This window comes from Hippopotamus amphibius, chromosome 2 (assembly GCF_030028045.1).
Source record: "Hippopotamus amphibius kiboko isolate mHipAmp2 chromosome 2, mHipAmp2.hap2, whole genome shotgun sequence".
Classification (NCBI taxonomy): Eukaryota; Metazoa; Chordata; class Mammalia; order Artiodactyla; family Hippopotamidae; genus Hippopotamus; species Hippopotamus amphibius.
The window spans coordinates 165,972,158-166,260,515 of record NC_080187.1 but is presented as its reverse complement, the minus strand read 5'-3'; positions in this window follow the sequence as shown (position 1 = coordinate 166,260,515).

Below are 288,358 nucleotides of genomic sequence, written 5' to 3'. Positions count from 1 at the left end.
AACAGCAATGGATAACAAAATAACTGAAATTAAAAATACTCTAGATGCTCTAACCAGCAGAATGACTGAGGCAGAAGAACGAATAAGTGAGTTGGAAGATAGAATGGAAGAAATAAACGCCACAGAGCAGGAAAAAGATAAAAAAATAAAAAGACTAGAAGACAGCCTCAGAGACCTCAGTGATAACCTTAAACGTACCAACATTCGAATTATAGGCATCCCAGAAGAAGAAGAAAACAAGAAAGGGTCTGTGAAAATATTTGAAGAGGTTCTAGTGGAAAACTTCCCCAACATGGGAAAGGAAATAATGAACCAAGTCCAAGAAGCACAGAGAGTCCCATACAGAATAAACCCAAGGAGAAATACACCAAGACACATATTAATCAAACTAACGACAATTCAACACAAAGAAAAAATATTAAAAGCAGCAAGAGAAAAGCAACAAACAACATATAAGGGAAAACCCATCAGGATAACAGCTGACCTTTCTACAGAAACTCTGCAGGCCAGAAGGGAATGGCAGGATATATTGAAAGTCCTGAAAGAGAGAAACCTACAGCCAAGAATACTCTACCCAGCAAGAATCTCATTCAGATTTGAGGGAGAAATCAAAAGCTTTCCAGACAAGCAAAAGTTAAGAGAATTCAGCACCACCAAACCAGCCTTACAACAAGTGCTAAAGGAACTTCTCTAAGTAGGAAACACAAGAAAAGGAAAACACCTACAAATACAAACCCAAAACAATTAAGAAAATGGTAATTGGAACACACATGTCAATAATCACTTTAAATGTAAATGGATTAAATGCTCCAACCAAAAGACACAGACTGGCTGAATGGATACAAAAACAAGACCCTTCTATATGCTGCCTACAAGAAACCCACTTCAGACCAAGGGATACATATAGACTGAAAGTGAAGGGATGGAAAAAGATATTCCATGCAAATGGAAGTCAAAAGAAAGCTGGAGTAGCAATACTCATATCAGACAAATTAGACTTGAAAGTAAAGACTATTAAAAGAGACAAGGAAGGGCACTACATAATGATCAAGGGATCCATCCAAGAAGAACATATCACAATGGTAAATATCTATGCCCCCAATATAGGAGCACCTCAATACATAAGGCAAATGCTAACAGCTATAAAAGGGGACATCGACAGGAACACAATAATAGTGGGAGACTTGAACACCCCACTTACATCAATGGACAGATCATCCAAACAGAAAATAAATAAGGACACACAAGCTTTAAATGACACATTAGACCATCTCGACTTAATTGATATTTATAGGACATTCCATCCAAAAACGACAGACTACACTTTCTTCTCAAGTGCACACGGAACATTTTCCAGGATAGATCACATCTTGGGTCACAAATCAAACCTCAGCAAATTCAAGAAAATTGAAATCATATCAAGCATCTTCTCAGACCACAACGCCATGAGACTAGATATCAATTACAGGAAAAAAACTGCAAAAAATACAAACACATGGAGGCTAAACAATTCACTATTAAACAACCAAGGAATCATTACAGAAATCAAAGAGGAAATCAAAAAGTATCTAGAAACAAATGACAACGAAAACACAACAACCCAAAACCTATGGGACGCAGCAAAAGCAGTTCTAAGAGGGAAGTTTATAGCAATACAGTCCTACCTTAAGAAACAAGAAAATGATCGAATAAACAACCTAACCTTACACCTCAAACAACTAGAGAAAGAAGAACAAAGAAACCCCAAAGTGAGCAGAAGGAAAGAAATCGTAAAGATCAGAGCAGAAATAAATGAAAAAGAAAGGAAAGAAACCATAAGAAAAATAAATAAAACTAAAAGCTGGTTCTTTGAGAAGATTAACAAAATTGATAAACCATTAGCCAGACTCATCAAGAAAAAAAGGGAGAAGATGCAAATCAACAGAATTAGAAATGAAAAAGGAGAAGTCACAACGGACACCTCAGAAATACAAAACATCATGAGAGACTACTACAAGCAACTATATGCCAATCAATTGGATAACCTGGAAGAAATGGATACATTCTTAGAAAAATACAATCTTCCAAGACTGAACCAGGAAGAAATAGAAACCATGAACAGACCAATCACAAGTACAGAAATTGAGGCAGTGATTAAAAATCTCCCAACACACAAAAGCCCAGGACCAGATGGGTTCACAGGCGAATTCTACCAAACATTTCGAGAAGAGTTAACACCTATCCTTCTCAAACTCTTCCAAAATATTGCAGAAGGCGGAGCACTCCCAAACTCATTCTATGAGGCTACCATCACCCTGATACCAAAACCAGGCAAAGATGTCACAAAAAAAGAAAACTACAGACCAATATCACTGATGAATATAGATGCAAAAATCCTCAACAAAATACTAGCTAACAGACTGCAACAGCACATTAAAAAAATCATACACCACGATCAAGTGGGGTTTATCCCTGGGATGCAAGGATTCTTCAATATACGCAAATCAATCAACGTGATACATCATATCAACAAATTGAAGGATAAAAACCATATGATCATTTCAATAGATGCAGAAAAAGCTTTTGACAAAGTTCAACATCCATTTATGATAAAAGCTCTCCAGAAAATGGGCATAGAAGGAAATTACCTCAACATCATAAAAGCCATATATGACAAACCAAAAGCCAACATTGTTCTCAATGGAGAAAAACTGGAAGAATTCCCTCTAAGAACAGGAACAAGACAAGGGTGTCCACTCTCACCACTGTTATTCAACATAGTTTTGGAAGTGTTAGCCACAGCAATCAGAGAAGAAAAAGAAATTAAAGGAATCCAAATTGGAAAAGAAGAAGTAAAATTATCACTCTTTGCAGATGACATGATACTATATATAGAAAACCCTAAAGACTCTACCAGAAAACTGCTAGCACTCATTGATGAGTTTAGTAAAGTAGCAGGATACAAAATTAATGCACAGAAATCTCTTGCATTCCTATACACTAACAACGGAAGAGCAGAAAGAGAAATGAAGGAAACTCTCCCATTCACCATTGCAACCAAAAGAATCAAATACCTACGAATAAACCTGCCTAAGGAGGCAAAAGATCTGTATGCAGAAAACTTTAAGACATTGATGAAAGAAATCAAAGATGACATAAACAGATGGAGGGATATACCATGTTCCTGGATTGGAAGAATCAACATCGTGAAAATGACTGTACTACCCAAAGCAATTTACAGATTTAATGCAATCCCGATCAGATTACCAATGGCATTTTTCACAGAACTAGAGCAAGAAATCGTACGATTTGTATGGAAACGCAAAAGACCCCGAATAGCCAAAGCAATCTTGAGAAGGAAAAATGGAGTTGGTGGAATCAGGCTTCCTGACTTCAAACTATACTACAAGGCCATAGTGATCAAGACAGTATGGTACTGCCACAAAAATAGAAAGGAAGATCAATGGAACAGAATAGAGAACTCAGAAGTAAGCCCAAACACATATGGGCACCTTATCTTTGACAAAGGAGGCACGAGTATACAATGGAAAAAAGACAGCCTCTTCAATAAGTGGTGCTGGGAAAATTGGACAGCAACATGTAAAAGAATGAAATTAGAACACTTCCTAACACCATACACAAAAATAAACTCCAAATGGATTAAAGACCTACATATAAGGCCAGACACTATCAAACTCCTAGAGGAAAACATAGGCAGAACACTCTTTGACATACATCAAAGCAACATCCTTTTTGACCCACCTCCTAGAATCATGGAAATAAAATCAAGAATAAATGAATGGGACCTCATGAAACTTAAAAGCTTTTGCACAGCAAAAGAAACCATAAACAAGACTAAAAGGCAACCCTCAGAATGGGAAAAAATAATTGCCTATGAAACAACGGACAAAGGATTAACCTCCAAAATATACAAGCAGCTCATGCAGCTTCATACCAAAAAAGCAAATAACCCAATCCACAAATGGGCAGAAGACCTAAATAGACATTTCTCCAAAGAAGACATACAGATGGCCAACAAACACATGAAAAGATGCTCAACATCACTCATCATCAGAGAAATGCAAGTCAAAGCCACAATGAGGTATCACCTCACACCAATCAGAATGGCCATCATCACAAAGTCTGGAAACAACAAATGTTGGAGAGGGTGTGGAGAAAAGGGAACTCTCCTGCACTGTTGGTGGGACTGTAAGTTGGTACAGCCACTATGGAAAACAATTTGGAGGTTCCTTAAAAAACTACAAATAGAACTACCATATGATCCAGTCATCCCACTCCTGGGCATATACCCAAAGAAAACCATAATCCCAAAAGAAACTTGTACCATCATGTTTATTGCAGCACTCTTTACAATAGCCAGGACATGGAAGCAACCTAAATGCCCATCAACAAATGAATGGATACAGAAGATGTGGCATATATATACAATGGAATATTACTCAGCTCTAAAAAGGGATGAGATGGAGCTATATGTAATGAGGTGGATAGAACTACAATCTGTCATACAGAGTGAAGTAAGTCAGAAAGAGAAAGACAAATATTGTATGCTAACTCACATATACGGAATCTAAAAATGGTACTGATGAACTCAGTGACAAGAACAGGGAAGCAGATACAGGGAATGGACTGGAGGACTCGAGGTATGGGAGGGGGCGGGGGGTGAAGGGGAAACTGAGAAGAAGCGGGAGAGTAGTACAGACATATATATACTACCAACTGTAAAATAGTCAGTGGGAAGTTGTTGTATAACAAAGGGAGTCCAACTCGAGGATGGAAGATGCCTTAGAGGACTGGGGCAGGGAGGGTGGGGGGGAATCGAGGGGGGGGCGTCAAGGAAGGGAGGGAATATGGGGATATGTGTATAAAAACAGTTGATTGAACCTGGTGTACACCCCAAAAAAATAAAATAAAATAATAATAAAAAAAAAAAAAAAAAAACCTGCTCACAAAGAAAAGTCCAGACCTAGATAGCTTTACTAATCAATGCTACGAAACATTTAAGTAAGTATTAATACCAATTCTACATGAACACTTCCAGAAAAATTAAAAGAGGGAATACTTCCCAACTCTGTCTATGAAGGCAGCATCACCCTGATTCCAAAACAAGATGAAGACATTATAAAAAAAGAAAATTACAGACCAATACCCCTCATGATCATACGTGTAAAAGGCCGTAAGGTATTAGCAAATCAAAGACACAAATATAAACATGAATATGACTAAGTGTGATTTATTTCAGAAATTCAAGTTGGTTTCACTTGAATTTGATTTAAATTCAAATTGGTTTAACATTCAAAATCAATCAATGCAATTAATCAAATTAACAGATTAAAAAAGAAACACCAAATGATCATCTCAATAGAAGCAGAAAAAGCTTTTGACAAAATCCAACATCCACTCATGATAAAAACTCTCAGCAATCTAGTTATAGAAGGAAATTTCCTCTGCCTGATAAAGAATATATACGTTAAAAGCTACATCATATTTTATAGTGAAACACTGCCTGCTTTCTCCCTAAGATCAGGAATGAGACAGAATGTCTGCTCCAATGACTTCTATTCAACAAGATCCTGTAGGTCCTAAACAGCGCAATAAGGCATGAAAATAAATAAATAAAATAAGTAAATAAATAAATAAATAAAACGTGTAGATACTTAGTTGCAGATGACATAATTGTCTACATAGAAAATCCTAGGAAATATTCAGAAGAGGCAACGAATAAATGAATTTAGAAGGATTTCAGGATGCAAGGTCAATAAACAAAAATTAATTATATTTCTATATACCATCAACAAACTGACAAAATTAAATCTAAAATATAACCTTTATAATGACACTAAAACAGAGATATATTTTGACTAAATATGTACAAGACCTATACACTGAAAAGTAGAAAACACTGATGAGAGAAATTAAAGATCTAAATATATGGAGAGAAATTTCTGTTCTTGGTTCAGAAGCCTTATTACTACTAAGGTGTCACTTCTTCCTAAATTGATCTACAGGTTTAATGCAATCCTAATAAAAACCCCTGCAGGCATTTTGGTGAAAATTATCACACTGATTCTAAAGTATATGTGGAAATACAAAGGACCTAGAGTACCCAAAAGAATTCTGATAAAGAAAACACAGCTGCAGAACTTACATAAAATAAAACCACAGTGAAATACCACTACATATTATAATAGCCAAAATTTAAAATAATAAAAACCAAAACTCAAAAATGATTATACTAAGTGTTAGCATGGACGTGGAGCAACTGGGACTCTCAGCGACTACTGAAAACCGTCTCACTTGGAAAACAGCCTGGAAGTGTCTTCAGAAGTTAAACATACACTTACAATATGACCTATCCATTCCACTCCAATGTATTTACCCAAGAAATGAAAACATCTGTCTATATAAAACCCTGTACACTAATACTCAGAGCAGCTTTATATAGCTCACCCTCAAAGAGAAAAAAAACCTCTCAAATGTCTATTATCAAATGGTAATCAAATTATGGTATAGCCATACAATGGAATACTACTCAGCAATAAAAAAAAATAACTATTGATACACAAAACATAGATGAATCTTAAAATAATTATGCTGAGTGATAGAAGTAAGACAATAAATGAGTACACACTCTAGGATTATCTTTCTATAAAGTGCCATAAAATGTTATCTAATTTATAGTGACAGAAAGTAGATCACTGACTGCCTGGGAAGACAGGAGAGGAGGAGAGATGGATCAATTACAAAAGGGCACAAAGAAACTCTTGGGTGTGATGAATATGCTCATTATTCTGAGGTGACAATGTCTTTAAAGATATGACAGGTATGTTAAAACTCATTATATTGTATACTTTAAATACTTGCAGCTTATTATGTATCAATATGTCTTGAAGCTGAAAAAATAAATATGAAAGTATTCATTTCTACACACATATAAACTTGTATTCATCTTCTACAGATTTTGCCAGTCTTCTGAGTACAAAATGGTATCCCATTTTTAAAATGTCTTTGATAACAACTGCAGATATGTGTTTTTTATCCATTTAAGAATTTTTAGCATCTCTCATATAAATTAACTATTCTATGGTCATTGACAAGCATTTAAAAGTTACCTCCTTGAGATAATTTTTAAATTCCTAGGTATGTGAAGATTCATAATTTTTTTTCATCTTTAATGAACTTGTGACAGTTTCTTATCCTACAAGTTTAGTTAATTTTCTCAGACCCATAACTGTGCTTACTGTGTTTTGTGTGTGTGTGTGTACAATTTCCTCAAAAGGTCATACTTAAGATGATTACACAGTGGCCTCTCAGACTCTTAAGACCCACAGAGAGAAAAATAATTTTGTCTTACACAATAATTGCAAATGTCCAAGGAGATTTGGTCTAAGATGCTCACATATTAGGTTTAATTTCAGTAAGTAACTGCCTTGAAGATTTATAACCAAGTCTGTGTTTAATACATATCATGATTAAGAGGAAAAATCCTCTCTCCTGCCAAATTTTTTTGCCAGACCTGTTCAACGATTAATTGGAGCAACAGAATCTTGATATTATGTTTTCTGGGTAACAATGCAAATAAGTAGCGAAATATGCAGTAAGTAAGAGAAGTCTAGTGGACAAGCACACAGCTGATAAACAGTTTTGAAAGTTAGCTGCTGCATACTTCAAAAAAAAAGAATAGTGTTAAGTTTAACACTTCTAAATAAAATGTCAGACGAGACTAGCAAAAGTTAAGGAAAAAATTACTAGAGGTTAGCGTAGTAGAAAATTTGCTTAGACATTTTCACCATTACTGTTATGAGTTGTAGACAGTTTCTCTGGTGTGAATCCCACGTCTCCTTATGCAGAGGCCACTACTTACAGGCCACCAATTAATGTGTCTTGCTCATGGGGCTCCCTATGCCCATATGCAGTTTGTTAAAGAACCTATATCAAAGAACATTTAATAATTCTTAAATGAACATCATCGTCATAAAAGTACACTTCAGCAACTTTTTGAGAGCGGTTGGTTTTTCCAGCAAGTTACATCTATTATAATAACTATTATTAATTAGAATAATGGCTGTCTCTTATTGAATATCTACTATATCCTAGGCACTGTGCTAGCTGCTCAACGCTCCCTAATTTCTCACAGTGGCTAGTACTGTCTGCATTTTACAGGTGAAGAAAATAAGGGTTTCCCTGCTCAGAGCATATCATTTACCTTGCCTGGGGCTTAGAGCACTGCTTGCAGTGCCTTGTTTCTGCTAAAAAAAAAACTGGTCCAGATGTCTCTTAATCTCAATGCATTATTGCTTTCTTTTTCCTGGGAGACAGTGGTGGCAGAAGATTGCTTTTGTAAATAAGGAAATAAGTAGGTGCTAGCCGTTAGGCCACCCAAACAAACACACTTCATTAAAAAGAGCACTTGACAGTTCCTTATCAACAGAAAATGTTAATATCCTTTTGGCTTTCTGACTACACCTATACCATCCTATGTCTTATAAAGTTTCCAGAATGAATTTGCCCTGAATTGGTTATCAACTAATACTTATTAAAAAGACCATAGTCTCTGCTCTCTGGCAGAGGATGGTGTGAGGATAGATTTTTTCCATTGTTGATTCACTAACAGAAATTAATGCAAGCAACCAGTTACAAAGGACGTCAAGGCATAACTGTGTAAGAGTAGATGAGCGGTAAGAACAAAACTGACTGTGGGTTTGTGTGTTAGTAAGAAAGTCCCACTTACATTGGAGAAGCAGAGACCTAGCAGTCATCATTCTGAGTTCCTTACTCCTAATTTTGCCCCTTAGTACTTTCTAGTTCCATGTGCTTTCTTTTAAATGGTATTTACCAATATCAAAGAAGATCATAACCCCTCTGCTTATATCCTTCTGACTCCAGTACAAATCTAAACCAGGGCAAAATGTACTCTGTTCATCACCAAGAGATGGTGTGGGCTATCATTTGTATAGAGTTGTTTTGGACTTATGAACAAAAGGAGTCATGCACAACTTCTTGGAACTGTATCCTTTAGCAAGATTTTTGTTGCAAGTAACTGAAAAATCCATCTTTAAAAAATATTCAGATAACTCCAGAGATAATCATTCCTTTTAACTGCTTTCTCTGATTAACTAAATGCTTCAATAGGTTAGGGCTCCTTTCTTCCTTCACTCTTTCCTACCTTTCTTTTTGTCTGCAATGCCCATCAGACTGACTCCAAAAGGAAACACCCTTCTGTCTTCGGTGGGATTTACCTACAAGACAGTCAGTTCTGGCTGCCACGGTGGTCAGAGTGTGGTTAGCAAGTTGTGTGGCAACGTTTAACTTTGACCTTTTATTAGAATAAAAAATTAGTCTGATTGCAAGAAGAGAAATTAAGAAAAAATATAATGGAAAAAAATCTAACAATATTTTTTACCTACAGAACAAATATTTTAAAGAAGTGGCAGAATTCTCTTTCCTTGAAAGCTAATCATCACAGGGATCTAAAGCCATGCCTCACGCATCATTCCAAAACCAAGGACAGCCTCAGATCAACCTTTTTTTTTTTTTTAACATAATATTTTCCAAAGTGAGACCTTCCAAAATCTACAGGTATAGCTTCCTGGCTTCAGCTCTCTCCAGAAATGGAGAATCCGCCTTTTAAAGACAGGTCACCACATTCTACAGTTACTTGTGACTATTCCAGCTGCTTGGCTCTTAAAAATGTGACTACCAAACAATCTCACCTTACAGCAGACATAATGGAAAAGCTGTGGAGATGCTTTGTTGTACCTGCCACATTGTTAAAGAGGCATGTGAAAGAAACTGTGGGATGTGAAAGAAATACTGGGTGAGAAACAGGCAAAAAGAAAACCTGAAGCCACCTATCACTTGCGCCACTCGCCGCCAAAGCTGTGGGTGCTGAGAGCATTATTGTTTAAGCTCTCTGAAGGGTATGTGGAAGCAGAAAGCACAACATCCCCAAGTTGTTACTTTGTCACAACTTTACAGAATACATAAGCACTTCAGTAAATACACAGATTTTTTTGCAAACTGTAAATCATCTGTGAGCCACCACTGTTCGACTAATTACAGCAAGAAGCTGTGCTCATTAGCTGTTCTCATCTGGCTCACTGCACGACCTAAATAGTCCGTAAATGAGCCGGCAATTATTGCTGTATTACCACTACCAGCTCTGCTCACATCAAAATATCTCCACCAAATGTTACGCCTGTTGGTATTATCAGGTTAGAAATTTCATAAACATATTGAAGCAGTTAATTGGGAGATTATTAAAAAAAATGTGAAAATAGAATCATGAGTGAAAGAGTTTTCATCAAACCCCAGATAGGCGGCTCCACCTATAGACAAGAACCTCAGAATGCAAGCATCTGGCAGGATACCATCGCCCGCTTCTAAACAACACTGGAAAACGAAGACAGAAACGGAAACATACTCATATTAAAAGGAAGGAAAGTGAACCATGCATATCCTTATGCCACCAAAAAGCAGTCTCTTGACTTGGTCAAAATATAACCAAAGCATATGTTCACAGGCCTAGGGCCTGAAAGAACTTCAGCCAAACAGAAAAGCAAAGTTGCAATGTCAGCAAAATTTCATTTTTTCCAGCTCCATCATATGGCACATATAGAAGGACTAAGATTTTTTTTTTTTAAGTTTGGGGCAATTTATTTTTAAACAAAACATTTACATACATGGTAATGGTGAAAAGAAGCAATTACAACTTCAAAGAACAATTTTTTGACACCCTCAATTTTAGAAAAATCTATTTACTATATCAAATGATTCATTGTATTCTTATTTAATCATTAAAAAGTGTTCTTTGAGCTTCATTCTAGTTATTGTGGATATTTGAAAGTAATACATTATTAAAACATGCCGTGATTCATTTGTTAAATTCACTTAAATTCACCCAATCTCAACTGACCCAGTTTAATGAGATCCTATTGTGATCATTTTCATCACAAAAAGGGAGGCCCTTGAGAGTGTTGGCACTTTATTTTTTCCTGTTTTGGATGGTCATTATATCAGATTCATCAATGACTATGATCATGAAAAATACAGAAGGAATAAAGAAAATGCTAAAAGCTAATGGATGCTGATTACATTGGCTTCCTCCGACCCGCCACCAAGGGGGAGATAAATAAATACTTTTATAAATAAATACTTCATTTGATTCTTGATTCTGGTAGTATTTGCATGCATACAAGGTAGAAGCTGTCTCTAAGGGACCAAATATTGTTATCTACCTGGAAAAGGCTGGTGTCACAATGTGGCCTATCTCATACAAACTATATGGTAGACTTTGGAAGGATGCATAACACAACTGATCATCAACGATGTGCTCCAAAGAGATGTTTTCATGATGAAGAAACTGACTATAACAGTGACAATGATATCGAGAGGCAACTCTTCCTATTTACCAACTGACTGACTTCAATGGGCAAGAAAATATGCATCACAGTTGTTCAACTCTTTCCAGCTGCTAAGATTTACAAAGAATTCTTCAAATCCGGTCAATGATTACCTGCTTTTTTTATGAATTTCATAAAGTTTTCTAGACAGACAAATCATGACTCCAGCTATAGGTGTTAGGCTATAAAACACAACAGTGCTCTCCCCCTCCCCTGCTGGAACCTGGATCAATTTCAAATTAATTGCAAGAGTAGTTTTTCCCTTTTTCTTTCTTCTTTAAGGTCCTTTTTAGAAAGACAACTAACTTCCCTGCCTGTCTCCTCTGAGACTTGCCTTCCCACTCAAAGTGAGTCTACAGACCAATAATAGCAGTATCATCTGTGAGCTTGTTAGAAATGCAGTATCTTGGGCCCCAACCCCGACCTACTGAGTCAGAATTTTAACAAATCTGAGAAACACTGGTCTAGGGAAAGGCCTGCTATGAGTCATGGGTCTCTTGTCTAGCTATGCAGAATCAAAGACTGAGCAAAATAAACGTGGTTTTGACTGTTTTGGTCACCATCAACATTAACAAAAAAGGTTTATCAAAAGGCTATTCCTTCACATTTCGAAAGGTATACTGGATCCTGTGGAAATCTGCATCCCTCAGCTGTTTGTAATGTGATGATCATATGAAGAGATATTTCAGAGTGCCTGCCTTGTGCCCAGTGCTGCACACAAGAGAATGGATGACTCACAAAAGGGACATCCACCACCCATCAAGAGCCTTCATCGGCCATGGCTGTGGTTCAGACACACTATTGTTCACACACACAACATTCCTAAAATTCTTTCAACTTTGCAATCACTTCTACATCTGTGGTATTACTTTAACATCACAGATTTGAGTAGATATCATTATCGTTTTGGGTTTTTTTTTTTTAACATAACGAGAAACCGAAACTTGAAGTTATTTAGTGACTTGCCCAAAGTCACCCGTTGGATGATGGTAAAAGTGAGGACTCCTTAAAACACTATGCTTTCTGTACCTATGATGCTCACAGAATTTTTTCACTCAACTGTTAGGGAACATCTTTAAAGCAATGATGGTTTATATCCTGATGCCAGTGTATTAACGGGATCTACTGCATTGCACACCTCTGTGCATGTCATTCAGCAGTGGAAATATACAAAGAGGGATTCTCAGATTTTACTAGACAATATGGTATAATGAAAAAGCACTGGACAATGAGCCAGAACACCTCTGAAATAACCCCTATAGGAAGGTACTTTGCCAATCCTCTAGGAAATGAGAACAATCCCAGAGTGAACAGATCGGAGCCAAAGCATTTCCTCCACCTTCTAAACAGTGGAATCTCTGCCATGGAGGACATAATTGGGTGTTTGCTTATTATCCTAAGGGTGTGATTTGGCTTGGTTTTTAGCTTAAATGAGAGTACCTGTGGAGAGGGAGCCAGGAACAAAAGGCCCAAGGACAGTTTAGATTTGGGTGGTAGGATGGAGGTTTGTATTCCTACCCCCTTTATTCCTTCCTTAAGGGGTAAGAGGATCATTCGGAGTTTGAAGAGGCTCATAAATTGTAACCTTTTTCTCTTGTTCTGAATTCTGAACCACTTCAGAGATAGGTGAGGAGTAGGACAGAGAGAACGATTAGCATTACGCCTAAACCTGAGAGTAAGACGGGCTGTGCAAAGCATGGATGAGAGCACAGAGGAGTGTACCTAAAACAAGCCTCTCACAGAGCTTCCCAAGGGTACCTTGCTCAGAAGAAAAGAGCCGGAGGCAGGGGCAGAGCGGGGATTGAGCATTCCTCTGTCAAATCACCAAGCTGAACTCAGAGCACCACCACCAGCAGGAAGTGAGGCGAGACAAGAGTGTTGCGCTAATACACGTCCCTCCACCTTGAAGGAAACGTGAGGAAGTAAGAACACATGTTTCCTCACCCAACTCTGCTCAGCTTTTCAGTCTCTAAACCCATTGGGGTAACTATTTAGCTAGTGATAAACCAGAAGTGCAGCTATTTTCCAAGAGAGGAGATTCGCAACATACTATTACCACAAGACCAACTCTCAATTTCAAGAGACCACTCCCCAAGAACCACCACCATTGCTCCAATGTGGGTTTTCTTAGGTCAGCATAGTTTTGCCTCCAAAGTTCTCTGAAGTGGATCAGAACCATGCAATGGGTTAAAATTTCTAAGACCACTCTATCATCCCTAGCCTAACTCTCACTCACTAGTCTAGTTCCAATTTTTTTCCAACTGCATTAACATAGCTATCAGAGGTTCTACAGTGAGATCGAAGACACTCCAGTAAGAAAATGACAGTAATGAGTCCTCAAATTTTAATACAAACTCTCTTCCATTATTAATTTCTCAAGAAATGAAATTGAACACTCATATACCTCACTTTCAAAGTATTCACAAATTAAGTCCAATAAAATTGAAGCACAAATGAAAATTTTCTTGCCATTGAAAGTTAAATTACAAATATTTCGAGTTAAATTGAGGTCAGTCCTCTGATTCTGTTCAGTTTCAGCTGGAGAGATTCTCCATGAGAAGCCTTGTTTGAGGCTCAGCAGTTTCTATCGTCTAATGGATGAAGTACAGTTCCTTCAGAGTGATCAATCTGAATGTCTGTTTCAAAATCTCTGAAGAGCCTCATTTTTCAAGATTCCAAAGGATTACTAAGACTTACAAGACTATAACAACACTGGCCCCGCCTTCAATGACATTTGGAACATGAAATAATCCCTGTTTCCTAAGCAGTTCTTCCAGGAAAAATTACATCCATAGACAAAGGTCTTAAGTGCTTCCAAAGGCCATGGCAGAGACTCCGTGTATCTGAGGGAAGGCAGATGGATAACTGTCCACAACTTTAAAAACTCAACATAATGGGAGAACTATCCCACAGAGGGGTTACTTTGGGCATTATGCATTTATCATATCTGAAGGACACAGTAGGGGTTGAGGGTGACACTTAAGCATTCACCTCTCATAGAAAGTTGCATGAGATAATCCTGCTCTCTTAAGAAATTTGTAATAATGGCAGCCTTAGACCGCAGGTCTCATCTGAGATGCTTTTCTTCCTGAATCAGCACATTTAGTTCCTTTATTTCCTTTTTCCCTTTGGACTCTGTGTTTCTAATGTACCAGTGATGAACTAAAGGCAAGCTCCACCTTATAACACCACAATGTCTTGTGTGCGGACTTTTTCTTTCCATGCCAAACTGGCTTCTTCCGCACCTAACAGGAATTGCTTAGGTCAGTGGTTCTTAACCAGGAATGATTTTGCCCCCAGGGGACATGCAACAATGCTAAATACCTGGAGACACTTTTGATTTTCACAACTAGGGAGGTGGGAAGGAAGGGATATGCTAATGGCATCTAAGGCACGGAGGCCAGGGATACCCCTAAAGCACTCACGATGCACAGGACAGTCGCCCACAACAAAGAAATATTCCTCCTGAAATGTTAACAGTGACAAAACTGAGAAACTTCACATTAGGTTAGAAAACCTGTTTCAAAGAGAAATCTGGCCCCTCATCATCACACTAGTTTCAGTTGGAGAAACATTTCAAATGATTCTTGAAATGCTACTGCTATTATGGTTTTTTAAATCTTGGACCCCTAATATTCTAGGGCAGACCAATATCCATGTCACAAGTGCCTCTCAATGCTATTTCTCCCTAGCTTTTGAATGTTCTCAGCTTTCAATAGCTTTTCCTTCTCCTTCATCTATAGTAGTTAGATATGCCTCTTATGTTTGACCTTACAATTCCCTTTGGGAAACTCATTTTTATTTCCAATAGTTTAAAATACTTTTATCCTTTCCTTCCTGAGTCCATGCAGACTAGAACTGTTTGCTGGAACAGAGAGTCACGTTTCTTTCTTTTTTTTTCCCTTTGCTTTGTGGCCCCTACATATCTTTATTCTAATATGTTACTCAAAATTTTGTATTGAGGCATCCTCCACAATGAGAAACGTGAAATCAGTAGGTTCTGAGTTTCTCAAAATTATCCACTGGCTACACCTCCACCCTTACTTTGTATCCCTAACAATAGTGCACATCTTTGTGGATTTCTCCATTAAACTTTGTCCAGATTATTGTAGCATTTAGTATAGCTGGCTCACTCTTGCAGAGATAGTAGTAACCCAGTTTCTCTCATAACAGACTCTCTATGATAGTGAGTGAATTTCTTATAGTTTCCTGGAGTTTGGCTCTCTTTGGTAGAGTCTGTTCTAGTCTGCTCTCTAAAATCTTGCCAGCCTTTCTCCATTGGGTATCTCAGGGCCCTGTCACCATTTCTGATTTAGCAACAACTAACAACTACTAAAATATATGTCCCCTTGGGATAACGCTGTCCTCAAAGCAGTTAGACACAGTTGTGACCCTATAGTCAATAGTGGCCTCCAATATCTCACTTTCTTCTTCACCTCTGTCCAGCCAAGGTTTAAATATTTGCCTTATATAAACGCTTCCCCTTATAACTCATTATAATTCCACTATTCCTGTTCTGACAGTAAGACTGAAACACTTTGGAAACCTCTGCAGTTTCTCCTTTATGACCCCTAGAGATCGTGTGCTCCATGCCAAGACTCTTTAATTGCCTTTAGGTTCACAATAATTTCAATGAGCGGTTTCTTTGCTTCCTCCCAAGAGGAAAAGAAGATAGCTTTTTGTTTTTTCTAAAAAGACTCAAATTCTTCGTGTCGCTTATTTTTTATTAATTTCTGCTATACTACTATGGGCCAATCCATAATTTGGCCTCTGAATTCTAACGCCATGGTCAGACCTTATATCTTTAACAAGTCAAAACCAACTTGAGACTTTGTAATGAGGTATGGGTCCGGAAACTTTGGACAAGCCACATGAATTTAAAGTTATCCCTTCCAGTTTCCTCCCTTGACGCTCCAAATCCATCACTTAAAAGAATGGGAGGTCGGTGAAGAATATCCCTTTGGAAAGATGGCGGCGAAGTAGAGAGACGTGGAGTGCATCCCTCCCCACAGACGCATTGGGAATGCACGGAAGGACACAGTAATTCTCACAGAGAACCAGCTGAACACCAGCAGACGGCCTCGGACACCGGATGGGACTGCGGGGAGCCCGACATAGCCGGTAGGGAGGCATCTACGAGGGCTCAAAGAGGGTGAAGCGGCGGAGCTGTGGCAGACGGGAGGGAGTGAGAAACATTCGGAGGGTCCGCAGCGCAGCTCAGCGTTCCCGGACCAAGACATCGATCCGCGGCTGAACGGAGGGTCCGGAAGCGGAAGCGTGTGAACCAGAGAGCTGGTTCAGTGTGGGAAACATTGTTGCCGGTAGGGTGACGGACGGAGAGGACAGGAGGGAGGAGGCCCGCGGAGAGAAGTGCCCGTTCCTGAGAGCTGCCCGGCCATGATGGCGGCTGGAGGCTGCAGGCTCACTGGCGGCTGGGAGGAGCCACGCGCATAGCCTCTCTCTCTCTTTCCGCGCCTCTGCAACAGGCAGTGGAGAGACGCCCTGCGGGCCACCTAAGGCGCTCAGGGATAACAAGTACCCTCAGGCACTCGGGTGGGGCTAGATTAAAACCCCTTGCAACGCCAGCAGCAGGGAGGCTGCCAAGAGAGAAAAAAAAAAAAAAAGAAAAGAAAAAAACCCCGAGAGAGGCCCAACTCTAAGACTTTCTGTTTACGCCTGAGCCACCGGCGCTCTCTGCAACAGGCACCTCCAAGCCTGACTGAGACATCAGTGCGCCACTGCTCACTCCCTCCCAGGAGAAGGAGCCACTGTTGTACCCTCTCCCTCCCCACACACCGACGCTTACAGACGAACAATAAAGGAACCTCTGCTGGTCACAGAATAACGCAAAAAAACCCAAGGACAAGCAACCCCAAAAGTTTGGACAACCATGAGGAAACAAAGAAACATCATGCAGGCAAAGGAGCAAGAAAAAATCCCACAAGACCAAATAAATGAGGAGGAAATAGGAAAAATGCCTGAAAAGGAATTTAGAGTAATGATAGTAAAAATGATACAAAATCTCGATAACAAATTAGAGAAAGTACAAGAAACAGTTCATAAGAACTCAGAAAAACAAACAGCAATGGATAACAAAATAACTGAAATTAAAAATACTCTAGATGCTATAACCAGCAGAATGACTGAGGCAGAAGAACGAATAAGTGAGTTGGAAGATAGAATGGGGGAAATAACTGCCACAGAGCAGGAAAAAGAAAAAATAATAAAAAGATTAGAAGACAGTCTCAGAGACCTCACTGATAACATTAAGCGTACCAACATTCGAATTATAGGCATCCCAGAAGAAGAAGAAAACAAGAAAGGGTCTGAGAAAATATTTGAAGAGGTTCTAGTGGAAAACTTCCCCAACATGGGAAAGGAAATAATGAACCAAGTCCAAGAAGCACAGAGAGTCCCATACAGAATAAACCCAAGGAGAAATACACCAAGACACATATTAATCAAACTAACGACAACTAAACACAAAGAAAAAATCTTAAAAGCAGCAAGAGAAAAGCAACAAACAACATATAAGGGAAAACCCATCAGGATAACAGCTGACCTTTCCACAGAAACTCTGCAGGCCAGAAGGGAATGGCAGGATATCCTGAAAGTCCCGAAAGAGAGAAACCTACAGCCAAGAATACTCTACCCAGCAAGAATCTCATTCAGATTTGAGGGAGAAATCAAAAGCTTTCCAGACAAGCAAAAGTTAAGAGAATTCAGCACCACCAAACCAGCCTTACAACAAGTGCTAAAGGAACTTCTCTAAGTAGGAAACACAAGAAAAGGAAAACACCTACAAATACAAACCCAAAACAATTAAGAAAATGGTAATTGGAACACACATGTCAATAATCACCTTAAATGTAAATGGATTAAATGCTCCAACCAAAAGACACAGACTGGCTGAATGGATACAAAAACAAGACCCTTCTATATGCTGCCTACAAGAAACCCACTTCAGACCAAGGGATACATATAGACTGAAAGTGAAGGGATGGAAAAAGATATTCCATGCAAATGGAAGTCAAAAGAAAGCTGGAGTAGCAATACTCATATCAGACAAATTAGACTTGAAAGTAAAGACTATTACAAGAGACAAGGAAGGACACTACATAATGATCAAGGGATCCATCCAAGAAGAACATATCACAATGGTAAATATCTATGCCCCCAATATAGGAGCACCTCAATACATAAGGCAAATGCTAACAGCTATAAAAGGGGACATCGACAGGAACACAATAATAGTGGGAGACTTGAACACCCCACTTACATCAATGGACAGATCATCCAAACAGAAAATAAATAAAGACACACAAGCTTTAAATGACACATTAGACCATCTCGACTTAATTGATATTTATAGGACATTCCATCCAAAAACGACAGAATACACGTTCTTCTCAAGTGCACACGGAACATTTTCCAGGATAGATCACATCTTGGGTCACAAATCAAACCTCAGCAAATTCAAGAAAATTGAAATCATATCAAGCATCTTCTCAGACCACAACGCCATGAGACTAGATATCAATTACAGGAAAAAAACTGCAAAAAAGACAAACACATGGAGGCTAAACAATTCACTCTTAAACAACCAAGGAATCACTACAGAAATCAAAGAGGAAATCAAAAAATATCTAGAAACAAATGACAACGAAAACACAACAACCCAAAACCTATGGGATGCAGCAAAAGCAGTTCTAAGGGGGAAGTTTATAGCAATACAGTCCTACCTTAAGAAACAAGAAAATGATCGAATAAACAACCTAACCTTACACCTCAAACAACTAGAGAAAGAAGAACAAAGAAACCCTAAAGTGAGCAGAAGGAAAGAAATCATAAAGATCAGAGCAGAAATAAATGAAAAAGAAAGGAAAGAAACCATAAGAAAAATAAATAAAACTAAAAGCTGGTTCTTTGAGAAGATTAACAAAATTGATAAACCATTAGCCAGACTCATCAAGAAAAAAAGGGAGAAGATGCAAATCAACAGAATTAGAAATGAAAAAGGAGAAGTCACAACGGACACCTCAGAAATACAAAACATCATGAGAGACTACTACAAGCAACTATATGCCAATCAATTGGATAACCTGGAAGAAATGGATACATTCTTAGAAAAATACAATCTTCCAAGACTGAACCAGGAAGAAATAGAAACCATGAGCAGACCAATCACAAGTACAGAAATTGAGGCAGTGATTAAAAATCTCCCAACACACAAAAGCCCAGGACCAGATGGATTCACAGGCGAATTCTACCAAACATTTCGAGAAGAGTTAACACCTATCCTTCTCAAACTCTTCCAAAATATTGCAGAAGGCGGAGCACTCCCAAACTCATTCTACGAGGCTACCATCACCCTGATACCAAAACCAGGCAAAGATGTCACAAAAAAAGAAAACTATAGACCAATATCACTGATGAATATAGATGCAAAAATCCTCAACAAAATACTAGCTAACAGACTCCAACAGCACATTAAAAAAATCATACACCATGATCAAGTGGGGTTTATCCCTGGGATGCAAGGATTCTTCAATATACGCAAATCAATCAACATGATACATCATATCAACAAATTGAAGGATAAAAACCATATGATCATTTCAATAGATGCAGAAAAAGCTTTTGACAAAGTTCAACATCCATTTATGATAAAAGCTCTCCAGAAAATGGGCATAGAAGGAAATTACCTCAACATCATAAAAGCCATATATGCAAAACCAAAAGCCAACATTGTTCTCAATGGAGAAAAACTGGAAGAATTCCCCCTAAAAACAGGAACAAGACAAGGGTGTCCACTCTCACCACTATTATTCAACATAGTTTTGGAAGTTTTAGCCACAGCAATCAGAGAAGGAAAAGAAAGAAAAGGAATCCAAACTGGAAAAGAAGAAGTAAAATTGTCACTCTTTGCAGATGACATGATATTATATATAGAAAACCCGAAAGACTCTACCAGAAAACTGCTAGCACTCATTGATGAGTTTAGTAAAGTAGCAGGATACAAAATTAATGCACAGAAATCTCTTGCATTCCTATACACTAACAACGGAAGAGCAGAAAGAGAAATGAAGGAAACTCTCCCATTCACCATTGCAACCAAAAGAATCAAATACCTACGAATAAACCTGCCTAAGGAGGCAAAAGATCTGTATGCAGAAAACTTTAAGACATTGATGAAAGAAATCAAAGATGACACAAACAGATGGAGGGACATACCATGTTCCTGGATTGGAAGAATCAACATCGTGAAAATGTCTGTACTACCCAAAGCAATTTACAGATTCAATGCAATCCCGATCAAATTACCAATGGCATTTTTCACAGAACTAGAGCAAGAAATCGTACGATTTGTATGGAAACGCAAAAGACCCCGAATAGCCAAAGCAATCTTGAGAAGGAAAAATGGAGTTGGTGGAATCAGGCTTCCTGACTTCAAACTATACTACAAGGCCATAGTGATCAAGACAGTATGGTACTGCCACAAAAATAGAAAGGAAGATCAATGGAATAGAATAGAGAACTCAGAAGTAAGCCCAAACACATATGGGCAGCTTATCTTTGACAAAGGAGGCACGAATATACAATGGAAAAAAGACAGCCTCTTCCATAAGTGGTGCTGGGAGAACTGGGCAGCAACATGCAAAAGAATGAAATTAGAACACTTCCTAACACCATACACAAAAGTAAACTCCAAATGGATTAAAGACCTACATGTAAGGCCAGACACTATCAAACTCCTAGAGGAAAACATAGGCAGAACACTATATGACATCCATCAAAGTGCCATCCTTTTTGACCCACCTCCTAGAATCATGGAAATAAAATCAAGAATAAATGAATGGGACCTCATGAAACTTAAAAGCTTTTGCACAGCAAAAGAAACCATAAACAAGACTAAAAGGCAACCCTCAGAGTGGGAAAAAATAATTGCCTATGAAACAACGGACAAAGGATTAACCTCCAAAATATACAAGCAGCTCATGAAGCTTAATACCAAAAAAGCAAATAACCAAATCCACAAATGGGCAGAAGACCTAAATAGACATTTCTCCAAAGAAGACATACAGATGGCCAACAAACACATGAAAAGATGCTCCACATCACTAATCATCAGAGAAATGCAAGTCAAAGCCACAATGAGGTATCACCTCACACCAGTCAGAATGGCCATCATCACAAAGTCTGGAAACAACAAATGTTGGAGAGGGTGTGGAGAAAAAGGAACTCTCCTGCACTGTTGGTGGGACTGTAAATTGGTACAGCCACTATGGAAAACAATTTGGAGGTTCCTTAAAAAACTACAAATAGAACTACCATATGATCCAGTCATCCCACTCCTGGGCATATACCCAAAGAAAACCATAATCCCAAAAGAAACTTGTACCATAATGTTTATTGCAGCACTATTTACAATAGCCAGGACATGGAAGCAACCTAAATGCCCATCAACAAATGAATGGATACAGAAGATGTGGCATATATATACAATGGAATATTACTCAGCTATAAAAAGGGATGAGATGGAGCTATATGTAATGAGGTGGATAGAACTACAGTCTGTCATACAGAGTGAAGTAAGTCAGAAAGAGAAGGACAAATATTGTATGCTAACTCACATATACGGAATCTAAAAATGGTACTGTTGGACTCAGTGACCAGAACAAGGATGCAGATACAGAGAATGGACTGGAGAACTCGAGGTATGGGAGGGGGTGGGGGGTGAAGGGGAAACTGAGATGAAGCGAGAGAGTAACACAGACATATATATACTACCAACTGTAAAATAGTCAGTGGGAAGTTATTGTATAACAAAGGGAGTCCAACTTGAGGATGGAAGATGCCTTTGAGGACTGGGGCGGGGAGGGTGGGGGGGGCTTGGGGGGGGGAGTCAAGGAAGGGAGGGAAGATGGGGATATGTGTATAAAAACGGATGATTGAACCTGGTGTACCCCCCCAAAAAATAAATAAATAAATAAATAAATAAATAAATAAATAAATAAATAAATAAAAATAAAATAAAAGAATGGGACTCAGAGTAGCCTCTCTATGCTGCCAAGAAGCCTGGCATAAAGAAGTCAAAGCTAGACGTCCACACTCTAGAACAAGTAAGTTAGCTGCTGTTGACAGTCCTAGCCCCCAGATGTTGCAGGAAAACACAGCTAAGGGTTATTCTGCCTCCAAACGTCTAAAAGGTATCTTTACAAACTCTCTTTCGTGCTATACTCACAGTTTTGCCTCAGTCGTACTTGCTTACCACAGCTTCCATGGCCTATCAGCCAAATGAAAAACACAAAATTTAGTATTGTGTTAAAGCCTCTTCCTTCCAGAAGTTTTCATTTCAGGGCACTATTTTGCTCCCTAAATTCCAGTCTTCGTCAATCTCTTAACGCTTTCAGCCAATGCACCAGGTCCTGACATTTCACTGAGTTGATCCTTCCTCCCAGAAGCACAGACCTTCCTTTACAACATGGAGACTGAGACAAGGTGCCCTAAAAGAAGGGCGGGAGAAAGGGACTGAGGAGCATGCCCGGTCTGCTCCCAGACACATGGATTAGATGGAATCCATTCTTTTCTCACTGGAGAGAAATGAATGCAGGGACAGAAAAAGGCCAGTATTGTTATACTAGCCTTCCCACATCACGAAAACATCACGCATAGGAAACAAGTTTTCCTCACAACAGTAAAGGGTTGTTGAGACTGCATTAGCATGATAACATATTAAAGTAATACTATGAGAGATGGCCACAGTATCAACAGCAACAAAAAATGAAGATTTGTTTATTTTGTACCAACTCCAGTATTAAGGATGTTAAAAAGCCTAAGCCCATTTCTATGAGGACAGGAGGACATACTTTAAGGATCTATGGACACTCTTCCACAGATGTATTGGGACCCTCTCAGGATCTCAGGAGCTAGGACACTGAAAAGGAAGTTAGAGGAGCATGAAAGAACAAGGAAAATATGGTATGAGGATGACGACCTAGATAGAAAAGGGATTTCTGGGATTCCTACAACTGACTCATGATCTGAAAAGGAGCCATATCGGAAAGGTAAAGATACGTTATGACCAACTTCTAGAATCTGGGTCCTCGTAATCGGTCACTCTTATGACTTTTGCCTCCTCCTGATCGCTGAGCTGATCACTCATAAGTCTCTACATTAAACTCTTATCTCCACCATGAACTCCAGAACCGCACTCACAACCATCTACAGCAGTGATTGGGTCCTGACATCCATTTAGTAGATTACAACCAGCACAAACTAAAGTAGACTAGATTAGAATAGAAAATATTATAGTGTACTGCATATAGTAAGGATAAGGACTGTTTTGTGACACTTTAGTTTCACTCTGGTATTTGTATTTGTATGCCCTGTGTCAAAATGCAAAATGTAATTTCCTGTTTTTGCCCGTGGTCCAATATGTCTGAAAAACACTAGCATACAAGGCATCTTCCTCTGAATGTCTCTCTGGCTTATCAAATCAAGGAAAAATATTTTATTTTCTTAATTCCATGAAATCCTCCTACTCCTAAAATATAGTAATATAATCATTCACCCACTTCTGGAGAAATGGTGAAGTCATCCTCATTCTTTTACCACATAAATGCCTCCTCTCCTGCAAAGCCTTATATGACTATAAGATGTTCCTTTCTAAGTATCTAAGTTACTAAGTATCTACTAACATATTTATGTACACATTCCCCTGCTGTGGCCCCCAACTACAGCATAAACTCCTGGAACAGCAAAGAGTGTTCCTCTTTCATGTCTGTTTTTCCAATGCTCTGCAGGTATTAAATTCTAAATAAATATTCACTGAATGAATAAATGAATGAATATTTGAAGGACAGAAAATAAACCCATAATCAACTATTACATAAAATGATCCCAGAAAACATTTTTTTTTCCAGGAAATCTCCGTTTATTCAAAACAACTGAAAGTCAGAATACTCAGATAAATTGATTAATTAAATGAGTTACTAATGTTCCCAAGATTTACCAATCTTAAAACAATTTTAATACTTGACTCTATAATTATATTGAATACAAGTTCTTCTTTCTATGATGGTTAACTAATTAATTCAACTAACCTGTACTGACATTTTGATCAGCTCCTGCATGCAAAGCAGTAGGCTAGATGTTACAGAGCAAAGAGAGCTAGATAATATCCTCCTCTGAAGGACCTGTTGTCCTATCAGCTTGGTGAAATAGCTCTTGTCTTATTTTTTAAGTAAGATTTCAGTTAAAATTTGTGTCAGTTGTGTAGATTCTAGATAATGGGTGTTTGGTGCACATTTTTGCCTCAAGAAGTATATATCTGAAAGTAGAGTATTCCTATGAAATCTCTTATAAGCCAAAATGACATAAAACAACGAAGCAATTTCCTTAAGACACATCTAGCTAACAGATGCACAGAATAAACGTAGATGAAGACGGATGCTCACAGATACAGTTCAAAGCTATGAGGGCTTGATGCTGAGATGTCGAGTGCAGTTCCTGGGGAAGGAGCTTGGCAGTACCACTCTTGCTGCTCAGGTGTGCACTACCTCTATAAGGGCTCACTGCAAAACAAACGCTGAACACTATTTTCACTTTTCATTTTTTTCATAAAAGCAAAATCCTCTTCAGATTTCTTTCCATTAGTGAAAATAGGTACTAATGTAGGTCTTTCGTAAAAGCAAAGAGGCATAAAGCAAACTTTCAAAAAGCGAGGGATACCTGTAAATGGAATCAGCAGGAAATCCTAAACTCCCCAAATGAGGAATTCTCATTTTCCATACAGCCCTGTTTTGAACCTAGGGTTCTTCAAAAAACCCTAGTCAGTTTCTTGAAGAACCAATGCTTAGAAACCGGAACAACCAAATTCAGTGTACTTATTTATAACATTGGAGTATTCAATATCCATAGTGCCCCATAACACATCCCTATAACTTCCAGTCACTGCCTTAATCTCACAACTTCCAAAGCTTGCAATACCATGAATGCTGCCAGGTGAACACCTTCCAATTCCTTCTTTGCCTACCTCAACCCACATCTCTGGTTAATACCTAATAACAATAATATGGCTATGCTTCTTTATTTTTTCTTTCAAAAGACTCAACTGAAAGAGTCTGGATGGAGTTTGTAGAAGAAATGATGAGACCCAGATAGAAAAAAAGCAGTCATCAAAGAAGTGAGGAGCAGTGAACCCCTGCTCTCTCTGTCAACAGTTGAGGAAATGTCAGTCTTAGTTGCTCTGCATAGCACTTTATTGAAAGTTCCAAAGAGAGAGTATTTAATAAAGAAGACACACACCTCCAGAAGCTGTTAATTAACTTTCAGGGGCCTTTAGGGTATGAGTCAGCAAGTCAACATGGCTCCTACACAATATGACACTCGAGAAATAGGAAGAATCAGGAAGCTTCCAACAGTAACTAACAAATTTAGAGTCATTTAGAACTCTAACAACGGAACTGAAATCCGACTCTACAATGTTGTGGTAATTTCTTTCCTTTTGAATTCAAATACAGTACTTTAAATGTGACTGATTCTACAACATTCACACTTAGAGGAAATCTTATATCTACGCCTCCAGAGAAAAAAGGGTAGACTAAAGAATCGTTTTCAAGTCCAGCCTTAGAGCTAATGTTAGTCATTAGCTTTGCATAAGAACTCATTTTTCTGATAATACCACTACCATATAATTAGGTTTAACATCACACACACACCACACACACACACACACACACACATGCACACACAAACACACTGAGGAAAGCTGTTACCAAGGGTTTTCCCCTTCTTTCCCTGACTGAGAGAAAAGTAGGTTTCTTTAAAAAGGATAAGTTCTGGAGAGACATATAACAATTGGTTATAAGGAACCTTGGAAGTCACCCAGTGTTCAGATTCCAGTCCTGCAGCTGATAATATGGTGGGATATGTTTTATAGATACCGTTACCCTAGAAACTTCTCCTTTGCCAACCGACTCAGGTGCTTTCATTTTCCATTATGGCAGGAATGAAAAGTAAAAGGTCAGATTTTGAGTTTCTAATTTTTATAAAGTTCAGAGCAGAGACAATCCTTTATATCTCTAATGGTCAGAAGTTTTGAAGAACTTTGAGAATTGGTTATTTGAAACTCAAAATCTAAAACCTTAAGGCAAAGGGCTTAAAAAATTTGGCCAAAAACAAGGCTTGGAAAGAAAATATTTGAAAACATAGAATCTCTTATAAATAGAGAAAAATTAGAGAGGCCAGTCTGGTCAGGAGATAGAAAAATGAAGTGAGTGTTACCTAGGAAGATGTGGGAGAATTTAGAAGATCACGCCTGTGATGAGGGTTTACACAAGAGGAACCATGTGGATGGAGGCTAAACAATTCACTATTAAACAACCAAGAAATCACTAAAGAAATCAAAGAGGAAATAAAAAAATATCTAGAAACAAACAACAATGAAAACACAACAACCCAAAACCTATGGGACGCAGCAAAAGCAGTTCTAAGAGGGAAGTTTATAGCAATACAGTCCTACCTTAAGAAACAAGAAAATGATCGAATAAACAACCTAACCTTACACCTCAAACAACTAGAGAAAGAAGAACAAAGAAACCCCAAAGTGAGCAGAAGGAAAGAAATCATAAAGATCAGAGCAGAAATAAATGAAAAAGAAAGGAAGGAAGCCATAGCAAAAATTAATAAAACTAAAAGCTGGTTCTTTGAGAAGATTAACAAAATTGATAAACCACTAGCCAGACTCATCAAGAAAAAAAAGGGAGAAGATGCAAATCAACAGAATTAGAAATGAAAAAGGAGAAGTCACAACGGACACCTCAGAAATACAAAACATCATGAGAGACTACTACAAGCAACTATATGCCAATCAATTGGATAACCTGGAAGAAATGGATAAATTCTTAGAAAAACACAATCTTCCAAGACTGAACCAGGAAGAAATAGAAACTATGAACAGACCAATCACAAGTACGGAAATTGAGGCAGTGATTAAAAATCTCCCAACACACAAAAGCCCAGGACCAGATGGATTCACGGGCGAATTCTACCAAACATTTCGAGAAGAGCTAACACCTATCCTTCTCAAACTCTTCCAAAATATTGCAGAAGGCGGAACACTCCCAAACTCATTCTACGAGGCTACCATCACCCTGATACCAAAACCAGGCAAAGATGTCACAAAAAAAGAAAATTACAGACCAACATCACTGATGAATATAGATGCAAAAATCCTCAACAAAATACTAGCTAACAGAATCCAACAGCACATTAAAAAATTCATACACCATGATCAAGGGGGGTTTATCCCTGGGATGCAAGGATTCTTCAATATACGCAAATCAATCAACATGATACATCATATCAACAAATTGAAGGATAAAAACCATACGATCATCTCAATAGATGCAGAAAAAGCTTTTGACAAATTTCAACATCCATTTATGATAAAAGCTCTCCAGAAAATGGGCATAGAAGGAAATTACCTCAACATAATAAAAGCCATATATGAAAAACCAAAAGCCAACATCGTTCTCAATGGAGAAAAACTGGAAGAATTCCCTCTAAGAACAGGAACAAGACAAGGGTGTCCACTCTCACCACTGTTATTCAACATAGTTTTGGAAGTTTTAGCCACAGCAATCAGAGAAGGAAAAGAAAGAAAAGGAATCCAAACTGGAAAAGAAGAAGTAAAATTGTCACTCTTTGCAGATGACATGATATTATATATAGAAAACCCGAAAGACTCTACCAGAAAACTGCTAGCACTAATTGATGAGTTTAGTAAAGTAGCAGGATACAAAATTAATGCACAGAAATCTCTTGCATTCCTATACACTAACAACGGAAGAGCAGAAAGAGAAATGAAGGAAACTCTCCCATTCACCATTGCAACCAAAAGAATCAAATACCTACGAATAAACCTGCCTAAGGAGGCAAAAGATCTGTATGCAGAAAACTTTAAGACATTGATGAAAGAAATCAAAGACGACACAAACAGATGGAGGGACATACCATGTTCCTGGATTGGAAGAATCAACATCGTGAAAATGACTGTACTACTCAAAGCAATTTACAGATTCAATGCAATCCCGATCAAATTACCAATGGCATTTTTCACAGAACTAGAGCAAGAAATCGTACGATTTGTATGGAAACGCAAAATACTCCAAATAGCCAAAGCAATCTTGAGAAGGAAAAATGGAGTTGGTGGAATCAGGCTTCCTGACTTCAAACTATACTACAAGGCCATAGTGATCAAGACAGTATGGTACTGCCACAAAAATAGAAAGGAAGATCAATGGAATAGAATAGAGAACTCAGAAGTAAGCCCAAACACATATGGACACCTTATCTTTGACAAAGGAGGCACGAATATACAATGGAAAAAAGATAGCCTCTTCAATAAGTGGTGCTGGGAAAATTGGACAGCAACATGTAAAAGAATGAAATTAGAACACTTCCTAACAGCATACACAAAAAGAAACTGCAAATGGATTAAAGACCTACATGTAAGGCCAGACACTATCAAACTCCTAGAGGAAAACATAGGCAGAACACTCTATGACATCCATCAAAGCAAGATCCTTTTTGACCCACCTCCTAGAATCATGGAAATAAAATCAAGAATAAACAAATGGGACCTCATGAAACTTAAAAGCTTTTGCACAGCAAAAGAAACCATAAACAAGACTAGAAGGCAACCCTCAGAATGGGAAAAATTAGTTGCCTATGAAACAACGGACAGAGGATTAACCTCCAAAATATACAAGCAGCTCATGCAGCTTAATACCAAAAAAGCAAATAATCCAATCCACAAATGGGCAGAAGACCTAAATAGACATTTCTCCAAAGAAGACATACAGATGGCCAACACACACATGAAAAGATGCTCAACATCACTAATCATCAGAGAAATGCAAGTCAAAGCTACAATGAGGTATCACCTCACACCAATCAGAATGGCCATAATCACAAAATCTGGAAACAAATGTTGGAGAGGGTGTGGAGAAAAAGGAACTCTCCTGCACTGTTGGTGGGACTGTAAGTTGGTACAGCCACTATGGAAAACAATTTGGAGGTTCCTTAAAAAACTACAAATAGAACTACCATATGATCCAGTAATCCCACTTCTGGGCATATACCCAAAGAAAACCATAACCCCAAAAGAAACATGTACCATAATGTTTATTGCAGCACTATTTACAATAGCCAGGACATGGAAGCAACCGAAATGCCCATCAACAAACGAATAGATAAAGAAGATGTGGCATATATATACAATGGAATATTACTCAGCTATAAAAAGGGATGAGATGGAGCTATATGTAATGAGGTGGATAGACCTAGAGTCTGTCATACAGAGTGAAGTAAGTCAGAAAGAGAAAGACAAATATTGTATGCTAACTCACATATACGGAATCTAAAAATGGTACTGATGAACTCAGGGACAAGAACAAGGATGCAGATGCAGAGAATGGACTGGAGAACTCGAGGTTTGGGGCAGGGCGGGGGGTGAAGGGGAAGCTGAGATGAAGCGAGAGAATAGCACAGACATATATATAGTACCAACTGTAAAATAGATAGCCAGTGGGAAGTTGTTGTATAACAAAGGGAGTCCAACTCCAGGATGGAAGATGCCTTAGAGGACTGGGACAGGGAGGGTGGGGGGGAGTCGAGGGAGGGCGGGGGGGGGGAGTTGAGGGAGGGAGGGAATATGGGGATATGTGTATAAAAACAGATGATTGAACTTGGTGTACCCCCCCAAAAATAATAAATAAATAAATAAATAAAATTTACAGAAAAAAAAAAAAAGTGATAAGTGTTAAGGGTTCCAAGTATATGGATTTATCAAAAGTCAGCAAATGTAAACTTAAAATTTGTGTATTTCTTTGAATGTAGGTTTTACATCAAAAGTAAAATGTTAACAAATAGTGAACCCTAAGTAGATGATATGCAGGCTGAAGTATTTAGGGGGAAGTGTATTAATGTCTGCAATTTACTTTGAAATGGATTTTTAAAAGATGCATTGATAGATAGCAGGACTGATAGACGAACAGATATGTAATAAAGCAAATATAGCAACATAAAAAAAAAAAAAAGGAACCATGTGGAAATGAGCAGATTCAGTAGTGGGAGGTATCCTAGCCTCTGTCTGAAGAGAGCCCTCCGTTGCCCCTGCAAGGAGTTGAATTCAAGCAAGGCAGTACTTACAAATCAGTATTTGTTGGGCTTGGGCTTTTTACAAAATGGTGGCATCAAGGCAGTCAGACATTCTACATGGAAGTTGAGGGTTCCAAAAGACCAAGGGAGGGGTCACCAATCCTCTAAAAACCTAGGCCTGGAACTAGCATAGCATCACTACTGATATCAGTCTATTGATCAAGTAGTCACAGCCCATCTAAGAGTCAAGCAAAGAAGAAATAGATTCTACTCCTTGATGAGTGGAATATCAAAAATTTCAATCATCTTTACCACACCTCCCTAAGGAGGTAATGATTGAGCTGAGAAATGAATATTAAGAAGGGAGAACTGGATATTTTCTAAGGCATGTGTTCCTCAAAAATAGAATATCATAAACCTGTAAAAACTCTTGGATGGAAAGGTATCATTTTCAAGGACCAGAAAGAAGGCCAGTATGGTTGGAGCACAGTGATAAGAGGAAAAGAGTTATTTATGAAATAGATAAAAAAGAAAAACTAATTTTTATTTTTTTAAAAGTATTACTTGTACATAGTTTAAAAACCTAAGTTGTAATTTGCCCCAACATTCTGAATTCCTGATTCCCTTACCTCTTTTAACAGGTTATCTTACTTTCAAAATAGTAAGTTCATATTGCAAATCCATGAAGTATCTATTTTTGACATTTTCTTTGACTTCCTACCATGAAAAATAAAGATTTAACTGTCAAACTATAAACCTACATATATTCCCCATCCTCCCCAAATAATTATATAACAATGACTCAGTTAAATTAATATTTAGTGTTTTTACTACTACATAAATACCATTCGGAACTGATTTACATGATATATTATCTTCATGTCTGCTTTCTTTACAACTTCTAGTTTTTACTTGAGTTATTAATTGCCTTGTTTCATTTGCTTATTTTTCAAAGTATTTATCCTAATTTAGGTGCAAATTTTTTGACAGAAGTGTCAAATTCTTCTCATTAAAACAGAAAACATTAGGTAATAAATATATCTTTCCTCCCTTTAAAAAAAATTTTTCCCTTGGGATATTGTCACTGAAACTCTCAGTCCTTCCACTCCACTGAGACTGGTCGTAACTTGGATACGCTTCACAGCAGTCAGTATGGAACCTCCCTTCACCATTTATTTGAAACTTTCCTTTAGCACCCTCTCTTATTGAATTCTTGTTTTCTTCCTTCCTTAGTTCATTGCCACATTTTCACATCCTTAATCTGCTTTCTGAGAGAGGATGCATAGAACGTAAAAAAGGTTTTTAACTCTTCCTCTTAATTAACAATTGATTCAGGATCAAAATTCAAGAATGGATTTATTTTCTCTCAGAATTTGAAAAGCGTTATTTTTCTTTGAGTTTTCAATATTGTTTTAGAGAATGTCAGTATCATTAGAAAAGGCCAACCTGTATATGACTTTTTCTTTGTCTCTGGAAGCTTTTACACATTTTTTTACCCCTAGTATTTTGAAATGCATGATACATTATGATATGATCCTTTCCCAAACATTCTATTGGACTCTAGGTGGACTCCTTCTATCTGGAAATTCAATACTTTGGGGCAGTTGAGGAAATTTTCTTGTATTATTTCTCTGATAATTTCTTCCTATAAATGTTTTCTGTATTCTTTTCTGGAATTTCTATTAACCTGGAATTCAAATCTTTTTGTTCTGGGAAATTTTCTTATATTATTTTTGCTTGTTTTAAAGCAATTTCATGCAGTCTCTTGTTCCTATATTTCCTTTCTGGAATTTCTATTAACTGGACTTGGTTCTCAAATGTCTTGACTTTTTTTTCCCCTATATCCCATCTCTTTGTCTTGTTTTATTGACTGGCCTGTTTCTACAATTTTATCTTCAGTCTTTCAATTAGATTGTTTAGTTTTTGCTATCCATGGTACATAGACTAATGCCCCCCACCCCCCCAAGATATCCACAGTCCCCAAGTCCAGAGGATACAAATATTTATTGGTAATGGCAGACACATTCACTGGATGGGGAGAAGTTTTTCCCACACAGACAGAACAGGCCTCAGAATTAACAAAGAACTTGCTTGAAGGAGATAATCCCATGTTTTGAATTACCTCAATCTATGCAAAGTGATAATGGACCTGCCTTTACCTCTACAATTACCCAACAAGTAGCTAAAACCTTGGAGATAAAGCGTTCCCTTCATGCAGCATGGAGACTCCAATTCTCAGGGAAAGTGGGAAAAAATGAAGGAAACTTTGAAGCGAACTATAAAGCTAAGACTTTTTAAATTCAAATTTTAAAGAGAAGGTAAAGTCACTCAGAACTTGACTTGACAAAGATAAATAGAAATCCTAAGTGTCTTTTCTGTCAACACTAGTAAAAAGAGTTTAGCCATCTAGATAGGCGACCTTGATTTGTTCCATTTGCCAGAAGCCCAATTTGAATCCAATCCCTTGTAACTGATGGGTTTTATGTTGTACTTGACTCAGAATTGAAATTTTGGTGTGGGAACTATCAGGCCTCTGTGTCTGTGTGTTCATATGTATCTATGTGTCTGTTGTAGGTGTATGGTATTGCCAAAAATTAATTCGTAAAAGAGCTCTATTTAATTGACTTAAACTCAGAAATAAAAAATATCTGGCCAGAATGAATTTCAAGTTCATGACCTCTGGAAAATATTCAGTACTAAACTGATATCTGGTATTGAAGATGACTTAAACTTGTTGGTTTGATTAATATAGACATGTATTTAGAATCATCAATGTTAAGTATAATACTTCTGTTGTTTCTAGGTTTCTAGGTCAAAAAAGCCTTATTCTAACTGTTATAAATTTGTCCACAAGAAAAGTAATTCAATGTGAAAAATAAAACCCTTAAGATGTATGTTTTCAGTAAAAGAAGGTGGGAGGAATGAGGAAAAATACTAAAAAGAGTTGTGCATGATCAGGATTTTCTAAGATTAGATTAAATTTAGTTGGGTAAATGGATTTTGCTGGGAATGGGCTGAGTTTGGTTTCTTTCTCCAAAGTTCTCTTGAAATACTGTTTTTAATGACAGATAGTATGAGTTTCTTTAAGTGATCTGTATTTACTTTTGAGATCTTTTGTAACTTTGGTTAAGGAATAAGTATTGTCTCATAGTGACCCTTGATCTTAAAAATCAAGTTTTAAAACTTCTTGACAAACTTCCCAAATATCAACTTTTAATTAAGTTTCTTTTGATTTCCAGCTAACTTTGGGGGTACTTTAGAGGGTCCCTGAGGTATCTTAAAGAGAAATATTTAACTAGGATTATTTGGTATGTTAAATGTAATAATTTGTGATTCTGATTATTGTGACCAAGTTTCTTTATCAATTACACTGTAATCAGATGTTTAACCATGCCTTTTAAGTCTTTTGTCATTTTATAGCTGGAAACCTATCACAAAAAGTGCTTCATCATCAAGGAGGTGCATAGAAAAGCTATGGAAGCAGTTATAACAGTTCCACACCAAGATGATGGCTATGCAAGGATTTCAGCCCATACTGACTTTAAACAGGGAGCTGTCCTGCCCCTGGGACCCCTAGATCAGGCATCCAGAGATTTTTACTTCCTGACAGGCAGGGTCACGCCCCTACTCAGCCTTGAAGCAGTCACAGAAGATGGGCCATAGCCCTTCTGCTTCCCATAAGGATATAGGAGTAAAATCTCTGAGAGGGGAATGAAACAGGAGGGAAAGGGACAGGGCACAACCTCTGAAAGAATGACCTAGCCTGAGGACATAACATAAACTGATTAGAACCAAATGGGTCTAAAATGGCAGACAAGTCGACTTCCACGTGCCATGACAGTTCCAAGGCTGACCATAAGGATCAAAAAGTGGGCTGTGGCCCAATTTCTGGAAATCCCCGCCCCTTCCTGAAATGGCTGGAATACTCCACCTACTCATTAGCCTATGAAATTAGTCACCCTTACAAAAACTAACAACCCCCATACCCTGGTGCCTTTCTCACTTTCTGAGATGGCCCACACTGTCTGTGGAGTGTGTTTCTTTCTAAATAAATCTTTAAATAAACTTCTTACCTATCACTTTGCCTCTCACTGAATTCCTTCTGTGATGAGATATCAAGAACCTGAGCTTCATTAAGTCCCAATCTGAGCTTCAGCTGGGTTCTGAGTCCCGGCACATAGGTTCAAGTCCCATCCTAAGGTGCACAGTTTCAGCTCCCTGAACCTGTGAATACGTTATGTTACGTGGCAAGGAATTAAATTTGCAGATGGAATTAAGGTTTTTATTTAGCTGACTTTAAGATTGGCAGGTTATCCTGGATAATCTGGGTGAACCCAATGTAATTACAAAGGTCCTTTATCTTTTTCTAAAAAAGTTCTTTATTGGAGTATAATTGTTTTACACTATTGTGCTACTTTCTCCTGTACAACAAAGTGAATTAGCTGTATTTATACATATATCCCCATATCCCCTCCCTCACGCGACTCCTTCCCACCCTCCCTATCCCAACCCTCTAAGTCATCACCAATCATCGAGTTGATCTCCCTTTGTTATGCAGCAGCTTCCCACTAGCTATCTATTTTACATTTGGTAGTGTATATATGTCAGTGCTACTCTCTCACTTCATCCCAGCTTCCCCTTCAACCTCCACTCCGTGTCCTCAAGTCGGTTCTCTACATCTGCATCTTTATTCTTGCCTTGTCACTGGGTTCATCAGTACCATTTTTTTAGATTCCATATATATGAGTTAGCATACAGTATTTGTTTTTCTCTTTCTGGCTTACTTCGCTCTGTATGGCAGACTCTAGGTCCATCCACACAAGGGTCCTATAAATGTGAAAGAGGGAGGCAGAGGAGTTAAGAGTCAGAGTGATGCAACATAATGAAGACTCAACCAGCCATTGCTGAACTTGAAGATGGAAGGGAGCCAGAAGCAATGAATGCAGTCAGCATCTAGAAGCGGGAAAAGTTAAGAAAACACATTCTCCCCCAGAGCCGCAGGAAATGAATTCTGCCTTGATGATACCTTGACTTTAGTCCAGTGAGACCCACTTTAGACTTTAGACTTTCAGAACTATGAGATAATACATTTGTGCTATTTTCAGCCACTAAATGGTTAGTAATTTATTACAGACAGCAATAAAAAACTAATACACTACCATGTTTTCAATTTCTAAGACCTTTGCCTTATTTCTGAATATTACCTTTTATAGCACCCTATTCTTATTTCATGGAATAATTTATTTTCTCTGAGGATATTAAATACGAAGTGTGATGTTTTCTTCTATGTCTATTTTCTCTGAAAATCCTTTCTTTCATTCTTTTTTCTCCTTGTTGTTTATATTAGAGTCTTTCCTCAAAAGTCCTTGACTGTCAATTTATATTTAAGAGTGAAGCACTGAAATGATAACTGAAAACTTTCTGAGTGGGCGCGGAACCAGTGCCTTTGTGGGGCAGACTCTCCATCAGCGGCAGTGTATTCCTCTCCTGCATAGGGGAAGGTGACTTTGGCTATCTTGCGGACTCGTCCCTCAGACTTTGTCTCCTGCCTTGCTCATCCTCTTACTTCTTATCCACCTTCATTCATTATTCCAGCGTTCTCCTTGGAGCTTCATGGGTTCACTGTGACACACCCAGTTCCAGACAGGGTGTCAGGCTGGGGCTGATGCATGCCACTGGGTCCTCTTTAGGTTCTGTGAATAGTGACTGCCTTTACCAGTACAGATTTTGCAGGGTAATTCTTAAATGCTCTAGAGTGGGGCAGACACATCAGATCTGTATGATACAAAAACATTCATATTTCAGGCTTTGAATAGAGAGTTCTTATGGAAGCTTAACGTTTAGTGCGGTCACTGTCAAAACTCAAAAAAGAGAAACTGGGATCTATCTAGTCTTGGCTCCAGCACTCACAACATGAGCACTGCTCCCGTGGATGGCTTTGTTTGGGGTTGAGGAGGGGGACTGTTGTTTTTTTTTTTTACACTTCTGACACTGGATGTCTCTGGCTGAAGATTTGATATGGTTCCTCCTTAAACTGTGAGTCCTGTTAGTAACAGGTACTGTATGGGGCTCTGGTAAGTGTCACTGGGGTAGGACCTCCATTTTAATATTGTTCCTAACATTTATTTCATTTCACTAGCAAGAAATCGCTGATTGTGTTTTATTCTTTGTAATTTTGGACACTAGATCACAGTTTCGCCATACTGACATTTTTTAAAAAGGATGTATTTTCTTGCACGGTTGTTCGAAACAAGACATGTTTCAGTCCTCAGTGCTGCCCTTTGTTTCACAGGTACATGGGTTCTGGTTCTGGCTCAGACAACTAGGACTAACCATAAGTTGCCGTGGGGTCTCACTGGTGCTCCGCGGGGCTGCTGCTCTGGGCAACGGGGGTGGGGTGGGACAGTGACAGCAGTGTGCACAGGTCCTGTTCTGGCAGACTGGGAGTTTCTGAACTAAAACCTTCCTTTGTATTAAAAGTTAAACAGACTTTAGCACAATCAATAAAGGTCAATTTCTGTTAAAAAAAAAAAAAAAAAGTCCTTGACTGTGAATTTATATTTATGAGTGAAGCACTACAATGATGACTGAAAACTCTTCTTGCCTAACCAGGCTTACTGACCACTGGGTATTACTACAGATGAACATCCAGGAACCTGGCCATCTCACCGGAGGACTCCAAAATGCCAATATACGTGGTGTTTTTTCCTTTGCCAGTTCCCCAGAGAGGTTTGACCCATCTTCTGTGTGAAGTACTCATGCCAGTGGCCAAAATTCTGGCAGTCAAATGGAGAAAGGGGATCGTGAATCTTTTTGTTTAAGATGCAAACTGATATTTAGAGAATCAATTAATAACATCCCTGTTGCCTTAAAATGCTGCCAAAGTCTTAAACCACCTGAGAGATTAAACTCTAAATATCATCTTTCTCACTGACTGGTTTGAAGAATATGGCTTAGATGTGAGGGTCAAATAAGCTTGCTCAAATTCTCTGCGCTTGTCTAGACCTTGGTCAGCATTCTTGAGGGAAGTTTCAGGGATGCAGAGCAGGCTCACATACTGGTTATCACTGCCTCACACTGAGAGAGAAGAAAAAAAAACTGATGAGTTAGTTCCTCTTAGTCAAGAAACAATGATCAACAATCAGGTAATTCTCTTCTCCTCCATGGGAAAAGGGGAGACAGAACTCGGGCAAGATGCCAAGAATGTTAGTCTAGGAAAGACCTTCCACATGCAACCTAAAAAGTAGGAAAATACATTCTTCAATACAGATTTTCACTTAATCTAACCGTCCCTCAGCTGTACCTTGGATCTGTAGTCTCTTTGGTTCAACCTTTCCACAAAATGTGCCTTCTGCTGGGATGAGAAAACCTAAGGACTAGTGTAGTCATAATATATATTTCAAAGCAATCTTCCCATTTTCATTCTTACCCTGCCCCAGACTACTGAACATTTTACGTGCCTCAAATCCTTGAATTTGGAGGCTCAAAACTATTAGGTGTTTTTTAAATTCTCCCCTTATTCCCCCCGCGTGTAACTAGATTTCTATTCTCTCACTCTTCTAAATTATTTAGCACCAATCCATCTGCATCCCATCATTCAAAATTTTATTGACATCTCTGTCTGCTGTCATATCCTTTCTCTTTGGTGTGTCCTTGAGGTTTTATGCCTTTTAAAATGTGTTTACTGACATGCTGGGCAATTTATTTTCATGGAAGAGGGTATATTCAATCTACCATGAAGAACTGCAATTCCTTTTGTGCTCTTCTACATTTTCCAATCTTTATACAATGAATATTCTTTTTGTAATCACAGAAAAACACAATGTTATTTTTAAGGAACTCAGAAAACTGTAGTATGGTGAAATTTTCACCTCTGCTCATTCTAAATGATTTTTTTAATTTACAATCTTTTTTAATTTCAGGCATCTCTCAGCTATATAAACGGCCCAATTATTGCATTTGCTAATTTTTTAAATTTTATTTTATTAAAAGGCAAATACTATTTGCATAGGTGTTAGTAAATTATTAGCACTTCTTACATAACACATATTGCACAACTACTTTTCAAGTTTAGAAACTGTAACAACTGAACAAAATACATAGTGAAAAGACTAATGTATGTTGAATACAAATGTATACATATCATTATTCGTGCTTTATAAATGAGAAAACTGAAGATCCACAAGCTTAGGTAACTCACCCGAGGTCTCTTATTCTAAAACCCATATACTTTCCATTAGTGCCACTTACTTCTGTGGACCAGTGTCTTATTTTTATCCCATAAGATATCTGCATATTCAACAATCAGAATTAACTACAGAAAACTGTTACAACCACATCATGTCTTAGTTTTCTATTAATAACATCAGAAACTAAAACACCAGTGTCCTTTCTTTCTTACTTGGTTCTCAGAATTGATATGAGAATGGAGGCACTATTATGTAAACATTTTTAAAAACCAAAGTTTTCTAGAATAACAATTTAGCATAATTTAACATAAGAATTGTTCCCAAACTAGGGTGCACTGTGATTTTGGCCCAGTCTAGCACAGGGAAGCCAACAGACCTACCTTACTGATGAAAGAGTCCCATTCCACATTTTATTCATGTGCTTTAGGATTCAGCAGCTTCACTGTTCTCTCAGCCTCTGTTATTATTAATGCTTAATTTTAATGGATGAAAGGAGGATTTTGGTGTGGGTGGCTTGCTTCTTCTTTTTGTTGTTGTTAAATGTAGCAACAAACAATCAAATCAAAGGAAGAAAACTACAAAGGAAATGGTTCATGAATAAACAAAAAGGTCAGGACTCTAGTATTTAGTGCAACTTCTGGGGAACTATTAACTACACCGTGATTGGCAGATTTAACAGTACCTTCTGCTCTCTTTTGCCAGCAACTATGCAATTATTCCAGGTGTTGTAGTGGAATGACTCTATCAAATTTTATAGGATTAATCGGCATGTAAATGTTGGCAGGCTTCAGCCTCAAATCCGGACTTCAGGTGCAGCACTTAGAACAGATGGAAAGAAACACTTCTTCATTTATTTTTAAAAAGGGATTTGTATATTGGCCATACCTTTGCCCTGAGATAGAGTTCATTTCATTACATTTACCCAGAATATTTTCTGTTTAAAGTACACACAAAAAATCACTTATGTCTTTTTTTTTTTTTAAATCAAGAATCAGGATCCTTGGAATATTTCAGGTTTGTTTTTTTTTTAATTCTTTAAAAAAATTTTTTTAACATTTTATTTATTTGTTTGTTTGTTTATTTATTCATTTGCTTATTCATTTATTTATTTTTGGCTGCATTGGGTCTTTGTTGCTGTGCATGGGCTTTCTCTAGCTGTGGTGAGCGGGAGCTACTCTTCATTGCTGTGCGCGGGCTTCTCATTGCAGTGGCTTATCTTATGGAGCATCGGCTCTAGGCTTGCGGGCTTCAGCAGTTGCAGTGCATGGGCTCAGTAGTTGTGGCTCGAAGGCTCTAGAGCTCAGGCTCAGTAGTTGTGGCACATGGGCTTGTTGCTCCGCGGCATGTGGGATCTTCCCGGATCAGGGCTTGAACCTGTGTGCCCTGCAGGCGGATTCTTAACCACTGCACCACCAGCGAAGCCCTTCACGTATGTCTTAAGAGGTACAAATGACCCCAGAATTTATGATGTGCATGTATATTACAATTCCACATTTCCTCTTTGAAATCTGGGAAAATATTTTAAACATTACTTCTGCTGGTTATAACTCTATAGTATGCCATAAATAGTAGGTTAAAAGGACAAGTACGGTCTCTGTTACCTCCATCTGTCATATATTTCTTTAGTGGTGTCAAGGAGAGGCTTAAGAGGGATTTGGGACATTGTGTGAAGGTCGCTGTCTGATTATATAACTATTTGGCATATACGCTTTTGCTCATAAAACTTCCAGTGGCTCCTAATTGCCTACAGCAGTGAGTGGCTTTCAAATATTTGTTCTTGCCAAAAACAATTTAAGCACTCCATCAGTAACAGTGGCTCACTAGAGCGGGACTACTCAGTGAAGCTTAGTGATGAGGCACTGAGAGGGCAATAAATTTTGAGAAGCTCTCCTGGAAGTTTTGCTACCTCCTCCTGCCCCTGGCCTTAGTTGAGAAATACTGACCCTGAGTATAGAGATCAAACTTCTCAGTTTGCTATACAAGCTTCTTAGATTCTAGCTTAATCTATCCACTTGATCTTAACCTAAATCCCCTTCTTTAACATGAATTTCAATTCAACAGGTTTCTCAATTACTTATTCCTGTCCCTAGTATTTTTCTGTATGTTTCCTTTCAAACCTTCCCCAATTTTCAAGGGCTGGCTCAATCCCACCATCTCTAAGATATTTCCCTAGATTCTCCCCAACAACCATGTTCCCTTTTACAGTCCTGTTTGAATCCCTCATTTGATCAGCAAGATGGGCAGATCTAGGGCTCACTTAAAACGGACATTGTGTGTTCAGTAAATAGAGGGTTTATGGTCTTCCCTGACCAACCGATTTAGTAGCGCCACCATATACATATGAAATGCCTTTACCACCGGACTTCACTATCTTTGAAGAAGTTGTTGCTATACATGCAGTCACGCTATACATGACATTTTGGTCTAACCCTCTTCTAAATTTACCAGTGAGATTCAGTGCTGAAATGACTAGCTTAGTCTAAGTGTGGGGCCACTGTTCTTTTTCAACTGAAGATATTTGTTATATTTTATTGAAAGTTCATTAAAAAAAAAGTTCATTAAAATTTTAGCAAATTTATCAAATAACCCCAGGATCTCATATACCCAATATTAGTTATTAAGATAAATAATTCATTCAGAAAAATCAATTCTAAAAACATTTATTTTGAATATGTACTATAATATATGAAATTTACAAGGGAATCATAAGAGTTTCTACCTTAAAGGACAAACTAGTGGGTGAAGTTGGAAGTAAGCTTAGATATCCTTGAATTCCTTTCTTCTGTGGGAATAAGGAATCCAATAAGGTTTTTTGAGGAAAAGATAAATATAATCTGACCTGAATTTCAGGCTAGGATTTTTGTTTTATTGTTAGTGTGCTACTATAGTACAATAAGGGAAAGATTATCTCTCAAATAGTATGATGTCATAAATGTCTTCCCACATAAATTAAATTTTTAACGAAACTTATCTACGTGATGGGAACAAGAAGCTCAAATACTAATGCCGACAGATAAGGGGAGAATGAGCCTCAAAAGCATAAATACTAAAAGAAACATAAAAATGTATCAAAATATGAATCCCGGTTTCCCATTTTTAGCTAAAAATCCAAATCTGATTTAAAAAAGAAGCCATAGCAGCATACAGGGTACATGCTCTGGAGTCTGAGAAATTAGAATCAGAAAGACACAGCAATGCAGAAAGTGATGAAAAGAACATGAGTAACACCTTGGCAATGCAGTGGGAAGAAGGCGATGGATAACAGAGGAACTCGAGCGGGACGCAGTAGGTCTCGGCAGTTGTTTGGGCAGTGAGGAATGACAGAGAGAACAGGGCCTGGGTGACGGGGAAGGCACAGCTGTCATGAACCAAGAAGGGTAAAGTAAACTGTGTTTTTTACCTGTCTAGAGAGTAAATACACTAACACAAATTGGTTATTGGACTATTTTAAACCATAATTTGAGGTGATCTTAGGTTTGTTGAAATGTGTTTGGAATTATGATCATCTCATTCTAGGACAAAAATCACATGGACTTGGATTATTATTACTTAAGTGCTTCTTGTGGATCTGGGTCATTTAGATTGTGTCTGGAGGCAACAGCTATCTCTTTTACCGGAACAACTCACCGAGCCAGAACTCAGCATTTTGGCAGTCAGTTATCAGGATAGAAGTCCAAAAAAGGCTTTAGACTACCATAATAGATGCCAGGCACAAAAAGTACCAGAAGCACAGAAATTGCCAGAATAGCCAATATAAAATTGAAGGAAAAGAACCAAGTCAGAAGACTGACACTACTCGACTTCAAGACTTACTATAAAGCTACAGTAATCAAGACAGTGTGTATTGGCAAAAAAAATAGACAAATAAGTCAATAGCACAGAATAGAGAGCCCAGAAATATACCCACATCAATACAGTCAACTAATCTTTGACAAAGGAGTGAAGGCAATGCAATGGAACAGACAGTCTTTTCAGAAGATGATGCTGGGACAAATGAACATCCGCATGCAAAAAAATTAATTTAGATACAAATGTTATGCCCTTCACAAGAAAGAATCTTAGACCTAAATTTAAAACACAAAATTAAAAAACTCTAGGAGAAAACCTAGATAACCTTGGGTAGGGTAATAACTTTTTAGATACAATGCCAAAGTCACAATCCATAAAAAAAAAAAATCACTAAAATTAAAAATTTCTGTTCTGCAAAGGATATTGTCAAGAGAATGAAAAGACATGCGACCAACTGGGAGAAAATATTTACAAAAGACACATCTGATAAAGGACTGTTATCCAAAATATCAAAGAACTCTCAAAAATAAGAAAGCAATGTGATTAAAAAATGGGCCAAAGATCTTAACAGACACCTCAACAAAGAAGATATACAGATGGCAAATAAGCATATGAAAAGGTGCTCTACATCATATGTGGTCAGAGAAATGCAAATTAAAAGGAGATACCACTACACACGTATTAGAATGGCCAAAATCCAGAACACTGACAACATCAAATTCTGGCAATCACATGGAGCAACAGGAACTCTCATTCATTGCTGGTGAAAACAGAAAGTGGTACAGTCACTTTGGGAGATAGTTTTATTCTTTCTTACAAAGCTAAACACAATCTCATCATACAATCCAGCAACTGTGCTCCTTGGTATTTACCCAAAGGAGTTGAAAACTTACTTGTTTCCACACACAAACCTGCACACATATTTTTATAGTAGCTGTATTCAAAACTGCAAAACTTGGAAGCAACCAAGACGTCCTTCAGTAGATGAAGAAATGGTGGTACATCCAGAAAATGTAATATTATCCTACGCTAAAAAGAAATGAGCTATAAAGCCATGAAAAGACGTGGAGGGAACTTAATCACATATTACTAAGTGAAAGAAGCCAGTTTGAAAAGGCTACATATTGTATGATTCCAACTACATGACATTCTGGAAAAGGCAAAACAATGGATACAGTAAAAAGATCAGTAACTGTCAGGGGTTTGGGGGGAGGAAGGGATGAATAGGCAGAGAGCACAGCAGATTTTTAGGGCAATGAAAATACTCTGCATGATAATACAATGGTGGATAGTTGTCACTATACATTTGTCCAAACCCACAGAAAGTGCAACACCAAGAATGAACCCTACTATAAACTATGCACTTTGGGTAATTATGATGTGTCAGGTAGGTTCAAGTTCATCAATTATAACAAATGCATCACTTTAGTGAGGTAAGTTGATAATGGGGAAGCCTATGTATATGTGAGTACAGGAAACATATGGAAAATTTCTGCGCCTTAAGATGAATGTTGCTGCGAACCTAAAACTACTAGAAAAAAATGAATGTCAATTTAAAAAAAATTAGAAGCTCTGCATGTTCTGCATTAATTTTCTTTAGCAGGTACCATGAGAGCTTCTTCATAGGAACAATTATGGACTGATGTTTTTATCCACCAGGGAATATGAGATTACACTGTTAGGAAAAGATCTGACTAGCTAAAGACAACAAAGATGTATTTCTCCCACGACATGCCCATTACGGGTTGACAGGGTGACTCTGCTTCTCTAGTCACTCAGAACCCAGTAAAGGAGCATCTCATCTCGACACAGGCTTCCTCCATCACCACAGTATGGAAAAAGAGAGACTGAATTGCATACAAGGTTTTAAAATGTCCACCAAGAAGTGACACACATCAATTCTGTTCACATTTCTGCGGTCAAGGCAAGTCTGATGACCACACTTAGTTCAAGGGATTAGGGAAGTATAAACCTACCATGTGTCTGGAAAAGAGAATATCAGGAAGTATTCAAGTAGATAACATTCAGCTGGTATGAGATAATGCTATAGATCAACTATTAAACTGGATACACTACACACACATAAAGTTGTAATATTATTGTACTAGGATCCTATCATCTACGAACACTTGCAGTAACTGGCATTTAGTTGTTCTGTACTTAGATAATAACCTCCCTGTTATCCACTTCCACTTCATGGAATGATAAGCACTCCCTAAGGAGTCTTTGCTGACCCCCACCCCCCAAGCCTGAGCTAGATGCTCAAGGAGCTATTACAGTGCCCTGCGTTTACTTCTGTGCAGAACTGCCCACGTTGCTCTATAATTGGCAGCTCAGGCAAGGACTGAGTCCAGGGCTTATTTAGCCAATTGTTGACCAATTCCCAAAGTCCCCACAGTCCGACCACACTTTAAAGGCTGTCTGGTAGGCTCCTGGCCCCAAGGACTACACCCTAGCCTTTGTGGCCCTTGGATTGTATACTCTAAGAGACTGAAATAACTTGTTATTTGGGCTAATTTTTTAATAATCCCTATCACTGAGACTGACTACATGTGAATACACGATCCCATACTTGTCGATGCATTTTAGGTCTTAAAATGAGTCTTAGCTGCTTTAATATAAAGAGTAAAGCAGTTAAATGATTCTACTTAAAATAGCTAAACTGTTTATACTCGTATTAGACCTATTATTGTGTTGTATGAGTTTTAGATATCTCAGTAAAGGTGACAACATAGAATTTCAATGCTCATGTTGTATTTTTGAAGGGCATTTTTTCAGGTTTGTCTTTTAAATGTACCGATACACCAATTTAAAATTCTCTTAGAATAATTACACTGTCATACATCTCCTATTGGCTACATTTTAAAGTACTGGTTCTATACTTTTAAGAAGAGAGATGATAGTTTTAACATTAAACAAAACCTCTTGCCTCGTTCAGGCAGCACGTTCATTGCCATATTAGCGTGATCTAGGCATGACAGCAAATCCAAAATTTGATTGTACTTAAGACACATCAAAATCCCAGAAAACATCAGAAAAATTTCCAAAGCCTTCTTCATTTCAATAGAAATTAACTTATTCAATTTCTCTTCTTGGGGATTTTCTATCTTTGGACTGCAAAGCCCTAGTTAATTCTTGGAGAGTAACTTCTAGTTAACTGGTTAACTAACCATAGCCCACAGGTAAAGTCCCTCATAACAAGCACATAAAAAAACAAAGGTTGTACATAGCAGAGAGTCAGTGAGTAGGGTCCTGTTAATCTTTCACTAGAAATAATATTCCCTAATGTGTGCTTTTCTGATCTTTCCAGTCTAACAGCCACTATACAGTAGCTGACTGTGTCCCTTCTGTACCTCAGGAAAGGAAGGTGAGGCGTGATCGGGCCCAGCAACTTAACTTGGCATCAAGCAAACAGCCATGAACCAGTCTGACCCTTCCGTACATTTTCTTCCAGTTCTTCGTTTCCTTCTATCTTTTCCCAAACCAGCTAAATTTTCCAAAAGAGAATAAAAAGCCTTGTTTATTTATTTAGAAAAATGGAACATTGGTCTCTTTGTCCTTTCCTTTCCAGGGTGGGAAAAACATCATCAACTTTCCAGTAGAAACTGGGACTCTAGGTTTCTAGACATAGTCCAATATATTCGCCTTCCTTCACTAGATGGAAGTAAGAGCACCTTCTGGATCCCACAAATACCATTTGAAAATCAGTTTTTATTAACATAACCATGACCACAGGGGAACACGCTCCTCTTGTTCATCCTGCATAAAGTTGCCATCACTTCCATCAGAAGGACAGGCTTCAAACTGTCTTGCAAACTTTTCCCCTATGTCAGTCCAGTTTCATAAATAATTGTATCCTCACGGACCTCAACAAAACTCTTGTACATGAACTTTTCTATACTGGGACGAAGATATATCCATATAAAAACAATGAAGGGGATCTGGCTGCCGACAGAGGTCATGCCCCTCTGAGTGAGCAGCCATCCAGCTAAGAGCTGGTAACCACTTGACTCGAGGCAACCTGTGTTATTTCTGGTGCTGGTTGACGATGGGATGAGACCAGGTTTCATTCTGCTTTTGTTGTTTGTTCAGCTAAACCTCCCACCCAGAACGTTCCTCTCCTCTTTGTTCTATGTAGCCAAAGCTACCCAGCCAGTGGAAAAATCCAACCTGAAATCTTTTCTAATCAGCTACGCAAGGGCAGGGATCATGCCTTCCGTTTCTTCTTATCCCCGCAGTGGTACCTAACACACGACAGGGTACACAGGAAGCGATTTAGAATTGTTCTTACAATATGCTAAAGGGCAGGAGGGCACAGAGAGAGGCAGAGGGGGGAGAAACTCAAACATTACTATTTTAAGCTTTTAAAAACAATATATATATTAAATATAACGGTTTTTAATTATAAATTTTGGGACTCTTTTCCCCTAAAATTGAACTCCCACCAACATTCAGCCAGTCCCTTACTTTTCAGCAATGTCACATGTGTATAATAGTTTCTGTAAACATTAACTTATATCTTAAGAACAAATTGTGATAATTTTAAAAGAAATTACAATAACAACTCTGCCAGAAAAGCCGAAACCAAATTTGAGACTCAGTTACATATTTCTTATACTTACTGCTACGTCCTCCTTATCTCCTGGGTCTTCACGTCTTCACACATCTTTTAAGATTTTAGAATATTTTTGGCAATATCAGTGCATATGATCATTCTTACCAACCATACTGTACTTCAGGAGATAATTCTGGAACTCCTCCTTGCAAAGCTCTTTAAACAAAAAATAGCATTCTTGGGACTTCCCTGGTGGCACAGTGGTTAAGAATCTGCCTGCCAAGGCAGGGGACGTGGGTTCCATCCCTGGTCCAGGAGGATCCCACATGCCGCGGAGCAACTAAGCCCGTGCGCCACAACTACTGAGCCCACAATCTAGAGCCTTCGAGACACAACTACTGAGCCCACGTGCTGCAGCTACTGAAACCTGTGTGCCTAGAGCCCGTGCTCCACAACAAGAGAAGCCACTGCAATGAGAAGTCTGCACACTGCAACAAAGAATAGCCCCCGTTCCCCACAACTAGAGAAAGCCCACAATGCAGTCAAAAAATAATAAATAAATAAATAAATAAATAAATAAATATAATAATTAAAAAAACAGCATTCTTTTTGTGTAATCCCAGGATGTTAATAAATGTTGCATATAGAAAGGGTACCGTGATCAGGTAAGTTTGGGAAACTTCAGTTAAGTAGTTACTTTATTAATTAATAAAAGTACTTTATTGCTGAAATTCTTAGAACTTTCAGTACATCAAAGTTCAGTGTGAATCACAAAGTGGAGGATATAGAACACAGTATTCGCCAATATCTCACAGCACTATTCAAGGAGCATCTTTGAGGGCCAGGAAAAGGCACCTGTAGGGACTATAGTGTCTCTCTATCCAGTGTCTTTTCTAGGAGAGCCAAGGCGGTCGAATTCAAACTTTGTTGCACACCAAAACAGTTACTGCAAAACTGTATTTGCCTGGAGGAATTTTCCAGTCTCCCCAAATAACATGACTGCTTTAACCTTAGAAAGCTACTGTGAATTAACAATCAACTCTAATTACTTGAATAATATGAAGGTTCAGACACTCACTGAAAAAAATTTCTGATGAACAGAGCATTCAGTTCTCTCTTTCTTACTGTCTCCCTCAACTGCCTATTCTTTAATTATCTTCAAATTACAGACGGAGGGAAGAATAAGCCATGCAAATATGCCTTGTGTAGTCCTGACAAAGATAAACATAGACAAAGCATGTGGAGGCCTGTTCGTTTGAAGTTCAAAACAGAGGGTTACGGACCCAAAGGTATCAGATTTTGTGTGAGAACTGAAATTTTTGCATCCTTTGCATATTCAGATTTTAACTCTTATTTTCCCAAAGCAAATCAGACGTTTTTATATACACATGGAAAGTCATAAATAAGATGAACCTTTTATTTTCCTCCCAACAAGACGACAGTATCTAATAACTTTCAATATTTTCAGGAATTAAGAAAAAAAGAATAAAAGACACTCATTCCCCTTGGATTTAATCTAAGAGAGCTGTGAAATATACTTAATGTGAGTACTGGTAAGGCTTTTTCATCATCAAATCAGTAAAAATATTTACGACAATAACCTTACAGAAATATTCTCTAAGCGTTCAAGCTACAATATCCTGGGTGATGCCTCAAAAGTCTGTTGGAAACAAAAGTTTGAATGCGTAGTGGCATGTGGATACCTGTTTTTCTCAGCAAAATAATTCAGCCATTGTAATTATTTTTAACAGAATTGGGCTTCACACTGTGGGATAATGAGCTGGAAAATGTATTTGTTTTAAATAAAGGCATTTTCACACTACAAGAACACACAAACATCTACAAAACCCAAATGCGCCCGTCCAGCGTGCCTGGTAAAAGAGCCAATTTGATGTTATTTCCAACTGTGTAGAAATAATTTGCTACAAATTCAGGCTACAATGCAAACAGGTGCTTCTTGAAAGAAACCCCATGAGTCTGGAATTGCCAAGGGCTGGGACAGCTGGGAAACGTGAAGATGCTCTGTTTAAAATGGAACCCAAGCCTCTGGGGCCTATTTAGGTCCTGACTCCAAGCATTACCTTTTGGTTGGTCATCCATGATCATAAGACCAGCTAGCCCCTCAAATTACCCTTCAGATTTCACCAGAGCTGTGGATTTGTTCTAGAAACAATCACATGTTACACCGAGAGTGTGTGGGAAGGAGATTCCCAAACAAGCCCAGGAGGGCAGATAAGAGATGTCAGATACAATACCCTTCACTCTAAATTCCAATAACTTCACCATTTGAATCAAATAAAGAGACAAAGATGAGCCCAAGGGAGAGAAGGGTGGACGGGAAGCTGGAAAAATACAGATGGAACGACCGTAAAGGGAAGGGAAGGTGGGAGGTGGGAAGCAACTCTGAATCAGTGAGCTGAATTATGCAGCAGGAACAAATGATAAAAAGAATGCACCTCAGAGAAAGGAATTAGAAATCACCTTAGGTTTCGAAGGGAAATTTTTCAGGAGTGCAAAACCAATCTACGTATACAACATTTAGGCTGGTGTTATGTACAAATGGGTGTTTAATAAATCCCGCTCAGTATTGATTCTTGCTCAGATCTTAATGCATTTCCAGCACTTACCCACAGCTCTGCCTAGAGTTTCCTGTTGGATCTTTTTGAGTTGTCAATGAGTTTGCTGATTTCAAACCTTCTTTCTTAGAGATTTGGTTTTAAGATTCTGCTCCAACAATTTCAACCTGTGGGGGAGTTTTCTCCTACACCACCAAGCAATTCTCAGACACCACCTGGGTGTCCTACAATTCAGCTCAATTCTGACACCATCTACCTGGAGATAGCATCAGATCCCACAGGTTACAGGCTCAGTCCAACAAGAATGCACCCCCACCACCACTTTGGATGCCAATCATGAGTCCAGGTTGTCACCTGTGTGTCTGACCAACTGGCCATACATAGATCAAGAGTTCCAAATGACCCCCTCCTCTTTGGATTTGATTAATTTGCTAGAGAGGCTCACAGATCACAGAGAAACTGTGTTCGTTACAAAGGATGTAACTCAAAAACAGCCAAATGGAAGAGATGCATAAAGCAAAGCCTCTGGGAAAGGGCGTGGAGCTTCCATACCCTCTCCAGGTCTCTCACCCTCCCCAGTGCTCACCACTGGGATGCTCTCAGAACCCTGTCTCTCCCCTCCCCAGAGGCTGTACAGTGGGGGTGGGGAGTGAAAGTTCCAATCCTCTAATCACCTGGTTGGTTCCCCTGGCAACCAGCCTCAATCCTTTGGAGAGTTAGGGGCACTTCAAAAGTCACCTCAATAACATGACAGACTCCCTTATCTCTCTCACCACTTAGGAAATTCCAAGGAGCTCTGTGCTAGGAATGCCATCAAAGACCAAATGTGTATTTCTTATTATAAATCACAGCATCACAGGCTTCCTTCTCCTAGTCCTCTAAAACAACCCTTTGCCACCAAAACTGGGTACCTCAACAGAGGAATCTAGGCTGAAGCTCAAAAGGAGGTCATCAGTACAAACAGAACTTCTCCAGAATGTACCAATGTGTCCTGATCAGATTCTCAGCAAGGAGTTTCCAGGGAATAAACAAAGAAACCCAAGAATGCACTTGAAAATATCCCAGACTTCCACAAAAATCCACTTCCCAAAGTCCACTTACCACTGAAAAGGCAAAACTGCTTAAAATAGCTGTTAGCAGAGGCTGAGAGTCGTATTTTCAGCTTGGCGTTCAAGACTGATTTTCATACCACCCAGGTGCTGAAACAAATGTAATGAAGTCAGCTTTCAGTGCCACACACTTAAAGGAAGACCATTCCCTGTTATCTTACATTGTGCCAGACAGATAAAAATGACTTGGTTGTACAAAAATGACTTACTCAATTTAGTTTAATTTAAAATTCTGAGAGCGGAACTCACACATGTGCAGCACATTCCTTCTAGAACTGATGTTGTCACTCTCTTTGGGGTTTCTTGATCATCTTGGAAAATGAAGCCATGTTTCTATGATGCATACAGCACAGGGATATTTGGAAATGTAAAATATTATATATGAATTTTATTGCCACTTAAATAAAAGGAGTTCTCAGGATAGGATCTTTCTCATACTTAACTTGTCCTTGAGAGACGTGCACTGCCTTTTGCAGGCCACAGAAAACAAGCTGTCAACTACAGAGACCTAGTTATTTATAATCCCAAATCCTTCTAAGGAGGGTAGGTCCCATTACATGCAGGATCTGTAGTGTTACTGAGCCCATGTTGAGTGTGGGTGTGAAAATCTGGGGGTGGCAGATTGATTAGAGCTCTTTATAGTAGAATGGAGAGGAACTTAAAAGATTCCTGGTGGAAAATCAAGGAGAGAGGAGTTAGGATTTTGGATATTACGGGTAGTCTCAATGCAGAAAGAGGGGAACTAGAGAAAAATACTGAAATGTAACTATTAGTTTTTTGTAATGGATTGAGGAATTTGTGACTTCATTTTGAATAAAAAGAAGATGGCTTTCACTATTTTGTATACTCTGTTAAAGAAAAGCATTGTACATGTTTTTTTAATACATAAGATGTTTATTTTAAAAGATTTTTTTTTAGTCAAAATAAGGGATCGTAAACTTTCCCAAATGCAGAAATGTCTTGTTCCTTCCAAGGAATGAAAGGCCTTGTACCTTATAATAAGAACCATCATTTCCTTGTATTTACTGCTCAGAGAATAAGGCACACAGTGAACTCTACTGCCTTGATCAGCAGCTAGAATTTGTCCTTGGCAAACAAAAGTTCTTAAAAAAAATGACTTCTGCTCACAACATTAGCGTGGATTACATTTTATATAAGAAAATTTTCAAATATAGCATTTTGTCTTTATAGCATGGTTCTGACTTGTTTCATAAACAATGGATATTCTTGTATTTAACGTATTTCTATAAAATAGGTATCTAGAAGAAAGGTAGACTCAACCTGTAAACCCCCAAAAGGGGAAAATAATGCAATTTAGCTGTTTAGTCTTCCAATCTGCTTTGTTAAAACCTCAGTTTCTCATTGTATCAAATTGGAATAATGCCTACCTTCACGATTTTCACAGGAATATTATGAAGACAGATGATAAAGAAACATTTGAAGTGCTATTCATTCATTGAAGGAATAACTTGCTAATTGCTTTTTCTTTTATAGATTTTTATTTAATTACAGAGGTAATATTACGAAAGTGTCAGAACAGAGGTATAAATTTTATGTAAAATGAAAATCCAATTTTACCTTCCCCTTATCCACCAAATTCTCCTCTGGTTTTCAAAAGTAATTACTTTCAATTATTAGAGATTATTCTCTCTATCCTTTTGCTGTTCATTTCTAATTTTATTGCATTGTGATCAGAGCACATGGCCTGAACTATGTCCGTTTTTTGGCATATGCTGAAATCGGAAGGGAGGGGAGCTCTATCAATGGTTGCTTTTTCTTTTCTCATATTTTTCATGAAGGTTTGAAAAGGATGTGGATTTCCTATATGTGGGTTACAAAGATAGAGGCAGTGATAAAGATACCTTAGATCAAGCTTGTTGCTTGTTATTGAAATTTTACTTATTTTGACTTATTTTTTTCCCAGTTGATCTTTCAAATTCTGAGAAAAGTATATTGTTTCCAACCGTGATTTCAGATAAGTTACTGTCTCTCTGTACTCTTTTAGCAGCTTTTTCTTCATGGTTATTGTATCTTCTCAGTGAGCTGTTCATATAAAATATCCCTTTTGTTTATCAAATATTTTTGGCTTTAAATCTATTTTTTTGATGTCTTGCTATACTTGCTTTAGTTCTGAAAGATTTTTTGGCATGCTTTTTTTCTTCGATCCTTCTATACCATTTTGTTTTAGTGTTGCCTCTAAACTATACCTAAATATTGTTGTTTACCCAAACTGAAAATCTCCATCCTTTAATAGAGAAATTATACCCATCAACAAACACCTTATTAATAAGTATAATTAAATAATATTAAAATTATTACACATTTAAGTATCATAACAAACTTCACAACTAATGACATTTTTGTCCTTATTCCTAGGACCCAGTTTATGTTTTCTATGACTACGCCTGCGTATTCTCTCTTTTGTCCTCCTTTGCCCTCTTGAACATTTTGAACTATTGAGGTTCTATGTTATTCCTTTTCTTCCTTTTGGAAGTTATAGAGCCTATTTATATTATTCAGTGATTACTTACATTTTTGTCACGCATATTTATACTTAAATTTTTCAAACACATCTAAAATTAATTAGTATCTAAATTCTCTTGCTGTACAAGAGGAAACTGCAACATGATGAACCTCAAGAACATATTAAGTGAAATAAGCCTGTCACAAAAAGCAAAATACTGTATAATCTCACTTATATAAAGTATCTAGAGCAGTTAAAATCAGAGAAATAGAAAATAAAAAAAGTGGTTGCTGAGAGCTGGAGGAAGTGGGGAGGAAGAATTTGTGCTTAATGAGTCCAGAGTTTCAGGTTTGCAAGATAAAAAGTTCTAGAGACCCTTTGCATAGCAATGTGAATATACTTAATAGTACTGAATTGTACACACAAAAAAATGGTTAAGATGGTAAATTTAATGTTATGTGCTTTTTTACCACAATAAGAAAGGTATTTTCACTCACTAGTTTGAAGATACTCCTCACTTTTCTTCTTACATTCTGGGTGGTTGATAAGAAAAAAGTCTGATGCAAATCTGTTTTTCATTCACTAGTAATTAACAATTATTCCTTTCTGGAAGCTACTAGAATTTTTGCCTGTCCTTGGTATTCTAACCTTACTGTGCTCTGTCTAGGTAGATGTATTTTTTCATGTATCATGTTCAGCATTTGCTGGCTCCTTCATTATAAGGAATACGATCTTCCTTCAATTCTGGGAGATTTTCTTCTATTAGTGATTTGCGTATTCCACTCCCTCCTTCTGGAACTTCTTTGAACCCTCAATTGATTCCTTCATGTCCCTCAACTCTTCTCTTTTAGACAGCATGGCTTTAGAATTTTGGTCTCTATCGTGGGCAATCTTCTTATCTTTATTTTCCAGACCATTAATCTGTTCTTTATGTGTGCCCATTTCATGGTTCTGCCCATCTACTGGCTTTTACTCTGCAATGATACTTTTAATTTCTACACATTATTTTTGTTTTTAAATTGTTCTCTTTCTATAACAGCCTATTCTTGATTTATGAATGCCTTTTGAATATCTCTAAGGATATTAAGAATACTTTTTAAAACATTTTTTAAATTTATTTTTGGCCACTCTGAGCAGCACGTGGGATCTCTGTTCCCCGACCAGGGGACTGACCCCATGCCCCCTACCCTGGCAGGGTAGTGTCTCCACCACGGGACTGCCAGGGAAGCCCCTACACTATTTTTTATGTTCTTCAGCTTATTTCTTTTAAATCTCATGCCACTGGATTTTACCACCCACTACTCCTTTTTGATTGTTGTCATTACCGTCCTCCAGATCGCCCACTCTCATCTGAAAAGTCAACCATGTGGTTCATTGTCACTCTACCCAACAGTCTTGTTTCCAAGTCTACGACAGTTTCCACATCGACAAGGATGAATGTCTCTCCTCAAAGCCTTACACTCCCCCTTTCCTCAGCCGGTAACACTAACAGTCACGACTTAGACATTGCTAACGATTTCCACCCCTCTGTGATCTTCATTTAACGTGTTTCATTCTCAAACTACCATGTTGGCGTACTCTCTCTACCACCCCAACTCCAACAACACCTTCATGAAACATGGATCTCCAATCCATTAACCCTACCATATTTTTGCTTTCCCTCACGCCTGTGTAAGACTTCCTGGCCTCCTAAATCACCTTAAATTTCATAATCAACCGTTACATTAACTCCCTTGCATATGCTTTCAATTCCTTTGCCTCGCTATTACTTAATTATAGTCATCTGATCAACTGTTAAAATGTATAAATCCAATTTTCTGCCCACTTCAAACCTACACCCAGGCACTTGAACATGGCTGAATGATCTCACTATAAATTTAAATGGGTCCTTAATGGTGCCCAGCAATCATACTATAGTTCCCTACCCAGTTCATCTGTTCTCCTCCTCGCAGATAACAATCTCATTCCTTTCAGATATTTCAGCACATCCACCCACATCCTCACTCCCAGCTGATGACTTAATTTCTTATCTCACTGAGAAAACTGAAGCAGTCATAAGAGAACTTCCACACATTCTCTTCCTACCTACTAGCAGACTTCCACCAGTGGACCTTCCTAATTACCAATACCTATACCATATGCTGTGCTGTCCTACCTTTTACTACAAATGAATGACACATTCTTATTAAAGCCATGCCTCCTCCAATCTTTCAAGGAAAAAATTCAGAACTCTCTCCTCTCTCTTCTATGTCATCAAATTTTTATTTTCTGTGCCTTTATCATCACAAGACAAACATATTTATGCCTTCCATCTTTCAAAGCAAACATACTTTTCTTCATGAATTTGTTATGTGGCACTAGATAACTAACACAGTGACAACGTGTTCTACATAAATGAATCCTCCAAACTTACTGCAGTAAAAATTATTTCCTCATTTTAACAATTCTAATGGGTTACTTGGGAATTAGGGCAAAATGGAAGGACATTTCAAACATAAAGTGTTTGCTTTCAAAAAACTTAAAAGTGGAAATAACATGAACACCAAAACAGGGCTTTGAACTCACTGTTCTTGGAACAGTCAAGAGCAGCCAACCGGGTAGGTAAGAATTAAGGCAGTAAACTGGTTCAGGGCATCTTGTGAAGAGCCTGAGGCTGCAATCTCACACTCCATCCACGGTGAGACAGAAGCCATCCTGAGCTTTTCCAAATGAAAACTGGAGTGATCAAAATGCCTGACAGGGAAGGTAACCTCAAGTTCAAGTGAAGACAGACTGCTGATTACAGAGCTAAGACTGTATTAGTGAGGCTAAGACTGTATTAGTGAAGCAAAAGAATAACTAAGGACACCGTTACTGGGCCAGAACAGTGGAAAGAAAGGAAAAGTTTTAATCTGTGCTCGAAGAGGGTAGAAAGAACAATCAATAAATTCTATTGTAAGCTTCTGAGACACACTTCATACAATTTCTTTGTAATGATTATATTACTTTGTCGCTTAAGAACTGGATATGATTGGCTCAATTTGCGTTTTTGTTTCCTGAGGAATTTCCAAACTATTCCTCCAGAATTTGTGCATTTTGAGAAGACTACAGTTCTCAGAGCCACCTATGGCTTTCAACTCCTTTCTCTGCTTGGTTGATTCAGTTTATTATCTCATTCTTCCACTTGTATGGTCTCTGTTTATACCATATCAACACAGACAAGGAACTCTGCCCCTTTCCTTGGTTTCCTCTTCCCCTAAAATACGTTAAACATTTTGTTCCCTTATAACAGGCTTTCGAGTGTTATAGAGCAGGCTTTACTAAACTTTTAGGAGAGGTGATAATAGTTTACACCATGAACAATGTAACATTACACATTAGATATGCCTGTTCTTTAAATTCACTCAGCTAATTTTATCCATTGGGCTCCAGGTTCTTGCCATATTACTGTGCTTCTTATTTTTTTTCCTCTTTCACCTCCTCTCTCCCTTGTTCCATCCCAAGCAACTTATCAAAGCATTTTCCTAAGCACAGGTTGATCTCTCCCTCAGAGGAATTCTGGTGCCAGGTGTTAAGATAATCGGGCTTTACTTTGCTGTACTTGATTGGCTGATGGGTACAAGAAATCAGTTACAGGTTTGTGTTGAAGATCATTACACAGTTTCTAGATACTGAAGGGGTGACACAAATCAAAGACTGAGAGTTTTTACGGCCAGAATGGAAGATGTGACATTATATTATATACTAAGGACACAGCATAGTACCAAATAACAGGAATAAATTCAAAAGTAAATATGTGCCCTGGACACCATTGAAAGTAACCAGCACACCAACTCTTTACCCTAAAATTTGCCAATAAATAATTAAGCATTACTGTGTTTTTCCTGTATGAACTGTATTTCAGATAACCAAATTGCCATATTTGATGAGGAAAAGGTGTTTGTTTGTTTTTAAAAGAACTCCAGCTAATAAATGTGCAATGAATGACAGAATTTTAAAAATCATTCTGTAATTGCTAATGAAATAACCGAATCAGGCAACAATCACCAATATATGAATCCATGAGAAGAAAGGCTGATGGGGAACTTTAAATGGGAAGTTCAAGTTATCACTACCTGAATCCTCTAATCAATCTTAGTATCACTCAAATTGGGACATACAGCCGTTACACGCCTTCTGAGTTGATTATATATATAGGCCAGTATATACATGGCAGGTATTTTCATGATTTTGTTTGGGGAGGCGTGAATTATTTCAAAGTCTGAACGTGTTATTATAATATCATAAAAACCCTCAGTTAGGTTTATTTTACTTTCTAGGTGAATTCAAAATTATTATTTCCATTCAAAAAATACTTACTACTTTTTCTGTTATATAGGCACTTTGCTAGATTTTGTAGATTCAAAAGTGAAAAGCTCTAAACCTAATTTTCAAGGAGTCTCATGAATGACCAAACTCTCCCAAACAACATCATAAGAGGTAAATGCAACAGTGGAGGCTATACAAGTTGCCACCTGTTCTCCTGAGGCTAACAGAGCAGACCTCAGAGAGGAGTGGATGCCAAAGACCAGGTATACATGGTGAGAATCTCATCAAGCTGACAATGGAGAAAACGCAGTTACATAAGGAATAACAAGCACCAAAAATAAGAGTAGTGAGAAAATGTAGCATTTTCATGAAATGTCCAGTGGTCTGGTTTAGCTAAAATAAAGGGGGTGCTTGATGTGGTGAGAAGGTGGTAAGTTTTCAGGAGGTAAGACTTGAAAATTATGCAGAGGTAGGTTAGATTATGAAGCAATTTGCAGGTTATATTAAAGGTTTTAAATTTTATATGATAGATGTTGGGTTGCCACTGCCTTTTTTTTAAGCAGAAGAGGGGCATATTTCATTTGCTTATGACTGAGATCACCTGGAAGTCTTATGGAAGGCGAGTTGAAGATGGTAAGAGAGCAAGGCGACAAGAGTGGTGCCAAAACAGGAAGGGGAGGATGGGAGATTTAGAAAAGAGAGAAGCTGGTGTCCAAATTTTAGACACATGATAGAGTGTATCAGCAAAAAAAAAAAAAAAAAAAAATGTCTAGAGAAAACATCTCTCCCAGAGCTTTCTCATCTATTTGGTATGTCCCAATTAGGCAATAAGGATTCCTAGAACGTTACTAAAATGTCAAAGCCTAGAAATGTCATTATCTCACAACAAAAAGAACTGGAGTCTCACAGGTTCTTCTCTGGTCTGAGAAACAAACTTAGTTTCACAGTTTATTTACATAAAGAATAAAATTGGGTTATTTACACTCATCCAGCATGAGGAAAGAAGAGGACACGAGATGTGGTGATATATGTTGGGATGAGCCCTGCGTTCTAATGACATCTTTAGCAGTGCTCTTTTATAGCAGCACACTTGTACCAGCAGTTGAGTGGTTTTACTTGTATTCATTTTAGCCTATGCATCTAAATGACACATACCACCAAGATTCCTATTTTTAGAATATTATTTGGACCTGTAAGTTATACAATATTCTGAAGTACACCTCTTTAACTTCAAGCGCAAAGACCAAATGGCTGGAAACTATTTCTCGCACCTAGTGATTTATTTAAGTCTCCACCTGGCTCTTGAATTTGCATGCAGTATTTAAATCTGGATAATACAACAAAACCGTGCCTGATTCTAAAACATGTCCACGGACTTAGGAAACATGCAATTTAATAGAAAGACAATACACACACCTGCATTTCCCATAGGTAGCTTGACAATAAACATGGATATATTTTCCTACCAATGCTTTACCTATTCCTATCCAAAAATACATTTTAAAATCTTTTTTCTCATTTCTTCTTAGCACATTTCTTTGTAGTCCAGTAGAATTAAGGGATAGAGATGATAAGTAAGTAAGGAGAATGAAAGTAAGGCAAGAAAGACTAGCAGTAAAAATAAAGAGAAATAAAGAGAAGAGACTATGTGTTTCCCCTTGAATACAATGAGGGTGCTTGGAGGCCAATGCCCACAATTTCAACATCTATAAAGAAATAATTCCAAAAGAGAGGCTTATCAATGAGTCACTAAACTGGAAAATAATTGTGGAAAGTCCGCCAGAGTAAATAAAACGGCCATTACCTTAAAAGGAGACAAATGAAATGAAATGAATTTCAAAGTACTTTCTCTGTGGTACAACTCCAGGACAGCATGAAGGACAAAGGCTGTGGGGCCACAGAGGCCTGGATTTCGAACTTCCACTCTTCCACTTACCAGCAGCCTAGCTTTAAGCAAATCATTTAATCCTCTAAGGCCCGAGTTCTTCATCTTTTACATGGAAATGAGAATGCCTAATGCGGGGCTGTGGTGAGAATCAGACTGTACAATGTTTGGGAAGCATTCTGTGTGCCACGACTGCACTACTAAATGGTAGCTATTAAGCAACAGGCACTAGCAGTGACTTAGTGGCCCCATTAAGACATAAGCAAGTTGTCTTTGCAGGAGTTGTTCTAGGACAGGCAGGGTAAATGGAAAAAACTAAGTGGAAAAGGCCATAAATGTTTATGATTGGGTTAAAACATGAAAACAAAGATTATGCTTTGGATGAAAAAAGGGACAAAGTATGACATCTGGTTAGTAAAAGCAAAGTCAGTCTTGTTTTGTGGGGATGAATAATTATTATTCCTCTAAGGCTATACAAAAATGGCTTTTTGTCCAGTTGTTCAGGACAATGTCTGATGTTGGTATACAGGATTTCTCAATCGTGACCTGGTAGACATTTCTGCAGAAGTTAAACTACCCAAACCATTTTCACTCATCTTTTTCCCTTATTCAATAAATGTGTTAGATGTATGAATGAATCAATCAACCAACCAATCAATGGATCAGCCAATTAATCAATCAATTCCTAGATTAGAAACCCAAGGTACCACCCACCTTAATGTATGGAATAAAGGACAGTGATCACTAGACAAAGTTATAGCTATTAAACATGGCATTCTTTAACAAGCTACTCTGAATTAAATGAGTTCTATTTTTCTTTGGCCTATTATTTAAATACACCACAAGCACATGCTGCAGAAGTGTCTGGTAGGCAAGTTAACTTTCACTCCATGTCTCACAGTTGCCACTCATTATCTAAAGCTATTCCAGGTGTTCCCTGGTAGCACAGAGGTTAAGAATCCGCCTGCCAATGCAGGGGTCACAGGTTTGAGCCCCAGTCCGGGAAGATCCCACATACTGCGGAGCAACTAAGCCCGTGGGCCACAAGTATTGAGCCTGTGCTCTAGAACCCATGAGCCACAACTAATGAGCCCATGTGCTGCAACTACTGAAGCCTGTGCACCTAGAGCCTGTGCTCCACAACAAGAGAAGCCACCACACTGAGAAGCCCACGTACCACAACGAAGAGTAGCCCCTGCTCACCACAACTACAGAAAGCCCGCGTGCAGTAACAAAGACCCAACACAGCCAATAAATTAAAAAATATAATAAATTAAAAAAGAAAAAGCTATCCCAACAGCAGAGATAATCGCCCAGCTCTTGGTGACCTGGAAGCCCTCCAGGAATCTATCTGCACTAGCAAAGCTTTGCCTGCCTCACAGGACTTTCTGCTTCTCAAATCCCCCCTACTCTGCCCTGGTTAGCAGCAATCCATTCCTTTTGGTACGAATCGAACCCCAATCTTCAAACTTCCTCCTCCCCTTCCCTGAAAAACATGCAAAGTGACTCTGAAATATAGCAAAACGTCATGAGAAGGAGTTTCATAGTGCCAAATTTGCTTACACTGGATGTCAGATCACACTGTGTCAGGATAGGAAAAGCACTGGTAGGCATGCCATCCTCTTCCCTCCCACCTGTGTTTTAATAGGGCCACTACCCAATGTGCTAATGATCCACATGATCTTAAGATAGCTCCCAGTGGTCCAGAATTAACCAAGACACTATGTCATTTCATGAGCAGGTGGCCTCCAGGTCTGATATCACGAAAGGCACTCCTCACCTCAGGTCCCCACTGCCTAACACGAACCCGCAGTGGCAGCCCCAGAACCAGCTCTGCCACTGACTAGTCGAGTCAACGTAGTAAAGGGACTTGGGCTTTTGTGCCTCAGTGTCTTCATTTATAAAACAGAGATAATAATGGCACCTCCCCATAAGGGTTGTGTTGAGGATTAAATGAGTCAATACATATAAAACCTTAGAACATGGCTTGGCACATAGTAAGGATTCTAGAGGAAAACAGCTGTGAGGAATTTTGAGTTCTATCTAATTGGAGAGCCACATTTGGATGTAGGGTTACAGCCACACTCGTGCTTAATGAATTCCTTGGCTCCAAAGTGTAGCTTACTTAGAAAGTTGCATAAATCAAACCATGTCATCCATAGCTTAAAAAGAATGTGGTAGGGTGGGGAGAGACGTGTATTCCCAGCAGAATCTATAAATATTTATTATCTGCAGGAAAGTTATATGCCCCCAGGGAGCAATGACATTCTTTCTCTTCATTCACATTGATGGAGCTTGAACTTCCAAACCATAGGCCATCTTGTCCCCTGGTTTTGTTGTCACGGCCCAGAGCCCTGACACTGTTTATTACTGAAGGTGAGCTTTGCACAAGCTTTAGATGGCAGCTCCCAGAGCTTCCCATGTGGCTACCTGAGAGTCCTTTGCAATGTTTGCTAAACATGTAGATCCCGAGGCTCATTTCTGAACATTTTGATTCAGGAAGTCCTGAGATAGTGCTTGGGGATCTGGAAATTCTGAGACATAATCCAGGTTTGAGAATTACCCCCTGCCAAACAGAATAACATTTTTTTTTTCATTGAAGAAGAAGTAGCCACTTACTCTGAGAATATTTAACTTATTTTCTTCATCCAATTACACCAATGAGTCTTGGAGTTACCTAGTTTGTTGTGTTTCTTCATCGTGTTCCTAAGCGACCACTCCAAACTCTTCATCCTCGATCATATGATGCATTTAACAACAAGAAGTCTAGCTATCTTAAAGACCATCGTGGATCTCCACACTTTCCATGTTCTCCTTCCTTCTAACCTCACAGTCACGATTTTGGCACAACTGACCTATCTCCAGCTCCGGTGTCATTGTGGGGAAGGTACTGAATGGGTCCAGCCAATCTGTGCCTCTTATCTTCTTGGCCACAAGGATGGATACAAACTTAATTTGGACAAATGGGATGAGATATTTTTGGAGACATCTTATAAAGGAGCTCCCCCCCGCCCCCCGCCATGATAACTGCAAGAAAAGAATTCTCTCTGTCCCACCACAAATGAACGATAAACTATTTAACACCAGCCTGGATGCCGTTGACAGGGGTTTTGAAACTGTGAGGGAAGCCAGCTTTAGAAAGAAACCTATACTGTGGAAAATCAAATGCAGAAACAGAAAAAACTCACATCCCAAGTGACATCACTCAGCAACTGGATCAAATCTCACCTGAAGCTCACATTATCATTGAACATTATAAATATGTAAATCAAAAGATTTCTTCCATTGTTGAAGCTGGTTTGAGTAAACCAAAAGCATCTTTACTGATTCATAGCCCATAACAAATAGTTGAAAGCTTCATAATGCTGGTCTTGCTCTCAACATCACAGACAAAACAAAGCCCCTATACCGAAGAACACTAGCCTATCCTATTCTTATAACTCATACTCGGGTCTGCTACTCTGATCTTCCCAACTCCTTAGGTATGTCTCAGAGACAATTAGGGTACTGCACTCTCTTAGTTTTCCTCCTACCTTACTGGTTTCTCCTTCTCGGGCTTGTTTACCCGTTCTTCGTCTTCTCTCTGACCACCTCCCCATTCAGTCCTTAGATCAATTCTCTCCTCTATCCTCGCTCACTTCCTCAGTGACCTCATTCAATCCCATTTATGTGCTGATAACTACCAAACATATAACTTCAATCTAGACCTCTTTCCTGAACTTCAGGGTCATACATCAAATTGCCTACCTAACACATATGCTTAGATGTCTAATAGACACGTCAAATTCAGTGCTACAAAACTACTGAAAACCTGATCTCCTTTCCCTCCTCCCCTGGAAATTTGCTCTTCCTGAAGCGTTCTCCATCTCTGTTGATGACAATACAGCTTTCAAGTTACTCAGGTCAAAAAGCTTTGGAGGCATCCTTGACTTCTATCTTTTTTTCATATTCTAACATCCAAACTGTCAGTGAGTTCTATCAGTCCTACCTTCAAAATACATACAGAATTCAACCACTTCCACTGCCACCACCCTGGAATGAGCCAATGGGGAATCCTCTAGATAGAGTTGCCAGTCAGAGAGGTCTTGTATCCTCCAGGAACAGGCCTATCAGGAACAGACTTATTTTAGAAATCCTGCAGTACTCTTTTATTGTCTGGAAACAGCCTGTCCAAAATGTGGCTTTGGGGTGAGTGGAGTCACGAATTTCAGAATATAGCAGCTGAGGCAGTCAACTATGATTCCTGAAGTCAGAGACTGGAGAAATTCATTTTTTTATGGCCACCACACTGTTCTGGTTTTTGGTTTTGTTTGTTTGTTTGTAGTTTTTTGGTTTCTTCACTTGTCCTAGCATTACAGACTGACTGTCATCTATATTCCTTCCTTGGTTTATTGCTTTGATCATACATTAGCCTCAGGGGCCTACTGACCTGTATGAGAACTTCCTTCTCTAATCCCCAGCCCTGACAAACCTCACTCCATGACCAGTGAAGCAAGGGGGTGGAACTGAGGCAATAAGGCGTAACTGTCTTCTATGTAAGAGAAAACAGGGGCACAGTACAGAGAGCATAGTGGGCAGGACACAATCAGATGTTAGTAAACCTGCTCCAACTCTTACCTAACTGGCAGAGTCCAGGTAAGTAATTCAGACGCTATAAACCTCAGTTTTCTCACCTGTAACATGAGGATAATTATATTTTTATAAAATAAGGATAGTTACACTCACTTAAACAAATGGATTGCTACCAAGATCAAAACAGCTACTATAAAAACCTAAAGCATCTTACACAAATACAAGAAAAACTCTACTCAAAAATGCTGTATACGTAGAACAAAGGACTCTTGCCCTGATAATATAGGGTTAAAATGATTTTTAGGGTTCACATCTTCATTCTTAACGTTGCTCCCAAACTTATTTAGTATCCTGTATTTTTTATTTAACCATATCTGAGAAAGATGTTAAAGTCACATACTCATGTTTATCTGTTTCGGTCTGAAGAGAATTCCATGTTCCTGTGTGATGCCTATACCAATGTATGTATGAGCCACACATTTATCTAAACTAAATTTAAACTGAAGAAGTCTGCCTACAATTAAATTTTGCAAAGAATAAATGTCCACTATTGTTACTTCTGAATTACCACCAAAGTCCATCAGTTCTTCTTCACTGTAGTATGCACATGTGCAAGAAGGCATGTGTATGTGAATTTCAGTTTGTCTAGGAGAGCTGAGCATCTGCTACTTACAATGCAGAAAAATCAGCCACACAGTCTTTACCTTTTATGGATTTTAATTCTTTAACACAAATTACAACTGTTTATATTTGGTGCCTTATTTTAAAATATGTATTTATATAATCAAGTATGATAGTTGAGACATTTTTGAACCTTGATAAGGCACTAAGTGGACTCTCGGGATCTTATTCGGTTGGCCAAAAGGGTTATTCAGGTTTTTTGTAAGATGTTACAGAAAAACCTGAACAAATTTTTTGGGCAACTCAATATATATGGGAAACACAATCCTAGATGACTAGAGAATGGTCACACAACTCTCTCTCCAGTTAGGTTTACTTTGTAATTTGGCAGAATTAAATCAATCATTAGAAAATATAGGAAGCCTATTTTCTATAAAATCAAAAGACACTTTATTTGTTAATTATTTATCTGTAACTTGCCTTGCTCCAAAAAGTAATATGTGATGAACCTAAGAGATAGGATCACTCTGTGCCCTTAGATTAGTCTGTTTGGCATTTACACTAGATAATATTACAGCCTATGTGCAAATTATTTTGAAAGGAGAGGTGAAATAATTTATGTTTAAAAGAATTTATGATACAAAATAACTCAAATTGAAGTTTTGACTATTTACAGAAAAAATTTCCATTATACATAATTATTCAGAAATTGGTCAGACGCAGAATTAGAACTCTACTTTTGGAAATTATATCTAAAGATCAGGGTTTAGTTAGGAAAAGTGAAGCCACCCTGGGCATTCTGATTAGATAGAAATTCAATACAGAGAATTATACACCTGTAACTGTTAAGAGGGCCCAAGGAATGCAGGTGAGAAGGTTATTTTCAAAAATTCTAGAAGTGCGGTCACGGACGGGAAGCTGCAGCTATAACCGGAGCCGCCTGCAGCACCAAAATGAGACGCTCCAAAGTCAAAGGAAATCATCACTGATCACCTTACTTATCTACTCACAGCTCTCTACTGAGCTGAGTACAAACCAAAACAGAAAGGAACTGTAAGGTGGTGCTGGGTACACTTTTAGCCATTACACTTACGAAAGCCAACGGTAATACTAACAGAATTTTTTCAAGTGGAGAAAATTACAAATTTTCTAGGATTATGGATCCACTTTCCATGGATGCTTTTGGAAATTCTATATCCTGTGGACAAAAGTACAACCTGATGTGCCCTTGGCGGTAAATGAGCTTGCCTTGTATTAAGTGGAAAATCCCAAGTCTTAATCAGATCAGAGCCAGATGATCTTATTGTCTCATCAGGATCATCTGGATTCAATTTATTCACCTCCTCTCGACATGTGCTTGGATATGTCCAAAGTTAGCTTTTGTCCACTTCAGGATCCTTTCTCAATCTGTTTTCCCCACGGCTCATGATTACTTCAATATCTCTATACCTGGACATTTTTGCCCTACTACAAGCTTGACTTCGCTGTCTGTTCCAGTGTGCACAGGGATAAAAAAAAATGCTGATGGCTCAATATTTTGCGTATGCCGTGCAAATTTATGTGTGACAAATCCATCAGGGACTGCAGGCAGGGGATGTGATAAAAATTCTCATTCCTTGAATGTACTAAAGCGGAAAAAGTACCAGAATGTGGCAAATAAGAGAAGCCGCAATAGTTAATTATCATGACACACAGCTCATCTGTAATTAATCCTTTTCTTCAGCAGGATTCTGCAACTGTAGCATAAAAAAAAAAAACAGGTCAGATGATGCTTTAATTAAGGCTGTACAGTGTTGCTGCTTCTACAGCAACAAGAACTGTTTTTTGTCTATAGGTGTGTGTGAAGCACTACAAATATTTTCTTAACATCTTTACAGAGTGCTGTTTAAGCATCTTTGCTAGCATTATGTCTGGAGACAGACTGATTACAATTCAGGGGAGTTTTTCCGTTCTCCTCACACCCATCTTAGGAGCCACTAAAACAATCTAAATGTCATGCCAGTGGGAGGAGACACTCTCACCAAGGAGCTACAAGTGAAACATGAGGTGCCATTGCAATTGGGAATGGCACTGTCTTGAAATTTACAACCCTCTTAACCAGCTACCCAGGCTCAGATCAAGGACCTGTGGTGTATGCTCACTTGACAAGATCTGACTGGTCGTGCATCTACCACTGTCGCCCTGAAATATTGATCCCCAGCTGTGATATTCAGTGGTGGAATGTATATTGTGAGAAGGTAATACAAAAGGAAAATTTTACAGTCACCCTATTGTGTCTGCAATGCTTTTACAAATCATTACATGGAATGAGGCTGGCAGTATGCCCTAGCTGCATCCCATAACAACAACAACAACAACAGGCTTGTCCTCTATTTACAAAGATACTGCTATTGCCAGAGCAGAGAGTTGCACGGTGATAGACAGCTAGTGCTCACCCTTATCTGTGTTCTTTTCTCTGGTGAATGGTTGGTCACATGTCCCAGACTCACTGCAACTAGATAGGGCCGTGTGACTTGTTCTCACAATAGCACCTGAGAAGCAATATGTCTCCTCTGTGCCAAGGCAGTTGAGAATGGTTGTACCTTCTCCATGTTCTTTCTTCTGTGTCAGCTGATTTCGGAGAATCCAGTGGAGCCCTTCAAGGCCCTAGAATATGTAAGAACCTTGTGTGGAAGACCTGCCTTCACTCCACCAACCTGCATTAAATGGTGACTTGAGTGAGCAGTAAATCTTCACTGTGCGGAGCCACTGAGATTTGGGAGTTTTTGCTACAGCACCTCATCTATGCTGACTGATACATGTGCTGTACTATTACATGTAGTCAACTTCCCAAATCTGTGGGTTCCGCATCCACCAATTCAGTCAACCACAGATAGAAAATATTCCAAAAAAATGCCAGAAAATTCCAAAAAGCAAAACTTGAATTTGCCACATGCCAGCAACTATTTACATGCCATTCACATTGTGTTTAAAACTATTTACATAGGATGTACATTGTATTAGGTATTATAAGTAATCTAGAGATGATTTGAAGTTTATGGGCGGATGTGCATAGGTTATACGCAAATACTATGCCATTTTATATAAGGAACTTGTGTATCTGCGGATTTGGGTATCTGTGGGGGTGGGGAGTTCTGGAACCAGTCCCCCACAGATGCCAAGGGAGGACTGTATTTGTCATATTCCCCTGGTTCCTCCTGTGATTAGTAATACGTATTTGCAAGACAACTGGCTGACTACCGGGATCTGGGGAGACTTCTGTGGCATAGTTTGTATGAATAGCACTTTTTCCTACACTACAGCAAAATAGTTACATTGTCTTAAAAACCTTAGTTTTCCCTTGACCAAAATAATCAACTTGAACAATCTAACTGAGAAGCGACCAAGACCTATCCTTAAGCAGTCTATTTCTACATCCTAGGAAAAATACCTCGCTCAGCACTATAGACTTCAATACATTTACAGTTAAAATATGCTGCTCCATCCAGGTTACAGAGTAACCAGAGAAAGCCCTCCCTTGTTTGGAGGGAGGACTCTGGAGACAGTCATTATAGGCCTGTCACCCTACACTGCATACAGAGAGTGGATGGTCATTCTTCCATGATAAATTGCATTATAAACTGCATAAATTTTAACAGGCATATTGACCTCCACCTGCTTTATTGGGTGGCATGATGTATCTACAAACTGTAAAGTATTTGATAGGCAATGGGGGAAGGATTTTGCTTAGTGTAGCTTATACGCAAAGGAATATGCCTATTGCTTGCCTTAAGAATATTATGCTGTTCTCCTTAGTGGAGATCCCTGAGGTTCTGTTGAATGACTCTCTGAGATCATATTTTTGAGGCTCTCAAACAGGTCTGGCTGCTTCCCAACACATAAAACATTGTAACAGTTTTCTAGAGAGACAGGGATGGATGGGGCAAGGCCTTGGAGGGATACCAAGAGGAAGGAATAGACATTAAAGCCTTGATCCTTTCCATTTCATCTCCCAAAAAACTAAATGAAGCCAAGGTAACTCTTGACAGATTATTTCCACTTTTGTACGCTTTTATGGTACACGCTGATAACCACCTCAATGCAGTTACTTTCCTTCAAAAGCAATTAGCAATCTGGGACATAAAAATGTAAGCCAGCCTTTTTCAATTCTTTGCCTCAGATCTCATAATAACAGCAAGGCTGCACTGGCTTTGGAAATAATTGGAGACACAGAAAGCCAGAAGTAGTCCTTCCCTTCTATACCCACTCCACCCTCTAGACCCAGCACTGGACTCCAGCAGAAGTTTGCACAGGCAAGTGGCAACTGCCTTCACCACTGAAAGCAAATGAAGTTATGTTTCTTTGAAGACTTCCTGCCTCTGTTTAGAAATCTGAGCCATTCTACCATTCATCCCACGGCAGGTATGTGGTCTACTTAGTATGCACAGAACAGCAAGGGCCCTGTGATGTTGCCTCTTAGCCTCAGAGACCCATCTTAATGGACCCTGAAAGAGTGATACAAGTAGGATGTGAAAACTAGAAGGGAAAGCCCTATTAATGTTAAACTGTTTCAGGCCCTGGAAACCGACTTTACTGTATTTGACTTTTTGCAAATGTATGTAAGGTCACCAATGTCTTGGCAAAGCCCACATTTACACCATGCTGTGCCATCTGGGACATGTGCCCACAGTGCTCAGGCTGTCTGCTGTCAGTAAATAGCAGCCACATGACAGCACTTTCTACAGTGCGTGGACTGGCCCGTGGTACTCCAGGGTGAGGAGAGTGTGATGTTGGTGGCTGCTGAAATGGAGACGTGGGAGCTGTTAGGAGTACTTTCTCAGTTGTCATCATGACAGAGCCCAGCAGAACAGCACTGGCCCACTTGTGACACACACAGCTCTTCCCAGCTCCTCCTCGTATTTCCCTCCACCCATCACCTTTAGCAGTACAGAAAGAAAGAGAGGGAGGTGGAGGGAAGGAGGGAGGGAGGAAGCGAGCATTTAACCTGTTACACCAATTATACAGCCTTGATTTTTTTTCCCTTCTCCTTTTCATTATTAACAATAATAAAACAAATTCCTAAACTTGGAATTAGTTATGCAAATATTCTGTGCTTTCTTTGTTTAAAATTTTCTTAGCAGCTGCTACGAGGACATCAGAATACAAGTAGCATCAGGTGTGTATTATTATACCCAGCTGAACAGCTGCAGCACTTACACTTCGTTCCGTATGTTATACTTAACCCTTACTTCCCTGCAGTAACAGTGGTTCTCTGTAAACTTTTCATGAGGTTCTTTCCAGGAGGCCTTGCCAACAGTAATAAAGAATGCATGGGGGGGGGGGGGGGGAGTCGAGGGAGGGAGGGAATACAGGGATATGTGTATAAAAACAGATGATTGAACTTGGTGTACCCCCAAAAAAATAATAAATAAGTAAGTAAGTAAATAAATAAATAAATAAATAAATAAAAGAATGCATAGGTAACTTAAAAACCACTGAGAACTCAAAAATCTCATTTTAGGCAATGGTTTCTCAAATTCTCTTTCATCAAAGAGTGGACCAAGAGACCAGATTATCTTCTCTCTGTCCTGTCCATTGTCTGGTGGAAGAGCTTGGAGCTGTAAAATAGGTAAAGTGGTAGAGAAAGAAGAAGCAACAAGAGATCCAAGCACAGTAGTTCACATTTTAGATAATTACTCCCTAGATAATAAAATCACTAATGTCATCCACCAGTCAATAAACATTTTCACTGTAAAATATACCACAGAAAAAAATACGATATGGACCCTACACACTTACAGCTGAATATCTGGTTGGAGAGATGTTATCAATACGGAAGAAATCTTCTCAGAACATGTAATTGTAATGGCAGTCAGAGTTCACAAAGGCAAGAGATGGCTAGGCACCAGCACAGAAAATCTGAGTTAGGCCTTTGACGGATAATTTTTATGTTTGTATGAAGAAAATAGTGATTTAGAGTTCCTACAATCCTGTTATAAGTTATGTGATTCCTCAATGGAACCATAATCCTGGAGCCCAGAATTTAAAGCCCCCACAGTGGACATAAGAAAATATTTCCTTACATCAGAAATATGTGCTATTTAGGGCCATCTTGTTACTATGTCTTAGCTTTATACAGAAAATGAAGTGAATTGTCTGAGAGGATGGTTTCTAAAGTGAGAAGGACAAAAGGAAAGGGTTAAGCCATTGTTTCTGCTCAATATGCCAGACAGGAGGAGAAAGTCCATTTGTTGGGCACATGTGAAATGATAGGCCACACTCTGAGCACTTCTCTTGAGACGCCTAGTTTTTTCCTTATAACAACCATCTGAGGTAGTTACACAGCTAGAATGTGTCCAGGCCAAAACACCAGTCCCCGAAGTCTAAGTCACTTCTAGAACCCCATGCGGTCTTGTCTGGACTGCGTACTGGTCTCTCAACATTTGAGCTACCTGGCAGAACTAAACAGCAGAGTAAATTAACTGAAGGTACAGTTTAGTCCAGCTTTCATTTGACCCAGCTGCAGACACTTGGAAATGCCAATAATATAAGTGAACAATTTGCCTAAAACCATATAATAATATTATTCCCATTAACTCTATTAAGCTATGGAATATAAGATTAACCACACACATACACACACACACATGCACGCACACACTCATATATATACACACCACCACACCACACACACGCACACACTCATGTAAACACACCACCACACCACACACACACACACACACGCACACACACACACTCATATATACACACACCACACCACACATACGCACACACACTCATGTATACACACCACATCACACACACACGCACAAACATGTATGCATGCGCACACACTCATATATACACACACACCACCACACCACACACACATGCACACACACTCATGTATACACACCACCACACCACACACGCACACACACACGCATACATGCGCACACACTCATATGTACACACACCACTACACCACACACACACACACACACACGCACGCACACACGCTCATATATACACACACACACCACCACACCACACACACGTGCACACGCACACACCCTCATGTATACACACCACCACACCACACACACACACACACACACACAAACCTTTGATTCTCACTCTTCTCCCTAAAACAGTTCAGATCCAGGCACATTGGCAAAGACAAAGCTGGTTATTTAGCAACTGAGGTAGTTTAGCCTGAGTCACTGTAAAGGATCTGGTGCCTTAAAGATTCACTACTTAACTGGCCCCGCAGACCTCTTAACTCTGTAGATGTGCTGCCTACAAAGAAATGATCAGGTTTTCCGTGGCTGTTTTTACAAACACGAAATAATAAAATACAGGCAAACCTCACAAAGACTGAAAGAACCTGGGACATTGGACCCAGGTTGCAGGCCTTCCCCTCACTCCCACACTGGTTGCTGTGTCCTCTCCTGGGAACAGTTCCCATGGAAACATGTATTTCCCTGGACCTCTGGCTAGGCCAGATGCAAGATAGTTACAGAAGGGTTTGGAGGGCTTTGATAGGAGGGCCATCAACCAGTAAACTAGTATGTGCTATTTAAACTTGAAACCTCAGACCAAGCTGAGGTTTGACTGAGAATATAGAATTGGGATCCTGCCCCTCCACCCTTCCCCAACACCCCACAAAATAAAAACTAATAGACTCTGGTTCCTTCAGACTTTTGATCCTCTCACCTCTGGTCTCAACGTTTTCTTCTCTTACAAAAGCAGGTACTAAATCTAAGTGTGAGCTTCAGGAACAATCTTTTTGCAGCCTAGTTATTTGCACTGTCAGGTTTAATCCCACCTATTCTTTGGGAAACTCCCTTGCCCCTCTCCTGAGGGCAGGTGCATACTCACTCTCTCTCTTCCACCTTCAGGCACTCATTTGCTGAGATGCTTCTGTCATCTATTGGAATTTGAGACTTAAAGGGCCCCTGAGATTTAAGGGCAGTTAGAGGCAGAAAACAGAGAACTTGTACACCCCTTGCTGGGCACGGGATCTGGGGATTCTATATCCCTGAGCTGGGAACATCAACCCTTGGCCTGGATTTCTGTATCTCTTCTCACTGACTTAGATCTCTAAGTGTCTTATCACTGTAGAAAGTGAAAGTATTTCCACCTTCTTGTGGCCATCCATAAAACCTTAGGAGGAATACTGAATCATTAACTGTTGAGTTGTAACTCTAACATAGGAGGGGAGACATTAACATTTAAAGTATTCTCAAAAGAAGATCAAAATTCTCCTTTTGGTGTTTCCAAATTTCTATTGATTCTAATTAATTATAAACTGAACAAAGATTGTTTTACAATTTTCTCACTCACCCCGAGTGATGAGTTTTTCCCTTTCTGCCTTCCTACTTATTTTATGGGGGGGGGGGGAAGGGTAGGGAAGGTTGGGGGAGTGGAAGGTGGGGGGAGTAGTGATGCAGATGCTGAGAGAAAAGTAAATGACTTAATGAATTACTCTTCGTTTGTAATTTCTAAGGTCTGTGCCAGGTAATATCCATTTTCATAGAAATTTTCTAGAGGTGACGCTTTACCCAAAATAAATGATGCCAAGACTTCTCTGGTGGTGCAGTGGTTACGAATCCGCCTGCCAATGCAGGGGATACAGTTCGATCCCTGCCTCAGGAAGATCTCACGTGCTGTGGAGCAACTAAGCCTGTGTGCCACAACTACTGACCCTGTGCTCTAGAGCTGTAAGCCACAACTATTGAGCCTGTGTGCCACAACTACTGAAGCCCACATGACTAGAGCCTGTGCTTTGCAACAAGAGAAGCCACCTCAATGAGAAGCCCACGCACCACAACAAAGAGTGGCCCCCGCTCGCCGCAACTAGAGAAAGCCCATGCATCAATGAAGACCCAATGCAGCCAATAAATAAAATAAATAAATAAATAAATTTAAAAAATAAAAATAAAAAAAATAAACGATTCCAAAGATTGTACTATAATAGATCAGCAGGGGAAAAACTGTGGACTACAAATCCTACCATCTAGATGACAACATATTGCCTACAGATAAACCAACTCTGGACTTACGCACACAGAAAGCAAAGGAGGGGAAAAAAACTTCACTAATCTCTGCGTTGAAAGCTTGTTTTAAAAAAAAAAATCATTGAGTATTTAAATGATTCATTCCACTGAATGTTAACTAAGAGGAAATCAACCTACTTTTTCATGGTCCTTGCTTCAGATTTACATCACAGGCTGTAAGATTCAAGCCTTCCAGACTCTGTCTGAGGCTATCCCTGCCATTCGCTCATCTCCTGGGTAACGTGATCCAATGTGGGCTGTGGTTGTTTACAACCAGCCCTTTGTGACTAGCTAAAAAGCAGACGATGGACCTAGATCACTAAAATGGGCAATCAGCAGCCTCCAGGAATAAAGCACCACGGCCTCTTTGTTGGTCTGAATGCCCACTCTGAAAGAGAATGATTTCACCTGGTGCAGGCCCCCCCCACAAAGACAGCACCTCCACCTCCCCACGCACGCTCAACTGCCTGTAGGTGGGATCAGACTGGAATGTGCCACCACAGAAAGACATGACCACACAGAATTTAAAGACTTAAATAGGCAAAACGTTGTGAGAAGCAAGTAAACTGATATTATGTGATGACAAGCACTGCCCTCCTAGACCTGATACTCTGGTTGGGGAGACATGACTCACCGCCGTGAAACAACTGGAGAACAATGCAAGAAAATCTAAAAAGAAGTGCTAGATTGTGTGGCAATGATACGCTATTAAAGAAACGTACAGGCAGCTTTGATTAGTAGATAAGATTTGAGGTTAAGTTCTGACCCTAAAATGGAGAGATCCTCTGGAAAGAGGCAGAAGACCGGCCTGGGCTGGACCAAGTGAGGCCAATAGACGGAGGTTCCATTTTCATTCACCCCATTCATTAAACAAATAAATGAGAAACCACTAAATGCCAAGCAGTCTGTGAAGTGCTGAATATAAACTACGGAGCAAAACATAGCAACCCTGGGGAAACAGTGAGGGAAGTGAGAGAAATTTAGGTGTGAGAAGTAAAGAACTGATATCTGGAAAATCCCCTTTTCTACACCAGAAGAAGTCTACATGCTCACTCAATAGAAAGAAGATTGCTATTGAAAAGAATATTTGTCCTAGTTGCAAATAAGCAATAAAATAACCTCAAACCAAGGTGAAATGGTCTTCCTTAGCACCTTACTTTTTTTATTCTACCATTGGTAGAATATGTCTTTATTTCTAAACATCATTTACTAAGCAAATAATCACATAGCACTTGAATGCAAATCTTTGATCCAAACTTCACACATTTCTGAGATAAAAATATTTTCAAGAGGAGAAGAGCTTGAAATGGCACAAAATATGAAAAGCATTTTCTTTACAGTTGTATGGTGTAGTGGGAAGAGTTCAGGAATTAGAGTCAAAAAACTGGCCTCAAGTTCCACTAGTTCTGGTTATTGGCTGTGATCTTAGGCAAATTACTAAGTCCAAACTTCAGTTTTGTCACCTGTAAAAAGATCTACACTACAGGGTGATTATGAGACCCAAAAAAGATACTGTAGATCTATGTGTAATGAACTATAAGCCATTATGCCAGTAGTAACTATTATTATTATTGTCTTTGTAATAAATAAGTTGTACATTATGTTATATCCTATTTTGGGTTTGGGTTTTTTTTTTTTTTTTGGCTTATTTTTTTTTTTGTTTTTAGATCTCTTTCATTGCCCAGCACAATGCTTGGCACATAGTAGATAATAAATGTTTGTTGAATAAAAATAAAGAATACAAAAGTATTGTTTCTGACCAGCTTGATGGAATTTGTGCTCCAAATTATTTTTCTAGACATGGTCAAGAATCTTTATTACAGCTGGCTGAGTGAGGTTCATCACGTACAGCCTGGAATAGTTTTTGTTTCCTTCTTCTCTGCAGCAGGCCAACTGGCCCTTCCTGGTATCAAATCCACATCCTTAGCACCTCAGACTGTACCTTGCTCTGACCAAGAAAACGAATCAGCCTAGATGACAGTGTGTACAGAGCCTGTCTGATAGGCTAGCACGTGTGCAGGCTTAAAAGGCCCATTTTTGAAATGATGGCAAGATATGATTTGTGTCCCTTTTAAAAATATATATATATATATAATGAGCTCACACTTTCAGCTTCCGCCCATCCAAACAGTGAGTCAGGGAACCACAGACCCAGTGCTTCATTCTAGAATCCCTTGTAACTAGACTTTTAGACATATCGTACCCCTCACCTTCCTAGATTTTCACCTCTGTGTGTTGTGTATAGGCATATGGGCAAATCGTCAACAAGCATCAAGGAAGCTATAACCACCCAGCATGCACATTTTGCAACTCCTTCAACTTGCTTCCCATCCTGCCCATTCCCTGCACAAATCAGGTTTGAATGCCCAAGCTTGTCGTCACCTGGTATACGAAAATGGTCTAACACTGTATTTATTAGCAACCCCTTTCCCTTATGTTTAATTTATTGTTACATTTTTTAAATGTACAAACAGTTATACCAGTTTTATACACAAAACCGCAGGTACCGTTTTGTATCTGTCAAAATTCCAGCAGCCTGTGGTGAGAGACAATTGAATAGATGTCCTATGCTGCCATCTAGTGCCTTCACGAAGACATGGGCTTGTTCATTTTTCTGGAAATGAGGAAACAAAGGCAGCTCAAGATGTTCAAATTCTGGAACAGCTACTCGTATGCATTATTAAACAGATGCATTTATGACACTTGGACCATATTTCCTGGAACCAAGCAACTTAACTTGTTTTCACACAACGGCAGCTTACATCCCTGCTCTTGACTGGCAAAGCTCTGGCCTTCTACCCTGGAGGCACCTGGTTTGAATCCAAACTGACTGGGCAACAAAATGCCCCTCTAAGCCTTTTTCTACAGCTCCCATCTGGCCAAGGTTCTGTTGGCATGTCTCATCCTCCAGGAGGAATGGTTTGATACGAACGCCTTGCCTATTACTTCATTTTTGGGAGAAGATACAAAAGAGTCACACAGCTTTTTTTTTTTTTTTTTAATTATTATCTTTAAAATTGTCTAAAATAGCAGCCATTTTCTTTTTAGTGGCCAAAAGTGATGCTTCTGAATTTTCTCTTGATCCTTAGCTCACATGATTTGTATCACTAGTTAGATCCCAGATCTGATTTTGAATTCCTCCCTTTTTCTTTTCCTAGATCTCGAAAATATATTTCTTCTCATTTAATCACCCAGCACATCATCTCCACTGAACACATGCTATGCTAAAAGCACTGCATTAGGCACTGGTTAGTGGATGGATAAATAAAAAGAAAATAACCTTTCCATCTGTGTCTCTGATCACTTCCTGCCTTTGGCTTCTAAGAGGCTGTATCATCCTTCTCTCTCTAGACTCTCCAATGCTCCTTTTTCTTGTCCTTTAAATATGTACAAGCTCTCTTCTAGTTGAAATAAATACAGGGACTTGATCCCTCTGCACTTGCCTGCTACCAGCAAACTTCTACTTTCTGTGCTTGTATCTTTCCATATTTTATCTCAAGGAAATGAACAACTCATTGACTCAGTATCCAATTGTTCAAATACAGAATCGACTGCCTGACAAATTAGGAAGCGCCCTTCTAACAAAGGGAAGTGATATCTGTTAGGGCTGCAGATCCCAAAAGTGATTCCTGAAATGGGGAAGTTGTCACAATAGATGACCTCTAAGTTCCTTCCAACTTTGATTCTGTCCTTTTAAACTTAGTTCTATTTCAGCCTCCACGTCTTCTCCAGCCACTCCCTACTTAACCCTGTCTGGAAACTCGCGACTTTCCAAAAAGGAAGTTCGCCTCCTTAGGTCAAGTAGTTCAATTCTGTCTCCTCTTGAACTCACTGCTTCATTGCGGCATCCTGACTGCACCCCTTCTTGAAGCATTCTCCTCTCTTCTCTACTTTGCTTACTCTGTTGTTCAAATTACTCGGTGTCTTCCATTTTTCACTGATTTCCTGTCTTCCTTTCTGGGGACTTTATCGAACTTGGATTTTGTTCATAGATATGTTTGTGAATTTACAAATACATTTACTTACTCCCTCCGTGTCCCTACACGCTGCTCCCTGATGATGGCTGTGGTGGTGGTGACCGTGACGGTGATGGTTTGCTCCCATGATTTTAGCTGCCATGTCTACAAAGACAGTTCCCAAATCCTCCGCTTCCACCATGATTTTTCAACCTCTTTTCAGGCCCATATCACCATTCACCTTTGCAGCAGAACAGTTCTTCTTGGCTGTCCCATCGACACTGTGATAAGTAAGTAAACTCTGGACTCTGATGCTCACCCCCAAACAGACATGTTTCCCAGTTCTGTCCGTTCCTATCAGTGGCAACAACGCTCCCAATCTTCAGCTCAGTTCAGTACCTTCAGTTCATTTTGGATTTACCCTACTTTATCCCCCATATTTGACTTTCCCCAAGACTTGGAAATTCCTTTTTCTTGATTTATTTCAAATACACATCTTCCTTCCACTTCTGCAGCTGTTGCACAATGAGTTTAAATCCTCACTGCCTTATATGTGGGCTGTCGAGTAACTTCAGGGCGGTGCTTTTGGCTTCTAATTCCACTCCTGTACCAGTTTATCTCACAAAAAAGCTTGAGTAGTCTTTTAACGATTGATACTATGCCATCGTAATTCACCTGTTAAAAATGCCATACAAGCTTCTTATTGCCTCTCAACACCACATCAATTTTCTTAGCCTCACACACTTGAGCCCTTTCCCAACTCTATCCCACTTTCATCAAACACGTGCTCCCTGACACATGCCCCAAGTTCCAGTCAAACTCATCTCTTTGGCATTCCTGGTACAGGAATATTTTGTGTACAACAGTCTCCCCCTGGAATGCCTCATTCACTCCTTCCAAACTCTAGGTCTTATTAACCTCTCAAAATATGTTTGTCCCTGATTGCAGTCTAAGACGGATCACACCTATCTCTGATCTAACCTCTACTCTGAGATCCTCCCTCAGTGGTCCCACTTTCAGGGAACTATAGACGCTCATAAAAAAAGCTTGCTGACAGGCCAAGACCTGATGGCCTCGTCACCACTGTAGCTGCTCCCTGCTCTCTAACACAGGTGCGTGATGTTACGGCAGGAGAGCCTCACGATGTCTGATCTGTGTGATCTGTTGCTGAGGCTGGATGCTCTCGTATCATTTTCAGACTAAGGAGTTTCCTGGAGTAGGCCTCCTCCATCATGCCCTACATGAGTAGTGGAGACAAAATAAGAGGACAATGCGAAAACTTTCGACGTTGTGATTTGATGCATTCACTTTGACATAATCATTTTGATGTAGCTGTTTTGACATCAAATGGCACTTTCAACGTACAAAATCACTGTTTTCTTTGTTGTGTCATTACTAATTAACATGTGAAGCCAACATCCTGGATTCTTACTACACCTTTAACTCTCACTATGATGTGTATTTTAAAACACTGAAAGTCAGAAGTTAAAATATTATGTCAAAGCCATGTTTCCAAGTTGAAAAGACCCTGGCATAAAAATGGCTGTGCCAGAGCAGCTGGGTCTCAATGTCATGACACAATTGGCAACTTTGATGTGAGCTGGTGATCAGACAACGGAGTGACAACAGAGCTCGGAAGGGAAGGCTCTAGCATATTTATGGGTCTCAAACTGGTAGAACAGATACCCAAGAGGAATCAGGGCCAGTAGGTGTGGTTCCCAATGAAAAAGTCATCAGGGCCAGACTTATACACCACTGGTCCCCCTAGCAGGGAGTGTTTGTCATGATCATAAAATGGACAGGTAACTGGGCCTGGAAGCAAGTGCTTAAGTTGCCTAATGCTCCTGCATCTCTCACAGGCCAACCCTGGGGACAGGTGTTTATTACTTCCTCTTTCCTGCAGAGGTAGAAATGACGTTGCAGTGGAAGAACGCATGGCTTAGAGAGTCCCAACAGTATGATCTTCAGTTTTGTCAAGACTGTGGTTTATATTGTTTCAAAGGAAAGTGCTTTGCAGGCAGCTAGCTTATTTTTTCACCCTATGGTATTCCATAATTTCTGAATCCAGTGCAGTATTCTGCTCCCCATAAGTGCTTCGTGTTAACTGTTCACATGTGAATGATTTCCCCCTGGCAATTCAATAAAGGTTACTGTAATTTGAAGAGATAGATCTCCTTTCTCTCTGACAGAAAAAAAAACAAAAACAAAACAAAAAACCAGGGTATGTGGGTAGGGAGGGAACCTTGTGTATCAAAAGTATCATTTTCTTGTTCATTTATATGTTTATTTGTTTACTGCCTACCTCCCTGCAGCCCACCACTCACTAGAATGTAGGCTCCATGAGAGCCGGAGTATTGCCTACATTCACTGATGGTGCCCCCTGCTTTGCACAGGGATTGGCACATAGTAGATACTCAGTAAATATTTATTAAAGAAATAATTATTTTTTTCAATAGGAAAATAAGGTCCCTAAAAGGAGTGGTTTGGTCCGTTCCAAAACAGCTTTGCGATTAGCTATGTTTTTCTCTGGGCCTTTTACTGCTCAGAATCCCTGCCAGGAAAGAAATGCTAAAGCTCCCAACTTTTAAATATGTAGATCCCTGACATTTGGTTGCTTCATGAATTTTGCATTGCATAATGACAAGTGTTTAATTTTATAAACTGCTCCTGTAATAGATCATTTTCAAGGAGAGGCATAATCTGGAAATGCAGTGTAAAGTGCTGTTGCCGAATTAGACAAATGTCTTCCCCGAGCCAGCGATCCTTTCCGTAGTAAATGTTTTCAAGCACTGACGGATTGGAAGCCATGGAAATAGTCTCAACACCCAGCTGGCTGACTGAGTCAGAAATGAGATGGTCCATGGATGCTTCTCTCCTCCAGGCTGGTGTGTACCAACCCTCAGAATATCTCTGGAGTGAAGGAAACACAAACAAGTGACTTGTTTTCTGAGGCCCAAATGGCCTTGCTAGGTCTATTTCTAATTCTCTTTCCTTTGCCACAAAAATGGAAGGGAGAGAGGTAGGGAAAAGAAAAATTATTTCTGAGTTCTGAAAAAGGGAGGTTAATGCTTTATGGTCTACCTTAAGCATCTATGCAATGCCCCCAGGCCTCTATATCAGCTCATGTTGGTTTGCAGTCATAACTGGAAGACAAGCCACACCAGTGTGTCAATTTGTGGATAATCTGTGCTTCACGCCTCTCACTTCTGTCACTGTTTGGCCTCAGGAAGCTCACTGACCCTCTATGTTCTTTGTTTTCTTTGTCAAAAAATTATGCGCAATAGTGTTCCTTTTTTAACAGAATTCTGAAGAAGAAAATTGAGATTAGTCTTCAAGTGAGTTGTAGTAAAAGCTGCCATTGCTATATGGCCAAAAGAATAAATTACATACAAAGATTATTCATTACACATATTTCAAGCAAGATCATCCTTATGGTGAAGCCACTGTGTCAATTCAATAGGAACATTGAAAAAAAAATTGGTGTGTCAAAGGTTAAGGATGCAAACTCATATGAAATATGGGCCTAATGTATTTAATATGGTTTGTAAAGAAAAGGGTTGCTCCAAAACAGACCTACAGTCAGTTACCCAGTCAACCCTCAAGGAGGTCTGTTAGTCAACAGGGCAGCCCCATGTAGCAGAGAGAAAAGTGGACAAGAATCAAGAGCCCTGAGTCTAGAAAATGTTTATGGAGTGACTGTTACATCACAGGCACTGGATAAGTTTTACAGGTTAAGACACTTGCCCAAGGTCACACAGCTGGGATTCAAGCCCCGGAAGTCACCTCCTGGTTCCACACTCTAAACCATTATACCATACTGCCTCATAGTAGAACAATTTCTGGCAAGCCATATTCAATTCTCACATCTAAGTTTCAGTTGAACTACATAAGCTCTGAATGTCTTTTCCAAGTATAACATAACACTAGATGGAGCAAGTTATTCTGCTTCTTTGACAGAACATAAATGTGTGTGTGTGTGTGCGTGTGTGTGTGTGCGTATACACACATACTGCTCTCCAGCTCTGTCCTCCTCTATTGAGAGCCCATCTTGCACAGCACTGATAAGTGCTCCATAAATAGAACTGACCAGTAACACTTTGGATACACACTTTTTGATGCCTTACTCACTTTGTCAACAGCAAACTCATGCCATCCAGGCTTTACTGACCTTCCTTACTTCTAAGCAATCCTTATCTTGTTTTATTGATTCTCTGCCCAAATACCCATAGCAGTTGTTTGAAATATTATCTATTCCCTTGCAGTACTCAACACCATTTACAACCCCTCCCCCACTCCTACCTCCAGAAGATAGTCTTTCTTCCAACATTTCTGAGATTGGTGATCCTGAAACCCCTATACTTCACTTGACAGAATTTCTTTGAATGTTCACTATTCCTTTTCTCCTTTCTGCCTGTTTAAAGGTAATTACTGTCAGTCTTGTTTTCAAAACTACTTCCTCTGCTGCCCCAATTTATGGAAACTTGTTCTATAATTTCTCCTTTCTCTTATGTTTTCCATCTCACAATCTTCTCCCCATTTATCTAGAGACATACTCAAGGCCTGGACATGAACTAACACTGTTGAAGATCTCCTATGTGCCAGACATTGTTTTAGACAATTTTCACAAAATGTTTCCTTTAGTCCTCAGGAACCTCAAAAGGTTGATTTGATTATTGGCAATGTTATATGACAGAAAATAATGCTATCAAACACTGAGTGACTGGGTCAAAGTCATGTGGAAAATAAACTGGTAGTGCCAGGATTTAAGTCAAGTTTGACTCCAACTTGGATGTTCTTTCTACCATCTCTCACTTATTTCTTAATATAAACAAATAAACCCTTTCCTGCAACCCTGATGTTTTAAGCTTTCCTTTTGTCTTTCACTGCCAAACTTCGGTTAAATACAGCAAGTGTTTATAAAATACTAGTTATGTGCAAATGACCAAGCTACACGCTTCTTCCCAAGGGAAGACAGAGATGAACAGCATAATTCTTCTCTGCCAGAAACTTCCAACCTAATAAGAGTATCAGATAGGTAAATAACAAGAAAATGAGGCAGAAAGAAGCGCTAAATAAAGCCATCAGAATCTTCTAACACAAAGAACAATTAACTCTAAGGAAGGATCAGAGCACAGCATTTCACAAAATGTTAGTTTTGGAGTCTTCCTTGAAGCATTCAAGCCACTTCTAATTGCCCTGCACTTCTCCCTTGGGCATGTGTCTTCTCCCCACCTCTTCCTTTCTGTTCTCTCACTCCCAACCTGCACTACCACAGAAGCCTCAGCACCAGTCTCCCCAACTCTAGACGTCCCCACTACAACTCAGCCCACAAAAGATCCTTTCTGCTGGGTTGTCCTTCACTATGCCCAGCTCAGAGTCATCGGTACCAGAAGAAATACCTTCTGTGGCTCCCTGCTGCCCAATGAGTAGGAATAAATTCATTAGCTTGGTCCTCAACAGTCACAGGCCCACGTGTGGGGTTGTTAGAGGGAGCAAATGTGATAACACATAGGAGAAAGACGTAGAAAACGTACTCTCTAAAGATAAGCTGCTATTAGTTGCCAACGGCTAAGGGTGGGGAGAGGGATGCCTGCAATGGGGTATGAAGGAACTTTCTGGGGAGTCACAAATGTTCCATATCTTGATTGTGGTGGGGGTTACATGACTGTATGAGTTTGTCAAAACACAGACCTGTATACTACAGTGAATGTTAATGTGTGTAAATTATATCTCAATAAAACTGACTTTTAAATTAAAAAGAAAAAGCTGCTATTAATATTATGATATACTTTACACTTGGGTCAATGTCTGCTCCCTGAATTCACCCTTGGCTCACGTCATCCCTGTCCCTATAATGCCTCCCTTCCTCATTTCTAACTCTGAAACTCTATATCTCTCAAGGCCCAACCATAAAAGCTACAGTCTTAAGAAAACATTTCCTGACCTCTCAATGAAAATTTCCTCTGGCTACTCTGCACATCCAGAGAGCTTTACTTCTAACTTTCCCAATGCATGTGTCACAGCAAGGCAAGTGTCACAGACGGTTGAATATATGTCATAGCTTCCCTGTTTAACTGCAAGGCAAAGACCACTCCACTTGTCGTCAGGTTTGTGTGACTAGCACAGTGTTTTATGTAAAGTAGGTACTCAAATATCTGTTGAACAGAAGATTATAAAATGGGAGGTTATGTCACTGTGTATTGAGATAATTTTAACAGGAGCAAAGGGAGGAATTTTTCATGTATCCCTTGATGGGGTTTAAGGCAGGGCGTGAAGATACAGAAGACACACACTTTTACAAACTAGCCCCATTGTGGTGACCATTATGAAAAGAAGAAAAACCAAAACTGATTCAGCCCCAATCTGTGTCTGCCCCTCCAATTCTCATTTTCTGGTACTAGTGAACCACTGGAAAATCTAAATGGCAATCATTAGATTTGCCATCTTTCTCCTAGAAATTCAGAATTCAGAAATGGGGGCTATTTTGAAAATCAAAATGAGTAGCTTAAAGTCTCAGCTAAAAGCACACATTTTTCTATTACTCTCCCTCAGTTCTCTCTCTCTCCCTCTGTGTTGTTTATTGTCAAGTAACTAGGGGAGCTGGTTTAAGTGACATCTTGTTATAAACAGTTAAATCAAATGATGCTGCTGGAAGAAGGATGGGCCCAAGGAGCTCTGGGACCATGGTCAAAACCAAAGGCCTCCTTCATCTGGTGTATTCCAGAGAGTTCGGTCTGGTTGGCCCCTTCAAAATCAGGCAGGAAGACAAAAGATCTCTGAACTCTGACTCATGGAAGCAGGGGACAGTGCCAAAGGCCTCCGGCCAGCCCCAGGTGTGCAGACTGCAGATCCGCATTCACCTCTCACTGACCCCAGTTGTCATGCCTATTGCCGCAACTGCATGGCATTTGCAGAGCAGGTGAGTCCTCTCCCTGCTGTCACTTGGAATTCACACGAGAACCGAAAAGCATGGCTGATCAGGCTAGGCAGTGGAACCCTCAATTTTGGCCAGACTTTCTAGATTGATCTCAGCTTTTATTACCTTATCATTTTTTCTCGGGCAATTCAAAATGCTTCTCATATGTCCCAATCCCACTTACTTTACTTCCTGGGTAATCTCCAGCAAAGCACTCATATCTATAAAATGTTCTCTTTTCCCTCTGCAGAAACTGGATAGAGCCTCAGGGATGGTGCGCAGTTCTCTTCTTTTTCTGTCCATATTTTTAAAAGTAAAATTAGATGTCAGAGATGGACAAAACTTCACACCTGGGAACTGAATCAATGTAAGGAAATAAAATTTTTGTCCAGGCTTCTTCTTTATCTAGACCCCCATTTTCCATACTCAAAATAATAATAATAATAATAATTCCCAATCAGCTTTGTGCCAGAACCCTAGTACAAGGCAGGAATTAGGACATGAGCAGGGCCAGAGCAATTTTCTGGGCCCATGTTTGTAATTTGGAGGCATTATTTCTGCAACAATTGAATACACAGACCTGTATTGTTGCAAAAGGCTTAAATGTTTTCCAGTCATGGGAGGGAGGAAATGGAATCTTTCACTGAATCCAAGGTCAATGGTCCTAAAACTGATGGACCTGACAACTACCTGAGATTCCTGCCCCCTAAAACGTCCTGCCCTAGATTGCTGGTCCTGGGGTCACACACACTTCTTGGACCTCTGATAATCCTGGGAACTCTGACAGCAATTGTTGTACCCCAACCATGAAGAGTCCCTGCAGACAGTCATGACCATCCAGCTCTCTCTTCCATCAGCCAGCCCACCAATGACTCCCAATTTGAAGGTTCTTTCAACCTAATGCAGGCATCTAAGTGTCTAGCTCTGTCTCCTTTCTCCTGCCTGAGAATTCCCTCCGTATAGAACACCAAGCCTTAAACCATGGAGACCGGGCAGTTGTAAGCTACGTGATCTCTTTATTAGAGGGTTTAAAGAGTTGGAATTCATCCCAAATATCCTATTACATTCCTTTAAAATGTGGGTATCCAACATGGGGTGGGGAAAAGACTGGAATTCAGTCATTTGGGCTCAGGGTACCTTTTCCTCTTGGACACCTGAGTAGCATATTCTATCACCATGACTGAAGCCCCGGGTCCCCAGGGATGAGGTTTATGGATGCCATACAGCCTGGCAGCACTGACTTAGTGCTCTGTCTCAGCTGTATGTGAAATAATCCAGGCACTCCTGGGGATCCACTGAATGCTCTTCCTTGCTATTTATTTGCTTGTTTATATTTATTGCTCCTTATTTTGAAAAGAACATGAAATAAACTCAAAAAGACATGCAGTAAATTGTGTTAAAACATTAAGAGGCTAGTTAAAAAAAAAAAAAGAATAGAAAAAATAAAATAAAGCCAGGAGAAAGATTAGCACAAAGAAATGAAGGCCATAAAGTTTGCACAGCTCCTAGGAGCGTGCTACAAATTTGGCTGTGAGCTTGTGAGCAGCCAAACAAAGAAAAATATTATATGATTGGTAGTATCTATGATATAAAAATAACATAGTTGCTGTAAAGAAGCCAAACCTCTCTTAGCACTGAGACCAGAGAGGAATGTCTCTCTTGGATCTACATAAAGAGATCACTGTATAATGCCATGGACTTTATAGTAACCCTCCTGTGACAAACAAAGCAAGTTTCATGTGACCTTGTCCCAACTTCCCTCAATCTAGAGAATGACACAAGAGCAAAGCACAATAAAAGCAGCTGTCCAAAATAATTCCTGAACAAGAAAAATAAACTAGTAAACAAAATTCTGAAAAAATAATCTCCCGAGAGAGTGAAATAAAACGCTTAAACTATCCAGCTCTCTTGTGGTTTAACTTGATCTTAAAAGTAAATATTTAAATATCTGGAGAAATGAATTACCTGGAAATCCTTCAGGCCATTCTGTGTGACTATTATTTCTTTCAGCTGAGAATTTGCTAAGAGTTGGGCAGCATAAAGCCAGAGACTATACTTTCAGCAAGAACCTGAAAAGCCAATAGCTGCTAACTAATAACAGCCATAAACTCTATGACTATCAAATAAGCAAGGGGAAGGACCAGGTCCCTTTATTAAAGAAGGAGGAGAAAAAAGAGGAGAAGGAGGGGGAGGAGGAAGAGAGGGGAAGGGAAAAGGAAGGGACTCTTTTCTAGGATATATGGTCGACTAGATGGCCCTAAGGAGTTGGGCCAAGCAAGAGCAGGGTGGAACCAAAATAATCGTGAGTTTGATCTCTATATCTTTAAACCAGCTCCTTAAATTCAAAAATCCTTGATTAATTCCAACTCCAACCAAGAAGACAGTACTTTTCATTTTCTATGGCTATGTTTTAAGAATGACTGTATTTTAATTATAGGCAAGATGATACTTTAGGACATTTAAGGAAAGTTATCTATACCTTTTCCATGTATTCAAAGGAATTTCAAAGTATTTTAGGTTCCTTTAGTATGAGAGTATTGAAGGTGTTTTGTAATTTCAGGTTATTATTGCAATTTGATGACATTCCCCTTCAAGCAAAAACTGCTAAATCCACGAAGTACAGAATGAAGCACACACACTTCTTATTATTTGGGGGTAATTAATTAGCAAGCATATAAACAATTTACTCAGTCACAGGAAGATAGAGTAATACTATTAAACATGGGGGCCTAGAAATCCAATTCTGGTAGCTACCTTATCTGCCCCAATGCAGAGAAAAAAATACGGAACTGATCCTATTTTCCCCCACCTCCTGTCCAGGGATCCTTCCTCCCTCCACACCCACATCCACAACACACACACACACACACCCCTACACACACCGACACACCTCTAAGACTAGAATGCAGACCCTTTGGGAACTGACATTTTCCTCTAGAATGGCACCAAATAAAGTCCACATTAAATTATGTATTCAATCCTTCCAGAAATGTGCTTTGTCTGTGAAAGTACTGAAACAAAATCATGCATGCTGCACACTGGCCCCTATCCACCATCCCTGCTAATAGTACAAGAGGAGGGCAGGTCATAAACATAAAATAATAGAAAAAATTTTGTAATGTGTCAACTCGTATTTGACCTTGGAATGCAGGAGCTTTAAAGTTCAGTTTAGAATTGTTGAAATGTGGGAGCTTTAAAGTTCAGTTTAGGATTGTATGTAACTGGGAAAGACAAACTGGACCTACAGTAAACAGAGTGAAATAACCAGCCTTAGATGAACAATTGCCAAAGTCAATCTATGTCGTAGATAATCAACCTTCATAGAAAATGGAGAGCCATCTCTGTTTAAGAACCTACACAAAGTTACACAAAGACCTGCAATCATGTAGGTATAAATGGAAGTCACTTACACACAGCTCCATTAGAGTTTATCTCTAAGATTGTAACGTCTTTCTCCAAATCTAGTTTTCCAAATCTGCTCATCACTGGTAACGTTTTCTCCCTCTATTTTGAATGTGTCTATAATAACTGAAACTGGTTTAATGGTCACCACATTAATCCAAGAATAAGAAATGAAAAGAATGATTCATTTCCTAGTCTAGAATTTAAATACAAAATAACAACAACAACAAAAAAACTTCTCTAACTCTCCCTTAAGGATTTTGATGGTTGAGAAATATGCAGAGCACTTGAAAGCAATAAAAGAAATAACCTAAGAAAATTAAGCAAAATGAATTTGCAATTAGTTTGTGAAATTGCGATAAATGCATTTTGAAAGCAAAGAGTAAAATGTAACTTTGTTCAGTATAATTTGAAATTGCCTTTTGTGCTTAATATAGTTCACTTATAATTAGATGAAGATTTTGTTCTGGTTTGAAACATTCAAAGTTCCATCTTGAGATTGCTATGTACTATGTACACAGAACTTTTCAGCAAGAAAGTCTGCTGCTGCTGCGTTTGCTTTGACAGCCTTTATCCTAGTTTTATAGAAATGAAAGAGTGAAAGAACACAGCTGGTTTGAACAATGGAGCATGTTCAACATTAGGCCAAACACTTTAGATATTGCAAAATATTGCAGGCTATATTTATAGCTCTTAGCAGGTTTTTGAAATTCATGCTGATACTGCCTTACGCCTGCTTATTGGACCAAATTGCCATTTAATGATTAAATTATCTTCTGTTTTAAAAGTTTGCTTTCAAAGGCAATGACACTTAGACTAACCTCTTGGCAATATCAAAACACTGATGACTTAAAACCCTTTCTAAAGTATTTTAAGGTGTCTTTAAAAGTCAAGATCATTCTAGTTACCGAGTTTAAAAGACTTTTGTTGATCTGCCTTATTCTTCCCCTAAAGAAAAGGAATATCCTGCCTCTGATAACCTCTCTTCCAGTCAAGAAACTGTGCACTGACTCATATGCCAGCACCTTCCAGAAAACAGCCCAAGGGAAATCAGGAACAGGCCTTCAGGTAACTGCCTATACTCTATTTAAACTTTCTTTTTCTGTGGCAGTTGTTTTTAATAGAATTCCCTTGTTTTTTTGATAGAATTCTGTGACTTTGGGGAGTGAGCAGAGGCTCACATTCTTTTCCATTAATAACATGAGAAGCAGTAAAAAAGAAGTGGGCAGTGGTTGTAAGTTTAGTGACCATAAGCTGAGGCAGGTAAAGCTTTGCAGGACCATGTGATGTGTACAGGTTTAGCAACCGTAGGCAAGCTTTAAGAGCCAGGCCCACTGCTACCCCATCCTCCCAGCCCAAAGTGAATGTCCCCTAAATTCCCACAGCCTCTGTTTGTTTCACCCATTGTCATGTATCATCATTGCTACACTGAGATCTTTGAGGGTGTGTGCTTTGCCTCCTGATCTAATACGGACGATGACAATAAGAACGACCAGTTAATGAGTCCTGCTATGTGCCGAGCTATCTACTATGTATTCTAATAGAATGGTAGTTAAAAACAAGAGCTTTGGTCTCTGTTTCACTCATGTATTAATATTATACATGAATTTCATTAACGTATTAATGTATAACAAACCACCCCAAAACTCACTGGGGTGAGGTTCTTCTGCTGGTCTCATCAGGGATCACTCAGGGGGCTGGAGTCATCTGACGGCTTGACTGGGGCTGACGGTTTCAAAATGGTCTCATTCACATATATTGAAATTGGTGCTGGCTATCTGTCGAGGAACCTCAGTTTCCCTCCACGTGACTTCTCATTCCCCAGTGGGCCAACCTGGATTTCTTCACAGCATTGTATTCTCAAGGCTCCAAGACTGACAGAGTAGAAGCTGCATGGTCTGTTAAGACCTAGGCTCGAAAACTCACACAATGTCACATCCACCACATGGCCAACTCAGATCCAAGGGGACAGAGAAACAAATTCCATCTCTTAGAAGGAGCAGCAACTTCACATTGTAAAGACGTGTGTACCCTGTGCAGGTACAATCCATGTGTGGAGGGGGATTATTTTAATGAGCTACTTCATTATCAGACAAATCCTCCCTCTGCAACTTTCCACATGTGTGACTATGAACCATTTGTTTAACCTCTGGGTTTCAGCTGCCTCATCTATAAAGGAATTGTCTTGGGGGTTTAATAAGAAAAGCACATACAACATTTTGCTTAGTGTCTCCTATATAGTAAGCATATGATTGGTACGTGGGTATTTATGCGTGTGTGAGTGTGTGTCTATGTGTGACCTTTAGTCCTAATGTACAGCACCGTGAAACACGTATTAATGTCTCAGTTTTACAGATGTGATATCTGAGGCCCAGAAGGGGTCTATTCTGCTGAAGTTAATTTTTGAAAAGTCACACAACAAGGTAAGTAGTTAAGTCAGCACTCAAACAAAGGGTTTTCTGATTCTGAAGCCAGTGTTCTTTCTCCCATACCATGGAGCTTCTTGTTAGCAGAAGAGTCTATCTCATGGTTGTATCCCATTGACCTTGGACAGCGGCTAATAGCTACCCAAGAAATATTTGTCATTTGCAGGATCAAGGGAAGCTGACAAGTTGCTACTGACTTGTGAATAAAATATTTACATAATATTTTAAAATTGATCCCAAATATTCTAACTGTTTCTCCCTGAACAGAGAATGGCCTGGTAAAGCCATGCTTCATACCCTAGAAGTGTAGTCAAGCTCTTTCAGAACCAGGGAGGAAGGGCTCCTAGGACACAGAGGCTTCCACAGAGAACACTTTGTGGTTCTCAAACTTGCCTACATATAAGAATCACCTGGGAATATTTAAAAATCATAGCAGAAATAAAACACAGCACTGAATTGATAAACCAACCATACTTCAATTAAAAAAAAAAAATTCTTGCCCAGGCCAATTGAATAAGGTTCTCTCTGAGGGTGGGGCCAAGATTCTTAGACCTATGTACTTCCTTCAGGAGCCCCTGAGGCTGACCTGTGAAGTCAAGCTGGATCCCTAGAACTTCTGAAACAGCTAGGAGGCCAGCCCTACAAAGAGACAGACATTCAAACAAGCAGCTTAATTGTCTACTGAAAGCATGTGAGTCGTGGTCTTACTGTGTGAACCACACAGAGCTGCTCTCCCACATTTATTCCCAGGAGGCACAGCCGGGAGCCAAACAGGAACTGGGCACCACCCACACAGCTGGTGGTAGGTGGCAGGTGCTAGAAATGAACTGGCTGCAGTGCACTAATAAAAGCTGCCAATGACCTCGAAAGAAGAGAGGACCGAGGACCATCAAGCTGTCTGCTCCCAGAGAAATACTTGAGTCTCAGACAAGAGGGACAATTGCCCTGAGTCCTGAGCTCAAACAGTGGGGTAGGAAAGGCTTATCAAACACAACATTTCATTGGACATTTCAAGGCATAAGATGATGCTTTATAACAAGTAAATTGAAGGTTTACATGATCCACGCAAATAAAAAATATTTAGGGGTCTCATGTTTATTGTTTTATTTCTATGAAGACTTTGATACCCATGTCCTCTGACTTTTTATTTTCCATAGTAACCGATACATCAAAGGTTCTCCGTATGATTTTTCTGATGTTTTGAGAGATTATTGCTTTCACCCATAGCATTTTTATTTCCATCCTCCATGATTCTAAACTTACTCTGCCTAGAGCAAAGTCATTCGAATATTTATCTAAGCTCCCAACCTACTCCCACTGTTCTCATTCCCAAATAAAACACCTGGAGGTCAGGGGCTATGTCTTTTTCCTCTCAGAATTCTCCAACATAAACTGGCAAGGTGACAAGTACACAGGAAGAACTTGATAAATGTTTGTTTTTTGTATGCCTTCTGAAAGTGTTCATAAAAGCAACTGCTGGGGAAAAAAACATCAGAATGTAAGTAGTGATCCAGGAGCAGAAGGTGAATAAAACATAAATTTCTCAGATGTACATCCTAGGCTCTTGGGTGCAACGTCGTGTTTGCTACCAACATGCAACAGGCAAGTAGCTCAAAGGAAAACTTATTTCTTTGGGAATTCTATTGAACTTTAATAATCGGAACCACAAATTTTGGCTGTTGGTTGTTTTGGTTTTTGTTTTTCACTTGGGTAAATTCTGTCTCTCTTTCTGATCTGCAAGCTTCTGGGGAACCAAAATATTCCCCATGATATGTAATATCATACTTGACACATAGAACATATTAAACAATATTTGACTAAAGATGGGAACATATGTGACAAATAGTCTAGGAAATCTTGTTTCTCTTATTTTGTGTAAAGAAATTACAACAAGATATCACATGTTGACACCTTAGGACAGGTGTCTAGACTACAGTATGTGAAGGCTGAAAGAAGGGAGGCTGAAAACGTGCATAGTGATGGCTCTTCAGCTCTATAGTTTATTGAAAAAAAATTAATAGTAGTTTTAAAAACTTAATTTAGTCCACATTTATTTGTTCCAAATTAAGGTCTTCCAATATAATCAGGGTTTACTCATCCATACTGATGCTGCTGCTCACATAAGAATACCATTACACCATTCACTCACTGATTGAGGGAACAACTTAGCTGAATTACTTCCCCATTTAAGCGGGGGAAACTATGCACACCATTTCTATTTACCTTATGCTGAAAGCATAACAATATAGCAATGCTACAAACCATGAACTAGAAGCATGTTTTCAAGAGCGCATCTTTTTTTAAGGAAAAAAAAAAGATCCCCACATGATAATCTGTACTAAACTAGGGGTTCGACACCTCTGCCTTAAAAAGACAACCATCTGTAAGAGTTCAAAACAAAAGATGTACTTTAATGCCAACACACCTTTACAAATGCATCCCCTCAACTACAAATTACCTCAAACAAATTACCTCAGTTGTTTCTCGACCACTCTCTGCCTTCAAGACCCAGATTATATGCCACATTCTCTGTTACGTATTATCTGACTTTTACTCTCCATTCAAAATTAGCTCCTTGTTTTCTCAATGGTCCTATTTCATGTTTTATACAATTTTAGGACAGAACTTCACTGATTAATTTATCCATTTATTCAGCAAGTGTGTTAAGTGGCTTACCGTTTGTCAGGCACCATGCCTGGCACTGGGAATGTGGAGAGAAGCACGATGCTAGCTCATCCAATGGTCTCTCCCATACCGTAAGCTCCCTGAGATACAATGCATTTGTTGAATCAGCTGAGCAAGCCAAGGGCAGCAGATGACAAGGGCCCCCAGAATTACTGTGAAGCCCACAGCCCTGCCAATAAGGCCTCCACCTGCAATTGTTTGGCTCCTTTTTCTCCCTCTGCTCTAAAGTCAACATTTCCCCTCCTCCCTCTACTCTTCTCCTTTGACTGTTCCTGCTATACTTTCATCTGCCATGCATAAAATTGAGCCCATTATTTTCTCTACCCAAACATCGACCATCTCCCCAGTTTCCCAAGACAGAAACCTGAGAGTCATCATCAATGTCCCTCTTTCGCTGACCTTCCATGTGCACGAAACTAAAAATTAGCGGTCCTGTGCCCTAAATTACTACTGCAGTCATTGCCCTCTCTCTCTCAGTCTTCACTGGTCCCACTTTAGTTTCCTTTTCATCTTCTGCCTGGACTATTTCCATAGCATCTTAACTGGTTGCCGCTTATTGTAGGCTATCTCTACACCAATTTGTTCTGTGCTTTGTCAGAGTTTTCTCTTTAGAATACAAATCAGATCATTTCTTTCTCACCACCTCTCCTCTCACTAAAAGTTACTGATGGCTTTTCATCACCTTCCTAATAAGGTGCTGAGAGGTCCAAGTCTCTCTCTTATGGCACACAGACTCTTTGTGAGCTGTCTTGCTTTAGGCAGAGCTCTTTGAACTCTCTAGGGCTCACTCTTTCTGCTCAGGAACACACACTAAGGTGACCAGGGTTGCCCTTAGGAAAACATGAATGTAAAATGTAGAAAGCTAAAGTCTCTCACACCTCAGGTACTGTGCTGCTTAGAGGATAAGAACTTTATCAAGCTCTGTCCAAAGGAGAGTGACTCTATTCCTCATAGCCATGAATAATCCAGTCACTATACCAGAACAAGATTAATAACGAACATCATAAGGTAAGTTGGGGCATCTTCTGAAAACTTTGCTTCCTCCCAGGGCGCTCAGCTCTTATGGAGAATGTTTCTATCATTTTTATGACCGAATCATGGAATTTTAAAACCAGAGAAGATACTACAACGCTCTAATCCAATCTTATCTCACAGATGAGAAAACGCAAGCTGAGAACAGTGAGACATTTGTCCAAGCCCACACAACTAATAAATATCCATCCCTTTACCTCCTCCCAACAACAAAAAATAAGATTTTATAATATTAAACAATAGGTTCATTTATGAATTTTTCTGAGGAGCAAACTCATTCATATGCCAGAGTCTTCGTGCCACTGTGGTTTCATCTTTAAAATTCACTTCTTATTTTGCATTTTCAATTAGACACAAGGTGAAATGTCTCTTTATGGAAATCTTGACTCACTTTTACCTGTCGCTGTGGGTGTATTAAAGTATATGAAGTTATAAAAAGATATGAAATATGAATATAATCTGGTTTAATTATTTCCATCCTCCAAAGACTATGATTGCACTTAGCTGTCAGTGAAATCTCCAGGGGCTGAACTTCATGCTTAGAAAAACAGTGAGTAGAAAGAAAGGCTGGGAGCTGAGTGAAGAGTACCAAAAAAGAGCATTTATCTTCACCAAAAGAACATGTGCCCATGATGGGAAAACTGTAGCTTCGTATAGCATCAGTGAGTCAAAGATGATGACAGTATTTGGCGAAGTTAAACCAAGCCAAGTTCAGTCAATTTATAGATCACTGAGCTACTTTTAAGTGAAAAACACTTGAAACATTTTTATTTGATAACTTACTTGTACTTCCTGTCTGTTCCTTTCCATTAGCCAAGGGCTAATTCTCTTGGCAAATGAATCACAATTGCACTTGAGACAAACTGGCCACTGAAGTACAACTCTTTGAACAGACTGGTGTCAGCAGGCTCTCTAACTTTCAGGATGGTTAACCTACATCAATATAATAATTTGCACCTGAGTTTTAAACATCTGTGTTTGAATACACCATTTTTTTTATCATGCTGATACATTTTCATCCCTGGCTTTTCCATGCTAGGCAACAGGAAGCCAAGATGTTCCAAAACTGAACGAGCCCATATTGCGGGCAGTACCTTATGCATCTCTCAGACTGCTGGGGAGGTGGATTTGATCTGGAAAGGAAAAGAAGGCTTTCTGTCTATTTCACCTGGCCAAACATTGTTTCCCCAGCCAAACAATTTTCTTGACTAGGTATTTCTTAGAATCAACCTCAATGTCGTAAGGGTTTTGTCTAGTTTCTATTTCCTGTGATATTTCCCTTTCCTAGGCTGCATGCCTGTTCTTTCTTCAGTTACATCTTCTGGCCTTGAGAATTTTTCCACACATGCACACACACACTTACCACCACCCTCCTGCCCCTGTCTAAAGCACATGCCATCTCATAAAAGCCTTACTATATGCTAAGACAAGTCTCTACTCACAGCATTGTCCCCATGTCCTGACCAAGAAAGAGACTTGGCATGTAGATCTATGTCCAAACTACAACTGGGAAAAGAGAGAGAGGTGCTCAGCTATCACCTGAGCTCCAAACTTTGGAGGGAGCCTCAACTATCAGCACTTATTACTGACTCAAGTAGGTGACTGGTTGGGGTAAATAAGGGAGTTTCTCTACAGATGATTTGAGACTCAAATGCACTACCTCCCTCCTCGGTCATCACTAAGGCAAAATGATAATACTTTCATATCTCCTTTCCATGCTCCTCCTCTTAAATTACTTATTGATTTTATTGATTGACTACTTTTGACTTGTTTCCTGCAAGGCTTCCCGCCTTGTTTACTTTAGTCATTCCATGTGTATAAAAAAAAAATGTTGAAGGGTTGGCCATGAGTACTGTAACTTTCCTGGGCCGTGTACCTTTTCACGGATAATCTTGGCAAAACTGTCCCTCTGCGTGTTCTTCTGTATGGAACAGCTCCTCTAAGTGGGAGCTGGATGAAGGCAAACAGGATCTAAATCTGTCACGGTGGCTTCAAACCACGTGAGGTGTCAGTGAATGGAAGGCTCAAGATAAGGCGTCCTAATCCCACCAAGGTCTCAGTTCTCCTGAGTGACCTCAGCATTCCAGATCTCCAGGCTGTTTTTCTAAATTCACTCTTAACCGTGAAGAATTTTACAAACCAAAGCAATGGCAGTGAGTGCTAAGACCCTATTATTTGATCAATTTTCTAATAGAAACTCCTTAGGCTTACAATTCACCATAGTATAAAAGAATTTTTGTTACATATATAATCCGTACTTTAAATAAAAAAGATAAAAATGTGCTTCTCTTTTCTCATTTCTGAAACAAAGAAAATAGTATTTGCCTCATCGTGTTGTGAAGGTTAAATAAGATAATGTATTTAAAGTGCTAGTGCTTAGCACTGAGCCCAGTATTTAAAAGGTACTCATTAAATATCATGTATCATTATTAGATCAGAGATCTGGATGATATTTGTTGTCTATACATAACACAAATGATGGATTTCCATGGTTTATGCTTAACACTCACAATGGATGGACTGAGGACTTTTTATTGGGCATCAAAATAGCTAGGTGATTGACCTAACTTTTCATTTCTCAATGAGTCGATGTGGCATTATGCAGACCCAGCCTAAATGGACCATTAATTCCAAAACAGCCGAAGGATGAGCCCACACACTTGACCTGTTTTCAGCCTCTCTGTTGATAGTGACAGCAGAAAGTTTAGAGTTGAGTCCATTTGGCATTCAGGCACTCACAAATATTAAAGAGCTGCAACCTAATCACACCATCACTTCTCAGCTGTGGGATTATTAGCTCTGCTCCCAGTGACACAGAGGGTGTTTCGAAATTAAACATCTGTAAAGACCCTCATTCTGATGGGGTTCAGGTCCTTTATATTGTACTATTACACAACTTATCTCACAGGACTGTTTCTAAGGAGAATTTATTCTACAATACAGTCTTCTGTGGAGCAAAAACTATTAACATTAAATAATAAAATGTTAAAGGCTGGCATAACACAAACTGTACTCTCAATGATACTACAAAACCTTATATGACCTTGGCAAGACAATACTCTTCTTTCTTTCCTTCCTCCCTCCCTCCCTCCCTTTGCTCTCTCACTGTCCCTCTGTCTCTGTCTCTGTCTCTCCCTCTCTCTCTCATATGGAAACGAGATCAGACTGGATCTGGATGGTAAATAGGCTTCATCTTGTTTATCAACTCTGATCAGTTGGGTGTGTCTTTCTGGAGTGTTACACCGGGAAGGATTTCAAGGTTGAATAGGGGTTCATCAGGAAAGAGTTCTATGACTAATTAGTGATGTATGACATGGGAGAGGAAATTAGCATCACTCTGAAGTCTATCTGCTAGCCCTAGATTAGAAAATCTTCAAATCTCTTGCAACTGAAAAAAAAAATGCTATCAACCATTTTTATAAAGAGCACTAAAATTGAGAAGTCCTGGCTCACAGAAGCACTTCAAATTTGATGTCTACTCAAGTGCCACCAGAGGGACTTTAAGGCTGTACTAACAAAATTACCCACTGAGGTACCTAAAGTAGAAGGACAGTCTACTGAAATTTGTAGTTTTTCTCCTAAGCTGTAGTGAAAAGAGATGCTGAAAAGTCTCTTTGATGATCCTCAATGAGGATAATTCACCTCTGAGCCACAAAATTTAGCTCCATCCCCGCCCCACATTCAAAAATGATGAAAGTAGGTAGGGCTGGAACCCCTCCTGAGAAACTGGATGGTAAGCTTTATCGTAAAAGAAAGGAACATAAGGAGACATTTCGGAAGGAAGAATTTCCCAATAACTGGGGGACAGATCCACATAATGGACAGACAGGTATATCAGGCCCTGGGCAGGAGGAGCTGACTAGACCATCTCTGATGCAGTGTGCCTGGGGTTGTGGGTGACTTAGGGGACACCTGTGCATGTGACTGAAAGAGCTGAGCTCTAAGAGCAATGACTCTGGGATGATCCAAGATGATCCTGGGCATTCTAAGCTTAGCCATTTTCCTTCCGTCTTCCCTCCACCCTCTCTTCAAAATGACCATCCTCCCCTCAGGGGCCATGGGGGCTGATGAAAGGACTTGGCCAATAGGTATCAGCACTGCTACGGTCTGTGTGAGACTTGTTAATAACCACACTGTGTACGTAGCATCACAGGAAACAAACCCCAGATTTAGCCTCATTGGATACAGAATTCAGACCTACAACTCAATTAGGCTGTATAAATTCCCAGGAGTGGACACAAAAGAGACATGCAGGTCCTACTGAAGAAAAATAAGAGGTTTTTGTCCCCAGAGTTTTTGAAACAGTTCCTATGGGCTACACTAGAACCACAACTTAAGAGGTAACTCCTGATATATCTCACAGTACTGTTTCAATAGTTACTATGGAAGAGCAAACCTGAAGGCCAAAAGGGACATGGCTCAGGTAACACAGCTGAATAGGTAGAGGTTCCACTTCAAGCCTTTGGTTACCCCACATCTACGGATAAATTCATTCCTTCCCTTTCCTTCCTTCCCCTCCTCCCCTCCCCTCTTCACTGGTGTTTGCTCTCTCACTCTCTCACTCTCTGCTCTTTCTTCTAAAATCCTTAAATCCTCCGAGCCTTTACTAAGTGCTTTCAGCAACTCCAGCCTCCCCTCCTTCTTCCTTCTTCCTTCTGCACCTCCACCTGCCCTTACACCATCCCCTCCTCTTAGCATTTTCACCAGCTTCTGTCAAAGCCTGTACTTAGAATGAATCTGGTCAGCTCTCTCATTCAAAGGTTTACTTCATTCATAAGGCTTGATATGCTGACTCTCCCAAGAGTATTTACATTTTTACAGGCGGCAAAATCTTAAGTAAAAAGGAATAAAGCTATAATGTTAAATTTTCAATCACTGGAAAACTAATGGAGGGAGCCATTAGGATATCAGAGGAGTCTTCCCAGAGCCCCTAAAAAAGCTTTATCTTCAATTCCATAATACAGAGCACTTCTCAATTTTCTAAGAGGTACCTGCTGGAATTTCTTGGCCCTGATTTGGATCCTACCCTGTAATTTTTCTGGGGTAGTGTTCTCTCATCAGAACCAGAACTGCTGGTGCCCAAGACGCAGTAGCAATAATTCTCCCGGAACATTCAAAAACTTCAGAGCCCGGAAAGGCTTGGGAAGGAAGGAGTTAATTCTCTGAAGTGCCCATCAAGGCTGAGTTAATGGGTCTTAACAGAAACCTGAGCAGGAGACCAATCACCTGCATTCAGACTGACCACTTTTCTGTGGAATCCTAGGTGGTCTGCCTAAGCAGGTTTCCCCATGCCCTGGGGGACCAGAGGCTCTGAGAAGAATCCAGTTCAATGGTGAGCAAAAGAATGATTAATAGTGCTTCCTGCCCTGGGTTAGAGACAGGTGGGCAGCAGGGTGCTGGAAGAAAAGCAAACAGCTGAATATTAGATTGCAATGTGGACAGAAACCACTTACATTGTAGATTCAATATCATTTTGGTGATTGAGGGATACAATTGAGGTCCACTCTTAGCCTGGCAAAGAGTAAGCTGTTGTGTCATTTTTATTTAATTTTTATTAGTTTGTTCATGTATCATTAAAGATCCTTCTAAAACTCAGTAGCATTGTCTTCTTTATTATCTCAAAAGGTATAGGAACTATTTAATACCACATTTACATTTTAAGGAAGAAGGAGATTGTGTGTGTGGGCCTTCTTACTGGATGTATATATTATATATGCACATACAGAATATACGTACGTGTGTGCTTATACATTTACAATACGTAGATTATAAAACACTAATGGATTCATGCTATCAGGTGAGTCTGCACAGCCCTGTTTCTCAACATCGGGGTTTGGAATGGTGCAGAGTGTAACAACACAGCCGCTCTGCGGGAGGGACTGAGCAGGTGGGGAGAGAGAGAGGCTTGATGAGTGAGACTCAGAGTCATTTCTCTAGTTCCGCCTCCAGTGCCCTCCTGTGAATCAAGGTTGCTTGTGACATTACAGTTGGCAGTTTAAGTAAAACAGATGAAAAACAAGTTTGTTATTCCAGAAGTAAAATTTAAACTGGAAATTAAACTTAAGCACATTGAGAACTCTCAATATACACAGACACACGTATCCGGCGTGAGTGTTTGCGCTGGTTACCTGCATACTTGTGCATGTACACACACACGCACGCGTGCAACGGACATGCATGGGGGACAGAATTCCTGAGTTCAGACCAGGCTCTGCTGTTAACCAGCTAGCGAGGTGATCAGGCCATTCATGTCAACTCAGAACTGCTCATCAACAAAATGAAGGAGTTAGATATCCTCATGGTCCTTTACAACTTTAACATTTCTAAACATTTGTGTATAGAAGGTCATTATTAAGCAATCAGGAGAAATTCTTATTCTTTGATCTGACCCCTAACTCACTGGAGTTCAGCGTGCAGAAAAAGAGCCACTCTCCAGGAAGGCAGAAGAAGCTCTAGGACTGCTATGACAAAGTGCAGGCCACGTCCTTCAATCTCTCTCTCTGACTCAAAAATGATGGTTACATGCATAGACTTCAAAGTCTATCAGGTTCGTGTCCAAGTCCAGCAATATCAGTCACTAGCTATGTATCCTTTGACCTGTTACTATATCCTCCGTATCCGAGGGCTCTGCATCTACCGTGGTTGGTTAAAGCCGACAGTCCTATGTGTTTCATATAAGGGGCTTGAGCATCCCCAGATTTTGGTATCTGTGGAGAGTCCTAGAACCTGAGGGACAATGGTACTATCCTAATTGTCCCCTGGAAATTGAAGATCACAATGTCCACCTCAACAAGCTCTTTTAAGGCTTAAGTGTGAGACTGTGGATGACATTTTTGGCATGATGCCAAGCATACACTAAGTATTCAAAATAATTGTGTGTGTATTGATATATACGCATGTCAATATATGTTTAACACATTACATATTTATTATTAAATCTCTGATAAGCTTGGTTTATACAGATTTATGAAAAAAGACTATTGTTATTTGGCAGTGGGAAAATAGAAACTATTCATGAAGAATAAGGTTTTCGTTTTCTATGGAAAAGCACTTGGAAATCAGAAAAAATAAATATAATGAGATGAAATGAACAGACAACTGAAGACTATATTTTAGATACCTGGTCAACCACTGAGAATTACTCCATGAAACTTCCTTATTTATGTCCTAGTGACTGCCTATAACATGGATGGCTGGAGTGGCCCCTTGATGATCCCAGTGTGAAAGCCTCAAAGATTAAGCACCCTATCTACGCATTCACACATTTACTAAATACATCCTGAGGAGTCCTCCAGAATGAAAGCTCCAGGAGAGCAGGGGCCATGCCTATCTTCCCCAGTGCTGGATCTCAAAGGCTTAGAACAATGCCTGGCGCATGACAGGTGCTCAAAAAATACCATATTACAGACATCACATTTGTTCTGTTCATTGTTTCCTGTCTGTCTCCTCCTGCTAAAATGGAAGCTCGGCAAGGCAGTGAATACTGCTTTGCTCACTGATGTGTCCCACGTGCCAAGAACCGTGCCTGGCACCTTGTGGGGGTTTCATAAATGTTTTGAGGATGATGACTAAAGGGGGTAAAGAGAGTGATTTCTAAGCAGTAAAGTCTCAATAATCTAGGCTGCTCGAGGAGCTTCTTAACCTTTAGTTTCAAATGGAGGTTTCAAGGAAAATAGCTTCTGCTGCCCCTTAAATGTAGAGCATTCAGCTAAATAACCAGACCTTTCAGGAGTTTCTGAGAAGATGAAGACAAGGGAAAAAAGTCAGTTCCATATCCAAGGTTGCAAAGGCTGTTCCACATTCATCCAAACTCACGCTCTCCCACACTGGTTTGTCAAATCTTTTATTTAAATATCTCATTATCTAAGACAATTTTGTACTTACTGTCATGAAGGCTTATGAAACCTGCAAACCTGTCTTGCTGGAACAGGTACAATTTAAGCCAGTGATTGTTCAAAAGAGAAAGGAAAGGTGAAGAATGGCACCATTGTGAAGATTTAGAGCAGGAAGGTAGACAGCCCTCAGAGCTAACCTCTGTTCTCCAGGGTGTTTGTTTAGGCTTCTTAGACAATGCATGTAGCCTAAAGATAGAGGTGGAAAAATTGTAAGTCTTCATGTATAATTTTTGTTGTTATATCTAAACTGATAGTTGAGGACTAGGAGCTGAAACAATATTTTATAGAAGTATCATGTTGAAGTTTTTGCAGGTTTCAAAATATTTAAATATGTAAATTTCAATGAAGAGATGTTCAGATTTTTTGATAGTCTAATGATTTTAAGCATCTCATTTCTAGTCACACACTGACAAAAGATGTTCAGATTGCAGTGTGAGATGGTTTCTATGGTTACAGTTGTTTCCTAGCATTTTAGTGACATCTTTTGTGAGCATTGGCTGCTTCACTTATTTGTCACTAATGTATGTGTAGAACTATAGTTAATAGCCTTGGGCGGACAAAAAATTTTTTTTCTGAATGGCTGTATTGTTTTTTAGCAGCATTTTTCAATAAGGTGACAATGCATTAGAATACTAATGGTATGTATGGTATTTTAAGATGTCAAGTTTTCAATAAAATGATAATGAAAATTTTGCATTTCATTTAATAGTTAAATATTCATGAATTTTCACAGCATGATGAACTGAGTGAAAAATAAAGAAACTGTATAATGTATAATACTAAACATCATAAATTAAGTTTCTTTTCATAGAAGCTATTCAAGAGTGTTTAATATACGGTTCTTCGTGGATTTAGACCAATCTGAGCTAAATTAAAGGCATCTAAAAAGGAAACTTGTTTAAACCAATTTAACATATTTTAACACAGCATGTTTACAATGTAACAATATAAAGGAAAATGACACATTACAAACAATATATACATTATAGAAAAATTATGATGACTACGTGGGGGATACAATCATCAGGCAACAATATTTTAAAGAAAGAAGCTGTGAAGCAGGAGATGGAGGCATTCATGGGAGTAGAGCCCTGTGACATAACCACCTATCACTATAGGATGAAAGTAAGCATAGAAATTGAGAATCTAAAAGTTCTGTCCAATGATGAGCTGTTGCAGGCATTAGGCTAATTTCTGGAGAATGTCGGCACGAACATCATGTCTTCCCTCTGGCCCTGGACGGATCCAGTCCTAACACAAATGTTAGAGTAAGGAAAAAACACTGCCTGATATTAGGGGTTAAAAGACTTTTCATCCAAATTCACATATCATTTGTTGTCTGCGGCAGAATTCTCTCCAACTGCCTGTTACAAAGCTTGCATCTATGATGAGTATTTGGAAACACTGTGTATGGAGCTGAGCTACCAGAGAGCAAGTGACTAACGGAATTCTAATTACTGATCACTTTGATGTGGAAGATCTGACTCCTTATCAGAGAGATACTGTCAATCACTAAATAACCCATGACCTCTTCTGCCAGCCTCATGGCTGAGAATTGTTCAGCTACACTCTCCTGACTGCTCAGACATTCCACTAATCCATCCTATTAGGACTGAAGGATGAGACTGAGCAAACCATAAGACACAAGCGGCCAACTTGGCTTCTATTAAGAGCAAATCAAGAGCAAAACCAAAATAAAGTAGACAGAAAATCACGGAAGTTCCCTAAAAAGATTAAAACTAGAAGTATCATACGATCAAGCAATCCTACTCCTGGGCATGTATCAGGAGAAAACTGTAATTCGAAAAGATACATGCACCCAATGTTTATTGCAGCACTATTTACAATAGCCAAGGCATGGAAGCAACCTAAATGTCCATCAATAGAGGAGTGGATAGAGAAGATGTGGTACATATATATGAGGGTGAGTCAAAAATTATCCGCACTCTGGCTGTACAATTTATTTTAATTAACTTTTAGAAGTGACAAATACATCATTTTTTGACATAATCTCCTTGTTTTACAATATACTTTGTTCATCTGTCAACAAGCTTTCACATTCCCTCATTAAAAAATGTTTTAGGCTGAGCTGAAAGCCATGAATGCACTGCTGTCTTCACTTCCTCATCAGTAGTGAATCTTCATCCTCATAGGGCTGCTTTCAGGGGACCAAACAAATGAAAGTCCAGTGGAGCAAGATCAGGACTATAGAGAGGATGCTTTAACACCTCAAAACAAAGTTTTTGCAGAGTGTCCACAGTGTGGGCAGAAGTGTGAGGATGTGCACACCTTCAGATCACATAAAACAAATCACTGCATACTGCCCCTCTTTCATGCAAATCACAAGTGGGGCATCCATTTTTGCTCACACTGCAGTTACAAATGAACTGATATAACATGTTCACACCTGCACAGCAGTGACTGGGGAGACAGTAGCCTTGAACGGAAAGTGCTGATAAGACATTGCAGTCAACAGAAATTTTTATATAACCGGAGTGCAGATAATTTGTGACTCACCCTTCTACAATGGAATATTACTCAACCATAAAAAAGAATGAAATAACGCTATTCGCAGCAACATGGATGGACCTAGATTATCATACTAAGTGAAGTAAGTCAGATAGAGAAAGACAAATATGATATCACTTATATGTGGAATCTAAGAAACTAGACTCAAATGAACTTATTTACAAAATAGAAACAGACTCACAGACTTTGAAAACAAACTTATGGTTACTAAAGGGGAAAGGTGGGATAAATTAGGAGTTTAGGATTAACATATACACACTACTATATATAAAATAGATAATCAACAAGGACCTACTGTATAGCACAGGGAACTCTACTCAATATTCTGTAATAACCTTTATGGGAAAAGAATCTAAAAAAGGATGGATATATATATAACTGAATCACTTTGCCATACACCTGAAACTAACACAACATTGTAAATCAACTATACTCCAATAAAAATAAACATTGAAAAAAAATCATAGCCTGATAGTTGCTGCAGATTTGTCAGAGAATGTGGACTTAGAATGCAAAACTTTAAATTCTTGTAGGTTAAAAGCATCATCAAAGTAATGCTTTACCCAGATTGGTGGTTACCTTGGTGCTATACATCTCTCACAGGTATTACTGTCACTAATTTCTTTAATGCCTAACATACATGTGTAGTAATACTTACAGATACATAACTGCAGATGGAATCACAGTTCTTCTTAAAGGTATTTTATACATGAGAACGTTACTGCAAACTCTATTATTTAACCAATTTAACATTATCCTTGATCATGCTAAATGGGTGATCATTTTACATATTAAGGAATTGAATTACCAATGAAAACAAAATAATTGACAAAAGTAAAAAACAGAAATTTTATAAGGTTTCCTTAATTTTAATAGACTGCAAATCTAGTTCATTTTAACAAATAATTCTTATTTATTAAATATCAACCAGGTACATTTTGTTATTCAGTGTCCTGGCTCTACCACTGTACAGCCATACAACCTAGTGGAGGCAACCTCACCTTTCATGCTTCAGTTTTTTCATCTGTAAATGGGGACAACTGGAGTACCTACCTTATAAAGTGCTGTGTAGACTGAGTGAGATCAATACACATTAACAGTTAGGATTATGCTTGTCAAAAGGTAAGCACACAATAAATATTAGCTATCTTCAACATCATCATAGTTGATGTTGATATATTTAGAGAAAGCGTAAGATAGAACCAGTAGAGAGACAGTGGGCAAAAGATGTTAAAGACTTTCTTAGCACAAATGTCATGAAAGTGAATATAGGCACAAATAGTGTTTTAATGGAATATCTTAAATTGGATACAATGTTGTGGCTTGGAAGTCAGCAGAAAAAATCAGCTAGCTTTCTAGTAATCAGCTCACTTATCCATGTGAGTAGGTCGGCATAACTGATCTCTTCCTGGTCTAAATGGTGGTGACTGTATGACTTTATGAAACCAGATGCTTAAAAAGCATTTATAATGCAAAAGGACAAGTATCATATGATTCCCCTTATATGGGGTACCTTGAATAGTCATATTCATAGAGACAGAAGTTAGAATAGTAGTTTCCAGGGGTGAGGGGAGAGAGAATGGGAAGTTCTTATCTAAGGGGCACAGAGTTTCAGTTTGGGATGATGAAAGTGCTCTAGAGCTGTACAGTGGAGATGGTTGTACAATAATGTCAGGTACTTAACACCACAGAACTGAGCACTTAAAATGGTTAAAGTGGGGAATTTCCTGGCGTCCAGTGGTTAGAACTCTGAGCTCTCACTGCCTAGGGCCCATGTTCAATTCCTGGTCGGGGAACTAAAATCCCACAAGCTGCGCAGCACAGCCAAAAATAAATAAAATAAGTAAACAAACAAACAAAAAAGAAAATGATTAAAGTGGTAAATTTTATGTGAAGTATATTGAACCATAATAAAAGAAGACAAATATAAGTGGCCAATAAACGTTTGGGGGAAAAGCAAAAAGGAATATACAGAGTTAATCCAATTTATTGAGTTAAAAAAAATGACCCTTATCCATAATTTTGGGCACTTAGTCAAATAACATATTATGATTTTAGTCTCAGTCTGCATGATGCCCAAGACTCTAAGACTTTGATTTTAAATATCATCTTATCAAAAAGTCCCCCATTAATTTTAGATAAACTCTTTTAGCTTCAGACTTGAGAATAAAACAATTACATCACATCACTATCGAAAGTGTGCACTTCAGTACCTCAGGAAGTCTAATGAGACCATTGTGATCAGCACTCCTAGCAAGGCGATCTTCTTTATAATACATCAGTCTCTTGGACAGAACGAGTGAAGAGAGCATTATCAAGACAAATTGTGGCTAATGCATTCTCCCTTATGCATTTCTGGGCTGATGACCAGCCCCATGAAATACCACCCCAAATGGACTGGGAATGCTACTGAACAGGAAAAAGAAGACATTTTCCTCCTGCATAAGTACAGCCAACACAAACATCACCCAACACGAGTGCTGCCCTGCCATTTCTTCTTCGTTTTGAGGTGTTTACCTGTATGTCTCAGGAGATAGGAAACTAATATCCTGTCTGCAGAGATTCCAGTCAAGAGAACCCTGCTCATGTATTAGCTAGGACTAAACTAACAGCAATTTTGATCTTTGGTTTCAAGGCCTTATCCTTTCACCCAAAAGTTACCCTGATTTCAAATAGCCCCATTTCTCTGTTTTATCAAGAAGTAGCAACAATCTACTACCACCACTGTTATTATGGCATTTCAATCAACTCGTTTCATTGCAGTTTGAGAAAACACTTTGTTGAAAACCAAAGGAAAATCTGCCACGTTTCCATTCAGACATATGGCAGGGGAAAAAAAAAAGCTTAATAACCAGTAATCAGAGTCTGCCTCCTTTGGGTGGAATCCACTGTGGAAAAAAACAATTTATGCTGCATTGGATGAAAATAGTTCATCGATGTTATTCTTCAAGAGATAGTAAAATAACTCCTTCTCATCTGATATCCCAAAACCAGGGGGAGGAAAGAGTTCAGATAATGTCGGGATCGATAAAGTCACAAAAGCAGAGTCATGGAGGAAACACATCTTGAAATTACTGTCTTGCTCTTTTTATCACAGATCTAGCCAAAGAATAGTCAGGGCCATTATAAAAGGCAGTATTACAACAAGTTTTAGTTCCGGGAATCATCGAAATTAAAGACAACAAAGATATAATATTTATCTACCTAGAGTAGTGATTGCAATGATAACTATCTGCAGTGTTTTTCCCTTTCAGAAAATATATCTCTGATTATTTCCCAAGGCTTAAATAATTCAGAATAGTGAATCATCAAGATTTATCTTTTAATATATTTTGAACTGACATTTGAATTTGGATATATATTTTATAGAAGATTAATATAAGCAAATTAATGAGGCTTCATGAAAGTCCAAACTCAGGGGAAAGGGAGAAATATCCCTTTTCTTCATTATGTATCAGGACTCTTACTCTTTCCCATAATCTTCCATGCTCAGAATATTCTCCTTTAGTCCATGCCTTATCACCCTCTCAGGCAAAAATACCCCTCTCTACAAACTATCCTTTCTACAAAGGGCATGTGTTTCCATATCAAAAGGTTTCTCAATCTACAGAGTGAATAGTGGGACTTGTTATGCCAGCAAAACAAAAAGTAGGCAATCCTTGCTTTCATTGGCAATACAGTGATTCCTAAATGTTGTTGCACGTTAGAATGGTCCGGGAAGTTTCTTAAAAACCTGATGCTCTGGTCATACCCCATGCCAATGAAACCAGAATGTCTGAGGGTAGGAGCCAAACAGTATTTTTTAAAGATCCCCTGGTAATTCCAATGTGCAGCAAAGTTTGGGAAACATTTCAGTATACAATGGAAGTCAAAATTTGTCATTAATTATATGCCAATAAACCATCTCTTCACACCAATAATCAAGAACTGGCAACGTTTTTATTTCTTCGCATTATTTAATCTTTGATAACCCTAGAAAAGTCAATTCAAAGTGAAGCTGTCAGGATAAATAATAAAGAGCATTTCTTCTTTTTTCATTGTTATTAAATCAATACCATACTATGGCCTCACTAAACATTTTCTAATTAAAGATTTTCTTTTTATGGTTTTATTTCTACTATTATTTTCCTAATGGGGCTGGCAGACTCTACTCATGGGGAAAGGTATCTTCACTCCCTACAAGGGATGTGTTTTTCTAGGAAGGCTGCACTTCATAAATGTGGTTTGGTTTTCCAGTATGGTATAGGTTTTGTGATGTAAGAGAGGAAGTGTCAAGCCACACCCATTGTAATCTCTTACTTTTTGTCCTCACACTCCAAAAACCTTACTCCCACCTGGAAACGGCATGCTAAATCCTTATTTTCCACCTTCCATTTGTAGACAATGCAAATATCTTTCCACTCAAAACTCTTATTCTCTATATTTTCATTAATGATTTATATCCGAAGAGAATTTTAAAATCTATTTCTATCACCCAATATTTTTTCTAAAAAAAGGAATTTCTACATTCTGATTGAAAAACTGAAGAAACTACTAGATAACCCATGCTTATTTTGACCATATTCCTTAGAATACTGCTTAACCAGCCTTGCTGCCTTTGCCACTGTGCCTTTTAACATGTGTATCCTCAGACATCTGGCTCCTTTTCTTTCAGACTTTTTGGACTAAGACAAACCTTGGAAACAGTCAACTTCATTAAAAATATTTTTGTCTTGTAGAGTCTAGATGGCTTTATTATCTGAATGTTTCCTTCTCTTTACTTTTTCTTGTCCAATAATTGATAGATTCGTATATAAGGATACAAACAGAAGGAAAATTAAATAGCCCCTTTCAAAAATTGCTTTGGTATGTGGGATGAATTGGGAGATTGAGATTGCCAAATATACATTATTAATGAGAAAAGAATATCAAATTGTACACTTTAAACATATACAGTTTATTGTATGTCAATTGTATCTCAATAAAAGTTCTTAAAGAAAAAAAAAATAAGTAAATAAATGATGTAAGCCAGAGCAAGAAAAAAAAATTCCTTTGGTATTATGAGAGCTAATCAACAACAAACATTTCTTTAATATTTACTCAACCGAGTTAATTCTTGCTCATACTGTGATATCCGCAAACATTTATTAGTCTCCTTAACAGATTTTGGAAGTCTCCTTGAAGTTCATAATATTACAGTTTCTAAGCCCTTATACTATGCCTTATTTATGAACCTATCTACCATGATTCTAACCTGAGTTAACAATAAGTTAACGAGTATTTACTAAAGGTCTACTCTGTGCCTGGCACTGTGCAAGGCATTATAAAGAATGTAGAAGGAACGGAGCCAGAGAATCAACCCTGGAATTTGTAACCTGGTTGAGGAGGAGAAATGCTATTGGTTACAAAACACAGCTATTTTTTGAACCACTAAGAAAGGAAAAACAGGAACTTCATTAAATTTTGACGTCATCATGTATGTCAAGATGCGTTGACATTTTAAGATGCATTCTGATTTTAGAAATGCAAAATAAATAAAGTACATCTTAGTATCAAATGCAATAGGGTATTATACTGTAACAACCAGGAAATAATACACAACAATGCTACATACAGGAGAGGTTGTACACACAGTGATGGTCAGATTGCTACAATAGATAACATTGCAACCTGGATGGTTTGTACAATGACTAAAGCTCAATGGAACAAAAATTCAAAAGCACTAGTAAAGTCCCTGGAGTTCCGTACCATGGCACGGTGGCAAATTCCTCCTTAGTTTAATGAGAAAGGCACATTGAATACTACACTCACATCTGATCCATTGTCATGTCCTACTTATCCTACACCCACAGTCTTTCGTGCATCCCCCTTTTTCCTTTCACACTTGCTACTGTACTATTTCCTCTCACTGTTTTCTCTACCAAATCTCTCTAGGCAGTACCTAAATTAATCTTCCCTAGCCACAGCTCTAAGAACAACCATCCCAACATTGTGAGGATGGCAACAATGGATAATCAATGATGACTAAACTACTTAGCTTGGCATTCAAGGCCTTAGAAGATCTGACCCCAGTATATGTTATCTCCTACTTTCCCATTGCAACAGTAATTCTCTTAAAACATTTCTATTTAACTCATCAGATCAATATTCTCCATTCCCTGTGTAAAATATGGCCTCTGTAAAACATGGATGACTAAACACTTCAGGCTAGCAAGTAATACAGTACATCTGTGCCCTTCTCCCACCGATTAGCTATATACTTGTCCAAACCTACTTATGCCAGTCTTACTTGTTCTTACAATTATGTGATTTAATTAAACATGAAAACTGACAAAATACAAGTTCAGAGAGAAAACTGTTTCTATGAAAACTAAGTTTTATGCTTGATCAAAAAAAAAACCCATTCGAGGGAGGGAGGGAATACGGGGATATGTGTAAAAAAACAGATGATTGAACTTGGTGTACCCCCAAAAAAATAATAAATAAATAAATAAAATTATAAAAAAAAAAGCCATTAAAAGAATGATGTCAAATTAAAAATGGGAAATACAGTTACAACAGATTGAGAAAATAAATAATAAAAATACAGAAAGATATCGCACTCAGATTGCTCTCAAGTGTCTCCTAGTTTTGCTCCACGTTAAATAAACCAAACTTTATATCAAATCAGGCATAAAATGGTTTGTTGTAGGCAGGGTCTCCAATCAGCAGACTCATATTCCAAGAAAATGATCTGGTTCTTCAGGAAAAGACTCGCAAATAAATGTATGCCTGTACATTTTATGTTAAAATAAACAGTCTACATGTGTTGTTTTTCAACGATCCCCCACTTTTACCAAGCTTTCAACCTAAAAACTAGCTATGGGTCCCAACTCAATAGACACAGAAACTCTGCTCCTACCCTGGGCTCCAACCAAACTTTAACTTGTAGGCCCACATTATTTCTTCTTCAATAAATAAGCTTTTCTCACCTCTCCAATTGTTCAAATCTACCAAATCCTCAAGAAGCTGTGAATGCCCCTATCGCTGTGAAGTGTTCCCTAAAGCGTTCCTGCCAGAAACCAGCGTCAGAGTTACCTGAGAATTCTAGTATCAGCCCTATCATCTATTGTGGGGACCTAATCAAATGGATTTTAACCTCTAAGTCTCAATTTCTTCATCTATAAAATGGAGATAATACCTACCACATGGGGTTGTTAAAGGGTTTAATGTGTAAAACACTAAGAATAATGCCTGTAACGCAGGTGGGTTCAAAAAATGAGACCCCAGTCTCCACCCGTGTATCCTTCTTTTGGATGCTTACAGATCCTTGCTCTTCTTTCATGATGTCTCTTCTCCATCCTGTATTATAATAGTTTCAGTGCTGTCTCTTTTCCTCTACTAGATGATATATTCTTTGACTGCTAAGCTGTGCAGCTAATACTTTTTTGTGATGACTTGCCTTGCTCTTAAATAAACGAACCATTAAATGAAAGGCTGAATGATTGATAAACTTTTATTCTGGTCAGACAAATAAATAGACGCTTGGCAAAAGACTAAGGAAAAGAGAAACAATTTAGAGTATTTTACGTGTTTCATATATAACTTTCTATAAAACTTGATTCAACAGGCTAGATCAAATGCTTACTTATAGCAAATTATAGCAGCGTAAAGACAGGTGCATCTATATCTCTTTTTTGAACGGCTTCATCTTTTGTTTTCTTGTTGATTCTGCCTTTATCCAGAAAAGGTTGAAGCGCTAGATTACACCCAACAGCAGTCTTGGCAGCACCTGGAGGACTCCAGCCTTTACAATGCAACATTCTTTAGGAGAAGAGAAAACGTTTGCCTGCTTTCCACCCCCCCCCCCGCCCCCGCAAAAGGGTTGAAATCCTGCATTCTCTTTAGGTGACAATTGACTGGAACATTTTGCAAATAAGTGCCAGGCCTCGATGAGGTGCAAAATACTGACTGCATTAGCTAGTTATTTCGAGCGATGTGACGATGCTCTTGCCAACATACCTTCAACCTAGGCTTTGGATGCTTTGCATGATCTCCCAGGCAGCAGTTGTTTGAAAATGTTGGAATTTAATTTCAACGTTTTCACATTTGCTTTTTTTTTTTTTTTTTGCTGTTGTTCTGATTTTTAAAAGCAGCAATAACTTTAGTTCATTAGAGCAGCCTCTAGGGTTAATCTTTGTATATGTGTGTATGTTTATACAGGCATTATGTAAAATCTAAAAAAAAATTTTTTTGGCTATGCGTTATTATTTTGCTCTCTTCTAATTTTTGTCATTGAACGTAAACGTTCTCAGTGTCAGAATACTGAAATTGGAAGAGCAGTGCTGTTTCTGAGGAGATGACCTTTTTAGGTCCACACCCTTCTTGGGTTAACCATGCAGATCCACATGTAATTCTGTAACCACAGACTACCAGGCTGTTAAGGGGCAACGAAAGGTCTTTTCCCTCCCTCCATGTAAGGCATGTGACAGAACCCACTTAAGGCACATATGACCAAGAATTTTCTCCTCAACCAGGAGAAACTATGTTCCTTGATAAAGCTCATTCCAAATGGCTGCAAATTAATATTTATAATAGTAACAACTTATATTTGTATATGCAGAAAGTATTCCTCAATTCTGCTGTCCTAGTGGGAGATTTAGATATGTCTGGGCATGTTTAGCAAGCTATTAGGTTAGGCTTAACTAGGGCTTTGTCATACATGCATGGGTTACACACTTCACAGCTCTAGGGGAACCATTCACACAGACTATTTCATCATGACAAGCCTTGACCTAGGGTGGAACACGGGCTCTGGGCAGAGAAAATAGCAGCAACAGGGAAAGAAGGGCAACAGTAGCATCAGAGATCCAGCTATAAAAGTAAAAGAGCATTAAAAAGTAAACTGCGGTCCAGGCTGATTCAAAAGCAAATAAGATTTCCCCTGGGGACTCCCAGAAATGCTTGAACGAGAAGAAATTTTGGAAGGGCTCAGGTTCTTACATGAGAAGGAAATGAGGCTCAAAAATATAAGTGACTTTCCCAAGGTCATGCAGGTAGACAAACCAGGATTAGAAGTCACTGGGAGTTTCACAGTCATGCATGACCCCAAACTGTCTATAAACCGTGACTCTGTGAATGACATACTTTGCATTCGATTGAAGACTGAAAGAGAGGGCCAGCTCTGAGAGAGTACCATAGTGTTATCAACATTATCCTTATAGGACTGGTCTCAGAATTACTTAATAGCCATGTGCTTTGAGATAACAATAAACAAGAAAAACATTTCAAACTTGCATCCAGTCCTGACACAATTATTTCATTAAAAGATCCTTTTGTTATAACGATGACTAAACACTGTCATATGTAGTCTACCACCCACCCACTTTACCCCAAAGCTGTAAGCCTTTTTTAGAGAACAGCATTGAAGGAGAAGTTTCAAAAATATTTTTTACATTCCCCAGTACAACCTGCTGGAATGAACAATAGCCGTCCTTAGGCCCCATGTTTGAAAGTTTTAAAATATAATATTGCTGCATATGGCTTCTACTGTTTACTTACAACTGCATGGGCTTTGATACCAACAGACTTGGATGGGAATTCCAACTTGATTCAACTTATAAATTGTGCAGCCTTAGGTCAGTCATTGAGCCTTTCTGAAGCCATTTCCTCATATGTAAAATATGATTATAACGTTCACCTTGTAAAACTATAAAGGCAGAGAGATGTTATCTGATATAGTACTTCACAGATAATACTGGGAACTATTACTATTTTTGTTATCTAAACGCTGATATAGAAATCCACTTTTTTAGTCCTTAAGAACTAAAGATTAAGTATACTGCGGGACTTCCCTAGTGCTCCAGTGGTTAAGACTCCACACTCCCGATGCAGGGGGCCCAGGTTCAATCCCTGATCAGGGAACTAGATCCCGCATGCTGCAACTAAGACCCGGCACAGCCAAATAAATACATTAAAAAAAAAAAAAGTATACTGCAACAGGGTAATTCCCTGGTGGTCCAGGGATTAGGCTTCCACACTTTCACTGCCAAGGGCGAGGGTTCAATCCCTGGTCAAGAAACTAAGATACCACAAGCCACACAGCAATAAATAAATGAGATCATAAGAAGATAAGATGGTCTAAATCTGTTCGAATACTATTTGTACAAATCTATTAATATATCACAGGATATGGAACCAACATAGTCTTCTTCTTTATATGTATAAAATAATTTTATCGGGCCTTTCAAAATTTTATCAATGTAATACTTAAAATAATTCAACTGCAGAGAAGCATACAAACAAAAAACTTCATAGTCTTCCCCTTCCCCCCATTTAATCCCATTCCCCTGAGAAAATCCGCACTCTCTGTTTGATAAATGTCCCTCCCCATATCATCCTGTGATTATACGACCATATACCAATATCTACACTTGTCAACCTTACACCATCACTCCAGCAACAAAGCACCCTGAAGATGTCAACTTTTGTTGTTTTCTTGTCTGTGAGCACTCTCTTCATCCACACCTAAACTACGATATGCCGTGGATGGGGTAGAGGACCTCCGACTAAGAAAAGATCTAAAATGTTCACAGGAGCCTGCTGGAGTCCTTGTGAATGGGGACTCTACTCACCAGGGATGGCTGATGCAGCCCAGTCAAGGTGATCTTGACTATCCAAATCAGGACACCTGTGAGAGTGGAGGGGCACACTATTAATAGTTACAGCTGGGTAACCAGGCCTGTCTGACACTACCTGGTGTATAGCGTCTCCCTACATTGAATTCATACTGACGACTCTGCCTTCTTCTCAATCTCCCTTCAAAACATGGTTTTAACGACATCATACCCATTTCAGAATTCTTCAGTGACTCTCCACTCTCTAAAACAGTATTTCTAAGACTCTTTGTCTCAGGATATGAATGCCCCTGGTGGCATTTTTTTTTTTAACTCTGAAGTGCTCACTGGAGGCCTGCAGATGCCACCTCACCCTACTGTCTTCACACTACGCTACATTCATGTGACCTGCCTGGCCTCTGAAGGTATTTGAGTTTACAATCCCTGCTAACTTAACATTCTCAAGCTTATTTAATAACAAAGTCCTTCTCTCCCACACTCTGACCCTATCCCAGTGTATAAGACTTGTCTTCCAACCAAGTTGTTAGCTCCCTATCATTCTCATACTTTGCTATATTCAGAACAGATGCTCAGTAAATATGTACTGAGAGGAGGGAGGGAAGGAAGATTTATTTGTTTAAGACAATAGATATCTCCCAAGTATTCCTGCCTAATGTGTTTTTTCCCCTGCGTTATTGAGTGTTATACATAATTCTCATACAGCATTGTGTAAGTTTGAGGTATACACCATATTGATTTGATTTATGTATGTACTGTGAAACAATTACCACAATAAGTTTGGTAAACATCCATCAACTCACATAGCTGAAAATATTTTTTCCTTGCGAACTTTTAAGATCTACTATCTTAGCAATTTTCAAGTATGCCATACATCCCCAGAACTTATTTATTTTATAACTGGAAGTTTGTACCTTTTTACCATCTTTACCCAATCCCCCTCCCCACTTTAATCTATTGTCTGGATTCTTCCTGTCTTCTGGCAGAGCAGTGGATATTGGTGATATGAAGAGTACACAAGTTTCTGTCTACCCCTATGTACTAGAGTAAGTCAAAAATTATCCGCACTCTGGCTGTACAATTTATTTTAATTAACTTTACAAGAGACAAATACATCATTTTTCGACATAATCTCCTTGCTTTACAATACACTTTGTCCATCTGTCAACAAGCTTTCGTATTCCCTCATTTAAAAATGTTTTAGGCTGAGCTGCGAGCCACAAATGCACCGTTGTCTTTACTTCTTCATCAGAAGTGAATCTTCGTCCTCATAGGGCTGCTTTCAGGGGACTAAACAGGTGAAAGTCCAATGGAGCAAGATCAGGACTACAGGGAGGGTGCTTTAACACCTCAAAATGAGGTAATCTATGACAGACTTAGGTTTCGAATGGTTTGAGATGGGTACTGAAACAACTCACAGAAGAGCATAAAAGAAGCGTTTGGATATCTGCAAACAAAATTCGGACTGATACTCTAAGGAAGGTGAAAGTTTCTTAGAATCATTACTGGTGACGAGACATGGATTCATCACTATGAGCCTGAGAGTAAACAACAGAGTATAGAACGGAAATATCCTCAATCGCCAACCAAGAAAAAAGTTCAAAAGTCGACCATCAGCTAGAAAGTTGATACTTGCTGTTTTCTGGGATTCTCAAGGGCCAGTATTGGAACATTATCAGAAAAAAAGGTTTAACAATCAACAGTGCTTGTTACAGTGAGGTGCTTATTGAAGAGCTGAAGCCTAAACTTCAGATTAAACGCAGAGGACTACTATCCATGGGTGTTGTGATCTTGCATGACAATGTGTCTGCCCACACTGTTGACACTCTGCAAAAACTTTGTTTTGAGGTGTTAAAACATCCTTCCTGTAGTCCTGATCTTGCTCCATCGGACTTTCACCTATTTGATTCCCTGAAAGCAGCCCTATGAGGATGAAGGTTCACTTCTGATGAAGCAGTGAAGACAGCAGTGCATTTGTGGCTTGAAGCTCAGCCTAAAACATTTTTAAATGAGGAAATACGAAAGCTTGTTGACAGATGGACAAAGTGCACTGAAAACCAAAGAGATTATGTTGAAAAATGATGTATTTGTCTTTTCTAAAAGTTAATTAAAATAAATTGTACAGCCAGAGTGCGGATAATTTTTGACTCACCCTCATATTTCCCTGCTACTTGAGTCATTAATGGGGAGAATGATTAAAGAATAAGGGTTCTACCCTTTAAAAGTAACCCTTATTTGAACCTTATACTTATAGGCCCTGATTTGGGTAGGAAATCTCTTTCCTCCAGCCCTTTTCCATGAGTACTAATTAGTTAGTTGTAAAATGATAAGCAGAGAACCCATAGGTATACGATAGAAAGTGGGCAAGCTCAATGGTTGGGAAGCTGCACAGAAGTGTAGAGGGACGAGGAGACATAGGATCAAGGAGTGAGTGACGGGACTCCTTGAAGAAATGCCAAAGGCAGGACTATAGTTGCTTAAGACCAATTATTTTGAGTTGCTAATTTTGCCATCAAAATTTTCACTTCTGTACTTGGGATCAAAAAATGTCAGGAATTTCTTCAGATGTTTTAGAAACTACGGTTTAGGGGACACATTAAATGTCAATCCTACTGTTGACTGCCATTGAGGAGTTAATAGTAGGATGGGGTCCCTAAAACATAGTTAGGTGTGGTCATTGTCCCTACAGCCTCCTAGCTATATTACTAGGCAACAAAGAGGCAAGTCTGGGGCAACGGTACTGTAAGAGAGATGCTATTATATATCGAGATCTGCTGGTCTTGGAAAAGTTACTATAGTCAGAAAAAGAAAAGTGATGATGACGGTGGTGTTGGTGGTGGTGGCGGTGGCAATGATGACTGTACTGATGACGATTTGTTAGGGTAAGAGGAGTACACAACCAAGAGTGAGAAAGCCTGGGTACTAGCTCAGCCCTGCTATAGACGGGCTCCATGACTGTGAACAAATCACTTAATTATTCCTGTTACATGGGCAAAGCAAGAAATAGATGGAATCACTTTGTAATCAGCAACGTGCTTAAGTAATTAATGCTACAGATTTGCTCAATTGCCTTTGCCAACCAAGTTATCATGTTGAGTTGCTAGCCACGTTGCTACCTTTCAGATGCGATCATGTGAGGTGAAAAACAAACAAACAAACAAACAACCCACATGCAGAGGCTGTTGAACTTTGGGAGCTTTGTGTGAAAAATGTAACCAAATACGTGAGGTTTTAATAAGTGTAAGGTTTGCAGTCCTAATTCAATGTAACTTTTACAAATTTTTAAAAATAACACATTTTTTATGGCATTTATATTTTCAAAGTGTTTTCTAAAATAACTGACCCATAATAGAAAAGAAGTATTAGTAAGGATGAAAGTGAAAACAGTACAGCTGAGAAGGAAGTGTTGGCCTGGTGCTTAGAAAAATCTAAACTCTAGTCTATTATTGCAGGGCTCTGAGCAAGGACCTCAGCTTCCCCATCTGCCAGTTGAGGATGAGGAACTAGATGATTTTCAAGATGATATCCTTACTAACTCTAGCATTTGATAATTCTATGAAATTACCTACACTTTCCCATGTGTCCAAGTGGAGATGACATTGAATGGCATTCTTGTTTGAGCCAGCCCTGCTGTCATCTCTGGTAGCACTGGTTCTCCTATTATTGATGGGATGTGACAAGTAAGGAAGAAATAGAGAAATGTGCTTTGAGAACTGAACATGATATACATTTAGATCTCAGAATATCTTTACACTTTGCATGTGATTTGTAGGATGTAAATAAATGTGAAAGCAAAAACTTGATAAAGTTAGCACACAAGAGTTGGGTTAAACAGAGAACCAGACATGAATCTGGCCACCACTAATGAATGGGCTACCATACACAGGCTGGATCAGAGCCCTCCAGATCACAAATGGCAGTAGACAATCTATAAGACAGGGGGAGTACTGGAAATCAGGACCTATTGCTGAAGACTAACTAAATGTCCGTAATGACCTGGGCTTTCTTCAGTGCAATTTCCTGAACCGGGTGCATTCCTGTTTCTAAAAGTTGGAAGGATACCATGTTAGAATTTACTGTAAGTAGTTCAGATGCTTTAGGGTTATTAAACAATTTTAGTCCATTATGCCACAATCATCATCTTGACATTGAAACACCCCTATATAAGAGCCCATAATGTTTGCACCATTTTTCAACTGCATTCCATGCAGCGTCCTTCCTCTTCATTAACCTTTCCCAACTCCTTTTAGTCAGTTTTGGAAACAAAGAGAAATCCCAGAGTTGAAAGAACCCTTTATTAGTTTCCTTACTTTCCACAGCACATCTTTCAGAGAAAGAAATCTCTTAATCTTCTCCTACAACTTCCTCTAAAGTCTAATCAGTTTTGTATCAGGAAATGCTTTATATATAATCTGATTCTGAAAACTTGAGAATGAAAGAAAAACTTTACCTCTTAGTTCTGCATATTCTATTATCAATAAAAGGATGCCAAAAATGTGCTACTGAATAAGGCATTTGACAGTTCTTGATTTCCATGTCTCCACATATCTCCCAGCACAATTTACACCATGTATTCCATAACTGTCCCTTTTAGGAATCTGAGCTTTTGCATATATCCTTACCCCCAACAGGAATGCTCACCTAGCCACCCACTCACTCATTCCTCTGAGTCATCCTTACTTACCCTATAATACCTAATTCAAATATCCCCTTCTCCTGGAAACTTTCTTTGACCATCACCACCCTTCATCCGTGCATACACACACCCACGCGTGCACACACACACACACACACACACACACACAGTTAGATGCTCTTTAACCCAGCTCCCATAGCAACTTTTACTTAATTCCTACTTATTTTCACCAGCACACTGTAATTGCTGGCTTATTTCCCCTTACAAATTTAGATAATAACCCTCTTGTGGTCAGGGACTGTCTTATTCATGTCCATATCTCTGTCACCTAACACAGTACTTGGACTACAGAAAGTAGTCAAGAAATACTCAGTAAATGAATAAATGCATCCATCGCAAGTACTGGTCCCTCTCACTACTTCTCTAAAGCAATCTTTTTTGCTTCCACATTAAAATTATGAAAATTTAACAAGCTCTTGATGACAATTTGGAAGCCTCACTAGGACCTCTCAGACGGTATTTCTCTTGTGTTTCAAAATGTGTCTGCTTTGCATGACAGTCCAGATGTCAGCCTTTCCACATTTTCCCAGAATTACCTTGAGTTGAATATGTGCCTCCCGTGTAGTTCCAAACCTTCTATCTGGGCAGGCAGCTCTGTTGTTAGCTAACTGTCGGCGTTACACTGCTGTATTCATAAAGGATTGTCAGCACGGTGCAGTATTACTATGCGAGATCATTTGCTCATGTAAAGACATTAAACCTAGCAGTTGCTTTGTCTCTTGTCAAGGGAATTGTGCGCTGTTACATTAGAGATGAGAGTTTGCAGTGTCAACCTGCTACTGCTGTTTTTGCTACCCATTTTGGAAGAATCAACAATCCGTGCTTCTTTTCTTGTTTTTCTTCTCTGTTAACAACTTAGCCACTATCCAAACAGGGATCTTATCAGTGCCAGGGAAATAAAATCCCTTGAGGCAAGGGTCATTTCATGCAAGTTTCTCTACTGTGGGCTGGAGTCCTGTTCTGTATCCTCAGGCCAGTGTCTGGGGCACTGCCACTCCCTACTAAGAGGCTTCCCACCATCTACCATATGAGCTTCCAAACCAGCATTTAGGATTTTCACTGTCTCTTTTTTACCAGGCTTCAACGAGGTTTCATATTGAATGCCCTCTCCAACACCAACTTCTTCCTGGAATTACCACCTATTTGTTGCCTACTTTTAGAAACCTACCCTACTGGTCAGGCTAACTCATTACCTACACATGCAGCAGAGTTCCCCTCCAGAACCGCACAACACCAACGGGCAATCTAATTCCAAAGTCCTTTTCTATGGGCCTAGTCTGCCCCATTCTACAGACATTAATGGTGCCATGTCTGCCCTATCCTGAAACACGACACATGACAGGATTTGATATATAGGATATTTCCAGTTTAAAAAAGAAGAAGAAATGACTACTAACAGGAAAAAAATCCAACTTCCTACCTCTGTTTCCCCCAAGATTTTCTTCCCTCCTTCACTCCTTGTTTCCAAAATCCATAGCAGAAAATGAAATATCCAAACCAAGCAAATACAACCAGAAGAAAAAGTTTCAAGAACCAGAGGCTCTCAGGGAAAGTTGGAGACTTTGCAAGTAGGAGAAGGTGTTAATGTTAGCTTAATCATTGCCCAAGCCTACTTTTTTTTTAAGGCTTACTTTGGTAACCTCTATTACTGCTAAGAAACAGCACATTTTCAATGCTACATTTTGCCTCAGCAAACACCTTTCAACAATATATTACGGCTCTGTTACAGACTCACCAAATTGCATTAATCACTTTCTTCAAGATGTAGGTTGTAGCAGATAATACATTTTTAAGTTTGCTTTGCTGCAAGAGCTTTCTGGCAATGGCAGAGCCTGTAAAAAGCCATCCCTTTCCACTCTGAGCCCAACAATACAGTGTATTCCCCTTTCCTTTAACTGTCTCCTGCTCTCTGTTGTATTTCTCTGGTGCTTTCTTGTCATGTTCTTAGTCTCAGCTTCCTCAAGGATTCAACCAGTATAATAATCTGTCTGACTGGCCATCTTTCTGTCTATACATATTTTTAACGAATCAAACAGTGTGATAATATTATTTTATTCCTTTTTGGTTAAAATCATGGAAAGCTCAAATTGTACAAATAAGAAACTCTTGCCTACACAAAGATATGGGTGACAGCAGGTAGCTTTCAAACATAAAAAAAAAATATGAAGTAGGAGCTTATTTTTCTTTTTTTCTTTTTTATAAATTTATTTTTGGCTACGTTGGGTCTTTGTTGCTGTGTGCAGGCTTTCTCTAGTTGCCACAAGCAGGGGCTACTATTCATTGCTATGCATGGGCTTCTCACTGCATTGGCTTCTCTTGTTGCAGAGCACAGGCTCTAGGCACGTGGGCTTCAGTAGTTGTGGCACGTGGGCTCAGTAGTTGTGACTTGTGGGCTCTAGAGCGCAGGCTCAGTAGTTGTGGCACACAGGCTTAGTTGCTCCACAGCATGTGGGATCTTCCCAGACCAGGGATCAAACCCATATCTCCTGCATTGGCAGGCAGATTCTTAACCACTGCACCACCAGGGAAGTCTCTATTTTTCTTAGTGAAGTAAAATGGATCCTACCTTTGTCATTCCTCACGTGTATGGTTCAATTAGAAAAACCTTAGGCAATATGTGTTCATTTCTAGAAATTAAAGTGTATATAAGTGACTATATGCAAAACTGAGTCTACTCCAAGGAAACAAGATGCTTGTCATCCCTTGCTATGAGCTCATCCTAAAAAGCTCTTGATCTAGAAGATACACAAAACTTGATCACTGGCAAAGGAAGCTGCAGCTCTTCCATCCAGAAAGGCCTGCAGCATGTGCCCAGAAACCTTTGTCCATGTACTGCTTTCATGCTCAAAAGCCTTGCAGGAAGAAATGGACAACTGGGACTGCACAGTTTTCCATGGCAGAACACTGTGTGCCAAACGTCTCTCATGTGGCTTCAGAGAACCCTCCAATCCACAGGCACTTGGGATCAATTGTGTTGCCAGAGTGAAGGCCTAAGCACGACTCTCTAGCTTGCTAGCTTGTATAGCCAGAGGTCCCCTGGCTTTGAAATTTCCTTAGGAAGCCAATTCTAGGCAGCTTCCTGCTTCCATGCTTCTCAGCCTGGGGAAGGGACCTGGAGTTACGGGGAAATCACTCTGCATTTCGCACAAATTTACTTCGAATACCTATAGTCTATTAATGCCATGGTTTTAATGAAATTCTAGGTACAGTTTATATTTTCTGAAGAATTTTTTAAATGTTTATTTAATAAAATTATTTTGAACATCTATTCTTTTAATTTTTTTAGTTTTTCCTGTGAGTCCTCTGCTCTCTTTTAAAGATATCATGTTATTTTTTAAAAAGTCATTTCTTCTCTTCCCAGAATGACCATGACTTTTATGAGAAAAAGTCAATTTTAAATGATCTAGTCCCATTTTTCTCTTGTCAGTTTCCTTGCCGAAGCCCTGTGACTTTAACTGATTATTGAATAACTGGAGCTTCCTGGTAGCATGGTACTTGGTTATATTCAGCCTGCAAAAGAATTCCAAAGGTACTGGGGATAATATACATAGAAGAAGTTTGGATATATATGATGATAAAGAAAATAAACCACATATTAAATTTTTAAAATGGAGAATTTTATGTAATTTTTTTAAAACAGAGATTATAGGCATATAAGCCATATTTCAGCAGCTGATGACAAAAAATGAGATTTAAATATACAGTTGTCCCTCGATATCCACAGAGGACTGCTTCCAGGACATGCCATGGATACCAAAATCTGTGTATGCCCAAGTCCCATAGTCAGCTCTCCTTATCCAAGGTATCTGAATCCAAAGATTCAACCAACTACAGATCATGTACTAGATCTGCAATCAGATTAAGGCCCCCAGATACAGAGGGATGACTGTGTATTTATTGAAAAAAATTTCCACATAAGTGGACCCTCGCAGTTCAAACCCATATTGTTCAAAGGTCAACTGTACACATTTTGTTAATATAAGAATGCAAACTGTTAAAGAAATGCAGATTGAAATAACACTAAAATATAATTTTTTTACAGTAAAATTGGGGGAAAAAGATGATGCTACATAATGTTGGCAAAAGTATAGAGAAAATACTGCTATTGTTTTCTGCAACTGGGAGTGTTAATTGACAAAACATTTTACAGGGCAATTTGAAAATACATGTTTAAGTTCAAATATATACCCGACTCAGAAATTTTACCTTTTTTTATTGAAGTATAATTGACATACAATGTTATATTAGTTTCAAGTGTACAAAATAGTGATTCCACATTTTTATACAAGATGATCACCATAATAAATCTAGTTACCATCTGTCACAATTTAAATTTATTACAATATTATTGACTATATTCCCTATTCTGTGTATTACATCCTCATGGTTTATTTGCTTTATAACTGGAAGTCTGGGCCTCTTAATTGCCTTCATCTATTTCACCCAACAGTATCCCCCTACTCTCTGGAAACTACCAGTTTGTTCTCTGTATCTATGAGTCTCTGTTTGGTTTTGTTTGTTTTGTTAAATTCCACATGTAAATGAAATCATACCATATTTGTTTGTCTGCTTATTTCACTTATCATAATGTTCCATAGGTCCATCCATGTTGTCACAAATGGCAAGATTTCACCCTTTTTTATGGCTGAGCAGTATTTCATTATTTATATATATATTATATATATATATATATATACACATAATATTTATATATATATGTATGTGTGTATATATATATTTATATTTCTTGAGGTAGGCCTGTGTCACTATAAACTTCCCTCTTAGAACTATTTTTGCTACATTCTATAGATTTCGGAAGGTTTTGTCTCCATTTTCATTTCTCTCAAGGTATTTTTTTATTTCCTCTCTGATTTCTTCATTGATCCATTGGTTGTTCAGTAGCATGCTGTTTAGTCTCCATGTGTTTGTGTTTTTTTCATTTTCTTCTCATAGTTGATTTCTAGTTTCATATCATCATGTTTGGTAAAGATGCTTGATATGATTTCAGTAGTCTTAAGTTTATTGAGACTTGTTTTGTGGCCTAACATGATCTGTTCTGGAGAATGTTCCATATGCACATGAATGTGTATTCTGCTGGTTTTGGATGGAATGTTCTATATATGTCTATTAAGTCTATTTGCCTGTGTTGTTTTAGGCCAGTGTTTCCTTACTGATTTTCTCTCTGGATGATCTATCCATTGCTGTAAGAGGGGTATTAAAGTCCCCTACTATTACGATATTACTGTCAATTTCTCTTTTATGTCTGTTAATATTTGCTTTATATATTTAGGTGCTCCCATACTGCATGCATAAATATTCACAAGTGTTACATCCTCTTGTTGGATTGATCCCTTTATGTAATTACCTTCTTTGTCTCTTTTTACAGTCTTTGTTTTAAGTCTATTTTGTCTGATGTAAATATTGCTACCCTAGCTTTTTTTTCATTTACATTTGAATGAAATATTTTGTCATTCCTTCACTTTCAGTCTCTGTCTTGAGATCTGAAGTGAATCTCTTGTAGGCAGCATATAGACAGGTTTTGTTTTTTTTTAATCCATTCAGCCACCCTATGTCTCTTGACTGGAGCCTTTATGTTTAATTATTGATAGGTGTATGCTTATTGCCATTTTATTCATTGTTTTCTAGTTGTTTTTGTAGTTCTTTTCTGTTTCCTTCTCTTGCTCTCTTCCTTTGTGATTTGATGGCTTTCTTTAGTGTTAGGTTTGGATTCCTTTCTCTTTATTTTTTGTGTATCCATTATAGGTTTTTGGTCTGTGGTTACCATGAGGTTCCTCTCTAACAACCTATGTATATAGATGTCTATTTTAAGTTGATTGTCACTTAAGTTCAAATGCATTCTAAAAGTACTATATATTTACTCCCTCCACCCCAGTGTTTTACTTTTTTGACATCATATTTTACATCTTTTAATTCTGTGTATCCCTTCGCTAATCACTGTAATTATAGTTTATCATTACTTTAGTCTTTTAACCTTCATACTAGCTTTGTAAGTGGTTGATACGTTTGCTTTTACCAGTGTGATTTTTTTCTTTCATATATTTTCTTATTTCTAGTTATGGCCTTTTCTTTTCCACTTAAAGAAGACCCTTTAATATTTCTTATATGGCCAGTTTAGTGGTGGAGAACTCCTCTAGTTCTTGCTTATCTGGAAAACTCTTTCTCTCTCCTTCAATTCTAAATGATAATCTTGCTGAGTAGAATCTCCTTGGAAGTTACTTTTCCTTTCAGCTATTTAAATATATCATGCAACTCCAGTCTGGCCTGTAAAGCTGCTGTTGAAAAATTAGCTGACAGCATTATGGGGTTTCCCTTTTACATAACTAGTTGGTTTTTTCTTGCTGCCTTTAAGAGTCTCTTCATCTTTAATTTTTGACATTTTAATTATAATTTGTCTTGTTGTGGGTCTCCTTGGGTTTATCTTGTTTGGACTCTGTGCTTCCTTGACTTGAATGTCTGTTTCCTTTGACAGATTAGGGAAGTTTTCAGCCACTTTTTCTTCAAATAGTTTTCTGTCCCTTTCTCTCTCTTCTTCTGGGACTCCTATGATGCAAATGTTAGGACACTTGATGTTGTTCCAGAGATCCCTTAAACTATCTTTTTTTTTTTTAATTTTTTTTCTTTTTGCTCCTCCTATTGGGTGATTTCCAATATTTTGTCTTTGAGATCACTGATCCATTCTTCTGCATCATCTAAACTGCTGTTGATTCCATCTTATATATTTTTTATTTCAGTTATTGTATTCTTCAGCTCTGATTGGTTCTTTTTTACATTTTCCATCTTTTTGTTAAAGCTCTCACTGTGTTCATCCATTTTTCTCCCTAATTCAGGGAGCATCTTTATGACCATTATTTTGAACTCTTTATCAGATAAATTACCTATCTCTGTTTCATTAATTCTTTTTCTGAGGTTTTGTCTAGTTTTGTTTGGAACATATTCCTCTGTCTCCTCATTTTGTCTAAATCTCTCTGTTTGTTTCTATGTATGAGGTAGATCAGCTATGTCTCCTTGTCGTGAAAGAGTGGTCTTCTGTAGAAGGCTTCCTGAAAGGCCCAAAAGAGCAATCTCCTCTGGTAACTAGAGCAAGACACTTCAGAGGTACCCCCTGTGTGGGCTGTGTACACCCTCCTGTTGTACACCATGGTTTCTGTGGGTGTGTTTGTGGGTTGGGCTGGCCCTCTGTGGTAGAAGCCACTTGTTTGGGGTGGGGGTGGGGGGTTCCAGCTGGTCAGGGTGAGTGGTGCTAGCAAGGTAGATGGCAAATGTCAGAAATGGTGTCCTCCAGCACTGGGCCAGCTAAGTAGAGGGGGGAGTTTTTTAAATGGTGCCTACCAGTGCTTTGTTTCCCAGATAGTTCCAACAGATCCCTCCCTGCCCCTTCAGCACTCACCCTAAAACTAATCCATGAATCTCCTTCATATATGATCCAGGTGCTTTTCAAATTGCTACCTCCATGCTGGGACTCAGAGCAAGTGAGTTGGTTCACAAACCCTTTAAGAGCAGAGTCTCCTTTTCCTATAGCTCTCTGGCTCTCCCAGATGTAAGCCCCACTGGTTTTCAAAGTCCACTGTTATGGGGACTTGTCTTCCTAGTGTAGGTCCCCAGGGCTGGGCTGCCCAATGTGGATCTCAGACCCCTCACTCCTTAGGGAGGACTTCCACTGTTGTGATAACCCCTCCCAATTGTGGGTTGCCATGCCAGTGATGTGGGTACTAACTAGACTGCATCTCTGCCCCTCCTACCCACCTCAATGTGTTTTTTCTCTATATCCTTAGTTGTAAAAGAGCTATTCTACTAGTCTTCAAGTCATTCCAGAGAGTTATCCTGTATGTAGTTGTAGTTCTGGTGTGTCAATGGGAGGAGGTGAGCTCGGGACCTTCCTACCCCACCATCTTGATCCCCACAATTTTATCCTTATAAGTATATATGCACATATACTAACATAAATACACAAAAATGTACGTACAAAAATATTTTCTGAGTGAGTACTGAGTGCTCGCCCTGGAATAAGACAGACCTGAGTTGAAATTGCAGCTCCATTATTTCCTAGATATATGACCTTGGACAAATTACATAGATTTCACTGTCCTCATCTGCAAGATTATTTTGAGAATTAAATGAAATGAGGCCTATTAAGTATGTAACAAACTGTCTGGCACCTCCTAACTATTTAAGAGGTGTTTATTACTCTTCATAGTGATGATAATATTATTATAAATACTATGCAGCATCATTTATAATAGCAAAACACCCAACTATCTATCAATTAGGAAATCAGTTAAATAAACTTAGGTCCATTCAATAGAATAAGACATAGTTATTTAAAAATGAGATCATTCTACATGGAAATAGAGTCAAGATATACTATGAAAAAATCAAGTTTCAGTATTAAAAGTATTACTCTATATATGTGAAAAGACATAATAATATATTTTTACTAGGATATAGAGACAGAGAAGGAGAGAAAGTCAGCACACGTGAGCAACAGATATAAGAATATGAACCAAAATATTAATAGTGATTATCTCTGGGAAATGGATTAATGGGGCATTTTAACTTTCTTCTCTATTATAAATTTCTATAATACTTTATTTCTTTAAATGAGAATGTATTATGGCTTTTGCAATTAACAAAAATATTATTTGAAAGAGTAAAAATGAATTCAGTATGTAATATAATTCATATTGAATCTTCAAATCAGAGAAAATAAGGTGTGTATTCTTACCAACTCTTAGCAAAGAAAGCTGTTTCAAGATGAAATGCTCAAGTATACAGGGAGCTTTATTTCCTTTCCCCTGGCTTAGTTTAGGCCTGCTTGTTTGTTTCAGTGTATTGAATATGTAGGACATTGAAAGAAAAACCCAAGGATGATAGAGACATATAAAACACATAGGAATATTTTTAAATAATTCAATATGAACAAAGAGATATAATGTATTAAACTACCTAACTGCTATTCTATTTTTCAGTTATGTATGTGAAGGATTATCCAGATCGTTTTCATCCTCAGATTCCCAGAACCTAGTTTATAGAAAGTGTTCAGTAAATATTTGTTTAATGAATGACAGAGGGCAGAGTCACTGGCTCTCACTTAAACACACCTCTCCCTGACTTCTGAGCAGTTCAACTTAAACGTCCTCTGGTACCAAAGCTAGTCAGCAAAGATAGGAGGTGGGCAAGGAAAAAAAAATGAAACCAGAGACTTTCATGGAAGAGTAAGACAGAGATCATAGAATCAGAGAATTTTAGAGCATGAAGGTAACCATGAAGCTACCCAATCTAACTCCTATTTCTATGAGGAAACTGAGTCCTAAAGAAGGGGAGTTGCCCCAGGCGGTCGGATTGCTGGTTAGCAACAGAGTCATGTCATAACCCAGGTCTTCCACTTCCAATTCAATTTCCCTTCCTACTCAAGTTGTCACTCCCCAAAACAGTGTTATTACTTAGATACATTGGCCTAGATTCTTCCCTCCTTGAGGGCAGTGGTGGTGAGAGGGAAAAGTTTACTCTAATAAAGCTATATACCTTTATAATTTTATTTCATCTTAAATTGTTTCCCCCGTGAGTATTTTAAATGTAAACAGTAGGCAACTGGAGTGTCTACTATTATTGCGTCCCTTTAAAGATGTTTCTGCATTCCTAACTTTATTCTGGTTGCTTGATAAATCAAGGATGTCTGATATCTTTGTGTTAACTCTATCTAGGAAAAACTAAAAAAGTACAAAAGAACACTTTCTCAAATTATAAACTAGATGAGAATACCATTATGAATTTGGAAGCGTGATCCCCTTCTCTGAATGGCTTTTTCAATTTCTTATGCCCGTTCAAACAAATTTCTTCTTAGTCATTATTTAATAGCACTTCTTCTGCCTTAGTTATGACAGCACTTATCACAAAGGAGATTAAAATGTCAAAGCTAAAGAAAGGTAAATGAAAGGGAATGAAAGATCCAAGCACAGGGGATAAACAGACAATGCCAACCAAGGAGAAAGTGAACTCTGAGCAGTGGTAGGAGTTTTACTTAGCTGAATTTACTTCACATGGTGGCAAATGTGAGCCTCGTATAACGCATGAGACTTTTATGAGAATTGATATTTTTCCCCTACATTCTAATCCATCCTAATTTAAGCAAGCTAAAGCATGATTGATTCAACAGCATATCTTTTACTTAATCCAGCCCCAGTTAAGTTTTTCCCCCTATTACCATGTTACACAAGGGCAACCCCACACTGGCAGTTGGTTGTTAATTACATTTGATGCACAGTAACACAAGAGAGCTAATTAACTTGCATCTAAAAAGCTTTATTTACTGTGACAAATTAAACAAACTCATAAAGTGTTCAGCCACAATGGCTCTCAATTATCATGCAGTCCAAGTAATGTAGTGCAAACATATTCGCAGGCCTCTCTCAGGTATTACTTCAGTCTCGCAGCCCTTCTGCACATGTACGACTATAAATGGATCTTTTTAATGAACAGAACTGAAAGTCAACTGCTCTTGGTTTTGCTTTGTTTTATGTATGTGTGTGCATGAGTGTGTTGAGTGTGTGTGTGCTCTCTAAAGTACAGCTGGATACATTGGTCATATTCGATTTCTTAATCCTTGCTTACTTCACAGTTCAACAGATTTTTCCTGGACTTTGATCAGAGAACTGTCATAAAGCAAAAAGAAAAAAGTGTTTATTATTCCAAAGCCCATGCTCTGTGTTAAGCATGACTGTCTGAAACTGGTCATCTTCAGACTCTGCTCCTAGATCCTGCTGACTCTTTAATAGAAACATCACTAGTCCATGATGACTCAAATACAGGAGGTATATTATAAAACAGTGCCTTTATCTTTTCACAAAGTAAAAGGATAAGATATACTCAGCCAACAGAAAACAACTGAAGAACTGAGTGTCTCTGGAGCAAGTTTTCTGGTTTTGGAAAAACTAGTTACAATTTCCACCATTCTTTACAAAACGGGATTTAAAATTCATTACCTGTGGTGCATACTTAAGAAAATACATTCTCTTTCTTTCTATTTAGTTAATTTGTAAGGTAATGATTTGAGGTTGATAGCACAGTAAAGTGGAAAAAAACACTGAACTTGAAACCAGATGATCACAGCAAGTAGCTCATGCAGCTAAGCAAGGGCAGAACCAGAACTAACTCAGAAGCTTGCTATCAACTACTGACAACAAATCGACTTTGAGCAAGTTATTGAACTCGCATTTCCTTGTCCACAAAATGTAAATAACATTTGAGAATGCTTATGAATGGGAATCACAGTAAATGAAACTGTAAGTTGTTGATGTCATTATGAATATTTGTTGACTGGCCTCACCAAAAAATTCATAATGAAAGTCTCTTAATTGCCATCTATCAGTAGTTCTATATCTATAGGCTAAGAAATGACTAGGGAAAAGGACTTTCTTGAAGGACAAAATGTTTCCTTATCTACAAGACAACTCAGAATACCAATATCTCTTGAGGAGATTGTTGTTCTGTGTGTTCTGCGTAAAGAGAAGAAGCACTGAGAAACCGAAACAAGGTCTAGGGAAACTGCTGGCTCCCGTCCTTGAGTCCCTCATAGAACCCTGCAAGAGAAATAAAGGCAAAAGACTGCCTTGGAATTGATCCCCCTGTAAAACTGAACCAGAATGGCCTGTACAAATTTAGCCCAGGAGTCACGTTCGGTCATTTCCTATCAAACCTCAATCCAAAAGGAAGTCATGCTTCCCAGAGATGGATGGGAAGGCACCCTTAGGACAGGATGTCTTTTTGAATAAGCTTCAGTTTGTAACTGAGGTCCAGAGTCACTCTGTTCCTGAAGGACTTTTATCCTCCTTCTACCTAATCAGTGTTTTTGTCTTTTGGACGGACATCAAGTTCGGGTAAAAAAAAGGCTCACCAATAATGCACTGTATTTGGCAATAGGTCACAGCAGGGTCTACTAAAGAAGTCACAGTAGGAAACACAGCTGAGTGTGGGCATAACAAAATGTCTTTTATTTACAGGAGCATAACCTGTAATACGCAATTTCAACACTGAGGTACACCATAGTGAGTCTAAAAGACTGCTGATTCTCTAATGAAAACTTTGAGTGATTCCAAAGGTCTAGGGTCTTGTACACTGCATGATTATTATACATTAACAAGGCAATGTGATTACTCTACCTCAGAATATTCATAAAAACCATGGCACACTTCTACCTCTGCCAACGTTTCCTTTCCAGGGCACTATAGTTCACAGCTGTGACATAGGTCTTCTAATCGAAAAAATGACCAAAGACTAAACAATTTTTTTTTCCACTTGCTGCCTTCTTCATAAACTACATCTCACTTAAATGGCTCCCAAAGACCAGTACTTCATAAGCAGAATCATTTGCCTCCCCCTCCCTCAGGACAATCATGAGATAAAATCAAAACAAAGACTCAAAACAGAAATAAAGCCTGAAATAAATCGTCTGTGCAAATGGAGAGAGACAACTAGTAATATTGAAAATCTTATAGCCTAGTCTACACGGAACAATCTTATAGTTCTCTATCCCATCAGGAAAGATAAGCACATAAGAGGCTGACCAATTTATTATAAACAGGCCTTTTTATGCTAGACTGATTGCAGAGATGTTACTATAATGGAGAATTCTGAAGAGGACATTAAAATACAGCTACAATGCCAAATGGAGTAGTTGATTTTTAGAGCTTTATTCAGACTGAACGTGACACTCCCTTCTGCGTATGGAAGTGTCCATGGGTGGCCATTAAATCAAACTGAGCATCTTACAAGCCTATTCATATTGACCAGAGTATGGTGGCTCATTTAACCAATTCTGCAAGTGCATATGCAGGGACCTAGAGGGGATGTAAAGACCCTTCTAGCATTGTTCAGAGCTCTCTTTGATTACAATGCTCCCTGTGGGACTACAGGAGTTACTCACCACTCCCCACTCCCCATTTTGAATGTTAAGAAATTCTGAACCAAGCAAGTGACAGTGCATTCCTTTCTGCTTGGATCATTTCAGTGAGATTCAAAGAAGTCAGTCAAATCAATACCAGTCTGTAATTCCCCCCTTGTATTTTAGGGGAGAAAATTGCAAGGAGGCCCACAAATCTCTCTGATTCTGCCCTGCTTCTGGGCATAAAACCTGCTGTGACTCTGTGGTGAAGATATGCTTTGAGCTGCAGTGGACATCCCAACTTCTCAGGGTCAGGGACTTCGGCTTTTTTGACCATAAGAGTCTCTAATGCTTTACACTGTTGATGAAGCAGGAGATGTCAGTGTTCTTTCCCTTTCCAAATTTCAAATTAGGATGATTCTCCTAATCTGAAATATCCTTGAGTATCAGAATAGGGCTCTTGCCTCTCTCATTTTCTCATCTTAATGGGCCATGTTGTATCAGTCTACAATTACAATTGTAATTGTATTTCAGGTAAAGTCTATGGAGTAGACAAGGAAAAGGAATAGCTTGTTTACTTTTAGGACATCCTAGAACTTAGAGGTTTAATGGAGTATTGGAATACAGGCTCCATCGAAGAATCACAGTGAGAGAACACAAGCTCACTCCCTGACTGCTGTCACTACTGAATTCATTTTGGGAAATGCCTTTGAATATTTTCAGTGATAGCCAAGTTTTCATACTTAGAGGATGAAATTCCAAAGACAATTTTAATACACTGATTATCAATTTTAGTGAATTAGGTAATGAATTGACTATCCTAGAGAATATTATTTTTATTTGGAAAAAAAGAGATGGGACTATAATATTCTAAGGCTAATCTTCTTAGGAGGTTCTAGAAACGATGCTGAAAGCAGTATGAAAACTCGCTTGAGAAAAAACACTATGCTCCATGTAAAATGTCTGCTTCTTTGAAAAATACTCATTTAAAATCCTACATGCTTATTAAAAATTGGCCAGTGACCAGACTGCAAAATAGTTTACAACAAACAGCCACTTGTTCATGCAAGAGATACTGACTGAGCACCTACGACATGGAAGCCAGACGTGTTAGGCTGGGGATTCAAAGGTGATTGAGAAACATCCTCAAGAGGACTATAATATAGTGATGAAAAAGCCATGGAAATAAACAATATTATAATGTTGTTGTTATGATAGAGAGTTGTACAAAGTGTAGTGGCAGCACAGGAAAGGGAGTGCTTAATAACAATAGCTAACACTTACATAGTGCCTTTTATGAGCCAGGTTCATACTAAATAAATTAACTCATTTACTACTCACAACAACCTTCTAAGATCAGCACTACGTATCTGAAAGAGGCAAAGCTTATCTGAGGAGTAACATTCAAGCTGAGGCCGTGGTGATTTGAGCTAGTGGGACATAACTGAGATTACAAGTAGGGCATCGTGACTGGTGAGTGAAGTATTGGGTAGGGATGGAATGTGAGCCAGACTGAGGCGGTACGGAAAGATACATATGAGGGGCCCAATTCACTGAGGGCCTTGGGTGACATCCAAAGGAGGTTAGGATTATCCTGCAGATGGGGAACTCAGATAATTCTGAACACTTATTTGTACTAAATCCCACCCCCTAGAGCCAATCAACTATAGGGGGGACTTACAAAAACAAAGGTAAGAATTAAATGCTGAAAACATCCTTCATGGCATCAGCAAAATGGAGTAAGCTGCAAGACCTCTGTATTACAAGGGTTTTGCTTTTAGCAAGGCATGATGTATATGCGAGGTCTTGGCTCTCCTGGTGACATGAGATACTCCATTAAGTTCTCCTAAGAGGACCAGGCAAAGTGGCCTTTGACTCGGCCTCAGCGTTCCACTGAGGGCCCTCGGCCTGACTATGGGAACTAATTCCAGTCGGAACCAAAGCTCATTTGTACAGTAAAATGAATAAATGTGTTTAAACCTGGGTTCTGACTTCTTACCAGTCTGTGTTCCTAAAATACCAAAGAGTAATTATAATAGGATTTCTAGTTAACGATTTTTTGTCTGCTATAACATTTAAATCAGACTACATTCAGCTGTTTGAGTGCCCTCTGACAATATTTTTTCTCTCAGCTCCATGACTGTTTTATCACTCCATACACACTTGACCTATTCGGCACCCTTCTGCACTCTAAAATGTTTATACTGCTAAATGAATTTTTAATCTTTTACAGCATTCAATTTCAGTTTCATCAGCCATCCACAGTGTAATATGTAATGTTTTAAAATAATCTAGACAGTTAAAAAAAAAGTGGGGGGAGGAGGAAGAATCTCTGTGTTATGAAGCAAATGATTAATTAAAGCAAATTAGATTCTGGCAGCTCTTGCCATCATTATCGTGTGTTCCCCGACTAGACTAATAAATCTTTGTTGAGAATGTATGCTTTCACAAGGTTCAAGAGTCACCTGGGAAAGGACATTATTGACTAATATTTCTGTATTGCTGTTAGTTTTATATTCTATTACCCTGTGGACCAACAACTAACAGTTTTCAAACATTTAGAGTGCGTTCAGGAGTCTGACTTTGCTCACTGTTTAGAGGTAGGTTTTTTTTGGGGGGTGGGTGGGGAACCCAGCAATCTATGTGCTTGAATAAGTTACAATTAACCTATACAGCTAATATGTCGGCAAATGCTAGAAAATCTAAAAGATGCAACACTGTGAGCGCCTGCCGCCACATAATAACGTCCTTGCTGTGGCACAGCCCCGGGACCTCAGCAGCTGCAAACCTTCTCTCAACCGCACCACACAGCACAGCGAAAACAGCACGGCTCGCCTCTCCTCCACAGGTCTGCCTTCTTTCCTTTCCTAGTATCTGGCACTTCCACATGGAGAACGTAACAATGCCGGGGGCAAACACCTCTCTGAATCCAACCCAAAGCTGCTGCCACGCAAACTAAACAGTCCCTGCATTGTCCCTGAGGGCACAGAAGGGAGATACTGGCCATGACTTCAAGAAAGGGGCCACATACTTGCCTTTATTTAGACTCCTCCAAGTGTTGTCATCTAAATCAACCTTTAACCATTTTCTTTCTAAAAGAAATTGTTTATGGCTTAATTCTTAGGTTTGAAAGTATATTTCCTGCAACGGCCCCCTCTGCTTTACCTCAGGCTTAGCCAGCTGTGTCCTTTTTGCCCAAATCCAGGCAAATGCCAGCGTAAACTGCAAGCTCGGTTGTCTGCAGTCTCTAGTCATCGTATGTTACATTGTCTTAAAACTTATCAGGAGAAAGCATACATTTATTTGAAGTCTGTGACACTGTGACAGAAAAAAAACATTATAACAATGATATAGGTACCAGGAATAAACTATTTTGAGGTTTGTTAAATAAGGGGGAGAGAAAGAACATAATCCCCCCCCCAATAGGATATTTTGATTCTCATAAATAATCACATGCTACTAAATATGTATACTGGTTTTGAAATAGTAAGGCCCACGAAAGGCTGCGATATGGTCAGACGAATTCATGTCCCTCCTCACAATTCTATATGTGCTTAACCTCCACCTCCTGCCAGAGCTCTGTTAATTTTCATTTCTAAGCAAGCTGGGTAGGACACCAAAAACTAACCATACCTTTAAATATGTACATTATAGGTATCCCCTTTTGGTTCCTTTTAGCTGAAGACTCTGAAGTAAGCTGTGATTACCCACCAAAGTAATTTCCTCTACCCACTCCCTCCACGACCCTCCCACCCTCTACATTCGAACACGTTTCTCTTTTCCTTGGGGCTCCTTTCCATCCTCTGCAGCACAGCTTCCTGGTGCCTCGGCAGACAGGAGGCAGCCTACAGGGATGCTCAGCACGGCAGCACAGCCCCGCGGCCTGCGTGCTTTTTCAGACAGTTTTCAAATGCTCCAGTATTGCATGAGTTAAAAAAAAATTCCCCCTGGAAAAGCTAATTATTGCATGCAGATACTTCTTTGTGTGATCAAGGAGGGGACAATTTAATAGGCTCTGTAATACAACCAAGAACAAAATTGCTTTAAAGGAAGTCTCTTGTTGAGTGACAACTCTGTTGCCTGAGCCAATTAGGTCCCAATAAAGAGTGTTGAATTGGCTCCTGCTTTCTCATTAATTATGTTCTGTCACAGACATGGGGCTTGATTTAGCAATTTTGTGTTACATGAAGATACTGAAAGGCCGGGAACAAATGGCTCACTCTGATAATAGGCATTCTCTACACGGTGTGACATTTACCATCCAGCTGTCCGTAAGGCAGCCTAGCACTTCAGTTCAGGGGTTTATTTGTCATTGCTTCAAAGGGACACTCAGCTTTTTACAAAAAAAGAAACAGAGAGGCTAATAGATAGGACAAAATGTACTGCTGATATGCTTTATTAGAGATAGGATGCTAGGGTTTTGCTAACAAGCTCATCCGTTGGGACTCAGCCGAGTTCGCTGCCAATCATCCTACACACAAAGGCACACTAGTTAACAAGGAGAAATGAATTACAGACGCTTATTCTGCCGGTGGGATCACAAATACACCAATCTGTGAAAGAGGCACAAACTCCAGAGACAAACTACATGTTTGTCAATAACCTCCTAGAAAGAACCCTAGTAATTCTTTGAAGACCTTTGATTTAGCTTCCCTCTAAAATACATGTATAGGAAATGTTTTCGTTACCATGACATTCTTTCTTTGTTATTTGTACAAATTTTCATCACATTAAACACAGAAAACTGAGGAGGTCTGCAAATGTTTTAGTAGGTATCTATACACTACTTTTCATATCCCACCACAGGGAACTGCTGTTTTGGTTATTTCATTAAGAACAACTGAAAATTAAATCTTTAAACTTCCAGGTTTGAGTTGTAGTCTACCAGTACAATAGGAAATAATCTATAAGTCAAAATCTATCCTGTATACCAATTAAAAGAATAGGTTAGGGACCAAATGAAAACCAAATCCCTCCGGTTAAAGAATTAGATGACTTTTTATCATACATATGTATACATGTACCACTATAAATATACACACAGACATATTTATAAAATCTTTATATACATATTTATACATACATATGTGATTTCGTAACATAAACATGAACCTAAATCAGTGTCTCACTGTATCAAATAGAAACATTTTATACATTCTATTCATGAAACTGAGACAAATCTCTGACCACGGCATTGAACAACATTGTTACCACTTCTAGTATTTAAACATTCTCTTGCAAATACATCATAGAGAAGGGCCTGTTGTTGATTATAAAAAATAATAACCTTCAACTCAAGCTTACCTACTGACCACATGAGATTAATCAAATCTGAATATGTCATTTGCAGGTTAATTACAAAACAGCTCTCCAAAATACTGTCCTAGAGACAGTACACTGTTCCTCTGATTGCAGTCTGCATCAATTCATTTAATTATCCTTCCCACCATCTTGGATTATGGGATAAAAAAGATAAAAGGAGATTTACCAGATCCCCTTTTCTCAGGGAGAGACTCAAAGAATATGAAGATCTGTTGGGTTCAGTTTCAGCCTGAGGGAGAACAGTCTATCCCTCTGTCTCTGCTGCTTTTACCCTTTCATGAGACTCAAAGCATTCTCTACCAATCGGTAAAGGCCTCAAGGGAGTGGCTTTTTAGGAAAAGCTTCTTTCATCTCTTCCTAAACAATTCCCCACATAGATCCTCAGCCTCTTCTATTCACCTCTACTCTCTTTAATTCCTCTGAATCTGAGATCCTAAATAATTTTTTATCTTTGTTGACTTACTAATAATTCTAGGGAAGGAGGCCATGAAGCAGAGATGTAGGATGGCTATATGCTCCAGTTGTATGTGTGATACATCCCTTTCTTCCTTTAGCCCTCATCAGTAGCAAGGGATGGGTAAAAATAATTTGTTTAGAGAAACAGGTCTCACTGAATATAATCCCTAACCATTTTTTTCCAATTTCTAAGTATTAAAATATCATTTTTGAAAAGGTACACTCCAAATCACCTCCTTCATTTTAAAATAATGCCTTAAAAATGGAAGAAGTGGGGAAAAAAGAAAATTATGTGAAAATACAGTGTCAATTTTTCTTCCATCTCTCCACTTCCCCAAGAAAACATCATATGCAAGAAAGCAGTTGCACATTATTTCTCAACATCAATAATACCCATGAATTATATATATTTTTAAAAGCAGGTATTGAACACAGACCTGGTTGAAAGAACTTACAATCTAAAGAGAACCATGAAATACTTTTTTTCCTTTCTAAAATTTGCCATGTTTCTATCTTAGAAACGCCTTTGCAATAAATAATATACATAAGAGAGGCAAGAATCATTTTATCCTCACTTGGCAGGAGCTTTATCTTTGCTATTCAGGTACTCCATAAGGTTGAAATCTTTCAAAAAGCCTGAGCCCCCCTCCAGCTGTAGCGAAGGTATTCACATAGACATTAAGTATTTATGCAGCAATTTATATTTTCAAAGCCCTTTGTAACCATTCATTAGTTCATCCAAATAACTTCCTTCTGAAGTATGTGAGTGCTTTGTTTCCCAAGCACAGAGAGTCAGGTTCAGGGAGGTGACTGACACATGGCATGAAGGATTTAGGTCACATGTAAAGAACCTTTGTATCTCAGAATGGGTTTCCTAAGCGTTTTGCGGAAGCTTCTCCAAGTCTTTGAAAACAGGTTGGACCCTTATTTAAATGCTTTATTTATGACTTTCTTATGGTTTATCTGCAGGCAGAGGATCTGAGTGATTCTGGCTCTTGCAGCCCTAACTTTGTATACCCTTGGGATATTTATGCCCACAGGACAGCTCAGAAGCAGGCTACAAATCAGGGGATAAAACTATTATCTCCACCTGAGGGATCGTGTTTTGCCAATATGAAATATTATGAAGGGATAGTTGAGGGAGCTGTGTCATTAAAAAGGTTCCTTTGAAAATTTACTCCCATGGCTACACCAAGGCAGATGTGGAGAACAGACCCCATATGTAAGACCGTGTTCATCTTGAAAGACCCTACTTTTTCACACCCATTAGTTTCCTACTAATGTGCTGATTCTGCCTCTCTTCCTCCCTTAACATTGTGGTAACTTTGGAATCACAAAGATGGCCTCCATAACTCCTTTCTTCCACCTACACTCATGTGGTCTCTAGAATCTGAGTTGCCACAACTGCTTTGACCGCTAGATACTCAATAAGTGATACTGCGCCAGTTCTAGACCTAGCCTTTAGGAAAACTGGCATCTTCCTCCTCCTCTCTCTTGGAATGTTCACTCTTGGGGCACTCCCTCGTGGAGCCCTGAGCCTCTACGTAAGAAGTCCAGGCTCCTCTGCTAGAGGGAGAGATGGCGTGGGAAAGCACTGAGGCACCAGACACATGAGCGAAGAAACCACTTTGGACGTTCAGCTCCGTCAAAGTCTCCAAATGACTCCATCCCCAGCCACCAGCTTATGGTAATCACAGGAAAGAGACACCCAAGGTGGACCCCAGGCGAGCCTCATCAATTCCCAGAACGATGAGACCATAATAAAGTATAACTGTAAGCCACTAAGTTTTGGAGCAGTTGGAAATAGATAAGCAGAATCACCACTATTAAAGCTGTCTTCTCCATTTCCCTGCGTCCTCAGAGAGCTATGAGAGAAAGGTAGAGGCAGGGCTGAGCTAGGCTAAGCTAGAAGGATAGGGCTCTTGAGAACTTGGCAGCACGGTATAGAAGACTAGAGTCTTGTGAAATCTTGGGCAAGTTGTTTAACCTCCCCAAGTACCAATTTTCTCATCTATAAAATGGGAGTAATGACATGACCTCAAAGCATTACGAGGATTTAATGAGCTAAAGGATGTTCAGCACCTAACAGAGTGCAGAGACAGGCAGGTCCTCAATAACGTGACTGATTATCGTTAATGTTATCAGTATTAATACTGCCTAAGCATGCTAGAGTCCCTTTCCTATATCTGCTAAACCCACAAGCCACTGCCTTTTCCCAAACTGCCTTCAGCCTCATTAATGTGGACATCCAGAAGACATTTATATATGACCCCACTCCAAGATCATAGCTAACTGGACTGAAAGAGGACAGTTGACCTGAGACAGACCCATCAGATTTCTGATCCTTTCAAACTGGAAATGGGACTGAGAGAAGCCAGTTCATGTCTGTGTGTAGCTGCAATGAGAATGGGTAAGAAGGGAGCTTAAAGGTGCCAAAATTCTACCCTGTGGACTGAGAACAGAGAATAACATGCCAGAGAGAAAGAGAAATAGAGTGAGAGCAAGAGAGGCAGAGAGAAGAAAGGGCGTTTCCTAGAATGCTGATGGCTATCCAAGTTCTGTGTCTTGGCTTTTTCTGAGGCTCAACTGTAATCCTTCTCTAGAATATTGTAAGAGGCACCCTTAAAATAGTGCCCTCTTATAATAGTGCCCTCTTTTCTCCTGACTAACTTAAGCTGGTTGCAGTCATGCATTCAAAGAATTCAGAAAATCCAAACAAAAGAAGAGGAACTAAAAGAGAAAGCTTCAGATGGGACACTGTCAATGGCCTCCCTATGCCAAAAATCAGTCAGGATCCAGCCTGGATCCACTGAAGCAGTGTTTAAGCCTTATATATCTCCTTTTCTATATCACTAAGCTCTGTTTATCATTGCTAGAATGGTCCAATGTCGTCGTCTTTTTTTTTTTTTTTAGTAACAGTGTTATTAAGATATAACTTACAAAACATACAATTTAAAGTGTACAATCCAATGCTTTTAATACATTACCCTTAGAAAAGAACCCATACCCATCAGCAGTATGGAAAATCATTTTTCTCCCACCACCAATCTCAGTCTTAAGCAACCGCTAATTTACTTTCTATAGATTTGCCTACCCGGGATATCTCATATAAATGGAATTATACAATATGAGGTCTTTTGTGACTGGTTTCTTTCACTTAGCATAATGTTTTCAAGGTTTATCCATTTTGTTATATGTATCAGTACCTCATTCATTTTTATTGACGAATAATATTCCATTGTATAGATACACCTCATTTTATTTATCCTTTCATCAGCTGATGAACATTTGGTTTATTTCTACTTTTTGGCTATTTTGAATAACAATGCTATAAATATGCATGTATCAGTTTTTGTATGGATATATGTTTTCATTTCTCTCTAGTATATATTTAGGAATAGAATTGCTGGGTCATATGGTACCTCTGTGTTTAATAACCAGACTGTTTTCCAAAGTAAAGACACCATTTTATATTCCCTCCAGCAACATACTGAAAGGATTCCAATCTCTCCACATCCTTATCAACAGTTGCTATTCCTTGTTTGTTTGTTTTTTAATTGTAACAATCCCAGTGTGTGTGAAGTGGTATCTCACTGAGTTTTATTTGCATTTCCCTGATGACTAATGATGCTGAAAATCTTCTCATGTGCTTATTGGCCATATGTATATCTTGTTTGGAGAAATATCTATTCAGATCCTTTGCCTATTTTTTCATTTGGATGTTTGTCTTTTTGTTGTTTAGTTGTAAGAATTCCTTACATATTGTAGCTACAAATCCCTTATCAGATATGTGATTTCTAAATACTTTCTCCCAATCACTGGGTTGTCTTTTCACTTTCTTGATAATGATCTTTGAAGCAAAAAAGTTTTTAACTTTGATGAAGTCCAACTTATCTTTTTTTTGGTTGCTTAGATCATGTCTAAGGAACCACTGCCAAAACCAAAGTCACAAAGATTTACCCCCGTTTTCTTTTAACATTTTTATAGTTTTAGCTGTAAAATTTTAGGTCTTTGACCCATTTTGAATTTACTTTTTCATATGGAGGTAGGGATCCAACTTCATTCTTTTTGCATGCGAACATCCAGTTGTCCCAACATTGCTTCTTGAGAAGACTATTCTTTCTTATGTTCAACTGAATTGGCACCCTTTCAGTCAAAAATCAACTGACCATAAATGTGAGTATTTATTTCTGTATTCTTTTTCTTTTTTTTTTTTTCTCCCTGGTTCAGACCGGGGATCGAACTGGGGCTATGGCAATGAAAGCCCAGAATCCTAACTACTAGGCCACCAGGGAACTCCCTGTTCTCTTCCATTGATTCATAGGTCTATCCTTATGCTAGTATCACACTATCTTGATCACTGTAGCTTTGTATCATAGTAAGTTTTGAAATCAAGAAGTGTGAATAGTGCAACATTAATCTTTTTCAAGAGTGAGTGGCTCTTCTAGGTTCCGTGAATTTCCATATGAATTTTAGGATCACTTTGTCAATTTCTGCAAAGAAGTTAACTGGAATTTTTAATTCAGTTAATTGTGCTGAATCTGTAAGTCAATTTAGAGAGTACTGGCATCTTAACAATATTAGACCTTCCAATCTATGAACATGGAATGTCTTACCATTTATTTAGGTCTTCTTTAATTACTGTCAACAATGTTTTGCGGAGCTTCCCTGGTGGTGCAGTGGTTAAGAATGTGCTTGCCAATGCAGGGGACATGGGTTTGAGCCCTGGTCCAGGAAGATTCCACATGCTGCAGAGCAACTGAGCCCGTGCGCCACAACTACTAGGCCTGTGCTCTAGAGTCCACGAGCCACAACTATTGAGCCCACGTGCCGCAACTACTGAAGCCTGCACGCCTACAGCCTGCGCTCTGCAACAAGAGAAGCCACCATAATGAGAAGTCCATGCACCATAACAAAGAGTAGTCCCCTCTCTCCGCACCTAAAGAAAGCCCTCATGCAGCAACAAAGACCCAACGCAGTCAATAAATAAATATATATATACATATAAAAAACAATTTTTGTGGACTTCAGAATTTAGTTTTGCATTTGTTCTGTTAAACTTATTCCTAAGTATTTTTTATTCTTTTCTGATGCTATTGTAAATGATATTATTTTCTTAATTTCATTTTCAGATTATTTATTACAAGTGTACAGAAATATTAATACAATTGATTTTTGCATATTGATCTTGTATACTACAACCTTGTTTGCTAGTTCCAATAGTTTTCAGTGAATTCCTTAGGATTTTCCACACATAAGATCATGTCATCTACAAATAGAGATAGTTTTACATTTTCCTTTCCAATCTGGATGCTTTTTATTTCATTTTCTCTCCTAATTGCCCTGGCTAGAACCTCCAGGAAAACATTGAATAGAAGTAATAACAGCAATAGTCTTTGCCTTGTTCTTGATCTTGGGGAAGCATTCAACCTTTCACAGCCAACTATGTTGTTAGCTGTTAGCTTCCAATGTCTTCTTGGTCATTAAATATTTTGCTCACATTTTTGAGACATTTATATCAAATCTTCATGTTTACAAGTATGACTAGACATTGTTTACCTTTTATAGAGTCTTAAAAAAACTGTTAACATCTCATATTCCACCATACTCATACAGCTATAACAGCAGTAGTTTCATGATACAGCCCTGGATGTCTCTTTAACTCCTGGGCCTATTCTGAACCTTACTCTTCTGCAAATTGAAGAAAGCAGCCCTGGCTCCTACTACTTCTCTCTGAGAATCACATGAGCAAATATGAGAAGTACTTTAGAAAATGCAAGTCTCTATGCAGAGAGAATTCTCTATCCCTCCTAAAATATATAAAGATTTTTCTCATGTATATCTACCAAATGTTGTTAAAGACATCAACTCCTTTCCTCCCTTATTTGTACAACTGATGATTCTGTTACAGCAGGCAGGTAGCTAGATGTGAGCAGAGAAAGGGGGCAGGGGCCAGGTGGCAGGAAATCACGCATCTTGTAAACAGCGGGGTTCCATGGGCAAACAAGGAAAAGCAGGAACCTCCAGACTGATAGGAAACCACATATTTGGGGTGATAAGTGTCTTGGGGGCAGACAAAGAAAGGTGGGGAAAGGTGGGAATCTCCTGCATCCAAATGTAACCTGTTGCTCTTTATGCCGTCATTATAGTAAAATTAGTCTTGCAGGTGAGAAGTACCCAACATGCACTGATGCCACGACACTTCTGATCCAAGATAAATAAGGACAAAAATCCCCCTCCCTTCGGGAAGGTGGAGCTGTGGTGAGAATCAGGGAATATGATCCCCAAACCTCTCCTTCCCCAAAGAATATTCTGCCCCTTCACTTCTATGCCCCTCATAACTGCCTTGCCAAAGAAACCCAGGGCAGCTATTCACCTGTCTGCCCACTCTCCCTCTGAGAGTGTATTTTTGCTTAAATAAATCTTCACTTTACTTTCTGGACTACCCTGCCTCGTCTCTGAATTCTTCCTGTGATGAGGCAAGAACTTTAAATTCACCGGGAACAATTCTGCATTATGATTAATGTAGATATATACACTACCAAATGTAAAATAGATGGCTAGTGGGAAGCTGCTGCATAGCACAAGGAGATCAACTCGATGCGTGGTTGATGATCTAGTGGGATGGGATAGGGAGGGTGGAAGGGAGGCTCAAGAGGGAGGACATATGAGGATATATATATAAATACAGCTGATTCACTCTGTTGTACTGTGGAAACTGGCACAACATTGTGAAGCAAGTATACACCAATAAAGATCTGAAGAAAAAAAAAATCAGATTAATGTAGAAAGTTTTTTTTAAGTTCCACACTACATAAAAGAAATCTTTTAAAAAAAAACTAAGTCCATTTATTTGTTAGTTTATTTACTTATTTAGGTATAGTTGATTTACAATATTATATTAGTTTCAGGTGTACAACATAATGATTTAAAAGTTTTATAGATTATATTACATTTAAAGTTTTTCTAAAATACTGGCTAATTCCCTGTGCTGTAGCTTATTTATTTTATATATAGTAGTTGGTACCTCTTAATCCCCTCTACCCACTGGTAACCACTAGTTTGTTCTCTACAGCTGTGAATCTGTTTTGTTACATTTGTTAGTTTTATTTTTTTACATTCCACACATGTGATAACATATAGTATTTGTCTTTCTCTAAGTTCATTTATTTTTAATGCAGAACTAGAATTCAGACTCAACCTCTAAACATTCTTCTGTATATCTTAAGAGATGAAGTTTTTACCTAAACTGGGGATATATTTTTAAAGGACTCACCAATTATTTTTTCCTGAAATATTTTTAGACTTGTGTTATTGCTAGAAACATGTCAATTAAAATCTTTGCCCCTCAGTTTTATCATTTGGAAATAGAGGGGATTAAAGAACATAACTATAAAATCCCTTACAATGATAAAAATTCATAATTTTCAGATTTGATGAAGAAGCCTACATAAGGTTTTTAAGATGATGTGAAATTTTTCTAAGGACTAATTCAAGTAGCTGTTTTACACTGTTGCCTTTTTATTTCAAATATTTTTTGATTCTTTGTGAAACAGCATTTTTTAATTTTTTCAGAAATCAGCACAATTTTTTCCTTCAGTATTAAACAGATTACTCGCTTTCCAACAATTAATTATTTCTATCATAAGAAAAACTTTTCACTTAGTGGAATTATTTAAACAGTGTTACATTAATGGAAAATGTTATTCTCAGGATTAATTCCTAAATGCCTTTTGATATGTACTTATTTGCATTTACAATAATGCACACTACTGTCTTATAGCACTATGATCTACAGAGCAATTATCAAAATGTGGATTTATGTTGAACATTTGTATAAATTAAGAAATGACAACATCACTTTCTCTGAGAGGCCTTCCCTGATTCATCAGACTAGATCTGATCCCTCTGACACATGTTTACATAGCTGTATACTTTTCCTTCACAATATTAAGTACCTAATGCCATATTTCTCTGGGTAGTAATTATTAATATTTCTCTACCCACCAGAGGACCAGTGCTTGATATGAATGATTCAGTGAAATAATGCATCATTGTTAGGAATATATTTCTACTACATTCCACTTATTTCCCTTTTTTTCATCAATAATAAAAATCTATAAGCTCCTCAATGATAGAGGCTAGATCTTTTTTCTCTTTAGGACCAACATAGTGCCTGGTGTTTAAGGATTAACTGAAGAGAAGGGAAGGAAGCGAGGAGGGAGACATGGCTTTAGCTGAAAAGTCTGTGCCACTGCCCATGTCCACTGGAACAAGGCTACTTTTTTTTAATCTTGTTCCTAATCTTTGTTTTTTCAGGGGTGGGGGGGGGCTGCATCAGGTCTTAGTTGCGGCACACGGGATCTTCACTGTGGCATGTGGGTTCTTCGTTGAAGTGCACGGGCTTCTCTCTCGTTGCGGCATATGGGCTCCAGAGTGGGTGGGCTCTGTAGGTGCAGCACGTGGGCTCTCTAGTTGTGGCTCACATGTTCAGTAGTTGTGGTGCACAGGCTAAGTTGCCCCAATGCATATGGGTTCTTAGTTTCCTGACCAGGGATTGAACCCATGTTCCCTGTACTGGAAGGTGGATTCTTCACCACCAGACCACCAGGGGAGTTCCTGGAACAAGGCTATTTAGAGTTGGGCAGGGTCAGTCAGGGAGTCCTGAGCCACTGCCACAAAAGGGTTCACCTGGCCACAAAAGGGTTAGGCAATAGTTTTCACTTCCATTTCTGTCCTCCTACCTTACTTCTGTCTTCATTTCTAGGATCCAGGCTACCTTTCCCCTGACTCTGGTTCCTCTCACCTCCACTTTTGGCTCCTCAGTGTCACTAATCAGCCACCTTTCCATGGCAGATTTCCCAAGCCTCCTGGGCTCTAATGCTCTACTGCCCTCACCAGGCAGTAATCATTGTGGTTACCACCAGAAAAATCCACCTGCTCAAACCTGGCCATTCTGATTTGGCTCAAGATAGAGTCAATGCTTCCAACTTGTTTGCAGGTACAAAAATCATATTTAACTCCAATTCTACATGTTGTTTTTAATGTCAGTTTAAGCAGAATAATAAGGATTAGAAAGAGGTCCATTATAACTTTGAGCCCACTGAATAGTCTAGATTTACAAGGCAACCACTGAAGATATTATTTCCTCCTGTGACTGCTCTTCCAATCCAGTAATGGCATGCTGGCAATAGTCAATTAAGATAATGTATCTCCACTGATGGATTTGCATGTCATCCTGAGTCATAAAAATTAAAATGCACACTTTAATTGTGAATGGATTTTGTTCACAATTAAAGGGGGAAAAATTATTTATAAAATAACAGAATCCATATTATTGAAACACAAATTACATATGTTGTATATTATCATTTAAAGTAAATCAAGGAATCATAAAAAATTAACAGTAGTTAATCTGGGGAGAAATGATTATGGTTGGAGAAGGGGAAGCAGGGAAAGGCTGTCTTTTATTTTGTGCCCTCCTGATTATTTTCAAATTTCTAAAGATACACACCTACAACTTTTATTTTTCTTAAATATCAGCAGGGATTATGCTCCACAAGAGATTATGGAGCGTATTTTCAATATTTTCTTTATATTTTTATATTAAGAAACGATTAAAATTCCTTTTAATAAATAAAGAAGGCACATTTTTTTTAAATTAAGAAGACATTTAAAGGAATAGTGAGGTAATAAAACTACCTAGGTATAGATCAGGTATATCCTGACCAATTTAAAATGTATTTATTTACTGCCTAATGATCAAACATTGAAGACCTCGTTCACGTGTCTCCCCATCAAAATCTTGCAAAGCAGTCCCAGGCCTCAGTCAGCACAGAGGTCTCACTGAGAGGGGCCTGGCTCCTCTTGCTTCAGGGAAGCAGCTGTGTACCCAGAAGTAAACACTGGGACAGGGGTTTGTTATGTGCTATTTATACAAATATGACTCAGTGGTAGTTCTTGCCTCCAGGTTACCTACAGTCTAGTGGAGGAGAAAGATATATGTAAAACAAATAACTAAAACATTCTATGACAATTCCATATCATCCTATACAATTAAAATATTCTAGGTACAACATGCCAAGGGTGCACAGAAGGAAGAAGACAGAAGACGTTTCGTTGAAAAGATAGATGCTCAACATCTTATGATAAGGCTGGAAATCAAACTACTTAACCAGGAAACAGTTCAAAATGTGCTAACATAAGAGCATGCCACTCAAAATAGCCCACACTAGTCCCAAGCTCTGTGGCCACTCCTATTGCGTGTGCCCATAATTACTACGTTCCTGCCACATATAAAACCAAGGGTCACCTAACATGCCACGCATTTTCAAGCGATTCTTCTGCTGGTGCTCTTTCCTATAGGTTGAATGTCCTTATGTTTCCCATCTGTCAAAATCTTAACTATCCTTTAATTATTTTCATCTAAATGCCACCCTACCTGATGCTGCCGATTAGAGTGTCTCCCTTTTTCCTTTAATATTTATTATATTTTATACATGCTAGGTATTGTTCTAAATCCTTTACATGCATTGATGGATTTAATTCTCAAAACAATAATTTTAGAAAAGTATCAATATTGATGCCATTCACAGATGAAGTAACTGACACACAGCAGGTTAAATAACTTGCTCGAGGTGATACAACAATACGGGAAGAGGGGCTGAAAAAGAATAGATATATGTGCATGTATAACTGAATCGCTTTGCTGTACACCTGAAACTAACACAACACTGGAAATCAACTATACTCCAATATAAAAAAAGAGTTCCTGCCTTATCCTATTAGAGGTGAGGGCAAGGAGGGTTAAAGAGGGTAATAACAAGCCCCCACTGCAACATGTGTATAGAGCCAGGATTCAAACCAGTCAGTTTAACCATCTCGACTCCATCACCCACTTCAGCCCCACCACAGCCACGAGACTCTCTTTATACTCTACTTCCTAATTAGGTTCAAAGACCTCCTGGAACCATGACCATGTTCTTGCCATCATATGCTCTGCCTTCCTCAAAAACCTAGGAGGGAGCTGATAATTAGTCACTCTAATTGCTGACCTCCCACTGTTACCTCCATGTCCTGGGTGACTGTACTCTGGGTTCTTAAGGGCAAGATAGAGCCATGAAAAGAAGGTAGCAGACTCTATGGGGGATGACAAGAATCTAAGACCTGCTATTTATGCGTGCTCAAACGAGTGCACGTACATGTATGAAATTAATGTGTGGGCTACCAGGATAATTAATTTTAATGTATGAATAACGGAACATACAGATGTATAATAGAAATGAGTAAATATGGCTACTGCTAAGCCAATATAAAGTTGAGAATATGCCCGACACAATGAAAGAGACAGGTTATCATCTGCATATGCCTCTGTTTCATGTGAGTTAAGTTGCAAATCTTACTGATTCTGTCACCCTGTACAAATCATTTTAACTTTTTACCTTTCCCTCCTCTAACATAAAGCCTAATTTAAAAAATGGACATTCTTCAAAGATTTCAAAAAAAAAAAGTATACTTATTTTAACATCATTTTATATAGGTGAACAGCTAAAAGGAAGACCAGTTTTAAAGTCTCAGAAGTTCTTTAAGTCGCTTTTCATCACACTTTGCATGGATTTACTGCACCTTGTGATGCACAGGAGTAGTATCTCACTACTTCTCAGGGGTATTGATTGACACCTTAACATGAACTCATTTTAAAATGAACATATGATAAAGTGAGAATTGTTGAATGTTAGCTCTTCAAATAATATTTAATAACATATTCTAGCTACACAAAGAATATGAATGTGTGGTTAGGAGAATAATGTAAAATTTTTATAGCATCTTAATTTTGTAGAGCACTTCACAGTTTATGAAATACTTTCATGAACATTATTTCAATTTGATCATTACAACAACCTGTAAGGTAGAGAGAGTAGGACTCATATTCCAATACGACATTGTGTGTGTGTTTGTATAATGATTCCCTAGATTTACACAGCTAGTAGGGCAGCAAAGCCATTTGAAACTGCTTTAAGCCAAGTTTGTTTCTAGGCTCTGTTTATCTTTCTAACGGCCATGAGGATTTTTAGAAATCATCTAATCTAATTCCCACATGTCGCAGATGAAGAAATAACCCCAAAGAGGTACTGTGACTAATCCAAGGCTTTTGACCAGTGAGTGGTAAAGTCCCAGAAACCAAAGCCTCCTGCCTTGAACATTTTTTCACTAAACCAAATTAACTCGAGTTGAGGGCATCCTATTATGAGAGAAAGTAGAGAGTCATGTGTTGCCTCAGAGTTCTGCCCAAGGAACAAATTTGGGTGTGACTACTTGTAGAACTCATACAAAGTTCTAAAACATCTTGTTGGGCTTCTCCTAATGATGCTACAGATGCAACTATATTAGGAAAGAAATATTGCTGCAACCAGCATCTCCCAGCCCCTGCCACTACCATCATAAAATTCTAGGCGCTCGAAGAATTATGCCCTACATTAATGCCCTACAGCCACCACTTGAGGTATGGCAAGAAGAAAAGGTAAGGCTGGAAGGAGGCTAAAAAAAAAAAGGCAATTGTCTTGGTTGTGCTTACAGAGATCTCATGTCTCCACACAAACCTAAACGCCCACAACGAGCCCGCCCTTCAGCAAATGTGCCCGGGCTCACCACGCCCACCGCACTCCTATGCTCCCCAGTTAAATTTACACTTCTGTCCAGCGCTGTGGGAATGAGACCGCAGCCTGTCCTGTACGACCAGATGGGTTGAGAGTCTCTGTCAACACCAATACTATTTTGTACCACTGACTAAAATACTTTCAACATTATTCTTAGTAATTTTTTTATTATAGAAGTAGAACCTTGAAAACTTAATAAACTGTTTCTTCAAAGTTATTGGCCTTTTTAAAAGAGTCTTAACCACTATTTTGTGTAGCAGTCAAGAGAATGTGCTTTGGAATTTGACAACCCTGGTTTTAAATCCTAAACCTTCTACTTATTGGCTATGGGATCTTAGACAAGTTACAGGACTTTGCTGAACTTGATCAACTGTAAAATAATATCTGCCTCTCAGGTAGTGAAGATTAAAGAACACTATATATTTAAACCTATTAGCATAGTGCCTGACACTGGAGGAACACGAAATAAATAACTACTGTCTTTATTTTTCCATAAAAAGTATCAGGGTTCACAAAGAAGAGCCCTTTACCCAGAATTATGTGAATATCACACTGCACTCTATGGACTCCATTGTAAAGGATGACTTCCCCAGACAGGTGGATTATTCAACAAAGAACTATTCCTGGCCATAATCTTACCCCTCAATTCTAACTCTTACAGGTCTTGATCTTTAAAGGTCTCTTCCTCTTCTCCCCCCAATACCAGAGTTTAATGCAATTTCAGCCAAAAAATTCTGTGGCTGAGAGACTATAAGATAATCATTAATTTTAAAGCTGTGGGTCCTTGGGAGATTGGGATTGCCATATATACATTACTAATAAGAAAAAAAAATACCAAATTGCACACTTTAAAATAAATAAATAAATAAAAAAATAAAGCTATGGGTCAATAACACAACTTCTAGGAAAGGGACTCACCCTCTATTATAAATGTTGCCTGGTTCACGATAGCCAGAGTTTACATACACACTTTAGTATGCAAAGGAATTTTTTTAAGTTAAGAAATTAAAATCCATTGATAAAGGAATATAATTCCACTAGATACCCAGAACCTTTAGCGATTGATTTCAAGTAGCTGCTGCCTGATTGCTTCTCACCTTATTTATATGCAGAAATCTCAACTTGAACTTGTGTTAATGGCAATTTTATTAGCACGACTGTGTCTTACATTAGTGACTGTTCTCTCTGCTCACTGTGCATTTAAGGCTAACTTCATGATCCACAGAGCGGAGCATGGGATTGAGGAAAGGATCCCACTGATTCTGGCAACAACCCAAATATTTGCCACTTTCGCTGTAGATGGTGTGACAAACAGACATACACATTCTGATTACCTAAGAAAATGGTTCCAGAAGAAAATCCACAGCTGAATATTAATTTGTTAACAAGAGAAATGGGGAGACAGAATAAAGATCTGATTGCAGCAAAATGAAGGCACACCCTTTGGGAGATTAGACATTCTGTTCTGAAAAACTGATTCCCAGTTCTCTGCCATTTCCTATCTTTGTCCCAGACTGAGGGCTTAAATTGAACCTGAAGACTAGAGGCCCAGACTGGTAATGGGTTTGTAGGAGTTCATTACACTAATGGTGATACCTGAAGTAGAAAAACGAATTTAAAAACCGTTGTGTTTATTCTATATTGTATCCAAATAAGTGTAAATACCTGTTGCACTGAATCCCTCTTTAAAAAGTGTTTCCAGGGACTAGAAGATATGAACCAGACTGTGGGTAAGCATTTATAAAACAAAGAAATGGAATACCTGGAGCAAAGAACAAGTCATGGGACTTCCCTGGTGGTCCAGTGCCTAAGACTCTGCACTCCCAATGCAGGGGGCCTGGGTTCAATCCCTGGTCAGGGAAATAGATCCCATATGCTGCAACTAAAGATCCCACATGCCACAACTAAAGATCCCTCATGCCACAACTAAAAGATCCCGCATGCCACAACTAAGACTCAGCACAGTCAAATACATAAATAAATATTTAAAAAAAATAAAATAAAAGATGGTCCACTAGGGACTGTCATACAGAGTGAAGTAAATCAGAAAGAGAAAAACAAATATTGTATATTAATGCATATATGTGAAATCTAGAAAAATGGTACAGATGAACTGGTTTGCAAGGCAGAAATAGAGACACAGACATAGAGAACAAACGTATGGACACCAAGGAGGGGAAGGGGGATGGGTTGAATTGGGAGGTTGGGATTAACATATATACATTAATATGTATAAAATCGATAACCAATGAGAACCTGCTGTATAGCACAGGGAATTCTACTTTGCTGTACAGTAGAAACAAACACAACATTGTAAAATAACTATTCCCCAATTAAAAAAAGGGAAAAAAAGATGGTCCACAGCAAGATGATTCATCAAAAAATAAAAATAAAAAAATAAAAGACAAGTCAAGTGCTTAATCCATCCTAGAGCTTTTCCTGGAAGTGTTCCCAGGGTGCTTTATTTGAAGTTTATGTGAAGGTGTGAAGTTTAGCAAAAATCACAATAAATCCCCCTTGTTATTTTACTGACATTTTTGAACTGCTAAATAACTCTGGTATGGAAATAAAAACCAAAACATGCACTGAAATTCAATATAAAGTAATACTAAAAGGCAGTCTTAAATAGATGGCAACTATACTCTATTAAAGATAATTCTGAATTTCTTAAAAGTAAATTAAACAATGTAGTTCATCTGATTTGATTTTGGGGCTTGGGATGAGTCTTTTATTGATTTAAATTACATTAGTTAATTCCAATAAACATTAATTGAATACTGGACATTTCTTTGCCTGAGGCTTCAAGACACAGGACTGTGAACTCCTTAAGAGCAAGAACAGGGCCCTCTTTATTAAGTTGAGGAATAAAAATAATAGAGAAACTAAATTACCGTTCATGGTATATGTAGTGGAATAAATGTAGAAAAAACAAATTGCTACGCTGTTCAAAGCAGGAGAAAATCACCACTATTTATGAAGACCAAAATAGGCATCATTGAAGAAGCAGCGTTTATATGGGCCCTGGTGGATAGTGAAGATTTTGATGGGCACAGAGGCATAGTTGGGAATGTGACAAGGCAAGCAAAAAGGAACATGGTGACAAAGAGCATGAGCTCTGCCTGCATTCCAATTCTGAGTCTACTATTAAACAGCTGTAGGATTTAGGGCAGGTCATTTAAACTCTCTTACCTTGATTTCTCTATTTAAAAAATAGAGCTGGTAATAATACATACCTCTTAGGATAGTTGTAATCATTAAATAAATTATTAGAGGGACAGACTGGGAGTTTGGAATTAGTAGATGCAAACTATTACATTTAAAATGGATAAACAAGGTCCTACTGTATAGCACAGGGAACTATATGCAAACTCCTGGGATAAACCATAATGGAAAAGAATATAAAAAGAGAATATATATATGTGTATAACTGAGTCACTTTGCTGTACAGCAGAAATTAGCACAACGTTGTAAATCAACTATACTTCAATTAAACAAACACAAAGTGCTTAGATTATAGCCTGGAACATACTAAGTCCTATAAAAGAGTTAGCTATTAACATTGTATGTTAACCAAAGGCATGGTTAAAAGAAAATGTGTATGGAATGATGAATAACTGGCTGGAGTGAAGGGCAAAGACAGGGGAGCAGTAAAAGAAAAACTAGAAGGATAAATTCTATTGCAGAGAGCATCAAATACCAGAGAGTTTACTCTAAATTATGTAGGAAGTAGGGAGCCAATGGATTTTCGTTTTTGTTTTTGCTTTTTGTTCTTGCCTTTAACTGAGATACCAGGTTAAATCAGAGTTGCACTTTAGGAGAATTAATCTGGCCTTGGTGCAAAGGATGGATTAATGGTGGGATAGACAAGATGCGAGGAAAAGCTAATGCAAAAAGCAGACCAGTGGTAATAAGAGACTTAGCTAGGATAGCAGCAGTAGAAATGGAAAAGAGAAGACAGGTTCTCTCAGCTGATCATGACAAAAATTAAATAACTTAGATATCAGGGAGAAATTTTAAAAGGTTACCAATGACTCTGTTTCAAGTCTACGAGACTTTGATGTCAATAAATAAAATAGGAAAGTCAGGATAAGCAATTCTCATGCAGTGATGAAAAGCAGCTTGCCTTTGCATAGGCTGAGTTTAAGGTATCCAGAGGACATCCCATTGGCACTTAAAACTGCATCTGGAGATGACAATCGGAAATTATCTGATAACAGATGATAAGACTTCTGGGAAACAGTAGGAGAGAAAGAGAAATAATTCCAAGAATAAAACTTAGAAAATCCCATTGTATAAGGAGCACAAACAACTAGAAAGGAGGCAGGAACCAATGGCATGAGACGTGGACAAGATCACGTGGAAGTCACCCAGGCCTGACAGGTCCATCAGCTCTTTATCACCATCTTCTTTGCTATGGAAATAATCCCACCTAACTGAAACTCCATAGCTTTAAGAGAAAAATAAATTCTTCCTTAAGTTGCTATGCTTTTCATGATTTTTTCCTCACTGTGGAGAAATCATAAAAATCACCTTTGAATGCAAGACTTAATTTGGTCTTAAGTTCACACTCTGAACCTATGAAAATTAAATTATAGACACATCTCTTGCATTTATACTTAAGGACACAGAGATTGCTCTCTCTGCTCTGACTTGTTTATTACCAGATGATGATATCTAGAGAGATAACTATTTATGCCTTGCATAGATCTCTTTTTGTAGTCACTGCATATTAACCTTTAAGAAGAAAATATTTCCTACATCTTAATCTTCTGAGTATTTAACAAGATGAAGGTTCTCATATCCCCAAAGCAGAGCCTGTAGAATCCAGGGAAGTTGAAATGGATAGAAATCATTTTCTTCAATGAAATCTAGTTGTATATGTTAATTCTCTCCATCTCCCTCCTTCTACAAATGCAACTTTGTTCTTGACACCAAATGGATCCCATTGCATGGGCTGCCTATTAACCTCTCCCCATATCCCTAATGCATATGTGCCATCCCAGGCCATCGTTTTCATTGCCTCATTACCTACAGCATCTCTGAAGCACTCAGCCCATGAAATTTAAGCTGAAATAATCATAACTCATGTCTTCTTCTCTTCCTCTTTCTCCTTTTTACCATCAGAAAAAGGCTTTCCATTATAAATGTGTCCTTTGGATCATTTTATAAACTGAATCCTTGCTAAATTCCCGTAACCTTTGATCAATTGCTATTTGTGTGATTTTTAAATCTACTTTTGTTTACTCTTTCATTTTTATTCAACGAGAATTTATCAAGCATCTATTGTAGTAGACATTTATTGTTTTTACATCTATTTCTTTACTTTGGGGCCCCCAAATTTTGCTTTGAGAGAATGTCTTCATTTCCACTCTGAGTAAAGACAGTTTGGATTAGGTCCCAGGAATGGAATATAAGACCTGGGCATGAGGAACTCATAGCATTTCATAACCTGGAACCACAATCATTGGTACAGGGATAAACAAAGAAACCAATTTAGGCCAATGAGAGTGGATCCAAAAACTTCTGCAGGAGCTACAAAGAGAGTCTCTCTCTTCTTAGAGGCTGGATGCTGTGAAGATAGGAGCCTGAAGTTTCACGGGCTCACCTCTCAGATTTTCAGGTAAATCAATCAATATATTCCTTTAAAAATACGAATCTAGTTTGAGTTGATTTTCTGTCACTTACAATCATTCCCACTTCTGCATCTACTATTGGTCAAGCACTATTTTAGGTGCGAGAGAAATAGAAAAGAACTCACATCTAGTAGATAAAATAGATCTACGTAAAGATCACAAATCAACAAAAAGCAAGGACTAGAAGGTGCTCTGGACTCCAAGGTTTAAAGAAATGATTGAACTCTTATTTTCCAGATGAAGAGGTTGGGGTATATACACATGCAAGAAAGTTTTTCCAATTAGTACCATTCCATCATAAATGAATGAATGAATATCCAAACTGGACAGGATAATGAATAACTGTAATATAGTCACAAAAGGGACTAACAGCAGAGAATTTATAACTATGTGAATAATACTGAATGAAAAGTAGATCACAGAAGAATGCATACAGTATGACATCATTTATAACAAAGTTCAAAAACAAGCAAACTAAAAATAAGTAAGTTATGGATAAATACAGATGTATTAAAGTTATTTTTTAAGCACAATTCAGTATAGTGGTTACTGGGATAACACTATAGCACCAGAGGTTTGCAATGAACAAGGGATCTAAAGGAAGCCTCAATAATACTGGGAATATTCTGCTGCTTAAATGTAATGGCAGCCTCTTGAGTGTCTAGTTTATAATTATGCTTTATAACTTACACATTTTATGTGGTGAGTACTTTTTAAAACTATGCTTTTAAAAACTATCTCCCAAATATGCTACCTTTCTCCTATTTACTTTCCATGTTTATAATTTAGAAACCTATCACTAAACATGCTGACCTGTAAACCACAAGGGTTTCAACAAGTCTTACTAAGATTAATTACTAAGAGGAATCCCTCCTCTAGATTTATGCAACAATAGTAGAGGATGACTTTAAGTTCAAGTCAATATATTTTCTCCTTGGTTCCATATTTCTACAATGTGATTTATATTTTCAGGGTCATCAATTTTTAATAATGAAAAGGAGAGTCAGAAAATGAAATTTACATCATTAATCCAAACATACATACATACATCACCAAAACACTTGTCTATGAGTTATAAAATGCCTGCAATATAAACAATAGAGGAATGATTTGATGACAGCCACAGGTGCAATTCTGCTGAACTCCTGGGTTTGTTGCATTTGAGTTTAATTATTTCTAATGAAACCTCTCCCTCTGTTTGGCCCTAACTAAGGTGTAGGAGCACTTGAGCTGTGCCTGCAGGTCTCAACTTGTAAGCACAAGTGGCCTCTTTAGCCCACAGGTGTGCTGCCTTACACCTGTTACAGGCAGATAGAGAGAGATTAGGGTCCATGGGTGTAACTCAGTTGTGTCTGCCAACATCAGTCAATGCCAAGCTGTGGGGACAATTGTCAAAAATGTAGGATCAGGTCCTGCTCATGAATTAGCTTTTCATCCCATTCAATCATATTACTGAGTACCTACCACATACAAGGCACTCAACAAGGTGTTTGGAGTAATTAAAAGGATGAGACCTAGTTCCTGCTTTGAGGAATTATTCCCAAGGTATATGTTGGAGCAGTGGTTCTCAAACTTTAGCTTGCATCAGAATCACCTAGAGGGTTTACTAAAACACAGTTTCCTGGGCCCCACCAGCAGGGTTTCTGATTCAATAGATCTGGGATGGGGCTGAAGAATTTGCATTTCTCATGTGTTCCCAAGTGATGCTGATGCAGCATGTCCAGGGACCACATCCTCAGAACAACTGTGACAGACTATTTCAGAGGTCCAGGAAGCCTCTCAAGTTGTTGGCATACTTGATTCAACAGTCACTGAAAAAAATGGCTTGAAAGAATTTTTCTTCCAAGTGTACAGCAAATATATTTTAAAAATATTATTGGCACTATTAATTTTTAAATTAATGATTATTGCTGACACTTAGGGAGTCTTTATTACACACCAGGCAGGGCTAGCTGCTTCACATGCATTGCTTCAAGGGATCCTCACAGAAATTCAACTAGGTTGGTATTATCATCTCTGTTTTACAGATGAGGAAAACTAAGGATTAGATGTGTTAAGGAACTTGCCCTAAAGCAAGGTTTCTCCATCTAAGCGCTTGACATTTGGGCCTGGATAATTCTTTTGCGGGGGGGGGGGGGGGGGGGGGATGGACAGGGGCTGTCCTGTGCATCACTGGACGTGTAGCAGCATCCCTGACCTCCATCCATTAGATGCCAGCAGCATTCCCCCTCCGTGTGACAACCAAACATGTCTCCAGACACTGTCAACTGTCCCTGCCTCTGGTTGAGAACTATCACCCAAAACAATTTAGGAAAGACCTAACCATTTAGTATCCTCATCTATCAAGAGGTCATATGTATTTTCACTGCAGAAGCACAGAACTTTAAAGCTGGAAAGAAAGTTAGAGATTATTTGAATCGATCTGCTCACTTTCAGAGAAGGAACCCAGGGTCCATAGAGATATTACAGCACCCTGCCAGGCATCAGGGAGAATTCAGATCAATACCAACTTCTTCAGCAATGTACAAACGTTTCCTCATTTTGCTGCCCCATTTATTTTCAAGAGCTATCCCAAGCCCATGTGCACACATGACAAGTATGTTTTACTCTGTGCCAGCAAATGGCCTGACTCCTTTTCATTGCATGCCTCAGAATGGACGGGAAAACGTATTGGGACCCCTAGGGAAGTTTTGTAAAAGAGCAGTTCCAAACAGAATAAATTGATGGGAGCCGAAGACACTCATGTAAACTTGCCTGGGTTTGCCTTTCAAAAAGACAGCTCTGTCAGTGAAAATACAGAGTTTGCCCAATATGAAGAAATCTGGTAATCATATACAATTACAAAACCTATAAATGTTAGCAAGTTGAGTCACTCATCCAAGTAGTTTTCCTTGTCCAGAGTACAAATTGCAGTAATTGGATGAAGACATCTGCACTATTTTAACCTGTCATGTTAAATATCTGTATTTTGTAACTCATCTTGATAGCTAATTTTCATAGAAGTATGTGTTAATTGAGCAAAAAAGACATCTTTAAGATGGTTATCATAAGATAATCACACCCTAGGGCATTGTGAGGCAAGAGGTACTGCTCTGGATCTGTGATTCTCCAAGGATATGATTATCACATGATAGCTGCCACACCTCCTGAAGCGCTACCTCTCTGCGCTGTCTCCATCTGACTCAGGTGGCTGGTGTCAAGTCCCTCCGTTTCTCACAACATCACATTCACCTCTTCACTGGAGGCTGTGTGGTTTCTCAAAAATGATACCTCGAGGCAAGATACAGTCAAGAAAATAGTGCCCTTCAGAACAAGATGACCACAGGGAAAGTTAAACTTGGTTTTTTGGAAAACACACACACACACACACACACACACACACACACACTCAGATTCAGATCCTATTTCAGTGACCATTCTTTCCAAATCCCAAATGAACACGCTTACTCTATATATCTTCATTCTTCTGTAGTTTTTACCAGGTCATTGCCACCCCATCACCCCTCTGCCTATACAATATATTCCTTTGTTTAATGAAAAATCTGTTTATTTTTGTCTAGCCATGCATTGCCCATGTGACTAAAGTATCAGGATTTTATTTCCCCCCCAAAGACTTTTGCTTAGTTCAGTGCATTTTTCCTGTTCTAATAACATCATGCAAAAGACAATCTAATGAATTATACCAAATACATCAATTTGCAGTGTTGAAAATGACCCTTATTCAGTTATGACAATTAATTCCTACAACTAGCCAATTTGTATACAAAAGATTTCGAGGTGTTAGCAGGTTATTGGGTTATATACTCTGATGAGCAACAACAGAAGATCTGTTCCACTGATACTTACACTAGCCTTAGGAGTTCTAAAATTAACTTATAAGCCATAGTAGTATTTGTTAAAGGTGGTACTACAGAAGTCAATATGGAATGAAAACTACATTTTCTTTATTTAAGCCTTTCATTTTTTAAAATGAAGAGTTGCTATTATTGTAATGTTTACTTTTGAGTACATAAACTGTGAAATAATGGTGAAAACATTGAAAAGTAGCCAAAAGATAAGAGAAAAAACTCCTATTGACTGTATCCTAGATTTTTTAAAAATGTGAAGTGCTTTAAGGCTGTTCTTTAAAACTCCAGTTAGAGAAAGGAAGGAGACTGTCAATCCTCAGTAATGTATAAAGATTTGAGGTGCTGATGCATTTTTCTGCTTTGAGTGCATGAAGTCGTCTTTGTTTCAGGTTTCCTTGGCAACCCTTCTCAAAGTGTGTACAGGAAGAGCAGATCCTAAATGGAGTCTGGTCTGAAGAGGGGCCATAAAAAAAAAAAAAAGAGTCTAAGTTTCCTATTTTTATTCCTTCAGAAGTGCATGTGTGTAATGAAGGATGGACAAGAAAGGAGAACACATCATTTTTCACAGTCATGGCTACCCATGTGAGAGTGAGAGGACAATGATTTTTGAAAGCCTGTGTTGTTTTCCTGGCTATGAGACATCCAAGGAGACCATTTTCATCTCAGAGCTGCCTCAACAGCCAAAGACGAGTAGGAGCTATTTGCTTCTGGCAATGCCCTAAGTCCAAGTGATTTTTCTTCATAGAAAATTTTCATGATGTGATCCTCATGGACAAAAGGTCATTGGAATTTTAACAATTGAATTTCTCATTTATAAACGCAATACCATGCTTAATCACTGTCTTTATCAGTGGCCTCTACTTACTAACCACCCATTAGACTTTACTAGATAACTGCAACTGGCACCTCAGCTTGCCTAGCACAAGACCCCATGAATTCTGCTCAGACCATATGCTATGCTATCTCTGTTGATGCCCTTCTTAAAACTTTCCTCTTATTTGGCTTTGTGACTCTGCTGTTTTCTCTTCTTCCATTTCCTCATTTTTCCTGGCAGGGCTGGGACCAGGATAAGGCAAGTGAGACACTGGCCTTGGACACAAAATTTAAGGGAGCACCAAAAAACTCAGTAATCAAAATAAATGATATTTTAATGCAGTATTTTAAAAATATCATAATTATATGCAAAAAAAAATGAACAAATGTCAAAATTATAAATAAAACAGGATCCATGTTGATTTGATCAAATCAATATTCATTAAAACACTTCTACTTCCCTCTTTCCCCACTCCACTGTGCCATGTCCCATTCCTAAAGTTTACATCATTAGTCTCATTACTTCTATTTCACGAATCTTTATTTAGCACTTATATGTTCCCATCATGCTACAATAATACACACAGACATTTACACATAGAAACTCATCATATGTTCTCATTCAATTATTCAATTATTTTTTGTTGGAGACTTTCTTGAGTATTCTCCCCTGATATGGTATGTAGGTAATACATTCTCTGAATTATCATGCATCCTCAGGTGTTTTTTTTTCCCCAAACAAGTAAGGGGTATCTTTGCCAGATGCAGAACTCTTGGATTGCCTTCTTTTTCTCTTGGCAGTCTTTGGATTTCACTCTACTGCCTTCTATTTTCCAGTGTTGTAGACAAGAAGTCTGATTGCCAGTTTGATTCTTATCTATTTTTAGAACAGTTTATCCCTTCTCTTTAGGAGTCTATACAATTTCCCTCTATCCTTTGAGCTCAGAGAGATTCTTGGGCTAGGACTAGATTGTTTTTCTTTTTCTCAATAATCATGCCCGGAACTCAGTGAGCCCTTTCAATCTCTGGCTCAATCTTCCTTCAATACGGGGAAATTGTCTTCCATTATTTGTCTAATTATTGCCTCATCTCCATTGATTCCTACTTCTCCTTATGGAACTCCTCTTTGTATCCTGAGTACCTGTTACTCAAGATTACTATCTTTTCCCTCCTGTTTTCTCTATCTCCCCATTTCTGTTCTGAGGTGTTTTATTTTTTCCCCACTTAATTTTCCAGGCCACTGATTCAGAATTCAATGGTGACTATCTTCTCCTCCAATTCATGTATTGATTTTTTTAATTCAAAAATTATGAGTTTTTTAGTTCCAAGGATGTGAGAGAGCTTTATACTGCATTTGAACCTCAAGTTCTCTTATTAACTTTTGTTCAAACTGTTTTCAGTTCTGCTTCTTTTAGGAGCTACATATTCTGGATGCTGTTCTTCTCCTATCACTGGTAATCCCCTAGTTTTCTTTGCCAATTTCTAACTTATTCTCAGACCTCATATCCAGAGTTTGGGGTACCTTAAAGAGCAGTGTTCTGCTTCCACAGACCATCTCCAGCAGTCAATTTGCCAGTTTGCTACCTGGGCACTGCAAGGAAGCCCCTCATCTCCTCCCTTGCCCCTGCAGAGAAAAGTGACTACATTCACCTGATCCACTTCCTCTCAGCTCCTGGGAGCCAGTAAGGCCACTTCCTTGGACATGCAGCTCTTCCTCAGGAGGTGGACAAGGGCGACCCAAGCTAAGCCCTCCCCAGGATGCACAGCATTCTGGTCCTCACACCTGAGTGCTCTGTTGCAGTTTGCAGGGTCTCTTCAGGCCCAGAGAGCACAAGGCTTTGTGCTTGCTCCCCCGCCAACCCCGGGGGAGGCCTTGCTCACACCTTCCAAACCCCACAAACAGCCAAGCGACTCCTCACCATCGCGGAGGTGACTGGGACTTAGGAGTGGAGCTGGACAAGGAATAAAGTACCTATTGATTCAAGCTCCATCTTTCCAAAATTGGGTAGGTATTCAATTTTTTCAACTCCTAAAACTTTGCTTTCCTTTTTTCCTTATTTCAGTTAATATCATTGGGATCTCATACTGCTCTGGTATAAAATATCAGTCATCTTTAGTAACTCATCTTCTTTATCACCCTCTTTCAACTAACACACAAATATTTTCTAATTGTAAACCCTACATTATCTCTTGAATCCATTTCCTCCTTTATCTTTCCAGCTGTCATACATTTTTTTCAGACTTTTATTACCTCCAGCCTAAATTTATGCATTCATTTCATAACTGACTTCTCTCCCTCTATTTGGTATACTGTTGGCAGGTACTATACTAAAACATAGTGGTGACTGAGTGATTCTTATTACTTAGTGAAATCAAATCATCCAAGGTTTTCTCCCATATGTCTTCATGAATTTATCACACACACACAGTCACTCATGCACATGTACACAGGCATGTGCACAAACACACACCCCCCACACCCCCCCCCCCACACACACACACTCCTCCTCCTCCTCCTCTTAGGACAGCTTTTTTTTTTTAATATATTAAATTTATTTAACAAACACTATGTTTGTTATCTTGCAAAGATTGGCATCTTATTTTTTTGACCTTGTGTCAGAGACTTCGTTAAATTCAATTACTAATTTTCATGGTTTTCCTTTAAATTGTTTTGAATTTTCTACAAACACAATCATGTCATCTGTGAATATCCATTGTTCCATTTTTTTCTTTTCCAATCCTTGTAAACTATACTTTTTTTTCTTGACTTATGGCAAAGCTTATGACCTTTGGTAGAAAACTGAATAGAAATGGTTATAGAAATCATGATTATCTCTGCCAATCTCTGTGAGATGCAACATTTCACCAATAAGCCTAATGTGAAATATACAGTTTTTGTAGATACTCTTTATCACAATAAGAACAATTCCTTTTATTCCTAGTTTACTAAGGGATTTCTCATGATGGATGTTGGATTTTATTTAATGCTTTCTCTGTTGCTGTTGATTATTAAATAATTTTTCTTTTTTTGTTGTTTACATAGTGTATTACACTGATTTTCTAGTTTTAAACTAACCTTGCATATTTATAATATTGGCTTTGTTTTTGTTGTATACTACTAGATTTTGTTTGCTAATATATAGTGTAGGATTTTTTTTGCAACTATATTTATAGGAGAGTTTGGGCTATAATTTTCTATTCTTGTAAGGTCTTAGGTTTTAATCAAGATCATCTGAAGTTCACCTTCTTTTCAATACACTGGAAAATTGTGGAAATATCTATACTGTATGCTTGATAAAATTCATCAGTGAATCCACTTAGACCTGGAGTTTTCTTTGTGTATGTCCTTCACATATATTTGTCCACTTTCAAACTCACTTTTTTATTTTTAGGTATGTCATCTGTATATTACATAATACTGCATTTTATTTTATTTTTTACTCTGAGTGAAAAGCTTTCACTTTTTATAAGGGAATTTAACCACTAATATACAGAAAAGTACTTTGCCATTTTATTTTATTATTTTTATATAAGGTGATTTTTTTTATTATCTTATCTCTCATCTTTCATTATTTTCACTGGATTAACATTTGCTTCTATTTTCTTTATTGGAATATAATTGCTTTACACTGTTGTGCCAGTTTTTCTGTACAACAAAGTAAATCAGCTGTATATATACATATATCCCCATATCCCCTCCCTCCCGAGACTCCCTCCCACCCTCCCTAACCCAGCCCTCTAAGTCATCACCCATGATAGAGTTGATCTCCCTATGTTATGCAGCAGCTTCCCACTAGCTATTTTACATTTGTTAGTGTATATATGTCAATGCTACTCTCTCACTTTGTCCCAGCTTCCCCTTCACACCTCCACTCCCTGTCCTCAAGTCTTATCTCTACATCTGCATCTTTATTCTTTTATTCTTGCCCTGTCGCTGGGTTCATCAGTACCATTCTTTTACATTCCATATATATGAGTTAGCGCATGGTATTTGTTTTTCTCTTTCTGGCTTACTTTGCTCTCTATGACAGACTCTAGGTCCATCCACTTCACTACAAATAACTCAATTTCATTCCATTTTATGGCTGAGTAATATTCCATTGTATATATGTGCCACATTTTCTCTACCCATTCATCTGTTGATGGGCATTTAGGCTGCTTCCATGTCCTGGCTATAGTAAACACTGCTGCAATGAACACTGGGGTAGATGCTTCTCTTTGGATTATGGTTTTCTCAGGGTATATGCCCAGGAGTAGGATTGCTGGGTCATATGGCAGTACTCTTTTTAGTTTTTTAAGGAACCTCCATACTGTTTTCCGTAGTGGCTATACCAATTTACATTCCCATCAACAGTGCAGGAGGGTTCCCTTTTCTTTGCATCCTCTCCAGCATTTATTGTTTCTAGATTTTTTTGATGATGGCCATTCTGACTAGTGTGAGGTAATACCTCACTGTGGCTTTGACTTGCATTTCTCTAATGATTAGTGATGTTGAGCATCTTTTCATGTGTTTGTTGGCCATCTGCATCTCTTCTTTTGAGAAATGTCTATTTAAGTCTTTCACCCACTTGTGGATTGGGTTATTTGCTTTTTTGGTATTAAGCTGCATGAGCTGCTTATATATTTTGCAGATTAGTCCTTTGTCCATTGCTTCATTGGCAAATATTTTCTCCCATTTTGAGGGCTGTCTTCTTGTTTTGTTTATGGTTTCCTTTGCTGTGCAAAAGCTTTTAAATTTCATTAGGTCCCATTTGTTTATTTTTTATTTTATTTCCATGATTCTAGGAGGTGGGTCAAAAAGGATCTTGCTTTGATTTGTGTCATAGAGTCATAGAGTGTTCTGCCTATGTTTTCCTCTAAGAGTTTTATAGTGTCTGGCCTTACATTTACCTCTTTAAATCATTTTGAGTTTATTTTTGTGTATGGTGTTAGGAAGTGTTCTAACTTCATTCTTTTACACGTAGCTGTCCAATTTTCCCAGCACCACTTATTGAAGATGCTGTCTTTTCTCCATTGTATATTCTTGCCTCCTTTGACAAAGATAAGGTGCCCATATGTGCGTGGGTTTATCTCTGGGCTCCCTATTCTGTTCCATTGATGTATATATCTATTTTTGTGCCAGTCAAATACCACTGTAAGCTTGCAGTATAGTTTGAAGTCAGGGAGCCTGATTCCACCAGCTCCGTCTTTCCTTCTCAAGATTGCTTTGGCTATTCAGGGTCTTTTGCGTTTCCATACAAATCGTAAAATTTCTTGTTCTAGTTCTGTGAAAAATGCCATTGGTAATTTGACAGGGATTGTACTGAATCTGTAAATTGCTTTGGGTAGTACAGTCATTTCCACAATGTTGATTCTTCCAATCTAAGAACATGGTATGTCCCTCCATCTGTTTGTATCATCTTTGATTTCTTTCATCAGTGTCTTATAGTTTTCTGTATACTGGTCTTTTGCCTCTTTAGGCAGGTTGATTCCTAGGTATTTTATTCTTTTTGTTGCAATGGTAAATGGGAGAGTTTCCTTAATTTCTCTTTCTGCTCTTTCATTGTTAGTGTATAGGAATGCAAGAGATTTCTGTGTGTTAATTTTGTATCCTCCTAATTTACTAAATTCATCGATTGGTGCTAGCAGTTTTGGGGTAAAATCTTTAGGGTTTTCTATGTATAATATCATGTCATCTGCAAAGAGTGACAATTTTACTTCTTTCCCAATTTGGATTCCTTTTATTTCATTTTCTTCTCTGATTGCTGTGGCTAACACTTCCAACACTATGTTGAATAATAACACTATGTTGAATAATAGTGGTGAGCATGGCCACCCTTGTCTTGTTCTTGTTCTTAGAGGGAGTGCTCTCAGTTTTTCACCATTTAGAATGATGTTGGCTGTTGGTTTCTCATATATAGCTGTTATTATGTTGAGGTAATTTCCTTCTCTGCCCATTTTCTGGAGAGTTTTTATCATAAATGGATGTTGAATTTTGTCAAAAGCTTTTTCTGCATCTATTGAGATGATCATATGGTTTTTATCCTTCAATTTGTTAATATGATGTATCGCATTGATTGATTTGCATATACTGAAGGATCCTTGCATTCCAGGGATAAACCCCACTTGATCATGGTGTATGATCTTTTTAATGTGCTGTTGGATTCTGTTAGCTAGTATTTTGTTGAGGATTTTTGCATCTATATTCATCAGTGATATTAGCCAGTAATTTTTTTTGTGACATCTTTGCCTGGTTTTGGTATCAGGGTGATGGTGGCCTCGTAGAATGAGTTTGGCAGTGTTCCTCCTTCTGCTATATTTTGGAAGAATTTGAGACGGATAGCTGTTAACTCTACTCTAAATGTTTGATAGAATTCACCTGTGAAGCCATCTGGCCCTGGGCTTTTGTGTGTTGGGAGATTTTTAATCACAGTCTCAATTTCAGTACTTCTGATTGCTGTGTTCATATTTTCTATTTCTTCCTGGTTCAGTCTTGGAAGATCGTAATTTTCTAAGAATTTATTCATTTCTTCCAGGTTATTCAATTTATTGGCATATGGTTGCTTGCAGTACTCTCTCATGATCTTCTGTATTTCTACAGTGTCGGTTGTTACTTCACCTTTTTCATTTCTAATTCTGTTGATTTGTGTCTTCTTTCATTTTTTCCTGACGGGTCTGGCTAATGGTTTATCAATTTTGTTTATCTTCTCAAAGGACCAGCTTTTCGTTTCATCAATCTTTGCTATTGTTTCCTTCATTTTTTTCATTTATTCTGATCTGGTCTTTATGATTTCTTTCCTTCTGCTCACTTTGGAGTTTTTTTGTTCTTCTTTCTCTGTTTTAGGTGTAAGATTACATTATTTATTTGAGATTTTTCTTGTTTCTTGAGGTAGGATTGTATTGTTATAAACTTCCCTCTTAGAACTGCTTTTGCTGCGTCCCATAAGTTTTGGGTCATTGTGCTTTCACTGTCATTTGTTTCCAGGTATTTTTTTATTTCCTCTTTGATTTCTTCAGTGATTTCTTCGTTGTTTAATAACACATTGCTTAGTCTCCATGTGTTTGTATTTTTTACAGTTTTTTTCCTGTAATTGATATCTAGCCTCATGGCATTGTGGTTGGAGAAGATGTTTGATCCAATTTAAATTTTCTTGAATTTACCAAAGCTTGATTCATGACCCATGATGTGATCTATCCTGGAAAATGTTCCATGTGCACTTGAGAAGAAAGTGTATTCTGTAGTTTTTGGATGGAATGTCCTATAAATACCATTTTAGTCAAGATGGTCTAATGTGTCATTTAAAGCTTGTGTGTCCTTGGATGATCTGTCCATTGGTGTAAGTGGGGTGTTCAAGTCTCCCACTATTATTGTGTTACTGTCGATTTCCCCTTTTATGACTGTTAGCATTTGCCTTATGTATTGAGGGGTTCCTATGTTGGATGCATAGATAGTTACAATTGTTATATCTTCTTCTTAGATTGATCCCTTGATCATTATGTACTGTCCTTCCTTGTCTCTTGTAATAGTCTTTACTTTAAAGTCTAATTTGTCTGATATGAGTATTGCTACTCTGGCTTTCTTTTGACTTTCATTTGCATGGAATATCTTTTTCCATCCCATTACTTTCAGTCTCTATGTATCCCTAGGCCTGAAGTGGGTTTCTTGTAGACAGCATATAGAAGGGTCTTGTTTTTGTATCCATTCAGCCAGTCCGTGTCTTTTGGTTGGAGCATTTAATCCATTTACATTTAAGGTGATTATCAACATGTGTGTTCCTATTACCATTTTCTTAATTGTTTTGGGTTTGTCTTTGTAGGTCTTTTCCTTCTCTTGTGTTTCCTACTTAGAAAAGTTCCTTTAGCAATTGTTGTAAGGCTGGTTTGGTGGTGCTGAATTCTCTTAACTTTTACTTGTCTGTACAGCTTTTGATTTCTCCATCGAATCTGAATGAGATTCTTGCTGTGTAGAGTATTCTTGGCTGTAGGTTTTTCTCTTTCAGGACTTTCGGGATATCCTGCCATTCCCTTCTGGCCTGCAGAGCTTCTGCAGAAAGATCAGCTGTTATCCTTATGGGTTTTCCCTTACATGTTATTTTTTGCTTTTCTCTTGCTGCTTTTAATATTTTCTCTTTTTGTTTAATATTCGTTAGTTTGATTAACATGTGCCTCGATGTGTTTCTCCTTGCGTTTATTCTGTATGGGACTCTCTGTGCTTCTTGGACTTGATTAACTATTTCCTTTCCCATGTTGGTGAAGTTTTCCACTATAACCTCTTCAAATATTTTCGCAGGCCCTTTCTTTTTTTCTTCTTCTTCTGGGATGCCTATGATTCGAATGTTGGTGCGCTTAATGTTGTCACCAAGGTTGCTGAGACTGTCTTTCATTCTTTTTATTCTTTTCTCTTTTTCCTGCTCTGTGGCGGTTATTTCCCCCATTCTATCTTCCAACTCACTCGTTCTTCTGCCTCAGTTATTCTGCTGTTTATACCATGTAGAGTATTTTTAATTTCAGTTATTGTGTTGTTCATTACTGTTTGTTTGCTCTTTAGTTCTTCCAGGTCCTTATTAAATGTTTCTTGTGTTTTCTCTATTTTGTTTTTGGATCATCTTTACTATCATTACTCTGAATTCTTTTTCAGGCAATTTACCTATTTACTCTTCATTTATTTGGTCTTGTGGGTTTTTATCTTGCTCCTTTGCCTGCAAGGTGTTTGTTTTCTCATTTTGTCTAATTTATAGTATTTGCTGTCTCCCTTCCCTATGCTGCCTAGTGATTCCTCTTGTTTCTGTTCTCTGCCCCCTGTGGTGTGGTTGGTCCTGTGTCTTGAGTAGGCTTCCTGGTGGGAGGGTCTGGTGCCTAGTGTCTGGTGTGTGGATCTGAGTCTTTTCCCTCTGATGATCAGGGCCATGGCAGGTGGTGTGCTTTAGGGTATCTGTGAGCTTAATATGGCTTTAGGTAGTCTGTGTGCTGATGTGTGGGTTTGTCTTCCTGTCTTCTTTGTAGTTTGGTGTGGGCTATCCAGCACTGGCAGTTGTGGGCAGTTGGGCAAAGCCAGGTGTTAGACTCTGATAGAGGCCTCTGTGAGAATTCTCGGCAGTTAATCTTCCCTGTGGCTGAGGACTCTCTAGTGGTCTAGCACCCTGGACTCGGTGCTCCCTCCCCAGAGCCTCCGTTTTGACTTCTGGTCGAGGAATCCAGCCTCCAGAGGTCAGAGGTCACTCATCTCACCAATAAAGTGGATTAAAAAAGACTATCCAAGTCCCATACTAATGATTACAGGTTAATTCAAACAAACAAATACTGAATCAACGAAATATGTGTATGCAGAAGAAAAACAAAAACAGAACCCAATAGAACATAAAGCACTAGAACAACCTGACAGAAGAACCCCAGAATGCAATCAGGCAATTAAAGAGAAAACCAACAAAAATTCAAAACAAACAAACAAACAAAAACCAGGTAAACTGCAAACATGAGGACCAAATATAACAGGGAGCAAATATAAAAAAGAGCAAGAGAACCACCAGATAGACAGAAGATCCCCAAAACTAAATCAAACAATTATAATTAGAACTAAGATAAAGACAAAACCTAATAACAAAAATCAAAGTAGTGTGTCATCTGACGAATAAAGCAAGGAAACAGAGCAGACCAATAATATTGATTAAAAGTATAAAAAGATAAAATAAAATTAAAAGGAACACAGAGCAACAGAAGAGCATAGTATGACTGGAAATATAAAAAGAAAAAGAAAAAATTAAAATAGAAATGTATTAAAGATGAAGAAAAGAATATAGGGGAGATAAACTCAGCACTGCAAAAAAAGCTAGCTAGAAATAGAAATATATAAAAAGGTTAAAAATAAAAATAAAAAATATGTTATAAAATGTGAAGTTCCCTTAGGACTATGATTGTAATAAAATAAATAAATAAATAAATAAATAAATAAATAAATAAAATAAGCTAGAACTGACCACATAATGGATCAGATCAATAGAGCTAATAATAATAATAATTCTGTTTCCTTTGGGTCTCAGTTGTAAGTGTCCTTGAACATGCCTTGAGCCTCAAGCCACCTTCACCTCCCCAAGAGGCCCTCTTCTGCCTCTGGATTGGACGCTGGACCTGCTGTGGGTTCTATGGGGTCCACTTAGGCTCTGATCTGGCCCAATTCCTGTGTGTGCTTCTTCCTACAGTCCACAGCTGCCAGCGATAGACCTTTTTCATTTGTGGGAACATTCATTGTCTACTCAGATATTCCAAAGACATAAGGTCTACCTAGCTGAACACAGGGATTTAGTCTGCAGTGTGTATATCTGATGGAAAGATTTTAGAACCTCTTCCTTAGTCCCCCATCCTTGGTGTTCAGCTTTGGTTTTGTCCCTGCTTCTGCATGTGGTCTAACCACCAGCATCTGTTCCTGAGGCTGCCTTAGAGCTCTCTGCATCTGCCTCAGTGAGGGTTTCCTTTATTGTTCATCTGCAGATGCAGGTGTGTGGGGGGTGAGAGGCTTTGATAGTGGCTCCTCTCCCTGCATGTGACTCAACAGTAGCACCCCGCTTGGATCACGGGAGCCCCAGGGGTGACGCCAAATGCATAGGGATGCCAGCAGCCGCGGGTATAGGAAATCTGGCCTTAGTTTGGTTCTTTACTGGTGCCCGTTACAAGGTGCCTGATGGGCAGCCCTCAGGGGCTTTTTTGTATTACTCTGCAACCAGAAGAGCTTCCTTTATTGTTTGTCTGTAGGCACAGGTGTGTGGGGAGAGAGAAGGTACAACAGTGGCTCCTTCCCCTGCATATGAGTTAGCAGTAGCACCCTGCCTGGGTCACAGGAGCCTTGGGAGCGGTGGTGGTGCCTATTGCACAGGGAAGCCAGTGGACTCGGGTATAAGCGGAGTGTCTCCAGAGCTGGGCCACTCTGCGGACTTCTGGTTCTTGGCAGCAGGCACACCAGGCCAGCCACCCCCCCACACACACACCAGGGGGCTTTTTCTATCCCTTGTCAACTGCAACAGCCAGGCCCAGAGGGCACCTCCCTTTGTTCATCACAGGCATCAAAAAAAGAGGCTACAATAGTGGCTCCTTCCCCTGCATGTGAATAAGCAATAGTGCCCTCCTTGGCTCATGGGAGCCGTGGGGGCAGCAGCGCCAATTATAGAGGGAAGCCAGTGGGCTTGGGTATAAGCAGAATGTCTCCAGAGATGTCCTTCTCTGTGGACTTCTTCTGGCTCTCGGCAGTAGGCACACCAGGCCAGCCGCCCCAGGGGCCTTTTCCTATCCCTTGTCAACTGTGACAGCCAGGCCCAGAGGGGGGGCCTCCCTCTGTTCCTTGCCAGCACTGAGAGAGAGGCACAACAGTGGCTCCTCCCCTCTGCTTGTGAGTCAGCAGCAGCACACCACTGCCATGCCCACCCAGCTTTCTACAGTAGGCATTCTCCACTGCAGATTTCTTCCCACCTGTCCCCCCGCCCCGCAGTCTGTCTCCCCACAGACAATGTTTCTCACCCTGAATTAGTTCTCCAGTTCCCACGTTCCAGCTCCCAGACCCCTGTACAGCTGTGAACCCACGTCTCAGTCGGGGACACACAGAGCCATGGTACAGACCCTCTGTGTGTTCCTCATCTTTCCCGTCTGCCACAGATTGGCCACTTCACCCTCTTTGGACAGTCTCAAATGCCTCCCTTCTGACCCAATCAAATTCCCTGTTGGAGCGGGGGTTTCCTGTCAGATAAGGGGGCTTTCCCCGAATTTAACAATCTCTCCTCTGTTTCAGCTCCCCCTGCCCCAAGGTGTAGGACCCATCCCTTTCCTTTCTTCTCCTCCTCTTTCTTTTTTTTTTCCCCTCTGTCCTACCCAGTTATGCCAGGATCTCTGTAGTCCTTTCTGGTGTCCAAGGTCTTCTGCTAGTGTTCTGCCCATTTTCTGTGGGAATTACTGCATCTTTTGATGTATTCCTGATGCATCTGTGAGAAAGATGCACTCCACATCCTTCTACTTCGTTGCCATCTTTTTCCCCCTGACACTTTTCAATTACAGCCTAGCACTTTCCCAAGTCCTGATAAGGTTTATCTTGTTCTTTTCTCCCCTTTCACAGTCCATCTCCTCTCAAGTCCTATTTAGCTTCTAGAGCTCAGCTCAAATGTCTCTACCATGAAGCCTTCCCCTGTTCTTTGTCTAACATAATACCTACCGTTTCATTCCCCTGCAACATTTTCTTTGAATCGTTATTATAATTTGCATTTCACTCACTAGAATCTGTAAGCTCCTTTGAACACAATGATTATGTGTGTGGCTTACCTTTGCTTCTTCCCCACTATCTGGAAAAACATAAGTACTTCTACAGTACTGAATTGAATAAAACCGTTCAGATCAACATTTATTTGGTCTCTCCAATGTGCCAGGCAGGAAGCTAGTGCTTGAGATGAGAAAAACACAGAACCTGTCCTCAGAGATTCAAATGCCAACTTCTATGTTGTAATATTACAATTAAATGATCTGATATGTATCAATCAATGTGTGTGTATCAGATCATGCATAGTTGAGGGATTTCTTTTTTGTCTTAATCTCACAAATTTCACCACAGAGTGTGGCCCAACATTAGCCCTGCCTTACTGCCCAGGAAACATTTCCAGGCAATGATCAATGTTTCCTTCTGTTTCTTTAGATGGAGAAATTGAGAATTTCCAGGGTTAATTGCCAATCTCCCCATGAGTTCCCAGCCTCTACCCTGATTCACAATCTTTTGTTCTAGCTCTATGACTGGTACCCAGGTGCACAGCATGCACCTCTCTGTGGATCATCATTGCTCTAGATTGGCAGGCTCACTGGGGATCTGTATTGGTTCTTGATTCTTGCCCCATACTATTACCCAGACAAAACCATGCATATATTGAGATGGACAGGCCAATACACATTTAGTTTATGAGATCTCAGATGAAAACCAGGACATTAAAGAAACTAGGAGTCGGGACAAACTACTCTGGATAATACTTAGATCTGACCCAATAAAGAGTGTTATATTAGGGCTTGTCCAAAGAGTAATGGCGTGGCAATTCATAAATTCTTGCTTGAGAGGACATAGTGATATGCCAAGTTCTACCTTACATGGTATGACTTAAAATCACTTCCTAATGAGCCCCCTGATTTGGGGCAGCCTATTTAACCTCTCTGGTTTCAATTTCCCATTTGTTAAGATGGAGGACAAGAACTAATGACATTTTGGCTATATAGAGCAATAGGCCACAATTAGAAATTGCTAGCTAAACATGAATCTGTTGAAGACAATAGAAGGAAAGGACAAAGTCAAAATTCCATTTCAGATTTGGGAGGAACTCACTTGTGAGATGGCTTGTTTGTCACTAGTCAGTCACAGGAGACAGAATTCTGGAGTCTCTTATTACCATCCACTGCCTAGTGCACCAGGCTGTTTTGTTGAACGTACACTGATTAGTCCTCTAAAGTCACTCAAGCAGACATGATTGAGGATGATTCCAAAAGTGCCATGACTGCACTTGTCAAGAAAGAAATGCGTTAATGTCAAGAAGCCACTGACCTTTTTGAATTCCAGTATCTAAATGACTATTGTCCCTCTCAGCATAGAATTTTCTAGAAGACAAAACACACACCAAAGCTCCAAAAAAGAAAATATCCATTAAAAATACAAAGAGACTGGGACTCCACGAATGTAATATGAAAATTCAACTTGCAAGTAAGATGCCAGAGTTGAACTGATTGCTGTGTACAACAGTGACATGAATATAAAGACTCCCTAAGGTTAAATTGGGCTCCTGCATTGAAATTCTAATTAGAAATATGAGTGCCCCAACTCTGCAAAAGTACATGTGTGTTTAATTATTCTCCTTTTTCACCTTATCTCTTCCATTATTTTATACCCTTTTTCCTCCTCCTTTCTTGCTGTTCTCAAGCAACCCATGCTCCTCACTTAACCTAAGTGTAGGGCCTTTCTTTAAGTTGGCATTAATTGACAAGCAGTGTTTAATTATTATTTTTCATGTCTGAATAGAGCTAATATTAACTCTCCATGGGTCTGAAGGCGACCCCAGCCCCTTGTTTCTGGTGGCACTGCTCTGCCTTCATCACTGGTGTTTCTTGAGTCAGACAGACGTGCCACATATTCTTCATCTTAATGGTATGTACCTTCATTTGTGCTAATTGAGGCTGCTGGGCACCTCACTTGTCTTCTACCATTGCAACTGGCACTTTGGACAGCTGAAGTTTAAGTCATCCTTACACGATCTAAGAGGTGTATGGAAAAAACACAGCCTTGAGGACTATGAACCTAGAGTCTTAATGCCAGGAATGTGCTGTGTCAGAACCACATCCTCAGTGGGCACCCAGCACCTAACATTGCTCCATATTTGATTGATCAATAATTAATATCTCAAAGGACCTGTAAACCATATGCTTATGTGTTGGTGCTCTGGATTAAGAGTGGGGACCTCACATATTGCCATAATTGTCATGATCTGACTTTTCCCTAAATTCATCAATCACACCAGAAATCTATCTAGTCCACTGGCATAATGGTCAACCTCTGAATCAAAGCTGGAGAAACCCCTGTTGACATTAAGTTTGAGGTAATCTGCTTTCCAAGAAGAGATATTTTATTCAGTTTTCCTTATCACTCTATGCTGAGCTTGAACCTCTTGGGTTAAAACAGGACCTGAGCTGCCAGACAGAAAAGGCAAATGAAAGTTACCCCAACAAGCTACAAGTGAAATCCAATAAGGACAGCTAAAGTAGAAAAGTGTCAAGAATTAGGTATAAATGAACAAGTAGAAACTAGGTCCAAGATCAATAGGTGCTAAGCCAGGAATTTCAGGTAAGAAGAGTGAAAAACCAGACTTAGATTCAGGGGTTGAGGCTTCCAGGCACAGTCATATGTCCCCAGAGTCTCAAGGTCCTAGGTGACACTTAGAAATACCAAGGCAAGTGGAAATGGCACAGGATCTAGAGTCAAAGAGCCTGGATCCCAATCCTGCCTCCATCATATACCGATTGTATGACCATAAGCAGAACACATCTTTAAAGTTATTATAATTAACATTTTTCTTATAGAATTTTTGTGAGGATTAAATGAGATAATACATATGAAAGTACTCTGGACATTTTAAGTTGCTTTATAAATTTTAATTATTATTAACTTGAGACGTATTTCCTTAGTAGTAGAAAACAAGAATTCAACTGGTACAGTGGTTCAGCCACATATGGATTTAATAGGCATTTTTTTTCCTAGTTAGTTCTGCCATCTGTGGATCATTCAAAAGGAAACAACAAACTCTGGAAAACAAGTCATTCATAAACCAGGAACTGCCCATATACGCATTGTGATTGAAAGCTTTTGACCTACTAATGCCCATAAGGAACAGAACTTAGAAAGAATCCTATGATGAATATTCTTCTTTCAATCTAGATTTATCAATTTACCGCTACTAGTCATCAAGTAAATAAATCATAACCTCAATTTATCTCTGTCAGTCTCCACAAACACCAACTTGTATGCTAATAACATCAAAGAAAACAGTAATTATGTTTCAAAAAAAAAAACCCACCACCACCACTGGTTCTCAAAGTGTGGTCCCAAAGCTGCATCAGCGACAGTCTAACAAACCTGGAAACTTGTTAGAAACAGCAAATTCTTGAGCCCCACAAGCTCTGGGGTCCAGTAATTTGTTTTAACAAGCCCTCCAAGTGATGCTGATACTCTTTGGAAATTTGAGAGCCACTATATTGGATTGAGAACAGAAGTAGCAACATAAGCACAGTGATTTTATTTGTAGATTATTGCAGGAACTTAACTAGTTTTTAACATGTTTTAAAATGGCTTAAGTTTCAATATAATACGTGCAACTAAAAGTCACAACTAGTAAATGCATGACCAAGACAATATAGATCTTTAATTTGTATTTATAGATTTATTATTTAATGAAGTTTATTTTTTCCAACCTTAGTCTGAAGAGATGAATATCTTGGTCAAGTCTAATTTCCTGTGATACTTGAGCAATTCAAACACTCTCAAAAAATTTGAGCATATTTTTATTTACTGAGGACTCTAATCAAGGTGTAAGCTCTTACAATTAGTCTTGGTAATAGAAATGTAAATTAAACTCAGTTCATTAATTTTAGCAACATCCCTCCTTGTTTGGTTTTTAATAGTATGTACATCTACTATATTAATACCTTGTCTTATAAAGTTTATAATATACTTTAATATTACAGAAAATAAAACTACAATTGAATATGGTAGGGTAAGAACAAAATAGATTTTCAGGAAAAATAGAGGCTAGGATTTTTTTCTATATAATTATTAAAAGAAAAATCTTATTTGACTAATGATTGGAGGTGAAAGGTCAATTTTTCTCCCCTTACTCATTTTAATAAAATAAGCTACACAAGTATCGAAAAGAGTGTAAAAATCTCCTATGAATCAGTCAACCATTTCTTCTTTCATAAATACTATAATTTAAAAATATTATGTAAAAATAAAGTTTTATTGCACACATTACAGCAACTTGATTTTCATCATGTTTAGCCCTGAGGGTAAGGACACAAAGCTCTCTGCCCTAGAATTCCACCAGCCCCCGTAACACTTCTGGGTCACTGGAAATGATGCCCATGTAGTTCCTGAGGAGGCATTGTACAAGTATGTGTGAATGACTTGGCTTTTCCTGACAGTACCTCATCAATAATTACCAACATTAAATGCAATCTTCCTACCGAAGTTTCAATCTTCTTAGCATAGTTTGTGATGTTAAAAAGAAAAGCAGATGAGGGCAATCACGTCTTTAACTTAGTCTCACCCACCCTCCTGGTAATATCTGGAACGAGTGTCAGGGCTTCCTTTTGTTTCTTGTTCCTCAGTGCCCCACAGCATCCTCCTGGGAGAATCCACCCACATCCACCAGGCTGGCCATCGTTTTGCCTCCAGGGGAACTGCAGCAGAATTTCTAGCCCTCTTCTACTCCCCCTGAACACTGCTCCACACAGTTTGGCTTGGCACTTCTTGCTTAAGAGAAAGTTCTTTTTCTTCCCAAATGGAAACTGAAAACTACAGAATAAGATATCTAGCCTTAGGGAGTTTACTGATGAGAAAAATGGAGACCTGGGATATAACATGAAAATCCTGGAATTATGGGAATGAGAAAAGGGGAGAGAGCTGCTGAATTTATGAGAATACCACATATCATGAATCATGTAGGTATAAAATTTAACCTATCTAAATATTTTTAAATAACCCTTTATAATAGCATTTTATAATTACAGTGAGACCCTCTGGTGTGTGAATTATGGTGTATTCATGTTTAGCTGCATTGACTGCACTCAGCTTTTAGCCATGTGCCTAGCAACACACTGGGTATGAATTAATGTGCAATAATTCATGGCCTGTTGTGTCTTATTAAATATAGCACTGATTCGATTTTAGAACTCCAACATAATGACTCAAACATTTTTCAGAATGCTAAGTGCCCCATACGATTTTCATTTGAGAGCCTGTTTTCACATTTGCAACCCTCACTTACAATAGTAATATTTTCCTACTGCAGAGAAAAAAATACAATTGCCCACCAAAAAAAATACAATAGAATACCAAGAGGAATTACCTCCTGAATAGCCCTGTTTACCCTAACAAATATGAGTCTCCAAAAATCTGCTTTAAGTGGGGAAAAAAAGGTTTTGTCTTTCAGGTCATTTTAAAAACTACTTTAAAAGACTCAATTCTTTGTTCTCCATTATTCTGTGATTCAAAGCAAAATAATAATATGTCACATTTAAAGGGGAAAGTGACCAGCAGCAGAGCTGTGGTCCAGTTCTGATTCTGCTAATTTACTTTGTAATTACCAATAAGTCACAATCACTCTGGCCCTCAGTATCCTCATCTGTATAACAGGTTTGATGCTGCCTCCTTTCCAATTGCAGGTGGTGTTATGAAGATAAAACAACATAAATCTGTGAAGATGTTATATAAATTACTATAGGCGATGTGCCTAGCCCCATACTAAGTATACTTTGAGCTAAAAAGCTTTTATATCCATTATCTCATTGAAAACTCCCAACAACGTTGTGGGTGGGTAGGTACTATTATTCCCATTTCACAGCTAAGGTTTGGTCACAGGATGCTCCTCCCCTCGTGGCAGATGCACATGAAGCAGTGAAAGACCTAAATTGAAATAAACCATGAATTCCAAAGCCACAGTTAGAGTGCCCTCACATCTACTGGACAGAGGAAGAAACACAGAGGAACTGACAAATGTAACTTAGTGGCAAAGTTACAACCCACATCCTTGACTACAGACTTTCAGACAGACCAGAGGCTACCTTTCATAAATGATGAAAAAGTTAAGCAACTACCTCACCTCATAATTCTCACTTGAGCCAGGGAGAAGCCTCTTGCCACAACCTCAGACAACACTGGACACAACTGAATCACAGTTTTATAAGTGATAGTGTTCAGTCAATCCAAATCTCATACTGCAATACTTTCCCAGTGGACATCCTTCCACATTTTCGTGTTCAGAATTACATTTTCAAATGCCTTTTGGTTTGCTTTAAACAAAATATAAGACATATATTTAATTAATTGAAGGAAGTTATAGAACATTCCCTTTGTCACTAGCTACCATATTGCTTGCTATATACCCTACTTCTTCCAGAATTCTGATGTTCTGCAAGGATGGGCTATAAAAAAAAGCAATAACCAAAACCAGTATTGTAACAGAGAAGAACAAACCTGACTCCATATTGGACCTATTCCCTCAGCTCTAATCGTTGTGCTCTACTGCCTGTGCTTAGTCATGCTGGCTGGGCAGCTTTGTAAATGAATGTTGCCTATTACCTGAAATATATATGATAGCACATTCTTGAGGCTCTAACTTTTAAAGGTGTAACACTTTTTCATTCATACAGAGAGAAGTTTCAGGACAGAAAAAATGACAAGTATTTCCTTGGCGGTTTACAGGCACGTTGTTACCACACCTACATAGAGAGCTGTAACAAAGGATTCCAGCACCAAGAAATCTGTAACAACCAGCCACATCCCCTCTCCTTTTAGTATAAAAGCAGGCTTAATTCCAACTTGGGTAAGATGGTTCTTTGGGATACTAGTCTGCTGGATTTCTGAATAAAATCACTATTCCTTGCCCCAACACCTATCTCTCAATTTATTGGCCTGCTGTGGGGCAAGCAGTACGAGCTTGGACTTGGTAACAGTCTCTTACACCCAGATCCTGTTCATGCATCTGACAGTGCATTTCTAGCATAAAAGCACCCCTGGCAGCAATACTGCAAAAAAATTTTTAAATTTTGGCCCAAGACAATTTATTTCTTTTGTGATATGAGGAAACCTGAGGAAAAATAGTTTGGGGCCACAACCCCAACCATACCATGACAGAATGTATTATACACTAGGTATCAGTGTACTGGTATATGCATTCAGTATATATACAGACACGGAACACATCAACATGGAGTTCTTTTAGAGCAAGTCAAACCCAGTTGCTAATTCTAGCTTCATCATTACTAGTATGTGGCACTGGAGACTGAGTTAATCTTTCTCGGCACGTTATTTAATTGTAAATGGAGCAAATAACAGTTTCCATCTCATAGAGGATGAGAATTCAACGGAATATCCTATATAAGCCGTGGAGGACAGAGCCTGACACACAATAGGCACTCAACAGTGCTAACTAATATTATGTTAGAGAAATTATTGTGGGTCCACGTTCTACACAAGATATGGATCAAATGCTAAATATTATAGGCCAAATATATCTCAAGCCTTTCCCATTTTATCAGTCCATCACCACAGAATTTTATCAAACATATGAACGCTCCTAGCATTCTCTTATATAATCACTACACAATTTTCACTGCACTCAGCATGTACCTAAGTCACAGTTCATTCTGCCTTATGCCAGAATTACTTGTACATTTGTCTCCTTCCCTACACAGTAAGCATGGGACAGCAGGAAGCACAACTGACCCTCTGCTCTGTTCAAGGACTAAGACAGTGCAGTGCATCTATCCAGCTGGAGTTCAATAAACATCAGCTGAATTGTACTGAACATACCACCACAGAGCAAGGCATCCACTTGCTCATCATACCAAAGCAGATGCTGTTGGGTAACGCAATACTGCTTTCTGTTAGAAGTTGCATCAGAGGCTCAGGTGAAGACGATGAACAGAAGAAACATGTGGGAAATTAGACGGCCAGCCCAGTTCAACCCAAGTGGATGTTATCTGGGGCCAGGATTTTTAGAATTCCAAAGGATTCTTCTGCACGCTGGAAGACAAAGGTTGCAATTCTGAAACACCAATGGCTTTTTGACTCTTCAATGCAAAATAAAAGCCCATTTAGACTTTGTTTTGCAATTATCACCTATTTGAATTCTGATAACACTTATTTAGTTAGCAATCTAGCTCTTTTCCCTGTTTAAAAGAAACAGCTGAGGGGTTTTTTCTCTTTCAAACACTCATAGAAGACCACGATTTTGATCTTTGATATGACAACAGAGACTTGTTTAGCGGCAACAAGTCTTCTGAGGCCTGATCTCCTCTCTCCACAAGCAGAATGAGCAGAAGAGAAGACAAGGCAGGTACACCTCTTGGCGTCACGACTGAGGCAGCCAGTCCTGCTTCTGAGAGCTCAAGTAGTAGGTGGACTGTATCCTTCCTGCCCAGCCACAGTGAGCGAGAGCAACAGGGCAGACAACTGCAGGAGGGGTGATGCCAATCCCTGAAGGAGTGGGTGCCCCTGGTTTCTCCTTTATATGGAACTCCCTATTAGTCCTCCCGTCCTCTTTCTTACCAGTCTTATCAACCTGCTGGTTTGATAATTACATCAAAATAGAACCACACAGATTTTTTGTGGACCATGCTTAGAAATTTTCAGAAGAAAGCAAGATGGACCAAGCTGTCAGTATTATCCCTGTCTCAGAGAAACCCTTATGCATGTCACATGGAAATTCAGCTGTCATCACCCTGCCTCCTTCAAGAAGTCTGTACCCTATTCTTCAAAGCATTGGAGCACATATTAGGCAGAGCAGCTAGTGCATTACTAAAACACCCTGACAGGTGTGGATAGACTTTACTGCTTCTCCCACACACCACACCACACCATACCACACCACACACACACACACGCGTGCGCACACACACACACCACTCACCACTTCAGAGATATCTATTCACTGAAAAGATTTTCCAGTCTTCTCTGTCATCAGATCTGGAAGAGATCTTGCTTCTACCTCCACCGCAGCTGTCACTATTTTCCTGACCTTCAACTGGACCCCCAAGCCAATACAATTTCATGTTTCTTTTGAAAGTTGTCCCATGGGGTTACCAGAAGCAATGGAACATAATGGTTATGCATGTGGACTCTGGAGCCAGAAAGTGAGATCCTAACCCTGGATTAATCACTTATAAGCTATTTGCTTGGGGACAAATTTCTTAATCTGTCAATGCTACAGTTTCCTCACTTGAGATGATAGTAACAGTGCCTATGTCAGGTTATTGTAAATATTAAATAAACTCATACATGCTAAGTATTTGGAAAGTACCTGGCACATAGTTAGTACTTAATAAATGTTTGCTCCTAACAATGTTCTATCCCCCATCGTCCCCATATCCTACTTGATATGATGCTGTTCTTGGTTAATTGCTAATCTTAATTTAAAACTCTGAATGTCAGATTTCTTTCCCATGGATGATATTTTTCTAAGAGGATGCTCTCTATTTTCTTTTCAGTTCAAACTACTGAAGTTACATAGACTTCTTATGATGGAATAGGAGACAGAGAAACGAGTAAAACTGCCCTAAAAGCTTGATTTTCAGACCTAATCCATGTAATTATTATTTTGGAGGGTTAAATAGTGCCTGACATAACTGGCTTTCAATAAAATTCAAAAATAAACAAATGCATTTGCTCTTTTTTTCTCACTGAGACCACAGGGTGGCTAATATCAGAAGGGAGGGAAAATCTCTTCCTTCTGTTCTACTTCCCCTAGGCAATTCTCCACCATAACTTTCAGGGAATATTGCAAAAGAGACAAGCGTGAGTGACTTATCTCCCCAAACAGGCTCAGGGACACATATCACGTCTTATACCCCTTCGGGTTTTTTGAGTGCTTCATAAACTGTGGGGACTAACTCATTCGTTCAGCTGCGGACAGAGACGGTCTCTCCCTATTTCTTAGGACACATTTCCCCCTGGGTTTCTAGCCACCAAACTCTCTTGCTATTCTTCCTACCTCCAGCCATTCCTTGTCTGCCACTTTTTCAGATCTTCCTCCTCTATTCAAACCCTAAATGATGATATGCCCAAGAGCTTGGGCCCTGGAATATCTCGCATGCTTCCTGAACAATCATCTCCCATCCAGGACTCCAAAGGCAGTTTACACCTCCAGGAGAGGCCTCCTCCTTGAGATCTGGACTTCTGCGTTCAAACTCCCTCTCACCTGCTCCAGTCGCGTATCAAACACACACTTCAAGCTCAACACATCCAAAGCACAAGTTTTGGTTTCAAACTCAAACCTGCTCCTCCCCCAAGCTTCACACTTGGTACATGGAAATATCATTCTCCCAGCTACCTGGACCCAAAACTTGGGCCTCACCCTGATTTCTTTCTCACACATACTCCACAACCACATCGATCAGCAAGTTCTGTTATCTCCACCTTCAGTACATGTCCCAAATCTAAACTCTGCTCACTGCTTTCTCTTCTACCAACCTACTCCAAGCCACCTCCATACCTCACCTAACTGATGCAATGGTTTCCTAACTGGTCTCTGCTGCCACCTTCCCTCTTCCCATCCTAACAGTCCATTCAATGCAGCAGCCAGGCATATTTTTAAAACAAAAATCAGATCAGGTCATATTCCCATTTAAACACCTCAACTTTTAGATTTTCCTACTTGAATGGAAGTTCCACGAGGGCAAACATTTTGCCTGTCTTGTTCACTGCTTATGCCTGGCAACTAGAGCAGCATCTACACATGATAGGTGCTTAAATATTTGTTGAATGAATAATGACTTCATTAAAATATTCAATGGGAGTCTCCTTTGTGTTTGATCATGTGCTGAGTTCTGGTAACATATCAAAAACATAACAAACATGGTCCATGTCCTCACACCCAGTTGAGGACTGCAAACATTCATGTGTAAACACTAACAGATATGACAGTGTTACATTGAGTGTGATGGTTCATTTTATGTGGCAACCTGGCTGGGCCAGAGTACCCAGATATCTGGTCAAACATCATTCTGGACGTTTCTGTGGGGATGTTTTTGGATCCGATTAACTTTTTTTTTTAATATGTGTACATGTGTATGTACACACACATTATTTTATTTTTTATTTTTTACTAATTTATTTATTTATTGGCTGAGTTGGGTCTTCTTTGCTGTGCACAGGCTTTCCCTAGTTGCAGTGAGCAGGGGCTACTCTTCGTTGCTGTGCATGGGCTTCTTGTTGCTGTGGTTTCTCTTGTTGTGGAGCACGGGCTCTAGGTGCACAGGCTTCAGTAGCTGTGGCACACAGGCTCAACAGCCGTGGCTCACGGGCTCTAGAGAGCAGGCTCAGTAGTTATGGCATACTGGCTTAGTTATTCCACGGTGTAGAATCTTCCTGGACCAGGGCTCGAACCTGTGTCCCCTGCATTGGCAGGTGGATTATTAACCACTGTGACACCAGGGAAGTCCTGAATTTGATTAACTTTTAAATTGCTGGACTTTTTAGCAAAGCAGTTTACCCTCCATAGTTTAGATGGGCCTCATCAAATCAGTTGAAAACCTTACTACACCAAGACTGACTTCCCCCAAGAAGTAATTCTGCCAACACACAGCCTTTGGACTTGAACTGAAACAACGGCTCTTCCCTGAGTTTTCAGCCTTCCAGCCCATGTCATCAGATCTTGAACTCTCTAAGCCTCCAAAATCATCTAAGCCAACTCCTTAAAACCAATCTATTGATCAATCTCTCTCTCTCTCTACACACACACACACACACGCACATACACACACACACATCCTGTTGGTCCTATTTCTCTGGGGAACCCTATTACAATGTGGAAATGAAGGTGATATAGGGGCATATATTAAAGGGCCCTCCTAACTCAGTTTGGTAAATCAGTGAAAGCCTCCTAAAGAAACACCATTTAGGCCAAGATTTACATCATGGATAGATGTCAGACAGAACCAGAGTAAAGAGGGAGCGAAAACTATTCCAGGCAAAGGAAACAGCATTTTCAGTGGGCCCACCGTAAAAGAAGTGCTTTCCAAGCACTAAGAAGTAGAGCCTTGGCTGGTTGATTGTCCTTATATGAGAGGTGCAACCTAGATGCTTTTTTTGGCAGGCCTCACGCTAAGAAAGTCGAGCATACTGTCACACAATCCCTCTCAGCAGAGGTCGCAGTCAGCTTGATCCAAAGAAAAACACCATCCATATTCATCCCTCCTGTTGGCAAAGTTCATGCCCTCCCTCTCTGCACAGGGATATAACCGGTGAAGTCTGACATGACTCCAGGCTTCAGACACCCAAGAAAACAGCAAAGTCCTTATGAGGAGAGACCTAATTCAGCCTCGGAGCAGTCCAGTCAGCAGTCACTCCATTCTGAAACCTGTCAGACTGCGACGCTGCTCAAGGCTGTTGTTTTGACATTAGCCTGACACGTTCACATGTCGCCCTCATTGTGTGAACTCCTACTCAGTGTTCTGTAATAACAGAAAAAGCATCAATATTTAAAAACAATCAAATGTATGTTTGGTTTAAATAGGCAGTTGAGCCACAACCACTTACCAAAAGTCTTCTTTGTGTACTTCCCTGTTACATATATTTTAACTTAACCTTTCATATGGGAATTCTCTTATCTGAATTAATTAACTACAAAGGGTCAGTAATTTTACAGATCCAGGGTTCTACTCGCCTCTCTAAAATATCATAAGCTAAGTTACTTTCCCACTTTATATCCTGCTTTCATCACCCCTCTAAAGATGTCATAAGATTCTGCAAGTATATACTAATAGGTGAATGTCCTCAAAACTGCCCATAAGGTACAAATACCTTGACAGACATCTCCTTGATAGAGGAAAACTGATGAACTCATTCACTTTGTTTTTACTCTTCCCTTTGGCAAGTGTAGATGAGAATTTATATCAGGTGCTTGTGAAAGTGGCTGAAGTGACACCCATGTCCCACCACATATCTCCTCAGGTCCCTACATGTCACTACAATGGTATATTTCTTTTTGCTAAGAGACTGATGAATAAGGACTTGTCTGGAAGTTGTCACATAGACTGAATTTTCCCACACAGCTCACTGACATTGAATAGAACCAGATTAATCCAATATTCTCTCTGTGGTGTCAAGGTTGAAAATGTAAATACAACGGGATAGTTAGGAAGAGACTCAGCTAAGCATCCAGTAGGGTGCTTGAAAATGGCCATTGGCTCTTAGAACAAAATTTTTTGAACCAGAACATACCTTGGGGAGTAGGTGTCCCCACTATCATTCATCCTAAAATGTTGGCTGAATTCCAAAAGCCCCAAAGTCCCCAAAGGTATGATGTGGCTTTCCATATATCAATCCTGGTAGGCCCCAGAAAGTTTTGCCATCCTGCCCTCTTAAATTCTGGCACTCTTCAAGGATTGAGTAAAGGCAGTAATAGGCATCTGTGAATTACATTTAGTATTTTGAAAACCTAATGGAAAATATACATAAGTAAAATAAACATAAATATACACAGTAGGCTTTCTTTCATTTTGTGTTGTTTAATTTTTATGGCATTATATCAAATCAATAACACTGGTTATCATGTCAATCAAAAACTCTGGCAGTTATCCCTAGCTTATCTTAATAAACAAGGAAAACAAAGCAATTGTTACTTGATAAATGCTATTTGGTAAATAAAACCATTAAAGTGTGAAGTCCCTGAGGGGGGAAAAATAATTTTTAAAAAGACCTTAGTGATGGTGAAGGGAGGAACCCTGGCCCTGACTGTACTTAGGTCTCCAACTGTCTCCACAACCTCCCTGGATTCACCCCACTGGAAAAGATCCAGAGTTATATATCAAGACACTCTGAGTGAGGCACATGCCAGGCTTGAACAAGTCCTCCCTGGTCCCCACATGCCTCCTCCATGCCACCTCCTACAAAGGCCAAGTCTAGGGCAGAAGTGACCTGGACATCAGAGAAACAGATTTCAGGGAATGATCACAGTGTTCTCCTCAAAGTCAAAACTATCAGCATCCTTTGCAGTTCTCCTTCAGACAAGAACCGGCATCAAAGGTGGAAATGTATGGCTTCTCTCTGAAAGGACACTGCTCATAACCAGCACGTAAGGGGTAATCAGCCTCTAAGGAGTTCCACCTCAATTTTTCAAAGGAGGTCTTGATTCAGACCCAGTGTTAGAAATGCCATCTGCTAAAGCAGAACACACACAGTGGCGAACTCAAGTGAAAATACCAGAACCTGATTTTCCTATCGGTATTCGGTCTTTTTTAGCTACAGTTACCCATCTCATTCCTGGCTTATCTTAAATCTTGCTAATAGTGAGAGCGAGTAGGGCCATCTGAAAGTATAACTGTGAAGTCGTCACAGCTGGATTTAGTGCCCTCAACATTTTGCCCTTCCGCTCCAACCTTTTCCAACACCTTCCACCTCTTCTCCTATCCAAGTGTCCTGGAAAAATATCTTAAAAACTCATACATGTGATAAAAACTGATGATTGAACCTGATGTACCCCCCAAAAAAAATAAAATTAAATTAAATTAAATTAAAAAAAAAACAAACTCATACATGTGAAGGTATAAATGACAGATACGACTTAATCAGGTTTTTAACCCTGGGGTGCTCTTCTCTGGACTACAGCCAGGGTCCAGATACTTTTGGAGAATGGTCGGTCTTCTCCACTCGGCCAATACTTATGTGCACGAGTGCCGTTCATGGGGACTTCATCAAGTCAATGCAGGCAGTGGCATGGTCTCTGTCTTCACCTACCTTCCTGCCCCATACACACAAAGCCCAGCCTAATGGCCTGACTTTGAGCTTCTGTAAGAGAGAGGTTACTGTAAGAAAATGGGAGATCTACATTTATGAAAGACTGTGTGATGGAGAACTACCATCCCAGTTCTGCTGCAGACTACAGTCTACATGGTCAAGACAGTCTCCCAGGGAAAGGGGATTGTACTGGCAGGAAGCATTCTTACAGAGGCCACCAGGACAGAGTCAATGTCCAGGTCCTTTGACAAGAAAACCAAAACACCTGAGGTGGCTTATTCTAGGGTACATATGAGACACCTGGCATGCAGATTGCATGAGGATTCCAAAAATAACTAAAGAGTTTGGAGATGAGGGTAGGGTGAGGGTTGAAGTCTACTGAAGCTTAATTAAAAATTACATGTAATGAAAATTCCCCCATAATTGTATAAGTTAGGAGAAGTATTTATTTGAGAGTCACTGGCCCATCTTGCAGCTTATGTTCACCCCTTGTGGGCCAATACCTTTTCAGAAAATCTCCCCTCACTAATTGTGCTTTCCAAATAAAGTGTGTTATTAGTAACATCATAATTATCATCATTAGTTAGCATTTATAGTTTCATCTTACTTTTCATATCTTCTTTCTCTTTTTCAGCTACTAGATGGTGTGGCACTAAGTACCTTTGAAATTGGTATGTCACTTTCCTTCTGTGGCAATTTAGTTACCTGGTACCGAAGCTTGAATTTAAATAAAATAACTATGACTGTACATTGGCCCTGCCCATTAATGTCAAATGAATGCACTGCTATATCAGTAAATACCAAATTCATTATGGAGTATTACTCGAGCTCTTACAAATGAGCCACTTGAGTCAGATGGTTCCTCAATCTCTGTGCCTGTCTTTGCGTGTCATTTACCTAGGAAGGTGATGCCTTGAAATCGTGTTAAGAATTTTAATCACGGATATTCTCTGCACATGGTGTAAGATAGTAAAAAAGGTGGGCTCCTTCTTCCCCAGGCTCCTATTCAACCCCTGCAGTTTTCCTCACCTTGGACAATGTATTCAAGACTTTGATTCATTTTTCCATATTATAACCATCTCTTTCACAGCTGGGGTGAAGGGAAGGAGAGAGAGTGTTAGATAACTATAGGGAAAGTCATAATTAAAGGGTCAGAAACCTTTTAAAAGTGGTGTACTGAGGTTTGGGGTTCTTTTCTTCTGCTGTGTCCAAGAGAGCGACCCCTTCGGTCCATCATGCCACGTAAAATTTTAGTGTGGCTAAAATTGAGCTGATCACTCTGGCCTTATAACTGTCATTACTCACTCAAAAATTGAGTACTAATAGGAATCATTTCATTTAATCCTTTCAGCAGCACTAAGAAAAGCAGGCATTATTATTAGTCCCCACCTTATACAGAAGAAAATGGGAACTTGGAGAGCATAAATAACCTCATCTACGGTCACACTGGCAACAGGAGACTTTCAAACCCGAGTCTGTGTGCCTCCAAGCCTGAGTGCTAAACCCTGTGCTGCTCAGCTGCGCAGCAGCTCTTGCAGGAGGAATGAAATCCAGGACCCTCCTAGCCACGGGAGCTTCACGCTGACTGACTGCGCTGCAGCTATGACTCTCCCCCAAACGGGGGGCCTGTCTGGGGTGTCTTCAGTTCACATTTTTAAAGTAGCAGTCCCAGGACTTGTACGTGGCTCCCAAAACTTGAACTTTTATCTCGTGTTCCTGAGACCTACCATTCCTTGGTCTCTTGAGAGAGGTTGACTTGAACCATTCTTTTTCTCTCCTCCAATGTACTCTTTATTAAAACCTCTGTGTTATAGCTTAATAAAACTAGGGATTCACTGGTGGTAAAATGCTTTTCCAAGGGTTAAACCCATAGGAAATATAAAAATAATGACAGTGGAGATCAAATATATGTACTATTCCATTTAGCCTCATAATACCCCCATATAAGGTACCATTAGTTTCTGTACCAATGATACTCAAAGTTTAGTCTACAAATTGTTAATGATGTCAGTCCACAAATTGTTACTAATTTGCAAAAAAATACTATAGAAATTGAGAGTAAATGTTCAGAAACCTTAAAAGCAATGTGACAGACTAATTTTACGTCTTTTGAATTGAAGAATAAAAATTTAAATATTTCCAGGAATTCATTTTTATCATATATTACAAAAGTATCAGCCTATAGATGGATTGGAAAATTTTTTAAGAATCTGGTCCTTCAGCACAGACACTTTGAGAAACACTGGAATTTACTGTACAGCTGTGAGAACCAAGGTTTAATTAGGGAGGTTAACTGCCCAAATACACACAGGCTAAGGAAAGTAGAGTCACAGTCTGGACTGGAATTGTAGAACTCTGCTGCGGGTTTCTCTCTTTAAGTGCCTTGTTAGAGGCCTACAACATAAACTTCTAGGTTTTTGACTAGCACAGAGCCAGGAGGTGAAGAACCAGCAGCTCAGCTCATTATTTTATGTCAGTATCTCCTCCACCATGCCCTCCCTCTGTCAGTGAGGTCCCATGCACTCAGGCCGATTTGGAAATCAGTCCCAAGCAATTTCCATCTACCTTGGGGTCTGAGGTCATCATGCTATACAGTACTTCCAGTTATACTCCTTGAGTGAGGTGATTTCTGGCAGCCGGATTCTAAAATCCAGATGTCAATTAAAGGACACCTGAGAGGATCTCTGCACAATCCACAGGGCATGAGACAGAGGTCGTGCCATCATGACATCTCCCCATCCCAGCTTCACCAAGGGCAAGACAATCTTTCCTAACCAGATGGAATATGCTGCAGACAGTCTGTGTTCTTTCTAAGAGTACTAAAGTTCACCCCACCCTTGCTTTGACATTGTACTTTGAAAAAGTACCAACATGGTTTATGTTATCCAACATCAGTAGAACAACTTTTTAAGACTGTGGCACCTGTTCTCTTGATTTGAAAGTCATTAGAGAAAATCTGCCGAGTCAACCAGGAGAAACTTCACCACCAACAGAAATTAAACTTGCAGACAGACTTGTCTGTCTTCAGAACCCTTGATCCCAAACACTGGGCAAAGCAGAGAGAACTGAGCTGTCAGAGTATAAACATGTCTGTCTCCTGCCTACTTAAATCGACAGGATTAACGCTCTATGCATGAAAGCCAGCCTTTTTATTTTTTACTTTTTAAAGGGCTAATGGATGAAACCAAAGGAACAATTAGACCAGGGGATCCCAAATTGTGCTTCCAGGAGCCCCAGGGATTCTGGGAAGGTGTTAAATGCTCATAAGAGATGGAGGAGAGAAGGAAGGAGAAGTTAGGGAGGTGAAGGGTAGGCCTCTGTCCTTCTTTAACTCGAGTAGCCTTGCTTCTTCTGTTTCTCATTTTAGACTTCTCTGTGAGATTCAGTATGAAGAAAACAGTCTATTCCTCTAAATTTTTTTTTTGAAAACTACTTATTTAACTACAATTTTGTTTCTAAACACTTTGGTTTGATTTAAATCAGCAAGTTTTAATTAAGCCTATTTCCGAATTGAACTGGATTTTTTTTTTTTTTTTTTTTTTGTAACTCCAAACTTTTATTTCAGAAATATTTGGCTGTAGAAATGAGTCAGACATCTCATTTTAACTGAGACATTTTTGCCAAATTGAAAAGAACATATGAATATTCTCTCCTCTTGAAAGAGAGATGCTGCTACAGGGTCTAATTTTCCTTTGTGGTAAGAATTTCTTGAAGACTTCTTAGGGGAAATTCAATGCTGAAATTGGGGAAAAGAGAAATGTCCTATCTCTATTAAAATTTGACTTGTATTTTAAAAGATTCATTTAAATATTTCACAAATGAAGCTATTCTCTAAGCTCTTGGTCTGTAGTTAAGAAAAAACTTCTAACCATGGTAGTGATATCCCATTGGGCTCTATGGTTAACTAAGGCCTCAGGTTGATGATACTGTGAAATCTATTTGGAGACACAAGTGGGACAAACTAACCTATGATGATCTAGGTCTGCCCCTAGAAACTAATAAATCCAGGTGTGAGAGCCACGCTCAGAGATACTTGCCACCTTGAAAAATTCCCAAGATGCAGTTTAAAATTTTATCAGTTTTAAAATGCAAGTGTTAATACACATTAAACGCCATCATCTTTGTAGAACAATCTGGACCTCATTAAAAGGTTATTACCCTAAGATTCCTTTCCACAGTAAGTATAACTATTGCTCTAAGTTCTTTATGTATATTGTCTCTAATATTCATGGTAATCTGGGAAGAGAAGTATTATTATACCCACTTTACAAAGAAGGATTCAGGACTATACAAGTTAAATGACTTGCCTAGAACCATTATAGCCAAATAAATGGTAGAACATGGCTCCAGTTCCTTCGCATACCTCGCCATGCATCCCATGAGATCAGAATTCATACATCTACCTTGAGGGTAGAAAGGTGGGTATGTATGAGTGGGCATCACTTTTATTGGGTGCTTACTATACGCAAGGCGCTAGGCAAGACACTTTACTTACACTACCCCCAATCCTCACAATGCCACCAGGTAAATATTATTATTATCTCCATTATACAGAAGAGAAAACTGAGGCTTAACACGGTTAAGTAGCCCAGGCCACACGTTAGAAATATATATGAAGCCAGATGTAAAGCCCAGGTCTGTGTGACTGCAAAACACAAACAAACAAGATCAAATTTATACTTCCAAATGAAGCATTCTTCTCAAAGGAACATACATCTAGTCTCTGATGCTTCCATTGTTTACAAGTTTTCTAAAGCTTGTCTTTTGAAACTGCCTACTTAGAATCAGTTTGTAAACCACTAAGAGAAAACTGCCCCCTTAAACCCACTTTATAGCAACACTGCATTCCAGATGACTTTTGGATTTTTCAAAAAGTCAACTTTTCTCTTAAAGATTTCATATCACTGAGAATTTCCCCCAAAAATGTGCCCCTGATTGCAAAGTAACTTCAAGAATGTTACGAATAATTACAGCACCATTGGATTAAGTTTATAGTTTCCCTGAGTATCTATTGGGAAGGAGCAATGCGCACTTAGGGACATAATTTCTACATGTTCTTTAAAAAAAAAAAATCTGTATCTCACAGCTCATGATTCTCTCTCAGTCCCATTGTTCAACCAGCTTTCAGCCCTATTTCTGCACTGTGTCTATCCCCAGACATATTTTCTGTGCCTCCCCTCACATAATGATTCATTGAAGAAAGCCAGGCATCCCTATATGAAAGGGGCATCAAGCTATGGAAAGGAATCAGGGGCAGCGATTCTTGAGGAGAATTTGTAATCACCCAGAATTCTCTCCATGACAATTCAGGATCTTTCCCTTCCTTTTCCCATAGATGAAAAGTCTAACCTGGCAAAGTGGTCCCACATTCCCCTGGAAATGATAGATCACTTTCCATATTTGCCTCCATTTTGAGGAAACCTTCTCAAAGGGGCAGATAAAGCCTGTATACAGCCACTGAGTATTTTGATTAAAATCAGTTTAACTTTGAAATTTCAAATCACTCATAGAATATCACTTTTGAGCTAAAAATCTACTAAGTTGGAAGGAGATTGGCATTTAAACAGATGTCACCAGTGTTTCGGGAAATGTAAATTGAGGTACAGATGGTGACTGCTAGGGAGTTAAGAGCATCTGTGTTCTATGAAAAAAACTATATTTGTGAAAATTTTTTAAATAATAACTGAACCCAACTTGATTTTGAAAGAAGACAAGAAAATATCCTCATTGGATGGCACTGTTTGATAATTTCTTACCATATCAAAGATGACTCAAATTTTTGGATATTAATAAGGTTGAAGATGAGGAATTTTACCCTATGTCTTCAGTAAGCCAAAATTAGAACTTATATCCAAAAGAACAAGTGCATAATCTTGGGAAAGATTGCTGATTCTTCTATGTTAGCCAGTTTTGTATCTTAACGTAAGTTCTAAGGAAAATATCGTTTATCTGCCATACAGTGGTAAAGAGCAGGGCGTCTGGAGTCAGAGCATCTGAGCTCAAAATCTGGCACTGCTGCTCCATAGCTGTGTGACCTTAGGACACATTACTCAACTTCTCCAAGCCTCAGTTTCTTCATTTGTAAAATCAAGATAAAAATAATAGTACCTGCCCTTATGGGACTGTTGTGAGGATCAGTGCTTAGAGTCTATCATAAACATCAATAAATATTAGCTATTATCATTATAGGTTTTCTTCCTAGTCCTGGGAGATCTATACAGGCCTGGGTATCACTGACCTACTATTTCCCCAGGTCCCACATCCCCACACCCCTGTCTTGACCTAGCATAAACAATGACCTAGGAATTTGGATCTCATGAACTAGTAAATCCATAGTTCGTGCAGATCATCAACAGCCTAACAAAGGACACCTTTGGTGTCCTTTCTAACAGGCTTCAAGACATTTCCCATCAAAGAATCAGCCACTCCAAATACAAACATTTGTGCAGTTTTTAGGTTAGGACCTTTTGCGAGATGCAGAAAGCTTTTCAGGTCACCAGGATAATTCAGAAAGATAACATTTCCATTAATGTGATAAACGTTCTAAAACCCAGAGTGTGCTAAAACAGTTTTGCACTAAAAAACTAATTTAGAACCAGGAAGAGACTGAATCGACATCTCTCTATTCTGAGTATTTGTTTACTTGTTTGTTTGCCTTTAAGGATTCTTATGCTCAGCGGCTCATATTAATCCAGTTTTTCAATGAGTTTTCTGCTTCAGGGAAATCAAGAAATCAAAAGGTTAATCAATTCAGTCATATTAAGAAAGCATGTAGGAACCATAGAGGAATCCAGACTCCAAGGTTAGAGTTTAATGTGCTGTACACCCTACCTGATTGGAATGAGTTTATGAATTAGATCCCATACACAAATGGATGCATTTAGCTTCGTTCACAGCACATCCGCAAACTCATTTACCAGATCCATAAGCACTTGTAAACATTGCTAATGGAGTTTGCTAAATGAATATTATAAACGTAATCCAAATGAGCTCTCCATGGAAATTGCAAATCATATGAAAAATATAGTGCATTCGGTTGCAGCACATTTCGGGAACAGTATATTTTAGTTAATTGTGTTAGTGTATCATACATGGCTAAATGTCAGCATTAGCACCTAGGAAAAAGTTAGCTCTTTCTGCTGGCTTAAAACCACTCAACCTAGGGTACTGAATATCATAAAATCCATCAATCAAAGGTTCTTTATTGCTAAGGCGAACCATTCTGGTTCGTATCCCTCAGAGAAAGCTAGGGCACTTAAGGTGTGTAAGCCTCTTTGGCCTGTGACAACATCAATAGGATCCCTGAAACAGCTTCCAAAATGGTGCCCTGGTGGCCTGAAATTGTTATCGCAACTTTTAAGACAGGCTTATTCACACTGGGACTTAAAAGTTATGCTCTTTAATTAATAAAATAAAAGCACAGAGGAAGCTTTAAACATATGGTAGTCTTTTTTCTTTATTTTTCTCATACGGTCATATTTGCAACTTGAATTCTATAATTTAGAGTCGCCTTATTTGAATGAAATTTCTGTACTCATGTCACTTCTTGCCCAAATACAAGGAAGGCATAATCTGAGACTCCCAAAGGTTTTCTTATCTTGGTTATGATTTATTTCAGGCATTAGAAAACTAAATACGCTATTCAAAAATGGAAGCCTGATGCTTTCAAGAGTTCAATTCTCTCAAAATGTGAACTTCATTTCTTGTTTCATGGAGCGAGAGACTGAATATACAAATGGACAATGGCCAGACCATACATAAAAACAGAACTCTGACCCACAACTTGAAGCAACTTGCCCAGGAAACCAACTCATTACCTGTAATAGCTGGCCTCCTACAAGTCAGACTTGTAGGAAGTCAGGCTGTTCTCTCTAGTAACAACCTGGGAAACCAAACAGTAAGCCTTGTAACAGTCAGCCTCAAACATGCAGGTCTTAATAACTGACAGCTTCTCTAATTTTTATCCTGGCTTCCATCTTCGAATCAACCAAAGAAAAATATGTACCCCTAACTAATCACGTAGGATATCCCACATCTAGTTAGTCCACCTACAGCCTCCCCATGCCAACAGCCTCCAATCAGAGCACATCTGAAGCCATCCCTTTTTTCCACTATAAAGCTTCCCCATGCCTCTGCATGCCTTTAAACCTTTGCCAAAACACAAATGACGGAAGTGGCTGAATCTCTCGCTATAGCAAGGTATGAACAGATGACCTTTGCCTGTTCTTATTTGGTTGGTCTATTGTTATATCTAAGAGCAACCTAGATGATGTTTTAGAGACAAAAACAAATATTGAAATAACTTCCACATAATTTATGGAAAGGACTGTTGGGGTTTACATCCTGGCAGAGATTATCCTGGGAAGCATTAAAGAATCTAGGCCATTCTGGAAGAAACCATTTCCAAGATGCCACTGATCACATAAATAGACTGCCCAGAAAAAGTATGAACCAAGCTAGTGTAGACGATCATAACATTTCTTAAGTCAGCCTAACTTGATTACTACTCTCATTACCAAGTACTAGATTCCTCTCTTTTGGAGCTCATCTTGCACATTATTTTTCAGTTCCTCCTTCAAGGTAAATTCTAACAGTCAGGGGCTGTGTGTGTACATACGAAGATAATAATAGAGATAGAAACCCTCACTTTCCACCTCCCTCCCCCACCACCCTGTTCGCAAGTCCCCAGGCAACAAGAGAGAAGAACATCAGTGCCTGACCTTTCCTTTTTTTATTATCGTGTGTTGTTTTCTCTTTATCTCATTTTTGTTAACTTGGATGAAATTCTCAGGCTAAACGGACTGCAGAACAACTATAATAACTTATCTTTGGTGGCCAAGGACCGGAATGTACTGAGTAAATAAATATTATGGTTAGTAAATTAGTAGATCAAAAATCAATGCCCAAGTTTTAGGAAAATAGGTCAAATTTTATTCATTCAGTTATACTGAATAAAATTTGTGTTTTTTATTTGTTTGTTCAGGTTTTCTGATTTTGAAAGTGTTTTAAGAATCATGCAATGACCTAGAATTATCATTATGAATACCAATTATCACTATAAAAGTAAAGCACAGACCAGCAGCAGATCTGATCCAAAGAGGTTCTCCAACATGTTCTTTTTGTTCCCCAAAAAGATGCCACCAACTTATACTACTTTTCAGTGGACTCAAGACACTATTTGAGGATAAAAATGTCTTGATTACTCAAGTCTAGAAACTACAGTGCAAAATGTGAGTGCTTATTTTCTCTTTAATGGGCATACCTTAGATGCTATTGAGAGTCATAAATGCCTGTCTTCTACATCACTATAGGATTTTTGCTACAGGAGATCTTTAAATGTGGCATAAAAATATTTCCTTCATAATGAAGCTTATCCTATATCTCTAATCAGTTTAGCCGGCCTTCAGAGCATTTTTCTGTTGCTTCCATTCCATTTTTATAATGAGGTGGCAAAAACTCAACATAATATTCTAGACAAGACTGTCAATTTATATAATGGCACCTTGATATTTTCTACATTATTCTCACTCCTCTTCCAGTGACTTATTTTTAGGACTGTTGCACATTGAGCAAAGCTCATGATCTTTTTCTTGGAAGGTTATGGCTAATTCAATATCCATCACTGTGTATGATTAGCTTAAATTGTTCTTTCAGATGTGCATCACCTCACACTTGCCTGTTTCAAATTTCATCTTCATCATATTGCCCAATTACCTAGTTTTGTTAAGTCTTGCTGCAGTCCCTTGTGGTCCCTATTGGACTGAAAATTTAGGGTCATTGAAAAATATCATTCCTTTATTCACCTCATCTTATAAATGGTTAATAAATATATTCAACAACAAAAATCTTCTCTGGAACAGATCTCCAGGGCATTCTGCTATTAACCTCATTCTGCATTCACAACTGGACCCAACCCCCAATCTCTCAGGGCTCTTCCTGGTCTTTTTAGTCTCTGGTCTGACTTCTACCTCAAGGCTACAATGACAAAGTTTTCTTATCAGGTGCTTGGAAGGTAATTTATCAAAATGCCTGTATGGGTCAAAAAAGCTCATATGTACTCCTGACAGAGTTCGTGTGATCAAAACTTAAGTAGCAACCAGTTTACACAATACTATAGCCAAAGTTATGCTGATGAGTCATTTTGTATTCTGCTCACCTTATTCTTTTTTCTTTTTTTTCTGTTATATGAATAAAATACTTACTTTCTTTCAGTTATTTATAAGCCCTCTGGGCTCCTTTATTAAAGGTCTATAGTCTTTGGACCTACCATCTGTCCTCCCTATCTCCTTACCTGTTTAGAACAGTAACTGGTTTTGACTTGAAACTTACATGGCTTTGAATTGGTTTATAATTCATACAGAGTGCATTATTTACCTTCTATGGAAACTACACATCCTAAAGAAAAGAATTAAGTTTCAATGTCATCTTGAGAATGAGTCATACTATTGAATGATTCAATTGGCTCTTCACTCCCAAGGCATAGTTTGATTTACATATAAGTTTCTAGCAGGATACTCTTAATGGCAGAGAACCAGGAGCATCACTCTGTGTATGTCTGGCTCTCTACAGATGTGAACTATTAATTTAGATCCACAGCATTACAACCTTGTCATCTTGACTATGCATAATTTAGCACTGCAGCCATACCTAACAGAACTCCCTCCTAAGTCCTCCCAGATAAATTCCAAAATACTCCCCTGGTGCTCTAAGGTAAGGGGAATCTCATTTAATCACATAACTTTGTGATTTGGGTTCACACAATGAAGTAATAGATACCACTTATCTTTGAGATTCTAGCAGCAGTTAAAAGAACTGAAAGGAAGAAGCAGTTTTCTGGACAGGGAGTCCATTTCAAAACATGTGTTGCACTTTCAAAGATACTAGGATGGCCAACGATAAGTCACTTAGTTGCACAAACTCTCCTCACAAAGGAATATTCCCTTCATCTCCCTAGTTTGTCATCCTGTGAAATAAAACTCATGGAAGCAACGGAAGGCTGCCCTTTTAAATTAGGAAAATAATTCTTCGTCAAGAAAAAGCACATCCATGGTTCTCAAATCCCCATCCAAACCTAAAATTGATAGCTCACTTCCATATCCAGATAATATGTAGATTCGGGCTAATCTGTGCATGCTATTTCAAAGCTGTGATGTGCTGTGAAATCCACCTTAGTAACTTAATAAATATATTTATGGGTGGTTTTGGAGACATGGTCATTTGGCACTAGCATTGCCACTACTAGCATAAATCAAGTACTTCTGGATTTTGCAAAGAGGGTGAAAAATCAAATCAAGCCAAGACAGCAGACCCCCAAAAGAAGGTGAATTTCTCAGAAGTGGATGTTAACTTGAGGGAGGATACCATGTCTTACATTTATTTCCTTCATTTCCCTGTAGTTCCAGGCATTTGGTTCAACAAACAGCTCCATTTGTGAGTCAGACAAGCTTGTGCTAACTTGCTTGAGTTAGACAAGCTTGGCCATTCATTTATTCATTCAACAAAGATCAATGACTGCACTATATGCCATATTCTTCATGCTCACGGGCATAAAAGTGTGCACAGGTGTCAGAACTGAGTAAATGTCCACCTTAGAGCCTACGCTGTCTGGGTTTCTCATCCTAATTTTGCTTTCATGTTTCTATGATTTCCTATTATTATATATTCTGAAGATTGTTACCATACAGAGAATAGTGGTCAAATACTTTATTTCCTCTTGCTGGATTTTCCCTTGCCTTCTTCACCTCTTTTATAGAGCATGTAGTCATGCTAACCAAACATAAAATGCAACAGCATGGAGAACATGTTTTGGCTTTGGCTAAACCCCAAAAGCTTTAACAGCCATTGACGATATTCACACAAAAACCTGGCTGATGTCACCCATTCTTGGCATCAGGATCTCTGAAATTATCAGTTCTAGTGAATTTCTATTTTCAAAACTATTTAGTGAAATGAAAAGTGTTTCACCATCAGTACATTATTCTTTAATTATAAGGTTCTATTGAATTTCACGTGTCATCTCAAAGAGATGGGGGGAAAGGGGAAGAAGCAAAGTAAGTTAATACTTCCCATGTCGCTGGAGAGCCAGGAATTAAGAGGTGAATCCATTTTCCGTTTGTGATGATTATATTTTAGCGGGAATGTTTCCTTTTATTTTTGTTTTTAATTTGAATTGACAGCATACAAGATAACTTGGATTATTGATCCCACTAAGCTATTTCTTTTTTGTGAAACTCGTGTTGTCATATTAAGGCCCTTTAACTTTTTTCTGATTAGTCAGTAAATCTCTGGTACTTACGAAATTCATGCCATTTATTCCTACCTATAAGAGATGATTTGATTTCATTCTGTCATGTTACTATATGAAACTATAGCATTTTATTTCTATTTTAAAAAATTCCAACATTTTCTAAACATTAAGATGTATCACTACTCTCAAAGTCCTAACTAAACTTGTTCTACATATTTAAGCCATTATTTCTTCCCTGATCAAGATTCTCTCAAACTCTAAGAGGGACTCATGAATTGTGTTTCTCCCAGTTCTCTCTTTCCTAATCTCTGGCCATTCTTTTCATCTCCTTGCTCTTAAATATTCACCTTGTTGAGTTTTCTTTTTAACCCTTTCCAATTCAAGCAACCTGTATATTAGACAGGAAAGGACAAGAAAAAATAAAGAGTATCTGCCCAAAAATGAGGAATGGAAAGAAAGAGGAAAAGAAGCAAGAATGGAAGAAAAGTTTTGAAAGCTTGCCTCTAGTGGCTTTGATGAGTACTTAAGAACACTGACTTTGTGCTTCTGGATTTGCTGGAGTTGCTTGTCAAGAATGGCTAGAGTCCAGGAGGTGGCCATTGGGTCTCTGGTTCTCTGCTTGTCTATTATTTACGTACAGTGCTAAAGCAGTGTTACTGAACACTTACAATCCTCTCTCATTCTGCTTGTTCTACTGCCTCAATTTGGATTCAAAAAATGGTGGGAGGAAGGAGGGACTGGGAAGTACAAAATGGGGGAAAACATGTAAAATGGACCTTTGCCCTTTAAAAGCATCATGAAGGGTTCTGTTTATGATACCTTAAAGTCTGTTTATCATCCATTCAGAAATTTATTTTCAAACAATGACACAAACCAGTAGAACAACATTCCATCTGCTTCTCAGAACTTAGAACAAATCCTGGTGCAATCCAATCTTGGGAAAAAATATAAGGAAGCATATAAAGCTTCAAATATAATATGAAATTGTAATAACATAAACTATGTCAACGGATTCTCCACACTAAGTGATGTAGAAGTATATCATCCTTTTTCTAAAGCTCTGTGAAACCGAGACAAAATTCTTCCCTAAAACAACAAAAAAAGTAAATGATGACTAACTACAGTCATTTGCTCCCAATTTTCTGACCTGCCTGTGCTGTGCTGGAGCTCCACCCCACCCCCATCTCAGGTGTTGGAATCAAGAATGACTCTGTAGGCAGCTGTTACCTAGAAACCACGTCAAGGTGATGAGTGTCATAAAGCAAGCTAGCTTATATTCCTGCATTTGTCTCTCAAACATCCTCAGTTTTATCAACCACGGAAATCATCTCGTGACAGGAAAGTGAAGAGAAATGAAGTAAAGGGGTTTTTTTGGTTTTTTTGTTTTTTATCTGGCAGCACTGAATGAGCTAAACACTGAACAGTTAAGCAGCAAAAATCAGTGATGATATATGCAATAAGAATAAATATAACTACAAAAAACCTGTATTTGTTAAATGATCCTACTCTAAATAAAACTACTCTAAAGTTGCAAGGAAATAGTAAAGAAAACCACCAGTGCTTTCCTTTATTCCTAACACTGTCCAGGATGGGTAAATTATCCTCTTTCAAAGTTGGGTCACTTGTAAAAGAAGCCAAAAGTCTAAATGTGAGCTTGATGGTAAGCACATGAAATAAAGGGTTGACTGGTACCTAGTAAAGACTTGGTGAGTTGAGCCATTAGGTTACCTTATTCAAAGACCCCCAAATACCTGATCTATGCTGAAAAAAAAGTTTTTTTCAGAAAAAGAAATTGTTATAAAACATACACTGAATGTAAGTTTGACTACGGAAAAACAATAGTGACATTAATTAAGCCCATCAGCTCATACCCTCATCCACATAACTAGAATCGTCTGAACTCATTTTTTAATGAACACAAGAAGCTTTCACTAAAGCTTCAAAATATCATCAAATACTCATTGTCTTTCAGGTTTTTACAAACTAGTTTCTAACATGTTCTTCTCCTGAAATATTATGCTTCTGAATCAAAACAAACAAAACTCAGTACAATGTAAGCTGGTTCAGTGGAGGTTATTTCGAGGCTCTGAAATTATTAACCATTTCCTTTGGCTATAAATGTGGTGACCCAGTGCCCTGATTTTGGTCATGATTTCACAAAAAGCCAATTTAGTTGCTCGACTTAAGAAAAAAATTCAAGTACAGTCTGAATAATAAATATTTCTATTCAAAGTGTGAACACAAACATGTTTTCTTAACAGTTTATCCACTGGGAAATATTTTTAGAGATGGGTGATGCTGTTCTTGCTCTAAGTGCTCCTAGAGCAAAAACGTGTGTGATTTCTTTCAAAATTCAAGAAGCAGCATTAATTGAAAAACCAGGTGCCAAGAACTTGACAGAATTAAACTGTGCTCCCAGGGCACTTCTTTCCCTATGTTTCATCTTCCATGAGCTGTTCTGGCCTATATTGAGTTCCTCGGGGCCCCCCTGTTGTCTGCTGCTTTCACTGTATGCTACACCACACATAAGCCCGGTTCATCATCCACATAAGCCCAGAGCAATTTTAACTAATAAAACAGAGCACTCAAAAGTTGAAAATCAGGACTTGAAAATGCACAGAGTAGTTATATCCAAAGAAGTATCATTTCCTGCAGTTGCTGGATGCCCGGTGAAGTAGATTATTGTGGTTGTTGGTGCTTTGGAACTTGGAAAGTGACAATGTCAAAAATTAAAGCATCTACAAGTGTCTGCTTAAAATAAGCTGGGAGAAAACTAGCCAGAAGAACATGAAAGTGTAAAAGCTGGGGTCTATCAGTTTATCAAGAAAAATGTAAGGGAATCTAAAATCTGAATGGGAAGATCTAAGGAAAAAAAGAAATGTACCTCATTAGCTATAAACCTGAAATAATCTTCTCAGGTCCTAAATTTAATTTCCTATGACTGGGTTAGGGTTTGGAGTCATGCCAAACTGGGCCTCACACACACATCCGGGTGGACAAAACGGAGAGAAGACAAAGCGGCAGGGCAGATCTTGATGGCTCTTACCGCTACACTGTGCCACACGTTCAGTACAGTGACTCCCCGCAAGGGTGAAATAATAACGAAAACTTTTTTCCTTAAGTAAGTATTTTTAAGGACTATGGCACTTTCGAAAACTTGTTAGGGCCAAGAGAATGTAAGAATTCCAAATATTATACCATTTTTGTTCTTGCTGTTCCAGAAAGGAAGCACTGGCTTTACGAGCTTGATGTCGTTAAATCTCACCGCATGGCTCTCCAGGGTAGGGACCATTTTACATACTAGCTATCCTGTTCAAGGCCTGTCGGAAGCAGGTCCAGGGTCAGGACCCAGATGTTTTTGCTTCTATGACTTAATATTACACTTCAAACTATAAGTGCCAGAAGCAACTGGCTTCTCAACTATAGGAGAAAATCTTAGTAAGAAAGTCTACATATACCATTGCAGTAAAAGTGGGAGCTCTAAATGTGGGTGTATTTATCTAAGTACATTAAACAGGAGTCCACCAACTTATTCATCACTGGATTCTGGGTGGACAGTATTCTTAGCCACCCAGTACTGTAACATCACACTCACCATCCTATTACCTATATCACACCAAACAGATGCCAAATCAATGAAATGAACTAAAACCAAAATCCGTTCTAATCCTCCCTGGACAGGTAGTGAGATCAAATAGAGAAAAAAAGGGCTACTTAAAGATGGTTCTTTCCATCCTAAGTCTGGCTACCACTGCCTCGTGGTACCAACAAAAACAGCATTGTGTGGGGGAAGAAGACAAGTAAACAGTTCTACCGTCTTTAAAACGTGTCATTTAGCTGATGAGTTAAAGTCTCAGAGTTGAGTGATGTGTATGGCAGGAGCATGAACTGCCTGCGTTACATATTGGACTTTATGGTCTTCAGTGATCCCTTGTAATTTAATCAATTTTCCTTTTGAAGAATTTGAGTGACATATTTTGCAAATTAATCATTTTTTCACTAAAAAAAAATAGAGCTGGTATTCAGACAGTTCACACCCAAATAACTATGCCAGTTGTTCACAGCTGGCATCCGTTCTGATTAGTCAGAATTAGTGCCTCAGCTGACCAGCTGGTGAATATTTTCAATATTATCCCTCTGTGCCTCAAGTCAATATCTATGTTCGTTTTTTCTATTATCTGTGTTCACTGTTGGACCAGATGGAGCTGACGGAAAAGCCAGACTTATCTTTCACTGCTTGGATTGCAATCCCAGCTCCATCTCCTAATTAGCCGTGTGACTAATTTCTGGAGATCAGTTTCCTCATCCGTAAAATAGAGACAATAATATATATCAGATAGATAGAAAGAAAGACAGGGAAAAACAGAGAGAGAGAGAGAAGATTACATTAACTCATTAACTCTTGGAGAGCGCTAGCTCATGGTAAAGCACCCAATTTATTGGCAGCTATTATTATTGGGCATTTAAAAGCCAAACCTCCAAATGCCTGCACTCTTCCCACACACTTACAACATTCCCCTACTGATAAAATAAAGGAAGGGAAGATATAACACTAACTTCATGATAACTACTGCAGATTATCTGACACAGCAAAAAGGAGACAGCACAATATAATTTTAAGACAACCTCTGGGGCTCAGGACAGACTTCTTATAGAGACATCCCCAGCCTGGAGGCAAAGTACAGATATCAAACATGAGTTCAAACATGATATATCATGTGCTTTCAAATTATCTCTTTCTAAGAGCACTGGTTTGTATTCTGTGAGAAAATCTAGTCTTTCAACTTATTTATTTAGTTTTCATGTAACACAAGTCTCTGTAGAAATTTGTGAGCTAGTTCTTTCCTTACTGTGTCCACCTGGGTTAAATTATAGTTAATATTTATTGAATGCTTATGAAGTATCTGACACTATATTGAGTGCTTTATGTATATCAACTCACTTAATTCTCCCAACAAATTTTTGAGGTATAGGTACTATAATTATTCCCATCTTACAGAAAACTAAGTTAAGCCACTGAAGATTTAAAATTTTACCATATATTATACACTTAACAATGATGGAACTGGGATTCAACCTAAACCATCTGGCCCTAGAGCTGTTGCATTAACAACTGCACTATACAACCTGTCTTTCAGGTACAAAACATGTACAACTTCTAAAAGTCTGACACAGACCAAATTATTGGTTTTTTGACACTCAGCTCTGAATTAGCAATTGGGACCAAATATAAACCTAACATTTACCACTTCCTACATAGGCTGTTCCAAATAACTGTTTTGAATTTAATTGAGTACAAAAGTCCTTGAAATTAACTTGGAAATGAAGAAAGTTGATCAAGTAAATTTAAGAGGTAACACACTCAGAAAGGAATGGACAATGATCAAGCAAGGTATGCTTTTTTGGTTTACTAACGGTAGCAAGAAGGGCATTCCAAATTATATTTGAATCCACCTATTTCAGGTATCTCACCAGAATGATACCTTAGAAAAAGTGATCTATGATCATCACAGAAAAATAGGAAATACAAAAAGCAGAAAGAAAAAGCCAAAAGTCATCCATTATTCTATCGCTATGAAATAATCATTCTTAGAAACTTAGCTGAGTTCTTTCAACTTACAATTTTCAATGGAACAAAAATAATGTTTTATTGAGTACTGTTATAATTAATTACATGTAATAATTAATTTTTTAAGAACTTTTAGTGAGATATAGTTAACAGACAATAAACAGCATATATTGAGAGTGTACAATTTGGTATCCCAATCTCCCAATTCATCCCCCCCCAACCCTCCCCACTTTCCCCACTTGGTGTCCATGTGTTTGTTCTCTACACCTCTGTCTCTATTTCTGCCTTGCATTTCCTCTTTCATAGTTGCTAGCATTTGCCTTACGTATTGAGGTGCTCCTATACTGGGTGCATATATATTTATAATTCTTATCTCCTCTTCTTGGATGGATCCCTTGATCTTTATGTAATGTCCTTTCTTGTCTCTTGTAACACTTTTATTTTAAAGTCTATTTTATCTGATGTGACTATTGCTACTCCAGCTTTTTTTTGATTTTCATTTGCATGGAATATCTTCTCCCATCCCCTCACTTTCCGTCTGTATGTGTCCCTAGGTCTGAAGTGGGTCTCTTGTAGACAGCATATATATGGGTCTTGCTTTTGTATCCATTCAGCTAGTCTGTGTCTTCTGGTTGGTGCATTTAGTCCATTTATATTCAAGGTAATTATCAAAATGTATGTTCCTATTACCATTTTCTTAACTGTTTTGTTTTTGTTTTTGTAGGTCCTTTTCTTTTATGTTTCCTGCTTAGAGAAGTTCCTTTAGCATTTGTTGTAAGGCTGGTTTGGTGGTGCTGAATTCTCTTAGCTGTTGTTTGTCTGTAAAGCTTTTGATTTCTCCATCGAATCTGAATGAGATCCTTGCTGGGTAGAGTATTCTTGGTTGTAGGTTCTTCCCTTTCATCACTTGAAATATATCATGCCACTCCCTTCTGGCTTGCAGAGTTTCTGCTGAGAAATCAGCTGTTACCCTGATGGGAGTTCCCTTGTATGTTATTTGTCGTTTTTCCCTTGTTGCTTTTAATAACATTTCTCTGTCCTTAATTTTTGTCAATTTGACTACTGTATGTCTTGGTGTGTTTCTCCTTGGGTTTATCCTGCCTGGGACTGTCTGCACTTCCTGGACTTGGGTGGCTATTTCCTTTCCCATGTTAGGGAAGTTTTCAACTAGAATCTCTTTCAATATTTTCTCCAGTCCTTTCTCTCTCTCTTCTCCTTCTGGGACCCCTATAATGTGAATGTTGGTGCGTTTAACATTGTCCCAGAGGTCTCTTAGGCTGTCTTCAGTTCTTTTCATTCTTTTTTCTTTATTCTTTTCTGCATCAGTGATGATCACCATTCTGTCTTCCAGGTCACTTATTCGCCCTTCTGCCTCAGTTAACCTGCTATTCGTTCCTTCTGGTGTATTTTTCTTTTCCGTTATTGTGTTGCATATCTCTGTTTGTTTGCTCTTTAATTCTTCTAGGTCTTTGGTTAACTTTTCAATCTTTGCATCCAGTCTTTTTTCAAAGTCCTGAATCATCTTCACCATCATTATTCTGAATTCTTTTTCTGGAAGGGTGCCTATCTCCTCTTCATTTAGTTGTTTTTTTGTTTTGTTTTGTTTTGTTTTGTTTTTGGTTTTATCCTGTCCCTTCATCTGGTACAATGTCCTCTGCTTTTTCATTTTCTGTATCTTTCTGTGGCTGTGGTTTTCAGTTCCACGAGATGAAATACTGCTGAATGCTGCTTGATACTGCTGCCTGCCCTCTTGTGGAGGAAGCTATCTAGGAGGCTCGTGCATGCTTCCTGATGGGAGGGACTGATGGTGGGTAGGGCTGGGTGGGCAGAGCTCAGTAAAACTTTAATGTGCTTGTCTGCCAGTGGGTGGGGCTGTGTTCCCACCTTGTTGGTTGTTTGGTCTGAGGCTACTTAGCACTGGAGCTTACAGGCTCTTTGGTGGGGCTAATGCTGGACTCTGGGAGGGCTCACGCCTATGAGCACTTCCCAGAACCCCTGCTGCCAGTGCCCCTGTCTCCTAGGTGAGCCACAGCTGCCCCCACCTCTGCAGGCAACCCTCCAACACCAGCAGGTAGGTCTGGTTCAGTCTGCTATGGGGTCACTGCTCCTTCCCCTTGGGTCCTGGTGAGCACACTTTTTTGTGTGCCCTCCAAGAGTGGAGTCTCTGTTTCCCCCAGTCCTGTGGAGGTCCTGCAATCAAATTCCACTGGCTTTCAAAGTCTGATTCTCTGGGGTTTCCTCTTCCCATTGCTGGACCCCCAGGTTGGGAAGCCTGACATGGGGCTCAGAACCCTCACTTTAGTGGGTGGACTTCTGTGGTATAACTGTTCTCCAGCTTGTGAGTCACCCACCCAACATTTATGGGATTTGATTTTAACACAATTGCACCCCTCCTACCATCTCACTGTGGCTTCTCCTCTGTCTCTGGATGTGGGGTGTCTTTTTTGGTGAGTTCCAGTGTCTTTCTGTCGATGATTGTTCAGCAGTTAGTTGTAATTCTGGTGCTCTTGCAAGAGGGAGTGAGTGCACGTCCTCCTACTCTGCCATCTTGATCCTATCTCCCAATAATTAATTTTTAAATTATTGATAATCATTAACATTTCTGTTATTTTATAATTATAGTGTAGAAGACCTGAATTTACATTAATAAACCACATAAGGTTTAAGAAACAACTAATACATCCATAAATACACATATGTAACAAAATATATATAATACACAGGCATAATTAAGAATATGGACTTCAGAATCATGGGTTCAAAGAGCCGGATGGCTATGCTCCTCGTCCAACTGTGGAACTTTGGTCAAGTTAAGTAAGATCTCTTTGCCTCAGATTCCTTGTCTGTGAGGTGGGAATCTACATATTATGGGCATCTGGGGAGCACTACAAGCAGAGATATATGAAAAACTCCTAAAGCCATTCCTGGCATATAAGGAGCACTTAAGTTTATCTCCCCTTTTCCTCCTTCTCTGCTATAAGAGCACACTCATGTCTTCAATAGTAGACAACATTTACTTATTTACTTACTTATTTAGATAGTAATAGTCTAGTGAATGTTGACCTCAACTCAAGCATGAGTGGTCTCTATCAAAGATTTATTTATGCTTACTTTGCTTCATTCCACAATCATTTATAATATCTACATTTCATAATATGATAGTACAGATTTAAACCTGAACAACTCACAAGTATATAATTGATGACTTTGGCTTCAATTACAATTATTGATCTAAGCCTTCTGTGTAAAACCCAGCAGCAGTCAGCTCTTCACTAAGCATGTGAGCTGGTTAGGATGGAGAAATTAGGTAATTAGGGAAAATCCCTGTTTTGTCTTCAAAATCTCAGGTGAACTGCAACCAAGTTTCAGACATGATTTATTTGGTTCATGAGCCATACGTTAGACAGCCATGGTTTTAAGAAAATCTTGGCTGAGAATGGCTAGTTAATATCTATTATGGCCCTGTTTCAAGCATATTCTTTTTTGACCTCTTAGTCTTGTGAGGTACTGAGTCCTCCCTCTCTCTTCCATTCTGGTTGGTATTTGGTCAGTTGTTTTATCAGAGTTGACCTCCTAATTGCAGAGTTCTCAGGCTCTCTGCCTGAAATTACTCAAATTTGGCATGAGGGCCTTCTACAACTTGCACAGATTTGGTCAGCCATATTCCTATTGTTCTGACAATTTTTGATTCTATTTGCTATTACACAAATTTCTGTAACAGAAATTCTGGAGGCATGAGACTCTTCAAGTATAAACTTGTTAATTTTATATTCAAAATCACCCCTTTTGCCAGTGAAAGGCATCTGTAGATAATACTATGAGAAAAATGTATTATTTTCCCCATCTTTAAAAGGAGAAAGAAGGAGTACCAAACTGTGTTTCCTGGAATATTTTTCTCTGTTACTCAAAAAGTTTCCACTAGAATTATTTCTTTTTGCTCCTATCAAGTATTTCCCCCCTGCCCCCAGTTCAACAGCTGGGTTTAAATCTTGTCTTTCTGCTACCTTCTATGAATTTGCTGTTTAATATATTTAAGCATGCATACTTACATATATAAAGTACATATGTACATAACATACATATTTTATACACACATATATGTATATATTTATACATCATTACATTTTACCATAAGAAACAGTGACACTTGCAGGAACTCAAATCATGGCAAAATTGGTTTTCTAATTAAGTCACTGCATGTTGTTTTTCTCCGTAGCTCTGCTCTCATATGAATCCCTTCCTCTCCTGAATCCCACGCACCATCCATAGCTTGTTCCTTTTCTTCCCACTGTGCCATCCTTTATCAACAGGAGCAGACAAATCAACCCTTGGAGTGTTCTTAAAAGCACCATATGCCCCACAGAAGAGCACTTGAATTACTCTGTATACAAGAACCTGCTGTACATCACAACAGATTATTAGCAGAGACCAAAAACTAGGACATGATGTGATCTTATAACCCATCAGAAACTGTCACCTGAGAGCACCCCTTGGTCCATTTATTGTATCTCCCAGAATCTCATTTTTACCAACTAAATTAGTCAGGCACTTACATGGTTCTTGGATACAAATAACTTCTGACCTAAAGCTAGCCATCCAGTTTCTTTCTTTATAGGCCTTTTTTTTTCTTTTTTTTTTTTTTAAGAGAGAGTACTTGTGATCAGGCTAGCTTCTCCATACTTTAAACAAAAAATTAAAGCAAAGAAACTTTTCTAAGTAACTTATTTGAGTGACTTTCTTTGTGGAGCTTCCTGACAAAGAAAGAGGTAGTGACAGAGTAGAGATAATTAGTTTAAAAACTTAAGCAAATAACATGCAAATTTAATACAGAAATATTCCTGATAGAATTGTTTTTCAGTTCTGTGTTTTACCTTTTATATTCAAGTCCAGCCCTGCCTTGTAAAAAATTTTCAAGTTGCCTCCATTGTGTTTTTTAACTCTTCTAGGCTTAAAAATTATATCTTTTTTCATGGGGGCCTAATAGCCCAAAGACAGCTGTATTTCATTCTCACATCAAATAGTTTAGGTTCAGAAGGACTGAGCAGTCTCCCTCACACTGACCTGCCTTCAGAGGGAAGTCACTTTGAAAGAATATAGGAATGATAAGCCGTACATCAGTGTACTTGCCGTACAGGCCAAGTACGTAATAAGTGAGATTAGATGGTAGAACCTACTAAAATGTAGTTGGGTCTTACAAGATGTGGCAGGTGAGAAGCAGCTTCACACAGTGATAGCAAAAGGAGAACGCAGGATTAGAGACAGTTATTCAGGGCAGCCTTGAAACGAATAGTTGCATATAAACACAAACAGAGGGGTGAGTTTACTAAAATGAGAGTTTTAACAAAAAATTCCAATTTCATGCCCATGTTCCTATACACATACATTTTTCCATAGGAATGAATAGTTGCTCTAAAATGGCTATTAAACTCTAGTATCTAAGCAGACATTACACTTTAAAATAGATTAAAAACTCACACATCAGGAACGCAAAAGTCATGTAACTATCCCTCTGCCCGTTATATAAAATTGCAATCGTGTAACATTTAGCATATTGACTTGTATTACTATGCCTATTTGTTTTCAGACTTAGTTACAAATTAGTGTGCACTAACATTCCTCTAAGAAGAAGGATATTGACCTTCCTTAGTGTAACAGAAAACAATTTTATTGAGAGTTCAGAGGCCTGGGTTTGAGTTCCACTCTGTGCCATGAATGAAACGCCATTAATGAAACACATCGTGTAACCGTGCTGATCCTGAAACACGTGCTTACAGGGTTGCCTTGAGAATCAAGCACTCTGGGGGAATCACACAAATGAAAGGTATTAGTTCATAAAGCTTTGGGTACTCAAGAAAAGTTAGGTGTTTTTACCCATATGGCCATAAATAATGGATTACAGAGTCAAAATATTTTCATTGCTATGCTTATACGCTTTTGCTTCCCACTGAATCAGTTTTTTTCTCAGGAGGGTATGGAGATTGCTGTCACCGTGAGATGAAGAGCACATTTTATGCCTAGATATATATAGTTTGGGGTAATATATTCATATTTTACATTTTACATATTTTACATTTTATTTTTTTTCTATATTAAGTGGCAGTAATTGAGTATTCGTATAGTAAGCTGTTACATGAAATATATAGGGCTAGTCCCTACTAATTCATATAATAAATAGATTAAAGATAGGAAGTGCCTTCCTTTTTTGTGAGAGGGAAAAACAGGGTCAGCAGATACAAAGATTTAAGTAATTCAACAGCATTGAGTTGCTCAAGAACTAAAATTAAGTTCCTGAGAAAAATTATTTGCTAAGGAGAAAGCAGAAATTAAATATAAGAAGCTAGAATTATCATTACCTGTATCCTCTAAGTGGAAGTTAAGGATCAAATCCCCCCTAGAGTTTTGGCATATCTTGTAAGAAAAGCCAGTTCCTTAAATTTTTTGTTATTCTGTACACAAGTTCTATACCTCCCTACAGTGAAGCTCCAATAAGGACAGAGAGAGCAGGAAGGTTTCAACTAGGATGTACCTTCTGTATATGTTCTGACTTCATATGCCGTCTCAGACTCAAAACTGCATCTCTCAGGCTTCCTTGAAGCCAGGATTCTGCAGGCAAATTACATTTCCCCAAAGTAAATCACTCATATAAGATCAGAAAGGTGGAAAGCAAGGGCGTGGCAGCATGTTTTTTTGCTTTGTGTACAGAACCAGTTCCCAGTTTCCTGAGTGTCAAGAGGCAGTTGTACCAATGACGGGAGCAGTCATATCCTGTGTTCCCCATTCAGTCAACAGCTTCCTGGGTAGTGTTGCTGGCTTCCATATCCCAGCTTTCTGATCCTTGGGTTGCTGCTACAGCAGTGTGTTCTGGAACTACAGAATCTCATCTGCAGCTTCCTGATTCCTTCCATTCCTAATAGCAGCAGCATAACTGGGGACTCAGTTCTGTAGTGTTCTGGGAGTCATTCCTGGAGGTCAGGTCTCAAGTCAGCTCCTCCAGTCTTTCAGCAATTTTATTTTGTAAGCACCTAATTCCCTGTATTACACTCCATTCCGCTGAAAATATTTAAAGCAGGTTCTGTTTTATGAATGAAACGCTATGATGAAGGTTTGGACTCAAATGCCTACTTCAATTAATTGGTAATGGCTTCCAAAGGCAATGTGTTGGAACTTTGAGAGTGAGGTCCAAACTCCGTTGAAAAGATTTTTTTATACCTGGGAGCATTACACATTTGCCACCTTAATATATATCATCCTCACTTAACAAACTGTGTGTGTGTGGTGGGTGGGGGAGGGGGGGCATGCTTATGAATGAATAGATATAAAATTTGAAGATAGGTAAAATTTCAAAATTTCATTTTTGTTCAGAGATACAGTGAAAATGAACTAAGTATACCAAAGTAAACAAAGAGGGAAATGTTAGATTTATTCACAGGAATGCTAATTGAACCATATATGAGTTATAATTTATTACATTTGAAATAGCAAAAGTTACTTCAATGCAATCCTACTAGTCTAAATCCAATCTTCAAGGACACAAAGGTCTGGCCATTTCGTTCTCTGAACTTGGTGAATTGCTCACTGCTGGAAATGATTTTAAAGGATTAATTTTAAAGAAACTTCAAATCGAAAACCAAACTATTAGAAAAGAATATAACAATAAAAAAAAAACCCTCTGTTCCTGTTACTTTGTAACCATTTGTCTTGGTAAGGTAGGTTGGTGAAGGGATTTTTTTCCCCCATTCTGAAAGGCAATCATTTTTTTCCTGAGAGTGTTAATACTTCAGTCATTTAAGCTTCCTAATTTGATGCTTTTTGGTTAAGAAGGAAACCTTAAGTGAGGAAAGGAAATGTTCAGAGGAAATTACTTGAACAGAACTTAATAGTTTTGTGATATGAAGCTGTGATCACATTTTTTTCACAGTATGAGTCAGTCATATAAATGTTTGATTTACTTAGTATCTTAATTTGACATGAGACCAAACTGGGCAAAACTTGTCAGCAGAATGTTATTTTTCATGAATTAAACCATATTGATTTCATTATTAATATAGCATCTCATATTTGTGAGTGAAACTGATTTAAGTGGGCTTTCGGTCAGCATAAAGCTCATTTTTAAAAGTATGTTTTTAAATGAATTACTAGCCCATGCTATAATTTCAATAACCCTGCCTCCTACATGGAGATTAGAAGATCATAGTTATAGTTACTATTAGTGTCAACACAATGTAAGTAGGGTTCATTATGAAACTCTCTGGGGATTTCTAAAGTGATTACATTCTCTTTAAAATCCACAAAAAGGAACTTTTCAAAAGATAACAATCCAATGAGATGAGATGGGAACCATCTGGTTCACTTGCAAATCGTACCCTTATTTTTTGTGCTATGTCACTGCTGTTCTGTCCTATTAGCATCAAAGAATGAAATTCAGGAAGGTTGGTTTCTATAATTTTTTATCTTATAAAAATGGAAAAGAGGTTGAACATCAACTAATAGGGTAACCTCCTGCCTAATCTCTGGCAAAGGCCCCCATCAAACCCGATTCCTCAAACTACCTTTCTTTATGCAATCAAGTATGTTCCCTAGTGGTTTCATGTTATGAGCAAATACCCAATACTAATTTTTTCTTTTGAATTTTATACCCATCTTTTTCATTCTTCTATTACCCACATATTTTCCTCAAGCATACAGAATAGGTGGTAATCAGCTTGGAACCTAGAAGGCTTCCATGACCAAGAATATCTCCTGACTCAGGTGCCACAGTGATTAAAAGTTTACTATTACAACAAACTAACTAATTTAGCTCACGAAAACAAAATGCTAACTTACAGTGCTATGATTAGCTTCTTCTCTATACAAAACACCAAGAAATTCAGAGGTTCTGTTATGGGTTATAGTGCCCTATTTTTCACGTTAAAACTCTTGAGAAGGGTAGCATATTGAGTCTCTACAGCTCAGAAGGAATTGGCTTGGTAAATCTCTTTCCCAGTGGGTACAGGACCACACAGGGTATGGGATCATTAGGGTCCCTGAGGTCCTGGGAAAGAAGATAGTGCTTTATTTAATTTTCAGACTTGATTCCCTGCTCCTAAACTAACTTTTCCCTCAGAGAAGTGAATTTATTTTTTCTCAAGTGCAAATCCATTTCTTCTTCCAAGGGAGCATTTCCAATAGAATTCAATTCCCGGATTCTCTGCCCTGCCTCTTATGAGAAGAATTCTCCTTTAAGTTTCTATTCCAGCTCCCACCCCACTAGACCCTAAGCCCAACCCATCCAGCAGCATGCTATTTTGTGGCTTAAAATGGTGCAGCACAGTAGGAAATGCCTGGGCTTTGGAGACAGACAGACCTTGGCTGGAGTCTCAACTCTATCACATACTGTATGATCTGGAGCAAGTTACTGAACTTTTTTGAGACAGTTTCTTCTTCTCTGTAATAGGGTTAATAATACATACCTTACAGAGGCTGTGGCTGGCAGAATAAGAGCTCTCAAAGATGTCCACACGCCATGCCACAGAATCTGTGAATATGATATTTTACAGGCAATAGAGACTGCACGGTATAGACTCTTTATCCTAGAAGATAATTCTTGGCTCAATATAATCATATGAGTCCTTAAAAGTGAAGATCCTTTCCAAGCTGTGGTCATGAAAAGATGTGACAGTGGAACAAGAAACTGGGAGCTGGCAGATGAGAAAGACTTGACCTGCCAGTGCTGGCTTTGAAGATGGTGGAGGGGTCGTGAGCCCAGGAATACTGATGGCCTTTGGAAGCTGGGAACATCAAGGAGACAAATTCTCCCTTAGAACCTCCAGAAAGGAACACAGCCCTGTTGACCCCCTGATTTTAGCCCAGTGAGATCTGTGTCAGACTTCAGACCTACAGAACTATAATACTTAAAATGTGTATTGTTTTAAGCTACTATGTTTGTGATCATTTGTTCCAGCGGCAATAAAAAAACCGATGCAGAGGTGTTGTAAGAAAGCATAAGTAGAAGGTCTACCACAGCGCCTGGCACAGATTAGGCCCTAAACAAGTATAAGTTTCCTCCCACAGTTTATCTAGGAAATTCTAATTCATGTATTCACTACAAGAAACAAAACAAAAACACATTCTGTGTGCCAGACACCATTCTAGAAACTCTTGGAGTTTACAACCTAATCAAAGGAGCAAAATCATTTTATGTACTGCAGTAATTTTTCACTTTCCACACATACCAGACTCAAGTAGACATTTGTTTTTCTCAACCATTCTGCCAGAGGCTCCCACACATTCACACTCATACACATCAGCAAGACCCACCAACAGCTGCACACCTCAGTCTTTTTACCTGGTGAGTCTGTTTCTGTAGAATTCTAAATGGAGAATATTATCTATGTCTTGTTTTGCATTCAGGAAGCAGATGGAAACTGAATGTCACTGATAGGTTTGATCTTAGTGTGCCTGTCTCTGGTCATAGGACCATACAAAATCCACCAAAAATAGCACTATGACCTCACGATGGCCACATAGCAGAGAGGCTCAAATCAATCACTTTTGAGGGTCAGACAGGAGACGGGGAGAGGAGAGGGGAGGGAATGGCATTGCCGCTATTCCCCTTAAAGCTTTAATAGATGGAAACACTGACTTAAACATCTATTTTGGTAAGTTCAGATTCATACCATTGAGTGCAGGTGAGCCGGGGCATAAATTCAAGCTGTTCTTCCAAAAGAGGAAGCACCACAGAAGAGTCTGTTTAGACCAGCAGAGCCACCTGGCCTTGCCTTCCTCTCTCCACCTTTCCTAGAGCACTTGGTATTTTACTCAGACTCACAGTGGAGGTGACACAGGTCTCTGACTGGTCCTTGAGACCAAATGCTTCTGGATGCAAAGGAGTAGGAAATTCTTCATTACTCTATCCGTGCTGCATGTTACAGGGTCTTCTAACCCTGCCCACTCCTCCTGGTAGGACTTATAGCAATTCTGCTTCTAGATGTCAAAATTAAAAATCCCCTTTCCAGGGGGAGGAATCCTACCCCAGACTGGAGCAGCCAAGAGCTAGTACCCCCCAAGGAGCACTCAGAGAAACATATCTCACCTTGTGATGACCTTTACAGTTTTACTCTGCTTCCAAGTGTCCCTTGCAGCTATATTAGAATCCCAGTGACTACAGAGAGGACCTAGTCGAGAGGTGCAGGCTTTTATTAGAGCATGGTCCCCGGCTAGGTAGGTTAGGATTTTCAGCAGGGGATTTGCCAGCCTCACAAAATGATGTTTGCCCCATAATTGAAGCATCCCACTGTCCAGAAAAATCAAGTCTCGCTGTCGGAGAAGGCATCTAATCATTTCACTCAGGAATGATTCTGGGAACCTGATGGATTGGTGGAGCTGTCCTTGTTGCTTCCCTTTCCTTTCCATGTGTAAATGTTTGTGTGATTTTTTTTTTTAATGTTTTTATTGATGTCAAGACGTTGACACAAAAACAAGACTAACAGTGTGTGATGTGCGCTTCTGGATTCCCACATCTCCCCATCTCCTTCAGCAGCTGGCATAGCTGGAGGACTGTTTACTCTATGGCTTGTTTCCCCCTTATCTTTGATGTCCCAGGATGTCAAAGGTTGTAAATTTAATATTGATTTTATAAAGTAGTTTTACTCTAACATGTCAGTTATGATTAGCTTCAACCTGGAAGAAGCTCAGCCACTGATCTGGATTTGCACGCAATGTGGCTCCCCAGCTCTCAGACTCTCTGAGTGAATGCTTTATTTATTAGAGTGGCAATGGTTTGTAAAGGCCAGGACAGCCCCCGCCCCCGGCTCTCTCTCTGCTCTGAGCCTCCAGCACCTGGGCCCTTACATTAAGCTGGAAAATCTAAGTAGATCAGAGAGACGTATCATTTGCTGGCATGTCAACAGACAGAAGAGTTTATAGATCACATTATACCCCAGTGACTATAACCAGAGAGAGAGGAATGAGAAGTCTTACTTGGGTTTCCACCCCTCCCTTTCTTCAGTCTCCCAGTGCCCTCGTGTTCCACCACCAGAGTGGAGGCTGCTGTTATAATAACAGTAATAAAAGCTGACATGTATTGAACAGTTTCTATGTGGTGATCACTTAATAAGCGTCAGGCACTGTTCTAAGGGTTTTCCACGCATCATCTCATTTAATGCTCACATCAGTCCTATGAAGTGAATAATATATTTTGTTATTTAATACTATTTTTATTTCCCTTACAGATGAAGGAACCAAAGAACGCCCAGGATCACACTGCTGCAGCTTTTGAAGTTGGAATTCAACCCCAGGCAGTCTGTCCACCTCCCCAACCAGAGCTCACATTCTTATCTCCAACACCATAATGAGTGCTTTACCACAAAACTGGAAAAAGACATTATTGCACCCATCATGCTGAGGTTAACACCTTGACTTAATGTTCTCTGTTCTCATCTTTTGATACAAACTGACCTTGAAGCAGAATAGTATTGATAGAATTCATCCCCAAATTCCATTTCCTTTCTTAAGAAGAGGCAGGCATCTGGGGCATTTATCTTGCTCCACTGACCTCTCCCTCCTCACACCTTGGAAGAAGTCCTCCTTAGAGGATGAAGCTGAGGATGCTCATCCCTTTGTGGCAGGAAGCTCTTCCTGAAGCCATGTGGCCATGTTCTTGCTCATCAGCTGCTCACTGCAGGTGCAGCAAAGGCACCACATGGCCTTCCAAGTTAAGGAAATGGATCACAGCCTTCTTACTTTGGGAGACCTCAGCTCACTGTATTTTAACATTGCAGAGGCCTCCTTCCAGGAGGCTGACAGAGGGCATTTGGGCACTTTATCTCCCAAGTTAAATACACTCCTTGAGCTTACCTGTGTGCCAAAGTCCTCCATTCTTTCCCCAAGGCTAAGATGGTCCCGGTAAAGAGCCTGTCTGGGACCGCTTTTCCTCATATTTGCCTTCTCCCCTCTTCTGAGACTTTAACAGTGAGGCAAAGAATACATCAAGGAAAATTAAAGACAGTGCCAAATTCTTTGACGTGCCTCCCATTAAGAGGTGAGATCTCTATCCCATCCCTTTGATTCTGGGTGGGTTCTGTGACTGCCCACATTTCTGGGCTCAGACCTCCACTTACTTGTCACGCATAATAAGGCAACTACTCTGATGGTAAGACCATACAGCAAGGCCCTGAGACCCGGAGAGAGAGAGAGAGAGGGACCCAGCTGAGCCTGTCAAAGGACCAAATATGTACATAAAGTTGTCTTGAACCCTCCAGATTAGCCCAGATACCACCTGAGTGTACCAAGTGATGCCAATCAAAGAACAGAAGAAATGCCTGAATTCCTGACCCACAAAATTGTGAGATACAATAAAACCGTAGCTGTTTTGCAGTAGTGGGTTATGCAGCAATTGATAACAAGTATAGGCACATAAGTGCCTGGGACAGATCACTTCAGCTTTTAAAGCTCCTGGACTTTGGGCATGCACTCACAGAGGGAAGGCTGCCATGTCTAGCCTGACTCAATGCATTCAAGCATAGGGAAGAGCATGCTGTCTTCTCCAAATAACTCCTAATCTGTGACTTGAGACCATTTCTGCAAGACAACCACTGGTGTGCTGCCCTGTGGAGCAAATCTTCCCAACTGATTACACATTGTTAACAACGGATTAATCTTTTAGTATATTAGCGTCTCATAATTCATGGACCAGTCGGAACCCAGGCCTAAGCGAAGCACTCTGAGACTACGCTTTGCTTTTCCCCTTTAATTTCCTTAGTTATTACATTATGTTCGACAGTCAGAAGGTAAATCTCTTCACTTCAGAAGAAGCACATAGAAAGCCTGCTCTCAGGTAGATAAGGAAATACATTCTTTGCTGTAAGGCTTAAGAATTATGGCAAAAAACATAATTTTAGTTAATAGTTTCCAAATATAATTTCATTCTTCTATTTAATTATATGTGTTTCAATGTATATTCTAAATACTGTATTTCTCACAGACTTTAAATGTATATTTCACAAACATAATGCACTTTTTGACTATTTACGGTTTATGTGTCAAACCACACTATACTTTCATGGAAATGAGACAAAAAACCACTTGAGAGAGAAATAAGGGAGACTTGATAAGTAGTCAGTTTGGTTTTCTGCTCAAACTACACTGGCCCAAAATCTTTTCTGAAGTGAAGCTACTACAGATGTAATACTTATTTTCTATACTAAAGTTTCTGTTGTTTGTGTGTGTGTGTGTTTTGTTGCCCAATAGAAACAAAACACAAAAGCGGGAGAAGAAATTCCTTCAAGAGAATCCCATCCTCAAATTCTACAGACAGATGTGCCAGCACTTGACTTCCCACATGCAGGTTATCATGGCTAGAAGTTTAAAGAACAGACATTTATCAGCCTTTTATTTCCCAGACTTAAGATGACAATCACAGATCACAGAACTCAGGGATATTGCTGGCATCAAGAAATCAGTTTCTGCATCTAACCCATGGGTTTTGTTTTAGGAATTAAATTAGATTTGGGAAGGAAGCAGAAGAGTTAGCCAAAAGACAAGGAAGGGAGAAGAACCACAAAAAGACAATGTCACATCAAAGGCAAAGGAGAGGATGACATTATTTTATGCAGGTAGTGGGATTTGGGGTGCTTTTTGTATTCTTTGCCCTTTGACATGGCTTAATTTTTTGTCATTAACATGTATCATCTATTTAAAAAATAGGACTTCCCTGGTGGCACAGTAGTTAAGAATCTGCCTGCCAATGCAGGGGACAGAGGTTCAACCCCTGGTCCAGGAAGACCCCGCATGCCGTAGAGCAACTAAGCCCATGTGCCACAGCTACTGAGTTGAGTGCCACAACTACTGAAGCCCACACGTCGAGAGCCTGTGCTCTGCAACAAGAGAAGCCACGGCAGTGAGAAACCTGTGCACTGCAATGAAGACCCAACACAGCCAATAAAAAAATGAATAAATTTAAAAAAAATTAAAAAGTAAAAAATAAAAACAAACTAGAAAGTCAAGAAAAGAATATATTTCAAAGGAGTAGTCAAGAGGCCCAGAGATCTAAGAAGATAACAACTTCTCAAAAGAAAGGAACCCCCCCATCCATCCTAAATCTTTTTATGGTGCATTGCTCTGTTGAGGGGAAAACTCCCAAGAGCCAAAAAAGAATGACTGAAAATACCAGTTTCTAATCCTTTAATGATTACTTGCTGAACCTTAAATCCATGTAGCTTCCCAATGTTACCCCACTTTAAACATATCTCTGTATGGGGGAAGCTTGGACAATGCTGGAATGGTGTGAATTCAGAACTGAAGCTGTTTAGGGTAGCGACGCTGATTCCTTTAAATGTAACTGTAATGCTTTTAAGATTTTCCAAGCTATACTGGATAAAATCCACAGATACAAACTTTATACAATTTTTTCATGGTGAGCGAATGCTATTCAATGAGAAGTTAAAACTCATTTTATCATATCATAATAAAAACAACATGTATGTGCTAAGTGAAGCCCATCTTCATCTTATACCATCTTACAAAATGCTTAGCATTTCCTTCCTCAGATTAAAAAATAAGCTTTCAAATTTAGGATTAAGAATTTCACATATTCTGCTTTAAAATGTGCGAGAAGTTTTACGAATATCTTCTAGGCTGTAAGAAAAAGAAATTTATTTCTTTTTACTTCACTGGTTTGATCGAAGACACGCAGGTTTTGGAGGCAACAAGTTCTGGGTTGAATCACAAGACTTGCCATGTACTGGGTGTGTGACTTAGCTAATTACTTCAACAGCATCCCCTTAAAAGTATATATTAAATATCCTTTAAGCGGCAGGCCCTGCACTAACCAATGGGAACAGAAAGAGAGCACGGGACGAATGGTCTCTCCCTCATCATCTCTCCGGACTCCCCTTGTCCCCTACAACACTTACCTCGTGTGACTGTCGTCGAGACTGGGATGCGCTGCGTAGAGCACTTGGTACAACGCTGTGCAGAAGACGAAGTACACTATTATCGTCAGTACTGTCACGACACAGGGTAAGAGTTTGTCCCTTGCATGAAAACCGTCCATCCCCCGTATGAGGAAAGTAGGTATTACTTTCTGTATGAGAAGCTGCCTTTTCTCAGTCCACACATCACTCCGGCCACAGGCGCAGCCCGCTGCCTAGCTCCACGCGCATAGCGCGTTCACGCCCGCCTTCCGCCTGGACTTCCCGGCGGCCCCGCACGGCTGCACCCGCGCATGCGCAGCCTGCCGATGCCGCGGCGGTTTTCTTCGTGTGGAGATTTCTCGGCCGCGGGGGATGTGGGCCAGAGGATAAAAGTCCGGGTTCCAAGGCACGCTCGGTAAAGCCCTTCAGACAAGGCCCCCACACAAGGCCCACAGCAGCCGCCAACTCAGTGAAGTTGAGTTCCAGCGCAGCGAAGCGCTGACTTCCCTGCCTTCTCAGTTTCCCTTTCCCCAGCCTCTCCCTCCTGCTCCTTGGATCACGGCCGTGATGAGTTACACACGTGCAAACCCTTGTCTCAGGCTTTGCTTTAGAAGGAAAACCAGGCCAAAACGCTATCTATAGAAGGAAAATGTTAACTAGGCAGATTTTGTCATTGGAGTATATAAAAGAGACCATACAGTGAGATAGTATGCAGCCATTAAAAAGAGTGAGGTAAGTCAATCCAGTTAATGTGAGAAATTTCCGTGACATACTGCTTGGTAAGAAGAGCAAGATGCAGAGCAGTTATGTAATCTGAAATAAAACAAAAAATAGCCTCCCTCAATCCTTATGTAAAAGTACTTATTTGAAAATGTACATATATAAGCATTTATTTTTTAGGTGCATATAAATTTTACAAAAGATACATACTAGTTTGTTAAACAGGAGTGTCAGAAAGGAAGGGAGGAGGTTAGTGAAACGGAAAAGGGGTCCTCATTTAAAAAACCACGTGTATGGCATAATGTTATTATTCCATTCAGGTAAAACCATACAAATATGAGTGCGTGCCTATGACAGATGAAAGAAAGATAATCATCAATTGTGGGATACAGGATTTCAGGTAGGATTTCACTTTCTTCCTCACACTTTCCTTGTTTTAAATTTTACGGTAAGCACACATTAATTATATAGTCAGAAAAACATTAAAGCAATAAACATCAAAACAAAAAATGAAGAGGCTGTTTGCCATACTAGTTAAGAGTACAGAGTCCGGAACCAGACAGCTACAATACATTCAAACCTTGGCTCTGCCACTTATGACTGCATGATCTTGGGCAGATTATTTCATTTCTTTGGTTCAGTTTCCTCATCTATAAAATGGAGATAATAACAATACAGTACCTGATTCATTGGGCTGTTAAGAAAATTAAATGGGAAATATAGGGCAAGCTTTTGGAATGGTGCCTGGCACATAATAAATGCTATATAGAGTTTAGTGATTATTATTTCTTTGTAGTTGGTTATAGAAAGAAAAATAGCTGAGGTCTTAGATGCTGTAGCCTTTATTAGGCAGGGAGAAGAGATATCTTTCACTGTCATCGTGGCTGGATAACGATTCACACATAACCTCTCCACTTCTGCAGCTAAGGCAGCTTCTGCTTCTAGGAAGAAAGAAAAAAATAGGAGAGAGAAAGGAAAAAAGGATGAAGAGAGAGAGGAAGGAGGAGGAGAACAAGGACAAGGAAAAAAGAAAAAGGAAAGAGAGAAAATAGCCCCATAGGTTCCACTCAGTTGCTGGTGGGACAGGGAAGGCCTGGCAAACTTTGCTTTCTTCCCAGGTGTTGCCTGGCCTGAAGGGTTCTCTTCCCAGCTTCCTGGTCACCTCACTTCTTCAAGAAGCATGCAAGTTCATGTTGGTGATCTTTTTTTTTTTTTCCTTATTTGAGATGCAACTGTTAGTATAGTACATTTTGCTGACATTTATGTCACACTTCCTAGATACCAGATAAAAAATACTTTTAATTGGTTATAAATGAGAATGTATACACAACAATTCTGAAACTGTGTCTTCATCAAAGTTTGCTTGCAAGTATACATGTGGCTTTAGTGCCAATTCTTATTAATTGTGCGATGCAGTGTGCTGACACCCATGACACATTTCCCCATATCCAGTCACAAAAATACTTCTAATTAGCCATAAATGAGAATGTACACACAACATTTCCAATAGCCACTCTGTTCCTATCAAAGTTCACATCAGAGAAAACTTAAACTGTTGCCACTGAGCTGCCTTGCTCCAATTCCAACAACTCCTATTTCAGAAATGCTTGGAAAATGAAATCTTTAGATCTTACTGGGTAAACAGATCTGAGGTAGGTTTATTTCAGCCCAGGTTCTTTATTTGAGATACGCGTGCTTCTGAACTGGACTAAAATGCATACCATAGCCATTTCAAAGGTAGTGATAAAATTACTTGGTTAAATATTTTGGCTAGATTTCCTGTTTCCAGAAGCCTAGGCTTTGTATTATGTGGCTTCTGCATTTGCACGTGGTGACTGGGGCAGTATTAAATGACATCACATCTGCCAACCTCCATAAGAATCATGCCCCACAGGGTAGGCCCCATCCACGACTGTGAGCCACACAGATGGAGGACTCCAAACATTAATAAATTCCTGGACCTTGAACTTTCTTTAGGATTCCAGGCTGTAAGCCTCTTAAGATGATCACAGACCATCAAGTACCTCCCCCAGTTCAAAGTGTGGAGTCTATAAAATCACTTTATAGTTATAATTCAGATATTCTCCAAACTCAAGGCTGTGAAGCATTCTGATCTGCTCTTAGATTTCTGTATAATCCCTCCATCGTTTTATAACAGGCTTTGTCTTCTGTTGCTCTATGCAAATAGCAGTCCTTTATAACTCATAAGGCCATGATTTATGCATGGTACATCACAGTGAAAGGGAGGCTGTAGAAGAGGGGAGGGAAAACGGTTCTGTTAAACTTTGCTTACTTTCGCTACCTTTAAAAACTTATTAAATAGAATTCTGCCTTTTACTTGCCGAAGTGTTTAAAACCCTTTTTAATGAAAAATTCTAATCCTATATAATCACACCATAAGTACTTTCTTTCTGTTCAAAGAGGAAACAGTGTTAAATTTTAATGCATACCTCTGGCAGGCTGTAATAAAAGTGTTCAGTCAGTTTTAAATCCGATTAGTGTAACTGTTACAGATTAGAGAAAAATCCCAAGTGATTGGAGCAAGTCCCCAACTCAAGGGACCTAATTTAGGGTCTGGGCCTGATCATGCCAGATTCCAAGGGAACATCAAGACCTGTATTCACTTTGCCCAAAATTTGTTTAGTAGCTAATAAAATAAGGTCCTGTACCAGGTATTGCAGGGATATAAAGATAAGCTTTCAAATAGGAGGCAGATGGGACAGAATGCAACCCCTGTCTGTTACCCAAGTGACACTTACTATACCCTGGTTTATATTCTTATCTTTTCTCTTGGAGATATTTATCTCAGTGCTTCTTAATGGGTTGGTGCAGTTGTATAAAGCAGGAATATCAAAAACATCTGGGAAGAAATGCATATGTATATTTAAATATTTATTTATATTAATGAGTCTGTCCTCCCATCCACCTCACTTTGCCCCACTCTGTAGAGACGAGAGTAATTATCTAAACCCTAAAATCGCATGCCAGAATGTATGAGGGACCTGCAATGAGCATTTAAAAATGTTACCTCTATAGTTCTAATTCCCCTGTCATCCCAGGTGAGAACCATTAAGCTGGCCGGACTCAAAATCAAGCAATTTGACACTGGGTCCCAGCTTTGCCACATCCTAGTTGTGTGATCCTTACCCTCTATGAGACCTAATTTTATCATCTATAACTTAATTTATAGATTTATTATTTTTAATAATCATTGTATCTGCTTTTCCTTCATTTTAGGATTATTGTGGGGTTCAGATTAATAAATCTGCAAAGTCTTAAATAATGGTATGGTGTTAAGGCATCTGAATTAGAAACACTTTGAAAGCAGTACTGTTCATCTTGCTTTTATATACATATCCTAAGTGACTACACATTGTGATATTTAATAATAGATGTCATTTCACATATGGATCCCTTAGAACCTTGCGGAAATAACAGCATATCCAACTTAGTTGTCAGGAAAAGAACCGAAATGTCCTCCACCTGCAATGGCGTTTGCCTCCCAACTGCCTCCCCAACCTGGACACATTTTAAAGACAATGCCTGTTTGAAAGTCATGCCTGCGTGGGCCTTTATGCCTCTGAAATGAAAGGCCTTGGGCTCTAGTCATTATTCACCAACTTTCTTCTTTCATATTCTCAATTTTGTGCCTCCAAACCAAGATGCTCATCTGTACTGCTTCAAAGTCAAGAAAATATAACTCTGCCTTAGATAAATTAATGATTACTCAAGAATAGAGAATACTTTTCACCTTTCAAAAAAATCTAATGGGTGATAAGAAAAGAATTAATTTCCTCATTAAAAAAGGACCAGGAAGGGGAAATGAAAGCCAAATACAGAGCCCCTACAGTAAGAGAAAGGACAGCAAAAAAATAAAAACAAGGATTCGTGAATGCAGGAAGAAATTAAAACAAACCTGCAGGCCCTCATAAATACAGCAATCAGGCAGCTCCATGCATGCATCCCATATTTGAATTTTTATTTTACATGAAGTATTTTTGTATCTGCTTTGCCTAAATTTGGCCTCTTACCAAAGCCTAATGACTCTACTTTATGTTAAGCTTTTCAAAGGATCTAAACTTAAAACTAGAAGGAAAAAAAAAAAAACCTGTTAATTTATCTTGCAGGGAAAGGTGTTATAATTTGAATGAAAAACAGCAAGCAGACAGATAGAAAGGAGCTGGCACAAAGCTCAGGCAATCAGTAACATTTTTTGTACCTGCAGGCTGAGAAATTGTCTCCAGTGTTGTACAATGTTATTACCATTGCCTATTTTCACTTGAACATTAGGTTCAAGCATAATTGTGTGAAGATTTGAATGTTCTCCACAGATTTACTATTTTAATAAGCTCATAATGTTAAAACACTATATGTGTTGACAGTAGTACTTACACTGTATTAAGCAAACAAATCAAGTCATTTTCCTTAAAATGCTAAGCAGCCTAATTTAACCTTTCTACAGGCCATGGTCAGTTCTGAAATGGTCCCTTATAATAGTCTTCTCTCTGACATTTCTGTCTCTTATTCCATCCATAAACAAAGGTGCTATCCTCACAGACCATATGACATTATTCCAGAAACTGCCCTTGTTGTATTGAAGGCTGTGGAGCAGAGTGGGGCTACTATGAGCTATACTCATGAATATTCATGGTAACAAAAAATATGCTCAGGTACCAGAAAGCATGTATGATATCTATTTCATAAATCTATTTTATGAAAGAAAATTCTGGGCTGGATAGGATGTGGCTGTATTAAAATAGCAGGAGATATTAAATCCATGCACAAGCAAGAGGGCAAACCATTGGTATAGTTAAAAATGCCAAGGTCCGGGGCACTTGGAGGTTGACATTGAGTTCAACATGGAAACAATAAGAGGGTAGTGTCTCCAATTTTAACAGGTCCTTTGGGTCTCTTTTTTATTTTAAGAAATAATTTAATAGCATTTTAAAAATTCTGGGTCCATTGTTTAAAAAATTCAAAAATACACACAAGCATGAGGGAAAAATATATCAATGATTCTCTCAGAAATGATTTTGTTATTGTTTTTAGATCTCATTATTCCAGGCTTCTTCTGTACATGTTTGAATGAGTTAATCTGGAACACACTGCTTTTTGTTTCTTTTTTTTCATTTAATGTCTTGTTAAATCTTTCCATGTGTTTACGTGTTACCCAACTACAATAACACTTTAATAGCTGTATAATATTCCATTACGAAACACTGTGTTGACTATGAGTGGACATTTAGGTGGCCTCCACAACCCAATTATGATGATGGTGAATTTATAGCAGATTCTTTTTGAATGCCTAAGGCTATCTATCTGGACTCCTCACAAAGCCTCTGGCTTTTATGAATTTCGTGACTCAGACTTTTCTAATGACTTCCATTTAATTTTAAGGATATATTATACACACACACACACACACACACACCTTTTGTCTCAAAATAAAACCCCTCAAAATAATTGCATCTACATTAAGTAACATTTTACTTCTATACCTCTATAATGTGTACTTCATGTAATTTTTTTCTTGTGTCATCCTTAGAATAACTATATGAAATAATATACACACTTAAGAAGCACTGCACAATTTCTTCCACCCAATCCAAAGACAGTTCTCATTTATTGACTGATTCATTCAACAGGTGCTTATTGAGCACCTACTGTATAACTTGCACTATGCCATATGCCATGGCAGAAATATTTAAGCATCCACACTGGGTACGTCTTTATTTCAAAGCCAAAGCCACCAGGGAACGTTTGTTTTTCTTACATTTTCCTCAAATATCAGAAGCAGTACTTAATTTATGTTATATAAAGACGTAACTCGTACTTTTGAGTGGCATGTGGACCTTTTTCAGCTTGTTAATTAATTAATTAATTAATAACAAGAAATTCTAACAAATCTCTCTTGACAGAAGTATAATCTGTAGCAATCTGGGCCAAATCACGAGGATTTTCAACAATTCTTTATTTCTTTGGGCCCTTAGATAACAGCTAATAGATATCAGTTATGCCAAGAGGTTCATCTTGATTAATGAAATGGGCAAATGAGCAGTTACATTAACAATCGTGAAGGGTCTCATCACCTCCCCATGAAGTTCTAGGACCTGTCCATCAAGATCATCCAATACCTCTCTTGCATGTCCTCACACTAAACTTTGTTCCTTTATCCCATCATTTCACTTTTTAATATCAGTTCTTCACTGGTTCAGCTCTAAACCTAAGATTCCACCCACCCTATCTCCTAGTCTTCAAACACCCTTCCAAACTCCCATCAGACTAAACAATGGCCCTCTCCCAGTGAATGCTTCAAAGAACTCAAAGCTGGCCACCTTCTCAAAATCATTCCTGACTGATTAGAATGAAAAGCAGCTTTCCAAAGAGTTCCATCTCAACAGCATGCCATTCCCTATGGAAAGTGTATTTGGTTATAGATAGTGTTGTTACATATGTATGAGAATATGTTTTGCTTATTCACCTGCCTTTTTTCAGCCTGATTGTGAGCCCCTAAAGACTGAGAACATGTTTTTCCTCCTTTCCATGATAATCCAACCCCCCACAGAGTCACACTGGCTAAATGCTGGTGCCACCTTTCCTCAAGGCACCTCTCAGTAATTACAACATATTTACTGGCTAGGTCTACATACAGATTTTTGGGGGGTAGGAGCTAACATTAGAGGTTACCTAGTCCATCACCTTCTGTTTTTAAAGCTCACGTTTATTTAATATTTACTACATGCTAGACAGTGTGCTAAGCTCTTTATGTGAATTATCTCACGTGATCCTCACAAAAACTCTAAGGGTAGAAACTCTAAATATCCCTATTTTTGTGTGTATACCAAAACCCTCCTTATGCCTTTTCACAGTAAAATATCCATAAATGAATGAATCAATAATAGATCAAACTAGGATCAGGACTACAGCACCTGGGGAACAAGATTTAAGATGGCACTCTCAGGGTTTTGTAAGCACCTCCCTAAATTTCATACTCTAGGTACCTCTGTTCCCTCACTCTAATCTCAGTCCTAGCTCAAACCTTATTGCATGCTAATTTCTGCTCTAAGTACATTTACGTATTTAATATTCACAACAGTCCTATAAGACTGAAATTGACTTCAATCCCAAGAGTACATCCAAGAAGTTTATAGACAAATGTGTCAAAATTCAAAAGTTGGATTGATCATTTAAAATATCAGCCATTTTATTTGAGTGCATTTATGTATGTTTCATGTCTTCTTCCTGGAATAACAGTGTCTGAAGACAATGCTTTGCTTTTTTTTTTTTCATCGTTCATAATTTTTATTTTTGTTTTTATTTTTTATTTTTGGGGGGGGGTACACCAGGTTCAATCATCTGTTTTTATACACATATCCCCGTATTCCCTCCCTTCCTTGACTCCCCCCTCCTCGAGTCCCCCCCACCCTCCCCACCCCAGTCCTCTAAGGCATCTTCCATCCTCAAGTTGGACTCCCTTTGTTATACAACTTCTCACTGACTATTTTACAGTTGGTAGTATATATATGTCTGTGCTACTCTCTCGCTTCATCTCAGTTTCCCCTTCACCCCCTGCCCCCTCCCATACCTCGAGTTCTCCAGTCCATTCTCTGTATCTGCATCCTTGTTCTTGCCACTGAGTTCATCAGTACCATTTTTAGATTCCGTATATGTGAGTTAGCATACGATATTTGTCCTTCTCTTTCTGACTTACTTCACTCTGTATGACAGATTGTAGTTCTATCCACCTCATTACATATAGCTCCATCTCATCCCTTTTTATAGCTGAGTAATATTCCATTGTATATATATGCCACATCTTCTTTATCCATTCATTTGTTGATGGGCATTTAGGTTGCTTCCATGTCCTGGCTATTGTAAAGAGTGCTGCAATAAACATTATGGTACAAGTTTCTTTTGGGATTATGGTTTTCTTTGGGTATATGCCCAGGAGTGGGATGACTGGATCATATGGTAGTTCTATTTGTAGTTTCTTAAGGAACCTCCAAATTGTTTTCCATAGTGGCTGTACCAACTTACATTCCCACCAACAGTGCAGGAGAGTTCCCTTTTCTCCACACCCTCTCCAACATTTGTGGTTTCCAGATTTTGTGATGATGGCCATTCTGATTGGTGTGAGGTGATACCTCATTGTGGCTTTGACTTGCATTTCTCTGATGATTAGTGATGTTGAGCATCTTTTCATGTGTGTGTTGGCCATCTGTATGTCTTCTTTGGAGAAATGTCTATTTAGGTCTTCTGCCCATTTGTGGATTGGGTTATTTGCTTTTTGGGTATTAAGCTTCATGAGCTGCTTGTATATTTTGGAGGTTAATCCTTTGTGCGTTGTTTCATAGGCAATTATTTTTTCCCATTCTGAGGGTTGCCTTTTAGTCTTGTTTATGGTTTCTTTCACTGTGCAAAATCTTTTAAGTTTCATGCGGTCCCATTTGTTAATTCTTGATTTTATTTCCATGATTCTAGGAGGTGGGTCAAAAAGGATCTTGCTTTGATGTATGCCATAGAGTGTTTCCTCTAGGAGTTTTATAGTGTCTGGCCTTACATGTAGGTCTTTAATCCATTTGGAGTTTATTTTTGTGTATGCTGTTAGGAAGTGTTCTCATTTCATTCTTTTACATGTTGCTGTCCAATTTTCCCAGCACCACTTATTGAAGAGGCTGTCTTTTTTCCATTGTATACTCGTGCCTCCTTTGTCAAAGATAAGGTGCCCATATGTGTTTGGGCTTACTTCTGAGTTCTCTATTCTATTCCATTGATCTTCCTTTCTGTTTTTGTGCCAGTACCATACTGTCTTGATCGCTATGGCCTTGTAGTATAGTTTGAAGTCAGGAAGCCTGATTCCACCAACTCCATTTTTCCTTCTCAAGATTGCTTTGGCTATTTGGGGTCTTTTGTGTTTCCATACAAATCGTAAGATTTCTTGCTCTAGTTCTGTGAAAAATGCCATTGGTAATTTGATGGGGATTGCATTAAATCTGTAAATTGCTTTGGGTAGCACAGACATTTTCACGATGTTGATTCTTCCAATCCAGGAACATGGTATGTCCCTCCATCTGTTTGTGTCGTCTTTGATTTCTTTCATCAATGTCTTAAAGTTTTCTGCATACAGATCTTTTGCCTCCTTAGGCAGGTTTATTCCTAGGTATTTTATTCTTTTGGTTGCAATGGTGAATGGGAGAGTTTCCTTAATTTCTCTGTCTGCTCTTCCATTGTTAGTGTATAGGAATGCAAGAGATTTCTGTGCATTAATTTTGTATCCTGCTACTTTACTAAACTCATCAATGAGTGCTAGCAGTTTTCTGGTAGAGTCTTTAGGGTTTTCTATATATAATATCATGTCATCGGCAAAGAGTGACAATTTTACTTCTTCTTTTCGAATTTGGATTCCTTTGATTTCTTTTTCTTCTCTGATTGCTGTGGCTAACACTTCCAAAACTATGTTGAATAATAGTGGTGAGAGTGGACACCCTTGTCTTGTTCCTGTTCTTAGAGGGAATTCTTCCAGTTTTTCCCCATTGAGAATGATGTTGGCTTTTGGTTTTTCGTATATGGCTTTTATTATGTTGAGATAATTTCCTTCTATGCCCATTTTCTGGAGAGCTTTTATCATAAATGGATGTTGAACTTTGTCAAAAGCTTTTTCTGCATCTATTGAAATGATCATATGGTTTTTATCCTTCAAGTTGTTGATATGATGTATCACATTGATTGATTTGCGTATATTGAAGAATCCTTGCATCCCAGGGATAAACCCCACTTGATCATGGTGTATGATTTTTTTAATGTGCTGTTGGAGTCTGTTAGCTAGTATTTTGTTGAGGATTTTTGCATCTATATTCATCAGTGATATTGGTCTGTAATTTTCTTTTTCTGTGACATCTTTGCCTGGTTTTGGTATCAGGGTGATGGTAGCCTCGTAGAATGAGTTTGGGAGTGTTCCGCCTTCTGCAATATTTTGGAAGAGTTTGAGAAGGATAGGTGTTAACTCTTCTCGAAATGTTTGATAGAATTTGCCAGTGAACCCATCTGGTCCCGGGCTTTTGCGTGTTGGGAGATTTTTAATCACTGCCTCAATTTCTGTACTTGTGATTGGTCTGTTCATGGTTTCTATTTCTTCCTGGTTCAGTCTTGGAAGATTGTATTTTTCTAAGAATGTATCCATTTCTTCCAGGTTTTCCAATTGATTGGCATATAGCTGCTTGTAGTAGTCTCTCATGATGTTTTGTATTTCTGAGGTGTCCGTTGTGACTTCTCCTTTTTCATTGCTAATTCTGTTGATTTGCATCTTCTCCCTTTTTTTTCTTGATGAGTCTGGCTAGTGGTTTATCAATTTTGTTAATCTTCTCAAAGAACCAGCTTTTAGTTTTATTTATTTTTCTCATGGTTTCTTTCCTTTCTTTTTCATTTATTTCTGCTCTGATCTTTATGATTTCTTTCCTTCTGCTCACTTTGGGGTTTCTTTGTTCTTCTTTCTCTAGTTGTTTGAGGTGTAAGGTTAGGTTGTTTATTCGATCATTTTCTTGTTTCCTAAGGTAGGACTGTATTGCTATAAACTTCCCTCTTAGAACTGCTTTTGCTGTGTCCCATAGCTTTTGGGTTGTTGTGTTTTCATTGTCATTTGTTTCTAGATATTTTTTGATTTCCTCTTTGATTTCTTTAGTGATTCCTTGGTTGTTTAGGAGTGAATTGTTTAGCCTCCATGTGTTTGTATTTTTTGCAGTTTTTTTCCTGTAATTGATATCTAGTCTCATGGCGTTGTGGTCTGAGAAGATGCTTGATATGATTTCAATTTTCTTGAATTTGCCGAGGTTTGATTTGTGACCCAAGATGTGATCTATCCTGGAAAATGTTCCGTGTGCACTTGAGAAGAAAGTGTAGTCTGTCGTTTTTGGATGGAATGTCCTATAAATATCAATTAAGTCAAAATGGTCTAATGTGTCATTTAAAGCTTGTGTGTCTTTATTTTATGTTTGGATGATCTGTCCATTGATGTAAGTGGGGTGTTCAAGTCTCCCACTATAATTGTGTTACTGTCGATGTCCCCTTTTATAGCTGTTAGCATTTGCCTTATGTATTGAGGTGCTCCTATATTGGGGGCATAGATATTTACCATTGTGATATGTTCTTCTTGAATGGATCCCTTGATCATTATGTAGTGTCCTTCCTTGTCTCTTGTAATAGTCTTTACTTTCAAGTCTAATTTGTCTGATATGAGTATTGCTACTCCAGCTTTCTTTTGACTTCCATTTGCATGGAATATCTTTTTCCATCCCTTTACTTTCAGTCTATATGTATCCCTTGGTCTGAAGTGAGTTTCTTGGAGGCAGCATATAGAAGGGTCTTGTTTTTGTATCCATTCAGCCAGTCTGTGTCTTTTGGTTGGAGCATTTAATCCATTTACATTTAAAGTGATTATTGACATGTGTGTTCCAGTTACCATTTTCTGAATTGTTTTGGGTTTGTATTTGTAGGGGTTTTCCTTTTCTTGTGTTTCCTACTTAGAGAAGTTCCTTTAGCACTTGTTGTAAGGCTGGTTTGGTGGTGCTGAATTCTCTTAACTTTTGCTTGTCTGGAAAGCGTTTGATTTCTCCCTCAAATCTGAATGAGATTCTTGCTGGGTAGAGTATTCTTGGCTGTAGGTTTCTCTCTTTCAGGACTTTCAGTATATCCTGCCATTCCCTTCTGGCCTGCAGAGTTTCTGTAGAAAGGTCGGCTGTTATCCTGATGGGTTTTCCCTTATATGTTGTTTGTTGCTTTTCTCTTGCTGCTTTTAATATTTTTTCTTTGTGTTTAATTGTCGTTAGTTTGATTAATATGTGTCTTGGTGTATTTCTCCTTGGATTTATTCTGTATGGGACTCTCTGTGCTTCTTGGACTTGGTTAATTATGTCTTTTCCCATGTTGGGGAAGTTTTCCACTATAACCTCTTCAAATATTTTCTCAGACCCTTTCTTGTTTTCTTCTTCTTCTGGGATGCCTATGATTCGAATGTTGGTACACTTAATGTTATCACTGAGGTCTCTGAGACTGTCTTCTAATCTTTTTATTCTTTTTTCTTTTTCCTGCTCTGTGGCGTTTATTTCCCCCATTCTATCTTCCAACTCACTTATTCGTTCTTCTGCCTCAGTCATTCTGCTGGTTATAGCATGTAGAGTATTTTTAATTTCAGTTATTTTGTTATCCATTGCTGTTTGTTTTTCTGAGTTCTTATGAACTGTTTCTTGTACTTTCTCTATTTTGTTATTGAGATTTTGTATCATTTTTACTATCATTACTCTGAATTCTTTTTCAGGCATTTTTCCTATTTCCTCCTCATTTATTTGGTCTTGTGGGGTTTTTTTCCTGCTCCTTTGCCTGCATGGTGTTTCTTTGTTTCCTCATGGTTGTCCAGACTTTTGGGGTTGCTTGTCCTGGCGATAGAGGTGTTTATAGAAGACTGTCCAAGCCTCAGACTAATGTCCAAGTATTGGATTAAACGAATATTCAGTCTAGGAAACACATACATGTATAAGACACACAATTACTGAATCCGTTAGGACAAAGGCTCTAGAAAAACCTGACAGAACCCCAGTGTGCTATCAGATATTCAAAGAGAAACCCAACAGAAATTGACAACTGAAACAGAACAAATCAGAGACAAAAGCAAAAGCAAACAAACAAATAACACCTTACACATACAAACATTAATCCAGGGAGATTTTGTAAGCTAAGATCAAATATAGAAAAGAGCCAGAGTACCACCAGAGAGAATGGAGATTCTCAGAATGTAATTAGACAACTGTACTAAGAACTAAGATAAAGACAAAAGCCTAATATTAAATACCAAGGCAGTGCGTCATCTGGAGAACAGAGCAAGGAATCTGAGCAGACCGATAGTGTTGCTTATAAGTATGTTAAGATAAAATAAACTTAAAATGGCTGGAAGAAAGGGGAACAGAAGAGCGTAATGTGGTTGGAAATATGCAAAGAAAAAGAAAGGAATAGAAATGTATAAAAAATAGGGATGAAAGGAAAGTATGAGAGATATATTGTCCGTACTACCAAAAACTTAGCTAGATATAGAAGTATATAAAAAGGCAAAAAAAAAAAAAAGAATAAAAAATATCATTAAAAAATTATGTTATCAAACTTGTAGATCCCTTAGGGCTAAGATCGTATTTAATAAAGAAAAAAAAAAAGAGAAAAAGAAAAAGAAAAAAAAAAACAAAAACTCCAGAACTGATCCCAGAATGGACCAGTTCAATAGGTATTGATACTACTATTTCTGTTTCCTTAGCGTCTCAGCTGTAAGTGTCCTTCTCCTTGCCTTGGGTTTTTTTGCATTATTCTGTGACCAGCAGAGGTTCCTTTATTGTTCGTCTGTAAGCGTCGGTGTGTGGGGAGGGAGAGGGTACAATAGTGGCTCCTTCTCCTGGGAGTGAGTGAGCAGTGGCGCACTGTTGTTTCAGTCGGGCTTGGAGATGCCTGATGCAGAGGGACGCAGGTGGCTCAGGCGTAAACAGAAAGTCTTGGAGTTGGGCCTCCCTCGGGTTTTTTTGTTGTTGTTGTTGTTGCTGTTGTTGTTTTTTTTTTTTTTCTCTCGGCAGCCTCCCTGCTGCTGGCCTTGCAAAGGGTTTTAATCTAGCCCCGCCCGAGCGCCTGAGGGTGCTTGTTATCCCTGAGCGCCTTAGTTGGCCTGCGGGTGTCTCTCCACTGCCTGTTGCAGGGGCACTGAAAGAGAGAGAGAGGCTACGCGCGCGGCTCCTCCCCCCTGCCCGTGAGCCTGCAGCCTCCAGCCGCCATCATGGCCGGGCAGCTCTCAGGGACGGGCACTCCTCTCCGTGGACCTCCTCCCTCCTGTCCTCTCGGTCCGTCACCCTACCGGCAACAATGTTTCTCACCCTGAACCAGCTCTCCGGTTCCCATGCTCCCGCTCCTGGACCCTCCGTTCAGCCGCGGATCGATGTCTCGGTCTGGGAACACTGAGCTGCGCTGCGGACCCTCCGTAGGTTTCTCACTCCCTCCCGCCTGCCACAGCTCCACCGCTTCACCCTCTTTGAGCCTTCGTAGATGCCTCCCTACCGGCTATGTTGGGCTCCCCGCAGTCCTTTCTGGTGTCCGAGGCCGTCTGCTGGTGTGCAGCTGGTTCTCTGTGGGAATTACTGCGTCCTTCCGTGCATTCCCAATGCATCTGTGGAGAGGGATGCACTCCACGTCTCTCTACTTCGCCGCCATCTTTTGTTCTATCAATGCTTTGCTTTTTAAGATTAGCCTTATGCAGCATCTAACCTTACACATCAATAGAGGCAGTAAATGAATAGAACACTATAAAATAATGGGAAATGTAAGTATCTTTACTTTTCATATTTACTTTTTATATTTCTACTTTTTTAACTTGTTTTGCTATTTCAGGAAATAAAAACATGAACCAGTATAGTAAAATGGAGCAAGTATAGTTTTGGAGCTAGACAGGACTGATTTCGAACAGTACTCCTGAATGGACTTGAGAAATCAGTTACCTGCTTTAATCTAAGTGATCTCATTTTGTAAATTTTTATGAGGATTAGGCATACTGTATGTAAAAATTATACAGTGACAGCAATTTGTCACACACTCAATGTGTAATAACATTTTTTTAAGCTCTCTATTGAAGTATAATTGCTTTACCCTGTTGTGCCAGTTTCTGCTGTACAACAAAGTGAATCAGCTGTATTTATACATATATCCCCATATCCCCTCCCTCCCACCCTCCCTATCCCAGCCCTCTAAGTCATCACCCATCATCAAGTTGATCTCCCTATGTTATGCAGCAGCTTCCCACTAGCTATCTGTTTTACATTTGGTATTGTGTTTATGTCAATGCTACTCTCTCACTTCATCCCAGCTTCCCCTTCACCCCCCACCCATGTCCTCAAGTCTGTTCTCTACATCTGCATCTTTATTCTTGCCCTGTCACTGTCATATCAGTACCATTTTTTTAGATTTCATATATGTGAGTTAGCATATGGTATTTATTTTTCTCTTTCTGGCTTACTTCGCTCTGTATGACAAACTCTGGGTCCATCCACCTCACTACAGATATCTCAATTTCATTCCTTTTTATGGCTGAGTAATATTCCATTGTATATGCGTGCCACATCTTATTTATCCATTCATCTGTGGATGGGCATTTAGGTTGCTTCCATGTCCTAGCTATTGTAAATAGTGCTGCAGTGAACATTGTGGTACATGTTTCTTTTTGGATTATGGTTTTCTCAGGGTATATGCCCAGTAGTGGGATTGCTGGGTCATATGGTAGTTCTATTTTTAGTTTTTTAAGGAACCTCCATACTGTTTTCCATAGTGGTTGTACCAATTTATATTCCAACCAACAGTGTAGGAGGGTTCCCTTTTCTCTGCACCCTCTCCAGCATTTATTAGGTTTTTTTGGGGGGAGAGGGTTGTTTATTTATGTATTTATTTATTTTTGTCTGCTTGGGTCTTTGGTTCTGTGCAGGGGCTTTCTCTAATTGTGGTGAGCGGGGGCTACTCTTCGTTGTAGTGTGCAGGTTTCTCATTGCAGTGGCTTCTCGTTCTGGAGCATGGGCTGTAGGTGCGCAGCTTCAGTAGTTGCAGCATGTGGGCTTAGTAGTTGTGGCTCACGGGCTTAGTTGCTCCACGGCATGTGGGATCTCCCCGGCCCAGGAATCGAACCCATGTCCTCTGCACTGGCAGGCATATTCTTAACCACTGCACAACCAGGGAAGCCCAACATTTATTGTTTCTAGATTTTTTGATGATGGCCATTCTGACTGGTGTGAAGTGATACCTCACATTGTGGCTTTGACTTGCATTTCTCTAATGATTAGTGATATTAAGCATCTTTTCATGTGTTTGTTAGCCATCTGCATGTCAGTTACCTGCTTTAATCTAAGTGATCTCATTCTGTAAATTTTTATGAGGATTAGGCATACTGTATGTAAAAATTATAAAATCATAGCATTTGTCACACTCAATCTATAATAACTTTTATGATTTTATCATGTATATTTTTGGAACAGAATCATCATAGTGTAGAAACTATGACAACTTGATATAACATCAGAAATCTAATGTAAAATGTGACCAACTTAGACAAATCAAGTACTGAAGAGTCGTATATCAGTTAGGATAGGCTAAACTATGCTGAAATAACAAATGAAAAACCCAGCTTGCGGGAATTTATCTTTAGCTGCTCAGGGATTAGAGCTGACAGAGACGCTACCTTCTAATATCTGCTCCTTCTGGAACATGCAGACTCCTCTATCGCCGGAAGAATAAGAGGGTCTCGCATTGCTAAGTACATACTGGCAAAGGAAATGATATACATCACTTCCACCTACAACCAATTGTGAAACTAGCCAACAAGGCCCCAACTAACTGTGAGGTGGTAGAGAAATGTAATCCTCCCATTTACTTGCATGTCTCGCAATCAGACATCGTGAGCACTAAAAGGCTCTACCATGGGGCATGTCTCTTTGTCTAGAAGGCCATCACAAAGTTCTTAAATTCTGCAAACAACTGAATGGCTGTTACCCCAAGTTGTTTTTATTCTCATTGTTACAGAAGCCGTAGAACTAAGTTTATAATTAATTTTTTAAAAATTTTTAAGAAATGCATTTTATCCTCATTCTGACTTAGCACAGGCTGATCTGGTATTTGGTCAGTTTGGGTATGAGGAAAAGAATTACAGTTAATCATTGCTGGAGCTGCCCTGAGTATGCCAAAATGAAAGAAGTTGTCATCCAGAAAGGAACTTTGCATAACAAAGTGTTAAGTGAAATACTACCAGGCAAAATAAGGTAATGCTCTTTTGCTGTCTAGCACCACATAAGATGCTAAGTAAAAGAGTAAATAAAAGCACTCAACATGCCTTTAGCTTTCATAATTTACCTTCTGCAAGGTTGATTTAGAGTATGCAGAATATGCCACATTATTTAGGCTGTAAAAAGGAGCTGCTTTACACTACCTGCCATGTACAATTATAATAATCTGTCAGACAAATATAATTACAGAGTGTGATGTCTGTTTGAGTGTGAAGGCTTTGATTGTGTGGTATTGTCTGCTCTACACAGTGGCACAGCATAAACAATTGTACTCTGTGGTAACTCTCAGCCAGGACTAATGCTCTGCATCAGGAACGCCCCATCAGGCGACACAGATGGTTGGGTTTGGGTTTAAGATTGTTGGCTTTGTTTGTTTGTTTTTTCCCCCAGGGCTTTTTCAAGGGCAAACTTGACCACAATAAGCCTTATGCAATACAATGTGGTAGGTCTCTAAGATATTGTTAATAAATCATAAAAGTGAATGAGAATAGGAGACTAAGGCAGGATCTGGTCAGTTAACAAGTACTAACCATTTTAATGATGCAAAGTAGATTGAGAAAGGAATGTATGGATCACTTTGATGATTAAAAAATAATTAGGTGACATTCCATGGGTTTAAAAGTTAAAGTTGTTATTTGTAGGATAAGTTGTGATTGTAATTTTTTGTTAGACTGTCACACCAGCTGGTAAAATGGAAAATGTAACCATCATTAGAGCCTTTCATAATGTTATTTAGTTATATTAGAGGTATGTTTGATTTTAAATTAGTTAATGGTCTCCTTGGCATACCTCTGTACAAAGTTAGGTGAGGCTAATTTAAGTTTATTTTTCAACTGATGATCTTCTGATAATTGTGCCCTTCATACAGAGAGATTTTGCTATGGGACTTCTCCACGGTGGACATATTTTGTTCTTTGAAAGGAGACTTGCCTAGATAGGATTAAGAGGTATCCATTTACCAAATTCTGCTCTGTTGTAATTCATGTGGGAGAGAAGTTTAATATTGTAATCCAAAACAGTGCGCCTAAATAAATGGTCGGCCGAAAAGAACAATCTGGATTTGGCATCTTGTTTTCTTTTAAATTACCAATATGTAACATTCTGATGATATCTAAGCCAGCTCAGAAAGATCAAACAGCTTTGCACTAACAACATGAGTTTCTCTCATCTCTAGAAGAGCATTAATATTCTATCCCTTCTGGCCATATGGGAAAAGAATCCCAGACATTTGTTCTTATACTGCTGATACCTTCATGCTGTAGATGTGAAAGAATTTTCTTGATGAATCCACCACTGAAAAGAAATATTATTTTCATAATGTTTTAATGTTTGAGCCTTCCAATGTAGGCTCCGTGGAATATAACAGATCTATCCTAAAATAATCACAGAATCATGAAATTCTTGCAATTGAGAAGATTTCTGCCCAAATAGAAATGATTATTTCACCCCTTGGACTTCACTGTACCCTGTATGGTATTTTCTCATGGTTGTTGCAAGGATAATATGCCTGTCTCTATTAAACTCTACTCCTCTTCGCCTCCCTGATGCTTAAAATAATACCTAGAATAGCATGAATAGCTGAATTGGTAGATGGATAGAAAGAAAAAAATGGTGTATTGTAATAGCGGATATTTGTTGGCCACTTTTCAGCATCCATTTCTTCCCTTCCTTTCTTTCCTTTCCAACAGTCCTAATCTCTTTTTTGAAGATTCAGGTGGTTCTAGAGAAGCTTTTATCATCCCCAGCTCCAGGAGTGGAATATGTATTCTAGGTTAAACCAGTCAGCACTTTGCATCCAACTAGCAAGTTTTTGGCTCTGCCTTGAGCACATGTCCCAACTAAATAGTTCCATTCAGAATGAATTTCAGGATTATTTCTAGAGAGGAAGAGACAAAGATGGCTTTTGCTGGGTGTAAATGTGGAAACATGCAGTCCTGGAGCTGATGGCAGCATCTCAAAATCAATAGGAAACCAAGTTTTAGGATAGAGCCAACATTAAGAAAGATAAATCAGAGACAGAAAGAAACTGAAAGCCTCCCTTGAACCCAGTCTTATCTCTGGACTTTTCAGCTACAAAAAAAGAAACAAAGAAGAAGAAAAGAAAATTCCCTGTCATGTCAGCTTGGGTTAGATTTTCTGCTTGATACAATACAGAACATCCTGATTCAATTGTAAATATCACCAGTGAACAAATGTGAGTTGAACAAACACAATGTACTTCAGAAATATTGGCAAACCCTAATGCAAGCCATTCCACAAACAAACCACAAACTGAAAGTGGTGACCACCCCTAATTTCCACTCCCCACTAAAAGGAACCATGGTTTCCTATAGAAATGGTGGATTCCAGGCCTTGTATAGGAAATATAAAAGTTGAGCCTGGGACATCCAATTATGCCAAAAGGCAAGAAAGTTCTCAAAAGCTACTGTGTCAAAGAACTAGGGAGCCAATTTGAAAGTCTCCCAGAGATGGGATAATTTTGAGCATCAAAAACAACAACAACAACAACAATAAACAATAAAAAGTGCTGTGGATTGAAATGAATCAAATATGTTAAAATCCATGCATCCATAATGGTACTAGAGGGAACAAACCTCACTGATCTTAGAGAATATTAGGAGACCACCTAAATAGAAACAGTCAAGCATTTAATTTGCCTTTCTTGTATGAACTGTGCCTCAGTGCAAAATAATTGTTGTTAAGGAAAAGTTTCTCTCTGTTGACATATTCCAGCAAAGAAATGAAGAAAATCCCATACAGCAAACCCTTAATGAAATAACGGATCTGGGAAATAAACATCAGTGGCTGCTAACATTCCCCCAAATAGAGATAACCATGCACTATGTGCCTCTCGATGGAAGTGCACCATACCACCTGTGAAGTATTCTTGCCAAATAATCAAACTTGAATCAAATCAAGCCTCTTAATCTAACTACTATTGCATAGGAAATAAAAAAAGAGATGCAATCAACAAAATCCAAAATGTGGGAAGCTCTACAGAGAAAATGACTCATTTTTGTAAACAAATCACAAGAAAAAAAAAAGACAGAGATAACAAAGATTAACAGATTCTTAAGAGACGTAACCAAATGTAATATACGGACCTTCTTGAAATTCTGATTTGAACAAACCAACCATTAGAAAAATATGAGACACTCAGAGAAATTTGGAAGCTAACTGGATATTTGATGATAGTAAGAAATTATTAATTTTATAGATATGATAATGGTACCATCATTATGGTTTTTTAAAGATTCTTTATCTTTTATAGATTCATACAGAAGTAGATATGGATACAAAGATATGGTGTGTTTAATACAGTAGTGATGGGAGGAGAGGGGAAGTAAAGATGCAACAAGATTGACTGTGTTTATTGTTGAAGCTGAGTGGTGGATATATGAGGCTTTGTTACACTATTCTTTCTACCCTTGGGTAATATTTAGGATTTTCCAAAATAAAAAATTTTTAAAGTATGTAATTTCGTCATCCTTCAAAATCATACACACATGCCAGCCTTCCTTGCTCTCACATTAAGAGGCTATCATTCTTCACTCACGTTCTAATTCCTCCACATTCTAATTGACCCACATGCCTAACCACAGTTACCAACATCTGCATACTTTCTTCCCGGACAATGGGCATTATCCCACACATGCACACTCATCCTCAGGGAGGTGTCACAGCAAATCCGTCATTCTCCCAGCCCACACATAAAGCCTTCTTTTTTGTAGTTATGGTTTTCTTCTATTCATTGCATTACATCTCTGTTCTGCTTCCCTAGCACTGTTCATTCCAATTCTCACATCCCTCTTTAGAAACAAACCGTACCCCGTAACTCATGCATAGACACATAGCCAGCGCTAGGTTGAAAAGTCCCAACATCCGCCTTTCTGTGGGCCTCTACACATAATCTGGCTCAGTCTAAACCTCTTAAGTGAAATGCTCTCCTGGAAATAAAACCTGCTTTCTATGTTCTATTTTATTTCAAACTCAATACAAAGCAATGGTCCCCAAAGAAAAGTTATGCTGGAGTTAGGTTCACACAATTTCCCTGAAATGTAATACGAGATTTAAACACAGATGATATGACTGGTTAATAAATGTCACTATTGAGTGGCTTTGTTCACCTAATAATATCATTCAGATCATTATAAACAAATTGAAGGGGTTCTTATGTGAAACAAACACGGCAGGACTTATTCCTGCGTAACACAAGACGGAGGCAGGGCAGCCAATCCTAACGGCCTGCGAGAAGGGGCAAGACTGGCGTGCAGCTTTGTGGTATCCCGGGAGGATTTTATTTCCAAATATAAAATTCATGCCATGCTCACAGGCAGAACCTTAGAATAGTTATAATGATCTAATGGCAGCATTACTATGGAAGGCTGCTACTAATACTTTGAACTACTGCCGTTCTATACAGATCCAAGGATATGATTTCAAAGCTCATGTGGAATGAAGACTGCCCCAACTGAAAGCAATCCACCTGAGTAAAAAGGAGAGGAAAGAAAAGAACAGGGCAGAATGCAACTGAAGCCCCCAATTTGGGATTTCTAGGATGAGGAGGTCGGAGTTGGTTCTTTGATTGTGGGGTTTCTTTTATTACTGTTGTAGTTTGGGGAGGGAGTGGCAAAGAAAGAGAAAATGTCTCTAAATTAGAAGGCATTGCCTGCCTCTGACTTTCTGAATTAGCTCTAACTTAAAGATTATAATGTGTTTATTTCCCTCTTCCGAGAAGAGAGAGATAGTAATTGCCTCCATCACCCATACACTCTCCCCCACCTCTGCTGTCAGGGGGACAAGAGCTCATTGATGATAACTCCTCGTATTCAGTCTTGCTTCAACACTAATGGCAGAAAGAAAGGAAAAGAAAAGAAATAACATATTAACTGCAAAAGAGCTGGGAACCTCTATAAGTCCAACGTAATAAACATCCAAGGCCCGTTGGGCCTGTCACTTGACATTTAGATAGAAGTGGCTTTTGTTGTATTTCTAGAAATCAAAGGAAACATCAGAACCTTTGCAAACAAGAAAACTGCATAACATTTCAAATACCAGTTAAGTGCCTGTATTTATAGGTAACGTCCACTGTTTCAAAGCTAACCCTGCAGTTCTTTCGGAAAGAGGTTCTGACAGAGCTAACAGAACTGGGGTAAAAAAGTATATCTCATATATATATGTAATTTTTAAATGATGCTGAAATTCCCTTTTGTTCTTTGAATTATTTGCAGTTGGAATTCATAATTTTAGCACTATTTCTCACATATAGTGCCAAATTTGGTAACACCTATTTAAAGTGCATTGTAACATGTATTTAAGATACATTGAGCTCTTTGGAGAAAAGGTGCTATAGAAACCTAATAAATAATAAGTAAATGATTGACAAAGGATAATACTAGGTGCTCATTTTTGAAACTTTATAAAAATACATGTATTTGAGTTCATTCTCAGCGAGACAGTCTCCTTGGCAGGTGATATGTAGGGATCCCATATGCCACAGATTTTAAGATTCTGGAGTATATGAAGAAAAAGGTCATGGCCTACAGAAGCTCATTCTGAGATTGGAATAATTTTGAACAAGAATCCAAGCAGGAATCCCAATTTTGGCCTTGAAAATGCATTCACTTATGCTATTTGGAATGTGAAAGAAATTTAAAATATATAAAAAGTAGAGTTATAAAGGGCGGCTGGATTCAACCACATGGCCAAATTTGAATCAGCAAACTGACATTCTCTGAGATAACACACATTATGTCCTTTAAAATTAAAAAAGGAAAGCAAGAGCCAAGTATCATTACTCATTTGTTATTTTTTGAGCTGGTTCAACTCGAGTGCATAATTTTTCTGGTTATAATGCAAACTAAGGAAGGATGAGAGCCAGATATAAACAATCTCCTCCTTCTGGAGTAAAATATATAGCTACCCAGGGATTTCATGTGATTATGAAAAAGGATCAGATGCTTTGATTCTTGGCTGCTACAGGACCTGGCTTGACAACCTATAGATCGATCATCAGAGAGGTAAAGATGAATGTAAGAGACTTAAAAGACAGAAATAAAGTGCTTTGTAAGTAAGCAAAAGTGAGGACAAGCTTATCATAAGCAAAGTAAGCTGATGAGGGTGCAGAAAAAGTTTCTCCAGAAAACCAGCGTACTATCATTTAAACTAAAGCATAACATTTGAACCTTCACATAGAAACATGAGTTTCTAATGCATTAGGATTTCAGGTTATATATTAGACAAGTTCTCACCCTCCTTTTTTATTTTTCTTTGGTGATTTTGTTGATCATTATGTACTACCAATATATACACACAGCATATATAGCAATTGATTAACATATATTTTGCAGAGATGTTCTACTTAAGCCAACTAAATAACATCCTTCATACGTTATTTCCATATTTAAGACAAATCTAGAAATGTTGTTTATGCTAATGTTATTTGTTATATTGAAGTTGCCCTGATCATTTAATTTCCTTGTTTGCTAAGGTTAGAAACATTTTATATACTACCACACCATGGGTGACTTGATCCTGCAATATCTTCTTATTCTAAAAGTGTAAAATGATAATATTCCTCCCTAATGATAGGAAAGAGAGGTGGCCATCTTGAGACCATGAGGAAACAAGTTTGAGAACTAAGCCAATATAAAAAGGATGGGGGGAGGGGTCGGAGAGAAGGAGAGAACCTAAATTATCATTGACGTTGCTATGCTATAAAGCAACCCAGGAGTTGCCCCCCACCCTTGAACCTTCTCTTATATGAGATCATTAAAACTTTTATTGTGGAGGCTACTTTTTAGTTAGGTATTCTATTTTTTGCAGTAGAAAGCATCAGAATTGATACACTAGGATTGGGGGTTTCAAAACCCTAATCTCTGAAAGACTCAGAGCATAAAGTTTACACCATCAGATTTGGAAGCAAAGCTCAAAGTCAGTTTGATCTAAAAACTGATTCCTTGGGGCAGAGAAAGAGAGAGAAAAAGTATTATAGCTTGTGGTCTGGATCAGGAGGGTATAGCCATTTGAATGCTCAATAAGTAGAGACCAGGCAGGAATGAGGAGTCTTAGGGATGCAGCCTGGGCAACTGGAGACCAAACATATCCCATGCCCCCCCACCACCAGCATCAGTAATTCATAACCTGCCTTGAATCTACACACAGCCTTGGGGTGCGGAGGGGCGCAGTGGGGTAAGAAATCTGATTAAGTTTAGTTTCTGACAAAATGAAAGCTAAAAACTGAAATTTTAGAAAAATGAGTGTCTAGACCTAAGATTATATTTTGACCGTTCTACTCACTATTTAATTAATTAATTGCTGGTAATAATGATTTAATACCAGTTCCTATAGAAGTTCACAGTCTAATAAAGAAGGTAGGTAAGCAAATAGTTAGCTGTGATATGGGAAATATAAATATTCAAGGTGACATAGCAGAGTGTGGGAGTAGGGGTAGGGAGTACAACTTTAGCTGAGTTTTGAAGGACAAAAAATTTAACCAGAAATGGTGTGGGGAAATGATGAGTTCTGTTTTGGCCTGTTCCATCAAAGGAGTGATTTTTGTTTGTCTAAAATCAGGGAAACTTGGACTAGTCTATATGTTAAGGGGAGCCAAGGAAGTACAGAAGCGGAGGATGAGAAGAATGGCTACCAGTCATGGCTTAAGGGCTCTGAGGAGGCAGAAAGCAAAGGTGCTCAGATCATGGGCCCAGAGTTTGGCCTTGGCCAGAAATAAAAAATTGAGGAGGCAAAGGTGGGGAGAGTGCAAATACAAATTCAAACAGTGAGAGTTAAGCGAAGTTAAAAAAGTTCATGCTTGATGGCCGCTATTTTATGTGGGAAGTAGAAGTTAATGGTCATTTTTTGGGGGTAAAAGAGGCAGACCAGGGTTTTAAGGAGGAGAGTTACATGGCCAGGTTTGTATTTTAAAGCACTTGCTCTGGTACAGACTCAAGGATTGGTTTAAAGAGAAGAGATCAGAAAACACTGGAAGCTGGGAGACTTATTACAAGATTATTGGAGTCATTCAGGGGAAAATCATGAAGGCCTGAATTAAAACAGTGACCAGAAGCGGGTAAAAGGAATGTTTTCCATAGGTAATTGTAAGGCAAATCATGCTAAGAAATGACTGTTTAGATACCAGCAATGAGAGAGAAAGAGGAAAGGAGGATCATAATCCAGGACTGAACGTTTGGTTTATTAGAAACCTCAGCAGGAAGGAGATGTTTATGGAAGAAGGTAATGAGCTTAACTTTGAACACATTGAAATACAGATAATTATATTGATTGATAACATTATGGATTTAGACAGAAATCGATGCAGAGATAGAAGTCAATTGGTTCTGTAGACCTGGAGTTCAGGAGACAAAGTCTGACCTAGAGGGAGAAAGTGGGGAGAAATCTGCTCCTATAAGTACAGCGGTTGAAACAGTAGATGTAGATGAGACCAACTCATATGGGTGTATTGAGAAGAGATTTTTTTGGCTTTGTTTTTAATCCATTACTGTAATTCACCAATTTGATAACCTTCACTAACTTCAATGATTTTTAAATATCTATCCTACATTTACACTTTGAGTAAACATTATTTCTCTCCTTTGGTGTTCATAGTAGTCAGGGAAGCCCTGAAAAGCCCACTAACATCCACTATAGTCATGTTCTTTTATCATCAATTCGTTAGTTATAGTTGTACAGTGAAGGCTTTAAGCATATCAAGTGAATGACTTCTTAAGTAGCAGAACACATGCTAAGCTAAGAGTAAGAATGCCGTTTTGTCAGTTCTGACATTAGTTATAAGCATATTAGATAAATTTATTCAATTTCTTGCCATCAATTTTAATACTCTTATTATGAATACACTACATTGTTTTGGTTTACTCTTTAAAAAATTATCTTACATATACACATGACATTACCAAAAATGCCTTTAACCCATTGTAATGCATATACTACAGTGCACAAAATGAATATATTTTCATTTTTTTCTCCACAGAAAGGCAGAAAGTCTGTTTTTCTTGTATCTCATAAATGACCTTAGTACTGACCCAAATATAACCTACTAATTACATTCTGTGTATCTTCCAGGCCCTGATTAGTTGTATTTAGCATTTGTGTGAGACTGATTCTACTCTGGAAATCTTCCATATAGCTTGTAATTCCCAGTGGAAAAAAAAGTTGCTGTGACCTATACAGTTGGAGAAAAGAAAACACAGCTACACTTTTCCAAAAGCAGAACAAAGCAATGAAATAACATACCTTTCACTAGGGACTTGGTGTTATCTGAAACCCTATAATCCACATCCCATTCTGCTTCTTCAATAGGTTGGATGATTTCAGTGGGCGGGTCAGAGAACTAATCAATTTTGAAACAGTATCTGCAAAAATAGATAATGTTCACCTAAAGGGCAGCCTAGTCATAAAGCCCCACAGGGGTGAGTAAATAAACACAGGGGCTTCATCTGAAGGGGTTCCCCTGGATGGGTCCAGGGTGCAGTGTTGGCATTGTGGTATTCTATCAGTATCATCAAAGCACCAGCATTAGGGTGAACTATGTGATTAAACTGACATGGTTTCTGAACGCCTAGAATTTATAATGTAATCTAACTTCTGTACCCATAGGAGAACACTTAAGAACCTGAAACTCATTGGGTCGAAAACCAACCTTTTCTCCCAAATTTCTTTTTCTTCTGTGCCTCCTATGCTGGTAAAGGAATCTAAGACATCCAAGATTCTTCTCTCTCCCTCACCATCTGTAACCAATCCATCTAAGGCTTGTTGGTTCAATCTTCTAATTATGCCTGAACCATTCATTTCCTTTTCCTTCATCTCTGTAGCTATCACCCTTTTTGCTAAGAATATTGCAATATCAGTTGCCCTGATCCCCTGCTCCAATCTATCCCCCGCTCTGTCACTGGAGTGTTCTAACTTCAGATCTCAGTATATCACTCATCTGCTCAAAAATCCACAAATGCCTCTCAATCACCTGCCATGTTAAAAATCTCTACTTTTTCTTTCTTGATATTTCTGCTCTTCTTTTAAGCCTCAACTCAAATATAACCTTTCTGTAAAGGATTCAATCAACTGTTCATTCACTCAACAGATATTTATTAAGCACAAACCATGTTATGCATGGTGCTGACACTGGAAATAGAGTGGTAATATAATCCTGACCTTATAAGGTTTACAGTGGCAGGAAAGACAATGAAATAACACTGAAATGTGATGAATATTGTGAGGAACTAATCTGGGAGCAGACAAGAAGAAGAGAGAGCTCCAGGGACGCTTACATTTAGCCTGTGGGTAGAGGGAGAAACGTGTTCAAAGGACTGGTCAAATAAGGTAAGAAATAATGTGTTGTCTTGGAAAGCCAAAGGGAGAAAGTATTTTGAAAAGATGAATATCATACAATGTTGCTTATATGTGGAATCTAAAAAAAAATGATACAAATGAACTTATTTACAAAACAGAAACAGACCTAGAAGACAAACTTAAGGTTACCAAAGGGGAGGGGGGGCAGGGATAAATTAGGAGTTTGGGATTAACATATACACACTACTAGATATAGAATAGATAACCAACAAGGACCTACTGTATAGCACAGGGAACTCTACTCAGTATTATGTAATAACCTAAATGGGAAAAGAATTTGAAAAAAGAGTAGATATATGTATAACTGAATTGCTTTGCTGTGCACCTGAATGTAACACAACATTGTAAAACAACTATACTTTAGTTAAAAACAAACAAACAGAAGTTTCCTCATTCAGTTACTTCCATTATATGTATATTTTGCAGATAGTTCATTTTTAGAAGCTACCCAGGAAACAATCTTTGTTCAAAGGGGTCTTCATTGATACTGGATTTAATTTAGGTTCATGTGTTAACATTTTTCAGCCTATTCTGACCAATTTCATTTAGAATTGTACTCTCCTTCTGTGCTGGTTAGGTCCTCTGGGTCAAGACAGAGTTTGAAATGCAAGAGATGTGGCATATATATACCATGGAATATTACTCAGCTATAAAAAGGGATGAGATGGAGCTATATGTAATGAGGTGGATAGAACTACAGTCTGTCATACAGAGTGAAGTAAGTCAGAAAGAGAAGGACAAATATTGTATGCTAACTCACATATACGGAATCTAAAAATGGTACTGTTGGACTCAGTGACCAGAACAAGGATGCAGATACAGAGAATGGACTGGAGAACTCGAGGTATGGGAGGGGGCGGGGGGTGAAGGGGAAACTGAGACGAAGCGAGAGAGTAACACAGACATATATATACTACCAACTGTAAAATAGTCAGTGGGAAGTTGTTGTATAACAAAGGGAGTCCAACTCGAGGATGGAAGATGCCTTTGAGGACTGGGGCGGGGAGGGTGGGGGGGGCTTGGGGGGGGCGTCAAGGAAGGGAGGGAAGATGGGGATATGTGTATAAAAACGGATGATTGAACCTGGTGTACCCCCCCAAAAAAATAAATAAATAAATAAATAAATAAATAAATAAATAAATAAATAAATAAAAAAGAAAGAAATGCAAGAGATATGCCTGTGAAAGATAAAGGGGAGATAGCCATAGGCCAAGTTTGAATGTACTGTGCAAAAGATGGGAGATATGCCAATTATCCAGATTAAAGAATTTGGGGAGGAGGAGTCAGTGAAGATTATGCAGGCACTAAAGCCACCCCTTGGCAGTCACTAACTTAAGCACAGAGTGGTTGTTCAGTTAATACTAGCTCATTTGAAACGTAGTTGACCACAGCAGAATTAAGCATATGCAAGGTCACATGCAATATCTTCTGTATCAGGAGCACTTTCTGAGCACTCTGAATTTAAAGAAGGCAGTCTTAGGCACAGTCCGTGTACAGAGCCAGGAACAGAGCCCAGAGATCTCGCCCTCCAATCGGTGGTCCTAACTCAGTGCATTTGCTCTCCTCCCCCTCCCTCTGCTGCAAAGCTTGATATGTGTTGAATACACTCAGTAGTTCTCAACATATTTTTCCTTACAGTTCTTTATTAGCAACATTCATTTAGGTTTTGGACTCTTGTCAAATGTAATGTGAATGGAGACCAGATGCCTTTTCTGAACTCAACAGAACAAGAGGAGAGTCACAGAGCCCATCTTGCCACAATCAAAACTAGTGCTTACAACAACACCCACTGTTGGTGACAGGCTCTGTGGAACAGGGCCAGTGCTGATCTAGCAGTATATGCCAGCTCAATGAGTCAGAAAAATGTTTCAGATGTGCCAGGTTGTTCAGAAATCCCCATCAGTTCCTGGGCAGAATAATTGTTGTGTTCCCCAAGAGTTAGGAATGAAGATGAGAAGAAGCATCATCCCCTAGGATAGTGTGTTATTCACATCCCTTGCTGGCAGCAGAGCACCACTGCTTTCTAAAGGGTACCACAGACTTGCGTGAAGGACTGCCGAGGCTAGGGCGGCTGGCAGCAATTCAAAAACACAAGGGTAGGGAGAAGCAATTGTGGGAAGAAATTCAAAGCGGACAAAAGGATTAACAGCAAAAAGATGAGAGTGTAGGGGGATGGATGATTATCATTTGCTGTGGGTTTAGCAACACTAACATGTTTTTATGAATATTTACAAGAACATTTGGAAGCTGTGTCTTTTGCCCACACAGCCTCCACCCCCAGCCCTCTTGGTAGGAATTGCACCATATTTAATGAGGCCGGGGGTGGGAGGGAGAACCAGGTTCTCTTTGCCTCCAGGTTGCCATCACCTTGCCTAGTTGCCAAGACTTCTGGGGACAAATATAAGTGCAGGAAAGTTCAATCAAGAGAAGCCAGACCTGGGTTTCTCTGCTTGTAATATGAAACCTGGTGATTAAAGGGAATGAGAAATGAAAGAAATGGTAGTCAAAAGACGTGAAAAGGATGAAGTGAGCGTCTCAGGGGAAAGATCCGTTTTGATGCCAACGTTCCTGCCCTCTTCAGTAAAGGAGTTTTTCAGCATCTCTCTCTTAAGTTAATGAATTGTTAACAAAATCACATCAATTCTCAATTCTTATGAGTGGACTGACAGATCAGCCTACTATCCTGCCTGACTCCTGCTGTCTGGCCTTAGTCCACTTCATTCTACCACCACTTCTACCAGAAGAACCTTCTTTTCTCCTTGATTTCCTAAGCATACATCCCTTCAGCATATCCTGCAAAGTATGTATTGAGGCAGAGGGAAGCAAAAGTCAAGAGTACAGGCTCTGAACAGCAAGGATTTGTTGTATAGCACAGGGAACTATATTCGGTATCTTGTAATAACCTATAATGGAAAATAATCTGAATATATATATATATATATGTATAACCAAATCACTTTGCTGTACACCTGAAACTAACACAATGTTGTAAATCAACTGTACTTCAGTTAAAAGAAAAAAAGAGTACAGGCTCTGTAAGTACACTGCCTACTTTCTAATCTAAGCCCTATCACTCTGGGAAAGTTGCCTAAACTCTTTAAATCTCTATTTCTTCACCTGTAAAATGGAGCTGATAATAAATAAGGATCAGTGAAGCTAAACCAAGGAAAGCATTTGGCATGCGGTAAGTGATCCGTAAATGTTAGTATTATTATCACAAACCACCCTAAACTTTCATGTAGTAATCATACACCATACATTAATATACCTAAAATGCTGACTCACAGTGACGTCTAGTTAATCACGACACTTGACTACCAGCTACTGAGAGAGGACAGGAGGTTTCGTGGGTAAGGATTTGTGGCAGCATTAACCCTTGGGTTGATGCAAAACAAGCTTTCTGGTACATCTGTGTCATCTCTTCAGTCAGACGCCATGATTAGTCAAGTAGAAAATCATGATGGCATTTTTTGTAATAGTTTTTTTTTTCTTCTTTTTCCTGGAGTTAATATTCACATGGTTTTTTCTTGTTTCCTCAATTTTCTATTTACATTTCTCTAATACTCTCCAAACTCCTTAAAGAGATGTAAAATCCTATAATCAATATTTTCCACATAACCGAGTGATAAAATTCTTTTTGTTTATTGAAGACACACCTGCTGGAACTTTTCATCCTCCTGCCCTGATCTGTACCAGAGGCTCTCAGCATTGATACAAGATTTCCTCTTAAGTGTCATCTGAGGGATCCTCTTCAGCTCTCTCTCTCACACATTGGCTCCCCTCTTTCCTGTATCCCAGATATTCCTCTGGGTTACTTCTCTTTTATACACCATTAGCTTCGTGGGAGAGGGTACATGGAAAGTTAGTTTTTAGATACTTTGGATACCATAAAAATTGTTATTCCTTCTTTGCACTGAACTGATAGTTTGGTTAGGTGAATAATTCTGGGTTGAAATAGTAATTCCTCAGAATTTTGAATTCATCTCTCCATTGTCTTCTGCCTTCTAGTGTTGTGCCCCAAAAGTCAAATACCATTCTCACTCCTGACCCTTTTATACGATATGTTTTTTTCTCCTTAGAAGCATTTAGAATCTTTTCTTTATTCCTTGTGTTCTGAAATTTTAGAATGATGTCCTTCCATGTGAGTCTTTTTGTTGTTGTTGTTCATTTTGCTGGATATTCAGAGGCAATTTTCCATCTTTAGACTTAAGTTTGGAAAAACTTTCTTTCTTCTTGCTGTTTTATTTACTTTTCAAGACATGACTATATTGGCATAGGCTTTACTTTTCTTGTCTTCTTTTCCTTACTTTTTTTTTTTATTGAAGTATAGTTGATGTAAATGTTATGTGTATAAGTGTATAATATAGTAATTCACAATTTTTAAAGGTTATACTCTATAGTTATTTTAAATATTGGCTATATTTCCTGTGTTGTACAGTATATCCTTGTAGTTTATTTTATATGTAATTGTTTGTGCCTCTTAATCCCCTGCTGTTATATTACCCTTCCCTTCTCTCTCCCCACTGGTCACCACTAGTTTGTTCTCTATAACTGTGAGTCTATTTCTTTTTTATTATATTCACTAGTTTGTTATATTTTTTAGATTCCACATGTAAGTGATATCATATAGGATTTGTCTCTCTCTCTGACTTATTTCACTTAGCATAATACCCTCCATGTTGTTGGAAATGGCAAAATTTCATTTATTTTTATAGCTGAGTAGTATTCCACTGTATATATACCACATCTTCTTTATCCATTCATCTGTTGAGAGACACTTATGTTGCTTCCATATCTTGGTTATTGTAAATAATGCTGCAGTGTACACTGGGGTGCATGTATCTTTTTGACTTAGGGTTTCTGCTTTTTTGGAGTTTTTTTTGGTTTTGTTTTTTGTTTGGTTGGTTGGTTTTTGCGTGTTTGTTTGTTTGTTTTGAATATATGCCCAGGAGTGGAATTGCAGTTCTGTTTTTAGCTTTTTGAGAAACCTCCATACACAGTGGCTACACCAGTTTACATTTCCACCAACAGAGGGTTCCCTTTTCTCCACATCCTCGCCAACATCTGTTATTTGTGGGGTTTTTTATGATAGCCATTCTCACAGGTATGAGGTGCTATCTCATTTTGGAATCATGCTCCTTGACTTCAGACTATACTACAAAGTTACAATAATCAAAACAGGGTGATACTGAAACAGAAACAGACACATAAATCAGTGGAACAGAATAGAGAGCCCAGAAATAAACCTACACACCTGTGGTCAATTACTCTATGACAAAGGAGGTAAGAATACACAATGGATAAAAGACAATCTCTTCAATAAGTGGTGCTGGAAAAACTGGACAGCTGCATGTAAAAGAATGAAATTAGAACATTCCCCTAACACCATACACAAAAATAAACTCAAAATGGATCAAAGACCTAAATGTAAGGCCAGACACTATAAAACTCTTAGAGAAAAACATAGGCAGAACACTCTTTGACATAAATTGCAGCACTGTCTTCTTTGATCCACCTCCTAGAGTAATGAAAATAAAAACAAAAATAAACAAGTGCGATCTAATTGAACTTAAAATCTTTTGCACAGCAAAGGAAACCATAAAATGAAAAGGCAGCCTGTGGAATGGGAGAAAATATTTGCAAAAGATGCAACCAACAAGGGATAAATTTCCAAAATATGCAAACAGCTCATACAGCTCAATATCGAAAAAACAAACAACCCAATTAAAAAATGGGCAGAAAATCTAAATAGCCTTTTCTCCAAAGAGGACATATAGATGATCAACAGGCACATGAAAAGATGCTCAACATCACTAATTATTGGAGAAATGCTAATCAGAACTACGAGGTCATTGTAGCCATCATCAAAAAGTCTACAGACAGTAAATGCTGGAGACGATGTGGAGAAAAAGGAGCCCTCCTGCACTGTTGTGGGAATGTAAATTCGTGCAGCCATATGGAGAGTATGGAGGTTCCTTAAAAAACTAAAAGCAGAGTTACCATATGATCCAGCAATACCACTACTGGGCAAACATCTGGAGAAAACTACAAATTGAAAATATACATGCACTTCAGTGTTCATAGTAACACTATTTACAATAGTCAGTACATGGAAGCAACCTAAGTGTCCGTCAACAGATGAAAGGATAAAGAAGAGGTGGTACATATATACAGTGAAATATTACTGAGCCATAAAAAAAGAATGAAATAATGCCATTTGCAGCAACATGGGTGGATCTAGAGAGTATCATACTAGGTGAAGTAAGTCAGACAGAGAAAGACAAATATCATATGACACTGCTTATGTCAAATCTTAAAAAATTATACAAATGAACTTATTTACAAAACAGAAACAGACTCACAGACATAGAAAACAATTTTAACAAAAAAAGTTGAAATTTTTAAAAATGTCATTCTTATTTTTTAGGCTTTTGTAATTTTTCAGCTTTAGTAAGTTATAAATGATAATGCAATAAACTGCACATATTTGATAAGTTTGACACATGTATACACCCGTGAAACCATTACCATAAAAGATCATGAGTCTATATCCAATCCCTGAAAGTTTCCTCATACCCTATGTAATCTCCCCCTCCCTCACACTCCCCTGTTCCAGGCGAGCATGGATCTGTTTTCTCTTGCTTTAGATTAGTTTCCATTTTCCAGAGTTTTATATACATGAAATCATAGAGTATGTATTCTTTTTTGTGTGGCTTCCTTTACTCTGAATAATACTTTTGAGATTAATCCACATGATTGTATGTATCAGCAGTTCATTCCTTTTTATTTCTCAAGAATATTCCATTGTATGGATATAGAATATTACATTTATTCATTCATCTGTTGATGGTTATTTGGGTTTTTTCCACTATGGGGCTGTTACAAAAAAAGCTCCTATGGATATTCATTTGCAAGTCATTGTGCAGACCTATGCTTTCATTTCTTTTGTGTAAATATCTAGAAGTGGAATGGCTGGGTCAAATGGTAGGTATATATTTTACTTTTTAATATATTGTCAAATTGTTTTCCAAAATGGCTATACCATTTCACATTAGCACAAGCAGTCTTTGAGAGTCCCAGTAACTCCAGATTCTCATCAACATCTGACATGATCAGTCTTACTAATTTTAACTATTTTATTGAGTGCCTATTGACTAGTGATGTTGAGCATATTTTTGTATGTTTATTTGCCATTCATTGTCATCTTTGATGAAATGTCTGTTCAAATCTTTTGCCCATTTTTAATTTGGTTGCTTGTCTTCATGTAATTAGGTTGTAAGACTTCTTTATATATTCTGTATATAAGATCTTTGTCAGATAAATGTTCTGCAGATATTTTCTCCTATCATGTGGCTTGCCTTTTCATTTTCCTAGCATTGTCTTTCAAAGAGTAAAATTATTTTGATGAGGTCCAACTTATTGATGTTTTTCTTTTTTATTTTGTGTTTTTTTGTGTAGTATTTATTAAATCTTTGCCAAACCCAGGTTGACTAATATTTTTTTCCTGTTTTCATCTAGGAATTTTATAGTTTTAGCTCTTACATTTAGATCTATAATCCATTTTGAGTTAATTTTTTTTAATACTTTTTTGGCAACATTGCATGGCACCTGGGATCTTAGTTCCCCAACCAGGGATCAAACCCACGCCCCTTGCATTGGAAGCATGGAGTCTTAACCATTGGACCACCAGGGAAGTCCCTTGAGTTAATTTTTGTATATGGTGTGAGTTCAAGGTTCAGTCTTTTACATAGATTGCCCAGTTGTTCTAGCACTATTTGTTGAAAAAGGTGATTCTTTCTCCATTGAATTTCCTTAGCATATTTGTCAAAAATCATTCAACCAAACCTATTTGGATCTGTTTGTGAACTCTATTCTATTCTGTTAAACTGCATGTCAATACCACACTGTCTTGTACAAATACCATACTGTCTTGATTACTGTAGCTTTATAATAAGTCTTTAAATCAGGTGGTATGAGTACTCCAACTTTGTTCTTTTCCATGTGTATGTGTGTGTGTGTGTGTGGCTATTCTAGGTCCTTTGCATTTCCATACAAATTTTAGAATCAGCTTGTCAGTTTGTACAAACTCTGCTAGGATATTCTGATTCCATTGAATATCTGGATCAATTTTGGGATAAATGACATTCTAATAATATTGAGTCTTCTGATCCATGAATATAATGCACCTCTCTATTGATTTAGGCTTTCTTTAGTTTCTCTCAATGTTTTGTAGTTTTTTGTGTACATCTTGTACAAATTCTGTCATATTTATCCCTAAGCATTTCATGTCTTTTATTTCATTTTCTGATTATTTACTGCTAGTATATAGAAATACAAATGGTTTTTGTATATTGGCTTTATATCCTATAACTTTTCTAAATTTACTTATTAGTTGTAGTAGCTTTTTTTTTTAATTGGTCAATTCCATAGGATTTTCAGTATGAATGATCATGTCGTCTGTGAATATAGAATTTTATTTCTCCCTTTCCAATTTGCATACCTTTTTTTTTTTCCCTTGCCTGGCTAGAATTTCTAGTTCAGTCACTTATTTCACATCAGATACTTTCTATAAAATCAACACATTTCAAATAAAAGTATTCAAGTATTATGTACCTAAACTCAACTGAAATGAATTTGGATTTTTTTATGTTAAAGTTGTGCTCCCAAATTATAGGTACATGATTATTTGGCCAGTTTGAAGGACAGTCATAAAACATCCATTACATAGTCACAGAGGTTCTAAAAATAGGAAAACTGTGTTTCCATCAACATTGACTCTTTCTCTACCTCTACAGTAGCCATGGACATTCTAAGAACTGTATTTCCCCAGGTATGGGGGCAAAGGAAGTGGCCTTTGATTGGTCTTGACCAAATCAAAGCTGTTGCTCCTGCTGCTGCTATAACAGTACAATGCTATGTGCAGTCACAACTATTCATAAAGCAGATAGTCCTATGAGGTTTTTTGTTGCTGTTCTAAGAAGTTTATTTATTAAATACACAAATAATGTAGAAGAAAGAAGCACAAAATAGAAAATCAGGAAAGAAAAGTTAAGGGAAAGGAAGGATTAATTTCTAAAGAACATCATAAAATATAGCTTAGAAAAATATAAGCATGTGCATCTTAATATAAATTTTACATTTTAAATTGTATTAACTATGATAACTTGAGAAAGGAAACATAATATGTAAACTGTATGACTTTTGTTACCAAACTCCTCATGGACAGGGTATCTTCACACCAGGCCCAGGAGTTTTATAGGCTAACAGATAAAAAGAAAATAATAAAGAATGTATATATGTGTATAACTGAGTCACTTTACTGTACGGCAGATTGGCAAAACATTATAAATCAACTATACTTAAATTAAACAAAAGAAAAAAAATAATAAGCACCCATAATCCTCCAGTTAGAGATAATATTGTGGTGGTTAGTTTCTGTTTACATGTCTAGGTCTACTTTCCACAGTTCTCTGCCCTTTTCTTTGAGCCAGCAGGCTAATCTCTAGGGACCGCATTACCAGGCTTCACATGTATTGTGCCCAGTGGGAGATCAGGAGATCACTGGGTAGGAAAAGAACTAGGTTAGGATCTTGCACAGCTTCAGCTTTCTCCAATCTCTCGTCACCATTTCTTGCTCTTGCCTGCCTAAGGACTGGGGCTGGTAACACCACCCTCTGCTGCTAAGTCCTTGAATGGCTCCTATAACCCTGCCTACACTTCTATAGATCATCCCTTCTTTAAACTTTCTTGGGATAAATTAAACTCTCTTGGGTGTGCCATCTGTGTTCTACAAGGACCCTGTCTGGTGGATCACTGTTAATATGTTGTTTCATTTCCACTTAGTTTTTAAGTGTATGCTTTTGTTCTACTTATAAGAATTTCCCCATATGACTAAAAACTGTTTACAAACATCATGTGCAAACTAATTTATTTAACTTCTTGTTGGACTATCCAGATTTCAATAATGTAAACAATACTGCAAAGAACATCTCTCTCTATATTTTTATATATATATATATATTCTTTCCATGGGATTAATTCCTAGAATTTAATTATTGCATCAAGAGTAAGGACACACTTAAAATTCTGGATATGTGCCTTCCAAATTGTATAGATTTTCAGTCACCAGCATAGGTGCTCACCATGCTACATATCCTTGACATCACTCAGTATTATCATTTTCCATTTTTCTGATTTCATAAGTGAAAAGGCATCTATTTTTTTCTATTTGCATTTTTATATTATTTGTAAGGATAAATTTTTGAAACATTGGTCAAAATTTTTCCTTTATTTTTTTGAATAGTCTGGTTTGTATTTTTATTTTTAATTGCTTAAAGATGCTTTATTTTGGAAATTTTTAAATATATTTTTTAAAAATAGAGAAAATGTTATAATGAACCCCCATGAATGCCTTATCCAGTTCTAACAATCATCAACACTTAAACTGCCTTTAGAAAAATTCTTGAAAACATAAATAGTATAGAATAAGATTCTATAAAAAGTCAGTATTGTCCCCATTTCTGATGCCCAGGCCCCAACACTGCTTGCTTTCTACCAGACAGGCTGCTTTAGAACTGCTCCCAGTTAATCCATTTATGCCCAGCAAGATGCACATTTACAGATTCACTCAGGGTTACCTGCTGCCCATTCAGGTGCTAAATCTAGGCTCAGAGATGAGGCCAAAGTTTCCTGGCTAAAAGAGAACCAGACTTTAAAGCAACAGCTGGCTACTTTTCCTCTGTAAAGAAATGCAGTGCCTTTACAAGCAGGCAAGGTTACTTGTCCCCAAGAATGGCCACTCTCAGATTTTAAAGACTTTTTTCTCCTCTTTTCATCAGCTGATGAAAAAATTTGATCAAAAATTGTGACCTGAGACTTCCTAGGTGGCACAGTTGTTAAGGATCCGCCTGCCAATGCAGGGGACACAGGTTCGAGCCCTGCTCCAGGAAAATCCCACGTGCTGTGGAGCAACTAAGCCCGTGTGCCACAACTGTTGAGCCTGCGCTCTAGAGCCTGTGAGCCACAACTGTTGAGCCCATCCATGTGCTGCAACTGCTGAAGCCCACGCGCCTAGAGTCCATGCTCCACAGCAAGAGAAGCCACCTCAATGAGGAGCCCACGCGCTACAATGAAGAGTAGCCCCTGCTCACTGCAACTAGAGAAAGCCCATATGCAGCAACGAAGACCCAACACAGACAATAAACAAACAAAATAAATAATAATAAATTTATTTAAAAAAAAATTGTGACCCCATGACTACCCCACATCCCTCTAGTCACCCCATGCTCTACCCTATATGGTGCTGATGATTAAGGAAAAACGGAAGAGGCAGTTCAAAGGGATAAAAAGCAGCCCTGATGGTTTCCTGTCCTTGCCTTGTCCTCCAGATGGGACCTGACACCTTTCCAGGTGACTGTGGAAAGTGCTAGGCGGTAGAGGTGGCGGGACCCAAGAGGAAAGAGAAAGCTCCAATTGAAAGGGCCTTTTCTCAGTACCTGCGAGAGGAGAGGAAGGCCAGTTTCCCAGGAGTGGAAGGGTCAGGCCCATTAGTTTCCAGGCAGGGCCAGACTGAATGAAGATATTTCTGATTCTAATTATTTTTTGCTCAAATTTCTCCTTCCTGAGAGGAGAAAGAAGTCGCCACCAGGAGGAACAGAACCCTGTATTTGCCAGCTTTATTTACAGCATATCCTAAGGTTAGTTGATAAGGGCCTCTATCCCATGACCTAGGGGAGCCAGCATTCTAGGGAGGTCCTTACTGAAAATAACAAAAAATACCCTCCCCAGGTGGCTCAAGTTTAGGCTCAGGTACAAGTTTCCCATCCTCGCACCCCTATTATAACTTGTGCAGTTTTTTTTTTTAATTTTATTGGAGTATAGTTGATTTACAATGTTGTGTTAGTTTCAGGTGTACAGCAAAGTGATTCAGTTATACATATATTGGGTTGGCCGAAAGATTCTTTCGGTTTTTTCCATAAGATGGCTTTAGTAGCACTTAATTGTCTTTAACTTCATTCGAAACAATTTTGTTAGGTTGTATGTGACAGCTGTCACATCAGCATGCATTTAAAAAAAAATCAAAATTGGTGAATTTGGGGGTATAGCCATTTTAATATTGAACATGGAAGAAAAAAAGCAACATTTTCGGCTTATTATTCTTTATTATTTCAAGAAGGGTAAAAATGCAACCAAAACACACAAAAAAGATTTGTGCAGTATATGGAGAAGGTGCTGTGACTGATCAAATGTGTTAAAAGTGGTTTGCAAAGTTTCATGCTGGAGATTTCTCGCTGGACGATGCTCCACGGTCAGGTAGACCAGTTGAAGTTGATAACGATCAAATCGAGGTATTAACTGAGAACAATCAATGTTATACCACACAGGAGATAGCCAACATACTCAAAATATCCAAATCAAGTATTGAAAATCATTTGCACCAGCTTGGTTATGTGAATCACTTTGATGTTTGAATTCCACACAAATTAAGCAAAAAAAAAAAACCTTCTTGACCATATTTCCTCATGCAGTTCTCTTAAATGTAATGGAAACATTCCATTTTTAAAACAAATTGTGATGGGCAATGAAAAGTGGATACTGTACAATCATGTGGAACAGAAGAGATCGTGGGACAAGTGAAATGAACCACCACCAACCACACCAAAGGCAGGTCTTCATCTAAAGAAAGTGATGTTGTGTATATGGTGGATTTGGAAGGGAGTCCTCTATCATGAGCTCCTTCCAGAAAACCAAACGATTCATTCCAACAAGTACTGCTCCCAGTTAGACCAACTGAAAGCAGCACTTGACGAAAAGCATCCAGAAGCAGTCAACAGAAAACGCATAATCTTCCATCAGGATAACGCAAGACCACATGTTTCTTTGATAACCAGGGAAAACTGTTACAGCTTGGCTGGGAAGTTGTGATTCATCCGCCGTATTCACCAGACATTACACCTTCAGATTTCCATTTATTTCGGCCTTTACAAAATTCTTTTAATGGAAAAAATGTTAATTCCCTGGAAGACTGTAAAAGGCACCCGGAACAGTTCTTTGCTCAAAAAGATAAAACATTTTGGGAAGATGGAATTATGAAGTTGCCTGAAAAATGGCAGAAGGTAGTGGAACAAAAGGGTGAATACATTGTTCAATAAAGTTCTTGGTGAAAATGAAGAATGTGTCTTTATTTTTACTTAAAAACCGAAGGCACTTTTTGGCCAATCCAATACATATATTCATTCTTCTTCAGATTCTTTTCTCATATAGATTATCACAGAATATTAAGTAGAGTTCCCTGTGCTATACAGTACATCCTCTTTGGTTATCTATCTTATATATATTAGTGTAACATATTTTAATCCAAGCTCCTGGTTTATCCCTCCCCCCATGTTTCCCCTTTGGTGACCATAAGTGTGTTTTCAATACCTGTAGGTCTGTTTCTGTTTTGTAAATAAGTTCATTTGTATCATTTTTTGAATTAGATTTCACATATGAAAGATATATGATATTTGTCTTTCTTTGTCTGACTTACTTCACTTAGTATGATAATTGCTAGGTCCATCCATGTTGCTGCAAGTGGCATTATTTCATTCATTTTTATAGCTGAGTAATATTCCATTGTATACATGTACTGCATCTTCTTTATCCATTCCTCTGTGGATGGACATTTAGGTTGCTTCCATGTCTTGGCTGTTGTAAACAGTGCTGCAGTGTATTCATTGGGGTGCATGTATCTTTTCGAATTATAGTTTTCTCCAGACGCCCAGGAGTGGGATTGCTGGATCATATGATAGTTCTATTTTTAGTTTTTTAAGGAACCTCCATACTGTTCTCCACAGTGGTTGTACCAATTCACATTCCCACCAACAGTATAAAAGGATTCCCTTTTCTCCACACCTTCTCCAGCATTTATTGTTTGTAGACTGTTTAATTAATTTTTATTGGAGTATAGTTGCTTTACAATGTTGTGTTAGTTTCTGCTATGTATACATATAGCTGTTTGTAGACTTTTTGATGATGGCCTTTCTGACTGGTATGAGGTGATACCTCATTGTAGTTTTGATTTGCATTTCTCTAATAATTAGTGATGTGGAGCATCTTTTCATGTGCTTTTTGGCCATCTGTATGTCTTCTTTGGATAATTTTCTGTTTAAATCTTCTGCCCATTTTTTGATTGGGTTGTTTGTTTGGCCCCATTGGGAGACTTCCGGGATCTCAGTTCCCTGACCAGGAATTGAACCGGGGTCATGGCAGTGAAAGCACTGAATCCTAACCGTTAGACCACCAGGGAACTCCCTTGGGTTGTTTGGGTTTTTTTGATATAGAGCTGCATGAGTTCCTTGTATATTTTGGAGATTAATCTCCTGTCAGTAGCTTTGTTTGCAAATATTTTCTCCCATCCTGTAGGTTGTCTTTTCATTTTGTTTATGGTTTCCTTTGCCGTGCAGAGGCTTTTAAGTTTAACTAGGTCACATTTGTTTATTTTTGTTTTTATTTTCATTACCCTAGGAGGTGGATCAAAGAAATTTTTGCTGCAATTTATGTCAAAGAGTGTTTGGCCTATGTTTTCATCTAAGAGTTTTATAGTGTCTGGCCTTACATTTAGGTCTTTGATCCATTCTGAGTTTATTTTTGTGTATGGTGTTAGGGAATGTTCTAATTTTCATTCTTTTACGTTAGCTGTCCAGTTTTCCCAGCCCCACTTATTGAAGAGACCGTCTTTTCTCCATTGAATATTCTCACCTCCTTTGTCATAGATTAATTGACCATAGGTGCATGAGTTTATTTCTGGGCTTTCTATTCTATTGATACATGTTTCTGTCCCTGCTCCAGTACATACTGTTTGGATGACTGTATCTTTATAGTACAGTCTGAAGTCAGGGAGCCTGATTCCTCCGGCTCCATTTTTCTTTCTCAGGATTGCTTTGGCTATTTGGGGTCTTTTGTGTTTCCATACAAATTTAAAAAATTTTTGTTCTAGTTCTGTGAAAAATGCCATTGGTAATTTGATAGGGATTACATATATGACAAAACCACAGCTAACACCATTCTCAACAATGAAAAGCTGAAAGCATTCCCTCTAAGATCAGGAACAAGACAAGGATGTCCACTCTCATCACTATTATTCAACATGGTTTTGGAAGTCCTAGCCATGGCAGTCAGAGAAGAAAAAGAAATAAAAGGAATCTAAGTTGGAAAAGAAGTAAAACTGTCACTGTTTGCAGATGACATGATAGTACATAGAAAATCCTAAAGAAATCCAGGAAAATACTAGAGCTAATCAATGAATTTGGTAAAGTTGAAGGATACAAAATTAATACACAGAAATCTTTTGCATTCCTATACACTAACAATGAAAAATCAGAAAGAGAAATTAAGGAAACATCCCATTTACAATTGCATCAAAAAGAATAAAATACCTAGGAATGAACCTACCTAAGGAGATAAAATACCTGTACTCTGAAAACTGTAAGACACTGATGAAAGAAACAGAAGATGACACAAACAGATGGAAAGATATACCATGTTCTTGGAAGAATCAGCATGTCAACATGACTAACTTGTGTGATACTGAGCATTTGGAAACCCACACCTCAAAGGGTGGTAGAGAGGACTCAGGACCATAGCATTGGTAAAATGACTAGCACAGACAGGATCTGGCAGGTAGGAAGCACTCCATAAAGGTAGCAGCTGTTTCTGAATTATTTATTAAACATGGCATTTACTCTTTGTACCCCAGACCTAGTAGGGTACAGATGAACTATTAGAGTTGATGGCAAATACCACAAGACATTTTCTAACATGTTCTGAGAAAGGAGTGGAAATAATTCTAACAAAAGGCTTGCCCACCTGCACTGGATCCCACTGTCCAAGCTGTGCAGGAAGCCCATATTGGACACTAGAGTGGCTCCAGCCTCCTTTCCCCAGACTCTGACCTTGAAATCTTTCTGCTGGTGATTTCAAGGCTCACAGAGAGGGAGGCAGAGAGGAATGTGAGGTCCAAGGCCCTTCCCAGATGGGAACCAGGGTAGATGAATTTTGACAGTTTGATGGAGAAGCTGAAAACTTAGAGTAAGTACCCACTGAAAAGCTGTTTTACTTTGAGATACAGCATGAGTGGGGCTGATCACACACTCTGAAGATGACCATCCTGGGTTCTACAGGAACTCAGCCACTTACTGGCTGCATGGTCTGGGGGTAAATCTCTACCTTTCAGGCCTATGCTTCCTCTTAGGCACTGCCCTGGACCAGGCCTGATGGAGCTGCTGCTTTAGGAAATACAAAGTAAGTCCTTCTGGGCTGTGGTGCCCCTGAAGGCTTGGACATTGGGGTGCTGGATCCTTTGTTCCAACCTTTGCTAGCAGGAGGTAGGAGACTACCACACTGCTTGGAGGCAGCGATGCTATGGCAATCCAGGAATGGTCAGGCAGGTAGACTACCAGGTGCTGCGTTGCAGGGCAGAATTGCCAGTGGTTACTCAGTAGAGTCAGGATGTCAGAAAACCCATGGCTCTTCGGGAGCAGGGAGTAGACATGGAAGGCTGGCACCTTCCAACATGGAAGCTCCAGGTTGAAGGTCTGAGGCGACACACTTTTCCCACCATGACTCATGCATCATCACGTATGCAGCACCATAACCTGAGACTCTCAGGTTTCTGGATGCACCGCAGCCCTCTTGGGGGAAGGGGGACTGCAGGTGCTTGGCCCCTGTCGGGCACTCCATGCTCACCTGGCTGCTGCCAAGCCCCCATGTGCACCAGTATTCTTTACTTACCTACTGCAGTTTGTATGAGCTCTTCATGTTTACAATTTTAGTTATATTTGCCTTATGTTGGTTTTTTTGCAAATATTCCTCTAGCCTGTATTTTTGTCTTTTAATTTGCTGATGATTTTATGGAAGCTTTCTTTTTAATGTGGTCAGATCTATCAGTTATTTGTGTTGTGATTTCTTTCCTTTATTTAAGCTCACAAAGTTCATCTTCACTTGGAAATCAAAAATATATTCCCTTATATACTATTTGTAACTTTGTTTTGAAATACTTTCAGACTCAGAAAAGTTGCGTAAATAACTTAAAGAACTCTTATATACCCTCTACCAAAATTCATCCATTTTTAACATTTTGCCGCATTTGTTTTTTGCTTTGTCTCTCTTGCACGCTCCCTCACTTGCTCTCTCTGTGTCTCTCTCTGTCTCTGTCTTTTATGTATGCATGTGTGTAATTTATTTTTTCTAAACTATTTGAGGAAGGATGATAGATCGATTGATAGATATAGATCATGACCCTTTACTCCTTAATACTTCAACGTGCATTTCCTAATACCAAGAATAGTTGGTTTACAGTACCACAGTACAGTGATGGAGTCCAGAGAATTTAACATTGTTACAAGACTTTAATCTGCAGTCTGTACTCCAGTCTTTTTCAGTGTCTCAATAATGTCCCTTATAGCATTTTCCTCCTCAAGTATAGGATTCAGTCAAGGATCACATCTTGCATTTAGTTGTCCTGTCTCTTTAATTTCATTTATTCTGGAGCAGTTTCTCAGCCTCTCATTTCTTAGTCTGACATTTTAATTTTTCAAAAATACAAGCTAGTTATTTTACAGAATATCCCTCAATTCAAGTTTATCTAATGTTTCCTCATGAAGAGATTAAAGTTATGCACCCCTGGGATGTGTCCTTCTCGTGATATCACATTTAGAGGCAAACAGTAAGCAGTGTCCATTGACCCTCATTGATGATTTTAACTTTGATTACACAGTCATGGTATTGTATGATTTTCCTACTATGTAGTGTAAGATTTGCCTTTTGCAATGAATAACAATCTGTGAAGACATTATGAGATGAAGCAAATATCACCTTCATCAAACTTTCCCCCTAGATTTAGGACCCACCAATGACTCTTGCTCTAATCAGTCTTTACCAAGTGGTTGCAAAATGCTGGTTTTCTAACTCTACCACTCCCTTTTCACTCATTGGTGGACATAAGAATCCTCTTTTCTCCCAGTCATTTACTCATGTATCTGTTTTTATTAGTATGTCTTCATAGATATCTTTTTTATTTAATGTTTATTCTAGCAGCTTGATTTTAAATCTTTTATCTGCTTTGTTAATTTTCAGTATAGCTGATATTATTTGTTATGAAAAAGCTTTATTCTTACAGAATTTGCAGAGATATTACTGTAATTTCAAAATATTTTTATAATCATTTTCCATTTTATCCCCATTTGAGTTAGCTGAAAGAATGACCCTGGATGGCCTTACTCCTGTCTGGGTCATCAGCTGGCTCTTTGTCACCACCAGTTCTAGCCTGGACTTCTTCGCTTGGTGGCTTCAGGGTTCCTTGAGAGCAAGAATGGAAACTTCAAGTCCACTTAAGGTCTTGCTTGAAAGTCACATGTCACTTTTACCATGTTATTTGTCAGAGCAAGTCACCAAACCAGCCCAGATTCAAGAGGTAAGGAAAGAGACTGTTTCTCTTTATGGGAGGACCTGCAAAGTGTTTGTAGCCATCTTTAATTCACTACAGTCTCAGTTGGAACTCTTAGAGATAAGGAGAGCCAGTTATTATCAACTCTTTTTGTAGATGAGGAGACTGTAGTACAAACAGGTACATAGGTATAGTACAAAACAACGTTACTTTTAAAATGGGCCATAGACCTGCACCACCTGGGCAGTTATTAAAATTGCAGGTTTTCAGATCCCACCCCGGACCTATTAAATTAGCAAAAAGATACTACTATCTAAATAGTAGAGGTATTATAGCAATAGATACCATTAGTAGTATTCTATAGTGATACACATGCTATACCTTAGAGTAGGTCCCGGGAATGTTTTAATAAAGTCTCCAGGTGATGGTTATGCACCCTGGAGTTGGAGGAGTAGTGGCATTAGAGCAAATGGATTTGAAGTGAGTCAAATCACATTAATGTCCCAGTTTTGTTACATGCTAGCTGGATGACCCTGAGTAGATCACTTATCCTTTTAGAACTTCAGTTTCTGTCATCAGGAAAGAAATGCTAATAATATCTGCTTTGCCTACTCCAGCAGCCTGTTATGAATATAAAACAAAGATGTTGCATGGAAAAGCAGGCAGTGAAATAGTGATGAATGTGGTAATATTGCCTAATATCACAGACTTTATTCGTGATAGAAGCAAGACTAAAACAGCTGGGTTCCTGGTCTTAAACCCCTTCAGGGACAAACACTTATTGGGCCAGCAGCTTTTCAGCCTTTTCCAGGTCTTCAGAGCCACAGAAAACTGCAGTACTGATTACAAAGAACAGCTGAACAGTGGAGTGTGATGTTCTTTCAAAGAAACAAAGAGCCCCTTCTCTCTCCTTTCTCCTTCCTCAGTGGCATGGACCCTTCCATTCCCTAAACAAGCTCACACAAGGCCTTAGCAGCAGGGCATGGCTGTCTTCCTTCCTTTTCATGGGAAAGGATTATTGAGTGGGAGGTGTTCAGGATGAGTGAGTGTTACTGGGGAGTGGGAGGTGGAGTGACAGTCCTGGCCTAGATTGTGTTTTTCATTTTGATGCATGTCAATGGAATGGCATCTACAGGCTGCTGAAGCTTTTGGAGAGTCAGAATTTGAGAGCTGGTGGGTGAGAAATTGCGATCTCTCCCTGATTATTCACCTCCTCCAACATATATTTTTAATTCACCCTCTCTTAATTCTAATCTTCCCTCCAAACAATTTTCTAAAATTCAAGAAGCCAAATGCTGTTTTATCAGCTTTCTCAGTCTTCCTCAAACTCAATCTAATGTAGAAAGGAGATAGTAAAGTCTAAATAATCCCCTTATTCTACTTAACCGTAAACCCAATTTCCCAACCAAGTTGATAAGAAAAAAATAAAAGGAGATGTATCTATGTATTAAGAAATAGTTCAGCCTATAAAAAGAAGTAGGTTCAAAGGCCAGCTCCATCCCTTACTGACCTTGAACACTTCCTCTGTTCCTCATTTCCTCTTCTGTGAAATAAGAATAATGTGTATAACACACAGGTATTGTGAAGGCTACATGAGTTAATACCTGTAAAGTGCTAGAATAGTTCCTGGCACATGCAACTACATAGAACATTATAGATTTTGCCATACCAGACTAGGTTATCACAGCAACTGTCCATCTGGTATCCTACTCTTAATCTTTCCTTGCTGCTAATCCATCTTCCCATCATTAACCTTTCTCAACACTGTCAAGTCCCTCTTTACCTACCTTGAAAAATAGTTTACCCATTGCACAAACTCTGTCTTGTTCTTTCTTCTGGAACATATTCCTCTGCCATCTCATTTTGTCTAAATTTCTATTTGTATCTTTATGTACGTGGTAAGTTAGTTACCTTTCTTGACCTAGAAGTGGCCCTCTGTAGGGGATGTCCTATGTGTCCCAGAAGTATACTCACCTCTCGTTACCCAAGGTCCAGGGACCAGCTGGTCCCAGGGTAGGTTCTGACCTGTGTTTGTGGACTTAGTTCTTCAGGCTATGGGATCATAGTTTTCTTGTTTCCAGTGTCTGCCACATGGTGGGTGAGACTGGTCTAGAGGCTTGTGTAGGCTTCTTGGTGGGAGGGGTTGGTGCCTGCCCACTGGTGGGTGGAGCTGGGTCCTGGCCTTCTGGTGGGCAGGGCCTTGTCTAGGGGCATGTCTAGAGGCAGGCTGAGGGCTCAGGAGGTCTTTAGGTAGCCTGTCTGCTGATGGGTTGGTCTGTGTTCCCACATTATTGGTTGTTTGGCCTGAGGCATCCCAGCAATGGAGCCTATAGGCTGTTGGGTGGGGCCAGGCCTTGGTGCTAATGACCCAAGCAAGATGTCAACTTCCAGCGAGAGTTCACACAGACAAATACTCCCCAATATTTCTGCCACCAGTATCTCTATCCCCAGAGTGAGCCACAGCCACCCCCAACTCTGCCTCCCCAGGTGACCCTCCAAGACCAGCAGGTAGGTCCAGCCTAGACGCCTATGAAATCACTGCTTTTGCCCTGGGTTCCAGTGCACGTGAGACCATGTGTGCACCCTACCAAGAGTGGAGTCTCTTGTTTCCCCCAGTGCTATGGAATCAAGCCCTCCTGGCCTTCAAAGCCAAATGCTCTGGAGGACTCCTCCTCCCGATGCCACACCGCCAAGCTGAGGAGTCTGAGGTGGGGCTCAGGACTCTCCTGTGGGAGAACTTCTGAGATATAATTATTCTTCAGTTTGTGGGTTGCCCAACCGGGCAGGTACGGGATTTGATTGTATCATGAGTGCACCCCTCATACCATCTTCTCCTGGCTTCTTCTTTATGTCTTTGCATGTAGAATGTCTTTTTTGACAGGTTCCAGTCTTCCCAGTCTTTTATAGTGATGGTTATTGAGCAGTTCATTGTGATTTTGGTGTGCTCCTGAGAGGAGGTCCTTCTACTCCACCATCTTGTCTCGAAATCTCCTTATTGCACAAATGCTAAGCACAATCTAAACTTGGCTTAGCATTTAAGACACTTCTCATCAGTTCCCTCCAACTCTATCTGGTTTCTTACCTACAGCACTATGGACATTTTGGGCTGGATAATTCTTTGTTGTGCAAGGCTGTCGTATACATTGTTAGATGTTTTGCAGCAGTCCTGTCCTTTACCCACTAGATGCCAGTAGCAACCCTTTAGTTGTGACAACCAAAAATGTCCCCTAGGGGATAAAAATCTTCCCTAGTTGAGACCCCTTTTCTCTTGCTATACTTTCCTAACCATTTCTCAAATGTACCTAAACCAATCTCACTGTTTCTTTTACTCAAAGTTATTATTTTTACTGTGTAAAATATATATAACTTAATATTTACCATTTTAAATGTGCAGTTCAGTAACATTAAGTATATTCACATTGCTATGAAACCATCACCATCATCCATCTCCATAACTTTTTCATTTTCCTAAACTGAAACTGTACTTGTTAAATAACTCCCATTCTTTCCTCCCGCCATCCCCTGGAAACAATTCTATTTTCTGACTTTATGAATTTGACTACTCTAAATACCTCATAGAAGTGGAAGCATAGAATATTTGTCCTTTTATATCTGGCTTATTTCACTTGGCATAATGTCTTCAGGGTTCATCCATGTTGTAGCATGTGTCAGAATTTCCTTCCTTTTTAAGGTTGAATAATATTCCGTTGTATGTATATACCACATGTTGTTTATCCATCAATGGATATTTGGGTTGTTTCTATCTTTTGACTATAGTGAATAATGCTGCAATGAAAGTGGGTATACAGATATCTGTTCAAAACCCTGCTTTCAGTTGTTTGGGGTATATACTCAGAAGTATATGGTAATTCTGTGTTTAATTTTTTGAGGAAGCTGTTTTCCACAGTAACCATTTTATATTTCCACCAGCAATGCACAAGGGTTCCAATTTCTTCACATCCTCACCAGTGCTATTTTCTGGTCTTTTGATAATAGATATCCTAATAGTGTGAAGTAGTATCTAATTGTGATTTTGACTTGCATTTCCCTAGTGATTAGTGATGTTGATCATCTTTTCATGTGCGTATTGGTCATTTGTATATCTTTGGAGAAATATCTATTCAAGTCCTTTCCCCATTTTTAATGGTTTTTTGTTGTTGTTTTGTTGAATTGTGGGAGTTCTTTATATGTTTTGGATATTAATCCCTTATCAGATATATGATTTGCAGATATTTTGTCCTATCCTGTGGGTTGCTTTTTCACTCTGTTGATAGTGTCCTTTAATGTACTAAGTTCGAAGTATATTAACTTTCAATAAAAAAATTAAGTGCCATGAAGTCTTGGAAAGAGGCATCCCAAAACAAATATAAACCTGAGATATAAATACGCATAAAATGTGTGTTCGTTTTCTATTGCTGCTGTAACAAAATACCACAAACTTAGTGGCTTAACACAGTGCACATTTATTATCTTATAGTTCTGTAGGTCAAAGTTCTGAAATGGGTCTTACAGGGCTAAAATCCAGGTGTCAGCAAGGCTGATTCCTTCTGGAGGATCTAGAGGAGAATGTATTTCCTCGCGTTTTCTAGCTCCCAGGGGCCAGCCGCATTCCTTGGCTTATGGCTCTTTTCTACCATTTTCAAAGCCAATAACATTGCATTTCTCTCTGACCACTTTTTCATAACCACATCTCCCTCTGACTCTCATCTCAGTCAAGAAAGATTCTTTTAAAGATTCATTTGACTAGGGTGGGTCCACTCAGATAATCCAGGATAATCTGCCCATCCCAAGGTCCTTAAATTTAATCTTCAAAGTTCCTTTTGCCATGTAAGGTAGCATAGTAACAGGTTCCAGAGATTAGAAATCTTTCAGGGGCCCATTACTCTGCCTTTCAAAAAGAGTTAAAAATAATGTGAAACATAAGTAAACCGAGAATTGGTGTTGCTATATGACTTTCTGAACACATTTTCTGCCCTTCATCCTACCCAAGCACCGTGATAACTCTTCATCCTCTGGACTTTGGGATGCTAACTGAATTTCTGTAGACTCTTATGACCATCTGCTTTACTGACCAAGATATTTCATGAATTCACACTATTTTTTCTGGTTTAGAATAACTGATATCAGAAACAGATGGGGTGAAATCTTTCTAAGTTTTGTCATAACTTTAGCAAAGGAAATGAGAAAAATCTAGCAAACTTGAAATGCTACCTCCATATTAAATATTAGCATTAGTATGTACACTATGTGTATATTAAGTATACATATTAGTAAGTGTGCTAATTAATCACATACTTATGTAAGTATGTAATAGGTGTTTAACCAAAAGTGGGCAGTGGGATTCCCTCTTAAGTATTAGTGCCCAGGATACGCCTGGCACTAGATAATGGAGGCAGAACCATCATATATAATCACATAGTTTATTTTCAGCACAAGGTAACCCAAATCAATCTTGTGCTCTATCCCCAATCCATGCTCCCTAGACTATGTCCATCTAGAAGAGGCACTTTTTTCTCGTTTTACAAAGGTGTCATATGAGCTAGTTGTGGCCTGACCTGGAGGGCATTCAGAAGGAAGGGGCTTACTACTGGGTCACAATTAGTTACACATACCTAGGACATTGACAGAAGTTACACACACGCTATGCAAAGTATTCTAGTTCACTGCTGGAAGAACGTGGAACAGCCAATATAAATAACACCTACCCCTAAACGTACAGCTGAAAGATTCTGTACAGATAAAATATGACCAGGACAGAGTCAAGCTCTGACAGACTCCCCATGTGTATATATCAATTTGTCATGGCTTCCACCTTACCTTCTACCCTCCCATTCTGTATCCATTTTCAACCAGGTCTACCATGAACTGTTCATTTTAACTCAGTGGTTCCGTTATCAATCAGTATACATAGAACATCATTGTACAGCTGCTTTCTGACAAAGATATTAAAATATCAGCTTATACTTAAAACACGTCCCCAAAATGACAAGGTGCTCTACCCAAGTAAACCATACTTCAATAGAATCAATTATTTTTAAGCATCTCATTTAATATCAAAATATATTTGACTAATCCCAATACCAGCCAGTTTGGAACTACACTCCAGCCATACTAAAATAGTATTAGTCCATTTGCAGATGTTATGGCCCCCCTGTAGACAAGTAGATAAGTAGAGAGACAGAGAGAGAGGTGGGGGCAGGGGAGGCGGGGCAGAAAGGCAGAGAGAAAGAGGCATTAGAAGTCACCCAGCATAACCCCATAGACAAAGATAATCATCATCACAAGAATTCTCTGAGATGCTTTTTGTTAAGAGCCCACAATTTGCTTGTTCCCATGCAAAAACGCACTATTCAAACACTAACAAACACTATCTCTAAGAATTCCTAGTAGAGATAATGGTATACCATTGGCTTGTCATTCATTTTAAGGACTTTTTATTGTGGAATAGGAAAGGTCTGATAGAAATGATTATGGCTCTGTAGAGATATATATTTCAGTAAAATCACACACATTTCTACAGATCCATACACTGAATGTCTGTTTCTTTTAGAAAAAATCAAATACAAATAAATGTTGTTGGAAAGAGATGTATTGGAATTCATTCTCAAAGTCTTTTTTTTTTTTCCTTTTGTATACATCTTAGAAGAAAGGAAATGCAATCCTTTACAGAGGCAATGAAGTGAGAACTTGTCCCACAACTCTAGGATTTTGAGTAAAAGTACATTCTAGCTCAGTATTCAATGGACAAATAAACATTCAGTTCATAGCCTGCCCACAGCTTACCTGGATGGGATTTCCAAGCTCCTGTCTAGCCTCTTCCTCTTCATGTGGCCATATCTCTAAGCACACTAAATTTCCCACTGTTCCCTGAATTTTCTTCCCATTGTCTGGAATCTCCTTGCCCCCTCATCTACCTGACAAACTCCTATTCATCAATTAAGTCCCAGCTGAAATACCATCTCTTACTCGTTTCCCTGACCTTTCTCATCCCATTCCCCTTGCTGTGACATCAGATTGATTAACTTCACATTTGTTTCCAAAGCACTTATGTGTGTCTCTATTACAGCACTCATCACAATGCATTATTTGTGTACATGTACATATGCCACTCACCTCTAGACAGAGCTTCTTGAAGACTGGGTTTGCCCCTCATTTTTCTGGTATTCAGAGGCTAACACATTACATGGCATAGTCTGGTGAACAGAATTGAATAGAGGAAACACATAAGAGATGAACTTTCTTTTCCCTGAGATGATATCTATCCCAGAGAATACAGAAATATCTTCACAAGACCAATAATGAGCTTAATGGTACTTAATATCAATTATGTTCAATCTTCAATTTTAGAAATAGCTTCAAATTTAGGGTTTTTTACCAATGGCAGTTAAACAAAGATATTAAAGGAAATTTTATTGCAGCAATTGCTCAAGTTGAAACAGGTTTGAGAACAAATTCAATTTAAATACATGTCATTTACTTCTATTTACCTATAAGATGTTTAAAATGGAACACTTTGAGGCAGAATTATAAAAGTCTCCATCTTCAATTGTGAATCGTGAGGCAGTCTTTTTTACAGCTTTTCAAACATTGTACTGAAGTTGGTTTTTCAAAAGTTCAAATTGTCTCAGATTGTTCACTGCCATAGATTGCTAACTATAACATTCATTCAGATGAACCTGTGCTCTATGGAAAGCTTTAGTTCCAGTGGATTGGCTGTAGACTTCCCCCAAGATGGCACAAATTAGGACAATTTTCCTCGGTCCTGCTCTGTACAACTTCATGCTCCCATAGTAATGAGTAGCAGCTCAGGGCACCACTTGGTGAGCAAGGCTGTACCTCCTCCAGTTGGGTTTTTTTGAAAGGCCTGAAGCCAGCAAAGATCTTTAAAATAATAATACCCAGTTAATGAAGTTGTGGGGTAGCTAGCATTCCCATAATATTTTCATGAGCATAATAAAACACTAAAACTAATCTGAAAAGCAAATCCAGTATGTATCAAGAGCTTTTTAAATCTTTGGACTTCTATTTAATCCCTAAAAGTCTCCTGTAAAGATCTGAATGATGATGTTTCTAGTTGATATGAGTCTTTGCTGTGTGTAACACTTAGACTCTTTGTGCCACGTGCTTTCCCAAGAGTAAGTTCATCCTCCATTTACCCAAAGGATCTTGAAACAGGGCCTGGTGTATATGTGGCTGACACAGCTGCTTTTCCTCTGGAGTCAATTTTTCTCTCACTTGAATGATTATGTGAGTATATTTAGTCATTATTTGAATATCTTGATCATATTTTCTTACATGTTTAGAATAATGTATTCTGCATTTTATTATTTGTAGCACTAAACATAAAACAAAGTTTGATTTCAGAGTAAATTCAATTGAGTTGTTCAGCTGATGGTGTTTAGGAAAAAAGAAAGGAACTGAACTTAGAATTGGTTCAAGTTTTTTAAGCTTTATAACCCTACATCCAAAGGAAATTTTACACATATGAAAATAAGTGCACTTTTTAAGGACAAGAGCATCTAGGATGGGAGAAGGAGTCAAGAAGCTCCAAATATCATAAGCCCCACCTTATTCCTCCCCCTACTCCTCAGTCTCCCGGGAACACAGGACAGAAACACTGTTTTATTGTATCTGTAAATTCTTGAAACATCTTGTTTCAGGTTCTCTATATTTAAGTACAAAAAAACTTCCACTTCAAACAGCGCTTGTTATCTAGAGAGAAAGAGGATTGTGTAAATGGATATAAAGTATACATATATGTGCCGCTTTTACTTTCCATTATTTGAGTTCTTAAACAAAATGCTGTTTCTCTTTATGCATATTTTCACTTTGTCCAGCAGCTGGATCTTCTGAGAGGCTCATTCTCTTTCCAAGTCATGAGAGAAAAAGAACAGAGCAGGACAGAGATATAGGTGGTCAAAGACTGACATGGAATCCTCACGTCACCCTTATCACCATGTGACCTTTACTGAGTGTTCACCTCCACGTGTGTTAATGAAAAGCAATATGCAAATCACAGGGTTGATGTTTGCATTTGATTAAATTAAATCACACAGAAGGTCCTCAGTAAAAGTGCATTTCTGATTTCCGCAGTGATTATAGAGTTGGAGAACTTTGCAGCAGTAATAAAAGATGCAGGACCATCCCTAACAACCATTGTTTCTACTACCACCGACCTATTATCTTTTAAGAGATCAGAGTCATAGCATTATCCCTCCCCTGATTTCCTGGGGAGGTTGGTTTTCCTGAGAACTCAGAGCTGGTTCACAGCCCCAAAACTTTGAACCAAATGCACCTCCCAAGATTGCAGAAGTCAAATTGTGAGCTGGTATTGGTCACCCACGTGTCACGTCGTCCTTCTGACATTTGTCCATACTCAAATCTCCCCTTCCTTCTCCCATGCACATACACACAGGGGAACTTACCTATCATTTATCTCATCTCTTCAGAGTACCCGTATGTTGCCTAAATTTATTAAGAATCCATCTATTTAAAGGGTGGTTCATTTATACATTAAACTGTTGTCCTCCTGTTATTCCTATCTTCAGATCAACCTTACTTATCATTGAATTATTTATCTACTCAAAAGCCTTTCATTTCCTTTTACTCTAATTCTAATTCTTATGCTGTTGATCTCCTGGCATTACTACCAACCATCCAAAAGTATTTTTCACTGCTGCTGACGGGATCCTGCCTTTCAAGTCACTACCCCCCAACATGGCAGTCTCCTGGGATGACCTCTCTGCTTCTGGCCACTCCCTTCAATCACATTCTCACTCAAGGACTTCTCCTCAGGCTCTGAAACCTTCCTGCTACTCCAGTTCTGCTAGGCTTCTCCTCCTCAAACTTCCTACAAATCCTGGAAAGAGTAACACATAGTTTCATTCTCAGGTAACTACTACTTTGTCTTTATTGTTTTGTTTTACTGTCTCATATCCACCTTATCTCTCCAGCTACATTATAAACTCTTTAAGACAGGAGTAGTACATGTATGTGTCTCGCATTCCTCCTAGCACGTGATAGGAAATGTTAATGGCCTATGTGGCTTGCCTGGCCTGGTAATTCATTAGGAAAGTCATGGTAACTACACCAGTGGAGGAAATTGCAAGAGGGTAGGAAATGCTTGGGGGAAGGACAACTTGGCCCTCAACTCCATTCATGCAGGCCATGTCCTCTTCTTTCCTAACAAAGGTCAGCCCTGGACACAAACCGAGATGTCTATGGCTCTAAGAATCACCATGAATTAACCCAGTGCTACATCTCATTGGAAGTTTCCTAGAAGAGGTGAGATTTGCTGGATTGATACAGAGTAATGACTCAGCTCTCGAGAATGCATGGTTAACAAATGACTCCAGAGTTATATTCCCAGGTAAACAAAAATATACTCTTAAATTTAAAGCACCATAACTTTTATATTTTAACGGTTTGTTGGAAATTTGTGCTACATCCTAGAATGCCAAATATACTTCTGTGTTTTCTTAAATAGACCAACATGGACTTGATTTAACTACGAGAGCATCATCTCTCAAATTTGTCTACACAATTTTTATCAGAATAAGAGAGTGAACATTTGTTTCCAAGAGAATAGGCATGAAATGCCCCATTTTTATCTTAAATTATCTAAATTTTGCATTTCATGATATATCTTTGTCTAAAAATGAAGTTAGTTATTTAAATCAGTGGTTTCCTAACACTGGTTCATAGATTTGACAGAGTGAACACTTGGCCAAATGACCTCTTTTGGGTAGGTTTATGTCCCTCCTGTCCCTGATTAATGTTAAAATAACCTTCCTTTATGAAATGATATTGATAAATGTCTTTAATTGAGAAGAAAACACAGAATCCCTCTTCTTTTACTTGTCCGTGAAATTCAAAAGCCTGAAGCTGCTATTTTAATTTACCATAAAGTCTGAAAAGAAAGTTTAAAAGTCCCAAAAGATGACCCATGTTTACTCTATCCATCCTGGCATACTACATTATGCCCCCAAAGTATACATCTTTGTGAACCTCTGTTTTGGAGCCATGCAAGAAAGCAGTGATGCTCTCAGGGCCTGCAGAATTAGGTTGATTTCTGGCCCCACACTGAATATTCCAGACTACTATACTTGCCATGTTTTCTCACTTCCTGTCAAACTATATATTATCTATGTATTTCCTTTCAGGTGCCTAGTGTAAAAGCCTTTATCTCACGTTTATATTGCTTCTTATACATTCTCATAACTAGGACACCAAATTAGCAAAGATTTTATATTGAATGTAAAAATTAGATTAAATGTTTTTAAGTGAGTGTCCAAAGAATTCTCCTATGGATAAATGTGTGTTAGCATGTGGACATTATATCTGTTTTGACCACTAGGAGATCTCTTTTTCTCTCTTCCTTGTTCTTGGCTGCATTACAGGTGAAGGAGGTTTCTGGCAGCCAAATTCTGACTAGATGAACTGCTACGAAACTTAAGTGACAGAGTGGATAATAAATATCCCACTTATATTAAGAAATAGTACTTGGTAGGAAAAGCTGTGTTGTTATCTATTGTTACATTAAAAAGTCAGCCCCAAAATGCAGAGGCATATAACAATAGACATTTATTCTCATGCTCACAGGCTCTGGGTCAGCTAGGATTCAGCTCATCTAAGCTGGGCTCAGCAGGAAACTTTGCTTCAGGATGTAGGTCTGACTGGACGTGACTCCTTACGGCAGGCTGGTCTCTGTTCTGTTCCATGTGTGTTCATTCTGGGATTCAGGCTGAAAGGGCTAACAGCTACCAGGGGAAGCTCTTCTCATGGTGATACACAAGAGGGAGGGCCTGTCTATAAGAAGCACATTTCAAGCCTCTGCTTATGGCACATCTGTTAACATCCCATTGGTCAAAGCAAGTCACATGACAAAGTCCCAGCGTCAAAGGCAATAAATTGTCTTCACCTACCATGAGATTATGTCAAAGATGTGGATGTATAATGCCTCTGAAGGAGAGTGATGAATTGTGAGAAATTCAGTCTACTACTGACTTCTGACACAGCCACTAATCACAGTGAACTTGCTAGAAAAAAAGAAAAAACAAACTAAGGTAATTTCTGAAAGTGGAAGGAAGATGCCTTGTATAAAAAAGTGAGAATGTTCAAATATGATTCACTGAATAAAGGACATGATTTAAAAACTGGAAAGTAATGCTTCCTAGTGTGGCAGTTGCATTAGGAGGCATGTAAAACTGAGTTTGCTATAGGCTGGTTTTATAAGTGATAATTGATTGCAAATTATATTGACAGTTATTGAATGTAATTATTCACCACAGGAACCATCCTTAATCAATTAATCAGGGCACAATTCAACTTCACTTCTTGCACATGACATCAACGAATCTTTTTTTTTTTTTCTTTCTGCTTTGCTTTTTTTCCCTTTACCTACTTTGTTTGCTGTTGTTGAAACATTTTAACAAATTAATTAGATGTTAATTCTTAGCAATAAGTGAAACCCTTAAGGTGCTTAAATTGTAAACTCCACAACAAAACCTGTTTATTCCCAAAGATTTCCCTCAGACGCTGAGTAAATACAGATCTTCTCCAGAGATTACATTCAATGAATGGTTGGAAAGCCCTCCTTACTGCTACCAGCCAGGAGAGACCTCTCCAAGGACATACTTCAGATCTAGCTCTGTTTTATTGAGATTTTAATAAAATGCTTAAATAAAGACATCAAAACGATATTTTTTTAAATCTTCAGCTGATAACAGTGGGAAGGATAGGTACCATATTAGACACACACTCAAAGTTCTAAACAGGCTGAATGATGTACAGAAGCTTACAAGATAAAACTTAGTAGGGAGAAAAGTAATGCCATGTTCTCAGTGGTGGCATACAACCAAAGCCCCCTAACAGGGTGGCGGATATACAGAATGAGAGCAGCTCACAGGAGAAGAATCCAGCTGTTTTGGGTAACGTCAACTAATAGAAATCAACAATGAAATGTAACTCCAGAAACACTGGTGAATACTTGTGTGTTGGGCTGCATGCATATCTGTAGAGTCCAAAATAAGAAAAGGAATTATCCCCTTGCCCTCTGTTCTAGTCAGACTCCAAGGAGAGTATCGTGTTTATTATCAGTGTTACAGTTTTCAGTGGAAATTAAAATATAGAAATCTATATACAGAGGTTTGTGATTAGGATAGAGAAGCATTTCAACACAATCATATGAAGAATGATGGGGGGAAAAGACATATGGTCTGAGGTAGGGAGAAGTTAGAAGAGACACAGAGTTGCCTTTAAATATTTATAAGATTGGCTTGAGGGAAAAGGACAAAGATGAGTTTTGAGCAGCAACTACAAAACCCTGAAAGAGGGTTACTTGACAAAAACTTCAGAAAAGCATCTCTCAGCTCCATACAAATCTTAGCTATCCCCTGCCCAAACTCTTCTCATGAAGGTGGCCCTCTGTTAGAGCCAGTCTGTGACCTAAAGTGCATTTCAGCCCCACAGTTCTAAGATTCTGTACGAGAACAGATGTGTCAAATTTGTTATTACACGGAATTTTTTATATTCTTTCTTCTATTGAAAAATCAAGTACATCTTTGCAAAATAAAAATAGAATTTTATTATAGCAGTACAAACATTTTGTGCCATTCTTTATAGTTTCAAAACTATGAATATCCAATCAAACTTCATAATTGCTTTCATAAATGCCTAATTAAACTATAAATATTATTAAATATATCCACGTACAATAAGGAATGGAAACATCTGGATGAAAAATGAAAAATTTAGCCAAGCAGCTGGATATTTTACCTACACAATGCTAGACACCAAGATATTCAGAAACATCAAATGGCTGATGGAATTTTGGCATGTCATCTGGATATTTGACTCTATCTTTGACTTTATTTCAAATTACTTCTTAGTTTCTCGGTTTTCTATTTTTTAATGGGAATATTTTATACACTCCTTCTACTGAATTGCATTTCTCCAGTCACAGCTAAAACACTGTTTCTCCTTCCCTGCCAGCTGTCTCTACTCTGACCTTACCCTTTCACTTCACATATCTACTAGAATATCAGAAATTTGGGGAAAATTATGATAGGGGCATTTGGAATACATTCCCTCCCTCTGTCCTCCCCTTTACAGCCTGTAATATGGTCAAAATATCCAACCAATCTAGCTTCAGAACCTCCACTGTGAAACGTTCCTCAAACTACCCCCTGCCATCCCTACCACCCCCACCCCCAATATTGTTCTATCTTAGATACCAGTGATCTAGTTCCAATTCAGTATCTTCTCTGACCTCAGTTTTCAGGGCACCAGCTCCCTTGATTTGGCTAATGGCCTCTGTCTTCATAGTGTTTACGGTCAGAATAATAATGATGAAAATACGAATTCCAATTTAATGAGCACTTGTTATGTTCAAGCATTGCTTTAAGTGGTTTACATGAATTAATTTATTTAATAGTCACAGCAACCCTATGAAGCAGGTACTATAATTATCCTCATTTTGGAGATGAGGAAATTGAGGCAAATAAATTTAACAATTTGCCAAAATTCTCATAGATATAGCACCCTAGACCCCCAATACAAATTCAGATTTTCTCACTTTGGAACCCCTCTCTTAACCACTATGCTGGCTGTCTAGCCTGGTCTACTCTACTTTCCAACATTTTGCTAGAATTCAAGTGTTCTCAAACTCAAAGAAGGTGGTTATAATGGATTCTTTCCAAGTTTCAAGCAGGATCTGAAACACTACCTTTTTCTAGAAGCCTGTGTGTACTTGGTTTCAAGAAGATGGCATTTTGTCCTAATTGAGAAATTTGAACAGCTGCCTTCCTAGAATAAAAGCACTTGTCCTTTGCTTGTTTTCATTGTTCTCAGTACAGTATAAATACAGCATGTAATCTTGTACCATTTAAATACTTTTACATGTTTTATAAAGCTTAATGCACATGAATGAATTATTTCATTTATTCATTCGTTCACTTAACAAATATTTACTCAACTCTGCTAGGCACTGATGACAATGACGGATAACACAGATGACAGTCTCTGCCCTCCTGGAACTTACATGCTTGCTGGGGAGGCATGATAGCAAGGTAAATATGTAACTTACATAGTATATTAAAGGGCGACAGGTACTAAAGAGAATGTAAAGATGTGGGGTGTGAGAGAAAGAGAGGAGTCAATAAAGACAATGAGGGTTTTGGTTTGAATGAATAGAAGAGGGCTGATTAAAAACTCCTTGAAGAAAAAATCAGCCACATATGTTCACTTAATACATAATTAATATAAATTTTAAAATAGTAAAGTGAGTTGAAATTCCTCTGGAAAGTGTTAAGTGTGTGCAAAGCAAAAATAGGATAATATGAAGGTGTGTTATTAAAATATAGCTTACTTCTCAATTTAAATATGACAGTGATAGTCCCAAGTACCCAGTAAATAAAAAGAAAGGCTTAATGCTTTCCACAGTGATGTTCAAATAGCAGATACTGAACACAGCATTAAATATTTGCCAGAAAATCTGATAGTCAGATTTTGATATTTATTAAGGACTTTCCATATTGAGTTTAATTAAGGATCTGATTATGAATTCTACCTTGAAGGCATGATTACTACTTATCTCTTCACTCTTGGGCCAAAGAGAATTACAGATGCTGAATATCTCTCCACTGCATCTATGAAATAGTCATTAGTTTAAAAAGGCATCTTTTTTCTTAGTGTTGAAAATTGCCTAGAGAAATTTAACTCATTCAGCTTTTATAGTACTCTTGTAAAGAATACTGGTTGTATTTTTAATATTATAACCAAGAAGATAGATGAATCATCACAACTAGTTTCCTGATAAATATGCAGTTGCCTTTTCTTACCCTTTTATTATCACATATTAGGCTTTTATTCCTGTTAATACTGTGAAATATGACAGGCAGGTAATGCTGATTTCCTAGAGAGTGTGTATAAAACTCATTACTCATTTTCATTACTTAACTTAGTGTCTTCTTTTCCTAATTTTTTCCTTTCCAACATGTCAATGGAAGAACATCATCATGGAATAGAAGACTTGCTCTTTAAGGAACCCTATTGTTAGCTAAATATTGGGGTGGCCAAAAGGTTCGTTTGGTTTTTTCCTAAGATGGCTCTAGTGGTGCTTAGTTGTCTTTAACTTCATTCGAAACAATTTTATTAGATTGTATTGTGACAGCTGTCACATCAGCACACATTTTAAAAAAAAAAATCAAAATTGGTGAATTTTTGTGTAGTCATTTTAATATCGAAGATGGAAGAAAAAAGCAACATTTTCTGCATTTTATGCTTTATTATTTCAAGAAAGGTAAAAATGTAACTAAAATGCAAAAAAAGATTTGTGCAGTGTATGGAGAAGTTGCTGTGTCTGATCAAATGTGTCAAAAGTGGCTTGCAAAGTTTCGTGCTGGAGATTTCTCGCTGGACGATGCTCCATGGTTGGGTAAACCAGTTGAAGTTGATAACAATCAAATCGAGACATTAATTGAGAACAGTCAATGTTATACCACACAGGAGATAGCCAACATACTCAAAATATCCAAATAAAGCGTTGAAAATCATTTGCAGCTTGGTTATGTTCATCACTTTGATGTATGGGTTCAACATAAGTTATGCAAAAAAAAAAAACCTTCTTGAGTGTATTTCCGCATGTGATTCTCTACTTAAATGTAATGAAAAAGTTCCGTTTTTAAAACAAATTGTGATGGGCGATGAAAAGTCAATACTGTACAACAATGTAGAACAAAAGAGATCGTGGGACAAGCGAAATGAACCACCACCAACCACACCAAAGGCCTGTCTTAATCCAAAGAAGGTGACGTTGTATATATAGTGAGGTTGGAAGAGAGTCCTCTGTTAGGAGCTCATTCTGGAAAGCCAAACAATCCAACAAGTACTGCTCCCAGTTAGACCGACTGAAAGCAGCACTCAACAAAAAGCATCCAGAATTAGTCAGCAGAAAACGCATAATCTTCCATCAGGATAACGCAAGACCACATGTTTCTTTGAGGAAAAGGCAAAAACTGTTACAGCTTGGCTGGGAAGTACTGATTCATCCACTGTATTCACCAGACATTGCACCTTCGGATTTCCATTTATTTCGGTCGTTACAAAATTCTCTTAGTGGAAAAAATTCAATTCCCTGAAAGACTATAAAAGGTACCTGAAACAGTTCTTTGCTCAGAAAGATAAAACTTTTTGGGAAGATGGAATTATGAAGTTGCCTGAAAAGTGGCAGAAGGTAGTGGAACAAAAGGGTGAATATGTTGCTCATTAAAGTTCTTGGTGAAAATGAAAAATGTCTTTTATTTTTACTTAAAAACTGAAGGCACTTTTTGGCCAACCCAATATTATGAATGTCATAAAGAGCTGAAGGGTTATTGCAACCCATTTTAGCTCTTAGGAACTTTTGAAACACACTGTTAAATGTATCAGGAGTCATATGGTTATTCAACAAAGTATAACCTGGGACATAAGTGGTATCTCTTCCTTAAGGAATTGAAAGGCTAGAATATTATAAACTGGCAATGGATGGCGGCCCACAATCCCTCAAAAAGTAATGATGCACTGCTTTTTTCTAATTGAACACTCCTGTCTTATCCCCTCTCCACTTCATTCCTCCTGGGATTTACTATTACCTATTCTTAGCCTTGGAAATATTTAGAAATCCTTGTTCCCGTTGCAGATGTAAGAATGATTAAAGATGCAATAATCATATTGTACAGTCAAGCAGTAGGAGGGGAAAACAAGCAAGGATGACTACCTGCCCTTGCTCTCCCTTTGCAAATGATCTGGGAAAATTAACCCAAATGCTAATGAATTTTAAGAGCACCACGTGAAATGAATGACCAAGAAAGCAATGATCAACATTAGTCTAATCCAAACAGTTAGAGCAGATACAAGTTTTCAAGCCCTGCACTCAGATGTGTAAAGATTTTAACTTTTCTTTTTTCCTATGACATCTCACTTTATGTTGAGATACACTCCCCCAGTGGTATGACAGGATGGGCTGGTACTGGCTCAAAAGCTGATTGTGTTCATTTCTTCCCAGGTCCAAACTCAGTGACACATCAGTTTGCTAGTTTGAAATTGGCTGTGGTGGGAGTATTTACACCATGGAAATCAGCAAATGTTACAAATCTGGGTTTTGTTTTGTTTTGTTGCCTGAGAGAGCCAGCTGTCAAACATTTACCAGCATACTGCTGCTCTTGTCTGTGACAGAAATGTGATCCTAGTCAATTTTGGATAAAGTTTCCCTCCATATCCTTCTCCATAGAGGAACATTTACATTCTAAGGTCCTTCTGTATTGTCCATGCCTCTGGGGAAGAGACATAGTCTCTTCCAGCATCTGTCCATCGTGACATCCTCTGACATGTTCATACAATCCGTTTAGTCCTCAACTGACATCTCCTTCCGTTGTGGAAACCAGCAAGATGTCTCTAGCCACCCCATCTCCTAAATCGTGCGGTCCACTCTGCCTTCCATTATAGCATCCCTGTGTCACAATTGTGAGGTCCATTTAGGTTCACCTACTGTCCCTCAGCTAGCTTCTGCACAGCTCTCTCTGGGAACAGGACAATGTTGCAATTTCAGCATGTTACTCTTGGTAAGGGAAGTACAAATTTTGATGGACTATCTCAGACTCTTTCAGGCCAGACATAACTTGTCATCATAGCCACTCTGTTGCTGGTATATCATGTCAGGAGTGTGGAGGAGCTCTGGACTTTGTCATTTCTTGAGACACTTCCTGGAAGATAAGGCATGCATCTCCATGGCTCAGATTGCCAAGTATGTCAGGGGGATTGATTCCTCTGCCCTGGGTCTTTGCCTGAGGAGGTGGCAGGGGGCAGCATCCCTTCTCAGTGACCTAAAGCTCTCTGGCTTTCTCTCTAACCATCACTCTCTCTTCCCCACTGCAAAGAAAGTTTTGATTTTCCCCCTTGCATAGGGGGCAGGGAGAGGAAGCAGAGACCCTAGCTTGATAAATATTTTCCCATATCTATCATTTATACCAAGATCTTGGCCTTGAATTCACTTGGCTTGTACATGGCCTCTTCAGTTATGTGTATAACCTCTGTTTAATTTGGTGAAGAAGAAATATAGAGAGAAATTAGACATCCATTCCCATTCCTTTCTTCTACCCTAAAAACCCAATAGAAACACATCACTTTTTCAAGAAGGAAAAAAAATACAATGTTATTTCATCCATCACCAGTGTCAGAATACAAAATGAAAGTTTATCTTCCTTGTTAAAGAAGCATGAGGCGGGGTTGATATTTTTTCTAATCTTTCTCTCACATGGTTCTTGACCACTTCAGGTTTTATTCTCTGTTCTATTCTCTGTATTTGTCCATGGATTAAGTTTCATTTGTTAGTGACATATTCCTGTTTTAAACAATGTCAGTCATGACTGTAACCCTGGGTAACGTGTTCCTCCAGAACTATAGCCCAGTTTTAATCTTCACTCCTTTCTCAGTACTCCTGCTGGGAGCTATCACATATTCAGATAGTTTTTCCAGTCTCCACGTTAATGGTTGGTTTCTATAATATTCCTTTTAAAAAGACAGCCTCATCATAATATTGGAAATAACTATGTTTTCAGATTTCTCTAATCATCTTATATGTAGTAATAAACATAATTAAAAGAATAATAATAAATTGCAGTGCATTTATTTTGTGTATTAAAATTCGTGGAATCAGTTTTCCTACGAATATTCTTCTTTGAGAATCACATTCAGAACTTACAAACTGCAAATGTTTATTTTTATAAAGACAGGTATCTTGCTAAATATATTTAATATCAGGAATAAATATGAATTTGTGAGAGAGAGAATTGATTTAGTGCCAATCATGTATCATTGTTTTGAAGGTAAACTAGAGAGCTCTTCCCAAAACAAATTTGAATAAAATAAAA